Raw genomic sequence first — 288,358 nt, forward strand, 5'->3', positions numbered from 1 at the left:
GTTTGAAAGTTCAGTGTAGTCCTCTGTGCTGCAATTCCATTGTGAGATCACATAATGGAATACATGAGTTCCAATCAAACAAATCCTCTTCAAGAACTTTAAAGTTCTTCTTGGGCAAATTCATTGAGTAATTTTTAGCACGGACTGTGTCTTACCTGATATAAACATTTTATGAATTTTGTAAAGTATGATCATGGTACAATTATTTTTTAAAAACATAAATCCCTATGAGTTAGAGATACATTCTGAATGAAGTATTTATGGTTAAATGCTATGATTTGGGAATGTTGCTTTGTAATACTCCAGTGAATGACAAACACAAAAAACAAATATATGGTGGAGAGATATATAAAACAATATTGACAAAGATATTGATATTTTGAAGCTGAGCAGTAGGTTTCTGGGAATTTATTATGTTATTCTTTTTCCTTTTGTATATTTTTGAAAATTTCCATAGCAGAATAAAAATAAATGAATATGCTATTCCATTTGAAAGAAGAATATTTATATTAATGAACACATTAAAAAATCCTTAGATTGACCCCTTAAATGTAAACATGAAAAAAAGACCTTTTTACATGCATAAAAGTCATTCAATTGAACTGCTGACTTTTCCAGCAATAGGAAAATCTGTTAACATGTGTAGCTGTTAACCAATTACCACCCATTATAAAAGGAAATATATTCACTAAAACATCTAAAATATGAAGTTGCTTTTTTGGCATCACTAGGCAAATGGCCTTATAGAAGATTATAAACTAATATTATAAAAAGTTTTATTAAAACAAATCTATTTGAAATGTTTTTAAATGTTTTCTTTCTGTTGTGTTTTTTTTCAAAAATATTTAACTCATACAATGGTATTGTAATTTGAAATATTCAATATATTCTGATGTTGCTATTATAAAAAATTTTTACTTTCAAAATCATTTCTTATCTCTTAGAATTACTTCTCATCAGTTATTTATTTCATGATGAAGTACTCCTCATTATTATTATTATGGTAATGCATCCTTGGCTTAATTTGTCTATGATGAAAACATTCATCCTACCATTTTTTTTTGTTTTTTTTTAGTACAGAAGTGATTTTATTTTATTCCATTTGTGATTATGTTAGTGAAAATTTCTTGAGTCTAAAAAAGGAAAACTGCTCCCTTGTAAATAATTTATTCATAAAAGTTGGGTTTGAGGTGGGATTGGGTACTAATATCATCACTCTGCTCTCCTCACTTCTGAGGTTTAGAAATAAAATATAAACGCAGGGGACAAAATACAAACAGAAACAAATGCTACTTTATTAATGGCTGGGTAGCACCCCGATAGATTCGATAGAATTCATAGCTCAGTCCAAAATGCATTTCCAGAACCTCCAGTAGCCTTTCACTTGCAATTAGTTTTGCCAACTCGGTAGAACAGGCTGTGACTTGAAGTAACCACTAGTTCTCACACAGAGATGCTAAGAGTGACTGATAGGCTGAACCTTCCTCGCAGTGGCAAGTCTTGGAAATACCTATCATAGGAGGTACAAAAATCAAGCGTATTACATATACTCAGAAGTAGTTCTAAAGGCTAAAGAGTGAATTTATATCTTTAAGACACAGTTAACCCAGCCACTTATTAAAATGTGCAGCTGATGAAATGACTTAGCTCCAAAAATGCTTTATTTGTCCCACTAGTTGATAACTGCACTTGAATCCACCTCTACATTTCTTCCCTCAGGGTAGCTAGACAGGTGGATATTACAGTAGACACTGAACGGGTGCCTGGGTGGCTCAGTCGGGTAAGTGCCTGATGTGGGCTCAGGTCATGATCTCATTGTTTGTGAGCTCGAGCCCCACATAGGACTCTGTGCTGAGGGCTCAGAGCCTAAGCCTGCTTTGAACTTTGTGTCTCCCTCTCTCTCTCTGCCCTTCCCCACTTGCACTCTCACACTCCCTCTCTCTTAAAAATAAATAAACATTAAAGAAAATAAGGTAAGCACTATATATGATAAGCATCTGTCCTTTTTTAAATAAAATTCATAAATTATTGACATTAGTTCAGTCATTTGCTTATTAAAAACAAAAAAAAGCTGGTAACTCCATGTGTAGCTTACCATGGTAACTCCACACTAAAATATACATGTCTTAAGGATGCATTTTTTGCTTACCCTTTTGATTCCAGAACCTAACATGGTACTCATCATAGAGTAAGTGATCAATAAAGATTTCTCCAAGGAGTATTAAATAACATACTGCTAATAACATTAATCTCCTCATTACTAATATAGCATAAGCAATGAGTCCAATATATGGGTAGATATAGATACAGATCACAATTCTATGAATTATGTATTTTAGTGCCATCTGTAAATTGTGAAATTCAGAGTAAGATCTCAACAATGACCCCTACAGGTGCCTGGGTGGCGTGCTCTGTTGGGTGTCCAACTCTTGATTTCGGCTCAGGTCATGATCTCACGGTTTGTGAGTTCAAGCTCTGCATTGGGCTCTGCACTGACAGTGTGGAGACTGGAAGTCTCTCTCTCTCTGCCCTTCCCCTGCATGCATGCCCACTCTCTCTCTCTCTCAAAATAAATAAATAAATAAATAAGCTTTAAACAAAATAAAAGAATGTTTAAAAAATGACCCCTAAATCATAAAATCTTTATTGATTAGGTAAAGGTTGAAACCAAGAACTCCAAATCCTGTGTGTTTTCTCACATTTTTCTGTCATCTTCTAAAACTTTTTTTTTCCTTTTCAAGGGAATATATGGGGCTGTATTTATGCCAAAATTAGTAGAAAATTGAGCAAAAATATCATGCGTAGTATTTCACAATATTGTTGGTGCTTGATTCCATGTCAAGGTATTGGCTTCTTAACTGTTCAGAAATTTGAAATGTGTGAGTTATCTGGGTCTGCCAAAAGATGCATGTCACCAAACCACCTGGAATCTCTTATAAATAATCAAGTCACCATTAAGCTGTATCAATTTCCTTAGGAACAGACCTATGGCTGACATTGACAAGCTAGGGACAAGCTGCTTCTTCTAAAAATGATGCTATATTCCATTGCTTTCAAAACTTTTTTGGCTCCCTTAGTGGCAAAGCTTTCCAAGACCTACTAGATACTGACAATTCATACTACTGTATCTTTCTAAAATATACACTTCACCTTATCCATCTTGTTCCCTCTATCAGATCACTGTGCTTCTCTTTTATAAATGAGTGTGTTTCCTTATGTTAAAATTGGACATGATTATTTTAAAGTATTTTATTTGTCTTTTCTAAAAAGCTAATAATGGAACAGTTGTTCACTATAGATGGATATGTCCTTATCATTGATGGTATGGCATCCTTTTTCCTATTAACAATAAAGACATTTAAAACTCCTACCTTGGGGCACCTGGATGGCTCTGTCAGTTAAATGTCTGACTACTGATTTTAGCTCAGATCTCAGGGTTTCAAGTTCAAGCCCCGCATTGGGCTTTAAGCTGGGAGTGAAGCCTACTTAAAAAAAATTTAATAAAACTCCTATTTCATAGCCTTCTTTTATTAAATTTTCAGCTCTACCATTACCTCACCTTTTCTTGCTTTTTACTTCATGAAGTTGTTGGATCATTTTAACACTTATGTCATTATTAACTATAAAGTTACTGCCATTATAAATGAAACATAGTTTGTTATTATCACTTTTTGTGTTGACCTTATTTAAATACCACAGTCCGAGTATTTTAATATATATGAGTCTCACAAGTCATATGTAATTCTGTAAAGATGTTTGAGGTATCTTTAGCTATTTATTTAAAATCAAGAGCATCCTAAAGCCTTTGTTCTCGTGATGTGTTTCAGAGGATGCTTTTTGATGACAATATTCATTTTTGGAGGAAAAGGTGTTCTGAAGACGTTGCTTGAGAGCATGATGATTGAAGGGTCATAAAATGTGATGACCTTCTATATCAAATGCTTGAAATGATTTATAAGTCTTCAGATTTGGATGAAAACTGATTTTGCTTCCAATATCATATAGGTGTTCAAACCTACTTTATTATGTGTAGATGTCTTTCTTTAGTGTCAGAGCACCTGCATTGGATACTTCCACATATTTTTAGCACTGACCTAAGGCAGACTAAGACAAAAGATGGCTACGAATCAGAAAACTGTGTTGTATTGTGAATACTTGGAAGGGATGTAGTTTTTCATCTGTGACAGTCACAGTCATCTGTACTTAACTTGTTTGTGTCTTAGATGACCGCAAGGAAAGGAGTGAGACATGAGCCTTGGCAAAAAACAAATTTTGGTGATAAGACCTTCTTACTTGGTTGCCCAGCTTGGGCATTATAATCTTCAATGCAATAGTTAGTCAGAGTCCAACTTGTCTAAGTAGCTCTTTGTAAGAAGGCCAAGAATTTAAAGCCAAATTCAGCAATTCTCAAGAGATGCTTAATTACTCACAGGTGATGTTGCTAGGCAACCACTTCACCTTCTAATTCTGCCGCTTCACCTAAGACTGGTACTGTTTGTTCTATTGTTACTGAATGTTAAAAGAGATGGAGAAGTGCAGTCTGAAGAATTTATTTAAAACCAAGTGAAAATAGAAAGTTGGGGAAAGAGACTAAAATTCAATTCTGAATTGGAAGCTATGCAAATACAGTTTCATTTCTTTCTTCCTGATTTGAGATCCATTTTAGGGAACAGAAATTTAAGATGGAATTTCAATAAGAATAGACAGATTATTTGAAGAAAAAGTGTTATACTTGCAGTCATAAATGGTTTAGAGCAGAGGTGCTGGACATCAGGAGTTATATGCCATTGGACAGACCCAGGGGTTCCACAGTTGTAGGTCCTAGCTATTTCAATAGAATTGCTAAGGGCAACTCCTAAAGGTATTACCTCAAACTTTCTGAAACTGACTTACTGTTCCTACCTGTCTTTAATTTGCAGTTACCAGTTCTTGACCTTAGATTTAGAGTCTTGAAATTTCTCTAAGAATTTATTTCTTGTTTGAACTATGAATAATTTTACCTATGGCCATGGCCCTGATTTTGCCTTATCAGGCACATAAAGATTCAATGCTTTTGTAAGCTGTTTCAGCATGCTTTCCATTTTCTCATGTCTTCAAGAGAGTTACAATTCACATCGATACTGTTCTTTGACATGGCTTGGACGGAAGGGGTAACCCCAAATATTTAACATCAAGTGGTAGGTCCATCTTCATGTTCCATTAGTTAATAAGTGCACTTAAATCCACCTCTAAGGTTTTTTTATTCCCCCTTAGGATATCTAGATTGGTGAATATTAAGGTGGACATTGCTTATGATGAGCATCTATTCCTTGTGTTAATAAAACGCATAAATTATCAATATTCGTTCCATCATTTACTTATTCAGTGACCCAACAAAAATTAATTGCCTGCTGAGTGCCAACCACCATCATCATTCCATGCAGAGTTTATTATCAGCTGAGTCCTAGTTTGCCTTTGGGCATTATGTGCATACCCTGGAAGGGAATGCACATCTGCACTACTTGCTGATCTTTAGATTCTTCTATCCTTAACCAAGATATAACATTATTTTCCTGTGCTAACCAAATAAAATGGTGTACTACTGTGTAGGCAACTCTCCCCAAACTTCTAATTAATGCCCTTGCCAGATCACCCAATATCCCTTTTTTATTGTAAAATATTCTGTGCTATGTCCATTGTACACTAAAGGTTTATGGCAAGTAGATTTACTAGATGCACACTTACATACATCTACACCTACTCACGGAGATGTATGCCTACCAAAAATTACAATCTGTCTTTATTCACGACCTGTTTATACCGATTGCATTTGGTATTGAAATTACATAATAAGACAAAATGCACTTAAGAATATAAAGGCAAAATAAGTGGTTATCTTTTCCTATGGAAAAAAATTATGATTTATGATACCATGAATTAAGAAAAATCCAAGAAAGAAACATGTAATGTTTTTACGTTGAATTTTGCTTATAACTCAGCATTCCCCATAAACTTTGACCACGGTTCTTAATTTTACCTAGAAACAAATATCCCAAGAACTAGCGACTGTGAAACATAGTTTTAGAAGTACTTAGCTACCAATGCCTTTTGTGTGCATCTATAGGTTTTAGTGGTCTATGTGAGATTCATCCACATCACTGTAGATTACACGCACAAACTGTAAATGAAAATGTGCTACCGAAGTAATGATTTGAAAGGAGCCATACACTATTCAGAACAGTCTTCACAAAATGAAAATCTCAGAACATCCAAGATCTCTTTGAGTGAGTGCACACACTAAGCAAGTATACCATGGGGGACATATTTTCTTAAAGTCTAATTTAAAGTAGTTGCTCTTATTCTATTCCTCAGATTTTGGGTTTAATGCCATATGATTTCACTCATATTTGGAATTTAAGAAACAAAGCAAATGAGCAAAGGGGCATACAAAGAGAGAAAAGGCAAACTAAGAAGCAGACTCCTAACAATGGGGGACAAAGTGATGGTTAGCAGAGGGGAGGGAGGGGCTGGGTGAAATAGTTGATGGGATTAAGGAGGACACTTATGGTAGACACCCGTGTTGTTTGGAAGGGTTGAATCACTATATTGCACACATGAAACTAATATTACACTGTATGTTAACTAATTGGAATTTAAATAGAAACTTAACAACAACAACAACACCACAAAAAATGTATGATAAAAATAGTGGTAAGAATAAAGAATATACATAAACCTTGTACTGGTTCTACAAGGTTTAAATATGGTAAGAATTTATTTTTAAAAGGTGTGAAAATGGGGTTTTTTCCTCAATAATTCAAAATGCTGTAGATAGGATTTAGGATATTAGTAGTAAATGTAGATGAGGCTTTACTGTATAAAGCAATAAGAGAAGTATGTGGAGCAGTGTGTTCAGACAGGGATCAACTGTATTCATCAATCTTTTCACCCTTCTCTGCATGCAAATGTAATTAATAAATGTAATGTGCACCAGAATAAAGGCATGCCTTTCACACTATAAATATTACATTATCAGTATTCAACAAAGAGAATATAAATATGCCTACTCTTATGTCAGGCAGATCCAGGTTGATGTAAAGTGCTTGCCAGAATATGCATCCACTTGAGCATAACTACAGCTGCTGTCACATAATTCATATTCTTAATGCAGGACTTGGCACAGGTGGATTTTTCGTTGAAGGAAGAGGGGGGTCAGGGCTTACATTCTAGGCAACAGCTTTTTGATGAATAGTGTAAAATGAACTACCCTTTGCATTATGGTGCATCATTTAAAAGTCCAGATATGGACAGGTACCATCATCAGCACAAACCACACTGCAGACGTCTTTTTATTTATTTGGCAACAAGCCCAAATAATAGGAATAATTAATACACACATTTCAGATTCAAGTTAACTTTATGTATCCATATACTGTGGGTGCCTGTGTGTGCATATGTACATGCATATACATCCACGTGTATTTACATGACTGACACCTTTTGCCTCACATTTAAGATTATAGTTTGGGTAGAAATGTTACAAACCCTATTCTTAGTGGTCTTCCCACAGGCTCTCGGCACTGATAAATTTAATGAAATTTAACACAAGAAAAGCAATCTATATTATAAAACCACCTGTGTACAAGAAGCCAGGAAAGGTTGAAGAATCTCAGAGCTTTAGGAACAGAAAAGATGACCTGAATGCAAAGCATTTCTGAAGTCTCAGCAGAATATGTCTATGGATCGAAGCTTTAGTTTTCCAGCAGTAGTATAAAAGATTTACTCTATCGGTGTCCTTCTCTTTCCGTTTTCCTAGCAGGTAAAAGATTCTCTCTACTTTTGTATCTTCTTGTTTTTCATAGGTGCTGATTATTTTACTCTTAGCTTCTACTTTTTCATAACATCAACTTAAATCGCCACACAATGGTGTCTTCTAAGTTCATGTGTGCTTTCAATTTCAATTTCTGCTAATGTCTGATTAACTTTGTATTTCTCAATTCATCTTCTTGAGAATGAAAAGCTACTATATTCCAGCTATTTTTTCACCATACACAATATCACAATGACTAAATACCCTCATGCAGCTTGGGTCACCTGCCTTCCTGATGTCCAGTCATCTTTAAGAGTGGTATGGGGGGTCCTGAGGCTTGTATGGAAGACCCCGTATGAAGATGAGCAGGTGGGTGGGATCCCAGAGAACCCTTTATGAGTGTCAGGATCCAAGATTAGCTTATGAACTAATTCTGTTTTGCTATAATCATATCCTGAATTAATGGTTCCATTTGTCTACATTTACTAACTAAAATGTGGTAACTTGCATGCAAATGCACTTTGAATGTGCCTCCTATGAAATATAGATGCACAGAAAAAAAGAATGTCAAGTCCCTCTACATATTTTATTATGAGATATTCCCTTGTTGGCACGATAACATTTATGGTTCTTATATTAAACATATGCTAGATGCAATAGAATATGATGTGTATATATGTATAAAAGAATTAAAAAACAAGCAGTATCTGTTTCATACATTTTTGAGTTTGATATATTTGAATATATATTTGAGGTGTTTTTTTTTTTTTAAGTATACCTTTCCAATCTCTTGGCTCTTATGAGCCCTTCCTTAATATCATCTCCTCTCTTTCACCTAAGAGATGAGCAATATCCTGAGTCTTAATATTTAATATTTTCTGGGGTGCCTGGGTAGCTCAGTTGGTTGAGTGTCCAACTTCCGCTCAGGTCATGATCTTGTGGCCCGTGAGTTTGAGCCCTGCGTCTGGTTCTGTGTTGACAGCTCAGAGCCTGGAGCCTGCTTCTGATTCTGTGTCTCCCTCTCTCTCTGCCCCTCCCCCACTCATTCCCTCTCTCTCTCTCTCTCAAAAATAAAGATTAAAAAATTAATTTTTTCTACACATTTCTATCATATATGTTTCATATGCAGACATATTATATTATAGAATTTTATTCTCCATAAATGTTCTTGAACCACACTATGTATATATTTTAATATCTTGCTTTTTGCACTTAACATTATGTGTCTGAGATATATTTACATTATTGCATATAGTTGTAGTTTACACATTTTCACTGCTGGTACTCCATGAAATGAATAAACCAAAAACTTTATTCTCTTATTATTCTATTGTGTTGTCTTTTTCTCATTGATTTTACAAAGCTTTACAAAGCTCCGTTTGAAATTTTCACTCATCTCACTAATGCCATGTTCATATCATTTTTACTCTTTATTCTCTGTGCTTTATATTGGATAGTTTCTAAGGCATGTTTTCAAATTCATTAATCTTTTTTTTTTCAATAACAAATCTGCTATCAATCTCATGCAGCAAATTTTTCATCCCATACAGTTCAACCTTCATTTGTAGATATCTGATGTAGATATTTTCTATATTATCCGTGTCTGCACTTAATTTTTGAACATATGGAATAGAGCTATAATAACTATTTAATGTCTTTCTATGTGAATTCTAACATCTGTGTCAGTTTGGGGGTGGTTTGAGATTGATTGATATTTATTCTCATTATGGGTCACGTTTTCCAGCTTCTTTGCATGCTGCTTATTTTGTTGTTGTTGTTAGATGCCAGACATAAAAATTTTACTTTATTTGGCTCTGGACATTTTTGTATTCCTAGTTAGTTGTTACTTGGAAACATGACGTTACTTTCATCATGTCAAGTAGTACTTTTTCTTTTCTTTTTTCCTTTTCCTTCCTTTCTTTTTTTTTTCTTTTTGTTTTTTTTTTTTAGTGGGGCCTAAGCAATGCTCAGTCTAAGACTAATTCTTCCCCATCTAGACAAGAACCATTTGTATACTCTATCTAACTATCCAGGAATTCTGAATCCCTCTGGTTTGTAGGGACAGGAACTATCTATGGCCCTGTGTGTTTGGTACTATTGCATCTAATTCTTCTGTGTGGTCTTTTTCCCCCCAGCTTCAAGTAGTTTCTCATTTTTGTACTTATAAGTAACTCAGTTGAAAACTCCAAGGGCCTTCAAATGGCTGGTGCTTTTGTGCTGTGCTGTTTTCTCTATTCTGATAATCTGTCCTATGAACTCTACTCATCTTGGTTCTTGTATTCCATCACCTTATCTTGGTAGTTCTCTGAGCTCCATCTGAGTTACCCCCCTCTTGTATTTCCTTGGAAATGGCCTCAAAGCTGTATGGTAAAGCAACTGTAGCATTCACGTGGCTTTCTTGTTTCTGGTCTCTCAGGATTACTCTCCTTAGTTGCCTGCTATGGTTTGAATTGTGTCACCAGCAAAAGATGTGTAAGTCCCAACCCCTGGTGTCTGTGAATATGACCTTTTTGGCAATAGTGTCACTGCAAAAGATCAAGTTAAGATGAGGTTATTGGAATGGGCCTCAATCCAATATGACTGGTGTCCGTATAAAAAGAAATTTAGGCATAAATAAACATGTATGGAGGGAAGACATGAGGACACAGAGAGAATGCCATCTTTAAGCCAAGGAATATCTGAGGCTGCAAGAAGCTAGGAGAGAGGCAGGAAACAGATCTTTCCCTCACAGCCCTCTGAAGGAAACTGCCTGATGACACTTTGATCTTGAACTTCTAGCCTCTGGAACTATGAGAAAATAAAATTCTGTTGTTTGTCAGTTTGTGATGATTTGGTACAACAACCTCAGGAAGCTGATACATCGCCTTATATCCAACGTCTTGAAAATCACCCACGCATACTCAAACACACAGTCTTTTTGTTTTCTTTTCAAGCAGGATCATAAATCCGGTCCTCATTAATACATACTGACCAGAAGTGGAGTAATTTATCCATAAAATTTTAATTTTATTCTCCTTCTGTTTGTCAGTTGTTTTAAACATACTAATCATAATTATTTTAAAGTTCGTGTCTGAATACTCTAATTCCTGAGCCTGTTATTGTCTCTTTGTTTTAGGCTTTTTTGTGTATTTGCTGCGCACCTTTTTCTTTTCACTGTTCAAATTTTTTATTTTGTTACTTTTAAAATTAATATCCACTTACCACGAAAATTACCCATCTTCTCTTTACTGTGTGCTACTGTTACTTTTACATTCATATATTTAATGTATTTTTTTTAATTTTTTTCAACGTTTTTTTATTTATTTGTGGGACAGAGAGAGACAGAGCATGAACGGGGAAAGGGCAGAGAGAGAGAGGGAGACACAGAATCGGAAACAGGCTCCAGGCTCCGAGCCATCAGCCCAGAGCCTGACACGGGGCTCGAACTCACGGACCGCGAGATCGTGACCTGGCTGAAGTCAGACGCTCAACCGACTGCGCCACCAAGGCGCCCCTAATGTATATATTTTTAATTAAAAAGATTTTAGGTTTGTAGAAAAGTTGCAAAGATAATATAGAGTTTCCATATGCCCTTCCTCCAATTTCTCCTACGGTTAACATCTTACATAACAAGGGTATTTGTCAAACTAATAAATTAATATTTGACTATTATTACCCACTAAAAATACTAGATAATATTTAGAGAATACTAGCTCTGTTTCATGAATGTCCTTTTGTGTTCCCAGATCCAACTCAAAGTACAGTATTATTTTTAGCATATACATATTTTTAGTGGCTATTCTAAAGTTCGTCTCTGCATATTCCCATATCTGTGTTCATTTCTCAATCAATTTCTGTTGACTCCTTTTTCTCCTAATGTTAGTTGTAAGGTCCTGTTCCTTCCTAAATCCAATATGTATTTAAATCATAGCTTTCTTTGCAGGTGCTACATTGTAGATTCTGGAATATGTTTCTTTTCTTTAAAGAATGTAGTTGAGTTTTCTTCTATAAAACCATGGATTTACTTGCCTCTCAACTTTGATCTATTCCATGCCTGGCTGTAGGCTTCTTTATTGTGGGTCTAGGGTAGACTTACTTTAGAGTATGTTCCTTATTTTAATGCATGGCATTTCTGGTCTTTCAGCAGAAGTCCTCTGGTATTCAATGACACCTTTCTATTCTGGTGATTTGTAACGCTAAATTGTCTTAGTCTTGTATCCCAGCAGAATCGTTGTTTACATACAGATCTTTTCTTCCAGGCCCTGCAGATTCTTTCAAGCACATGCACAGTTTAGTATTTGATCAAAGGTCCTCCATTTTGCCTATTTCTCAAAGCTTCTTCTCTACTTAGCAACCTGCTGTTTGTTAACTTGCTTCACAAATTAAACTTATTTTACTAGCTGTCATCCCTTTTCCCACACCCAGCAAGACCATTTCTTTATATTTGGGCTGAAATACTCTGTGCTGTAGTTTGGAAAATATCTGTATAAAGAAAGCGTGGGTGACTATGGACCTTCCTTCATGGGCTTCCCTTTTTCAGGGACCACAGCTCCACACTGCCAGATGTCTGATTTGTGAAAACTATTGCCTTACATAATTTGTCAACTTTTCAGTTGTTTATAACAGAGGATGATTATAACATCTAACACTTTGTTGTGGCCAAAAAGAGAAATACAATTTATAAATTTAAGATAAAATATTTCTTTGGGGAATTACAATTTTAAAATGCCTCAAAGCTAAAGCAAAATTTCTCATTTCCAATTTTTGTTGTGAATGTGTCTATAACTATATTTTTAGTTTTGTAAAATGAGTATATTTTTAGATCCTGAGCTTTTTAACTGCAAAGATTTGTAATTATGACTTATTGAAAGTGTGATAGCTAATTCTCTCTCTGTCTTTAATATATCTTGAATTTTATTCGTTAATACATACATTCATCATTTCAAGCATTCAATAAATGTTCTTGGAAAATACTGCATAAATTGTATCGTGTACCAAGAATTCAATAATAAACCAGATCAATATGTTTTTCCTGTTGAGCTTATATTTCATCAAAAAAAGACAGGAATTGAACAGATATTTATGATAATAACTATGAGAGTACATGATATGAGAATATAATTTTAAATGCTGTTTTTAAATTAAAATGTGGTCAATCTTTTCTTTTCCCTCATGCTTAGCATGATATTAGATAACATAGTAGTATTTTTATAATTATTTGCCTTGAATAAACTGAATTCATATTTGCCTGTTTGCTTTGCTGCCACAAAGGGCTTAGATATATTTATGGACACCTGACTTGAAGGCATATATGAGAATCGGGTTTTTTTTTTAAGGTTTTGGTTTTGATTCATAAGTAATTCTTTCTTTCCCTTTAGAGAGAGAGAGAGAGAGAGAGAGAGAGAGAGTCCCAAGGAGGCTTCAGGCCCAGCGTGGAGTCCAATGTAGGGCTTGATACCATGACCCTGCCTGGAATCATGACCTGAGCCAACATTGAAGAGTCAGATGCTCAACCGACACAGCCACTCAGGCACCCCTCTTAAGTAATTCTCTTAGCAATAAATATTAATAGTTATTTTCACCTATATTATCAATTGAAATTTCTGTACAGGCAGATGAAATTAGAGGGAATATATTATACTAAGCTTCAAATTTTTCCATCCCAATAATCATAGAAAAGAAGGTAAAATGGAATTCCATTGATTATGGTCACATTTCACCTACCTTTCTTTTGCTATGCTGCTCCCATATGAGCTTAATCTTCCCCAATCTCAGTCTCATTTCATAGAAAGTAGGCTACAAATGACAGATAAATAGAATAAGAAATCAAGTACTTTCCATTTATCGTTGTCATCACATCATCATCATCATCATCATTGCCTTCATTTTATGGCATCTAGTGTACATTCAGATTTTACCTATTTTTCTTTTCCTTTTAAACATTAGCACAGCAGGGACAGTAGAGACTATTAATTGTACAATATACAGTAGCTTAATTTATTGATGGATTGCTATGTTCCAGGAGAACTATTCTAAAAACTTTCTTTATATGTATTTTATAATTTCATCTTCTGAGCATTCATATGTGTGTAAAGGAACTGAGGTAGAAAGATATCAATTAATTTGCCAAGGACACAGAGGTAATGAGAAGTGAAACTAGGATGTGAAACCAGGCAGTATGATCCAGGAAATACTTTTATCTACTTGCCTTTTCTGCACTGATTTTTTGGACACATGACCACTCTAACACATAAAAGTGCTTTGATGTTGGTTTACTGTTGTCATGCCATATTATATAGACCTATTCTTGAGGATGTAAGTAGTTAGCTATGAAATGAGTGCAGTGATATTGTGTTTAATGCCAGATTATGAAATATTTCTCATTTAAGTAGAAGATGAGAAAATGAATCTGAAGGATACTTTTTTAAAACCGCTGTATTCTAGGGGTGCCTGGGTGTCTCAGTCGGTTGAGCCTCCAACTTCAGCTCAGGTCATGATCTTTCGGTTTGTGAGTTCGAGCCCCATGTCCGACTCTGTGCTGACAGCTTGGATCCTGCTTCGGATTCTGTGTCTCCCTCTCTCTTTCCCCCTCCCATGCTCATGCTCTGTCTCTCTCTGTCTCTCAATAATAAATAAACATTAAAACAATTAAAAAAAAACACTGTATGTCTCATAAATAATTGTTAGTTTTTATTTAAAAAATAAAATAAAAGGTCATTTCAGTTTACTAACCCAGTGTCTAATTCATTACTAGGGGCAAAGGGTTTATGAAGGTAGAAAATACAATGAAATCACACATGTCTAAGAAATAGAACACCTTATGATAAAAATTGTCACCAAATAAAGCTGAATAAACAAGCATAGCTGAATATCTTCCACTCCCACCTTCAATTTTATGAACAACCACCACAGAAAGAACCCACTGGTGACTTTCGTTACTATCAGTTACACCCTATCTTCTAGTTTCCCCAAATAATTAATTTTTAACTTAATATGATATACTTCCTTTTCCTTATTCATTCTACTCCATTCTACTCCATTGTACTCCATTTTAGTAGGAACCTGAAATATGCTGTCTTTTCCAAAAGCTTTCTGAATAATTATTGTACTCATATTTATGATTTTTCAAAAATCTTTCTCAAATCATTAGATAAAACCCTCCACACATATTTAAAATTCTAAAAACAATTAGTAATACTGCACGTTTGTGTCTTAGCATCATGTTTATTTGCAAAGCTCTCTCAAAATTGAAAGCTTTCAAAATTCAATCCACATTAAAAGGCATGAATATGTAAGTTAAACATTTGGTAGTAAAATAAATAAAAACATTTACCTAATTTATAAGATTGGTCCATTCAAGAAAATGTTAAAGAATCCTCACTTTTACTGTTACCTGGATCTCCCTTACCTCTCAGCCAAAATGTTGAAATCATACTTATCCTTTGAAGCTACAAGAATGGTACAAAATTCAATAATCTCTTTTCAAAACTTTCAGTTAAAAGGTATGTTTTCCATCTGTGATGGCATGCCACTATTTTGACTATTTTTTAATAAAAATGATTATATTCTTCTATATAGTTATTTATGCACATAGCTGCTTCTTCTAGGTAGACTATGGTTGATGCGAATGTATTTTATGTATAGTGGTATCTATAATTATACTCAGACTCTTAGAAATTCTTAACGAAAGGCATTGAATATCATTAAGAATTGAGGTAAGATATATATTACAGCTTTGAATTACATACAGATATGATTTCATGGAAACTAGGTCAGAAGGAGTTTATGGAGTTTTTCCATGAAGTCAGTATTCAAAAGAAATCACTCACACTAGGTACAAAGTAGATAACAAAGAACTCTATTTTAAAACATGAAAAAGTAAGGCAAGCAAAACTTCCAAAACATGTATGTAATAAAAGTTTGGGTAAATGAGAATTAATATGTATATATTCTGCCAAATCCACAGATTTATATATGTTTATATATATTTAATATATTTCTATAATATATTCGATATAATTAATATACTTTAATAAGTAATTAAATAATCAATTTAATGTAATTTATAAATCTGATGTGTTTTAAGTGTATTTATTTATTTTGAGAGACAGAGAGAGCCTGCAGGGGAAGGACAGAGAGAGAGGAAGAGACGAAATCCCAGGCAGGCTCCACACTGCCAGCGTGAAGCCCAGCGCAGGATCTATCTCAGAAACCATGAGATCATGACCTGAGCTGAAATCAAGAAATGGATGCTTAACCAACTGAGCCTCCCAGGTGAGCCAGATTTGATACATTTAATATAATTAATAGTTAAATATATATTCTTTAAAACTTTTGGGGCGCCTGAGTGGCTCAGTCGGTTAAGCGGCCGACTTCGGCTCAGGTCATGATCTCATGGTCCGTGAGTTCGAGCCCCGCGTCAGGCTCTGGGCTGATGGCTCAGAGCCTGGAGCCTGCTTCCGATTCTGTGTTTCCCTCTCTGCCCCTCCCCCGTTCATGCTCTGTCTCTCTCTGTCCCCAAAATAAATAAACATTAAAAAAAAACTTTTTACTTTGTTTATTAGATAATATTGTGATTTCTTTTCTCTTAGGTTTTCAATATCAAACAGAAAAGGTTAAAACAGACCAAAATAAACATGACTTTTTTTCTTCAGTCATTTTTATTGTTGGTGTATGTTTAATTGATTGATTTTTAACAAAACATTTCTAATTTTTGCTCTTAAACATTTCTAATTTTAGCAAAATAACACATTCCATGCTTTTTTTTTTTTTTTTTTCTTTTTGAGAGAGAGAGAGTGAGAGTGAGAGAAAGGGGCAGAGGGAGAATTCCAAACAGGTTCCCTGCTCAGCATGGAGCCTCCTGTGAGGCTGGATCTCACGACTCTGAGATCACAACCTAAGGTGAAATCAGGAGTGGAATCCTCAACTGAGTGAGCCACCCTGATGCCCCCACTCCATGCATTTTGTACATATAAATCACCACAAATTCCTCAATGATTTGTAGTAATATGTTGAAGAAAATACTTTATGTGTATAACAAATTGTGGGGTTTTTTTACTTCATTATGTTTAAGTTAATAAGAAAATATAAATTATTCAAAATCTTAATTTTAAAAAGTTGAAAAATTGTTTAAAATCTACAAATATTCCTGATAAAATTTAATATCTATCTTTTATCCTACAGTACCAGGTAAAGAATCAGAAGTTTTATGTCAACCATTTGTTATCTACATTACCACACTGTTCCTTATCTCTTCACCTATAATAATAAAATAAATAGAAATTACAAATATAGAAAGAAATAAAAAGATAAAATTTTCCTAACTTCCTAACTGCCTAATATAGATTTGAAAGAAATATTGTATCTGAGAGCGATGATTAATCTATAAACAAAATGCACACATAAATTTTAACTTTTAATTTTTTACTGCATTAAATGAGTGTCTATAAAAAGCTACTTTCTATTCGTTGCCTTTGTTCATTGTTACAATTTTTCTTTCACTCTTGTTCTGCTTTTTGTGCTTAATTGGGCATTTATATATTTCCAGTTTGTCTCCTTTCTTAGAATATCCATTATATTTATTACTTAACCCCTTTTAGTGATTGCCTTAGAATATACACTTACAACTAATCTAAGTCCACTTTCAAATAACACGGACCCCCTTCATGAGTAGTGTGATGCACCTTTTAATGACAAAAGACTTCTAATTCTCTTCTCTGGTCCCCTAGAGCATTGCTGTCACTCTGTTTCTTTATCAGCACACCTAAGTGTACATATATATTTGAATACACTGTTACTATCATCTTGAGCAAATTATCTGTTGGGTCAGCCAAGAAAAAGAAGAATAATTTTTCTTTCATTTTCATTTATGTCTTTTCTGATGCTCTTCCTTTATGTAGATTCAAGTTTCTGACCTATAAAAACATCTCCTTAAAGAATTTCTTTTAACGCTTCTTACAAGGCAGACTTACTGGTAACAAATTCCTTCAATTCTATTCTCTGAGAAAGTCTTTATTTTCTCTTCACAGATGAAGGATAAATTTACAAGGTTTCAGAATTCTAGGCAGTAGTTTTGTTTTTTTTTCCCCTCTCTCAGTACTTTAAAATCTTCATTCCACTCTCTTGCTTGCATGATTTCTAAAGAGAAGTAAAATGTAATTCTTATCTTTGCTCATACGTAGCAGGTATTTTATTCTCCTTAAAGATTTTTTCTTTATCTTTAATTTTCTGAAGTGCAAATATGACGTTTCTAGGTGTAATTGTGTGTGTGTGTGTGTGTGTGTGTGTGTGTGTTCATGTGAGTGTGCATGTGTGTGTTTATCTAGTTTGGTGTTCTCTAATTTTCCTGGACCTACGGTTTGGTGTCTGACATTAATTTGGAGGAATTCTTTGGCATTACCATTTTAAATACTGCTTCTGTCCATTTCTCTCTTTTTCGTAGTTTTGGTATCTCCATTACACGTATGTTCTACTTTTTGTTGTCCCACAGTTCTTGAATATTCTATTTTGTATTTTCAGTCTTTTTTTTTCTTTCCAGTTTTGGAAGTTTCTATTGTTATAGTCTCAAGTTCAAAGTTTCTTTCCTCAGCCACATACAGTTTACTAATGAGCCATCAAGGGCATTCTTCAATCTGTTTCAGTGTTTTTGATCTCTAGTATTTTTTAAATCAGGATTTCTATCTCTCTGCTTGCATTATCTATTTATTCTTGCATGCTGTATACTTTTTTTCCATTAAAACCCTTAACATATTATTCATAGTTTTTTTTTTTTTTAATTCTTGGTCTGATAATTCCAACATCTCTATGATATTTGACTCTGGTGGTTTGGATACCTCTTCAGTCACTTCAAACTGTGTTTCTTAATTTTTAGTCTTTCCTGTATATTCTTGCTGAAAAGTAGACATTGTGTACTGAGTAAGTGGTAAATAGGCCTTTAGTAATGTAGTGGTAAAGTGTAGGAAGAGGGACACATTCTATTGTAAGGTTAGGTCTTAGTCTTTTGGTGAGCCTGTGCCCCAGGATTTATTTTCTGGTGAGGACTCTCTTCATGGCTTGTGTATGATCACCTTTTGATGTGTCCTCACATGATCCTTGCATGCTTGCAGAGAAAGAGCTCTCTCTCGAATCTTTTTTTATAAGGACACTAATCCTATTCAATTAGGACCCCATCATTATGACTTCCTTTAACCTTACCTCCTTTGAGGACCCCTTTCCAATTGCTGTCATATTGGAGGTTAGAGCTTCATTTCTGAATTTGGGGAGGACACATTCAATCCATAGCACAAGGCATCCATGAATCTAAAGGGACACCCATATTCCTGAGCACTTACAAATATCATAGCTTCCTCCTCTTTCAGACATGTTAGTCTGTTCCTCTTGCAAAATTAGTAAACTGTGTATCCCTTTCTACATCTTACAAAGAAATAGCTACTTTCATAAAAAGTCTTCTGTCCAAAATTAATGGCATATTTCTACCTTAACTTGAAGTCACATAGGTAAATCCTGGGAATTTCAGGCAAAATATTGTCATGGAGGAGAAAATAACGTTTGGCAAGATTTTCTCTAAGCCATACTTGGTAAGAAATAGCTTAATCCTCCTCGGTATGATATATACAATTTACTCTTACTACTATTTTGACTCTGTCTTGGTTTTTATACAACATAATATTTAAATCTTACAGACAGATAGGTAAAGTACTAATGTTATAATAATGCAATCACAAAAAAGAAAAAATGGCCTGAACAAAATTGAAAAAGCTATAGCCCTCATGAAATTTTAAATGTATTCTTTGAGACTATACTTTGTTTGTATTTGTAGTTAAATTTTAAATATGCAGAACTAGTAATGCGCAACACCAAATTTTATAGATTTGTTTTACCCAACTTCACTATGATCTAATTACCAAAGGAGGCGTAACTACTGTAGAAGTATAACAAAGGGAAGGAATTCATAATATAACAAATTACTTTCAAGACTGTGTAAATCAATCATGATTTTTCATGTACTATTTATTTTTCTCTTTTTTGTGTGTGAAATGCTAATAAAATATTTTATGTCTGTAAATAAATGTTATTTTTGTATCCCTCTAGGTTTATATTGATCCATGCCAGGGACAAATTAAAATGCTACCATGACCTGACTAAATTTCATTGCATTTGCCTTCGATTTACATAGACCCACATAAGTTCAGCATTCAGTACACAATTCAAAATTACTTAAACCTAATATTTCATAATATATATTTTATTACCCCAAATCAAGAAAAAAAGAATTCTTTATAGGCAGGCAAAGTGAACAGTAATCTATTTAAAACTTATGACTCATGTCTACTATATCCTTAGCAAATTTATAACATCTGTGCTTTTAGTATTTAGCAAAGTCCTCAGATGATTCCAATGCACCTAAATGTTGTAACCATTGGCATTTGTCTCATTTATTCCTATTCAAAAAATTTGTAGTTTTTTGAAGAAAATTAATCTTAGTAACAGACCATAATAAACTTAGCTTTTAAATAATTAAAATTTAATAGTAAAAATCTTGATGTAGAAACTGTTTATGTGATGGTTTTTCTTTTCCTTTACTTTTATAAAAAAATTTATTTATACCAGAGCAAAACTGATACATTATTGTGAACTATATTATCAAAGAACAACTTGGCCATCTGGTTTTCTAGCAGATGGTAAATATTTAATAAGGGAATGCCCCATACAGTCTCTAGTTATTAAATATAAGCCATTAAAATTTTTTAATATCCTCCCTGCTTATTCTCAGTGTTAGTGTCTAGGCAGTGTGCTGTGACACAGACAAAAATTTTTAATACTATTATTTGCATGTAAAAATCAGGAAGATATATTCCAGAGTCAGATAATTTCATTAGCTAAACAAGATGTAAAATGCACAGTGACTTGACTGGGGAATTAGATTATTTTTCTTTGTATGTCAAAAACTTGTTCAAATGTGACCCATTAGTTAAAATGAACATGGCTAAATTCCAAATTATTTTTTTTCTCTACAGTCAGCTAATCTGCAACATGCTGACAATGGAGTGACCCATTTTTAGAATGCCCTATCCTTGTGAATAATAATAAATCATTGTGAGATTTTTCTTAAGGAAAAAAAAAGATGTATTTCAGCATTTAAATCTCCAATTAAGATACCATGGTTTATCTTACTTTTAAGTTCCGTTAGGAACGTTATGGTTTATCTTAGTTCCATCTTAATAAAGAATTGATAAATGCTGATGAAACAAGACTTGACCACACTACCAATTGGGCTGGATCACCAGAAATAAGATTTTCCCAAGTGTAAAACATCCATAGCAGAGACAGATTTCTGTCTAGTCTCAAAGATTTAGTATGTATCCGAATTCAACATTATTAAAATATTCTTAACTACCAGGAGTACTGCAGGTGTGATAAACAATGGCCAATAAAAACAATGATAGGGTAACAAATTGGTTATTTCAAGTATATTGGACAAAAATATTAGAGGAACATGACAAGATCCAGTTAAGACTTAGCCTAATGACCAGCCATGGCATCTTCATGAAACATTGCAAGTGAATGTTTCCTTAGGTAGAAAATAATAGCAAAATGAGATGACGTTTTTATGGCTTATTTCATTGATTCAACAAGTTTTTTTTATTACCTTTCTATTTGTTGAAATATATTTGACTTATTGTGTAAACTTAAGATGTACAACATGTTGATTTGATACATTTATGTATTATAATATGATTGCCATTGTAGCAATAGCACCCCAATCATTTGAGATCATTATAATTTCTTTATTCAACAAGTATTTTTTAATTGGTTGTGTCTATCAGGAAGAAATATGGTGTTTGTAGTACAAATTTCCCTAGGAAAATGCTATAAAATTGCTTTATCATAGCCAAAAAATAAGATTATTTTTTGCTGTAGATAGTAATTGGATTTATGCTAATGTGCCTTGTAACGCTTCTTACCTAAGAAAAGTGTGTTCTTTAAAAAATTTAAGTTTATTTATTTATTTTGAAAGAGAGAGAGAGAGAGAGAGAGCAGGAGAGAGAGAGAATCCCAAACAGGCTCCACTCTGCCAGCCTAGAGGCCAACGCTGGGCTTTATCTTGTGAACTGTGAGGCTGTGACCTGAGCCCAAAACAAGAGTTAGATGCTTAACCTACCGAACCACCCTAGCACCCCTAAAAATATTTTTAATGCTTCTAATTCAGAGTTATAATCCATGGAAACTGTGGAGTTTTCAGCACAAGACCTTCAGATTTTAATTTTCTTCAATAGGACATATCTGGAATTGTGCCTTACCTCATATCTTCCATTCTCATCTTGTAACCTGGCAATTCTGGGCATGTATACACCATATCCATTTCCTTTTTAATTTAATAAATAGTGCTCAGGAAAACATGCACCCAATGAAAGTGTTTACTTTTTAGATAACTATAATTTATTTTAAGCAATTATATTTAATAACATAGAATTAGTATTTTATGACTTTCGTTAGTATTTCAGAAGTGCCATTTCAAATGAATTAAATTCCCCTTTGCAAGTATAGACTTCTTTGACTTACTGTGGGGCTGTGTCCTGACAAACCCATTATAAGTTGAAAATACCGAAAATTGAAAATACGTTCAATACACTTAACTTGCCAAACATCTTAGCTTAGCTTTGCCTACCTTAAAAGTACTCACAACACTTACATTAGCTTCCAGTTGGATCAAATCCTCTAATAGAAAGCCTATTTTATATTAAAGTATTGAATATACCATAAAATGTATTGAATACCCTACTGAGAGTGAAAAACAGAATGGTTGTAGGGGAACAAAATGGTTGTCAGTGGATTGTTTACACTGGTGATTGTGTAGCTAACTGTGAGCCACGGTGCTGATGGTGCCCAACATCACTAGAGAGTAAACTACCAACTCACTAGCCAGGGAAAAGATAAAAATTCAAAACTCAAAGTACTCAGAGTACAGTTTCTACTGAATGCATACTGCTTTTGCACCACTGTAAAGTAAAAAAATTGTGTGTTGAACCCTCATAAGTCAGGGACCATCTGTAATGGCATACTCATTTTAAACTCTTATAATGATGGATTGTTTGCATAGCACAGAGTGATCAATCAAACTAATTTTTTAGGTCTTAGGAATTGACATTTAAAACTTAGATTTATCATGTTTTCATAAGTTTTATTTATTGTGAGTAACAAGTAGAGTTCAGAGTCGAAGTACTTTTGAATTGGTGGGAATTTTATAAGAGTAACCCTTTATAGAAGACCATTCTTAGTTTTGCCTATCTCTCCATTAAAAATGAAGTCCCCAGGGGCGCCTGGGTGGCGCAGTCGGTTGGGTGTCCAACTTCAGCCAGGTCACGATCTCGCGGTCTGTGAGTTCGAGCCCCGCATCAGGCTCTGGGCTGATGGCTCGGAGCCTGGAGCCTGTTTCCGATTCTGTGTCTCCCTCTCTCTCTGCCCCTCCCCCGTTCATGCTCTGTCTCTCTCTGTCCCAAAAATAAATAAAAACGTTGAAAAAAAAATTAAAAAAAAAAAATGAAGTCCCCAGTATCCTAAATTTTCAACATACCATAAGAAGTTAATTCACTATTTTCTTCTTTTAACTTCTCTTTTTTTGTTATATAAATATGATGGCAAAGTAATATGTGAATAATAAGTAAAATATAACCTACAGGTAACCTGCTTCGAACAATTCAACATCAACTCTCAAATCCTAGGTCCTCATTACATCAACAAACTGAATTTTAAAACTTTCTTGTTCTGTTGGATTTTACTTAAAAAACAATAGCTTGAATTGGAAATTTTTAATATTTCAATAAAATTTAATGTTAACAATAAAATAAAACATTTTAAATATTTACAATAAAATAACTTACAAATAAAAGTGATATAAAGCTGTTGTAAGAATTATGATAGTACACCAATATCACTGGGATTGAATATGATTTAGGGATTGCTTGTTGAAAAAACAAAAGGAACATCTTTGGATGCCTGGTATTTGAATTTGTTTCCTAGGACCACTTCTTTCCACCTTTTGTGTGCAGAAACAAACACCCCAGCCTACCACATGACTGGTTACTTAGGTATGCAGCATCCATAGCTCATCTTCCATATCCATTTTCTTTGTATCCTGAAGAAAAACCTCATCAATTTTAACTTATTTGAGGGACCCCATGTTTGCATTGCTCTCTAACATTTATATATTTAAATTAGATAAAAGTCATGTTTTGTAAATTTACTTAAAAATATTATCTTTATCCAAATGATATTTCTAATAAGAAAGGGTGTTTAAGTTTAAAATATGTCCAAATACGAAACGTCTGGAATCTATGCCAAAATTAATGACATTGACGCCAAAGAATATTTATTTGGGCCTAATAGATTTAACCATTTCAAAAGATAATGTAAGAGATTGGTATTTTATATGCTCAAATTCAAGGCGCAGTTGTTATTTTTCTAAGATCTCTAAAAAAGAATGCACAAGACAATTTACCAGAATATCATGTAAAGTAGCAGTAAGTTTCAGCTTGTTGCAACCCTGTCTTTCTCGAAGCAGCAATGGGCCTTATTTCAGTACATTCGAAGAAGAGCACTGGGAATGACAAAAAAGCAGAAATGGTGTAATAAATATAAAGCAAGATGCGGGGGAAGTTATCATTTTTCTGTTTTAAAACAATATAAAAAGGTGATATTCACAGATTCTATATAGTTTGTTAATTGTACTGAGATAACAGAAAACGGAATGAAAATATACTAAAAAGCAAACTTATTGTCTCTTGATCTCTTTGGTTTATTTAATCTTGGAGTGTAACAGATGGGTTGTCATGTAAATGAGTGTCAGAAAAATGACAAAGCAGCATATTTTTCACAAATACATGTTGGAAGAAGACCAGAGAATTTGTCTGTTTTCACATCATTTTAATGTTCATCTATATGTATCATTTTTAACCTACAGTGCATAAGTTATTATATAGAACAATTGAAAGCTGTGGAGTGAACACAGAGGAGATGAATGAAAAGCCGTTAAAAGGGAATATCTTGAATTACAAGGGGAGAGAAAGGCAAAAAGAAAAAATGGGGAAAGTAAAAAAAAAAGCTTTGTAAGAAAATTCATTTTGCAAAAATTTTACAAACTGAAAGAGAAAGGATTGGAAATTTGATTAAGACTAGAAAGTTTTAGAGGAAAAAAAAAGAGCTCTTAAAAAATAATGTTGTTTAATGGTAAGTGAGGGATATGACATAGAACTAATGAATTAGACCACTGATTTTCGTATGGACTTCATTAAATATGTTTTGCATTGAGTTGTTATTGACAAGCTAGGAAATGAGAACTGATGTAAAGAGCTAATACTACAGCTGATAAAGAAGGGAGAAAATCTTTTCATCTATCAACAGGTAAAAAATGCCATAGAAAGATGCATTCATAGTTTTCCTACAAATTGTTTTAAAATGGTTTATAGTTTCTTAGGAAAAATATGCTTTTGAGGTTATCCCCTAAAAAGAGCCCAACAAGATTTCCGAAAGCAATTCAAATATTAATATAAGAATTTGAAACATGGTTATAGTGGCTGCAGACTGATTTTCAAAGTGGTTGTCTTCTGTATAGGTGTGTTGGGGCTTTCTCTAATTCATTCATCATGGTAGATATATGGGAGCTTTTTATAAATAATCTTGGATCTGACCAACTATCAGTTCATGAGCTTAATATATAACAACTCGAGATCCATGGTTTTGTTAAATCAGTACATGTGCTCACACAAGAAAGAATAATTCCTAAGGCAACTTACCAAAAATCAGGAAGACAACACATATCCAGTTACTTCATGTAAATGGGTTATTTGATGCTATAAAGAATGTCAGCAAGCACTCAATTACATAAATATTACATTACATTACATACTCACATAAATATTAAAGCTGGTAAACATATGAACCAATATTATATGCAAAAAAATAATAAGTATTGTCATTAATAGATGAAATAGAAACACTTTTAAAATGGGAAAAATGAGGGGTGCCTGGGTGGCTCAGTCGGTTAAGCGTCCGACTTCGGCTCAGGTCATGATCTCAAGGTTCGTGAGTTTGAGTCCCGCATCGGGCTCTGTGCTAACAGCTCAGAGCCTGGAGCTTGTTTCAGATTCTGTGTCTCCTTCTCTCTCTGCCCCTGCTCTGCTCACACTCTGTCTCTGTCTCTCAAAAAAAGGTGAATAAACATTTAAAAAATAAAAAAAAATAAAATAAAATGGGAAAAATGATAAAAAATAAAAATTTTTACTCTTCATTTTAATGTGAGCATGAGAAAGATCTTTTGGTCTATAACAATGATCATATTCATTCACTGACAGGTAAATGTTACACCAAATAATACCAGCATAGATTATTATTTTTGATACATAAAATAGATTCCTTTAATGTCCAAGCACAAGCACCATATGCACTAACTATGAATAAATAAATCAAGCTTAATACATACTCTGGAGCAATTTAATTGTACAACAGATACCAAATTAAAGAGGACTGTGGTATCAGAAAGACACAGCTATGACAAATCCTCTGTTGAAGCTTCAGGCTCAGTTCCTCGTTTCAATAACAGGCAAACCTCTTTTTATTGCCCTTTTCTTTATTGCACTTCACAGATATTGAGTTTTCAGAAATTGAAGGTTTGTGGCTACTTTACATTAGAGCAAGTCTTTTCCAACAGCATTTGCTCACTGCATGTCTCTTTGTCACAGTTTGGTAATTCTCACAGTATTTCAAACTTTTTCATTATTCTTATTGTATTGGTTATGGTGATCTGTGATAGTGATTCTGACTCACATAAAGCTCAGATGGTGATTAGTATTTTTTGACAATAAAATAATTTTTAAATTAAGTATGTACATTTTAGACATGCTATTGCATATTTAATAGATGACATTATAGTATAAACATACTTTTAAACAATTTTTTAATGTTTATCTATTTATTTGTTTATTTATTATTTATTTATAATGCATATTTGAGCCTCAGATCATCTGGGGCTTCTGGAACCTAAAGGTATAATAGTTAGTGCCATAGCAGTGCTCCAGGCAATGGTAAAGGGAAAAGGAAATGTTCTCTAATTGGGAAATTTAAAAAAGAAAGCAAGAGAGACAGGGAGAAAGAAAGAAAGAAAGAAAGAAAGAAAGAAAGAAAGAAAGAAAGAAAGAAAGAAAGAAAAGAAAGAAGGAAGGAGGGAAGGAAGGAAGGAAGGAAGGAAGGAAGGAAGGAAGGAAGGAAGGAAAGAAGGGAGGGAGGAAGAAGGAAAGAAAGGGAAAAACTTTCATCCTAGGCCAGGATTTTCAAGAACAATTCATGTTATGCAGATGAGAAGCACCTTAACAAAAAGGTGTAAAAATTATGTGTAAAAGCAAGGAGTAAAAACAGTGTACCATATGTAAAAGCAAGCAAAATCAAAAGCTTATAAAGAACAAAATAATACTAGAAAGTAAAATAAAATAGAATCCCACAAAGATTCCAGATCTGAAATTACAAGGCATATATTATAAAAGCAATTTTAATTATTAAAAAAAATTAAAGATAGGGGCTCCTGGGTGGCTCAGTTGTATAAGTGTCTGACTTCAGCTCAGGTTATAATCTCTTCATGATTTCAAGCCCTAAATCAGTCTCTCTATTATCAGTGCTGAGCCTGCTTCAGATCCTCTGTCTCCCTCTGTCTCTGCCGCTCCCCTGATCATTCTCTCTCTCTTTCTCTCTTTCAAAAATAAAGACCTACCAATTAAAAAAAAATTAAAGATAAACTTTAAGATGTTTTTAGGTATCAGGTGCAATGAAATTTAACCTATCAGATTTGAAAACAAAACACATTTGAAAAAGCAGCAAATAAAATTTTTAAATAATAGAGGAACCTGAGCGGCTCGGGTGGTTAAGCATCCGATTATTCATTTCAGCTCAGGTCATGATCTCATTTTGTGAGTTCGAACCCTGCGTTGGACTCTGTGCTGACAGTGAGAAGCCACTTGGATTCTGTTTTCCTCTTTCTCTGCCCCTCTCCCATTCTCCCTCTCTCATTTCTCAAAAATAAATAAATAAACATTTTAAAAAAACTTTTCTTCTTGTTTTAATTTTGTCATTACTCTGTACCATTTAAAAAAAGTTTTCTTAAATTATAAGTATAGTACAGGCATACCTCAGAGATACTGCAGATTCAGTTCCAGACTACTTCAATAAAGTGAATATTGATATAAAGAGAGCCAAATGAATTATTTTAATTTTTTAGTACATACAAAAGTACGTAGGGGCTCCTGGGTGGTTCAGCTGGTTAAGCTCTGACTTCGGCTCAGGTCATGATCTCATGGTTCATGAGTCTGAGCCCTGTATCTGGCTCTGTGCTGACAGCTCAGACCTGGAACCTGCTTCTGATTCTGTGTCTCCCTCTCTCTCTGCCCCACCCCCACTTGTGCTCTGTCTCTCAGCATGGAGCCCGACATGGGGCTTGATCCCATGAACGAGGAGATCATGACCTGAGCTGAGATCAAGAATCAGACACTTAACCAACTAAGCCATTCAGCCTCCTTACAATGAAATATTTTTATCTCTATTTCACATCTTAAACCTGAAGTTATTAGAATAATTCTCCCCTGCCATTATTTCTACCTTACTTTAGAAAGCCCATGGGGCACCTGGGTGGCTCAGTCTGTTAAGAGGCCGACTTGATCTCAGGTCATGATCTCACGGTCTGTGAGTTTGAGCCCCGCGTCGGGCTCTGTGCTGACAGCTCAGAGCCTGGAGCCTGTTTCCGATTCTGTGTCTCCCTCTCTCTGACCCTCCCCCGTTCATGCTCTGTCTCTCTCTCTGTCTCAAAAATAAATAAACGTTAAAAAAAAAAAGCCCATTTGACTATATTTTCATTTCTATCATTTGTACAGATATCAGTCTTAAATGATCCTAATCACTCTCTAAAGACATCACCTTCCTTATCTATGGCTACTAATTGGTTGCTGAAAGATGTACAGATTTTTTTTTATGCAAAGCCACAATTTACACCATAACTGTCTGATTCTATTTTCCATGATTCTACTACCCCAACTGTATAGATATGACCTGTTTGATTCCTAATTCTATGTCATTTTTGATATTTTTCTCCCATAATTTGATTACATATTTCTATTGATACAGTCACCTATTGTTAGACTGGAAATTTACTTTCTATATGCACCTTGAACTAATGATTCAAATCTCAGTGATTTGACCTTCCTTTGAAGTCATACTTTTTTTTTTTAATTTAGATTTTAGTTAGTTAACATGCAGTGCAATATTGGTTTCGGGAGAGAAACAGATTCATCACTTAAATACGACACTCAATGCTCATCACAAGTGCCCTCCTTAGTAACCATCACCCACCTAGCCCATCTCCCACCCACCTCCCTCCCCCTCTGTCAACTCATAGTCTGTTCTTTACCATTAAGAGGCTCTTGTGGTTTGTTTCCCTCTCTTCTCCCCCCCCCCCCACTTCCCATAGGTTCATCTGTTTTGTTTCTCAAATTCCACATATGAGTGAAATCATATAGTATTTGTCTTTCTCTAATTGACTTAGCTTAGTATAATATATTCTAGCTCCATCCTTGTCATTTCAAATGGCAAGATTTCATTCTTTTTGATGGTGGGGTAATATTCTATTGTATGTATATACCACATATTCTTTTTTTTTTTTTTTTTTTTTTTTTTTTTGAGACAGAGAGAGACAGAGCATGAACGGGGGAGGGACAGAGAGAGAGGGAGACACAGAATCAGAAACAGGCTCCAGGCTCCGAGCCATCAGCCCAGAGCCTGACGCGGGGCTCGAACTCACGGACCGTGAGATCGTGACCTGGCTGAAGTCGGACGCTTAACCGACTGAGCCACCCAGGAGCCCCTACCACATATTCTTTATCCATTCATCAGTTGGTGGACATATGACCTCTCTCCATAGTTTGGTTATTGTTGATAATGCTTCAATAAACACGGGGTGCATGTACGCCTTCAAATCTGTATTTTTGTATCCTTTGGGTATATACCTAAAAGCACAGTTGCTGGATCATAAGGTAGTCCTAGTTTTAGTTTCTTGAAGAACCTCCACACTGTTTTCCAGAGTGGCTGCACCAGTTTCCATTCCCACCAACAGTGCAAGAGGGTTCCCCTTTCTGGGTATCCTCACCAACATCTGATGTTTCTTGTGTTGTTAATTTTAACCATTCTGACGAATGTGAGGTAGTATCTTATTGTGGTTTTTGATTCGGATTTCCCTGATGTGTGATGTTGAGCATCTTTTCATGTGTCTGTCAGCCATCTGGATGTTTTCTTTGGCAAAGTGTCTATTCATGTCTTCTATCCATTACTTAACTGGGATGTTTGGTTTTTGGGTGTTGAGTTTGATAAATTTTTTATAGATTTTTTTTAGATTTAAATTTTTTATAGATTTTGCATACTAACCCTTTATCAGACATATTGTTTGCAAATACCTTCCCACATTCTGTAGGCTGCCTTTTAGTTTTGTTGATTGTTTCCTTCATTGTGTAGAAGCTTTTTATCTTGATGAAGTACCAATGGTTCATGTTTGCTTTTGTTTCCCTTGCCTTCAGAACATGTCTAGTAAGAAGTTGCTGTGGCTGAGGTCGAAGAGGTTACTGACTGTGTTCTCCTCTAGGATTTTGATGGTTTCCTGTCTCACATTTAGGTCTTTCATCCACTTTGAATTTATTTTTTTTGTGTATGGTACAAGAAAGCAGCCCAGTTTGATTCTTCTGCATGTCACCATCCATTTTTCCCAACACAATTTGTTGAGTAGACTCCCTTTTTCAAACCCAATATTCTTTCCTGCTTTGTTGAAGATGAGTTGACCATATAGCTATGGGTTCATTTCTGGATTTTCTGTTCTGTTTCATTGATCTATGTGTGTGTTTTTGTTACAGTACCATACAGTCTTGATGACTACAGCTTTATTATATAGCTTAAAATCTAGAATCATGATGTCTCCAGCTTGTTTTTTCTTTTTTTCGGAACTGCTGTGGCTATTTGGGGTCTTTTGCGGCTTCATAGAAATTTTAGGATTGTTTATTCTAGACCTGGTGGTATTTTGATAGGGATTGCATTAAATATGTAGATTGCTTTGGGTAGTATAGACATTTTAACAATGTTTGTTCTTCCAATCCATGAGCATGGAATGTTTTTCATTTCTTTGTGTCCTTTTCAATTTCTTTCATAAGTGTTCTATAGTTTGCAGAGTATAGGTCTTTTACCTTTTTAGCAAAGTTTATTTCTATGTATCTAATTATTTTGGGTGAAATTGTAAATGGGATCATTTCACTGATTTCTTTTCCTGTTGCTTTGTTATTGGTATATAGGAATGCAAAAGATTGGTATATAGAAATGCAACTTTGTTGAATTCATGCATTAGTTCTTGCAATTTTTTGGTGGAGTCTTTCAGGTTTTCTACATACATAATTATATCATCTGCAAATAGTGAAAGTTTTATTCTTCCTTGCCAATGTGGATGCATTTTATTTACTTTTGTTGTCTGATTGCTGAGGCTAACACTTCCAGTATTATGTTAAATAGTAATGGTGAGAATGGGCATCCTTGGCTTATTCCTGACCATAGGGGAAAGGATCTAAGTTTTTCCCCATTGAGGATGATATTCATTGTGGGTCTTTAGTATATGGCCTTTATGATGTTGAGGTATCTCTACTTTGTTGAGGGTTTTTATCAAGAATGGATGCTATATTTTGTCAAATGATTTTTCTGCATCTATTGACAAGATCATAAGGTTCTTAGCCTTTCTTTTATTACTGTGGTTATCACGTTGATTGATTTGCGACTATTGAACCAACCCTGCAGCCCAGGAATAAATCCCACTTGACCATGGTGAATAATTATTTTAATTTACTGTTGAATTCTGTTTGCTAATACCATGTTGAGAATTTTTGCATCTATGTTCATCAGGGATAATGGCCTGTAATTTTCCTTATAAGTCAGGTCTTTGGTTTTGGAATCAAGGTAATGCTAGCTTCATAGAATGAATTTGGAAGTTCTATTTAAATGTTTTTGGAAAAGTTTGGGAAGAATAGGTAATAAATCTTTAAACATCTGGTAGAACATCCCTGGGAAGCCATATGACCCAGGACTCTAGTTTTTTGGGGAGTTTTTGTATTACTGGTTCAATTTCTTCTCTTGTTATAGGTCTGCTCAAATTTTCTATTTCTTCTTGTTTCAGTTTTGGTAGCTGGTGAGTTTTTAGAAATTTGTCCATTTCTTCCAGATTGCACAGTTTGTTGGCATATAATTTTCCATACTATTCTCTTATAATTGTTTGTATTTATGTGGTGTTGGTTATGATGTTTCCTCTTTCATTCATAATTTTATCTCTTTGGGTTCTTTCTCTTTTCTTTTTGATAAATCTGGCTACGGTTGATTCTTTCAAAGAACCAGCTCTTAGTTTTGTTAATCTGTTCTATTTTCTTGTTTGTTTGTTTGTTTGTTTCTATATCATTTATTTCTGCTCTAATATTCATTATTTCCCTTCTTCTGCTGGCTTTAGGCTTTATTTGTTGTTCCTTTTCTAGCTCCTTTAGGGTAAGGTTAGGTTCTGTATTTGGGAACTTTCTTGCTTCTTGAGATAGGCCTGACTTGCAATAAATACACTTCCCTCTTAGGACTGCCTTTGCTGCATCCAAAGGTTTTGGATTGCCGTGTTTTCATTTTTATTGGCTTCCATCTATTTTTTTAAATTTCTTCTTTAATTTCCTGTTTAACCCATTCATTCTTTAGTAGGATGTTTTTTAACCTCCATGTATGAGGGCTTTCCAATTTTTTTTCTTGAGATTGACTTCAAGTTTCATAGCATTGTGATCTGAAAATATGTATGGTATGATCTCAATCTTTCCGTATGTGTTGGGTGATTTGAGACCCAGTATGTTATCTATTCTGGAGAATGTTCCATGTGCTCTTGAAGAGAATGTGTATTCTGCTTCTTTAGATGAAACGTTCTTAAAATATCTGTTAAGTCCATCTGGTCCAATGTGTCATTCAAAGCCATTGTTTCCCTGATTTTTTGCTGAGGTGATCTGTCCATTGGTGTAAGTGAGGTGTTAAAGTCCCCTACTCTTACTGTGCTGTTATCAGTGAGTTTCTTTATTTTTGTAATTAATTGATTTATATATTTGGGTTCTTCTAAGTTGGGGGCCTAAAGGATAGACTCCTTAATTATGATATAATGTCTTTCTTCATCTCTTGTTACAGTCTTTGTTTTATTTTAATTTTTTTAAACATCTATTTTGAGAAAGAGAGAGGGAGCACAAACAAGGGTGGGGATGAGAGAGAGAATTCCAAGAAGATTTGCACTGTCAGTGAGGAGCCTGACATGGGGCTCAATCTCATGAACTGTGAGATCCTCACCTGATCCAAAATCAAGAGTCTGACACCCAACCTATTGAGCTACTCAAGGTGCCCTACAGTCTTTGTTTTAAAATCTAGTTTGACTGGTAGTAGCATGGCTACTCCAGGTTTCTTTTGACATCCATTAGCATGATACATGGTTCTCCATCACCTCACTTTCAGTCTGCAGGTGTCTTTAGGTCTAAAATGAGTCTCTTGTAGGCAGCATATAGATGGATCTTGCTTTCTTATCCATTCTGACATCCTATGTCTTTTGATTGGAGCATTTAGTCCATTTACGTTCAGAGTAATTATTGAAAGATATGAATTTAGTGCCATTGTGCTACCTATGGAGTTGGTGTTTGTGATGATGCTCATTGGTCCTTTCTAGTCTTTGTTTTTTTAGTAATTTTCCCCCCTCAGAGTCCCCCTTAAAATTCTTGTAGGGCTGGTTTATTGGTCACAAACTCCTTTAGTTTTTGTTTGTCTGGGAAACTCTTTATCTCTCCTTCTATCTTGAATGACAGCCTTGTTGTATAGAGTATTCATGGCTGCAAATTTTCTCCATTCAGCAAGTTGAATATATCCTGACATTCCTCTCTGGCCTGGAAGTTTCTGTAAACACATCTGCTGTGAACCTGATCTGTCTTCCCTTGTAGATTAAGGATTTTTTTTTCCCTTGTTGCTTTCAGGATGCTTTACTTGTCTGTATATTTTGTAAACTTGAATATGATATGTCTTGGAGATGGCCAGCTTTTGGTGAACTTAATGGGAGTTCTCTGTGCTTCTTGGATTTTGATGTCTCTGTCCTTCCCCCGATTAGGGATGTTTTTGGCTATAATTTGCTCACATAAAGCTTCTGCCTCTTTTTCTCTCTCTTTATCTTCTGGGACTCCTATGATAAGAATGTTATTATGTTTTAATAAGTCTCTGAGTTCCCCAAGTCTGCCTTCATTATTGTTTACCTTTGTTTCCTTCTTTTCAGCTTCATTATTTTCCATAATTTTATTTTCTATATAACTCATTCACTCCTCTGCCTTGTTCATCCACATTTTTACGCCTCCATTTGGGTTTGCATCTAGTTATAGCATTTTTAATTTTCCTCTGACTAGCTTTTATTTCTTTTATATCTGCAGAAAGGGATTTTCTGGTGTCTTCTCTGATGTTTTTCAAGTCCAATTTGTATCCTTATAATTGTTGTTTTAAATTCTAATTCAGACATCTTATAGCTAGCTGCATTGACTAAATCCTTGGCTCTCATTTCTTCCTGTTCTTACTTTTGAGGTGAATTCTACTAATAGAATTAAATAGAAATTTTAAAAGTTTTAAGAAGTCAATTAAAGGGAGCTAGATTCTAGGTGTGTTTTGGTCTGCTTGTTAAGAGAAGCTTTATAGAAAAAAGAAAAAGGAGAAAAAAAGAGAAAAAAATAAAAATAAAAAATAAATTTTTAAAAAATAGGGACACTTGGGTGGCTCAGTTTATTAAGCCTCCAACTCTTGTTTTTGACTCAGGTCATGATCTCACAGTTTGTGAGTTTGAGCCCCACATCGGGTTTGCGCTGACAGTGCGGAGTCTGGTTGAAATTCTCTGTCTCTCTCTTTCTCTCTGCCCCTCCCCTGTTCACTCTCTCTCTCTCTCTCAAAATAAGCAAACATAATAAAATAAAATAAAATAAAATAAAATAAAATAAAATAAAAATACTAAAATAAAAAATAAAATAAAATAAAAAATTGCACGTTCTGTATCTTAGAACAAAAGAAAATAAAATCAACAATAAAAACAAAAACAGAAGCAACAACAACAGCAATGAACAAATGAACAAACAAAAAACCCAGATGAAGCTAGATCCAGTTTCCTCTAGAGCTAAAACTTTGAAGCAGTCTGTAGTTAGTAGACTAAGGTTGTGGAAAGGATTTGTGCTGGTCTTTTGAGGGAGAAGCCTGCTGTTCTGATTCTCAGACCATCTTGCCTTGATGGAGATGTGTTTGGAGGACAGAGGGGTTTGTGATTGGTGTAACAGCTCCGTTCTCTACCTGGTGGCTCACTGGGGTCGGTTAGTGATGGTGGGCTAATGGTGAAAAGGGCTTCACCCTCCTGCTCTCCAGTCTACAGAGTGAGAAGTTTGAGTCCTTACAGATACATGGCCAGTCACCCCTCCTGTGTCCTTCCTTCCATCACTCCCCACCTTTCCCCTGTCTGTGTCCAAGCTGTCTTACCAGGTGATGCCTCTCTCCAGGGTTTTATCTCAGGTGCAGCTGTGTTTCAAAACCCCACACTTCAGAGACCCCCTGGTTTGGGCCCATAGTGATCTTCTGGAGGAGTGTCTCGCCATGCTGTGTCCCACGCTGCCTTGTCCCAGGAATCAGTTGAACCACTGTGCTGCAGCAGCAGTGGTTCAGAGTTTATGGAAAATTGCAACATACAGCCTACTTCAGGGTTTGCTGTCCTCAGCCAGCATCTGTTCTTACATGGGTGAACTTGGTAGTTGACAGTACCAGCCAGGTTTTTGCCCCTGTGAGAGGCCATATAATCTTTACCAAATGTACTCCAAGCAGGGGAACTGTTTCTCCCCCTGTGTCCCATGGGATCCCAGACCACCTTGCCTGCTGCTGGGGATCCGTACGTCTTCCTCACCAGAGCACTGCCAGGGGCTTACCTCTGACACTTCAGACTCTGTGTTCCACTGTTTATAAAAAAAACTGGCAGTATTGAAACTCTCTCCTTTTTCTCCCACTAGTGGTTTGGGGGAGCAGTTTTCTTGTGCAGTCTCCTGTGCATGTTTTCACTCTTTCTCTCTAACTGCTTTCAGGGGGAGGACTTTCTTGCGCAAACCCAATATGCTGCTCTTGCTCCTCTTCTGTCTTCCTCCTCTCCATGAAAATGGCTCCCTCCCCTCTGTGGCACCATGGCTCTTCTCTCCCCCAGTTCACCTCTTCTGTACCAGGTACCCACCACATTCTCTCCCTCACATTATGCAGATTTTTCTCTTAATCCTCAGATCAATTTCCTAAGCATTCAAAATGGTTTGATGTTGCTCTGCTTGAGGGATGAGACAATCTCAGGATCCCCTTACTACTCCTCCATCTCAACTCCTCCTCTGAATTCATACTTTTACTTAGTGTTTAAATATCTAGTAGTTTTGCTTCCAAGTATTTTTTTCATTTCCATGTTGTGTAAGCTCATGAAGTAAGAACATGATCTTATCTAACTGTATTCCTCATGATAGCTAAAAAATTTTCACACACATTAGCATGTGCAAATATACAAACACATATACACATGTATTGATTATAATAAGGAAGTTTTTTTGCAGCATGTTTATTTTTTTAACTACTAATGTCCACTATTTTTGAAGAGACACAAACCTTCTACACTTGTGTACTAATGTTGTTTGATCCGCATGGTACATAAAGGATTGCCTCTGTGATCTCAAACAGACCAAATCAATCACATTACTATATCTTCAAGATCATAACAGACAAGTTCAATGCAATATATGTCCATCCAAGCATAAATAAGTTTTTTTGGGGGGGTGCCTGGGTGGCTCAGTCAGTTAATTGTCCAACTTCGTCTCAGGTCATGATCTCACAGTTTTTGGGTTTAAGCCCCACATCGGGCTCTGTGCTGACAGCCCAGAGCCTCGAGACTGCTTCAGATTCTTTGTTTCCTTCTCTCTCAGCTCCTCCCCAGCTCATTCTCTGTCTCTCTCCGTCTCTCTCTTTCTCTCTAAACATTAATTTTTTTAAAAAAAATAAGTTTTTTAATATAGCATGTTAGTCTAATTAATTTATGTGAATATTAATTTAATTACTAGTAAAAACATTTCCTAAATTGAGCTCTGTGGATATTTTAAAACAGTAATATTTTCTTGCTGGAAGAAAATAGTTAACAAATATTGCACAGAATTTCCTCCAGTCTTAGGGACACCTTGATCAAATCACCTTCAAAACACCAATAGAGCATATCTAGGCATGTATGATATTAGAGAGAGATGAACACCAGTTGAGGACGATGTACACATCAAACAGTGGTATATAATTGTTGAAATTATTTATCAAGTCCTGAATAACTTGTAGTGGTAAGACACAACTTGGAAAGTGGAAACTAGTTATTCATCCTTTATCTGAAGGGACTATGGAGCTGACATCCTGCCTAAATTGAGGTTGTTTGCTCATGCTCAAATTATCTTCAACTTCATCTTCATGGTCTTCTGGAGTCGTCACATCCTAGGTGTACAGGGACTCAGGGATATTTGATTTTGGTCATGCATATTGTTTTGATGCCCATCCTGTACCTCACTGAAAGGCTAAATAAATTTGATATTGAGAAAAGCCTATCATGTCTCTTGAAGTTTGATTACTAATCTGAATCTAAAATCACTACAACTATTTGAGCAGTGTAATCATGGCATTTCATCAGATGTGTGCAACAATTATTGGGTATTAAAGATTTATTATTATTATTATTATATTTTTTACTGTAGAAATTCTCAGACTTTAACTGAGGTATACAGTGGGGGAAATATAGTATGCCATATTACTCCATGTTATTTGACACAATACACTTCATATAACACATTGTAGGAACTACACATTCAGAAATCTTTCCCTAGGCTATATAAGACCTGAGTATATTCACTTTAGTAGTTGATTTAATGATTTGTAGATTAATATCTGACAGTTGCCTAAATAGTAGAAGAAAAAATATAATCTGCACCTGTCCTAAAATAGTTCTCCAAAACAAACAGTTAAAAATTTAAGAAATTGGGGCGCCTGGGTGGCGCAGTCGGTTAAGCGTCCGACTTCAGCCAGGTCACGATCTTGCGGTCCGTGAGTTCGAGCCCCGCGTCAGGCTCTGGGCTGATGGCTCAGAGCCTGGAGCCTGTTTCCGATTCTGTGTCTCCCTCTCTCTCTGCCCCTCCCCCATTCATGCTCTGTCTCTCTCTGTCCCAAAAAACAAATAAACGTTGAAAAAAAAATAAATAGAGAACACATGCCTATAATACATCATCATAATTATAAAGGAAATTTTTTTAAGTGCAAAATAATTTTAATCATAGTGTGTTATATTGGAGAAACAAGACTCATGGGATATAATCAGATGTCAACCGAATGTTTACTACCTTGTTGAAACCATTCTAGCTCAGGTCCCTTGATTCTCCCTGTCGTTTATTTATTTATTTATTTAAGCTTTTATTTAAATTCCAATTAGTTAACATACATTTTCATTTCTAGACTTTTCATTTTTCCTTTTTCATAGTTTCCATATCTGTTAAAATATCTCATTTGCCAAAACATGTTGCATTAGGCATTTTACCATAGTTATATTAAGATCTTTGTCTGATAAATCTTAACCACTTCAGAGTCTTCTTCTATTGGTATTTTTTATCTCTTGACCACAGTTCTCATTTTTTTTTTTTGCTTTTTCACATGTCCCTTAACCTATAATGCCAGATATTTTATACAAAAGAACAATGAAAGATGAAGCAATGTTTTGCTTTGTTTTGTTTTGTTTTGTTTTGTTACACAAGAGCAGCATGTTCCTTTTGTTTTTGGGCCATTAGAGTAGACCTGAACTTGTCAATATGAACTTTGGCTCATGTGGGTTATATCTCCGTTACGACTTTATTTTGATTCAGTTGACCACTAGCTGTAAATGTTTTCAGGGAAAAATCAGGATTTTTTTTTCCATGGGTAAAAAGGGTAGCTCATCTGCTTTGCCGATTGCTTGAATCTTTGGGAAGTTCCCTTTGCTTTTCAGTCCTACATCAGTTCTCTGTGTAGTAATATACATTATGCATTAGTTTTCTGTGTAGTAATATACACTATAATTTCTAGATTGTCTTGGAAGATTGTTTCTTAGCTTTCTTGCCTACCAAGGCATTTCGTTGGTGAGCTACTAATCCAATATTTGAAGGGATTTTGCCTCCCGACTCTTTCTCAATCTCTCTCTCTCTCTCTCTCCTTCTTCCTCTCCCTCTCCTTTTCCCTCTCCCATTAGTTCATTTAAATAACACTGTGTCCTAAACCTATGGTGAGTTTACAAAAATTACTATGCTTGGAAGTTTACATGGCCTTTTGATGGATTTTCCCCTTTTTATGTAATGTGTCTATTATCTGGCAGCTTCAGAATTTACTATTAATTTTCCTTTTCAGCAATTTGACTATGTTATGTGTAAGGGGTACTTTTTTTATTTAGCCATGCTCTGAAATTAATGAGTTATCTGAATCATTGAATTTATGTCCTTTGGAAAAAATCTTGGAACTTGTCTTTCAAATATTTTCTCTGTCTCACTCTTGTTCTTCTTCTCAGAATAAAATTATATCCATGCTAGAATATTTGACACTGTTTCTCAAGATATAAGTAGTTTTATAAGTTTTTTTTCTCTTTGTATTATGACTTGGATCACTTAGATTGACCTCCCTTCAAATACACTATTTTGTTCTTTTGCTGTTTTCAAGTTTTGGCTAAGCCCATAGATGAATTCATTTTGGTTATTATATTTTTTCAGTTTTCCTGCTTAAATTTAGTACTTTTTATATCTTTTATTTTTCTGCTGAAATTCCCTTATGCTCTTACATTTCATCCATATTTTCTTCTAGAATTCATAACACTTATCAAAGCTATTTTTAAAAACTTATATGCTATTTCTAAACCCTCTGTAAAGGCTGATCCCTTTGCAGATTTATTTCTATTGACTGGCATATTCTTTTGATTTGTGGTCACAGTTTTAGTTGTTTGTTTTGCTTGTTTGTGTGCCTATTAATTTTTTAAAAATTATATTTCTAAAATTGTGTGGAGTTGGAGAAAAGAATGGACTAAATATAGTAATATTTGCTGCCAGAGAAATGTGTATGCATTCCCTTCATCTATCTGTATGCTGGAATAGAGTACTGAATTAGTCTAATTATAGTTGAACTGGATGGAGGCTTGTAGAATCTGGTATGGGAATGTTCCTTACAATCATTTCACCACTAGCTCCAAATACATTGTGGAGAATTAAGAATACATTTGTGTTCAATTGGCTAGTCTCCCAAGAACACTTAAAGCATTCATAGCCCCTCTGCTAATATTTTTAACTACTCTATACTTCAGAGCTCAGTAGTCAGGTTTTTGTGTCACTTGGAAGTGTTTTGGCTCTACAGCCCACCATCACTCCCAGGTTTTTCATACCACACTGCTGACCTGACCCAGATGTATTCAGTGTTGGCCCCGTGCAGCTTTGGGAGATAAAAATTAAAACTATAGGGACACCTGGTTGGCTCAATCAATTAAGCAATGAACTCTTGATTTCAATTCAGGTCATGATCTCAGGGTCATGAGATTGAGCCCTGTGTCAGGCTCTGCACTGAGCAAGGAGTCTGCTTGGGATTCTCTCTCCCTCTCTCTCTCTCTCTGCTCCTCCCTCACATTGTATCTTGTACACTTTTTCCTTCTCTCTCTCAAAAATATATTTAATAAATAAATAAATAAATAAATAAATAAAACTTCTAGAATGAAACACACAAAAAAAATGTAGCAGAACATTTTGAGATCTTGAAGAGGCAAAATTCCTAGGTATGACATAAACATTGAAAAATAGGTGTTATAAATTAAACATAATTGAAATAAAATGCATCTGTTCTTTGAACAACATTTAAGACAACAAAAATTAAACTTCAAACTGTAGAAAGATATTGTGCTGTGTGAGTGTTTGATTTGATATATATTTATCAATGTGTAATATTGTATTAGTTATATCAATATATAATCATTTTGATATATATGTTTATCAAAGATGTTGTATCAAAAATATAAACTGAAACACTCAATGATATATGATATATGAAGTGATATTTCACAAGAGAGGAGAGTGAATGACCAATTACTGTGTAAAAAGATACTCAGCATAATTAGCGGTCAGAAAACACAAATTAAAATCCCATAAAATACCATTCCACAATTGACTGGCTGAGGAAAAAAAAAAGACAATGCTAAGTTTTGGCTAAACTGTGGCATGACTAGGACACTCAGACATCACTGTTAGAAATGTAAAATGGTACTATCACTTTGGAAAAATTTTTGAATTTCTTTTTTTTTTCCAACGTTTATTTATTTTTGGGACAGAGAGAGACAGAGCATGAACGGGGGAGGGGCAGAGAGAGAGGGAGACACAGAATCGGAAACAGGCTCCAGGCTCTGAGCCATCAGCCCAGAGCCTGAGGTGGGGCTCGAACTCACGGACCGCGAGATCGTGACCTGGCTGAAGTCGGACGCTCAACCGACTGAGCCACCCAGGCGCCCCTTAAATTTCTTATACAACACAAACATGTGGAAAGGACCTAAATATTCAAGTAAACTATATCTATACATAGAAAAAATTCCTGTGCTCTAAATATATCTTAAACTTTCTTAGTCTTGTACACATTGCATTCTACTTTGAAAACATTGCTCCAGTGAACTGTTTCTGAAATGTTAATTCTTCATGGGCACTACAAATATCTCTTCCTTCTTAAGTAATCCCAGTTTTAATAAGCTGAAATGTCATCATACTCCCTGTACTCCCATAACACTTGAGATATATCCAATAATATTCCTGTTATTTTACTAAGAATCTCTGAAACCATGGATGGGACTTATCAAGTGGAAGGATGTATGGTTTTGTGGTTAGATGGAGATTTGTGCATTTGAGGTGAGCTGTTCAAATGCCAGTATTTCAAAGCTTTCTTTAGGTACTCGAAGGATATTCCTTCAAATTACTTCATTTTTTGGTTATCAACTTGAGTTCATCTCTCAGAATGAGAAGTATAAAGTCTACCAGATACTTTCATCCCTACTTTTTTTTTGTTATTGTTAACTATAAGTGTAAAAAGCCCCAGTTACAGCTGTTGCATAAAATTAAACTCCTTTTATCTAACAGAGTGGAAGAGGGGTTAGTTCACTGAAAAATTTAAACCGATTCATGTTATTTTCAGATTCATACATGTTCTTATTTCTCACTCTTAAGTATGAAACTATGGTCAAATCATCATAGCCTTGACTATAACATGCATAGAAAGAAACAAAAACAATAAATTAGCCAATAAAGAAAAAAGTAGGGTGAAAAGATTTTTTTAAAAAACAGATTATCAACTATTTTTGATAACAGAATAAAAATATTTTCAGACATGAAAAGGCAAGAGAAGGGGTGCCTGGTGGCTTAGTCAGTTGGGCATCTGACTTCAGCTCAGGTCATAATCCCACGGTCCACGAGTTGAGCCCCGCATCGGGCTTGCTACTATCAGTGCAGAGCCCGATTCAGATCCTCTGTCCCTCTCTCTCTCTCTGTCCTTACCCCGCTCTCTCTCTCTCAAAAATAAGTAAGCATTTCAACTTACAAAAAAGGGGGCAATAGAAAATATGTTTCCCTTGCTTTCTTTGGGAAACCCACACAAATGTACTCTTGCATCAAGATCATCAACATCCCCATAACCACCACCACCACCACCACCAGTAACAACAACAAGAAAAGGGCAGGGGAAGACAACAGAAACCTGGACACTTTAGAGCCATTCTGAGTAAAAATTGGTTATCATCTCTGTAGCATTCTCAAAAAGTGACTAGACTTGGAGGAACAAAACTGTCTAAAAAGAAAAATAGTTATAAAACAGGAAGAGGGTTTAGAAAAATATAAAGCTTTGTGGTTACCAACACATGTAAGTGTGAAAATTAATAATGATGAATGGATAAATAAATTTTGGTTTATATACACAATGGAATACTACATGGCATTGAGAAAGAATGAAATATGGCCTTTTGTAGCAACATGGATGGAACTGGAAAGTGCTATGCTAAGTGAAATAAGTCATACAGCGAAAGACAGATACCATATGTTTTCACTCTTATGTGGATCCTGAGAAACTTAACAGAAGAACATGGGGAAGGGGAAGGAAAAAAAAAAGAGAGGGAGGGAGCCAAACCATAGGACACTCTTAAAAACTGAGAACAAACAGAGGATTGATGGGGGGTGAGAGGGAAGGGAGGGTGGGTGATGGGTACTGAGGAGCGTACCTCTTGGGATGAGCACTGGGTGTTGTATGGAAACCAATTTGACAATAAATTTCATATTAAAAAATTTAATTAATTTAAAAATTTTTCATATAAAAAAAGAAAATTAATAATGAGAAATCTGTCCAACATTGTGCCTATATATAATACTGTTTCACACACTTAAATCTGTTAAGAGGATAGATCTTGTGCTAAGTGTTCTTACCAACAACAAAATAAAATTTTAAAAAATGAATAGGAAACAAAGCAATGTGGAATTTTTACCACTGGGAAATGCTTGGCATGACATTGACTAATACATTCAAAGTCAAAGTGGTATACATTCTGATTATTAACTGAAAATTTGTGGTAGAACTATTGATACAGGATTTCGTGATACAGTTTGAGACTCAAACTGAGACTAAAACTAAGAACAGAGTGGTTTCAAGTAACAAATGTTTTAGGTCCAGGTGCCACTCTAGGATTTAGTAGGAATAAATTAATCCAAACAAGTTTTAATACCAAGAAACATCAACACAGCTGTTCATCTTTGAAAACGTAAGGCTCAAGAAAAAGTAGATTCTCAGTCTGGAATTATTCATCAAGGAAAAAGTGCAGCTGTGTTTTGTATCCTCCTCTCCAAGAAGAGGGAATATGGTGTCAAGATGTTCAATCCTAATTTTCACTAAAGGAAATTAATAGATGACATCTAAATTGAGAAAATATTATGAAGCATAAAATTTAAAAATGGTGAGAGAACCAGTTGCAAAAAGAAATGAAAAGATGTGTTTGCCTGATGTTGGGAGTATAGCACTGAAGGTTAGGACTGGCAGGAGGCAGCTGGTTAGAATTCTTGTTTTTCATTTACATCATCAATAATATCTGCCTATATGTATGCACTAATTCAACAAAAATATGTATGTGTGTGTGTGTGCATGTGTGTGTTTAAAAGGTGTGTATTTATGGAAAATATTAAAGAAAGCAAATGAGCCACTGACTAATGAAGCAGTATAATACTTGAGAACAATAATCCTTGAGAACAATTTTCTAAAATAGACGTACATAGAGGAGCTTTAAAAAGTACAACTTCTATTCCCAAGCTTTGTAATTACAGAAAATAGACTTTCTTAATATACCCACATTTTATCTGACTATAGAGGAATGTTTCTGGACACTAAGTTCATAAAACACAGCAATATATAAAATACCACATTCTCTTATTTAAAAAAATTAATAATAAGGTGCCTAGGTGGCTCAATCAGTTGAACATCTGACTCTTGATTTTGGCTTAGGTCATGATCCCAGGGTCATGAGATTGAGCCCCACATCGTACTCCACACTGAATGTGGAACCTGCTTAACATTTTTTCTCTCTCTTCCTCCCTTTGCCTATCTCTCTCCCTCTCAAAAGGAAAAACCTATTAAAACATAAAATAAAATAAAAATTAAGAATATGATCATGTACTGTATTTGCAAAAAATAAAAATACATACCCAAATTCAGTATTTATTTTTGAAATAATTTTATGTCTACAAAATTTAAAAACACAGTCAAATGGTTTATTTGAGGAAAAGACCACAGGCAACGTTTTGTGGATATAAGAGACCTACACATTCAATTGTCAACATTAGTCAACCGAGAAAGAGAAAGATGAACATAACATTCCTAAATTGTTGTCTCACCTTCCATCAGTCCAATAATACATGGATGAATCTTTTCCACTACATAAAATTCAGTTTCTGGTTGGTACTTTGTCATTTTTTTCATCATTCTAAACAATGCCAATTTAAATTATGTGATAGTGGCAGTGTAAGTACCTGATGTGTCTAAATGATGAAACATTGCCAAAAATGATAAAGCAGTAGAGACTCAGTATCAGTTATGGAAGCCTCTGCAGTTCCTAGGTTACAACAACCTTTTCTTAGCTGAAAAATAGTACCAATTAAGTACAAGACCATTTACAGGCCTGAAATCTTCTCATAATAATTTTAAAAATTATTATGTACGGCATAAAAATATAAAAGATGCAATTCTCATTATCAGTTTAAAATATTAGTGGTTTTATTTTATGTTAGGATTTTTATACTCTTGCAAAATGGCATTTATGAATACTTTGAATCTCTAAAAGAAGTGACAATTGAAATGTCTGCAAAAATACTATAAATTACATTAATAGACAAACAAATGTGTTTTATCACTGACTATCTGATGGATATCAAGCAGTAAGCCATCATCTGATGAAGTATATATATATCAAGATCGAATACTTTGGTTTCACGTGTGGCACTGGTAGATACTAGATTTCTATGTTTTGTGCCTACAATGAACAGGATTTGGTTTCAATTATTAGTCCTTAAAGTCACATTTTTAGTTCAGTTTCAATATTTCAAGCTAATACAGAAATACTGAATTTGTCTATTTTATCATGGTAAAATTAGAAATTAACATTTGAAAAAGGAATTGGAGAAATAATTGCTATTTACCTCAAGTGGTATTGGGCAAAATAACGTGGCCTGAAAGTAGAACAAAGTATTATTTACATAAATGTATATGGATCTTTTCTTTTAGATACTTGTTATTTAGAGGAATTTGTAATTTATGTAAGCTATTTTCTATATGTATAAGCCTTGAAAATCTCGATCTTAAAGACACATAAAAGTATCTCTTACTATCTTTATATTACACAAATGTCAGTGAAAATACAATAAAAATGCTCTAATGTCGATAGTATTAACATATGGAGAAAATCAATGCTGCATTTTCTGCCAAGATTTAATGTAAAAGAACAAAATCCTGTAAAGTAACCTAAGACACTTGCCAATTTCACGTCTATTCAGAGCCCCTAGCATTCCACTATAGTACATAGATTACCTGGTTTTAAAAACTAAAGCTTTTTGTGCCCAAGTTTCCAGTTATAAAAATGATGCATTTGTTATTTGAAAAGCAATATATGAAAAAATATATAACTGAGGAGTTTCCAGTTTTGGGTAAGATGAGTAAGTGCACCCCTTTCTCTCCCACAGAACACACCTATAACACCTTGACAGAGTGCATGGCCCAGCAGCTTGAGAACTCCAAAATGTAAACAGCAACAGGCAGATTGAAATAAAACACTGAAAATCAGAGTGCCTCCAAACTGGTGATGAGTTTGCCATTTGCACATCCTTTCGTGTCTCCTGGCCTGAGTTTAACTTAGTTGGGAACTTTAGACCCAGTGCTGGGGGGCAACAACAGCAACGGCAAACAAACAAAAAGCAGTCCAGGCAAAGCTGTTCAGTTCTAGCTTGAGAAGTGGGCAAGGGAAGTAGAAAGTTCAGGGAAACAGAGGAAAAAACATTTTTGTTTCTCTTTTCTCTCTTTTGCTCATACCATAGAATCTAGGTAGCCCTGCAGAGGTGCTGTGAGTGGTGACAGCATCAGCTGCAGTGCTGGGAGCCTGCAGGAGCCAACAGTCTAAGCAATGGGAACTTTTCTCTCTCTGCTCTCCCGGGCTATTGATTCAAAGCGTGCGGCCAAAGCCCAGCTGTCTACTCTCTCTATTTCTACATCCTCTCACCTTTTGCTCCTGGATGGCTCAATGGCAAAAGTAGTTAGTTGCTTTCTGTCTTTAATAACACAGTGGGAAAGAGGAGCACAAAGGAACAGACAAATGCTGGGGAGATTTTGGAGAGGAAGATTGGAAAATCAACTCCATAAAGTAGTGTAGGATTTATGGGCCCACTTGTGGCTTATGCATATAAGGATCTAACCCTAATTAACATGTAGAAGGCTCTAAGAACTGAGATAACAGGTGAGTCAGCCAGTTAAGCCTCTGACTTCACTCAGGTCATGATCTCCCAGCTCCCTAGTTCCAGTTCTGCATCAGGTTCCCTGCTGACAGCCCAGAGCCTGGAGCCTACTTTGGGTTCTGTGTCTCCCTCTCGCTCTACCCTTCCCCAGTTCACACTCTGTCTCTCTCTATCTCTCAAAAATCAATAAACATTAAAAAAAAATAAAAACTAAAGAACTGGGATAACAGATCTCTGCTCACATTTTTCACTAAACCCTGTGTGGCATACATGGAACAGAACTGTCTGTATACCACAATAGACTTGAAAAGTGGACTAATGTTGGAACCACAGCATGGAGAATGCAGGCTAGTCCTTGCAGCTTGAATGTAATCAGGTGAATTTCATACTAAGACATAAATTTTAACATTCCTCTTTGAATTTAAACAAGACCCAATGTCTCAAGATATGAAACTCAAAATCTCCAAATTTAGTAAAATCATTCAAAAATTAGTCAAAAATTGCTCTAAAGTTAAAATTCCTCAAAATGATCCAAAATTTCTCAGTGTACAATGAACCATGATAATATCAACCAGCTTGGAAAATCATTCAAAAGATGACAGGGAGATGCTGGAAGCAGTTGTAATAAAAATTGTAGTCAAACACTGAAACAAATGTTAAAATATAGAGAGAATATATATAAAATAGAGAAGAAACAAATGGTAACTTCAGAACTGAAAAACCCACTGAACAAACTCAGTACCAGAATTTTAGTTACCAAAAATACATTTACTTACCAAAAAACACATTTACTTACCAAAAATACATTAGCATTTTTAATCAGCCATTTGTTGTGTAATTTCAAAATAAAAATCAATCACATATTGATCAAAATAAAAATCCATTACTTTTTTGATAAAAAAAGACTTTTCCTTTTAGCTACCAGAATAATTAAATATATAATTTCAACTCTTTATTTGTTGATCACATGCATTTTTCCTTTTTTACATTATCCCAAAAATAACTAGAACTATGAATAAAATAAAAATGTGATTTCTAATATCTCTTATTCTACGCTAAACGAGTCTATGCCCATTGACAAAATTTGCTTATGTGCATGTACAAAATATTGCAATTCAATCCATTTGTCTCTAAATAAATGGATCATGTTAATGTATAATCTGATGTTATTACAGGAAACTTGAATTTTAATGAACCCTATTTGATTTGGATGAGTCAAGACAGGCATAACACAATTGAGTCAATTAGCAAGAATTTTGCAATCAATGTTGATTAAGAAAATGGGATGATGGTATGTGCATAATTTGGAGGCTTTCCCTGGCTTGAACATTAATATAATGAGATAAACATTGGCATTTTAAAGATATTGCACTGATCTGAAATGAAATGATGCATGTTTTTGATACATGTAAATATTAATCTATATACTTTTTATTATACATGACTGAGAATCCATGCAAGGTAGATCTAAGAAAGGACAATACACTGTTCTGCTTTCATGTTCCAGTAAACATAACCATTAAATCTCTTATGGCTAAACATGTAATGAAATAAATCTAGGATATGGCACAAAATTATTGTGATTACATTTTTGTATGATACAACACTGATGAAAATATATTTTCGTTTTAGAGTTTGGTTGGGGTTTTTTAATGTAATTTACACATTATATATGGATGCTGATCTGTCCCTACAGACATATTTATCTTGTGGAGAAACCAGTGCACTTGATTGCCTTAGGTTTGCAAATAAAATGTGTATACGTGTTTTCTATTAGTTCTTTACAGCGTCAGTAGCTTTTCTCTTTAATATATTTAACTTCACAGGTTGTATTGGGATAATTATATTTGTCTTCATTAGTGTTCTTTTAAATTATAATTTAGTTAGTCCATTTTCCTATGTCATTTATATTTTTTGTTAATGATTTTGAGATATATGATTTCACATGGCATATATTTGAATGTCGTATGTAAATTTTCTTTGATAGCAAAGCCTTCAAAGTTCAATCATGGTGTTAAAATAGAACTCATGCCTTACAAGACAGCTATGGTTTATATCAAATCATATAAAACAAATATTTAATAAATTGAAATATGTCAGGATTATGATACTGAGAAAATGACTTAAAAATTAAATATGTAAAACAAAATAATAGATCAGAATAATAAGCTATTTTGAGAGGATAATGAAGTTCTATTCCATAAATTTGTATCTGCCAAATATCAAATCGGTTCTTGAATAACTGTTCTTGATCTGATTCCATTTTTATATGTAATTTAGAGTCATCAACCAAAGTAACTGAAAATCCATTAGCATATTCTTTCTACTTATTATTTGAAATCATATTTTCTTTCACAAATATTATGAAATATCATGAACACAATTTTGAATATCATTATGCACATTCTCCATGTTAACTTCCAGAGATATACCAGTATTATGTTTCTTTTGTATAAAACTGAAATATTAATATATTTTCTCAGATTTTTACATAGTGATAATTTTTCTTTTCATTTATTTGTCATCATGTGAAAAGTTATAATTCATCCTGTTACATTTAAATGATTATTTTTGTAAAAAAGTTAATCAAGGAATAAATGTATCTTTAAAAAAACTGGGACTTATTCTTAGAAATTCTCGCTATATTATTGATTTTTTTGTATGAATTTTGTGAAAAACTATGATTTGTTTAAAGACACTGAGAATTTATACTAAGACATTTGTTCATCTCTGTGAGAGGCAGTGGGATTATTTTAGGAAAGAGGCAAATATCATTTCTGATGTAGAGCAGAACATAGTATCTATTTGCAACATGCTGAATATTACAAAAATTGAAGCACAGTGCTATTATGGAAATTTACAACAAGGAAATTTGATATAAGGATGCACTGAAGACCTCCCCTCAAAGTATCTTTTATAGATAGAATGTAGCTAGGTCTTGTTTTCTCATCCTGATAATAAATCTGACAATTTTTATATTTTAACTGATTTAGAGCTTTTTTTGAGAGAGAGAGAAAGAGAGAGAGAGAGAGAGTGCTAGTGGGGAAAGGGCAGAGGGAGAGGGAGAGAGAGATTGTCAAGCAGACTCCACATGCAGCACAGGACCTGACCTGGGGCTTGATCTCACAACCCTGAGATCATGACCTGAGCTGAAATCAAGTTGGATGCTTAAGTGACTGAACCACCCAGTGCCCTAGAGCATTTTTATTAATGGTGATTACTGATATGGTTGAATTAAAATTTGTCATTATCTATTTTCAGTTTGTTTCCTTCGTTCTTTCTTTCTTCTGTCATTTTTCCTACCTTCCTTGGATTTAACAGAACATGTTTTGTTGTTCTCCTTTATCTCCACAATTATTCATATGTTTTAAACAAAATTTAGGGGTTTCTCTAGTTTTAATATTATACACACACACACACACACACACATATATATGCTTAAATATAAATATGCATATATATAATGCTTAAATAATATATATTATATATATTAATATATATTAATATATATTATATATTATATATATTATTAGCAATTATATATAGCAATATATATAGCAATTATATATATAATTAATATAGATAATACATATTAATATATGTATATTAATATATATAATATATACATAATATATAATATGTATATTAATATATAATATATAATATATAATATGTATATTAATATATAATATATAATATGCATAATATAATATGCATATTATATATTATATGCATATTATATATTATATATTATATATGTATATAATATATAATATATGTATATTATATATACATGTATATATACATGTATATATGTATATAATATATAATATATGTATATAATATATAATATACATAATATAATACATTAATATATAAATATGCATATATATATATATATATATATAATGCTTAAATAATCTGTGTTTGGCTTCAAGGACTATTATACCACTTCCCATGTAGTGTGAAGGCCCTATAACAGTAATTTTCAGTTCTTCCCTCCCATATCTTGTCATTTTTTACTTTTACATATACTATAAAGACAAAATAATTGTTAATGTTTTTGCTCTAATCATTCAATTATCTTTTGGAGAAACTAAGCACCATGATGATCTCATCTTCATTCCAAATGTTATTTAGCTCTTTGTTTAAATCTAGTTTCCTGTTGCTTGTATCTTTTTCCTTCTACCTGAAGAACTTCTTTCAACATTTCTTACAAGGTATGTCTGCTGACAATTTCCTCAGTTTATGTTCATCTGAGTAACTTTATATTTCTGTTTGACTTTTAAAGGATATTGTTATAGAATATTCTTCAAGATTCTGGTTGACTTTTTTCTTTTTCAACATTTTAATAATTTTTTCCTTCCTGTTTACTTGCATATGTGGTTTCTGAAGAGAAGTTTGCTGAATCTCTATCGTTGTTCGCTTGTGTTTAAAGAGTCTTTTTCTCTGCTTACTTTCAATATTTTCTCCACTTCTCTGTTTTTCAGCTATTTAAATATGATAGATTTGGGGGGGTTTTTTGATATTTATCTGGCCTTTTATTCTCCAAGTTTTTTAGATATGTGGTTTCATACCTGGTATCAATTTTGGAATTATTTTTGGCTATTATTTCTCCAAATATTTCTTGTGTCCCATTCTCTCTGTTGTGATAACTGGTTGTATGTATATCACACGATTTGACATTGTACTGTATTTCCCGTATACTGTTTTCTATTTTTCTTTTTCACTTTTTTTCTTTGAATTTCAGTTTGGGCAATGTCCATTAACCTACCTTCAAGTATATTGATTTGTTTTCTTCAACTGTGTCAAGTCTACTGAGGGCCTGATGAAGGCTTCTTCATTTCCATCACTGCACTTTAATTTCTAGCATTTCTGTTTTCTTATTTATCATTTCCATTTCAGTGTTGAATGTCTATTTGGTTGTCTAAATTTTGCATTACAGCTTTTAACATATTTGTCATAGTTATTTAACATTCCCTATCTGATTGTTTCAATATCTCTGTCAATATCTCTGCTTCTGTCCATGATGATTATTTTGTGTCTTCAATATGATTAGTCTTACTTTTTTACATACCCTCATAAATTTTTGATTCAAAATGGACATGTTGTAAAATATAGATGATACTGAGGTGAATAAGTTTATGCTTGAAAATGAGCACACCTTTCCTTCTGTTAGGTATTTGGTATTAGATTTTACATTCATTTAGTCAGAAAGTTGACTTGGTATGATTTTTTTATATATATATTATAAAGGTCACTCTCAATGCATCACAAGATTTAAATTCCTCCAGTGATTCTTGTGGTAGAGTATGGGCTATTTGCAATTTCTGTCCCATTGTTTGTTTAGTTATTTTCACTCTTGACTTTAGATGTTCCTTTTACTTTGTTCCCCGGGGAGAATTTATCTCTTGCAGCTCTAACAATTGTATTCCACTATTACTTTTACTCACTGCTTATTTGACAGACGGTATGGGGGTGCAAGGTGTTCTCTGGTGAGAACTCCAATTTTGATTAGGGACTCTGAAACCAAGTATCAGTGTCATGGCTCACAAGTTTCTGCCTCTCATCTGGAGGTAATGCTGAGTCTATCATGTATTACTATTCTTGATAAAAAAGCAGCGATGTTTATTCTGGTGTGTGTGTGTGTGTGTGTGTGTGTGTGTGTGTGTTATTGTTATTTTATTTACCTGTCTCCCTCCCTCAGCTATACTGCTTTTCTAGATTTTTCATAAGCCTGCAAATATTGGTGCCCTTTCCTGGGTTGATTAAGAATTGTATTAATTTGTGGGGGGAAGTGACATGGGTCTAGGCGGTTCTGGCAGTGGCTGCTGTTCCCCTCATGCAGCCAACCCCATGATGGAAGCTATTCTTTGATTCTTCCTGAGAGTGAATAGTTACTGAACTATCTGCCAGAAAAGCCTGTGAAATATTACAGGCTCCCTATCCTATGTCTGTGGTTCCCAGCAAACTTCATACTGTCACCCCAGTTTATTCTGACCTTTGGTAATTTGGTAAAAATGCCTGGCTCTTCCTACTAAATAATATGGCATCAGTGGCCTCTATTTCAGGTAAGCATATGTATGGGCAGTGTTTCTACTTGCAAGTACCTGTCTCTCTCCAGATTTCAGATTAGCTGTTTGAATTATGAGTGATGCATTAAGATATGGATTTTAATTTTGTAGAATTGAATCATTGGAGACTTTATTTTAAGGGGCGCCTGGGTGGCGCAGTCGGTTAAGCGTCCGACTTCAGCCAGGTCACGATCTCGATCAGCCAGGTCACGATCTTGCGGTCCGTGAGTTCGAGCCCCGCGTCAGGCTCTGGGCTGATGGCTCGGAGCCTGGAGCCTGCTTCCGATTCTGTGTCTCCCTCTCTCTCTGCCCCTCCCCCCTTCATGCTCTGTCTCTCTCTGTCCCAAAAATAAATAAACGTTGAAAAAAAAAATAAAAAATAAATAAAATAAAATAGAGAAAAGTACAGCCAGAAAAAAAATATTATTAAACTCTAATACATGAACAAATGATCATTGTAAATATTTAATCTTATTTTCTTCTTCAGCATTTAAAAACTTTTTTTTTAGTGTTTATTTATTTTTGAAACAGAGAGAGACAGAGCATGAGTGGGGGAGGGGCAGAAAGAGAGGGAGATACAGAATCCCAAGCAGGCTCTAGGCTCGGAGCCATCAGCACAGAGCCCTACGCGGGGCTCGAACTCATCAACCTTGAGATCATGACCTAAGCGACATTGGACGCTCAACCGACTGAGCCACCCAGATACCCCTACCTTTTTAAAATATAACAAATTAATTACTAATACATTAGAAGTTTCCTAGACCCAAAAAATAGTTCTATATTTCTGTATTATTTTCAATACTTAAAATTTTATATGTATTTCTATATTATTTTCAACACTTAAAATTTTATATGTAACTTATAGATCAACTGAAGTTTTTTTGTTTTGTTTTGTTTTGATTTGTTTTGCCTTTATGCTTTTGACACCTATCTTGATTGATGTCTAGCATTTGTTGATACTGTGAGCTTTGATATCTAAACCAATTTCTAAAGCTTCTATCCTGGCTCCTTGAGATTTTATACTCAGCATCCACCTGCCGTTTCTCCAACTTGGGCCCATTCTCTGTGTTAAGGATTTTATTTGTTCATTAATTCATTTCAGCTATGGCTTTTAAATTTAAACATAGCATATTTACTAGTTCAATATATTTGGAATGATACGCATGTGGAAGAGAGATTCTATAATCATTCTATCTTACTGCTTGGAATTGGGCACCATTTCAAAATATTTATTGTGGCACTATCTGGGATATTGAGTATAAAATGCATGGTTTTTAAACACTAGAGGTGAAAATGTTATCTATGATGATATAAATTGTCTACATATATTATCTTTTGCAAAGAAATCAATTTTGTGTATCTGAAAAATATTCTATTAGGAAAATCTCTAGGGAAAATCAGAGGTGTTCTTAGGAGATAGTGATGACTCAAACTCTGGAAATGAAAGAAATACAGTTTTCTTATATGTGTACATATGACACATCAAAATGGAATGCTACCTCCTTACTTTGTAATTTAAAAATAGTAGAAAGCATTAACCTCTAAATATGGCATATTCAAAAATAAAAAGAATGAGGACTTCAACTAGTATGGTTAAAGATTTAATAATAAAAGTTTTAGTATTTTTATCAAAATATATTAAAAATAAACTGTAAAACATTGACAACATGATATTCACATATTTTAGAAATTGCTATGTAAGACAAAACCATGTTAGTTTTGTAATTCTAGAAATATTTTCTACATTGTCTCATTGATTCATAGTGCAGTAAGGTGATGTAGCTTTCATTTTGCACTTGAAGTGAGGTAAACTGATGTCTGGGCTTCCATATTTTTAATCTGAGCTATATATAAACATATTAAATAATTATACTATACATGTATACTTTAATTTTAAATTCAAGGTGTGCATTCCCCATAAAATAACTGTTCATAAGTATAAGAAAGGTAAAGTGTACTGTATATTAACAACTTATACTTTTACTAGCACTAAAAAGAGGACAAATTTTGTTGCAACTCACCTAAGTGTAATTTTATTTCACATTTTTTGACTAACAGGAAGATTGAATAAACCTACTCTTGCCTTTCTTGCTACCTTTCTAAGAAACTTTACATACTTCCAATTCATGTGATTATATAGGGGAGTTATTTACTCTTTTGACTATATTCTACAAATACAAATGTTACCTGTGAGTTTGGTAACCTAGCTGTATAATAAATTGTAGAGTTATAAAAGTTAAATATCAGTCAGATGTACTAAATAAATATACAATTCGTAATTCTGTTTCTTGCTTTGAAACAGTTCTCAAATATGTCAAGAATGTATTTTAGTAGATATTAATCACAAATCCTACACTACAGCATTGGGAAGGTGCCAAAATATTATGCAATTTGAATAAATATAAACACATAGCTGAAATGAGAGCTAATTTTACAGCTAGTTACCTTTCCTTTATGGTACCTTTTAGTATCTCTATATCATTATATCATTGTATCCTTGTTTATTTATATATTTTAAAATAAAATTTGTATATATTTAAGGTGTACAAAATGATGATTTGATATACATATAGTGAAATGATAATTATAGTCAATTAACATACCTACTGAGGAGTTACCATTTGTGTGTGTGTAATGAATGTACCTGAAATCTATTTTTTAGCATGTTTCTCGTGTTCAATTCAGTATTAGTAGTAGTAGTTCCTTTCATAGATTCATATTATCAATTATCCTTAAAACAATAACTAGATAACTGTAATTTTTATAAAGAGAAAGGTAAAAATAAAACAAAAACATGGGTCTGTATTTCAGCACAAATTGTATTATTTCACCATTCTATACACTCTATGGCAATATATTTTCTAAGAATTGCTACTAGATGTTTACTAATTATTAGCATAGAAAATGGCTATAATTTTTCAAGTTGTAATTAGTTATGGTGACTGAATCAGATCAAGCACTGGGCCGTCAGCTGTCTTAGATTATGAATGCAAGACATTACTTGCTCTCTTCCAGTCAAGGCAATTCATTAGTTTTGCTGTTTGAGAGCAGCTGTACCCTTTGAGATGTGATTTATTCAGATTCCCTCACTATTACTGCAGAAGCATGGGGAGATAAGTGATTTGATGAGGCTATGTATTTACTGTCAAATGCCATTATGTTTTAAATGTGCAGTGGCAGTGATAGGAAGTTTGTATTTTAAAAGCAAAGGATTAAGTCAAATGAAGAAAAGCACATAAAATCTAAATGTAAAAAATTATATCTCCTATACTTCGGCATGCATTTTTCTTATTTTTTTTTCAGTTTTTATTTAAATTCCAAGTATTTAACATATAATATAATATTAGGAGGCATGCATTTCCCAAGAGATGTTATAGAAACCATCAAATTTTCACTTTGCCATTTCTACTTATTAATTGTGAAAAATAGTTACACTATTTAAAATATGAGGATAGAAAACACAATTGTTGAAAATATGAATTGTCAAATCTTAGTCCACTGAAAATAATTATAATTGTCCTATGTTCATTGCCACAACTTAATATGCATACATATTTCTCAAAAATAATAAATTAAAGAGGAATTTGACTTGAAATGAATTATGTATCCAGACAACTTGATTTTAAAACACTTTCCTGCAGGTGTGTGCTGTAGAATAAATAAATCAAATATTTGCTTAAGTGTTTCTTCAACATCCATTTATAAGGTCATTAAACAAAATATTATTGGAAAATTTATACATATGATAGTGGCTAGAAAACTCGAAATAAAGTGTTTTAGTAATTTTTAAAATGTTTCGCCATTGGGGCACCTGGGTGGCTCAGTCAGTTAAGTGTGGACTCTTGATTTTGGCTGAGGTTATGATCTCACAGTTAATGGGATGGAGCCCTGAATTGGGCTCTGCACTGACAGTGTGGGGCCTGCTTGGAATTGCCTCTCCCTTGCGCTCTGTCCCTCCCCCATTCATGCTCTGTCTTACATAAACATGTAAATTTTATTTATTTATGTATGTATGTATGTATGTATGTATGTATGTATTTACAGAGTGGAGAAGGGGCAGAGAGAGGGAGAGATAGGGAACCCCAAACAGGCTCTGCACTGTCAGTGTGGAGCCCAATGAAGGGCTCAAACCCACCATCCGTGAGATCATGACCTGAGCTGAAACTAAGAATCAGATTTTTAACAGACTGAGCCACCCAGGTGCCCCAATACACATTTAAAAAAAAGTTTTATCTTTGTAACTTTTTCTTATCAATCTAGATTTCTAAGAATGTGCATATATACACTAGTAAATACAAGTAGAATTTACCTAGTTTGAAGGAGCTTCTGATGCCACATTCTGCTTTCCCTTCTCCCACCCAAGAGGCCCTGCCTAGTCTATTGATTAAGTCTCTATAAACCTTGTGTTTTAAAGCACTGATCTCATGGTGTACATTTCACAGAAGTGGAAAGCTACTTTCAGATTGCAAAGTCATGAGGTATGTGACACAGCTAGGGCTTGAACCCAAGTCTTCTGTGTGCCTAGTCCTAATGGAATTCTACACAGGGTCCTTCATGGAGCAAATGTTCCAGAAACCATATTTCCCAAATCTCTTATTAAGGCATGCAGCCTGAGGGTTTAGTTATGGCTATAACCATACATTATAGCAGAACTATATAGAATATTTACAAAATTATATTTTCCCTATAGTTATTAAGTTTATGAATAAATGGTTTCCCTAGCATAGTTTAGATTCTTTTTTGTTTTTCTAGTAAAATAACCATCTGTCAGTTTCAAATGATCTGGAAATAAGTTATTTATTTCTTCTGAAGGGCAGAAGAAACAGGAAGGAAGAGAGAGAGGGGAAAAAAAGAATTGCTTAGGCTAAGATTAGAGTTTGGTAAACCACAACTATAATCACTGAAATCTAAAAATCTAAAGCAGGGGCCCCTGGGTGGCTCAGTGTATTGAGCTTCTGATTCTTGATTTAAGCTCAGATCATAATCCCAGGGTCATGGGATTAGGCCCTGTCGAATGTGGAGCCTGCTTAAGATTTTCTCTTTCACCTCACCCCACCCTCTAAAATAAAAACCTAAAGCAAACTTCTACAAACATTAATTATAGATTCTTCTAAGTTCAAGATGCTGAGCTAAGAAATCTGAATACAGCATAGTCCTCAAGGTACAGTTTCTAGAGGAGAAAACATACATAAATATTCACAATCAGTAAATTAGAAACATACAAGTTGATAAGAGATACAGAAAATGATAATTCAGCCTCAGGTTAGAAAATTGGAGTATTTGAACTAGCCCTTAGGAAGGAATAAACACTCAATAAAGAAAATTAGGATGAGGGAACAATGTAATGGTCCAGACAAAAGGATACTTTTGCCATTAAAAACCTATCTTTTTAGGGGCACCTGGGTGGCCTAGTCGGTTAAACATCCAACTTCGACTCAGGTCATGATCTCACAGTTCATGGGTTCGAGCCCTGCATCAGGCTCTGTGCTGAGAGCTCACAGCCTGGAAGCCTGTCTTGAATTCTGTGTCTCCCTCTTTCTCTGCTCCTTCCCCACTCACGCTTTCTCTCTCTCTCTCAAAAATAAATAAACATTTTTAAAAAGCTTATCTTTTTAAAAGTAGTAATCATAATACTAGCTAACATACTATATATGTGGTCTGTGCCAAGTACATACATAACATTTATAGTTATTTTTGAAACTCTGTTAACATATTATGTATTGACTAAGTCATTACAATTATATTAACTCATTTAACCTCTAAAGAACCTATGAATTTGGTGTGATTGTTACACCATATTATATGGGAGGAGACTGACCTAAAGCGTAATTAGGTAATTTTTCCAGGATCCACATAGCTAAGCAAATGGTACGGCCTGTATTCACATCTTGTCAATCTTACTTGAGAGCTAGCATTTTTTTTCAGCTTATTTATTTTGAGAGAGACAAAGAAAGCACAACTGAGGAAGAGCAGAGAGAGAGAGGGAGAGAGAGAATCCCAAGCGGGCTCCATGCACAATCAGCATGCAGAGCCTGATGCGGGGCTTGAACTCATGAAACGAAATCAAGTCAGTCGTTTAACTGAGCCACCCAGGTGCCTCTCAGAGCTAACATTTTTAAGAGCAGATTGCTGTGCTTCCTTTAGGGGAATACATAAAACCATTACTGTTACTGAAAATAAATTATCTATACTTCTCATTATTCAGTAGAGTAAAATTTATAACTTAGGTTGAAGATTTTTGAGCCATCATCAACATGCAGCCATTTACAATTAAAAGGCAAGAATTTCAAACAAGCCTTGTGAAAATAATGGAGTAAAGTATGTTATAATTAAATTGCTTCCAGTAGTTATTAACTTAAAATAGACATAAATATAAGGCATATTATGAAAATTTCATGGTAATCACAAAGCAAAAAACCTAGAATACATACACAAATGATAAAGAGAAGAGAATTAAAGCATACCACTATAAAAATCAAGAATTCACAAAATAAAACACCCAGCAGGAAAGAAAGGAACAAGAGAAGTATAAAACAATAAAAAACAATAAAATAACGATACTATGTTCTTACCTACACAGCCAAGGCCTGGGGAGAAGGGCAAACAGAGAAATGTAGGTCAGAGTATGAACTGAGCTATAAGATGAATAAATTCTGAGGATCTAATGTACAGCGTGATGACTGTAGCTAATAACATGGTATTGTATACTTGAAGGTTGTTGAGAGTAAATCTTAAGGGTTTTCACCATGCAAAAAAATAAATACATAAAGAGTTAACTATGTGAGGTGAAGGATGTGTTAATTATCTTGATCTTAATAATCATTTCACAATGTTTATGCATATCAAATCATTACACTGTATGCTTTAAATTTATACAATTATATTTCTCAATTATTCCTCAATAAAACTGTTCTTTTATTCAAAATGCAGTGTTTTACAACTTCTCATAAAATTAAGAGGGTCTTTAACCATCATTTAGATTAAATTAGTCAATTTATTTAAAGTTTTCAGGGACACTAGTAGAGAATAAAGCCTCCTTATAAAAAAAATTTTTTTTTGAGCAGATAGCTTAGGGAAAAGTGAACATCCTCTCTATTGAAAGATCTTACAACTATACATAAAGAAAGTAAGCAGTAACTTACTTTGAAAATTAGCAGTAACAACTCATAGAAAGAAACTCAATATCTTTAGTGACAGGCAATCAAATTTCTCCCATCTGTAGACTAGATATTAACACTATGCAAGAATATTAATTATATTTTAATCAATTTAGGAATCTTGGTAAATGACAGTTAAGTTGGTGATTCTGTTTCTTTCATAATGGCTGTACATTCTAGAAGAAAAAAGATAATAAAATAAAATTTGTCTACTTAACTATGAAAAGAGCATAGGGATGATTCTTAGATTAGCACAAAAATCATAAAAGAAGCTTTGTTAAATTATATATAGAAGATATTTTCTCCTAACTGTACCCAGTATCCTTACCCCTCTTTTCCTGATATATTTTAACAAATGGAGATCTTAATTTCAGTTAAATTAATGTTCATGTATATTATATATATAATATAACCAAGCACTATATGGTTGTGTATTCATTCATACTTAGATTTATGATTGATCTGGAATAAATTTTTGAGTATAGAGTAAGTTAAAGAGGAGAATACTTATACTTTTTCCAAAATGGATATCCAATCAATGCCGTACATTTTTTTGGAAAATAAATTCTTTATCCCACAATACTGAAGTGGGATTCTGTGATAAATCAAGTGACCAAATATGTATATGTGGTCTCTTATTGGCTATTATTTTGTTTCTTAAATCTATTTTTCTATTCTTGTGACAATACCACCCTTTAAAAATTTCTAAAAGTATATAATAAATTTTGATTACTCCTAGTATGTTCTTCTCCAAAGTTTGTAATTGTCTGCATTGAAGTGTTTTGTAGCTTTTTTAATTTATTTTTTAAGTTTTAAGATTTTTCATGTTATTTTAAGCTAATTAAAAATGTACTATATTTATTGCTGCTCTATATAAGTACAATTAAATTTATTTAATAATGATATTGCATCTGGGGCATCTGGGTGGCTTCAGATTCTCTGCCTCCCTTTTTTTAAAAAATAATTTCTAGTATTTAAGACAAATGTTAAATGGAAAATTCATATTTCACTTGAAAATATGATAAAAATCATAAATATATTTAAAAGTTAAAAATGGAAACTTTAACCTTTGACACAGGAAGATTTATTGGTTAAAAGCACTTGAGTTTGGAGTCAGACAATGGAGATCACTGGCTCTATGTAACTTTGGACAAGTTACCAAACCTTTCTGATCCTTAATTTTCTCATCTATAAAATAGGAATAGTGGCACCTGGGTGGCTCAGTCTGTTAAGCATCTAACTTCAGCTCAGGTCATGATCTCACGGTTCAAGAGTTCAAGCCCTCCATTGGGCTCTGTGCTGACAGCTCACAGCCAGGAGCCTGCTTCAGATTCTGTGTCTCCCTTTCTCTCTGCCCCTCCCCGGCTTGCGTTCTGTCTCTCTCTCTCTCAAAAATAAATAAACATTAAAAAAACTTTTTTAAAGGAATAAAAATGGTAGCCACTTCAGATAATCAAATATAATACAATTTATGAATAATTTAAATCACTTAGCATAGTTTTGGGCAACTATTACTTAGTGAATAAGCCTTAACTATTACTAGGATGAATTTTTATTAATGAAAAAAGTTTAAAAGCGAAATCAACTAACAAATGTATATTATATTACTACTTAAAATATATGGCTCAATTTGATTTAACATACAAAAACTATATAAATGGATCTTTAAAATTTTTTTTTTCGACGTTTATTTATTTTTGGGACAGAGAGAGACAGAGCATGAACGGGGGAGGGGCAGAGAGAGAGGGAGACACAGAATCGGAAACAGGCTCCAGGCTCTGAGCCATCAGCCCAGAGCCCTACACGGGGCTCGAACCCACGGACCGCGAGATCGTGACCTGGCTGAAGTCGGACGCTTAATCGACTGCGCCACCCAGGCGCCCCTAAATGGATCTTTTAGTATAGTAAAATATGAAGCATATTTTTAAGAGATTATATTTCTATATTATGTTCCATCTGAATCAGAACTTCTAGCTTCTCTTTTCTGGGTCTAAAAAATAACAGTTACATGCATTTTCTACAATATATAGATTAGACCAGTTGTCAAAAAGTTGTACATAAATCTAATTTTCTTATCAAAACCATTGAGCCTATTCATTTTCATATTATTTTGTTTATAAATGTTTTCAGAAATGAGATTTAAATTTATTTTTAAATTATTTTATTTTTAAATGTTTTATTTATTAAACTTTACACCATTTATGTATAAAATTTTAGGATTATGAGGTTAGTTGTCAGCATTTCTGTAAGAAAGCTCTTAGAAGTCATTCATGTAAAGCAAAGTCTTTAGATATAAAATTCTTATATACTTTAGTATATATTAAATCTATACCTATATATATCAAAACCATCAAATATTTTATGCTACAATTATTATGTACATGCATTAAATCTCAAAGTGGAGGACACACTGTAAATTAGTTACAATGAGTGATGTATGTCATTGTTATATGCCATTTTTACATCACTGTAATAAGACCATATATGACAATCATTTTACTTTCTTAAAACATACATTATTTTCTTTCTAATTAAATTTGAGAGACAAGATAGAGGTATTGAGGTAAACTAAGAGAAAAATCCTCTTGTTCCTCATAAATTGATAGCATATTTTGAGTGTTTTCTGTGTCCTCTTCTGGGTACTATTTTTAGAGCTCCAAGTGGATTGATGCATTTAATACTTACAACAAGCCTATGAGGTGAGTGATGCAATTATTACAATTATATGGATTATATGGTACAATATAGGCACAAAGAGTTTAAAGTTATGTACCCTGACCAAGGCCCATGGGTAGCAAGTTAAAAAGTCAGAATTTAACTGTGGCTTTTCATGAAATAATCACATAACTATCCTTTAGTATTACCTTTATCAAAGAGATAAAGAAGACACATGAGGGCTCCACATGAGAGGAGTGATAATGATCAGGTAAGATATCAGTGTTGAGGAAGTAAGGAGCAGAGATTTACCAATGCTAAAGTCATAAATTACAAATTGTATTCACCTGAGAATAAGCAGGGAATCCTACAGTGAGAATAGTCAATGAATGTGAATGTTGTATCATTTGTGAGCAAATTTTTTAACTTGTACTTGAATCTCTTTTAAATTGCTTTTGTTATATCATGTTCTAGTTTGTATAATTAAGATAATTATTATTATTATGGTTAAATCAATATGTAAATAAAATGTGTCAAAAGCTTTTATGAATACCTGGTACATAGCCTTCAATAATGTTAGCTAGAAAGATTATTATAATTTCCTAGGTTATCTTAACAGTACGCAACAATATAGTAACAACACTAACCAAAAATGGCATTTCTGTGGTACTAGGAATTGGGAAGCCTTGTTCCTCCCAAGTATCTTCTCCTACTGGCTGCTCCATGTAAGCTCAGCCATGGTCAGTGTTGAGACTTTAGATGCTGTAGCAAGATTTTCTACAGACTAAGGGCCAGTGACTTGCATATCTTACCACCACCGCCATGATTATTTTCTGTCTATGAAATTCCATTGTGTTACTCTATCAAAAATGGTGTAGATGTTGCACTGAATCCTTTTGTTCTAAGCTGTGAGCCTAACCATTCCCCCAGAAGTTCTCTCTTCTAGGGTAGTCATCATTATCACAATATTTGTCAAGTGTAGGTTAGTTGAGATATCCATAAAAACAACAAAAATATTAGTTGGCTTATTTAAAAAAAAATAACAAAACTGAATTTAGCGGAAGTATATTAGAAAAAGTATAGAATCGAAAGAAGCCTGGAGAAACAGCCTTTGTAAAAGAGGCAACAGAATATACAACCATTGTTGGGTGCCTGGGTGGCTCAGTCCGTTAAGCGTCCAACTCTTGGTTTCAGCTCAGGTCATGACCTCATGGTTCGTGGGTTTGAGCCCCACATCAGGCTCTGCACTGACAGTGAAGAGCCTGCTTTGGATTATGTCTCTCTTTCTCTCTCTGCCCCTCCCCTGCTCACTTGCTCGCTCTTCCTCTCAAAATGAATAAATAAAAATTTTTTAAAAAGAGAAAATACAACCATTATCAACCACAGGAATAATTTGTTAGGATGGCCTGCTACCACCTCTGCATGTTCATTGTGCTATTGTGGGGTAATAAACTTCACCTTTGCTCTGAGTTATAGCTGGCATTCCTGCTTTGTTTTTGTTTTTTGCTTTTGTTTTTGTTTTTGTTTTTTAAGTCACTTGTTCTAAATTCAAAGACCAAAGTCCAAACTGGCCAAGACTATTAAAAAATGTCCATGCCTTAACTTGTAAAAAGAAAGGGGAAGGAATGCTATAGTTCACTTCACTTTCAAAGTTGAAAAACAGTCCCTATCTTTCACAAACTTCACATGTATTAAATAAAGTCTCAAAAAAATTTCAATTGCTATTATTATCTTTATTTACAGGTTGGGAAACTGAACCACAGAGAACTTACATAGTTTGGCCAAGATTACCAATTTGGTAAGAAGTAGAGCTAGATTTGATTCCAGAAACCAGGAATCATCAATCACACACACAAACATATGCGTGTAGATGTATACATGGAGAGAGAGAGTGAGAGAGAAAGAGATTGAAAGAGCCAAACACAATTATGTTTGTGATATTGTCAGGCTATAAAGTGCTTTTGAAATGAAGTGACAGTTCAGTATTGTCAAAGCCAAAATTGCTTTACAAAATGCCAAAACTAACTCTCTGAAGTAACCACTATGGAAAAGTTGACAGGACATTTCTGCTTGCCCCAGAACCTCAATGTTCAATTGTCGCACCTGAAAAATTTTTAATCAATAACACCAAACCAAAAAAAAATGGCAGCCTGACATCTTTTCAGTTTTACAACACTGAAGTACTTCACAAAATGAATTAGATTAGGGGAAACTGTTGTTATAGGAAATCATTGATGAACAGATTTTATACAAAGATGATTGGTTTGTCTGGCTTTTCTCTCAAGATAATTCATTGGTTGGCTGCACACATCAGGTATTTTAGAGTGGGGTGAAGTGTCATTAAGGATTTTGTTTTGTTTTGTTTTTGTTTTTTGTGAAAGCAGAAATGATGGACACTTGGCAAACAGTTTGAATTTGCTTTTGATCTTGCCACTAAAATTGTCTTTGGTACCTAGTTCTAAAAAATGGATGTAGTTGTTTCTTTGGGTATTGTCAATGTGTCTAGAGGTGTCTGGATAGGGTGACTGACCAACATTCAGGTTACATGACAATAGCAAACCCATATCTAATTTGTAATGCCTGTCATTCAAAAAAACTAAAAGAATAAGTTTGCTTAAATCAGGTTGTCTTACTGTTTTAAAGAACAAGGAATCAGCTTGCTAAATAGTATTTTGAAATATGAAAACCACACAGACAAGTAGTTAGATGACATAAATCTAAACTATCATGATATATATTTTATAAAATATCTATTTGGTAGAAATATATAAATGTTGATTTTTTAAAAAATTTAAATTATAACTGATTTCCACTAGAGATAATGAGACTTAATATTATATATTTGTGTAAAAGAGGCTATGAATTTCTTCATAAAGAAATCTTTGGGGCATCTGGGTGGCTCAGTCAGTTAAGCATCGACTTGCTGCTCAGCTCATGATCTCATGGTTTGTGAGTTCAAGCCCACCATTGGGCTCTGTGCTGACAGCTCGGAGCCTGGTGCCTGCTTCAGGTTCTGTGTCTCTCTCTTTCTCTGCCCCTTCCCTGCTAATGCTCTGTCTCTCTCTCTCTCTCTCTCTCAAAAAATAAATAAACATTAAAAGAATTTAAAAATTTTATTTTAAGTCAGCAGATGATATTTTTATTGCATAATTAGGGACATAGCGCTATGTGATATTAACTTTTAATCTAATGAGCTGTCCATGACACTTACATGATTTTGCTTAATATTGAATGTAAACTAACACTTTTAAGAAGCTAGAAACCAAAAATTTACTTATATTATCCTTAAATAAATAATTTACTTCATCCTAGATATTTAAATTCTGAATATATCACCGAGGCATTTGTTGTCTTTCTCACAGGGTTGGTTATAGCAGTATTAGACTTTATGTATGTCAAAAGTTGTTATGTGTACTAATTCAATATTTTATTTAAGTACTAACTAAGTGGTGGTGCCCATTAATGTATCAAAATCTAACAAGCTTGTTTACTCCAGATCTATATATTTTATATATAATGGCAAAATAAATAACAAGTAAATTCTATAACCCGGATATTTATGCTTTATACTTTTTCTAAAGGCTATCAGACTTTAAATAAAAATGAAAATGTTTAAACAAAAGTTTGTCAGCAATTACATAACATTACGATTGAAGGAATAAATAAATGTATAAAAAATTATCCTCACTAGCTGATTTCTAGCTTGAAATCAGGCCATATAATTTATTTATTAATATTTTATAAAGTTAATATAAAAAGTACCTATTTACCTGTCATAATTTTGAATAGATATGGAAATATTTCAAAAAATATTAACAATTGGCTCTACTGGAATAATAATAAGTCACTATGATTAAGCAGAGATATTCTAGTGTGAAATGTTTTTCACTGATGAAAAAGCTGTTAATATAATTCAGCACAACCATAGTTTAAATAATACAAAAAAATACAATACGATCTACCAAACTGACTCCCCTAAAATATTCTGCATCAATTTTTCATTAATTCTTTTTCAGAAACCTAAGTGTATTTATTCAGGGTGTAAAACCTATTTGAATATTCCCCAAATATCAGTTTGCTTAAGACAAAAAGAATTATTTCTTCTTTGATATGTTCAATTATTTCTTCTTTAATATGTTCAATGGACCAAGTAGCGCCTCAGCTCCACAAAGACATTGGAAGAATCAGGGAGCTCTTTCCAACCCCAACTGGATTGTCTGCATTCAGATGACATTCAGGAAAGGGGAGAGAGAATGTTAAAGACACATCTGGTTTTAATCACCTTAGCTCTAGGCCAACTACACTTACATAACAGGTAGTTACATAGCCCCATCTAAAGCAAAAGGTCTGGGAAATGTAGTCTAGCAGTTCACCAAAGCAAAAAGAATGTGGATATTGAAAAACAGTTTAGCTAATTTCCACTGCACCAGAATTACGGGACATTATTTTAAAATAGTTAGGGGTATGTAAATCATTAGCATATATCTCATATTAGAGACATTCCCAGTAAATAAAAAAAAGTTTGCTATCACAGTTGCTATTCAACTTTAAAAAAAAATTAGGAAACTTTTAAGCAATTGAGATAAAAAATAGCAATAAATATATTTATAAAGTTATCATTTATTCATGATACAATTATCTGGAAATATTCAGGAAAACACCAAGAAACTAACAAAAGTAATTTTAAAACAAAGTAAATTAGTCATTTAAAAATACATATTTACAAAGCAATAGTTCTCCTGTATACATAGTCCTTCAAAAATCCAGCTCAAAAGAATTTTAAAAAAGAAAATTTACTCTTTCAATTTAATAAAAATACATAAAATAAGTGGAAAACATATCTTATTTATGGATTGGAAGTTTCATTTGTGTGATAAGGTCAAACAATATTTTGTAAATTTTTACATATAAAAAGCAAAACTTAAGCACAATGAAAACATTTGGTGGGGTGTTAGGGATTTCATATAAATTATAAAATAATCTTGAAAAAAAACTAAATGTGAGACGTGAGACAGAGCGGTCATGATGAAATATTTACTCCACAAATATAAAACTTGTGGAAAAAATGTAACTATACCAAAATATTTATGTCATCTTATAGAATAGAATTTTTCAAAGTGCTAAAAAAGGAAGAAAATACAAACAAAACAAGGAATAGTTGTGACTATTTTTATTTTGCTATTATATATAGAATATACACAAATGTAATATTGTTATTTAAATAAAACCGGAATAGCAAAACATTTGAAATTTTACCAAAATATATTCATATATATAAGTATATTTGTACATATATGTTTTACAAATCAAAAAGAAAATATGAAGACAATTAAAATTAGATGACAGGTAATTATGACTTTAACCTGTTCGTACATTTGTCATGGAAGGAAATAATTTTCATTTTTGAGCAATCTTAATGCCATCTATTTCTATTGATGACTAAAGTTCTTGTTTTCTTTCTATTCTTACATCAATGATAGTTTATAATATCTGAGAGTGACATTTTAATAGAAAGTATCAAATTTTATTGATTGTGTAATGCTATCATTCTAACTTAGTTTTAGAGGTTTAGAACATAAGAATTTTTGCTGTTCAATATTTTTAAATGTATTCAAAAGATACGTTCTACATGTCAAATAATTTTCAAAACCTTTCATGTTGGTCATGAATGTGGCAGGGTTATTTTAAGTTGCTCAAGCTCAGCATTTTCATACTCTCTCTCTCTTTTAGACAACACACGTAATTTGGATTTTAAATACCACAGGGGAAAAAATTATGAAAACTAGAACGAACTAATATATACAGAAATGCATTGTTAATTTTATCTACAAACAGGCCACTCCATCTGTTCAAACATAATGCTCAAAACCAAGGAATATGTTCCAAACCAAAGAGCATGATATTTGACAGATGGAGAGGTCTGTAAGCCTGTCTGGAGCATGGAATACTATAGAGTTTTTAGCAGGGCCCAATTTTCCACACTAAATGAAATCTAATAGAAATTTCTCCCCAATAAACATCAAAATCAGCAACAATTTTACCAATTGCTATGCATCATAGATCAACTCATCTTATCTATTTTCTTATTCAAACACAAGAAACCCAGATCTACATTCTGAGTTAATTTTTAATTTTCATGGTTGTCCTCCTACATAAATAAGTACAAATGCCAAACATATTTCATATAAAATAAAAGTCACTAATGAGTCAAATGCAAGATGACTTATTCTTTAGCGTAAAAATATCATGAGTCCTATTTTTAGAAAAATTAATCATTTAAGGATTCTATTATAGTATACAAAATTTGGAAAAAGCTATGATAGGACTTTAATCAGTTTCTTCAATTTACAGAAACAAACAACAAAACAAGAAGCACAGAATATTTGTCTTGCCTAAGAGTATGCAGCTGGTGAGAAGCTAAATAAGATTTCTCTGCTCTTGTCCAGAGTTTTGTTCTAAAATCCAGCATTCTAGTGTGTACTGAAGAACACAGGAGATTGCCTTATCACTACTAAAATTTCAGTTTAATTAAACCAGAAAAGAACTTTGCTAAAAATGTCAAAGTCATAGGTATTGCTAGGAACTGGGAACACCATTTCTACTTATATAAATTAAACATAGGCTTATCAAATAGAGCATGAGGGCATACAGTGAGAAATGTGTAGATAAAATATATTGATACAGTTGACCCTTGAACAACATGGAGGTTAGGGGCACTAACCTGCCACACAGTCGAAGATCCACATATAGCTTTTGACTCCCTCAAAACTTAAACACTAATAGTCCACTGTTAACTGGAAGCCTTACCGATCACATAAAGTGTCAATTAACACATATTTTATATATTAAAGACTCCTTTTTAAATTTTTTATTTATTTTTGAGAGAGAGAGAGAGAGAGACAGAGAGAGACAGAGAGAGACAGAGAGAGAGACAGAGTGTGAGTGAGCGAGGGGAAGAGAGAGAGAGGGAGACACAGAATCTGAAACAGGCTCTGGGCACTGAGCTGTCAGCACAGAACCTGATGCAGGGCTCCTACTCATGAGAGCCATGAGATCATAACCTGAGCCAAAGTCAGATGCTTAACTGACTGAGCCATCCAGGTGCCCCTTACATATCAAATGCATTATATATTGTATTTTTAAAATAAAGTAAGCTAGGTAAAAGGACATGCTATTAAGAAAATCATAAGGAAGAGAAATCATATTTATGGTACTGTACTGTAAAAAATCCATGTATAAATGGATTCAAACCCATGTTGTTCAGACGTGTGTTGTTTAAGGGTCAGCTGTACATTGATAAGTGTTACATAAGATCTTAATTCCTGAAACTGGAACATATTTCAATATCTGATTTCAACATTTTAAAATTCAGAGCTATTTAAGACTTTGCATCTCAGGAAACTTGGCATCATTTAAGCCAAACTTCTAGCTGTGCTCAGTTCCATACCTGGGTAGGTATGACTTTGCCTGCCCTATCACCTGTGGTAGTACTTGGAACAGTCAAGACTAATTTATAACAGTCTCAGAAGACATTCAGGTTTAACAGGAATTTTCACAGGGAAACTCTAAAGGGAGTTCACTTTTATCTTCTTCAGAGGTACTATAATTACATATGAACTTGAAAGAGGGCAGAATTTGTCACCCCAAAATATGCCTCTTTGGTATTAGGATTATCTCTAGCTGGTTCTTTTTGTTTAAACTGCAGACACAGGAAAAACTCTGAAAACTCTTAGAAGTTACCCTTCTGTCAGAGAAAACTACATTTGTAATGGAAATTCCCAGTGACAGGGTATCTCTGTCTTTGTACCAGGAAGATGAGGATAGCTAAATCTCTAGAAAGTTATTAATGGAGAAGACATGGACTTCAATCTGCACAATCTTACCTTTGTTTACTCTACTTTGCTTGATAATCTCCCATAATTGGCTCTCCCACGCCCAACATCTTATTTTGTCTTTAATCTAGAGATGGTATTTAAGGTAGTGATCATTTGGGGGAGTTAGTTTTCTGGGTATTTTCCACGTATATAGGCGGTATAGAAGTTATTAAAACTTCTGTTCGTTTTTCTCCCGTTAATCTGCTTTTATTACAAAGGGGTTTCAGCCAAGAACCTAGAAGGGTAAAAAGAAAATTATTTTTTCTCTCCCGCAAAACTGCTTGTTCTGAAGGTATTTCCTTTTCCTCCATCTGCAAGAAATTGAATATTCAAGCAACTTGACCATAAATTTAAAGACTGAAGTACTTATTCTTCATTTGTTGGGTATAAAAACCTTTATAATATTATGCAAAATTCAGGTAAAATCAATATTTCATAGACATGCTTGAACTATTCCATCTACTTTTTCTCCAGTCATGAAATAAATTATTCTAGATTCTCACATCAGATATTCCACCACTGAGTGGTTATATTATTATTTTGATAGGCATTTATTTGGCCATGTCATTCCCACATGAAATACTTTGAATATTCTCTCTCTCAAATGTACTTGGTTCTATTAAATGCTACTTTGTGTTAACATGAACTGCCTAATGACATACTCTCAAATTTTGATTCTGAGCTTAATTCCCAATTATATGAATTTTTACTGGAGCTATATCTGTCCCTACCAATAAAAATTAATTGAGAGGGTGTTTTCAGTGCCCAAGTAGCTCTTCAGATACATCTTTGAACATCAGAATAAATTCTTCTTATCTTTTTAACTCCTGAATGTTAATATGTCACCACATCCTTTATTCCCACATTCTTCTATTTTCCTTATAATTTCTAACCTAGTACACATCTGGTAATTGCTGTTGCCAGGTTGTGTATGTTTATGTTGAATTTCAATTTTACCCATGTGTTAGAGAAAATAAAGCAGACTTAGGAAGAGAGAATAAATTTCCCTGGCCAGGAAAAAAGTTTTATTTTCATCCACACCCCCAGATTGCCCCTTTGCAGATATCTCCTCAATATTTCAGACTTATATATGCAGGTTCCTAGTCAATTCATCCACTTGCAAATCTACCAGTCACCTCAGTCTTAAGGCTAGGTTTAGGTGGAGCAATATATTAGAGTATTTTGAGAAATATGAGAAAACAGGAACAATGGAATGTTACTGTTTCTTGAATGTTCCCTTCAAGAACAATGGAATTATGTGGCTATTGCTAAGATCAACAGATGCTCTAATAGAAGGAAAGGAGAGGTTAAGGACAATTAACAGGCCATTGAAAGTCAAGCTGAAAAGCCAACACAGTGTCACTGGCAATGTAAAAAAAAAAAAAAAAGAGATTCTCATCTCTTAATTTGGGACATGCTGAGAAGACTAAATTGAGAAAACTCAGCTAAATAATAACACCAATTACAACTGCTATGCCGAATGTCTTAGTCTTACTACAATAGGTCTGTTTCATATGAAAGATCTAGAAATATGCTTTTATAAGGAATGGACATGTATTATAGGTATGGGTTTTATTTTCCTGTCTGCAAGGAAGTACTAGCATTACCACATGGCTTCTAAAATGTCACAGGATCCAACATAACATTGAGATCATGGGACCCCTTTTAGAGGACAGGAAGTACAAAAGTGTGCTCATGAGTCTTAGATCCACTGACTGTATGGCATGTTCCACCAACTAGGAGCTGCTAGCCAGACAGAAACATTTTACAGTCTGCAGAAGGCACAGCTGGAGCACCAGCGTGGAGAAGATAAGTTTAAAAGGATGGTACAGATGAGCCATTAAACTCTATGCTGTGTATGAAGTATATATCTTAAATCAAAGATTTTTAACATGAAACTACATCCCCATGAGTCCTGACTATACTTACCATCACTCCCAGTGAGCTTCCTGGGGGATTTGTGTCTCCCATAACTACATCACTGCATTCCATAGCATTAGAGGCCTGAGTCATCAAAGGTAGAGCACTTCATCCAGCAGACACAGTAAGAACCCTAGTGAGCTACAACCTAAGTATGTTGCTGGAGCATGTTGTATTTCTTGTATCTGGGGACCAAAAGGTTAAAAATAATAATAATAATCACTATCTTGATAGGAATAATTAAACCTATCAGAAGGAACAAGGGTTGCTTTCACAATGGAGGCTAAGAGCAATATGTTTTGAACCCAGGTGATTTGCTCCACTGGCTCTTGGAACTTAACTCCCTTGAGCAATCGTGAGTATAAATGAACAGCTATAGCATCCTTGGCCTTTGCAGAGCATGTTGACAGGAGACTCAGATCACTCAGGGATAAGGTTCTAGATAAGGCTAGTAGAGGTGATAGCTGAGGGTGAAGGGAACCCTCAACTATCAAACCCTCAACTAGAATAGTTGACAAGAGAGGTAACAAGTGTCAGGTTATGTCCCCAAGACCAATTGCAGTGGTGGCAGCTACAGTACTTTGCAGTTATCTTCCTTTTCTTAGTGTCCCCCAGAAATAGAGATCCACCCGAATCCTGGAAAGTGCCAAACGAGCTTCTCTACAAATGTATATAAAGAAGTTGAAATGAAAGAGGCACAGGGCTGGCAGTGAGGGACACAGAGCTCTGACACCCAGACCCGGCTCTAGTAAGGAATTGTCTCTCAAGCTGGGCATACCTTCAGAAGACTGACAGTCAAACACTGTGATTGCCTCAGCTGCAGAGTAACCTCCCCCAAGAACACATTTATCTTAGGGCAGCTCAAATCCAATGACTAAAGAAGGTGGGGGGTGGGGGTATAAAAGTCTTGCCATTTTAGCCAAACAGTGAAACTCTGCACCACATTTAGTGCCAGACCTCTTTGTCCAGTCAGCATCTTTTCCCATTGTGCCATCTTGCTTTTTTACCTTCCTTTTTATATTTGTTGATCCCAAGAGCACTTCCGGCAAAACAACCCACACACTAAACTCTGTTTCAGAATCTACTTCTGAGATAATGCAATCAGAAACTCTGTATTAGTCCTAGCAATGAGGTAGATTTGCTGTTATCTATATAACAGGGAGTTAGTAATTATATTCTACTCTATCAGAGAAACAAGGTAGCTCTCGGGTTTCCGGGTTTCTTGATACACTCTTTTTGCATACATATCATTACAACTGATTCATCACACTTTTGCAGACTATGTCTGTTTTGAGGTCTTAACCTACCCTGTTTTCAATATTTAACTTGGCTTAGAATTCTGACTGCTTAATTTAGCTCTTTCTAGCCTAACACAGTGCTTGTTTGTTGTTGTTGTTGTCAATACTAAGCCTAAGAAGAGACCAATAGAAATAGGATAATAATATCTACAGGGAATGCTCAACTCCAACCCATAGGGAAAAATCTGTTAGAAGATGGCCGATAGGACTGATAGGGGAATTCCAGTCCCCTTCCGGATTCTTCTTCCCACCCTGCTTGCTGATTGCACCAAATTACTGCTAATGAATGGGTAATGCTGAAGTAACAGACTATAAATTGTCCCCTCTGTTGATGCTCTGGGCACAGACCTCTGGAGAATGATCTCCTCTGAGCCCAGTGGTGTAAAATAAACCTCCTGCCTTCCAAGATCTCCGAGTGCCGCTTGGTTCTTCTGCCCAGTGATCCAGGCCAGTTTCCACAACACAACAACAGTTTGGGAACCTCTGTAATCTGATTGGGTGCACCCCAAAATAGTTTTGACAGTAATTCAAATAAAGAAAAAAAACATTCTACAGTAAACATTGAATTTCTACTACAACTAGTTTTATGTATCGAAAACTCGGTGTGGATACTTCTTGGTGAGGAGGGAAATATATTGAGATATTTTTAACACTGTAATTTCTGATTCATATGGGAATGGGTAAAATTCAGGCCTCTGTCTACCCTCAGTTTAAAATTAAGAACTCTGTTTAGAATTGCTCAAAATGTAGAGGTATCGTACAACTGTTTTATTAAGAATTCAATTTAATGTGTCCTGAATGTGCCAGTGTTGCTATACTGTATTTTTTTTTTTTTTAATTTTTGAACAGTATGTGCTTAGTTAGTAATCCAGTATCAGCCTGTTCTATTCTGTTTTAAGTACCTGTTTTAGGATTTGCTTAACTGGATTACTCTGCATAGTGGATTGATTCTAGCCTAAAAGTTTTTGTCTCAAAATTTTATTTTATATTTATTTCCAATTTATGCTTGAAATCCTTATCAATAATGCCTTCTGTATCTATTTTAAAATACCTTATAAAAGTTAAAAAGGAAAATATTTTTGAAAATGCTTTGAAACTATACATTATTTTAAATAAGGTATTAATAATATTTGAATGCTACTAAATAATTATCAGTCAATATTGAAAGTTATATCTTTGGGGCGCCTGGGTGGCGCAGTCGGTTAAGCGTCCGACTTCAGCCAGGTCACGATCTCGCGGTCCGTGAGTTCGAGCCCCGCGTCAGGCTCTGGGCTGATGGCTCAGAGCCTGGAGCCTGTTTCCGATTCTGTGTCTCCCTCTCTCTCTCTGCCCCTCCCCCGTTCATGCTCTGTCTCTCTCTGTCCCAAAAATAAATAAAAAAGTTGAAAAAAAAATTAAAAAAAAAAAAGAAAGTTATATTTTAAATAACGTACCTGTTTTGCACTAAGTTGTATTGAGGCTTTTGAAATATAATTGATTCTGTGCAAACACATATGTATTTATTAGGGTTCTCAGAGAAACAGAACCAATAGGATGTATATATTAGTAAATATATATATACATATATATTTATATATGATGTATATATTAATACATATATAAAGACACACACAACCTGTTGGTTCTATCTATCTATCTATGGAGAAATAGGTTTATTTTAAGGAATTGGCTCACATGACCATGGAGGCTGGCAAGTCCAAAATCTGCAGAGTAGGCAAGCAGGCTGGAGATGTAGAAAAGATGATATTGAAGCATGAGTCTAAAGGCAGTCTTCTGGTAGAATGTTCTTTTCTTCAGGGAAGGTCAGTCTTTTCTCAAGGCCTTCAACTGATTGAAGAGGCCCACCCACATATGGAGATTACTCTTTGCTTTACTAACACTGCTCAAAGAATGTTAATCTCATCTAAAAAATAACCTTAATGGCTACATCTAGGCAAGTTTGATCAGATATCTGGTTCATATGATTTAAACTATTTGACACATAAAATTAATCAATAATTCATACACATGCATACACAGTATAGGGGGAAAATGTGTCTAGGCTTACATTTTAAATCAGATAGGAAGTAGAATTTATTTATAAAATGTCACTTTCAGTAGCAAAAGGCATATTATTCATATTAATTTTACAAAATAAAGGAAACTGATTTGACATTTTTCATATGTTGCACATATGTCAGCCTAGATGTAAATATATATCTAGTAGTAATCTGATCTGCTTTTTTGTAGTCTCTTTGATATAATCAGCTACAACTAAAAGAATCTAAATTCCAGGCTTAGTAATAATACAATAAATATTAATATAAGTTACATTGTTTGGAACAAAACTGGTCACTCAAAAACTGCAAATAGAAATAAATATTAAAATTACTTACAGATACTAAAATACATACTTTCCTGAGATCCTACTCATAGATTCTGATTTTGTAAGTTTGAAGTAGAACCCTGAATATGCATTAATAAGATTATATTACTTTGCATTACCAAATAAGGATCACTGAAACAGAGCATGCGATAGAAGAGAAATAAAAATAACTTGCCTTTAGAATTAATAATAATCTGGAAATAAAAACACTCAGCTCATTTGGCAAGTGGATAAATTAGAATTTAAAAGGACATGGATCCTAAACACTACTACTGACTTAGGATAGATAGATAGGGCCTCAGGGCATGTGAAAAGTTATCCAGCCAAACAGGAAGTATACCTGGAAAGTATGGTCAGTGAGGCATGAAGTTGGTAGACAAAACAGAAAATCTGTGTTCAACCAAATTAGCAGTTGTTATTTATGAACATATTTGACAAACATAAATTCTATCCATATCATAGGTTATCAAGATGATTTTAAAAGAAAGCATGAGTCTTGAGAGAAGTGCTTCTGAACTTTATAGATCAGGTAGAGTTAGAGTGAAATTCGGGACTGATGAGGGACAATGAGTAGTTTACTTAGCCTAGCATTTACATGAGAAAAGGGCCCGTATAATGATTTTTTCCCTCCCTAATGTCCTATGTGATATTTCTTTGTTGATATTGTTGTTTGGTTGTTGGTTTGTGGAGGTATAATTTACATAAAGTAAATTCACCTTCTCAGGAGTACTGTTCTATGAATTTTGACAAATTGAAACTCATTTCACCATCATTATGATTAAGACATAGACTATTTCTACCACTCCTAAAAGTTCCCTCATAACTTTATAGCCAATTCCCTTACACCAACCAACAGTTTTTGACGACTGTGGATCTGATTTCTGTCTCTATATTTTCTACAATTATAGTTTCAGTGTCATTTAAATGGAATCCTCCAGTCCATGGTCCTTCCAGGTGATGACTTACTTCACTCGACATAATGTCTCTGTGATTTATTTTTATTGTTGCACATGCATTTGTAGTTCATCTCACTGTCACACGCCATTTTGTGTATGAATGACAATTTTTAAACCATTCATCAGTTGATGAGCATTTTGGTTGTTTCTAACTTATGGTGATTATGAATAAATCTCGCTATAAATGTTCACATACAGGTGTTGTTTGAACATGTCTTCATTTTCTTTAGTAAATATCTAAGAGTGGGAGTGTTAGGCCACATGGTAAGTCTGTCACTTTAATAGGAAATTGCCTTACCTTTTTCTGAAATGGATGTATCATTTTGTATGCACACCAGGAATATATGAAATTCCCAGTTGTTCCACATCCCTGCTTTTAGTATTATCAAGTCTTCTATTTTAAATAATCCAATAGGTGTAAAGTAGTATCTTATTATGATTTTAATTTACATTTCCTGATTTGTGGCATTTCTTCTCATTGCCTTCACACTATGTTTGAAAGAACAGAAAATTTTAATCTCAATGAAGTGCAATTTATTGATTTTTTTTTACTTTTGTGTCATACATAATAAATTTCTGCCCAACCCAAAGTCATAAAGATTTATTTTCCTAGAAATTTTGTAATTTTATGTCTGTGATCTATTTTGAGCTCTTTTTTGTATGTGATGCAGTTAAGGGTAGAGATGCACTATTTTTGCATGTTGTTGCTCTGTTTGCCCAGCTTCATTTACCGAAAAGACTATCCGTTTCTTTTGTTTGGGTTTGGTCTGGTTTGGTTTTGAGTATAGTTACACACAATTCTAATTAGTTTCAGGTATACACTATAGTGATTCAACATCTCTATACATTATTCTATGCTCATCACAAATGTAGCTACCATCTGTCATCATACAATGTTATTACAATATCATTGACTATAGTTTCTATGGTGTATCTTGTATACCCATGACTTATTCATTTCATAACTGAAAGCCTGTATCCCCCATTCCGTTTCACCCACTTTGCCCATCCCTCCTTCCCTCTTACAACCATCATTTTGTTCTCTGTATGTATAAGTCTAATTCTGCTTTTTATTTATTTAGTCATTTGTTCTGTTTTATAGATTCCATACATGAGTAAAATCATATGGTACATGTCTTTCTCAAGACCATCTATTTTTAGTATAATTTCCTTGACAATTTTATTAAGTATCAAATGATCATATCTGCATGGGTCTATTTCTGCATTTTCTATTCTGTTCGATTAATCTCTTTGTTTATATTTTTGGCAGCATTACATTATCATGATCATTAGAGATTTGTAGTCATTCTTACAATCAGATAATGCAAATTTGCTCTTTCTTTTCAAAATTATTTTTTATATTCTATATCTCTTGTTTTCCATATATATTTTAGAATTAGCTTTTTAATTTCTACATTAAAATGTCTGCTGAAGTTTGGTTGAGATTACCTTGTGTCTATGGATAATTTGGGAGAATTGATATTTTGCCTATTTTTATCATTCAATCTATAAGCACATATCTCTCCATAAACTTTGGTCTTACTTGACTTCTCTCGCCAAAGTCTTATGATTTTTAATTTAAAAATATTCCACATATTTTGGGAGAATAATCAATAAATATTTCAAGTCATTTGGTATTATTTTAAGTAGTTCTATTTAAAATTCCAATTTCCAATTGTTGATTGCCACTACATAGAAAAACAATTCATTTTTATTTATTGGCCGGGCATCCTGTGACCTCACTCAACACACTTGTTAGGGCTGATGGTTCATTTTGGATTCTGAAATTTTCTACATAGACAAGTAAGCCATCTGCAAATAGAGATATTTTATTTCTTCTTTTCCAAATGAATGCCTTTCAATTGAATTTTTCTCTGATTTTACTGGCAAGAATCTCCAGTACAATTTTAAATAGGAGTGATAAAAATAGACATCCTTGACTTGTTTCTGGTCTTGGGGGAGGGGGGACATTCAATCTTTGAGCATTTAATATAATATTAACTGTAGTTTTATATGAGACACTCTTTATCAATTTGAAGAAGTTATCCTTTTATTAGCTTGTACAGATATTTTTTATAATATACGGATCCTGAACTTTATCAATTGCATCGCAGCATGTGTCAAAATGAATCTATATTGTTTTTATTATTATTATTGGTTTTAGGTTACATTAATTAAGTTATATTATATTACATTAATTATTGGGAGTTGAACAAGTCTCTAATGTCAATTCTACTTTGATAGGATTTATTTGATAGAAAGAGTAAGAGAGAGAGATAGAGGGATGATAATGATGATGACAATACTTTTTTCTATATCCATGAGGGCTTGGAAAGTTTGTTCTGGTTTTAGTATCTGCATAATGCAGACCCCTTGAAATGAATTAGAAAATACTTCCTCCTCTTCTATTTTCTGGAAATATGTGTGTGGAATTAGTGTTATTCATTCTGTTTGGTAGATTTCTCTAGTGAGGCCATTTGGGCCTGGGGCTTAGATTTGTTGGAAAGTTTTTAACTATGAATTCACTGTCTTTAATAGCTACAGGACTATTTAGAGTATCTATTTCTTCTTCTTTTTAAATTTTTAAATGCTTATTTTTGAGAGAGAGAGAGAGAGAGAGAGAGAGAGAGAGAGAGAGAGAGTGTGAGTGGGTGAAGGGCAGAGAGAGAGGGAGACACAGAATGTGAAGCAGGCTCCAGGCTCTGAGTTGTCAGCACAGAGCCCAATGCAGGGCTCAAACTCTCAAACTGTGAGATCATGACCTGAGCCAAAGTCAAACACTTAACTGACTGAGATACCCAGGCACCCTGAGAGTACCTATATCCTCTTAAGATAGCTTCTTAGTTTTTATCTTTCAAGAAATGTATCAATTTCACATAACATATTAAACTGATTGGCATACAGTTATTCATAACGTCCCTTTATTATTCTGTTAATGTCTATAAAATCTGTTGTGATTCCCACTGTTCCATTCCTGTGTTGGTAAGTTGTGCATTCTTTTTTTTTCCTGATCCATATCTGTAGAAGTTTATAAATTTTAATTTTTTTTCCAAAATCAAGCTTTTGATTTCATAGATTTTTCTCTGTTGTTTTCTACTTACAATTTTATTTATCCTGCTTATAATTGTTCCTGTCTATGTTATTCTCTTTCTTTGTCTTAAACTTAGCTTAGTTGGCACTCATATTACAGGGTGTGATTGTGTGTGTGTGTGTGTGTGTGTGTGTGCGGCAAATGTTTCATATGATTTCTTTTTTGCTTATTTGGTTTTTTTGTTTGTTTGTTTGGTTTTGTTTCTCTAAGTGTTTGTTTAAATTCCAGTTGGTTAACATACTGTGTAGTAATAGTTTCAGATGTAGAATTTGGTGATTCAAGACTTATATACAACATTCAGTGCTCATTACAAGTTCCCTCCTTAATCCCCATTAGCCGTTTAACCTGTCACCCACCCACCTCCCCTCTGATGACCATCAGTTTGTTCTCTATTATTAAGAGTCTGTTTCTTGGTTTTTCTCTCTTCCCCCCACCCAATGTTAGTTTTCTTTGTTTCTTAAATTCCACATATGAATGAAATCATATGGTATTTGTCTTTCTCTGACTGACTTATTTCGCTTAGCATGATACTCTTTAGCTCCACCCATGTTGTTGCAAATGGCAAGATTATTATTTTTATGGGTGAGTAATATTACACTACACACACACACACATACCACATCTTCTTTATCCATTCATCAGTCAATGGACATTTGGGCTCTTTCCATAATTAGGTTATTGTAGATAACGCTCCTATAAATATCAGGTTGCATGTAACTATAAGTTGTGATTTTTTTTTTAATTTTAGAAATTAAGCAGAATTTCAGGTTTCAAAGCCTGGATATAGCTTCCAATAGGAATATATGAATTATATTTATGCTAATTATGGGAGCTAGTTTGTTTTTTTCCTAAATATTCTCAGACCCATTCTGCAAATTCACAGAAGGTATGCCAGGGAAGATGAAGTATTTCCACCTATGTATAGGGAACAGGGTGACATGCAATGCATTTTATACAAATAAACAAACACTGATTTATTAACCTAATAATTTTTCTCAAAGTAACTTGGGTAAAGGTATTTTATGTTGTCAAACTGTGTTATCCCCCATATAAAAAGCTAGAATATTTCATTTCCAGGAGTAGAGGTAATTATGTCTTACTCGAGGAAGGTAAAACAGTTAGGACTTAAAGAAACTTAGTCAATAAAAATCTTAGCAAACTCAAATGGTTTGAGAACCCAAGCCTTCATAAATGTGGTTTTGCACCCCACTTAATTGGTAGGTGTGTGCCTTCACTGCATGATGAATCATTGGACTGAACCTAATAAACAGCACACTGTCAGGTACTCAGAGATGGCATTTGAGCCATTTACACTTTGAACCTAATGGCATATGATATTTTCAATAAGTCTATAGAAACATAGTTTTACTCCAGGGCAAAAAAAAAAATAGGTGTTTTTCTATGTGAAATTAATTGGCTCACATGGGACAGAACTGATGATTTTGCCTTGACTTATATCAAGGAAGCCAGGAGCCAATCTGCCTGCGTCATATTTCCAATAAGTGAAATGTAGACTAAAAGATAGTGTCTCACTTTGCAATTACTAATTGAGAAGAACATGCAAAAGACTGACTATAAACTCTTTCTCAAGAAGGAAATTTTACATGCAGTGGATTTTAAACTTATAATTGCTATCCATTCAGAAACAAGATTCAAGTATATAAAATAATATATTTAAAAAGAGATCAAATTTGAAATTTCATGTAGGAAATATTGATATACTTGAAATAGATACTTTGAGATAGCTAAAAGAAGAAAAGAAAGACATTTTATTCATTTTTATTGAGATTAAAGACAAGTTATAATAACATATAGCTTGATTTCTAAAATAATATATCAGTTACTCTTTCTGAAAGTCAGTGCAACCAGTGCATTAAGATTTTGCCCTTAAATGTAAAATAAAAATTATGTCTTTATTCTGGAGACATTAAATAATGACAGCTTGGAAATTGAAACAGATAATTGTCCTGTCCTGAAAATACATATTATATTAATTCCAACCATTACATTTCTCTCACTAAGACAGTAAATATGTATCTCTACTAATTTAGAAAAACTGAACCTTATAATCAGATATTATACTTTTAATGACAAGACTTAGGCTGATTATTGCATTACAGTAGAAAGTGTGAAATAATGTTTGAAGAATTATGTTTAAATTTTAATAGTTAAAAATTAAGAATATAAAAAATGGAAGGTTCAAATAAGTCTACAGCCTTACACTTGATCTTTACTGAATATTTTTCTATTTATATTTAGATATGTCTAGACCTAAAACTACCCTTTGTATTTTCCTAATTGTCCACTAATATTAGAATATCATCTTTTTGCATTGCTTGTTATGAATTGTTTTGCTTTTCCTTTAAGAAAAAAAAGACAGTAATTATATAAAATTGTATGTTTTCAATTAAATTTGAATATACATGTGTGTACATACACATATATATGCACAAACATAAATAATTATTTCTAAAAAGTTCTTTCTTAAAAACAGGCATACATTAAAAAGATTGGTATTAGTACAAATGCTTCCCTGAACATTTCTGATCTGAGTTCAGTATTTCTCCATCACTATCAAACATGTTTTGTAAATTCCTAATTTTAACATATAATTGAACGTGTATTTACCAGCTATAGTAGTTAAATTTTTCTTTATTTGATCTATGCTTAATTTATTTCATTAGAGCAACAGAATATTTGGCAAATATATAAAAAATAAATAAGAAAATATGAATTAACAAATCCCATATCAAAATAATAACCAATATTATCTCTCAGTTTGTTTTTTATTAACATATATGACTATTATATAAAACAACTCTATCTAAATTTAGCTAAAATAAAGTATATAATCACAAAGCAGGGTCTAGAATGCATCTTGGTGTCAGGTAGGTGCAGTAATGAGATTGGAAATAGATCAGGACTCATTTTCTTATTCCTGCTGCTCTCTTCTTTCATCTTATTGCTATTACTTTCCTCTTTTGCTCTTTTTATTGTCCCTATTGCTATCTAGCAGGATATGGCCACTCAGCTATCTTATAATCGATTAACATATAGAAATTAACTAGCTCCGTTACTAAGTTCAGAATTCCAAAGAAAGCAAATCAGATTGGCACAGTCTAGACAAAGTTTCCATGGAGTTTGAATTAATTCTGTCACAGAGTCAGGGGCTAAGTTATGAAATTTGAATCAATTATGTCACAGAGTCAGGGACAGAGGTATGAAATTAGGCAGGTTATTTATACCTGACAGTCTTCTTTCTGATTGATAAAATGGGAGTCGTAATCATTCCTCATACAATTGTTCAAAGACTATAAGTCTCATAAATAAGATTATGCTTGTAAAGAATCTAACAAATGACCCAAAATAGGCATTTTTCAAAGAAGCCATACAAATTGTCAACAAGTACATGAAAAAGATGCTCAACATCACTAATCATCAGGGAAATGCAAATCAAAAGCTATCCTTTGTATTTTACAATGCGATATCACCTCACACCTGTTAGAATAGCTATCATCAAATAAATAAATAAATAAATAAATAAATAAATACAAGAAATAAATTGTGTTGGTAAGAATTCACAGAAAAGCAAATATTTGTATATTATTGGTGGCGATATAAACTGGTTCAGCCACTAAGGAAAATAATGAAGTGTTCCTCCAACAATTAAATATAGAAGTACCACATCATCCAGCAACTATACTTCTGGGTATACATCCAAAGGAAATAAAACAGAATACGAAAAAGATATTTGAAATCCTATGTGTGTTGCAGCATTATTCACATAGCCAAGATATGGACACAAACTACATGTCTTTCAACAGATGAGTGGATAAAGAAGATGTGATATATGTAATATATACATAGTATTATTCCATCATGAGACAGAGGAAACCCTGTTATTTACAACAACATGGATGGATCCAGATGGCATTATGCTAAGTGAAATAAACTGGGAACATAGAGAAAAAACAAAACAAAACATGATGTCACTTATATGTGGAATCTTTTTAAAAATGTCAAATACGTAGGGGCATCTGGGTGGCTCAGTCTGTTGAGTGTTGAATTTTTTATTTCATATCAGGTCATGATCTTATGGTCATCAGATTGAGCCCCACAATGGGCTCAGCTCGAGACCCAGAGTCTGCTTGGAATTCTCTCTCGCTCCCTCTCTCTTGGCCCCTTCCCCACCCATGTTCTTTCTCAAATAAATAAACTTTAAGACAAAGCCAAATACATAAAAGTGGAGAGTAGAACAATGGTTGTTAGAAGCAGGGAGTTCAAGGAAATTAGATGTTAGTCAAAAGGCAAAAAGTTGCAGATATGTACAATGAATAAATCTAGAGATTTAATGTACAACATGTTAACTAGGATTAGCAATACTGTATTGAATACTTGAAATTTGTTTAAAAAGTATCAGGTGTTCTCATCACATATAAAAAAATTATAACTATGTAAGGAGATGCTATGTTAATTAGTTTGACTATAGTAACAATTTTAGTATGTATATGAAATCATCATATGGTACACCTTAAACATATATATTTTTTATTAAAAAGAATTTAATAGAAAGTAGATTAGTGGTAGCCTAAGCCTGGAAGAAATAATGGGGTTTGGGAGTAATTGCTAAAAGGTACAGTGTTTCTTTCTGAAGTAATGTGTTGGTTCTAAAATTATGCTGATGTGTGCACAACTCCATGAATATAAACCATTAAATTGTACATTTTAATGCAATTTTTAAAAAAATTTTAATGTTTATTTATTTTTGAGAGAGAGAGAGAGAAAGACAGAGCATGAGCGGGGGAGGGGCAGAGAGAGAGGGAGACTTAGAATCTGAAGCAGGCCCCAGGCTCTGAGCTGTCAGCACAGACCCCAACGTGGGGCTTAAACTCATGAACTGTGAGATCATGACCTGAGCCTACGTCAGACGCTTAACCGACTGAGCCACCCAGTTGTCCCAAATTGTGCATTTTTTTAAAATTTTTTTTTCAACGTTTATTTATTTTTGGGACAGAGAGAGACAGAGCATGAACGGGGGAGGGGCAGAGAGAGAGGGAGACACAGAATCGGAAACAGGCTCCAGGCTCTGAGCCATCAGCCCAGAGCCCGACGCGGGGCTCGAACTCACGGACCGCGAGATCGTGACCTGGCTGAAGTCGGACGCTTAACTGACTGCGCCACCCAGGCGGCCCTCAAATTGTGCATTTTAAATGGATGAATTGTATGACACATAAGTTAGATGTAAATAAAACTGTTACAAGAAAAAACATCTACCACAATAATAGTATTATTAATTAATAATAGCATTTCATGGAATAACTTTTATTGTTTCTTAATTATGGTTTCTTCCTTTCTTCTTATGAAATAAACTGTTTTTGCACCCCATCTCCTTAAATTCAGAGGACCATGTGCCTTTATAACTTGCCAGAATGTTCTAGTAGGTTCAATCTCTAACTGACCAGATTCATAAGGCAGATGGTGACACAACTCAGTACTGCCACCTGTGGAACAAAGCACTGAGTGGCAGGTGCAGTAGGATAGGTGCTCAGTGTCTGTGGCCAGTCCTAATCCCTTGAGTCAGAGGGCACAAAGGAATGAACTATCTTTTTTCAGGCTTTCTTTTTCATGATGTGAAACTATAATTTGTTAACTCTGGTTAAGCCTTTCCAAATCCAGCTTTGATTGCTTTAAAAGTACTATCAATTCTAGCATAAGACTTTCTGCCAGTCTTGATTTTTAGCGTTCTGAGTCTTTTGTTTGTGTTTCATTATATTTTCCTCTGTTTTCATTTAGTAAGAAGTCGCAGGAGGAAACATCAGGGATTGCTATCCAAATTCCTTTTCAAAACAAAACATTTGAATGATTTTCAAAGTCACTATTTCTTCATTAGTGAGTTTAAAATAAGCCAATATTAATGATTATTAAAATTTAAAACCCTACCTAAAGATAAAACTCTACCTGAAAATGAACCAGTCAACATATTTTGAATATATTTTCAATTTAACTGGGTTTGTATATATGTCATCGACTACATAGCCCAAATGCCTTATAGAAAGAGATTTTTACTTAATGATAAATTTAAAGAAAAAATGATCATCAATCTTAATGAAAAAAATTAAGTAATGTTTATTTGGGAAAATGTGTTTTTATTCATATTTAATATAGGGATCCAAAAAAAAAAAACCCACAATGATGCATGGCCTAGGCTTATTTTTATTCACACAAAAAAATCCACAAATACCTGATAATTTTTTTGTTGTGAGGATGTATTGGATGAAATGGGTCAAAGATGTGGAAGAGGACTAAGTGAGCCCCCCACGAAAGAAGGTATTATCTGATCTGTACACATGTCACATCCAGCAACATTCTGTGTGGCTGCTACTGAGCTCGCAACTGTCAGATCTCAGCAGAAAGAACAAAGACTAGAGAGTCTGGTAATTCAAGAAACATCCTTTTACTAGCTGGCAAGAGAAATAAAATTAGGAGGACCTGCTTTCTTCCTGTTATGTGTTACTGATACATATTCTACCTGGCCATATTACATTTTATACAAAATGCTTTCAACATTTCACTCTTATTTTCTTAAATGATCTTATTCTTCTAAACTTCTTCATATTAACTAATATATATTTCAAATATATGTAGAAATGTGCACTTTTATTTATTTAATAACTATGAGTCTTCAGTAAAATTGTTTTTAGTCATTAGAACAAATTTATTATTTGGTAGAGATACAGGGAAGTGCAGTATTATTCCTCAATAGTGCTTCATGTAATAGAAGAATAGGCTTTTAAGATATGAATTAAATTTAATATTTGCATATCCATCATACATGAAAAATAAAGCTATTCACTCTGAAAGTGCTATTAGAAGGAATTCAGAAAAATAGATATCTGGGAAATTAAGCTGAAAGAATTTCCTTCAATTCCAAGAAAATAAATGATAATGTGCCACAGGTATTCAAATTCTACATTTTATCTTCTAGTGTCACCTCATCCAACAAGTGAGCCAATAAGTAGTGTAGAAATCTTCTTCCTTTAATACTTTTTTTTTCCTGACAGCTAAAGTAGCATTGATTTATTCCTATATCTTAGATGAACACTTGAAATGTTTATACAATGCATACTTTATTCTAAGATTGAATATAGAAGAGATGTTTTGACATAAATGGAACTAAACCATAAAAAATTTTCACACAGAAAATTAATATACCTTTGAGTTATGGCCCATTGTGCTCTAAAAAGTGACTTGCTCCGATTGAATTACTCCTCTAAATATGAGACACCAAGAAGTTAATGTTTTATTCAGTAAGTATGAACAATTTGCTATGTCAGACACTGAGCCATATACTAGGACTGCAAAAAAAGTTAATAAATAAGAGAGAGATAGACTTTTTTTCCTCGAAGAGCTCAAAGTTAAGTAGAGATAAGATAAAAAAAAAAAACAAGCACAGATAAATTAAGTATAATGGACATGTTGTGGGGAAAAACATGTTACATGACTGTGGGAATAGTATTGGAGGAAGAAAAGAAGTACTATCTAAGGATGAGAGTTTCTAGTTTGGTATCCTGGAAGAGGCAAATCTTTACCTACATCATGAACAATGATTATTAGCCAGGTAAAAGTTGAAAATAAGTTTGGGACAATACAAAAGTAAGTGTTTAACATCTACAAGCAACAGAGTCATGTGTTTAATATCTACAAGCAAATTGATTGTGCTAGAGTAAAAACAAAAACAAAAAAAATGAAATGGGGAGTGGTAAAAACTGATTTGCTGCATCTTAGAGAAATCTGTGGAAGTCCTTGTATAACCTATCATGAGGTTCAGAATTCACATTGTATGTAATAGTAAGATGCAAGAGGGTTTGAAATAAAAAAGTAATGTGGGAATGGTAGCAGAGTCTGCCAATGCCTCATTGCCATGCCCTTAGCCCAAACTGGAGGTCACCTACGGTTTCAGTTAAGTTCCTATACCTAGTATGGCTTCCTATATCAAGCACCTGCTTCTCTTTGTTGGACACTTGCCCTGGATATAAAACTTAGCCTTCCCAAGGGGCAGATGGAAGTGCCAGGAAGTTAACTCACCATAGAAGTGATCCTCAATGGTGAATTATGGAAATTTGTGAATGAACTTCCAACTTTCTTAACCCTCAGTAGAGTAATTCTGAGGCATGATACACAATTCTTTTACAAGGCCTTCAAGGGGATTGAACCCCAGTTTCCCAACATGATAACTTGCTTTTTAATATATTGTTTATTGACTTTCCTCCATCTCCTGTCTCACTTCACTTCATAATGGTACTTCCAAGGATCACTTCTCATGTAAACTACTTATACTCAAAACCTTGTTCCTGGTCTGCATCTGGTGAAAGACAAAGACAGTTAGGTTTATGTGTAAGATAAATCTTTCAAGCAGAGACATAGAAAAAACACATTAGCATCATGGAGCTAGAAACTTAGGAAAGAGTTATTGGGTGTTGTAGTAATTTAAGTAAGAAATGGTGAAGGTTTGAATGAGAGTAGTTGCAGTTGGAATGGATAAGTTAGGATAGGTGTGAGAAATGCATAAGAAAGAAACTCAGCAGGACTTGACAATTAATTGAACGTAGCTACAGAAACTGAATGTGTGTAGTGGAATTAAAAAAAGGAGTCAAGGATGATGTCTTCATTACTAGGTCATAACTAAATGATAACTAAAAAGAGAAATTATGATTTCAGTTTTGAATAATTAAGCTATAAGTATAAATTAACTGTTTACAAGAGGAAGTTGTATATGTGAGCCTGAAACCCACCAGTCTAAAATACAGATATTAATGGAGTTCAAGACCTTTATAGTAAATGGGTTTGTCAGGGGACAATTTGTGTTATCCCTTAGGAAGGGAATGAGAAGTCATGTAAAATACATTGTCTAAGTAGTCATAGGAGAAGAATCAAAGAAAATGCAGTGTCATATTTGAAGTAGTAATACTTATATCTAGGATGAGGTGTATAACTGTGATGATGATTGGGTGATATACAGGTAGGCAGTCACTGAAATATATTCTTTATTTTGGCTAATAAATAACTAGAATCTTAACCATGGCAGCTTTAGGACTTGAAAGAGCAATAACACAAGACTATAACAGATCGGGAACTGAAGTGTGTCAAAGTGGATAAAACGACTATTTGATGAGTTTTTAAAAATAATTTTAACATAAACACAAACAGGAATATTAGACAATGACTAGCATGTTTGTAGGGCCAAAGAATTTTTTTTCTTAATAAAAAGATATTTTCATAAGTTTAGGCTAAAAAAAAGTAAGAGAAAAGAGGGAGATACTGTATAACTAAGGGGTAAAATATGGGGTTAATCCCAAGTAAGAATAACTCACTATCTGAGACCAGAGGAATGGTAGTAAGTAAATATTTGAACTTGGGCACAGCAAGTTGAGAAGAGCACCCATGATCACCTTAGTTTTTTAAGTTGTCTATTGAGAATGTTGGAGGAAGGACTTAAAGTAATGATTGTGGATTTGGAATGTTTATCATGTGACTGTTGACCATGAACAGTTACAGTGAAGACCCAGGTGAGATACATAAAGTTGTAAACATCTTTCTAGATAGTTCAGTCTTTTTTCTCCAGCTTGCTGAGCTCCATGAAGTAGAGAACTTATTAAATTTCTGTGGATGATTGCTAAACAGACGTTAAGGAAGAACAGGGTTACACAACATGCAGACACTTGTCAGCCCTCCCCTCTGATCCCTCTCAGATCCATTTTACCCTTTCTATACATCCCTCCTCTGACTTCTATTTACTTTTGCTTTCAACAGCAGGCACCCATGACTATTTTGGAGGGCTGCCATCAGACTACTAGAACCATATGCTCCATACATATGCAGAATCAGAACTGCCTGGAAGTTTAATTCTGCACCTCACCATGCCCCACCCCCAGGGTCTTGTCTCTGTTGTTCTAATGCTTCTCCCTCAGCTTACATCTATGATCTCTTATGTGGTATCTTACAGATAATCAACAGAGAAGTGGGGTGGGGTGGGGGGCTAGGTTTATTGGATTAATTGGTTAATTCAAAATATTTTTGAGCCAAAAATCTGTTGCTGTTTCATGACATTCCCTCTCAAGCTATTTTGGAAAAAAAGGTAGTAAAAGAAATACTCCTGGGACAAAGGTTTGGGTTATGTATCTAGCCATCCACCTATGTGAGAACACGTGGTTTGAAGGAAGAGCATACGGTAGACCCTTGGGTAGTAATGACTATTTTGGTCGGGACATGTATTGAGAGAGATTAGAAGTCCATAGACAAAGAGGTTTGAAAAATAGATATTGGAATATACCAATAGGAGTAGGCAGAAAATGTGAGGATCTCTCCAGCACCCATTCATACACCCAAGACAGCCTCTACCAGATGAGTAGCACTCAGTAACCACGTGGTAAGGATGATGTGCAGTAGATATCAAGTTAACCTCTTCCACTCATCACTCCAGTGGTTGCACATAAATGGAAAAGCCATGGCAACAGATAGAAAGACTGTGCATAGACCAAACTACAGGTCTCTTTCTCAATAAAGCTGATCTAGCCACTAGAGGTGCTAAATATCCAATCTGGCAGCAGTGGACGCTAATGACTCTGAGGCCCCTGTATACCATGATCTGTCACAGAAGCCAACCAGCCATTTGATGTGGAGTTGATTCTTTAATACCCATCTCATCCTGGGAAGGACAATAATTCATCTTTATCATTAACATGTATTCTGAGTATGAATTGTCTTTCCTGCTAACAGAACTTGCATCAGCATCACTATTTGAGGGTTCACAGTATGTTTGATTTATTAACATAATATTCAACATGATATTGCCTCAAACTAATGAACTCATTTCATAATAAAGGAAATATAGCAGCAGGTATATAACCATGGGATTCACACCATTTGGGAATGGAAAATAAAAATGGCATACACCTTGCTCTCAAAACACATGCACATGTGCACATACACGTAATTAATTTCCCTTACTAAATATATATACATTTGACTTCAAGTATGCCTTATATGCCATATATTGAGGTTACCATATAGAATGCAAAAACACTCAGTTAAATTTGAATTTCAGATAAACAGCAAATAATTATTTTAGTGTATGTATATCCCTAATATTGCACAGGGGTACTTATACTTTAAAAAATGCTTTTTATCTGAAACCCAACTTTAATTGGGTATTATGTATTTTATTTTATAATTCTGGCAACCTATGTATTCTATATACTAGGGAGGCAATAGCATATAGTATTATTCCAATGATTTATCTGGTCCATAGCAAATGGGGCAGTGAAAATTTAATCAAATATTAAAATCATTAGGGAATGTCTCTATGCTCAGGAAGGCAATATATAGCATATGAATAGTGCAATGAAGTGAAATAGGATGTTTTTTTTTTAAATGGTATCAGGTGAAAAAATATGGGAGCATGTTTTTTGAAGAACAAAAAGGAAGCCAACTTTATCTCCCGTCTCAAAGAATATGGTAGCTAGGGAATTTCTCAACGTCTATACTTCCTGTGAAGGAAGTTTGAAGTTCACTTATTCCTAGATTTTCTTTGAATGGTTTGATATCCTAGGTGACTATCGAGCTAAGGATTGCAGAGACCTCAGAGGAAAAATTTTGGAGGAGGCTAGTGGGGAACTTGAATTAGTTAAATAGTCTCCAAGTAGCATGCACATAAGAATAGGAGTGGGGGGGGTGCTTTTATTGTGGATTGTAACCAATCATGACAGGAATATTAGGCAAGATGTGATAAACAGACTTCAAAACTCCAAACAGAATTCTGCTGGAGTGGCACTGTTTATAATAATGTAAAGTGAAGTCAGAGAGTTACTGTCAGAGATCTGGCAAAACTAGATTTGTTGTTGTTGTTCTGATCTCTTGATGTTATAAATTAGCTCAGGCAGAGAATCACATGACTGTAGGCTTTGTCTGAAAATGCTGAGATTGGTGCATGGATAATTCTCAAGTTTGCAGAGGCTCTATCTGTAAATGCTGCAATCTAGCACTGCATCAGAATCCAGCTTCATTAATTTGATGGTAAAATCAGTGTAACATGTACTAATGTGTTTACTGAATTATTTCCAGTACTCACATTGATTAATGAGCCATTAAAAAATATTGTTTTTCTGGTGTAACCTCTTTAACATTCTCCTTCCCTTGTCCTTTCAATATGCAAATGAGTATATTTTGGATACTCACTATATAAACCATTCCCTGAGTCTACGGTGTCCTGATAATCTAGCATAATGAAAATGGAAAAAATGAGAGAAACTTAGAGAATATATCATAGCCTTTAAATTTCTAGGTGAAGAAACGGAAACTCAAATAATGAATAAATTATCCGGAGTCCAACAAATCCACTGGATATACTGATATCCTAAATGTTACTCACTGAATCCCCAAAATCTGCTTCCTTCTCCACCTTTCCAATTCTGTTCCTCATCCCCTACTTTGAACTAGATAGCAAAGAGATAGTTTATGAACTGACATTTGCTATTGTGACTTACTCTCTGCTGCAAGGCTATTGGGTTCAAATTCCAGTCACACTTAATAGATACACAACCTTAGATAAGTTACTTTAATCTTCTAAAAAAAATGTCACACGAATGAAACATAATAAACCTACACAGATGCCATGAATTCTAAACAATGTGTAGAAGAAATACTAAATCTGATTAAGTCACAGAAAGTTTTACCTTACAAGTAATAATTTAACTGATACTTAAAGCATGGCTTAAAGCAGGAATTAAACTACTTATCTTTCAGTGGTTCACAAGCTAAGCCTGATTTTCACGTTAAAATGGTTGAAAAAACATTATTTCATAATATTTTGTAACATGTAAAAATTATGATATTCAAATGGCATTGTCCATAAAAAAGCTTTATTAGAACACAACCAACCGTATTCACTTCCATATTGTCTATGGCTACTGTTATGCTATATGACAGAGTTGAGTATTTGTAGCAGAACCTATGGTGCCCAGGTGTAAAATGTTTATTATCTGAGCCTTTACAGAAAAATTTGATGAACCCTAGTTTTAAGATATACTATTCAAAATGCCAGTCCGCAACAAGTTCAGAAGCTTGTGTCGGTATGTGAGTTAATGTACTACTTTCTATTTAGAAGTCTTCCTATTAAAAAAAAAAAAAAAAAAGAGGGCCACCTGAAACATGTGTTTAGTCATGTGGTAGATTAAATTTCTGGCTCAAACTCCTAACCTTCTCCTTGACGGAGAGCTAATGGTTTGAGGACCTCTTCATGGTCCACAGACATTTGGAGCACCACTGCTGGATGTAAGAGCAGTAGACACACCTTCCAGACAGTAGGCATCCAGCAACTTCACATTATTGGAAGAATGATGATAATTTACCATTTAAGTTTACATGTAAATGATTTGGTGGTGTTTAAAAGGTAAGAATAAACTGCAGAATATTGAAAACTTTAGCATATGTAAATGTTGGAAGTTTATAAGAAGCAGGGCCAAATAGAGGAAAGTTTAGTAATTTAATAGGCAATATCATTAATTTGTCTGGATGTAGTGTCCTACAGGGTGCCAGTCAAAAAAAATAGTTAATTTTGTTTTTTTTTAATATGAAATTTATTGTCAAATTGGTTTCCATACAACATCCAGTGCTCATCCCAACAGATGCCCTCCTCACTAATCATCACCCACCCTCCCCCCTCCCATCCCCCATCAACCCTCAGTTTGTTCTCAATTTTTAAGAGTCTCTTACGGTTTGGCTCCCTCCCTAACTTTTTTTTTCTCCTTCCCCTCCCCTGTGGGTTTCTGTTAAGTTTCTTAGGATCCACATAAGAGTGAAAACATACGGTATCTGTCTCTCTCTGTATGACTTATTTAACTTAGCATAACACTCTCCAGTTCCATCCATGTTACTACAAAAGGCCAGATTTCATTCTTTCTCATTGCCAAGTAGTATTCCATTGTGTATATAAACCAAAATTTCTTTATTCATTCATCATTTGATGCACATTTAGGCTCTTTCCATAATTTGGCTATTGTTGCTGTTATAAACATTGGGGTACAAATGCCCCTATGCATCAGTACTCCTGTATCCCTTGGGTAAATTCCTAGAAGTGCTATTGCTGGGTCATAGGGCAGGTCTATTTTTAATTTTTTGAGGAACCTCCACACTGTTTTCCAGAGTGGTTGCACCAGTTTGCATTCCCACCAACTGTGCAAGAGAGTTCCCATTTCTCCACATCCTCTCTAGCATCTATAGTATCCTGATTTGCTCACTTTAGCCACTCTGACTGGCGTGAGGTGGTATCTCAGTGTGGTTTTGATTTGTATTTCCCTAATGAGGAGCGATGTTGAGCATCTTTTCATGTGCCTGTTGGCCTTCTGGATGTCTTCTTTAGAGAAGGGTCTATTCATGGTTTTTGCCCATTTCTTCACTGGATTATTTGTTTTTCGGGTGTGGAGTTTGGTGAGTTTTTTATAGATTTTGGATACTAGCCCTTTGTCTGATATGTCATTTGCAAATATCTTTTCCCATTCTGTTGGTTGTCTTTTAGTTTTGTTGGTTGTTTCCTTTGCCATGCAGAAACATTTTATCTTCATGAGGTCCCAATAGTTCATTTTTGCTTTTAATTCCCTTGCCTTTGGAGATGTGTCAAGTAAGAAATTGCTGCGGCTGAGGTCAGAGAGGTTTTTTCCTGCTTTTTCCTCTAGGGTTTTGATGGTTTCTTGTCTCACATTTAGGTCCTTTATCCATTTTGAGTTTATTTTTGCGAATGGTGCAAGAAAGTGGTCTGGTTTCATTCTTCTGCATGTTGCTGTCCAGTTCTCCCAGCACCATTTGTCTTTTTTCCATTGGATATTCTTTCCTGCTTTTTTTTTAAATTTTTTTTCAACGTTTATTTATTTTTGGGACAGAGAGAGACAGAGCATGAACGGGGGAGGGGCAGAGAGAGCGGGAGACACAGAATCGGAAACAGGCTCCAGGCTCTGAGCCATCAGCCCAGAGCCTGATGCGGGGCTCGAACTCAGGGACCGCGAGATCGTGACCTGGCTGAAGTCGGACACTTAACCGACTGCGCCACCCAGGCGCCCCTTTCCTGCTTTATCAGAGATTAGTTGGCCATACTTTTGTGGGTCCAATTCTGGAGTCTCTATTCTGTTCCATTGGTCTATGTGTCTGTTTTTGTGCCAATACCATGCTGTCTTGGTGATTACAGCTTTGTAGTAGAAGTTAAAGTCTGGGAGTGTGATGCCTCGTGCTTTGGTCTTCTTCTTAAAAATTATTTTGGCTATTCGGGGTATTTTGTGGTTCCACACAAATTTTAGGATTGCTTGTTCTAGCTTCGAGAAGTATGCTGCGCAATTTCAATTGGGATTGCATTGAATATGTAGATAGCTTTGGGTAGTATTGACATTTGAACAATATTTATTCTTCCAATCCATGAGCACGGAATGTTTTTTCCATTTCTTTGTATCTTCTTCAATTTCCTGGATAAGCTTCCTATAGTTTTCAGCATGCATATCTTTTACATCTTTACCTAGGTATTTTATGCTTCTTGGTGCAATTGTGAATGGGATCAGTTTCTTTATTTGCCTTTCTGTTGCTTCATTATTAGTGTTTAAGAATGCAACTGATTTCTGTACAGTGATTTTATACCCTGCGACTTTGCTGAATTCATGTATCAGTTCTAGCAGACTTTTGGTGGAGTCTATCAGGTTTTCCATGTATAATATCATGTCTTCTGCAAAAAGTGAAAGCTTAACTTCATCTTTGCCAATTTTGATGCCTTTGATTTCCTTTTGTTGTCTGATTGCTGATGCTAGCACTTCCAACACTATGTTAAACAACAGCGGTGAGAGTGGACCGCCCTGTCGTGTTCCTGATCTCAGAGGGAAAGCTCTCAGTTTTTCCCCATTGAGGATGATATTAGGTGTGGGATTTTCATAAATGGCTTTTATGATCTTTAAGTATGTTCCTTCTGTCCCGACTTTCTCCAGGGTTTTTATTAAGAAACATTGCTGAATTTTGTCAAATGCCTTTTCTGCATCGATTGACAGGATCATATGGTTCTTATCTTTTCTTTTATTAATGTGATGTATCACGTTGATTGATTTGTGAATGTTGAACCAGTCTTACAGGCCAGGAATGAATCTCACTTGATCATGGTGAATAATTCTCTTTATGAGCTGTTGAATTCGATTTGCTAGTATCTTATTGAGAATTTTTGCATCCATATTCATCAGGGATATTGGCCTGTAGTTCCCTTTTTTTGCTGGGTCTCTGTCTGGTTTAGGAATCAAAGTAATGCTGGCTTCATAGAATGAGTCTGGAAGTTTTCCTTTCCTTTCTATTTTTTGGAATAGCTTGAGAAGGATAGGTATTATCTCTGCTTTAAATGTCTGGTAGAACTCCCCTGGGAAGCCATCTGGTCCTGGACTCTTATTTGTTGGAGATTTTTGATATCTGATTCAATGTCTTTGCTGGTTATGGGTCTGTCCAAGTTTTCTATTTCTTCCTGTTTGAGTTTTGGAAGTGTGTGAGTGTTTAGGAATGTATCCATTTCTTCCAGGTTGTCCAGTTTGTTGGCATATAATTTTTCATAGTATTCCCTGATAATTGCTTCTATTTCTGAGGGATTGGTTGTAATAATTCCATTTTCATTCATGATTTCATCTATTTGGGTCATCTCCCTTGTCTTTTTGAGAAGCCTGGCTAAAGGTTTATCAATTTTGTTTATTTTTTTTCAAAAAACCAACTCTTGGCTTCATTGATCTGCTCTACAGTTTTTTTAGATTCTATATTGTTTATTTCTGCTCTCATCTTTATCATTTCTCTTCTTCTGCTGGGGTTAGGCGGTCTTTGCTGTTCTGCTTCTATTTCCTTTAGGTGTGCTGTTAGATTTTGTATTTGGGATTTTTCTTGTTTCTTGAGATAGGCCTGGATTGCAATGTATTTTCCTCTCAGGACTGCCTTCGCTGCATCCCAAAGCATTGGGATTGTTGTATGTTCATTTTCATTTGTTTCCATATATTTTTAAATTTCTTCTCTAACTGTGTGGTTGACCCATTCATTCTCTAGTAGGGTGTTCTTTAACCTCCATGCTTTTAGAGGTTTTCCAGACTCTTTCCTGTGGTTGACTTCAAGTTTCATAGCAATGTGGTCTGAAAGTGTGCATGGTATGATCTCAATTCTTTTATACTTATGAAGGGCTGTTTTGTGACCCAGTATGTGATCTATCTTGGAGAATGTTCCATGTGCACTCGAGAAGAAAGTATATTCTGTTGCTTTGGGATGCAGAGTTCTAAATATATCTGTCAAGTCCATATGATCCAATGTATCATTCAAGGCCCTTGTTTCTTTATTGATCTTGTGTCTAGATGATCTATCCATTGTTGTAAGTGGAGTATTAAAGTCCCCTGCAATTACCACATTCTTATCTATAATGTTGCTTACGCTTGTGATTAATTATTTTATATATTTGGGGGCTCCCGCATTTGGCAAATAGACATTTATAATTGTTAGCTTTTCCTGATGGATAGTCCCTGTAATTATTATATAATGCCGTTCTTCATCTCTTGTTACAGCCTTCAATTTAAAGTCTAGTTTGTCTGATATAAGTATGGCTACTCCAGCTTTCTTTTTACTTCCAGTAGCATGATAGATAGTTCTCCATCCCCTCACTTTCAATCTGAAGGTGTCTTCAGGTCTAAAATGAGTCTCTTGTAGACAGCAAATAGATGGGTCTTGTTTTTTTATCCATTCTGATACCCTATGTCTTTTGGTTGGAGCATTTAGTCCATTTACATTCAGTGTTATTATAGAAAGATATGGGTTTAGAGTCATTGTGATGTCTGTAGGTTTCACGCTTGTAGTGGTGTCTCTGGTACTTTGTGGTCCTTGCAACATTTCACTCACAGAATCCCCCTTAGGATCTCTTGTAGGACTGGTTTAGTGATGATGAATTCCTTCAGTTTTTGTTTGTTTGGGAAGACTTTTATCTTTCCTCCTGTTCTGAATGACAGACTTACTGGATAAAGGATTCTCGGCTGCATATTTTTTTCTGTTCATCACATTGAAGATTCCCTGCCATTCCTTTCTGCACTACCAAGTTTCAGTAGATAGATCTGCCCCTAGTCTTATGGGTCTCCCTTTGTAGGTTAGAACCTGTTTATCCCTAGCTGTTTCCAGAATTCTCTCTTTATCCTTGTATTTTGCCAGTTTCACTATGATATGTTGTGTAGAAGATCGTTTCAAGTTACATCTGAAGGGAGTTCTCTGTGCCTCTTGGATTTCAATGCCTTTTCCCTTCCCCAGATCAGGGAAATTCTCAGCTATGATTTGTTCAAGTACACCTTCAGCCCCTTTCTCTCTCTCTTCCTCTTCTGGAATTCCTATGATACAGATATTGTTCCATTTGATTGCATCACTTAGTTCTCTAATTCTCCCCTCATACTCCTGGATTTTTTTTTATCTTTTTCTCAGCTTCCACTTTTTCCATAATTTTATCTTTTAATTCACCTATTCTCTCCTCTGCCTCTTCAATCCGAGCTGTGGTCGCCTCCATTTTATTTTGCACATCATTTATAGCATTTTTCAGCTCCTCATGACTATTTCTTAGTCTCTTGATCTCTGTAGCAATAGATTCTCTGCTGTCCTCTATACTTTTTTCAAGCCTAGCAATTAATTTTACGACTATTATTCTAAAATCTTGTTCCATTGTATTACTTAATTCATTTTTGATAAATTCATTAGCTGTTGCTACTTCCTGGAGTTTCTTTTGAGGAGAATTCTTCCATTTTGTCATTTTGGGTATTCCCTGGGGGGCTCCAAATTGCAGGGCACTTCCCCTGTACTGTCCAGAGTAGCTTGTGTTGGTGGGTGGGGCCACAGTCCCACCTGATGTCTGCCCCCAGCCCAATGCTGGGGCTACAGTCAGACTGGGTGTATCTTATCTTCCCCTCTCCCAAGGGCAAGACTCACTGTGGAGTGGTATGTCCCCTGTCTGGCCTGCTTGCACACTGCCAGGTTTGTGGTGCTGCTTTGATGGGATCTGGCATAATAGCTGGGGTGGATCCACAAGGTGCATAGGGGTGGGAGGGGCAGGTTAGCTCCCTTTGCCATAGGTGATCCCCTGTGGGAGGAGCCCTGCAGCACCGGGAGGGAGGCAGACCCTTCTGAGGGATGGATCCACAGAAGCACAGTGTTGCATGTTCACCTGGTGCAAGCAAGTTCAGTGATGGGAACTGGTTCCCTTTGGGATTTCGACTGGGGATGGGAGAAGGATATGGCGCTGGCCAGCGCCTTTGTTCCCTGCTGAGCTGAGCTCTGTCTTCCAGGGCTCAACACCTCTCCCTCCCAGTGTCCTCTTGCCCTCCCCGCTCTCCCAGAGCAGAGCTGTTCACTTTTAACATTCTAGATGTTAAGTCCTGCTGGCTGTCAGAACTCACACACTCTGGTGCCTCTGGTTTTGCAAGCCAGACTCGGGGGCTCTGCCTTGCTGGGCAAGCTGGCTGCCTCTCCACCACCCTAGCTCCCTTCTGCCAGTCTGTGTAGCATGCATTGCCTCTCTGCCCTTCCTACCCTCTTCTGTGTGTCTCTTGTCTACGCTTGGCTAAGGAGAGTCTGTTCTGCTAATCTTCTGGCGGTTTTCTGGGTTATTTAGGCAGATATGGGTGGAATCTAAGTGATCAGCAGGACGCGGTGAGCCCAGCGTCCTCCTATGCCGCCATCTTCATAAAGCAAAAAATAGTTAATTTTGAAGATAAATTGTTTGAAAGGTGAAAGAACAAACTCTACAGGTTTCAGAACTTGTGTATAGAGCTTTGTATAATCAATTTCTTCAGGGATTTATCTGTGTGACCAGCAGCTTCAGCTTGTTCTAACATGTCTTTTTAAATCATCATCATGAAATTTTGAAACTCAAAGATTGGCTCAGCTTCAATTAGGACACCCAATCGTTAATATTTTGAATCTCACAGCCTCAAAATTTATAGCAGCTCTAATATTATGAAAACAATAATCTCACTTTCATTTATTAATGGTACTTGTATTATCTTCTTATTTAGTGACAGAAGAAATAGATACAGAATCAGAAAACATTTGATCTTAACTGGACATATTGGTGAAAATGATTTAGTCAAATTAAAAAGTCATTGTTTCAAGAAATACCATTACTGTCTTTAGGGACCTCTGACTATGAACCCCAAACAGCTACTTAAAATGCCAATTTTTATACACTTCTTTCAGGTTCTCAAATAGTACTGTTTAAAAAACATCTCCATTAATTGTAATAAGCTCTCAAATTAAATTATAATTTTCCCCTTCAATATGTAAAAGCATTTTCAATGTTGTTATTTTCTTCTATTGTCTTCCTCCTTTATATGAAAAATACAAAATTAATTAATTTTCCTAATTTTTGTCTTTTTTTTTTTAGGATATGACTTATATCATTATATCCTTAAAAGCAAAACATTGCCTGAAATGTTTATTTGGCAACAGTAGGTACATTTCATTAGATGATATCCATGGACTTAAACTGCCAATCTGTGTGGAAGACTTGGTTCAAAGGGGTCAGAGGGCATGTGACCCAGAGGAAGCACTGTTGGCCTCAGGGGTACTTTCATCATGTAACTCCTCATAGACAGATACAAAACATGGCTTTGACTGATTTCTTTTTGCACACATTTTGTAAATCATGCAACCTTTGAAATAATATGTTAAATGATATGTCTGTTGAACATAACACTGAGTGACAGAATTCAGACCCAGAAGAGCTCATACCATGTGATTCCATTGATCTGTGGCTATAGAATAGAAAATAACTAAACATGAAAAATATTTTTTTTAAATAAATGATTGCCTCTTGAGTGAATTGATTAGGGAGCTTGAGGTACTTTCTGAGAATGTAAATATATATATTAATGGGGGTGTGGTTAAGTCAATATCTGTATTTGTCAAAACACATCAAATTGTATTCTTAAGATCTGTATATTTCCCTGTATGTAGATTTTACCTTAAAAAACCATACTGTAAATCTATATTGAATTCTAGCTAAAAGCTTTGATTTTCACAATGATATAGGGTAACAATTATTAAACTAATATCTACAAATTCTAGATCTGAACAAATGAATAAGTAAGTGCATTGAGGATTATAAAAGTCCTATTTTGCACTGTTGTAGAAGGCAGTTAGAAATACAGAAAGCACAAAGTCTAGGCTGCAGCATATGATATTGGATCAAAATGGAGTAGAAGCAATGACAGACTATTGGCAGTGAGTTCATTGGAAGTATTATTCTCCATTAAATGAATCAGGGTGTTTTGGGGGAAAGACATTTCAGAGATGAGGAAGGGAGAAAAAATCTTAAATGGGGTATCAAAGTAGGCCTCAATTAAAGGCCAATTTTTAATCAGAAAAGTTAAAGAGGAGACTTCATGATCTAAGAATCTAATACGAATAACATTTGCCAAGGCCAAAGGCAATGGCATTCAGGCAACTCTGTTCCTGGGGACTTTCTCCATATAATATAAAGACCTCTATGGGATCCAACTCTATTGAGCTAGGAGAGGAGTGTGGGAATTAATTCAGAATACAATTTGTATTTCAGTCAGAGCCCATTATGTAGTGAGTGGGATATTTCAGTATGTCTGTTCAAAGAAAAATGTTCTTTGTTTGGAGATGTATATTTTAATGGAATAAAAATAATACATCAAGGGGTACCCTAGTGGCTCAGTCAATTAAGTGTCTGACTTCAGCTCAGGTCATGATCTCACAGTTTGTGGGTTCAAGCCCTGTTTTGGGCTCTGTGCTGACAGCTCAGAGCCTAGATGCCCTTTGGATGCTGTGCCTCCCTCACTTTCTGCCTCTTCCCCGCTCATGCTTGGTCTCTGGCTCACAAAGATAAATACACATTAATTTTTTTTTAAATAACACATCAATATCTATGCAATACTTACAACATGCCAATCACTTCCTTAGTACATTTTATATTAACCAATATTTGATTTTTTACCACAGCCCCATGAATCAGGCACGAGTATTATCCTCAATTTTTTTTATTAATCTCAATTTATAAAGGGGAATCTGAAGCACAGATAATTAGCTTCTTCATAGTTATTCAGTAAATGGTTGGTATAGGATTACTCTAGTATAGAGTCTGTATTCCACACCAATTTACTCCACTGCTTCTCTGCCTTATGAATTTACTTCACAGTTATTTTTGTTGCTGTTGATGGGCAATTACAAAAAGAGGTTGCTAGACCATGGTCCTCATTTCTACAATTATCTGCTTTTTCTCCACAGATTGTGTACCTTCCCGTTAACTGGAACACCCAACCAGCACTGGCACCAACCAGCTCTGCTGAAATGATGCCTGCCATGAGGGAAAGTGTTGTAAAAGTGTGAGATGACATGGCACAGTTTCTTTGCCTGGCACAAAGCTCTGTGTCTGTACGACTATGAACATCTAACTATTTTTTTGAAAATCGATAAATAGGAAACTCCAAAATGTAAACATATATGAAATATTTTTCTTGTAAAAATGAAACCACTTTCTAAATCATCTTTCTTGCCATCAGTACCTATCACAATGAGAAGTAAGATGTCATACATTTTCTTAGTTTATCTTTCTAGTGTTTGCTGTTAGAATTTGTTTTTTAAAATGTGATCTTAAAAAAAAAGTGATCTTAAAAATGTATGCTTATTCTAAATATATTTTTTAATTTTTCCTTTAAAGTTTTAATATATTTTGAACACATATGGTTTATTTTGAGGAGAATGTTCTTTAGATCTTTCCATGAATATAATGTTGCAGCAACATGTCAATGTTAAGAAACTAATTTTTCAGTCTATTTCCCATATGCAGTTTTTTGGGGTGGTTAACTGATCACTTCTCAGCTGTAATTTTGAGCTCCACTGAACTGTTATGGATGTTCCATTTTAAAACAGAACATATGTGAACAGAACTCTTCCTGTTATGCTTGACTGATGCTCCTGATTGTGTTCTAAATTCACAACTATGCCTCTAGTAATGAACTAATAACTTTGATTATTTAGGTAAAGTCAGATCTTCAAGTTCAATCCTGTCTGTTTAATTGAAAAGCAACTAAAAATGCATCTGCCACTAAGAAACGTAGAGTTTTTTTTTCCTTTGATCTAGAGAGATCTCATAATTTAGGCCATATGAAATCATTGGCATTAACCTAAATTGTATTATACCCAGTCCGCATTGAAGTCAACAATTATTTACTGACACAAGAAAACATGAGGGTGTTCTCATGACAGGTGATATAGTTTGAGTCAACTTGATGATGTTTGGGAGTGGTTTTAGTGCAACTAGAGGATATCTTAAAGACAAAATCTTAAGTAAGAAAAATCAACCATTCAGTTTCTATTGTGCTTCCAAAAAAGCAAATACTTCATATGGAAAAACATCTCATTATGAAAAATTATATAAAAGAAACAATTCTGGCTTTAGCTCAATAACCTATTTTGCCAGATATATTTGGCAATTAATTCCACTTTTTTATCTGGTTCCCACATTTATATATATATATATATATATATATATATATATATATATATATATATTAAATGTATAATATATAATAAATATATAAATATTTATAATGGATACTATATATATATGGATAATAACTTAAACCTAATACTTACATCACAGATTGTGTAAAGTTTAAATAAAACAACATTGTGAAAAATATTCCACAATGTGATGATACATATAAATGTTACTTTTTGCTACTTAATTCTGATAGAAGAATCTTGCTAAGATACATTTAGGGTATTAGCAGATAGCAACCCTTAACAGTTCCCTAAGAATGTCTGATCATGAACTATCCCCAAAGTACCTGCATTTTGTTCATGATCCTAATCTCATGATTTTAACTCCCTCACAAGCAGCTTCTGCTTTTTGTAGTCACATGAGAATTTGTATTCTTGTTTTTGTTAACTGTTCATTGACTGATACTCAGAGAGTAAGCATTTGCCTGAAGTTATATGTGCATCAGTTTTGCTTAAATTTCATTATCAGTCTAATTATTTATATATTTCTACCCAGAAATGAGAATTTGAAATAGTGACTCTGAGCTTTTTGAATCTGTTCCTAGCTTCTTTTATGGATATACATTGAAGCATGAATTTACTTAATTCTAACAATGCATATGTAGCCTCCTCATTTGTTTTTAACAATACATAAGAAATCATTTTCACCTAATAATATGCCTTGCAGGTGAATCAACAGCTTATATAACTCTTATTTTACATATGTGTAATTTATTCCTCCCTCTCATTATTATAATTTGCCATGAGTACTACATTCACCCTGTCTCTTCCATATATAAGATATTCTCTTCATCAAAGTCCCTATGTAAATTCTCTGTCTCTATGTTTACTATAATTCTTCTTTTTCTTTCTTAGCAAATTTCCCTTGTTAGACTTTTCCCTGTTATTTCTACAGCATATCTCCAAAGTAATATTTTTGTTAGATATAAGGGCCTTTAGGGATCCTTTTACAATAGTTGGTCTCTATAGCTTATTCAGATCATTGTCTCAGGGTGCGTGGGCGGCTCAGTTGGTTAAGCATCCAACTTCAGCTCAGGTCATGATCTCATGGTTCATGAGTTTGAGCCCCACGTCAGGCTCTGTGCTAATAGCTCAGAGCCTGGAGCCTGCTTTGAGTTCTGTGTCTCCCTCTCTCTCTCTATCCCTCCTCTGCTCATGCTCTCTCTCTCTCTCTCTCTCTCTCTCTCTCTCTCTATATATATATATATATATATCAAAAATGAATAAACATTAAACAAAAAATTTAAGTCCTTGTCTCTAATTTCATAGATATAATTTTAAGACTAATTTATCAATGAAATAATACTGCATTTCAAAATAGGCCACTCTTTAAACCCCTAGTTCCCATCTAAATAAAATGATATGGAACACTCAAATTAGAAACTGAGAGGAGGGTTTATTTACAAAGAGTCATTTGGAAAGATGTGAAAGGTAACCAGATGATTTAATAGAGCAACCCATGGCAAAGAGAAGCAAAGCTCTTTTCATCCATGGCCTGAAGGTATAAGTGGAGAGAGTGATTATCAGAATAAGAGTGACTTTTATAGAATAAACCTCCTTGACAGAATCAGTGAACTTGTGTCAAAGGGCATGGTGAGTCCCTGCTGATCTCACAGGTAAAGAACCAGGGGAATAGATTCCTGATCTTATATTCCTCCCTTCCTTTTATCTCTTACCCTTATTTCCCAATGGCTCTACTTAACTGGAAACCGGAAGACACAGGATATATTTTTGTTACCTGTACAAGCCAGCCTCTTAAACTAGAAAGCAGGGGTAGGAAGGACAAATTAAAGATATCTGTCACAGTCCATTGGTATTCCCTTCACCCAGTTGTCCCAACACAATGACATTCCATCATCCATCATATAAATGGACATAGAAGGCATATGAGGACATACAAAGACAGTCACTTATATACCTACCTAAAATATTTGCCATCACTGATGTTCTTCATATAATTTATAGAGGGGAAGAGGGAAAACCGATTTCAAAGAAAGTTAAAGTACTGGTCTTAAGGCTTCAGAGAGTTATCATGGCCATCTTTTTATACTGCCCATTCATTGTTCTCTTCACCTCTGCCAGCGTCTCAGGTGCATGGGGATTTTTGTCCAAGTCTTAAACACTTCAGAATCTGAGTCCTTCAACCAAGTCTGGCTATGACAATTTACTATCCACAAGTACATTTGAGAAAGATCTTAAAAATAAAAGTACTCCAATTAATCCTCTTAATTCCAAATAGAGTACACTTTATCATCATTGTAGGGCAGCAACCCAATTTACCACTTGTAATTGAGATTTATCTTTCAAAACAATTTGGTGACCACTTTCCTCTCAAGTCTATTGGTTCAATGCCCTGAGGGACACAAAATGGCCCAGTGATAGATTGTGTTGCCTAGTAGATTCAACTTTGTTTTTTGGACACAATGTATGTACAGCACTACAGAGCTGAATGAGGCATTCTATAAATTTATTAATAATGAAGCTGGCAGAGATTCTAGCCAGGGAATGCAAATCCATATCTGAAATATATGGCCAACTTTAAGAGGACAGAGGTTTGTACAGTTCATTATAGGAGCAGTATAATAAAATTTATCTGCTACCAGGTAGTTTTCTGACTGATGAGGAAATAGTACCATATTAGTATTTATTGGAAAGAATGGCCAGATTAGCCTTGATCTGGGGAAAAACAGGTAGTTGAATCCATGCTACGCAACATCACTTTCACATGCCTACTTCATATATGTTTTCTGAATAAATACTGGGGTAGCTGTGAAAAGGACTAATCAGTATTTCTATCTAAATATTAAGAATGTTTTTCTTCATGGATGCTGTTTCGCAGACATTTAAGGAAGACATAAAAATCTTCATACTCTGCACATTGTGAAAGGCTCAGCCACATAATTTTGTCACCATTTACTTCCAATTTTGTTCTTCCTAAGCCCTGAGTAGCAAGCTAATCCCTTAGATACTACCACAAGTCATTTTAGAACCATACCCAGTCCCCATGAAGTAGACAAGGAGATGTATTGCCTCCAGACCACGCATAGAAAGTATTTCATTATATCAGTGTTTTGAAGGTCACTCTTAAGTGAGGTTATAGTATAAAAGCCATTCATGTTGACAGTCTGTGGCATATCCTACCAATGCAAACATGACTGAACCTTCACTTTTTCCTTTATTAAACAATCACAGCAATTTCACCAAACAGCATTTGTTAGGGATTAAGAGAGAAGCACTAAGTAAGATCACATTTTATAAAGATTTTGAGCAAACTGACCTAGTCTGGAATAAACTATTTCCCTTTTATGATGGAATGATTTTGTGAATGTCCAATATTATGTGTTAATGGTCACGTGGTCAAGGTTTCAGTCTCTACCAGGGTCTAGCAGCAATCCCAGAACAACTTTTCAAAGATTTTTCATCAGATAATGGCAAAGATTTATCCAAAATTTTAGTAGTCTCAGTTGAGATTTCCCAGCTCATGGGGCTTCCTTGAGGATCCATGCATCATCTCTGTCTGCAAGAGCCACTTCTGATTCCATCGGTCTGCTGGGTCATAAAGTCAAAGTTATAGGGAGACAGCAACAGAGCCAGTGATGCAAGGCCATCTTTTTGCTTTAGATACCACTTGAAACTGGCAGCTCCAGGAGTTACCAATAAAAAGCTTAAGCATATATGATATATGTTACCTCTGAAATCCAAAGAGGCCGCAGTGTATTTTTTATTCTGCTTTCATGGTGAGTAGTGTAATATGCAGTATATTTTGTCTCTCATTACAAAGGGGATAACTCTGCATGCCCCAAACCAAGCCCTTCAATGTTCACAAGATTTATCTTGCATTCTCTGGCACATATATGTCGTATCAAGGAATATAGGGTGCTTCTACTCTCTGGTCAGTAGTATGAGTATAAGGTCAATAGTACAATAGATCAACATGATAGATCTGCACTATCTCAAGATGACAAATGTCTCTGGAGACAATATTAAGACAAAGTACAGAAGATTTCACATAGCTCTGGACAAGAAAGTAAAAGTATCCTCTTCTTTTTGCCATATTAAAACAAACCGCTTCTGAATTTCCATACCAATTCCTAAGGACTCTTGGTCTCTCCAGGTAGAAATTTTTCCTATGTTGAACTGAATTATTCTTGAAAACAATCTGAAGGAAACAGACTGACAACTGCTGCAGGATTGAAACAGTATCTGCTTTAATTCCTGATGAGCTTGGTTCCAATGACATGTGGTGTAATGATTTCAGTGGAAGTATTTTGTGGTCTCAGGATCTATTTGTTTTGTTTTGTTTTTTTGTGTTTTTTTTTTTTGTGTTTTTCTTCAAGTGAGTGCATTTCAAATACACAATTTTGGTTCTATCTAAAGTTCTCCAAAGTAACTGCAGCCATTTTAAATTGTCCTTGGCACAGTTGTGCCCTTCATACAAATACATACAGGAAGGATAATACAGAAACAGGTGCCAAGAGGTAACAAATTTACCAGCAGACAACCCATTATAGGATGGCCGAGAGTCAAAAATAAAAGTATCTCTTGTGCATATCTTTGATCCTCAAACTTCAAGTCAAGCTGCTTCTGTCTGCTGACCTGAGAAATTCCCTGGCAGGTGGAATTTGTGGAGAGAAAATATCTTTAAAATCCAGCTTTGCATGCATAATAAACAAGACTCAGGAAAGTGTTGATATTGTGTTAATGACACAAGACAAAGTTTGTCCTAAAGAGACAATGTCTAATGAGAGCTTTTACTCTTCAAATTCAGTTGGAAAGACATTTTTTATACCAATAGTGGTCTTGAACATCCTTTAATAAACCCTGCAGTACCAAAAACCAACCAAACAAACAAACAAACAGGATGGTTATTGGCTAATGATTTGCCAGCCTTTCATCAAGGAAAATGGGTATAAACAGATCAGATGAGCAAAAATTTCTGGGTCCTTCAATCTTGAGGAGGAAACAAAAAGAATCTTGAACAGGTCAGTGAAATACTTGGAGCACAGATTTCGCATTAACTTTCCTTACTAGTATGGGCAAATTTGCCTCTAGTAGGTTTAGAGACAAGGCAAGTACACTATTTCCAAGTTGTAGGTATTAATCTGTGGCAAAAAGAGCCTTAACAAAATCTCAGTAGAAGCTCCAAGATTGTCAAAGCTCAACAACAAGGACCATCAAGAAGAAACTTTTACCGGGGTGCTTCAGTGGCTCAGTTTTCAGGTTAAGCATCTGACTTTGGCTTAGGTCATGATCTCATGGTTTATGGGTTTGAGCCCCACATCTGGCTCTGGTGCCAACTGCTCAGAGCCTGGAGTCTGCTTCAGATTCTGGGATTCTGTGTCTCCCTCTCCTTCTGGTCCTCCTCCACTCCTTCTTTGTCTCTCTTGCTCTCTCAAAAATAAATAAACATTAAAAAATTTTTTTAAAAAGAATAAACTTTTACCTAGATGAAAGAAAAAGTTAGATTTATTTATCATACTGAAGTAAAGGAGAAGGAACCTGAAGAGGTCTTTAAGAGCAATGTACTTAGAGGAACAAAAGGTATATTCTTAATTTGCAAATGATATACCGGATAAAGGGTTAGTATCCAAAATATATAAAGAAGTTATCAAAGTCAACACCCAAAAAACCAATAATCCAATTAAAAATGGGCAGAAGACATAAACAGACATTTCTCCAAAGAAGACATCCAGATGGCTAACAGACACATGAAAAGATGCTCAACATCATTCACCATCAGGGAAATTCAAATAAAACAATGCAATATCACCCCATACCTGTCAGAATGGCTAAAATCAATAACACAAGTATATATATACACATCTCTCTCTCTCTCTCTCTCTCTCTCTCTCTATATATATATATATATATCTATATATCTTCTTTATCCATTCATCAATCGATTGACACTTGGGCTAAATTTCCATAATTTGGTTATTGTAAATAATGCTGCTATAAACATATATATATATATATATATATATGTGTGTGTGTGTGTGTATATATATATATATATATATGAAGTGATATATATATCACTTTGTTATATATATAAAATTGATATTATTTAGTCATAAAAATAATGAAATCTTGCCATTTGCAAGGACACTGATGGAGCTAAAGAGTATTATGCTAAGTGAAATAAGTCAGAGAAAGACAAATACCATGATTTCACTCATATGTAGAATTTAGGAAACAAAACAGAGGAACATATGGAAAGGAAAAAAATAAAAGAGAGGGAAGCAAAGCATAAGAGACTCTTAATGATAGAGAACAAAGTGAAAGTTGATGGAGGGAGATGGATGGGGGAATGGGCTAAATGGGTAATGGGTATTAAGGTAAACATTTGTCATAATGAGCATTAGGTGTTATATCTAAGTAATAAATCATTAGATTCTACTCCTGAAACTAATATTAGACTACATGTTAACTAGCTAGAATTTACATAAAATTTTGGGAAAAGAAAACAAATAAAGGGAAAAAAATGGAGAGAGATTAACCAAGTAACAGATTCTTAACTATAGAGAACAAAGTGATGGTTACCAGAGGGGAGCTGGGCAGGAGGATGGGGTAAATAGGTGATGGGGATTAAGGAGTGCAGTTGTTGTGATGACCACTGGGTGCTGCATGGGAAGTGTTGAATTGTATACCCGAAACTAATGTAACAATCTGTTAACTACTGGAATTAAAATAAAAACTTTAAAATAAAAAAGAGGAATCTTCTTAAAAGATTTTGTTTCTACAGAAGGTTTTTGAAGGGAATAAAAAAATGGGAGTCAATTCTAGATTGGTTGCTATCAGGAACTAGGGACAATTTGGCGATTGGCTCTCTCAGTAATATAATATGATTCCTTATGCCTCAGTTATATCCCCATGATTATCCCATTATGTCAGTGTATCCCCATGTTTGATTACAGCAAACTCCCATAAGGAAACATCATGTTATGTTTCTTTACTCACAAAGTAAATGAGGCTATCACTGAAATGAAATCAATATAATTTTCTATTAGATCTTAAAATACATGGCTTAAAATATAAATAAAAGTTCATATTATTGTCACTTTCTTTGCAAGCTATATTTATGCTGCATCAACATTGGGGCAAACCTTGAGGTAGCAAACCAGCAATAGCCAGCAACTTTTGACGTACCCCCAGCACCTGGGTTGGCTGATGGAGATTGCTGCACTCCATTTTCCCCCTGAAGCCAAAGACCCACCTGAAGGAGACATAGAGGCATGAAATAAGGCCAAGGATATGATACAGTGGGGAAAATATTTATGGGAGAGTCATTCCAAGTTATAAGGAAAGACAAGAAGTGTGGTTTTTTTTCTGCCAATATAAATGTGGGCTGCTCAGAAAATATGGATATAGATAATCACATATAAATGGCTTCTGTAACACTGTGGAAGTACATCTACATATTAACATAATATATTCCACTTAAAAGTCATATTATATATGATATAACAATGTGTTTTGTTTTTAACACATGGGATTTATGGTGTTAGACCGTTACGACTTTTTTTAAAAACTCACTTAATATATCACTGTGTCCATATATTTAAATATTTTATTTGAAGTTATTTAGGAATACTCAAAATGTAAAATTGAGAAAATAATCTGGTTAATTATGCCATTACAAGATTCTAATATGCTGCCAATGGTGGTTTGAGAGAACAAATAAAATTACCCACTGCATATGCTCAGCAATAAATTTTGATATTTAAAAGTACGAACAGATTTTAGAGGCACTTTTACTTCAATATACCAACATTAAAACCCAAACACTCACAAAATTGTGTTTTTTTCCCCTAAACAGGTCCTATCTAGAGAATACTAAAAATCAACCAAAGCCATGAGGTTTCATTTTACTGATCTCTAAATCAAAGTCAGACATACAAATTTAAATAATTTGTAAATAAAATATGCATAAAAACTTAGAGTCATGAGCAAAGTTTTAATCTGAAGCAACCTGAAATAGGCAAGATTACATTCTGAAAGTTTCCTGTAAATAAAATGTGAACAAATATATTACTCACAACCCAAGATAATATTTCATTGCAAGTTCTTAATAAGGATTTTCAAGTTATTGAGCATTAGAAGTTGAAGGAATACATGCACAATAAGAAATATTTACTAACAGAAATGTGATAGCATTGAAATGATTAGTTTCCTTTTACTACCAAGGTCCAAACATTTTAAATAAATCTTATCTAGATCAAAATAGTTACTTTTTGGGCCGCCTGGGTGGCTGAGTCAGTTGAGCATCAGACTTTGGCTCAGATCATGATCTCGCTGTGGTTCCGGCCCCACATCAGGCTCTGTGCTGACAGCTCAGAGCCTGGAACCTGCTTCAGATTCTGTGTATCCCTCTCTCTCTGTCCCTCCCCTGCTTGTGCTCTCTCTCTCTCTCAAAAATAAATAAACATTAAAAAAATTTTAATAAAATAAAATAAAACAATCACTTTTCATACCTTGTTATGTGATATTAAATATATTATGAAATATTAGATGCAGGTATATATAATGAACCATATGTAATCTCTCCTACATAGATTATGTCTGCTCCATGTTACTAGGGTGTTTATGGTCATCCAAAATATATAATGTGTCTGTTCTTAATGGAAAATAACACCTACCTTTATGATGTAACATGTGCCTAAATTACAGTATTTGTAGTTACTGGATATTAAAAATATGTAAATCTTTTTTTTTATTATGGAACAATTTTGTCATGGAAAATATATAAGCACACATTTGTATAACAATATACATTTCCAAATTTACTTGGAGACAAAAATATTTTCACATTCCAAAAATACATAGAAGAGTTTCCCAAATCACCTGTGATTAAGCAGAAACCACAGACAAGAAAGTGAGAAGTAGTAGTCATAGATGATTGAAAGGGCCCACATCTGGCAATCTCAACAAAGGCAACAGGAACTCAAAAGCAATACATTTGCTTTTTATTTACAACAATGGGATTGGGAACTGAGTTTTGAAGGGCTGACAGCTATAGCTCCCCTGCATCTTGCCTGGTTCAAAGAAGGGGACCTACATTTGCATGAACAAGTAAATCTTTATGTCAGTAGAGAAAAAGAGAATCTTTGAGTTGCAAAAATTAGATGGTCTGGAAAACTAAGATGCTATTACCTTTATCAACTTGTATTGGAAATTTCCTGCAAATTCCATGCCCTGAAAACTCTAGCTTTTTAAAAAATAAATAAATAGAAACAACTGCAATGTATTGGTATAGATTTTATAAATAAGTGAAGAAATAAACAGCAGCACCCCACTGATGAAGAAGAAAGTTTTACAAGAAAATTATTGCCACCAAATAGAAAGGAAAGTGTTTAAGCATTTTGTCAAGAATTAAACTATTTTTAAAAATGCCCATGTGTAGGAAAAAAACACACGTATAAATCATGAGAATTCAGGAAAAATATGTGAAAACGAAATATGAGAAGCTACGACATAAACACAGGAATCAAGCAAAACACATAAAATTAAAAATAAAAATATGGGTTTCAATGGAGAACTGATTCTGTGGCAAACGTAGTGAGGACTATGGATGTACACAGCAATGAGAAAAGCTAAAACTAAAAATTAAACATCAATTAAAAATAGCCCCCCAAATTTTTTTCGGAAAGAGACTTGCAGATTTAGATTGGAGACTTAGAAAGTTGGAAAGAATGTTTGTACAATTAAATCAAGAAAAATCCTGAGCAAACTGTAAATTAATGATTGTCTTGACTCCGTTAGAGAGTAAGGTGTCAGGCCAAACAACTAACCTGAAATATGGAGAGAGAGGTGCTTAAAGGGAAAAATGTGGCGCAACATTTGATTAACATGGTGGGAGGTGGATGGGGAGATAGAAGGAGACAGAGGAGGCTGACTCATCCATATTAGCCAATAAGACCACTCACCAGCCAGTTTTAAGCAAGTCCTTCATCAGGACTGAGAATGTCAAGCCACTAGACTGCAGACATAAAGGAATTCACAGCCTTATGCAGGATTTTTCTCCAGGAACCTCACTGGACATCCAGAGAGAGAAAAATTACCCCCCTGAGGGTTGGTGGGGAAGAATGGCAGCCACTTGCCAATGCCATCAACAACTATTTCTCTCATTTCTTCTACTGAACAAAACTTTTGGTTTTGGGAAATGGTAACAGTGAATAGAATGAACTGGTGGAAAATGATTGCAGCTGAGAGGAGGGAATAGCGGTCACTGTAGGAAACCTACTCAAATCTGTCTCCCTTCTCTTTCCCACAAAACAGCCATCTCAATCTGCAGGTGGCAGAGCAATAAAGGCTATATCCTAAGAGAATTAGGGGAAAGCCACAATTAGAGACATCTTTCTTTGAAGGAGGAAGAAAAGAAAAAAGAAAAGAAAAGAAAAGAAAAGAAAAGAAAAGAAAAGAGAAAAGAGAAAAGAAAAGGCAAGGGGAGGGAAAGGGGAAGGGAAAGGAGAAGGGGAAGGGAAAGGGAAGAGAAGGGAAGGGAAGGGAAAGGAAAGAGAACTTCCTCATGGAGGAGGACTAGGAATACTGTTAGGCCCAGAGCTACATCGACAAGAGAGCAGAAGTACATGGGGAATTCAGACCCCAGGGATCCAGTCCTGGCCTAACACTGAGCCTTAATCAGGGTATCAGTGAATGCTGCTTTCCGCCACCCCACATCACAATGCTGACAAACATCAGGTAAACATAAATGGGAAAGATGCAACAGAGAATGCTGTAAGGCATAGATTCCTTCTGGCAAACTGTGCAAAGAAAAGAGGCAAAGACAAGTGGGAAGACCTGAAGGCAAGTGGGGAGGAGACACTGAGAAACACTCTGGTTAACTAGCCCACACCATAAACACAAGCTGTCACTAGAGGAATTAGAAGCCTTGGTGTGAAGAAGGAAACCATAATAATAAGAAGCTTCAAACTCGGTCCAAACCTAACAAGATTAACATAAAACCCCACACTAAAGGCCCAGGAGAAGGAAAAGTGTGTTGTCCCCAAACATAAAAGTTCTGAAATTAGTTTTTGCTGCACCAAACAATACATTTGGCTTTCAAATGCAACAACAAAAAATAAAGTATACAAAAAGGCAAGAGAAAACACACTTCAAACAAAATATATACCAGAATCAGACCTCCCCACCCCCATATATGAAAAAAGATGATGTAACTATCAGACTTGGAATTTAAAATGACTCTAATTAATATGCTAAAGGCTCTCATAGTAAAGGTAAACAATATGAAGGGTCACAAAAGTAATGCTGAGAGATGAAGATCGAAAGAACAAGCGAAATAAAAATTGTATAAATAAAAGATAAATATTATATGATTTCATTCATATGTGGAATTTAAGAAACAAAACAGATGAACATATGGGAAGGGAAGGAAAAATCAGATAAAAACAGAGAAGGAGGCAAACTATCAGAGACTGTTACATACAGAGAACAAACTGAGGGTTGCTGGAGGGGTGTTGGATGGGGAATGGATGAAACGGGTGATGGGCATCAAGGAGGGTACTTGTTGGGATGAGCACTGGGTGTTATGTGTAAGTGATGAATTATTAAATTCTACTCCTGAAACCATTATTACACTATATATTAACTAACTTGGATTTAAATGAAACTAAAAAAAAATTAAAAAGAAAGAAAAATATGGTAACAGAGATCCAAGAATGTCTTTGAAGGGCTCATTTGCAGAATCTCAGGGAAGAATCAGTGGATTTGAATATAAGTCAAAAGAAATTACCCAAACTGCATCCCGGAAAGAAAAATAATAAAGAAAACAGAACAGATCATACATGAGCTGAGGTACAACATCAATGGGCTCAATATAGACCGAGATGTAATTGGAATCTCAGAAGGAGAAGAAAGATAAAATAGAACAGAAGAAATAATTTAAGAAATAATTGTTGAGAATTTTCAAAAATTAGTGGTAGGCACCAGATCTCAGATACACGTCAAACAGGATAAACGCTTCCATTACTCACTTCCCCTTCCACAAAAATATCTGGGCATAAAAGATTCAAACTTGGGGTGCCTGGATGGCGCAGTCAGTTAAGCGTCCGACTTCAGCCAGGTCACGATCTCGCGGTCCGGGAGTTTGAGCCCCGCGTCGGGCTCTGGGCTGATGGCTCAGAGCCTGGAGCCTGTTTCCGATTCTGTGTCTCCCTCTCTCTCTGCCCCTCACCTGTTCATGCTCTGTCTCTCTCTCTGTCCCAAAAATAAATAAACGTTGAAAAAAAAATTTTTAAAAATTTTAAAATTTTTAAAAATTTAAAAAAAAAAAAGATTCAAACTTCTGAAAACAAAGGGAAAGAAAATATCTTGAAGGCAACCAGAGAATAGGGTTCACTTACAGAGGAACAAAGATAATAATCATAACACATGTTTTATCCAAAAACACGCAGGCAAAAAGAATCTCGAAAACGATGAAAGAAGGAACAACAACAACAACTAAAAACTTTGCCAGCAAGAATTCTATACCAACTAAAAGTGCTTTTAAATGAAAAAGAAGTTAAGAGTTTCTCAGACAAACAGAAAGTGAGGAGATACAATTCTAGCAACGCCAGGCTATACGAAAATGTAAAGGATGTTCTGCAAGTGGAGGCATATGATCTAGTCATGATCTACACAAAAGAATAAAGGTGTTAAGACGAAATAAATAAGATGATGATTTTTCTTGTTTTAATTGGTCTAAAAGAGACCTGAGTGTTTAAAGCAAATTTATAATGTGTTTATAGCATTATTGAAAATGAAATGCATGGCTCAAGGAGTGAGGAATTGGTAATTTGCTGCTGTGCACTAAGATATTTAAAAACATATTTGTAACCACTAGAGCAACCACTGTTTTTCAATTTTAAGTCAGTACAGGAGATAAAATAGGATTATTTAAATGTCCAGTTAAACCCAGAGATAGCAAAGAAAATAAAAGAATAAAAGAAGAAGTAATCCATGGAAAATATAAAAAACAGCCAGCAAGGTGATAGATTTCAATCCAAATATATTAATAATCACCTTAAATTAATTAATAATCAACTTAAATCACCTTAAATCATCTAAAAGTACAAGTTAAGAGAAAGAGTCAGATTCAATAAGAAAGCATGACCTCAAATTTTTCATCTACAAGAACCTATTCTAAACATAATGACATAGACCAGTTAAAAGTAAAAGGAGAGGCCTGGAGGGAAGATGGCGGCGTAGGAGGACGCTGGGCTCACCGCGCGTCCTGCTGATCACTTAGATTCCACCTACACCTGCCTAAATAACCCAGAAAACCGCCAGAGGATTAGCAGAACGGAGTCCAGAGTCAAATGCAGACGAGAGGCCCACGGAAGAGGGTAGGAAGGGCGGCGAGGCGGTGCGCGCTCCACGGACTGGCGGGAGGGAGCAGGGGCGAAGGGGCGGCTCGCCGGCCAAGCAGAGCCCCCGAGTCTGGCTGGCAAAAGTGGAGGGGCCTGACGGACTGTGTTCCCACAACAAGCACGACTTAGCGTCTGGGAGGTCATAAGTTAACAGCTCTGCTCGGAAAGCGGGAAGGCTGGAGGACAAAGGGAGGGAGAGCTGCTGAGCCCCCGGACCACAGAGCTCAGTTTGGTGGGGAACAAAGGCGCTCGCCAGCGCCATCTCCCCCGCCCATCCCCCAGCCAAAATCCCAAAGGGAACCGGTTCCTGCCAGGGAAACTGCTCACCCCCCGCAAACACCCAACTCTGTGCTTCTGCGGAGCCAAACCTCCCGAAGCGGATCTGACTCCCTCCCACTGCCACAGGGCCCCTCCTGAAGTGGATCACCTAAGGAGAAGCGAGCTAAGCCTGCCCCCCCTGCCGCCGTGCACCTTGCCTACCCACCCCAGCTAATACGCCAGATCCCCAGCATCACAAGCCTGGCAGTGTGCAAGTAGCCCAGATGGGCCACACGACCCCACAGTGAATCCCGCCCCTAGGAGAGGGGAAGAGAAGGCACACACCAGTCTGACGGTGGCCCCAGCGGTAGGCTGGGGGCAGACATCAGGTTGGACTGCGGCCCCGCCCACCAACTCCAGTTATACACCACAGCACAGGGGAAGTGCCCTGCAGGTCCTCACCACACCTGGGACTACCCAAAATGACCAAGCGGAAGAATTCCCCACAGAAGAATCTCCAGGAAATAACAACAGCTAATGAGCTGATCAAAAAGGATTTAAATAATATAACAGAAAGTAAATTTAGAATAATAGTCATAAAATTAATCGCTGGGCTTGAAAACAGTATACAGGACAGCAGAGAATCTCTTGCTACAGAGATCAAGGGACTAAGGAACAGTCACAAGGAGCTGAAAAATGCTTTAAATGAAATGCAAAACAAAATGGAAACCACCACGGCTCAGATGGAAGAGGCAGAGGAGAGAATAGGTGAACTAGAAGATAAAGTTATGGAAAAAGAGGAAGCTGAGAAAAAGAGAGATAAAAAAATCCAGGAGTATGAGGGGAAAATTAGAGAACTAAGTGATACACTAAAAAGAAATAATATACACATAATTGGTATCCCAGAGGAGGAAGAGAGAGGGAAAGGTGCTGAAGGGGTACTTGAAGAAATAATAGCTGAGAACTTCCCTGAACTGGGGAAGGAAAAAGGCATTGAAATCCAAGAGGCACAGAGAACTCCCTTCAGACGTAACTTGAATCGATCTTCTGAACGACATATCATAGTGAAACTGGCAAAATACAAGGATAAAGAGAAAATTCTGAAAGCAGCAAGGGGTAAACGTGCCCTCACATATAAAGGGAGACCTATAAGACTCGTGACTGATCTCTCTTTTGAAACTTGGCAGGCCAGAAAGAATTGGCACGAGATTTTCAGGGTGCTAGACAGAAAAAATATGCAGCCGAGAATCCTTTATCCAGCAAGTTTGTCATTTAGAATAGAAGGAGAGATAAAGGTCTTCCCAAACAAACAAAAACTGAAGGAATTTGTCACCACTAAACCAGCCCTACAAGAGATCGTAAGGGGGACCCTGTGAGACAAAGTACCAGAGACATCACTACAAGCATAAAACATACAGACATCACAATGACTCTAAACCCATATCTTTCTATAATAACACTGAATGTAAATGGATTAAATGCGCCAACCAAAAAACATAGGGTATCAGAATGGATAAAAAAACAAGACCCATCTATTTGCTGTCTACAAGAGACTCATTTTAGACCTGAGGACACCTTTAGATTGAGAGTGAGGGGATTGAGAACTATTTATCATGCTACTGCAAGCCAAAAGAAAGCTGGAGTAGCCATACTTATATCAGACAAACTAGACTTTAAATTAAAGGCTGTAACAAGAGATGAAGAAGGACATTATATAATAGTTACAGGGTCTATCCATCAGGAAGAGCTAACAATTATAAATGTCTATGCGCCGAACACCGGAGCCCCCAAATATATAAAACAATTACTCATAAACATAAGCAACCTTATTGATAAGAATGTGGTAATTGCAGGGGACTTTAATACTCCACTTACAACAATGGATAGATCATCTAGACACACGATCAATAAAGAAACAAGGGCCCTGAATGACACATTGGATCCGATGGACTTGACAGATATATTTAGAACTCTGCATCCCAAAGCAACAGAATATACTTTCTTCTCGAGTGCACATGGAACATTCTCCAAGATAGATCATATACTGGGTCACAAAACAGCCCTTCATAAGTTTACAAGAATTGAAATTATACCATGCATACTTTGAGACCACAATGCTATGAAGCTTGAAATCAACCACAGAAAAAAGTCTGGAAAACCTCCAAAAGCATGGAGGTTAAAGAACACCCTACTAACGAATGAGTGGGTCAACCAGGCAATTAGAGAAGAAATTAAAAAATATATGGAAACAAACGAAAATGAAAATACAACAATCCAAACGCTTTGGGATGCAGCGAAGGCAGTCCTGAGAGGAAAATACATTGCAATCCAGGCCTATCTCAAGAAACAAGAAAAATCCCAAATACAAAATCTAACAGCACGCCTAAAGAAAATAGAAGCAGAACAGCAAAGGCAGCCTAAACCCAGCAGAAGAAGAGAAATAATAAAGATCAGAGCAGAAATAAACAATATAGAATCAAAAAAAAAATGTAGAGCAGATCAACGAAACCAAGAGTTGGTTTTTTGAAAAAATAAACAAAATTGACAAACCTCTAGCCAGGCTTCTCAAAAAGAAAAGGGAGATGACCCAAATAGATAAAATCATGAATGAAAATGGAATTATTACAACCAATCCCTCAGAGATACAAACAATTATCAGGGAATACTATGAAAAATTATATGCCAACAAATTGGACAACCTGGAAGAAATGGACAAATTCCTGAACACCCACACTCTTCCAAAACTCAATCAGGAGGAAATAGAAAGCTTGAACAGACCCATAACCAGCGAAGAAATTGAATCGGTTATCAAAAATCTCCCAACAAATAAGAGACCAGGACCAGTTGGCTTCCCAGGGGAGTTCTACCAGACGTTTAAAGCAGAGATAATACCGATCCTTCTTAAGTTATTCCAAGAAATAGAAAGGGAAGGAAAACTTCCAGACTCATTCTATGAAGCTAGTATTACTTTGATTCCTAAACCAGACAGAGACCCAGTAAAAAAAAGAGAACTACAGGCCAATATCCCTGATGAATATGGATGCAAAAATTCTCAATAAGATACTAGCAAATCGAATTCAACAGCATATAAAAAGAATTATTCACCATGATCAAGTGGGATTCATTCCTGGGATGCAGGGCTGGTTCAACATTCGCAAATCAATCAACGTGATACATCACATTAACAAAAAAAAAGAGAAGAACCATATGATCCTGTCAATCGATGCAGAAAAGGCCTTTGACAAAATCCAGCACCCTTTCTTAATAAAAACCCTTGAGAAAGTCGGGATAGAAGGAACATACTTAAAGATCATAAAAACCATTTATGAAAAGCCCACAGCTAACATCATCCTCAACGGGGAAAAACTGAGAGCTTTTTCCCTGAGATCAGGAACACGACAGGGATGCCCACTCTCACCGCTGTTGTTTAACATAGTGCTGGAAGTTCTAGCATCAGCAATCAGACAACAAAAGGAAATCAAAGGCATCAAAATTGTCAAAGATGAAGTCAAGCTTTCGCTTTTTGCAGATGACATGATATTATACATGGAAAATCCGATAGACTCCACCAAAAGTCTGCTAGAACTGATACATGAATTCAGCAAAGTTGCAGGATACAAAATCAATGTACAGAAATCAGTTGCATTCTTATACACTAACAATGAAGCAACAGAAAGACAAATAAAGAAACTGATCCCATTCACAATTGCACCAAGAAGCATAAAATACCTAGGAATAAATCTAACCAAAGATGTAAAGGACCTGTATGCTGAAAACTATAGAAAGCTTATGAAGGTAATTGAAGAAGATTTAAAGAAATGGAAAGACATTCCCTGCTCATGGATTGGAAAAATAAATATTGTCAAAATGTCAATATTACCCAAAGCTATCTACACATTCAATGCAATCCCAATCAAAATTGCACCAGCATTCTTCTCGAAACTAGAACAAGCAATCCTAAAATTCATATGGAACCACAAAAGGCCCCGAATAGCCAAAGGAATTTTGAAGAAGAAGACCAAAGCAGGAGGCATCACAATCCCAGACATTAGCTTCTACTACAAAGCTGTAATCATCAAGACAGCATGGTATTGGCACAAAAACAGACACACAGACCAATGGAATAGAATAGAAACCCCAGAACTAGACCCACAAACGTATGGCCAACTCATCTTTGACAAAGCAGGAAAGAACATCCAATGGAAAAAAGACAGCCTCTTTAACAAATGGTGCTGGGAGAACTGGACAGCAACATGCAGAAGGTTGAAACTAGACCACTTTCTCACACCATTCACAAAAATAAACTCAAAATGGATAAAGGACCTAAATGTGAGACAGGAAACCATCAAAACCTTAAAGGAGAAAGCAGGAAAAGACCTCTCTGACCTCAGCCGTAGCAATCTCTTACTCGACACATCCCCAAAGGCAAGGGAATTAAAAGCAAAAGTGAATTACTGGGACCTTATGAAGATAAAAAGCTTCTGCACAGCCAAGGAAACAACCAACAAAACTAAAAGGCAACCAACGGAATGGGAAAAGATATTCGCAAATGACATATCGGACAAAGGGCTAGTATCCAAAATCTATAAAGAGCTCACCAAACTCCACACCCGAAAAACAAATAACCCAGTGAAGAAATGGGCAGAAAACATGAATAGACACTTCTCTAAAGAAGACATCCGGATGGCCAACAGGCACATGAAAAGATGTTCAGCGTCGCTCCTTATCAGGGAAATACAAATCAAAACCACACACAGGTATCACCTCACGCCAGTCAGAGTGGCCAAAATGAACAAATCAGGAGACTATAGATGCTGGAGAGGATGTGGAGAAATGGGAACCCTCTTGCACTGTTGGTGGGAATGCAAATTGGTGCAGCCGCTCTGGAAAGCAGTGTGGAGGTTCCTCAGAAAATTAAAAATAGACCTACCCTATGACCCAGCAATAGCACTGCTAGGAATTTATCCAAGGGATACAGGAGTACTGATGCATAGGGCCACTTGTACCCCAATGTTCATAGCAGCACTCTCAACGATAGCCAAATTATGGAAAGAGCCTAAATGTCCATCAACTGATGAATGGATAAAGAAATTGTGGTTTATATACACAATGGAATACTATGTGGCAATGAGAAAAAATGAAATATGGCCTTTTGTAGCAACGTGGATGGAACTGGAGAGTGTGATGCTTAGTGAAATAAGCCATACAGAGAAAGACAGATACCATATGGTTTCACTCTTATGTGGATCCTAAGAAACTTAACAGGAACCCATGGGGGAGGGGAAGGAAAAAAAAAAGAGGTTAGAGTGGGAGAGAGCCAAAGCATAGGAGACTGTTAAAAACTGAGAACAAACTGAGGGTTGATGGGGGGTGGGAGGGAGGAGAGGGTGGGTGATGGGTATTGAGGAGGGCACCTTTTGGGATGAGCACTGGGTGTTGTATGGAAACCAATTTGTCAATAAATTTCATATATATATATATATATATATATATATATATATATATAAAGTAAAAGGAGAGACAAAGGCGTAGTTTGCAAACTCTAACCAAAAGAGAGCTGGAGAAGCTATAACTTCTGACAAGATAGGTTTCAGAACAAAAAATACTATCATGGATAAAGAGAGGCCCCGTGTAGTGACTAAAGGGTCAATTTTCCAAGGAGACATAACCATAACAACGATAAATACTTATGTGCCTAAAAACAGAGCTGCAATATACATGAGACAATATACATGACAAAGCTAAAAGTAGAAATGGGAAAATTTACAATTTTATGTGGAACTGTAACATGCTTTCCTCAGTAACAGAATTAAAAAAACAGAGAATCAGTAAGATATAAATAACAGTTTCTGCACTGTCAACCCGGTTGACCTAATTGATGTTAGAAAACAGTCCACTCAACATCAAAATACAGATTATTCTTATGTGTGTCTAGAACAACCACCAAGATGAGCATGTACCGGTCTATAAAACAAATATTAACACATTTACAATAATTTAAAATAAAACTATATAAAATAAATAAACTAGAAATCAATAATAGGAAGATAGATTGAAACCAATGCCTAATAATTTAGAAATTCAACAGCACATTAGTATGTAAACCATGAGTCACAGGAAGTTTTAAAGGAAATTATATCCTTTGAGCTAACTGAAATATACATGTGTGTTTATGTGTTATATAATATATACATATATATTGAAGTACAGCTAAAGCAATGCTCAGAGGAAAATTTATAGCAAGAAATGTTTATATAAGAAAACAAAAAATATTGACAATAAGTAACCTGTGCTTTCCCTTAAGAAACTAGAGATGGAAGAGCCAATTAAATCCAAAATAGAAGGAAGAAAATAATAAAGATCAGAATAAAAATCAGTAATATTGAGAACATAAAAAAACAATTCAGAAAACCGAAAGTAGGTTTCAGAGCAAAGGGTATTACCAGTGATATAGAATGACATTTCGTAATAGCAAAAAATAAATTCCTCAAGAGAATGCAATAATCCCAAATATGTTTCCATCTAATAACATAACTTCAAAATAAATGGAGCAAAAGCTGATCTAAACCAAACATGAAAGTAAACAAATCCACAATTACATTCAGAGAGTTAAGGTGCCTCTCTCAATAATTGATAGGATAAGTAGAAAAAAATCAGTAATGGTATAGAATATCTGAAAGACACAACTAACTTGACCCAAGTGACATATTAGGAAAAGGCAGCAAATAGTAGCAGAACACACACTCATTTCAAATGCACACAAAATGTTTCCTAAAATAGACCATATTCTTGTTCATAAAAATAATCTCTACAAATTTGGTAGGAATCAAACCATACAAATTAATTTCTATTTCTTTAATAACCCTTCATGTGTTTATCATTTTCGTATCTTCTTTGGTAAAATATGTGTTCAAAACCTTTACTACTTTAAAAAAATATTGGATTTGATTACTTTTTATATATTCTGGATAAAAGACCTTTATCAGATATATACATTTCAAATATATTCTCTTCTCTATGGGTTGTCTTCTACTCTATTCTAGGTTTTCCTTATTCTGTAACAGAACTAACCACAGTGAACATAATTAAAGGAATGTAGCTGCAAATAAGCTACCAATTTGCTTATATGCACATATTCCCCAAGATCAAGGTATGTACTTTATTATTACTATTGTACAAAGGCAAGTAGTGTGCACAGGCAAGGTAACACAATATTACATGAAAATATCACAGTTCCTATCACCTTCAGAACATCAGTCCCATTGGTCTCATTGAAAATCAAACAAACAATTGAACACTTGCTATTTAAGTGGTGTAAAAGGCTTGACATGACTGCCTAAATTGACTAAATGAATGTTTTCACAAATGAGAGGCAGTATAGAAAGATTCCACTGGAAATGTTTTTAATATTTAGGAATGAGAGGGTAACAATGCTGCAGCCACACAACTTTATAACATTCCATCCTCAAATTTTTTTTTCATCTCACCAGTTTCATTACCGTTAGAGAAAGAGAGGTACCCATACTACTGAATTTGATTGTATGTATGTATTTCTAGTGGATTATCAGAGTGCATTATAACTTCTCCATGTCATTAAATTTGAATATGGCCATTTTAAAGGTGCCTGGATGGCTCAGTTGGTTGAGGGTCCTACTTTGGCTCAGGTCATGATCTCGCAGTTTGTAAGTTCGAGCCCCTCGTAGGACTCTGTGCTGACGGCTCAGAGCCTGAGGCCTGCTTCACATTCTGTGTCTCCCTCTCTCTATGCTCCTCCCCTGCTCACACCCTCTCTCTCAAGAATAAATAAAGATTAAAAAAAATGAATATGGCCATGTTACTAAGTGGCAGGGTCAGATCTTTAATTATTTTCCTGTCACATCCCCCAGCATCTTCCTAAGATTAGGCTGAAGAGAAAGCCCTAATGAAATAGATGCACCTGTTTTGTAAACCAGCAAATGCTGCTGGGGGAGGAAGGGTGTGAGTTAAAACAGGAACAAGGGAAGAGATTACAGTGAGAGGAAAGAGGGCACAAAAAGTAGGTTATAACCAGCTGGGTAATGAAAGGAATTCAGTACCTTATTTCCGATGAGAGTGTCCCAGAGCAAGAAAATAATACTCTTAGCTATTTCTGTCAGTCTCTTGCTGGTAGACAGCTGGTGCTGATAGGAGGGACAAAGGACTCCTGAAGATTTATGGACTGTCTAAAGACTGAATCTGGATAATTTGGAGAAAAGGTTTGACACAGAATCCCCTGATCATTCAACTGACAGGTACCAAGTTAGACCTACCATTTGGTTCAAAATTTCTGGGCTATATTTACTAATTTATTTCTTTTTCTGATAACCTGAGAGATTACCTTTGATTGGCACAGGATGGAAATTGCTGAACATTCAGTCACCTGCAGCTTGGGTGACTATGAATCAAGATGACACATTGCTAAGACAGCTGTCTGTTTGTGAAGGGAGATGATTGGTACCACATACCTGAAATATCATTTGATTTGCTCTTTCATCTACACTGAGTATAAATTGGATGGAATACCTTTAAGGAAAGAGACAAGACAACCTGGTTTGTTTGAGAGCCATGGACACAGGGATGATATGGTTTCCTCATCCCACCAATGCCTGTCCTTTAACACTTGTCAGAAGACTTATGGTACACCCGAATAAGGTCTTGTGTAGGATATCCCCAGTTAATGGTTTCAAGGAGCACACAATATTTTGGCTCCTATTGTATACCTAACTTGTACCTGTGCTGTGAATACCAAATGACATCAAAATATGAGGTAGCTTGAATAGCATTAGCTCTACCAGGCCAGATGTAACTTAGGAATTTTATGAATCAGTTTAAATTAGTTAAACAAATTATTATCAGTTTGCTAACACTTACCATGTTACTCTCTTGGAGATAATACCCTGAAAACCTGTTGTGCTGTTTTTACAAAGTACACCCTAAGCTTTGAAACAGTGAGTACTATATATGAGCCTCATTTTCCTGTAGCCAGAATACATAGGTCTGGGAATCAAGGTGTGAGAGTTGTCCTTATCACAAATAGACCTAAAGTCCCACTAAAATATTTTTTTACCCCTCTGTCTGAAACTTTAGTCTAGCTGAAAAGCATGTTTCCACTGAAAGATGTAATATTCACATTGAATTGAAGGGGGAAATTTACTACTTAGCTATTGGTGGCATCTCATGCCAAAAAAATAGAACAGAAAAAGAGGTTGGTGTAATGGCTATGGTGACTGATTCCTAGCACCAAGTGGGAAATTGGCTTTCAGCCTGCCACATAGTGAGGGCAGGAAGTATTAGTCTAGAATAAGAAAATTTCCGGGATATTTTTACATAGCTAGTCACCATTATCCTCAGTTTTGTTAGAGACCAGGTAATTATAAAAACGAGGCTGGAAATCTTGCAAAACTGGATATAGAAAATGAAAAAAAGAAAGAAAGAAAGAAAGAAAGAAAGAAAGAAAGAAAGAAAGAAAGAAAGAGAGAAGGAATCAATTGGTTTGTATTTCCACCCCCAGGATAATGAAGGTTAAAGCAGCGGGGACAGATTGTCAATATTTAACTGTAAATTTTGAGGCATAATTTGTCCATAGAACAGGAGCAATAATTTCAATATAGAATAGTGTTAAAGGGTTTGGTTTTGGCATTAAACACAGATATCTCATATTTTCTACTATATATGATATTGGACCTGTTTCTTAAATTTTTTTCCATGAACTATCTAATCTGTTTCATAGCTTATATGGTTGTTATCAAGATTTAATAGGATAATGCAAAGAGATTATCCCAGTATCCGACAGGTAAATATTTATAAAATAAAAGCTTTTATTCATATTACAACATATTATCAGACAAAAAATAATTTGGATATGGAATCTAAAATACTAGACATGGAAAGGGAATGTATAACAATTTTTTTAAGCAAGGATCACAAATTTCAAAAATTTGATAAATTTATATACTTTTCATCATAAACCAGTTTGGCATGCAAAAATTAAAAATGAAATTATCTCTTTAACTTGAATCCATGAATCTGGAAAATAGTAATTGACTTGCTAGTTGGCATTATTACTTCAAATTAGGGGGATTCTAGGGGCCCTGGGTGGCTTAGTCAGTCAAACGTTTGACTTTGGAGGAGGTCATGATCTCCTGGTTGATGGGTTTGAGCCCCGCATTGGTCTCTGTGCTGTCAGTGCAGAGCCTAGAGCCTGCTTTGGATTTTCTGTTTCTGTCTCTCTCTTCCTCTCCCCTGCTCACACTCTGTCTCTGTCTCTCTTTCTCTCTCTCTCAAGAATGGATAAACATTAAAAATTTGTTTAATTCAAATTAAAGGAATTCTTAGGCAAATTTTATACATGCAGTAATCATAGATATAGTATCTATCAATGATTACTTTTAAATTATCTTTTTGTGGGGCGCCTGGGTGGCTCAGTTGGGTAAGGGCCCGACTTTGTCTCAGGTCGTGATCTCGCGGTTCGTGGGTTCGAGCCCCACGTCAGGCTCTGTGCTAACAGCTCGGAGCCTGGAGCCTGCTTTGGATCCTGTGTCTCCCTCTCTCTGCCCCCCCCCCCCCCGCTCACGCTGTCTGTCTCTGTCTTTCAAAAATAAATAAATGTAAAAAAATACATTATCTTTTTGTAAACTTAAAAAATATAACTGTGTATGTTTGTGTGTGTGTGTGTTTGGATTCTTTATGAAAATGGGATGGAAAACTGCTTTTAAAAAAGTATTTTTAAAGAACATAATCATATAATCCCAAAATTTAAATTAAAAAAGGGGATCCTGTTTCTTTCTTAAGACAGCTTGTGTCACTGACATTTATATTAGACCCCTATGTCCTTCCTCCGTAATCCTATGATTAATCCCTAGCTGACTGGAATGATTTATCATATTTAGAAACTAATGGAAGAATTTAGGGGAGAAATGTAATTGGAACTGAACAAGGGAAACAGTCCATGATTTAAAAAGGAATTCCAGACTCAGAAAAATGACAAAACCTAATCTCCTACTAGATTAACATCAAAATTAAACAATTAAAATTAATATAAATATAAGGTGCCCATTACAGGCACATGATACATTGCTTTTAGATAAAATAACCCTAAATATGGCACATACTTCAGAAAACCTTGCTCAAGCTTAAAACATAAAACTTTAAAAGATCAAGTCTCGTCAAAGCTCAAGACAGATTTTTGTTTGATTTTTCTTGCCTCGAGGACTGTTTTATCCAGGAAGATATTCAAGCTTTTTGGCATATGAGTATTTGCTAGTATAATTCCTTTAAAAGGAAAATTGACTGTCTCAGCCTCTTCCCCTGGAAACACCTTCAAAATAAGCTGTGAGACCTAGATCTTAATTTAGTCTTTGTAATAGGAACTTTATTGGTGGTGGAGAAAGTCACAGGGTGATTTATTAAAGACCATCGAGTCTCTCTTGTTCTCTTATGAATTCTTTAGCCCTTCTGTTTGGGTTTGAAAGTTTAAGTATAATAGAACTCCTAATCCATGATTTTTGGTATTGGACTTCCTGAAATACACCTCTACTTCTCATTACCAGTTGGGGTATTGATCCTTTGAAGGGCATGTCTACATGCCCTCTCCACTTGATTTCAAAAGCCCAGAGCTGTTGCTCCTCTCTTGAAGTCAGACAAATCTTTGTCTAGGGAGGAGTCAACAAGAAACCTTTACTTGCTATGTCTTGAATAAGATTTATCCCGCATTTTTGCTGACACTTCATTGCAGAACAATAGCATACAACATGTGCTTTTGAAAAGTCCTTTTCTCTAGTTTCCAAATGTAGATTTGTGTTGCCCCTACTACACATTTATAAAGTCCAACGTCAATTCTAAGTAGAAAAATTTTCTGTGATAAAATGAGCAATATATTCCTGTGAAGGTTAATTTTTAAAATATTAATCTCAATGTGAATTTTTCTATTGGCTTTTATTAAGAGGAGACCCTCTCACACCCAGCATTTCTTGAAGAAGGAGGCAGAAAGCAAACAGTTAGTTCTCAGTACTAAAGTCAGTCAAATCAAAGAATTCAAACAGTTAAATGTTTAGGATTTTTATTTTAAAGATTTCAAATTAGATTATATATTTCTGCAGTCTCCTACAATAAGGCAAGAAATAAATAAATCTTAATCAAACATCGGAGTGATGGGAAAGAAGGTAGAGTTGAGCAATATTTAACAGACAGCCAAAACAGAAGGACTTGGTAAGTTTGGATGAATAATATTATGCATAAAAAAGGGGACGAATAAATGACGATGGTGAGGTTTCTAAGTCCTAACCATTAAAGTGATACCATGCAGGGGCGCCTGGGTGGCGCAGTCGGTTAAGCGTCCGACTTCAGCCAGGTCACGATCTCGCGGTCCATGAGTTCGAGCCCCGTGTCAGGCTCTGGGCTGATGGCTCGGAGCCTGGAGCCTGTTTCCGATTCTGTGTCTCCCTCTCTCTCTGCCCCTCCCCCGTTCATGCTCTGTCTCTCTCTGTCCCCAAAATAAATAAAAAACGTTGAAAAAAAAAATTAAAAAAAAAAAGTGATACCATGCATAGAGATCACCATCATAGCACCAAGAAATGCAGGTTTAAAATAGAAACTATTGAGGAAAATTTACAACCAGGTAATAGTAGAGCACATGCAACCCTGCAAATATTCATTATTCTCCAGCTTAAGAAGGCATGCACCATGACATAAATTTTGTCTTTATTTCTGGAATTTCAAATACTTGGTTTTGGACACCTGAAGTGTTTCTCAAATTTCATTATCCTATCTCCATTACTTCTCACATAGTTTTCTCCTTTTTAATGGAATGTTTTCAATTTTATCTTCCAAAAATCTTATTACTTTAAAGCATTTTTCTGTTGTATATATTTAATTCAAACAACTTCTGTTTTATTCTCTGAGTACTTTTATTCACAGAATATATCTTTTTCATCTTTCTGAGGAAATTGTCTTTGGTCATCCAAGCTTATTTTTCCTGAAGATTTGTCTCAGAATCTGATTTTTATGAATTTTCCTCAAATATTTGGGGAGTCGTGGCTATACATTCATGTTTAAGAGGGAGGCACTAAATTGAGCAGAAGCTTGGTGTATTTAGGCAAGGCCTATCAAGTAAAGCCTTCAAATCAATAATCTAAAAGCATCTTCAGAGATATAATTCAGGCTGGTTATAATACTCAGATAAAAATCTTCCCATTCCCTGTGAAAAGGATACAAGCCTGGCTGCCAATAAGGGAGGTCCAAAGATGATTCACCGGGGTGCTATCCATGTGACATAGTGCTGACTGTCCCTCTACTGTAACATAGAGTTTCCATTATCATTCCACCAAGCTCCACTGTGAGGGTGAAATGGATTTCTTCCTTCTAAAAGCCAAGTTACCTCCCCAAATAATAAATCTCTCTGTTTCTTTCAGTGGTGATGAATCCAACTCTTTTTTCCTTTAGAAATGAATCCTGTCCCATAGTATATGATTGTTCTATATCTGTTATTACTAAATCAGAATGTGCAGCCTCTAAAAAACCTAAATATTGGGTTTTCAACATATCTTATTGTTCTCACTACTGCATTCCTGAAGTTAGATGTTCTGGAGTGTTCCATACAGATACTCTGGAACACCCTCTTCAAAGACCAAATTTTCAGCTTTCTGCTATTGTAAAGGAAGACTCTGAAGATCTATTCATTTTTTGAAAAAAACCCAACAAGTCAACAAATCCTTTTGGTGGACAAGCTAACTCTGCCCCCATGTTTAGAGTTACCCATTTCTGAGGTTTTTATGGCTTCCGCAGTGAAAATAAGTTACTTTTGGGTTTCTTATGCTATGACTCAAGTACTCTTTCTCAAATTTGCTAAATCAGTTTTCACTAATCCATGCATTTCTCAACATCCAAAATTGTGCTCCTAAAGATCCCTCTTTTATTACTTTTTCCTGAAGCATGTATTATTTATTTAGGTGAACATTTACTCTCAATTTAGTAAAATTTTAGGGGGAAACATGGGCGAATACATATATTTAATTTGACATATTTAATAGGAAGTCAATCTAATTGTTTATTGGATTTTAAACCTCAACTTTTAAATATATATATATATAGGTCAGCACTATGACAGTGTGACTTGTGCCTATTTTTTCTCCCCTTTGATTTATAATTAATCACGCATCCATAGATAAAAGAAACAAAAGTGTTTCTGTACAGCATACTGAGACACCTGACAGATCTATCCATCTGTGCACCTCCTGCTAATGGAGGAGGCAGAGTGAGGGAGGTGGCAGTAGGCTCAGTGCAGAGGTGGTGAGAGCAGAGAAGGCAGTGGCCAGCCAGGCAGTGAGTCAGAATGACTTTTCTGGTAAAGAAGGTGGAGGGTAAAAGCAATGAGGGTCTGCCAAGTCACATGTGCCACAGGTGGAGGGACCAGTTGCTTTTTCTGAAAATAGGCTGCAGAGACTAGAGGGAGGGAAAGGAAAGGGAAGTAGGCAGACAAAGAGAACGGAAGGATGGCGTCTCCTGCTGTCTACCTCAGGAGATGAGAGGACTGCCTAAAGACCTCTGGGATCTTTCCACTTGAGGACCCCCCTACCTGGATGTGGACACACTCAAATCTCTAAGTGCTATGTGTACACCTCCTCCTACTCAGCTGCCAATCTTTCCTTTTTATTTATTTATTTTTTTAATGCCAACCTTAGTGGGTCTGCTATGTTGAGAGAAACCAAAAACTTGTATTATAACACCACATTCTGGACATGTCCACTTCCGGACTTCAAGCTATATTATAAAGCCATGGTAGTAAAAATAGTATGATCCCAACACAAAAAAATAGACACATTGGTCAGTGGAACAGAATAGAGAGTCTAGAATTAAATCCAAGCATACCTGGTCAAATAATATTTGGCAAGGGAGCCAAGAATACTCAGTTGGGAAATGATAGTTTCTTCAATGAATGGTACTGAGAAAACTGAAGAAACATGCAGAAGAAATGAAATTGGAACACCTAGGTGGCTCCGTTGGCTTAGCCTCTGATTCTCGATTTTGGCTTAGTTCATGATCTCATGGGTTGTCAGATCGAGCCCTACTTCAGGCTCCATGCTAACAGCACAGAGACTGCTTGAGCTTCTCTATCTCACCCTCTCTCTCTGCCCGTCCCCCACTCACACTTGTTCTCTCTCTCAAAATAAATAAACTTAAGAAAAAACCAACAATGAAATTGGACTCCTATCTCATGCCATTCATAAAAATCAACTCAAAATGAATTAAAGACTTAAAAATAAGACCTGACCCCATAAAATTCCTAGAAGAAAATATATGGAAGATGTTCCTTGGTATTGGTCTTGATAATAATTTTGGGGGTATGTTGCCAAAAGCACAAACATCAAAAACAAACAAACAAACTAAAAAAATGGGACTACATCAAACTCAAAAGTTTCTGCACAGTAAAATAAATAATTAACAAAATGAAAAAACAACCTACAGAATGGGAAAAAATTACAAACCACATATCAGATAAGGAGTTAATATCTAAAATACATAAATAACTCAGTTAACTCAGTAATAAAAAATCAGTTTGATTTAAAAAATAGCAGAAAAACTGAATGAAAATATGCTCAACATCACTAATGATCAGGGAAATGAAAATCAAAACCACAATGAGATATCACCTCATACCTGTTAGAATGGCTATTATCAAGAAGACAAGGGACAAGAGTTGCTAGCAAGAACATGGTAAAAGGGAAACCTTATACACTATTAGTGTGAATGTAAATCGGCCCAACTACTCTGAAAATTCAAAATAGATCTACCATACAATCTAACAACATCACTTCTGATTATATAATCAAAGGAAATGAAAACAAGCTTTGGATGAAATATATGTACTCCCATGTTTATTGCAGCATTATTCACAGTAGCCAAGATTGGAAACAACCCAAATGCCAGTCAAGAGATAAGTAAATAAAACAGATGTATACATATACACAATGGGATATTATTCAGCCATGAGAAAGATATTCTTTCGTTTGCAACAACATGGATAAACCTTGAGTATGTTGTGCTAAATGAGATAAGTCAGACAGAGAAAGATAAGTACTATATGACATCACTTAAATGTGAAGTCTAAAAAAGTTAAACCTTTTTAAAGGAAAGAGTAAAATGGTGGTAACCAGGTGATAACATGAGGGGGATAAGAGAGATGGTGTTTAAAGGTAGAAACTTGTACCAAGTAATAAATAAGCCATAGAGATCTAATGCACATTATAATGAATATAGACAATAATATTGTAGCATAATTATGTAATGTGATAAACACCAGGACTCATATTACAACATAGAAATATACCAAGGTAATACACACCTTAAATTTGTATATCACATGTCAGAATTTTTTATTTAATAAAAAACATATAATGCCAAACAATGTTTAGATGGCTATCTGTTCTTTACCTGGTGAAGCCAATAGATCATCTCCCTGGAGACATGATAAATTTCAAAAATTGCAAGTGTGCAGTTAAAAAATCATTAATAGTACATGATACTTGTATGGCATTAGAAGGATTGGTTTCATATTAGATAACATTGTTTTCCATATCAGTAAATTGAGTTTATTCCTAACAAACTTAAATATGTTGTTTTCCATATCAGTAAATTGGGTTTATTTCTAACAAACTTAAATATGTTTAGTGACTTTAAATAAGCTACATTTGAACCATCAAAACAATTTCTTGGCATGGGATCAGAAAAAATACAATTCATTTATGTAAATCAAATAGTTAAAGCCATCAGTCAATAATAGCATGATGTAATCATACATCTCACAATGACATTCTCTTGAATCAATCAATACCTTAAAGTATATTGAAAGCAATTCCCTGAATATATTTCTACAATTAAAGATATCTTCATCAGAGGGGTCAGAAATAATCGAAACACTTTAAGATTTTCTTTCTCCTTAAGATAATTTAAAGAAAATGATCAAAGTTAATTTTTAAATACATATCCATGACAGATTGAAAGTTGCACTAATATTTGATAAAAGATTTAAAAACCAAAATTTACAAACCTATAACCAATATTTTTACCAAGATGGAATATTTTCTCTTTTTTTATGACCTTATTTTTTTAAATGTAGAATCACCCTTTTCTTTTTCTTATGGAAACAATCCATGAATATCATGTTGCCATGTAGTTTTGTTCTATGTAATTGAGATTAGATTTAAGTTATATATTCAGATAAACTCCATACACACTGCCGTCCTATCAAATAATTGTTGATCAAAGGCATACTAACTGGAATACATTTAGGTAATGTTTAGAGAAGATAGCATTTCTCACATCTATCAATATACAGATAAGTCGTTCACTTAGGGTGATCTTCAAATTCCTAGTATATAAAAATGGGCTAAAAATAAATCATTACACTTAGGTAATTAATATTTATTTGCAAAGATCTTTTCACAAAGTTTTTATAATAGCAATCTAGTTTTATTTTTTATTTATTTATTTTCTTAACATTTTTATTTATTTTTGAGAGCTAGAGAGAGACAGAGCATGAGTGGGGGACGGGTAGAGACAGAGGGAGGCACAGAATCCGAAGCAGGTGCCAGGCTCGGAGCTGTCAGCACAGAGCCCAACGCTGGGGTCAAACTCACAAACCATGAGATCATGCCCACGCTGAAGTCGGATGCTTAACCCACTGAACCACCCAGGCGTCCCTAGCAATCTAATTTTAAAAGTATTCAGTGTAGATTTCAGAGTGCTTACTAGAAAATGCAAGTACATGAGAAAAATAAAACTAAAAAAGTTATACACAAAAATTTAAGAGCGGTTATTTGTATTATTATTGAAACTCCCTGCTTAAATGGCTGCTGTGTAACTAAACTCTCTTAATTCTTATATTACTCTTAAGTGTTCTGTCTTTTTTTCCTGACATCTTTTTATTCCATTTCTTAAATGTGGATAATTGGTCAAAGACAATTAAAAAAATATATTCATTAGGGACTCCTGGGTGGCTCAGTTGGTTAAGCATCCCACTTTGGCTCAAGTCATGATCTTGTGGTTTGTGAGTTCAAGCCTCGCAGCATTGGGTTCTGTGCTAACAGCTTGGAGGCTGGAGCCTGCTTTGTATTCTATGTCTCCCTCTCTCTCTGTCCCTCCCCTGCTCATGCTCTGTCTGTCTCTCTCTCAAAAATAAATAAATAAACATTTTTTTTAAATTTAAAAAATATTCATTATTTCCCAAATTCCACAGGGTAAATATATTTTTCCATTAAACAGAACATAAAATGCTCCTTGTGATCTTTAATTTTTTTAACGTTTATTCATTTTTTTTAAGAGAGAGAAACAAAGTGAGAGCAGGGGAGAAGCAGAGAGAGAGGGAGACACAGAATCTGAAGCAGGCTCCAGGCTCGGAGCTGTTAGCACAGAGCCTGACGCAGGGTGGGGGCTGGAACTCACAAACTTCAAGATCATGACCTGGACCAAAGTCCAAAGTCAGATGCTTAACCAACTGAGCAACCCGGGTGCTCCTGCCTCCTGTGATTTTACCTTTGCTTAGCATTCTAGGCTTATTTCTTTATTAACATTCATCTCCAGCACTTACAACGTTTATTGGGTTCCCTACCCAATTGTTGGGTTTATCAGAGTTGGGTTTTTCACCTTTCTGGCATTGCTCAAATGGTTTCCTTTCCCCAAAATTTTGTTTTCTAGTTTATCCAACTAACTGTACTATGAGGTAACTTTAACACAAAATTTTCTTCTTCTCAAAACCAAGCTTTAGTAGCATCTTCAGCAAATCCATATTACCATACCTTTACATGTTAAATCATTGCAAGTGTTTTATGTTTATCTGTTTTTATGTACTTTTGTCCTGTTAGACCAAGCTTGTTGCATCCATTAGCGTTGTCATTAACTGAAAACAACAGAATATCCAATAAACTTCCTGAATGAAGGAAGAGATTTGTTTCTTGTGATATTTCAGGAAGTTGGACATTCAAAGTTGGTTTCAGGGAATTATTCAAATCACCACCACTGATATCATCCCAATCTACTGTTCTTGACAGTTTGGTATTAAATGTGTTGTCTCATGTTTCCAGTATTTACTGCATACATGTAGAACATACTAAATGAACAACAGTTTAGTTTAGCTTTGTAGACAAGCTTCATTGGACCACAAAATTATAGTGCATTTAATTGGCCATAATTTATAGTTAAATTAGTATATTGAAATATTGAATTTAATGTTTGAAGTTAGGGTAGTAAAGTCTGAAAATGAGAAAAAAATCTTTTTTTTATCACATTGTCTATGATGGACTAGTCACATCTAATTTAGGTCATTTTTGTCAATATTTCCTGCTCTATATATTAACTCTTGAAGCTAGAAAAGCTTTCACCAAACTGCAGTTATATTATGAGTGAACTAAAAAAACAAAACAAAACAAAACAAAACACACTGTTTATTTGATAGCTTATCAAAAATAAGAATTTATAATTTGATTTCTAGGGCTTAAATATCCTAAATACACAACCTATTAATGGCTTATCATAAAAATGTATGCAAAAACAGGTGTTGATAAACAGAAGTTGTTATCCACTAGAAACATTTTTTTCATGTTTACTAAGTTTTATGGTAAATGATGCAATATATAATAGTGCTTAATTTGTGTTTTGCTAACAATGCTTTGGAACATGACTAACATATTCAATAGTGAGATGGCCCTGGACTTACTTATTTACACTTGTAATTTACCCATACCACGATGACTAACTCTCTCAATAACTCCAGCCTTGTGAGACCCTCCTCTTCCATTCTCCATATATCTGGATTGTCTTGTGCTCTGGCATTTCAGGCTCTCTTAAAGCTCCATATTGAGGCTGGCTACTATGTGGCACTCTCAGGAGATTAGGGAAAAAAAGAGAGAGAGAAAGGCCAGAATATTTATTCCCATGGTTTCTTTCTCTCTAAACCCTAGTTTTGCAATGGTGCTTTCTTAGTTTAACACTATGGTTTCTGTGGGTCAACCATATTCCCGTGGGTACAGCGTCCAACACATACTGCTTTATGGCTGTCTTCCCTGGCTACTTTAGTCCTGGATGTGGAAAAGCCTTTCTAGTATTGCTAGTCCCTAACATGATTCCATAACCATGTCCACTCTTTTGTAATAGCCCATTTATCAATTTCTTTTTAATCACATTTCTGAATGCATCATTTCTTTTTCCTGTCGGCATCCTGTGTAATATGTTCTGCTCTACTTTTTAACTTTTCTTGCATGTGTTACCTCCTTAAGTACTATACAGTTTACACATTTAACATGTATAGTATTTATTGCCTGTTTCTCCCTACCAACGTAAGTGGTACATGAGCAGGGGAGTATGCCGTGTCCTAGAATAGATCTAGTATATCAATAGATATTTCAAAATATTTGCTGAATAAATCATCTGAAAATTGCATTCAGAATTCCAATCTGATATACTAAGAGCGCATCTTCTTTTATTGCTAACTTGATTGAGAAACCCTGTTAGTGTCAAACTGTTGGAGCAGATTTTTTCTTATATCTGAAGCAACATTATCCGTTATTCAGCCTATAGAAGCAGCTCCAGCAGACCAGGGTGAGTTCACTAAGATTACGAAAGAATCTATTAAAGTTGTATTGAAAGGGACAGCAGAGCTTTGGGGCTTCCGGCTGGGGTACTTTCTCACATTGGTCTCGGTGATACTTTGAAAAGGAAAAGGGTTTCCTTCCCTTTTAACTACAACACCCTAGGTCCTTCATGTTTCACATTACAAATACACCTCTAATTTCTATCTCCACTACCAGGTACCCCAGTCACTTTAATAGAAGAACACTGAATTAAAGTACCAATTGAATCAGAATTTCACATGGAAAAAAAAAGTCAATACTTGGGGAAAATACTTTGATTAATTGCTTGACTTAGTAACAGTGCCACTACATAATGTATTGAAGGTGAAAGAGGGCACAATTGTAAACAGAACTCCACTCAGCAAAGTGAGACATATGATGGAGGTAGTTTGAAGAAACCAAGTTACCAAATGTTAATTGTGTCAAGAGTTCAAAAGAGTAGAGTAGTGGTTATGTAGAATTCAATATTTATGGTCATAATATGGCCAGAGAAGAAACACACATTTGAAAGGAAAGAGAGAGGGAAAGAAAAAAGGTGGACTAATAATGTGGATTTTTGTTTATAATCTTGATCAGGAATATTTTTTTATAAGTTGATTGCCAAAATCCATTAATAATGAAACTTTATCTTAGCTGACACAATGTTATTTATTTTTCTGACTTAGTTTGAATATTTATGAGTTTCCATGCCTGGACTCTGATTGCAATGTAATAAATAAAATACGTAGTATATGCAACTTGTTATCTCTCTAAATCACGACCCCCCTCAGTGTGAATTCTTAAACACATATGACCCCAAGACTCAGATTTGAGATTGTAGACCTATATTATTACATTATAGCTCCTCCTCTCCATTACTGGTTGTGATGGTAATTAAATTTTTTTTTTTACATTTATTTATTTTTGATAGAGACAGAGCACAAGTGGGGGAGGGGCAGAGAGAGAAGAAGACACAGAATCTGAAGCAGGCTCCAGGCTCCGAGCTGTCAGCACAGAGCCCAAAATGGGGCTCGAACTCACAAACCTTACAAGATCATGACCTGAGCCAAAGTCGACGCTTAACCGACTGAGCCACCCAGGCGCCCCTGTGTGGAGGTGTTTTTTAGAAGTGATTAATATTTAAATCAATAATCGACCGAGTAAAGAGATTACCTTACATGAAGCACCTGGCTGACTCTGTTGTTGGAGCATGTGACTGTTGATCTCAGGGTCCTGAGTTCGAGCCCTACATTGGGCATGCAGCTTACTGAAAAAAAAAAAAAAAAAAAAGACATTACCCTCCATATGCGGGTGAGCTTTATCCAATTGGTTATTGGTTGAAGGCCTTAGAAAAAAAAAGAATGAGATCCTCTAGAGATTCTGCCTCTAGATTGCTTTAGACTCAAGGCTGAAACATCAATTTTTTTCTGGATCCATGCTCCCAGCTTGACCTGCAGAATTCAAACTTGCCAGCCCCCACAATTGTGTTGAACCAATTCCTTAAAATCTTTATTTACATATTTATCTATCAATACAGCTATATAATTGATTCTGTTTTCTCTACACTAGCTAATACACTAACTAAAAATATTACTTACAAGTATACTTCACACCTGGTTTCTTTGTACTTCTCGATTCCCTGTATTGTGCTTCTTGTGTTACATGCTGTGGCCAGGTTGTTGTTTTCTTTCCATCTGCTAAATGTACTGTGCTCAGTCCTACCAACAGGTTTTCCCACAAGCTCCTATCTCTCTGAAGATCGTGCTGCATCTTCCTGAATGGTGTTCCTGCTTTATTCAGCATACATATTTTAGCCTAATGAAAACGTTCTCAGTGAGGTGTCCCAATCGTCTATGATTAAGAATGGTTACTCCGTAGGAGGCTTCCATGGATTTTCTTTTTAATAGAATTTATTTATTAGAGCTGTTTTAGGTTCACAGTAAAATTGAGCAGAAGGTGCCCAGATTTCCCGTATACCTTCTGGCCCCACACATGGATAGTTTGCCCTATAATTGACATCTCCTACCAGAGTGGTACAATTGTCACAATTGATGAAATTCCATTGACATCATTAGTTCAGAGTTTACAAGAAGGTTCACTCTCGGTGTTATACATTCTGTGGGTTTGGACAAATTTATGACATATACCCACCATTATAGTATCATACAGAATAGTTTCACTGCCCTAAAAATCTTCTCCATTAATTCTTAATATTTCCCTTATCTTTATTTATCACAGTTTGTCATTTGAAGAGGTTCTTACCAATCATGGGAAATTATTACTTGAGTAAGGCTACTTAAAGTAAATTCTTTGGCATAGGTCAAAATTATATTGTAAATATAAAGCAAACAATTAAATTAAATGAGATTAAAACCATTTCTGTAAATGTATATAAATAATACAATATTTCTTCAAATTGAGATTACATACTGAGTAAATGAACAAATAAACAAATGAGTGAGTAAAAATGAGTTAAGTTGATTTTGTGGATAATTTTTCAGACAAAATTATATAATTACAAAATAAATCATCTTTACAGGAGGCTCTCAAAACATGAGCATAAAAGGGTCATTTACTTCAAACTATCTGAAGCTTTATCACTTTTTCCAAAGATCACTCTTAACCTTTTCATAAGATAATGATTTTCTTTAGAAGCATATCTACTATCAACATCTTTGTCCATTTTCTCCTTTTCAGTTGATCACTAGTCTATCTCTGCCAGGGTTCTTTTAAATAGTTTTATGCAAAATATTTATAGCTGGAATGACATGGAGCTGTAGCATCTGAGCAGATACTGAACCAGTTCATTTCAGCTGATTTTCAGCCCTGGATTTGCTATGAGAATATTTTCAAAACCACTGTAGTTAACTTTATGAAATGTTTCTTCTGCTGAAAAATAAACTATATCAGTTTGTAATTGATTTGCATTTTTGTTAGTTAACAGGATACTGATTTTTGAAACTTTCCCTAGAGAGACCAAAAAAGGGTACTGATATTAAAGAAGACCTGTGTTTGAATAGAAACGAGCTTATACTGTGGTCAGTTTATCAGTTAATACTTTTGTGTCATGATGATTTTTGCTTCCCCCACTTGAACTTATTGGAAATAAATCTTAATAATGAAAATGGGGTTATGGTTGCCTACCACTTAACATCCTCTTTGTCACATTAAAAAGTACTTCCACCCAAAAGTAAGAAAGACAGAGAAGGCATATGAGCCATCCAGAATAAACATCAGGGATATGAATTTATAAAAGTTGGAATAAAATAATTGGCAAACAATGAATAGCATGTTAGAAGACGAGTAACTTGGAAAAAATACATGAAAGTGTTCTGATTTTCAACATACGTATTTGGAAGCTAATTTTATAATCTGAATACTGGGAGGGCTTTTAATTCTGTTAATTTGATTGTGAACATGATTATGCCCAATAAAATATTTATTAACATTTAGATGGTATGTTTCAATCGCTGAATATGGTAATGTTTGAAGAATAAAATGGTTTAAATAGAAGAACTAAAGGGAAGACATAAATGATGTTATTCTAAAGCTAGATGTGATTATAATTTTATAAATGTGAAAATACATGAATTAGAAGCTAACACCATTCACCTATTGATTTTTGCATGTAGCCCTCATTATACTTCTTCAAGTGAGAACACTTGTGAGTGCATTGTTCTTCATCATTCAAAGATCAGTAAGAAGAAAAGAATAATAGTATTAAAAGAAGAGAGTGTGAAAAATACAACCTCGAATATCAAATTTAAGCAATATGTGTACATGTATGTTGACAATTATTCTCAGAAAAATGTAAGTGTACTTTTTAACAAAATTTCATACATAATATATTTTTAATATTAATTACCAATTATGTCTTTTCAGCCTATGTCCTTTCTTACATTCAAACATTTTGACATTCTCAAATTATTCCTTAGGAGGAGGTTGTGACACTCGAAAAAGAAAAAATAGGAGCTACTTTCAACTTTTGAGTGTTAAATGGTTACTGTTGAAATTATGATTGGAATTCATTCTGAGCATGAGCAGTAGATATAAGAAAATACCTGATGAGTAAAAACAATGCTTCCTTTGCCGCCTATCCTAACTCCCATATTAAATAAGACTGGTTCTTTGGTATGTTGGAGTAGGGAAAAGTTTCACAAGAGCTAAAGTGAATAATTTTGAGGATAGTTTTAGAAAAGAACTAGTGTTGTGTATACTGCAGACTAAGCTCTAAGGTGGAATGAAATAGTAAAGATTTGGGAATTCTGAATGCACAGAGCTCTTATCCAGGAGGAGTCCAGCAAGTCGGTGTGACTATAGTGTAAAAAGAACAACACTGTATCTAGGAAAATAGTGCCTATGAGGAGAATAACAACTAGAATTGTAGTGTATTAGCTTGCTACTGCTGCTTTACAATTACCACAAACAATGGTCGCAAACATAATGGTTTAACATAATACAAATTATTACCTTTTACTTCTGGAAATTAGAAGTCTGAAATGGGTCTCATGGGTCTAAAATCAAGGTGTTGACAAGACTGCCTTGCTCTGTGACAGGCTCTGATGCAGAACCCATTTTTTTTTTGCCTTTTCCAGCTTCCAGAGGGTACCCTCATTACTTGCCCTGTTGCCCCTTCCATTGTCAATGCCAGCAATGGTCTACTGGTCTTTCCCACATTGCATAATTCTGATTCCAAATCTCTTGCTTCTCTCTTTAACTTATAAGGATCTTTGAGACTACATTGGGCCCATCCCAATTTTAATATCAATGCCTTATTTCAGAACTTGTTACAAAAATTTACCTGCCAGTGGGTTTCCTGTATTCAGGCCATTTTATTAATGGGGAATTTACTTATTTTGTTCTAAAAGATTTTTTTTTGTTTTAGTCTTAGGTCTTTAACGCATCTTGCATTAATTTTTCAGTACATTCTGTTAAGAATCAAGGTTAGTTTTTCTATACATTTAATCAGTTGTTCAGGAAAAAAATATGGAGTTTTACATTACTGTATGAAATTGGTATGAGGGACCCTTGTCAAAAATCAATTCACTATTTATGCTTAGACCTATTACTGGACTCTCTATTCAGTGTCACTGATCAATATGTCTTTCCTGCTACCAATTTTATAACGAATTTTGAAGCCATTTGGTGCGAGTCTCCATTTTTCCCCCCTTTTTAAACAAGATTATATTGTTTCTTCTAGGTCCTTTGCATTGCTACATAAAATTTAGAATCATTTTTTTGTACTTCTACAAAAATCTATTACTATTTTGATTGAAATGCTTTTGAATCATATGTAGGGAAAATATTGAATCTCACTTTTGTGTAAAATGTCCTTCTAAAATAAGCCTTATAAATAGTGTATTGCTTCATAGTTGTAGCCTATTGTTCACATGAACAAACTACTTGTATGTAATGGCTCATTTTTCTTTGATATAAGATTTTCTATTTATGTTGGTTTTTGTAGTGTTTGATTATGAAAGTTCTTTGTATTGTATCCATCTTCCTTGGGATTTGCTAGACTTCTGCAGGGTTGTTTTTTTTTTTTTTTATAGATTTAGAAAATTATCTGCCTTTATTTTTTTACATACTTTTCTTCCCCATCATCTGTCTCTTCCTGTGGAGTTCTAATTGCATGATTCGTAGACTACTTGCTATTGTTGTCCTCCAGTCACTGAGGTTCTGTTGAAATCTCCCCACTCTCTGTTCTTCAGTTAGGATACAGTGTGTTGATCTGTCTTGAAGTCACTAAGCCTTTTTTTCTCACGTATCCTATTTTACTCTTAAGCCAGGCAATACAAGCCTTTTTGTTTGTTTCTGCTTTACAGTTTGGTTAAGTTATAACCGATGTATAATGAATTTTTCATATTTTAAAACTATAACTTAATGAGATTTTACATAAGTATAAAATTGCATGATCATCACCACAATCAAGATAAACATATCCTTCTTCCATCCAAGTTTCTTCATGCCATTTTGTAATACATCTTTCTCTCCACTCTCATCCCCTGAAACCACTGATCTGCTTTACATCATTATAAATTAGTTTGCATTTTCTGGACTTTTGTACAAATAAAATGGTGCAGTAGGTATTCTTTACTGTCTGGTTTCTTTTGCTCAACATAATAATTCTGAGAATGATATAAGCTGTTGTATGTATCTTGATTCCTGTTTTATTACTGAGGATTATTGTATCCTCAGCAATAGATACTGAAATAGCAGGATTTGTTTATTCATTCGCCTGTTAATGGACATTAAAATTGTTTCTAGTTTGGGGCTATTTCAAATAAAATATCTATGAATATTTGTGTGCAAGTCTCTGTGTATAAATGCATTTTCATTACTCCTGGGTAAATATCTAGAAGAATTGCTGGAAAATCTGTAGGTATATGATTAACTTTTCTTTCTTTTTTAAATATTTTTGTAATGTTTATTTATTTTTGAGAGAGAGAGAGAGAGAGAGAGAGAGAAATAGAGAGAGAGAAGAGAAAGACAGAGAGTGAGCACAAGTGGGCAGAGAGACAGAGAGACCCAGAATCTGAAGACACAGTCTCCAGGCTCCAAGCTGTCAGCATGGAGCCCAATGCGGGGCTCAAACTCATGAACTGAGATCATTACCTGAGTCAAAGCTGGACACTTAACTGACTGAGCCACTCAGGTGTCCCTGTGACTAATTACAAAAAAAATTGGTTAAACCACTTTCCATAGTGGTGCACCAATGAACTTGTCTATAATGCATGAATATTTCAATTATTTTAAAACCTAGCTGACACTAAAGCATTATATTTTAATTTTAGCTATTATTCTTTCATTCTTGCATTTCTATTTGATTTCTTTCTATAATTTCCATTTTTTGCAATGTTTTTCTTTACATTTGAGCATTCTCATAATACTTGTCCTAAGGCATTTATCTGGTATTGTAACATCTGGTTCTTTGTTACTGCTTTTATTGTGTGATTGATATTGTGAACAATTGCAAGGGGTTTGATGTTCTTATTTGATAAGTACTTACATTGCAGGGTTATCTTCTTGACTCCATCAGGCTTAGATTATCTGTCAAGGTTAGAATATTTTTGTCCTCTGTGGTAGACCATGAAACAGCTTAGGAAATACCTCACAAGGTGTGACCTTGTGAGATATACCAATTGAATGACTAAATTGTTCAATGAGGTCTCTCAAATCTGACTAGACCTCAACTCCAACACCTTCCAGCCATAACACCCTATGGCATCTCTGTTCAACTTGTAGCCCCAAAGAAGCCACTCTCTTCTGGACCCCTTGAATTTTGTCCTGTTAATTTTCTTCCTAATCCTTGGTCCACACATGCAAGACCTGCTATGCAGACTTATGAAGTCAAGTTGCTTCACAGATGTCTCCTCTCCAGTGTCCTGATGAACCATTTAAACAACTGCAAGTTAGAGCTGAGATTCCACCTTCCTGCTCTGTTGTCCAGAAAGTGCCCACGTTTTGAATGAGGTGAATGTGGATTTTTTTTTTCTCAAGGATCACTCTTCTGAGATGCCTGCATATAAATGTCTGAAAAAAGTTGCTTCACATATTTTATCTTGTGCTAAACTTATTTGTGTTAGAACAGATTCAATACCAATTACTTCATTATGACAGACAACAGAAATTCCTCCGCCATTATCTTTCAAAGATTTCTCTACCAAATTATTTCTATTTTCTCTCTGTGGAACTCTTATTACATATTTGTTAGCTGTTTATACTCTACTTCTATGTCCTAAATGGACATCTATATTATACATAATATATGTGTGTATTATATGTATGTAACATGTATTCTATATTAATATATCACATATATACTGCAAATATGTATATGTTTACAAATACATAATATATACCCAAATACATTCACACATATGTATTCATATATATATTTAATATTTTATACACTTATATTGGATTGTGAGTGAATTCATCAAGTCTATTTTCAAATCTTTGATTCTATCTTCATCTGAGTGGAATCTACCACTTAACCCATTTATTAAAAGTAGGTTTCTGCTTTCTTTTATATTTCAATAGCTATATCTTCCATTTCTATAATTTCCATTTGACACGTGTCCAAAGAGGTCATAATTCCTTTTTCTCGCCTTAAAATACTAATTTTCCTCTCTTGTTTTGGAACTTTTAAAACAATTTCTTGCCCACACATTTCAAATATCTCAAATATCTTGAGCCCCTGGTTTTAAAGAATGAAGTCTGTGTTTACATATTTTTTTGATGATGTCATACAACATCTACTTAGAGAGTTTCAATAAAAGTAGACATAAGATCATCACCCTTACCTTCAAAATTCCTGGTCTGTAGATGCATACTCAGTAATCATCTAACCATAAACAATAATTGTTATAAAAATAGATGAGATTGTCAAGGGATATATTTTATTTTTACTTTCAGGTTTTTTTTTTTTTTAATATGAAGCAAAGATGGGGCTAAAATCAGACTCTAAAAATAGCATCATTTAAAGGATAGGCCAAGGAGGAGCCAAGATGGCAGAACAGCATGGAAGCTTTTTGTGTGTCTCGTGTCTGTGAAATACAGCCAGACCAACACTAAACCATCCTACACACCTAGAAAACAGATTGGAAGATTAACACAACAATCTGCACAACCTGAACCACAGAATTCAGCAAGTACATGACACGAAGAGCTGAACATGGGGAGTAAGAAGCCACAGAAGGTAAGGAACTGCTTTGGGGGGCAGAGAGAGGACAGAGACTGGGGAGAGGGAGAATATGGGAAAAGCACCCCTCCCCAAAAGCAGCTGGAGAGAAAGTGGAAAATTGGAAACAACCACAGGGACTAAACTAAAAAGGGAGAAAGGAGAAAGGAGAGGGTTTAAATTCCATTAAGACTGTAAACAAGGGGAGCACAAAGGCTGCAATTCCACAGCTCGATACCTGGTGGTGCTCTGGTGGGAAAGGTGAATCCCCAGGAACAGAGTGGGGTCCGGAAGGTTCTTGGACCACATGGGGAAAAGCGGTTCCACTGCTGGAAGGACATTTGGGAGAGACTGTTGAAGCCACCTGGTCCCAGCAGACCCTGGAAGGCAGCCACATTCGCTGGTACTGGGGCAAGGTTGTTGAGGGTGAAGCCTGGTGCCAGATGTGGCTTCTGATTTTCCATAATCCCTGAAACGCTGCTGCTACACTGTCTCGTGAACTTTTTCTGGGGCGGGCTGGCACCTGGCTGCAGTCTCAGGGCACGGGCAGCAGCAGGGTCCAGCAAGTGTTCCTGGGTGCAGCCGACATTCGGCCATTGCTCATTCGGCCACTGCTCAGTGAGACCCTCCCGCAGAGGAGCAGAACAGGTCAAAGCCGCAGCCCTTCAAAACAGCCGGGAAAACAGCAGCATCTGAGGCAACACTCCGGAGAGAGTTACTGCCTGGGGCCTGGCCACGGAGAGTGGGAAAGCGGGGAGTGGATGAGAGCTGAAGACGGAGGACCAGTGCTCAATTGCTGATCTGGGAGAACAGACTGGATGGCTGGATGGCGCCATTTTTCACGGCTCCCACGGCGCATGCGCACCTACAAGCTCGGCAACAATCCACCCCAGTAGGCTAGCAGCGCCATCTAGTGGAGAGCAGAGCCATTACACTGAGCCCTGGGCAACTGGGCCAATTTCGCTCTTCAAGAACACAAACCTCACCGCCGGCTTAATTTATGGACTATAAAGAACTACATGGACTGACCTCTAGGGGTAAACGAAGCAATTTCAGTCCTACTTCAATCTGTTAGCAGGTTCATCTATTCAATTTTGTTTTCTCTTTTTCTTTTTTCTCTTTTACAATTCTTTTCTTTTTCTTGAATACAAAAAGAGAAACAACTCATTTTTATATTCAATTTTTATCAAAAATATGTCTTTAATGTTTATTACTATATTTTGTACTTTTGTGTAATTTTTTTCAAATTCTACTTTACTTCCATCATTTTATTTTAGTCTACTTCCGTTTACTCACCTTTTCAAATTTTCAAACAATTTCCTTTTTTTTTCTTTTTTTCTCTTTTTCATTTCTTTTCTTTTCCTTGAATGCCAAAAGAGAAAAACTTCATTTTTACATTCAATTTCTTTTAAAAATATTTTTATTTAATTTTTATTACTATATTTTTTGTTTTATGTAATTTTTTTCAAATTATACCTTACTCCCATCATTTTATTTCAGTCTACTACATTGTATTCACTTTTTCAAATTCTCAAAAGATTTCTTTTTTTGTTTTTTCTTTTTTTTCTTTTTTTAATCTTTTTTCTTGTTTTTGTTTCTTTTCTTTTTCTTAAATACAGAAAATGAAAAAAATCATATTTCCTTTTTAATTTTTATTAAAAATATTTTTCTTTAATTTTTTCTACTGTATTCTCTACTTTTGTGTATTTTAGTCTACTTTAGTGTATTCATTTCTTCAAATTCTCGAACGATTTCCTTTTTTTCTCTCCCCCCCTTTTTTAAAATTTTTTTTCTGTTTTTTTTTCTTGTTTGTTTGTTTCTCTAATCTGTCAAACGACTTTCTACACCCAGACCAAAACACACCTAGGATCTAGCATCACCTATTCGATTTGTGTGTGTGTGTGTGTTTAATTTTTAATTTTAGTATTTTTTTAATTTTAATTTTTTTAATTTCAATTTTTCTACCTCATTAATTCCTTTTCTTCCTTCAAAACGACAAAACGAAGGAATGCACCCCAAAAGAAAGAGCACAAAGAAACGACAGCCAAGGATTTAACCAACACAGACACAAGAAAGATGTCTGAACCAGAATTTAGAATCACTATAATAAGAATACAACTAGAATCTAAAATAGATTAGAATTCCTTTCTGCAGAGATAAAAGAAGTAAAAAATAGCCAGAATGAAATTAAAAATGCTATAACTGAGATGCAATCATGGATGGATGCAGCGGCAGCAAGGATGGACAAGGCAGAACAGAGAATCAGCGATATAGAGGACAAACTTATAGAGATAAACGAAGCAGAAAAAAAAGAGGGAGATTAAGGCAAAAAAGCACTATTTAAGAATTAGAGAAATCAGTGACTCATTAAAAAGGAACAACATCAGAATCATAGGGGTCCCAGAGGAGGAAGAGAGACAAATAGGGGTAGAAGGGTTATGTGAGCAAATCATAGCGGAAAACTTTCCTAACCTGGGGAAAGACACAGACATCAAAATCCAGGAAGCACAGAGGACTCCCATGAGATTCAACAAGGCATCAACAAGGCATATCATAGTCAAATTCACAAAATACTCAGGCAAGGAGAGAATCATGAAAGCAACAAGGGAAAAAAAGTCCCTAACCTACAAGGGAAGACAGATCAGGTTTGCAGCAGACCTATCCACAGAAACTTGGCAGGCCAGAAAGGAGTGGCAGGATATATTCAGTGTGCTGAATCAGAAAAATATGCAGCCAAGAATTCTTTATCCAACAGGGCTGTCATTCAAAATAGAATGAGAGACAAAAATTTTCCCAGACAAAAAAAAATGAAAGGAGTTTGTGACCACAAATCAGGTTTACAAACCAGGGAGTTTGTAAACCAGCCCTGAAAGAAATTTTAAGGGGCACTCTCTGTAGGGAGAAAAGATGAAAAAATATATATATAAACACATACATACATACATACATACCAGAAGCAACAAAAGATTAGAAAGGACCAGAGAACACCACCAGAAACTCCAACTCACAAGCATCATAATGGCAATAAATTCATATCTTTCAGTACTCACTGTAAATGTCAATGGAGTCAATACTCCAATCAAAAGACACAGGGTAACAGAATGGATAAGAAAACAAGATTCATCTATATGCTGTTTACAAGAGACCCACTTTAGACCTAAAGACACCTTCAGATTGAAAATCAAGGGATGGAGAACCATCCCTCATGCTAATGGTCAACAAAAGAAAGCTGGAGTAGCCATACTTATATCAAACAATCTAGACTTAAAATAAAGACTGTATTGGGGCACCCGGGTGGCTCAGTCAGTTAAGCAAATGACTTTAGCTCAGGTCATGATATCATGGTTCGTGGGTTCAAGCCCCGCATTAGGCTCTGTGCTGACAGCTCAGAGCCTGGAGCCTGTTTCAGGTTCTTTGTCTCCCTGTCTCTCTGCCCCTCCCCCACTCACGCTCTGTCTCCATCTCAAAAATAAACAAACATTAAACAACATTTTTTTAAATAAAGACTATCAAGAGATGTAGAAGGGCATTATATCATAATCGAGGGGTCTAGAGACCAAGAAGACCTAACAATTGTAAACATTTATGCGCCAAATGTGGAGCACCCAAATATGTAAATCAATGAATCACAAACATGAAGAAATTCGTTGATGGTAATACCATAAAAGTAGGAGACTTCAACATCCCACTCACAACAATGTACAGATCATCTAATCAAAAAATCAACAAGGAAACAATGGCTTTGAATGACACATTGTACCAGATGGACTTAACAGATATATTCAGAACATTTCATCCCAAAGCAGCAGAATATGCATTCTTCTCCAGTGCACATGGAACGTTCTCCAGAATAGACCATATACTAGGACACAAATCAGCCCTAAGTAAGTACAAAAAGATCAAGATCATATCGTGCATATTTTCAGACCACAAGGCTATGAAACTCAAAATCAACCACAAGAAAAAATTTGGAAAGGTAACCAATACTTGGAGACTGAAGAACATCCTACTAAAGAATGAATGGGCTAACCAAGCAGTTAAAGAGGAAATTAAAAAGTATATGGAAGCCAATGAAAATGATAACACCACAACCCAAAACCTTTGGGATGCAGCAAAGGCGGTCATAAGAGGAAAGTATATAGCAATCCAGGCCTTCCTAAAGAAGGAAGAAAGATCTCAGATACACAACCTAACCTTACTCCTTAAGGAGCTGGAAAAAGAACAGCAAATAAAACCCCAAGCCAGCAGAAGACAGGAAATAATAAAGATTAGAGCAGAAATTAATGCTATTGAAACCAAAAAATCTGTAGAACAGATCAATGAAACCAGATGCTGGTTCTTTGAAAGAATTAACATAATTGATAAACCACTAGCCAGTTTGACCAAAAAGAAAGAGTAAAGGACCCAAATAAATAAAATCAAGAATGAAAGAGGAGAGATCACAACCAACACAGCAGAAATAAAAACAATACTAAGAGAATACTATGAGCAATTATATGCCAATAAAATGGGTAATCTGGAAGAAATGGACAAATTCCTAGAAACATATACACTACCAAAATTGAAACAGGAAGAAATAGAAAATTTGAACAGACCCATAACCAGTAAGGAAATTGAATTAGTATACAAAATCTGCCAAAAAACAAGAGTCCAGGGCCAGATGGCTTTCCAGGGGAATTCTACCAAACATTTAAGGAAGAGTTAACACCTATTCTCTTGAAACTGTTCCAAAAATAGAAATGGAAGGAAAACTTCCAAACTCTTTGTATGAAGCCAGCATTACCCTGATTCCAAAACCAGACAGAGACCCCACCGAATAGGAGAACTATAGACCCATTTCCCTGATGAACATGGATGCAAAAATCCCCAACCAGATATTAGCCAACTGGCTCCAACAATACATTAAAAAAAATTATTCACCACAACCCAGTGAGATTTATACCTGGAAAGCAGGGCTGGTTCAATATCTGCAAAACAATTAATGTGATTCATCACATCAATAAAAGAGAGAACAAGAACCATATGATCCTCTCAATAGATGCAGAGAAAGCATTTGACAAAATACAGCATCCTTTCTTGATAAAAACCCTCAAGAAAGTAGGGATAGAAGGATCACACTTCGAGATGATAAAAGCCATATACAAGCGACCCAATGCTAATATCATCCTCAATGGGGAAAACTGAGAGCTTTCCCCCTAAGGTGAGGAACAAGACAGGGATGTCCACTCTCCCCACTGTTATTCAACATAGTATTGGAAGTCTTAGCCTCTACAATCAGACAACACAAAGAAATAAAAGGCATCCAAATCAGCCAGGAGGAGGTCAAACTTTCACTCTTTACAGATGACATGATACTCTATATCGAAAACCCTAAAGATTCCACCAAAAAACTGCTAGAACTGATTCATGAATTCAAAAAGTTGCAGGATATAAAATCAATGCATAGAAATCGGTTGCATTCCTATAAATCAACAATGAAGCGATAGAAAGAGAAATCAAGGAATCAATCCCATTTAAAGTTGCACCAAAACCATAAAATACTTAGGAATAAATCTAACCAAAGAGGTGAAAAATCTATACACTGAAAACTATAGAAATCTTATGAAAGAAATTGAAGAAGACACAAAGAAATGGAAAAATATTCCATGCTCTTGGATAGGAAGAACAAATATTGTTAAAATGTTGATACTAACCAAAGCAATCTACATATTCAATGCAATCCCTATGAAAGTAACACCAGCATTCTTCACAGAGCTAGAACAAATAATCCTAAAATTTGTATGGAACCAGAAAAGACCCCGAATAGCCAAAGCAATCTTGAAAAAGAAAACCAAAGCAGGAGGCATCACAATCCCAGAATTCAAGCTATACTACAAAGCTTTAATCATCAGGATAGTATGATACTGGCACAAGAACAGACACTCAGATCAATGGAATAGAATAGAGAACCCAGAAATTGACCCACAAACGTATGGGCAACTAATCTTTGACAAAGCAGGAAAGAATATCCAATGGAATAAAGACAATCTCTTCAGCAAGTGGTGCTGGGAAAACTGGACAGCGACATGCAGAAGAATGAACCTGGACCACTTTCTTACACCATACACAAAAATAAACTCAAAATGGATGAAAGACTTCAATGTAAGACAGAAAGCCATCAAAATCCTCGAGGCGAAAGCAGGCAAAAACCTCTTTGACTTGCCTGCAGCAATTTCTTACTCAACACATCTCCAGAGGCAAGGGAAACAAAAGCAAAAATGAACTACTGGGACCTCATCAAAATAAAAAGCTTCTGCTCAGCGAAGGAAACAATCAGCAAAACTAAAAGGCAACCGACAGAAGGGAGAAGATATTTGGAAATGACATATCAGATAAAGGGTTAGTATCCAAAATCTACAAAGAACTTATCAAACTCAACACCCAAAAAACAAATAATCCAGTGAAGAAATGGGCAAAAGACACGAATAGACACTTCTCCAAAGAAGACATCCAGATGGCCAACCGACACATGAAAAAATGCTCAACATCACTCATCATCAGGGAAATACAAATCAAAACCACAATGAGATACCACCTCACACCTGTCAGAATGGCTAACATTAACTCAGGCAACAACAGATGTTGGTGAGGATGCAGAGAAAGAGGATCTCTTCTGCATTGTTGGTGGGAATGCAAGCTGGTGCAGCCACTCTGGAAAACAGTATGGAGGTTCCTGACAAAACTAAAAATAGAACTACCCTACGACCCAGCAAGTGCACTACTAGGCATTTATCCATGGGATACAGGTGTGCTGTTTCGAAGGGACATATGCATCCCCATGTTTATAGCAGCACTATCAACAATGGCCAAAGTATGGAAAGAGCCCAATTGTCATCAATGGATGAATGGATCAAGAAAATGTGGTATATATACACAATGGAGTATTACTCGGCAATCAAAAAGAATGAAATCTTGCCATTTGCAACTACGTGGATGGAACTGGAGGGTATTATGCTAAGTGAAATGAGTCAGTCAGAGAAAGAAAAATCATATGACTTCACTCATATGAGGACTTTAAGAGACAAAACAGATGAACGTAAGGGAAGGGAAACAAAAACAATATAAAAACAGGAAAGGGGACAAAACAAAAGAGATTCATAAATATGGACAACAAACAGGGTTTCTGGAGGGGTTGTGGGAGGGGGGATGGGCTAAATGGGTAAGAGGCATTAAGGAATCTACTCCTGAAATCATTGCTTCACTATATACTAATTTGGATGTATATTTTAAAAAATAAAAAATAAAGTTATATTATATTATAATAAATAAATAAATAAAGGATAGGCTGATGATAAGCAGTTTACAAATAAATTGAACCAAATAATTCAGAAACAAAAATAGATTTCAGTGGGTTCGGGTGTAAAGGATGATAAATTTAGACAATTCATTAAGGAAGTTTGGCTATGAAATATGAAAGATATAGAGTGGTAAAAACACAAAAGTCTTGAAAAATAATCTTTTAAACTTAAGCTTTTTCATATACTTATTTAGTTACAGCCTCCCCAAAATTATATGAAGTAGGTATATTTATATTCCTTTTACAGCCAAGGAGCAGAGTTATTAAAATATTAGGTGACTTGCTTGAGTTGACAGAGTTGATTTTCTGGAAAAGCCGTTTGTAGATCTGTACTCAATTATTTTACAAATATGTATTAGTGGTTTAGTAAGTTTCATAGTGTATGTCTAAGTGCTTTTACAATTGAACATTCCAATACTTATAAAATTGGAACCAATCACTGAAAGGTTAAACAGTTTTGAACTGTGCTAAATTTATTTAAATAAACATGATATAAATGACAGTGATAGAAAAGTAAAATTTATATAGCAAAATCAGTGGGGAGTAAAATGTTACACTGATTTTTTATTTAGAAATATGTTAAATTCATTTGAAATGACATATTTAGTCTTAAGCAGAGGTTCTGTGACTATCTTTTAAATATCTGTTGGTTATATCTTTAATACAAGAAAGAGGAAACACTACATTATTTGAAAGACTTCTTCAACTCACTTATTTGAATGTTATTTCTTTCTTCCTCTCTACTTTCATCTGAAAAAAAATTATCAACTGTTATATATTAGAAATTATATTACATACCACGAATATAAAAATAGTTATTAATGAATAATCCCAGAGGTTATTAAATCTTGAAACTAGAAATATTACCTAATGTATATAGATAAATTTTCAAAATTAGAGACTAATAACCCATGTAATTTACCCCACCATATTCTAGAATATGGTTATTATTTCCATAGGTGCTTAGAAAAGGAAATAATGACAGATTAGCACAAATTCACTATGAAGAAAACACAAATAATGCTGTATATTTAAAATATGTTTCTACTCAACTGATACACTAAGTCAAATCCATGGATTTTCAAAATTGTTTTTAACAGTATCTTTTCAGATAAATTAATGGGAAAATACTTCAGAAAATAGTACAATCCAAACTGGTGAATTTTTGTTGCATGAGAAACATACATGGTGTGACAACCTAGGAGAAGTTTCTTCTACTACTTTCAGAAATGTTAAAATTAATGGGGCACTTGGCTGTCTCAGTCAGTAGAGCATATGACTCTTGATATCAGGGTCATGAGTTCAAGCCCCACATTGGGTGTGGAGTCTAGTTAAAATTAACATTTTTAAAAATATTAAAATTAATAACTAAATGTCAATGAATTTAATAGAGGTAAATGGAAAGTTTTATGCTTAAATTTAAATACACACAACATTATACACAGATTATTGAATATAGATCTCAGCATTTGTTAACATGAAAAGAGATGATCTGGTTTGAAGTGATGATAAACTTAAGATAAAATTATGTGTCATTATGATAGAAAAGGCATATACTAAAGTGTCATCTAGCCTTCTGTAATGTTCAGCTGTTGTATCTTATCAGGAGGGTTATGTTCAGGGAGACAGCCTTGTTTAAAATTGGATATTGATCCATGGGAATGTATCACAATATAAACCAGGAAACAGGAGGACAGAGAATTCATCTGCTGATATATCTGAGGTGGTAAAATAAGAAGACTGTGGAGAAGGTATGAGTTATAATCTCCATGTGAAGGAACAGATAATATGTAGTACCTAGATTATTGATGTAGTTGATACTAATTTGGGATTTTTATTTCTGTTTTTTGTTTTTATTCCTCCATGACTCTTCTCTCACATTTGTACAAATTCAATGTTTCTCATTACTTAAAAAAAAAAAAAAGTATGTAGCAGGGCAGAAAGCACAGGTAGATCTCGCTGTTTCTAGCTTTTTTTTTGAAAAATCCTGAATCCGTGGGTTACATTAGAGGGTCTATAAAAAAGATAAGAGAAGAGCAAAACAGTCTTGGAAAATCGCTTCCTTGTTCAGTGGTTTGGGGGAAACACAGGTGAGAGAGAGAAAAGTTTGTGAGTACCGGGGCAATGAAGACCTGTGCCCCATTGGTTGGCATCATTTCTGGGCGGTGGAGAGATTCCAGAGAAGATCATTTCAGGTGCGAGACATTTGACATGGGATGACCCAACCAATGCTGCAGTTCCCATTTCACCAGCAGGCTAGAGAAGCAATTTCTGATTAATTAATAATGGTGTCATTCTTTCACCCTCCCTTGTCCAAACATATACCTTGCCCTGGCATAAGATTCCAGAATCTTGAGATGATGTCAGAGAAAAAGGGTCAACTTAAGAATCATTTAGCTTAAGTGTTTTCATACATTAGGCCAAATGGGGCTCAATGGTAAATATGAAACTACTCCAAGCAAAATTAAGGGTTACTTCTTGCACACCTAATTTCAGGGATTGGATCAATAAATGGAAATTAAGAGAAGCACATTTTGCTCACTAAAAGTGTTCTATGACATATAGATTCATTGGATACATTCTCTGTTTTATAGGAATAATCTTTCTTTTTTCTTCCTTCCTCCCTTTCTTCCTTCTTTCCTTTATTCATTTCTTCTTTCTGTATTCCTTCCTTCCTTCCTCTTTCTTTCTTTCTCTCTTTCTTTCTTTCTTTCTCTTTCTTTCTTTCTTTCTTTCTTTCTTTCTTTCTTTCTTTCTTTCTTTCTCTTTCTTTTCTATGGAAGGCTAAAAGAGAAATGAATTACCACTTGTTAGGAATGTTGTTTCATTCATGAAATTGAAATGGTGACATCTGGGGTTCCCTTTATTCTTACTTTCTATGATGTTAATTTTATTATAACTTAATTCTCATTGTATCATTCCCTTCTAATTGTCTCTGAAATTTACAAAAGCCAATCAATCAAACAAATAACAAAAAAGTATTGTTGCTGTTTTCTAATATCTGTGAAACCCAACTGGAAAAGCTTGTGACTTTTCCAAAACATGACTGGACAAACATCCTATAAGTAAATATTATTGTGTTCTATGAAAGAATGAGAATTTAACAACTAGAGGCATTGAAGTATCAGGATAGCATACCTAATCTTATTTATAAGGGCAACAAATAGTCCATTTCTCTTCCCTGTTTGGATAAATATTTTAAATTTGAAAAATCAGTGGTTTATTGACCATTCTACATGATCTTTTTAGATTGGTTATAACATTTTCAAACATCTCAGATTGGATAAATATTGCAAATAAAGGGTAATAAATATTAATTTTATTTTATTTTTCCCAGCCTTTATTAATTTATTTTATATTAATTTCAGTATAGTTAACATGAGATATTTTTTATAAAGTGGTTATATATGAGTACATTCTCTAAAGAATCAAGAAGTCCATATTGTAATATTATTTCTGTATATATATATTGCCATAGAATTAAATATTTTATGTATAGAGGGAAATGCAGTAAAACAAATGTGCATAATTTGCATTGTCTCACTTTTCAAAATTAATTTTTCCAGACTTCCTTTTCATCCATTCATAATCTGAGTTAAGATTCCTGCTTTTAAGGGGCACCTGATGGCTCAGTCAATTAAGCATACAACTGCAGCTCGGGTCATGATATGATGGTTCATGAGTTCGAGCCCCTCATTGGGCTCTATGCTGACAGCTCAGAACATGAAGCCCACTTTGGATTCTACACCTGTCTCTCTCTCTCTCTCTCTCTCTCTCTCTCTCTCTCTCTCTCTGCCCCTCCCCTGACACACTCTCTCTCAAAAATAAAAACACTAACATTTTTGTTATAAAAAGATTCCTGCTTTTATTACTTTGATAAATTACCTTAAATAGACTATCTTTTCAAAGTTGTATAGCACATTACTTGACAGAAAGTACTGAATGGTCTTTTAAAAATTACATTTGCTATTTTGTTAACTACATTATAAAAACATAAATGAAAACATAATGATAAAAATGTCTTCATATACCATTTAGAAGTAACAAATAAAATTTTGTCAGAATTGTATCCTATGTCTTTATTTACAACAAATAAAAGATAGAATTAAATCCTAATCCTCAATCATACTTTCCCCGTCTTACACAGAGGCAATCATTTTATGAATGATATATATTATGTTTTGAGTAATTTTTCTTTGAATTTAATTTTGTCCGTGTTTTTAAATATAAATAATATTCTGCAATATTTTTTGTTTGTTTTTCCTGACCTGGGTGTGTACCAAAACAAAACAAAACCACAAAGCCTTCCAAGAACTATGTTTTTTAAATGAATAACAACCAAGTTTATTGTCTTTGGAAACTGTAATAACATAAAGGTGAGACTTTTGAAACAAACTTACTCTTTCATATCTATTTCCCAGAGTTTAAAAAGAGTATATCATATAACAGGTATGATTGAGTGTAGACCTAGATCAAATTAACACATTTGATTAAAAATCTAATAAAGAGTGCTTCTGTGTAGACTGGTCCTGCTGTTCCCAACAAGATATTGATTTCTTATTTCTTGCTTTTATTTATAGTCCACTTGGGGCTGGCTACTAAAGCAGTTTATAAAGAAAAAAAAAACTGAGAAAGGATTTTAAAAGTCTTTTGTAAGAAGGGTAAGTGACAGCTAGCCTGGTCCCAGGAAGAGGATGGTACATTATGGAATAGACACAATGTTAAGAAAATAATAGAAAATCAGATAATCATGACACTAACCTAGAATGATTGGAGCAGCCAGACACTGAAAAATGAATCAAGAAAGAAAAGGAAAGGAAAGGAACAGAAAGGAAATTAAAAGAAAAGAGTGACTAGCAAGTTGTGCCTAGGCCATAACATTAGTCATCTCTTGAATATTGAATGCAATCTCTCTTTTCAGCCATTGTAACATGTTTTTCTAACCCTTTCTATTTTTAATTTGCCATATATTGTAAGGGGGTAAAACTGAATTTAATTCTGCCAAGTTTCTCTGCAATTCAGTATCTATGTCAAGTTTCTCTGCAATTCAGTATCTATGGAAATCACAGTAAGTGTTCACCAAATATTCCAGTATCTGTTCTTGATTTCCCACACTGCATTTCAGTGAGGCTGAGCGTGTGGTTAGTTCTGATCAGTGACCTGAAATCTAAAACCTTCCAAAGTGATTCAGGAGAAGTCCACTTGTAGTTCCTCAGCTCCCTTCTCCTGCTACAAATATTAAGGAAGCCATATTTCCAATATGAAAATTTAAGGTGTATTGACAGCTTCAAAATGGGTGAGCCTAATGTCACCTGGATCCCTAAGTGACTATATGTAACAAAACCCCTGCCAACCATAAAAAGGAATTCAACCTTTGATGTTAAGAAGTCAAAATGAGGGTTTATTATTATTACTTTTTGTATTATCTAGCCTACCCTGAATAGTATCACACCTCTCCTAATCATACCTTCTCTTTAGCATAATTTCATAAATATTTATCTTTTCATTCATCCTACTCTAATTCCATATCCCACCATTTACGTTATCCTTCTTTATCAAAGGCCATTGATTACTTCCTAGTTGTCTTCTCTGTTCTTTGAACCACTGATTACCCTTCTAGAAATCGTTTCTTTTTTATATCCGTAATGTTGTAATTCCTAGTTCTTCCTGACACATCAGAAATTTATTGAGTGCTGCAAACACTTTAAAGCCTCTTTGGGACTTCACAGTAAAGTGGGAGAAATAGACATGTATGAAGATATAATTGGTTTTCAACCTGAAATATTACTTTTGGGTTGCCTGGGTGGCTCAGTCAGTTGAATGTCTGAATCTTGATTTTTGGTCAGATCATGATCTCATGGTTTGTGGGTTCAAGCCTCTGTCGGGCTCCATGACGACAGTGAAGAGCCTGCTTATATTCTTTCTCCCCCACCCCCACCCCGTTCTCTGCCCCTCTACTGATCATGCTCACTCTCTCTCTGTCTCTGTCTCTGTCTCAAAATAAATAAACTTCAAAAAAAGAAAAATGAATATTATTTCCTTTGAGTTATATTACTGTGAAAGAAAAATTATCAACATTGACTTGACTATGATGGTAACAGACCGACAGATTTACATGTGTGTTCCTCCCCTCAAACTCACAAGCTCATGAAAAAGACTACATTCTAAATTTAGATTTGTTCTACATTTTGTGTACTTTACAAATTATTGTTTTATGTCAAGATGTTAATGACTTGGCTTGGAAAATGATACTGACTTTCATATGTGAGCCTTATTTACAAATTAATAAGGAGTTTATTTTGTAAGCATGGAAATTCTAAGCGCTTCACAATGCAAAAGGGCAGGTAATTACACATAGCATATATGTCTACACAAAGAGATCAGCATTTCACAAAGAGAACAGACTGAGGGAAGGGGCTTAGTGCTTAGATCAGTTTTAAGCATATTTAGTTTATAGTACCAAGTGACTTGCCTGTGAAGTTCAATATGGGTATACTTCCATCTTTGCTCAATGCAATTCCTAGGGATTCTGTATATTAGAAAACATGATTTTGGTCAAGCCCAAAGTAACTGAAAAAAATAGAGGTATAACCTGTGATTAATTAGCACACAAGTGGTAATAATGTTTTTTTTTTTTTTTTCCTGTACAGCACTTACTCTGTATTACTTCTAAATACCTTATGGATGGGTTGTCTGGGGGACTCGGTTAAGCATCCGACTTCAGCTCAGGTCATGATCTTGCAGTTTGTGAGTTTGACCCCCTGGCTTTGTGCTGACAGCTCAGAGCCTGGAGCCTGCTTTGGATTCTGTGTCTCCCTCTCTCCCTGTGCCTTCCCTGCTCACACTCTGTCTCTCTCTCTCTCAAAAGTGCATAAACATTGAAAAAAATTTAAATGACTTATGGGTGTTAATTCATTTAAACGAAAGGTTGTGAGAAAATTATCCAGATGTGGTTATTAGGTAAGAAATGAGGTACAACTCTTGCATAATTCAGGGAACACTAACACTTAGGGAAAAGGAAAAAGACTCAATAAAATTGTGACTGAAAAAGAAAAGCCAAAAAGGTTTGGCATAGCGCTTAGGAAAGAGAATATTGTGGGAGAATGTGGTTAACATAATCACTTCATTCCAGGAAGTCAAACAGAATAAGCACTGAAGTTTGTACCTTGTAGTTACTATAAGGAGCTATTGATTGGTGACTTTATAAAGCTGAGTAGGGCAGTAGGAGCTAAAGCCATAGTATATGAGTTTCAAAAAAAAAAAATAGAAAGGAAGGAAGACAGTGAGTTCATAATCTTTCAAGAAAGGTGGCTAAGAAACACCAGGTAGAGATAGGCTTATGCATGTGTTTGGGGAAGAGAAATGGGATGTTGTTTCTTTTTGTACTGAAGATGACTGGTTCTTAGCGATCTTTATAATAGTGTTGGATGTGAAGCAGAAGAGATAGGGCAGAGGAATACATAAGCAAGAGTGAGGCAAATGAGAGAAATTCTCCTGAAGTCACTTTATATTTTCCTATTTTTTACCCCCTTATATATGCTTATTGAAATTTTTAGTCTTCAGTCTTAACCCTCCCCAGAGAATTCACTGAGCCCAGTGCTTAACAATCACCACTCTGAGGCTGATCCTAAAACCCACATCTCCAACTCTAATCTCTCTACTTTAAGTTTCAAGCCTGGATCTCTTAATTGCCTGCTGGGCATTTCTATTTCAAATGCAACACATCTAAAAGCTTGCTCTTCACTCTTCTGAAAAATCATTTCTGCCTCCTGATTTCTTTCTGTAACTCGTAGCCTGACACCTCTACTTCAACTATTCCCTCTTACTCATTCTCTTGTATTCAAACACTGTGTCTATCTTTAAATAACTGTGCAGTCTTCGATTAATCACTAAACCTCACAGATCTGTTTTCTTATCTGTTTGGATTACGTGACCTTTAAGTTCTCTCCCCAAACTAATTTTGCCTCATTCCAGAAGCTGACATAAATATAAAACTCACTTGAAACATTGCAATAAACAGTGTCTAATTTCACGGGTCTACTTTATAAATGTAAAAAAAAAAAGGTAATTAAACTGACAACTGCTCTCTCCCCACGGGAACTTAGAAGGGAATTTTCATTTCCTTTTTCGTTTAGTTCTTATGAATTAGTCATGTATGGTACATATGGATTATTTTTGATATTTGATATTACTAACATACAAATGTAAAGATTTTTGACCAAAAAAAAAATCACTGATAATTTAACTGTGTTAGGTCAGAGAATACTCAGCAAATTATGCACAGAGAGTTCCCTCAAGGATGCATTTCCTTCTGAATTAATTCATTTGATAATGTATCCTAAAGCAATTAAATAGTGATATGTTGAAAATATGAAGTTAGTGGAGAGTATGACTAAAAATGCCTCAAAGCAATTTTCATGTAATTAAGGAAAGACAATATGTCTCAGTATGTTGATAATTGGGTAAAGGTGTGACCTAGAGTTTCCAATTCATTGTAAAGACCTACTGGTCAACTTATGGTAGACCTAGGACACAAGGCTGAATACTCAGTTGCCCTCTGTTCTCATTAAATTATACAAACAAAGTAGTTAACGTGTTTTATGTTATAAGTGGGCACGTTTAACCCATACATATGAGTATACGAACATACACTAACCTAAAATCATCAAACTGGAGGAAAGGCATCGATAATCCTAAATAATAAAAATATGACTCACAGGTCCTCCATTATGGCATTTAGCTAATGTATAAGCATTTAGCTATAATGTTATAAGCCAGCTTTAACAGCAATAAGTGATTCTAAATGGGGCTTGAGTCAACTATATGATTTACTTTACCGTTTAGGTCGTTTAATATAAAAACTCACTTGTTCGCCTAATCCTTCAATGAACACGAACAGCAGTGTGGTAGGGTCCCCTCCCTAAGGAAAAACAAAACAAAACAAAGAAACAAGCCTCGAAACAACCTGGCTATACATGCACGTGACATCCCTCACGATCTTGTACCATGAGATCACTGAATCAGACTGTATGTTTGTGTGTGCTGCCATATATGGGAGACAAATGAATAGAAAATGTGTAAAAAAACTAAGCCACATACAAACCCAACTGATCAGTGCCGGCACCAATAAAGTTGCTTCCTGAAAGGAACACCCTCGGTGTCACACCTCTCTGTGTGAGAATCCTGATAGGCAGGGCAGAATCATATCAATTTCTATATTCTCAAAATATATTTTATTAAATTAGATTGAACTGTGAATTACCAATATCCAACCATTTTTTTTAAATTCATAAAAACAGCTAATTTATATACTTCGATCTAATAGCAGATACCTTAAATCCCCATTGGTTAAGGGCATCTGGGTGATTCAGTCAGTGGAGCTTCTGACTTCACCTGAGGTCATAATCTCATGGTTCATGAGTTCCAGCCCCTGCATTGGGCTCTGTGCTGTCAGGGCAGAGCCTGCTTCAGATGCTCTGTCTTCCTTTCTCTCTGCCCCTCCCACACGCTTTCTCTCTCTCAAAAATAAAATAAAAAGTATTAAAAACCACATCCATTGCTTGTGTACTGCATGAAGAGTATGCATAGCTACTGTTGATGACAATGCAGCTTTGCAAGGTCACACTTACCCCTATTTTATTTTATTTTTTTTAAATTTTTTTAAACATTTATTTATTTTTGAGACAGAGACAGAGCATGAACGGAGGAGGGGCAGAGAGAGAGGGAGACACAGAATCTGAAGCAGGCTCCAGGCTCTCAGCCATCAGCCCAGAGCCTGACGCAGGGCTCGAACTCATGGACCACGAAATCATGACCTGAGCCGAAGTCGGACGCTCAACCGACCGAGCCACCCAGGTGCCCCTACCCCTATTTTAGAAGAGACTTAAAATACCTCCAAAGTTATGTAGCTAATAAATAGCAAACTAAGATTCCCTGATTTGGGTCCGGGGTGCTTTGGATTATATGCCACACTACCTCTCCCCTGGTGCTTGTTATCCCCATCAATTATTGCAAGTTAAAAAAAAGAAGAGGAAGAAGAAGAAGAAGAAGAAGAAGAAGAAGAAGAAGAAGAAAGAAAACTTGCACTTTGAAATAAAATATAACATACATGCTTTTCATGAACTCAGAAGGAATCCTTTATAGAAACTGCAGTCAAAATTATTAGCCTGTATTCATTCTTGCATTCATCCACTCACATATGTACTTATCTAAATGTATACCAGATAGTCTGCTGTCCATAAAAATATTTACGCAGCATCAGCATATTAGATCCAATAATCAATAATATGTTTTCTGAGTTTCCTTTGAGGGGCAAAACATATACAATGTTACCTTGAAAGCTTCAAAAGTAGAATATTAATTTACATGGCTCTATGCATATATTGTATTTTTCAACTGATTTAATTAATTAAAAAAGTTTTATTGAATTTTTAATGTGCATTAGACATCTTTTAAGCATTAAAGACACAGTGATAAAATCTATTTCCTTGCCCTCACCCAGTTTTTATTCTGGTGAGAAAAGAAATAAATTATACATGTATGATATCAATAAATAATATATTATAATAAGTGAGGGGTACCTGGGTGCCTCAGTTGGTTAAGCATCTAACTCTTGATCTCAGCTCAGGTCATGCTCCCACGATAGTGGGATTGAGCCCCACATCAGGCTCCTGCTTGGGATTCTCTTTCTCCCTCTCTCTGTGACCCTCTCCCACTTGCACTCACTCTCATTCACTCTCTATCTCTCTTAAAAGTAAATAAATAAACTAAAGAAAAATAAGTGAAGTACTTTTTTACTTATCAACATGCAATATATAATAATTGCACATAATAGTCTTTGTAGACATGCATAATATTTTTATGCTACAGATAGCAATAAAAAGAAATAAAGAGGTAGAAAATATGGTGACTTTCTTCCAAAAGCAAAATCTCTTCAGAAATATTCAAATTTCTAGCTAAAACAAGAAAAATGCAAGTTTGTCTCTCATTATAAAAACCACAGACAGATTGCTGTTTCCTTTATTTCAGAGGCTCAGTAAAGTCAAACCCAGAATTCTGAAAGCCTTAGGTTAGTTGAGCTATAAGGAAGGTAGGGAAATTGATTTTTTAGCTTTTAAAAACTGTTAGTAAAATCAAGAAAAGGAGAAGGAACTTGGAATTGGGTATTGTCCTAAATTGTGTTCCACAGAATCAGACCTGGAAGCTTTGTTTGCAAGTGACTTATTGGGACTTTATAAAGATAAAAAATCTTCTGCACAGTGAAGGAAACAATCAACAAAACTAAAAGGCAACTGACAGAATAGGAAAAGATTTTTGCAAACATATCTGATAAAAGGTTAGTCCAAAATCTATAAAGAACTTATCAAAATCACCACCCAAAAAATAAATAATCCAGTTAAGAAATGGGCAGAAGGGGCACCTGGGTGGCTCAGTCAGTTAATGCCAGACTTCAGCTCAGGTCATGATCTCACTGTTTGTGGGTTCGAGTCCATGTCAGGCTCTGTGCTGACAGCTCAGAGACTGGAGCCTGCTTGGGTTTCTGTGTCTCCCTCTTTCTCTGCCCTTCCCTGCTCACGCTCTGTCTCTTTCTCTCAAAAATAAATAAACATTAAAACAAAAGAAAAGAAATAGGCAGAAGACATGACTAGACATTTTTCTAAAGAGAACATAAAGACATCTAACAGACACATGAAAAGATACTGAACATCAGTCATCATCAGGGAAATACAAATGAAAACTACAATAAGATATCACCTCACACCTGTCAGAATGGCTAAAACAACAACACAGGAAACAACAGATGTTGGCAAAGATGCAGAGGAAAGGGTAACCCTCTTACACTGTTGGTGGGAATGCAAACTAGTACAGCTGCTCTGGAAAATAGTATGGAGGCTCCTCAAAAAATTAAAACTAGAACTACCCTATGATTGCACTGAAATTGCACTGCTAGGTATTTACCCAAAGGATACAAAAATACTGATCTGAAAGGGTACATGCATCCCAATGTTTATATCAGCAATATCAATGATAGTGAAATTCTGGAAAGAGCCCAAATGTCTATCAATCAATCAATGAATCAATTTATATATTAAATATAATTATATATATATATATATACATAACATATATTTACATACATACTGTAATATTACTCAGCCATCAAAAAGAATGAAATCTTGCCATTTGCAACAATGTGGATGGAGCTAGAGTGTATTATGCTAAGTGAAACAAGTCAGTCAGAGAAAGAAAAATACCATATGATTTCACTCATATGTGGAATTTGAGAAACAAAACAGATGAACATAGGGGAAGTAGGAAAAAAGAAAGGGAAGCAAACCATAGAAGACTCTTAACTATAGAGAACAAACTGAAGGTTGCTGGAGTGGAGGTGGGTGGGGGATGGGCTAAATAGGTGATGGCATTAAGGAGGGTACTTGTTGGGATGAGCACTGGGTGTTATATGTAAGTGATAAATCACTAAATTCTACTCCTGAAACTAATATTACACTATATGCTAATTAACTAGATTTAATAAATAAACTAAATCAGCAACAACAAAAAAGTGATTTATTTACAGGACAATCTAATAGAAATAGCAGAGTGAAACGAAGAAGGGAAGAAAGCCAAGCAAAAGTACAACATCAAGTCTGGCACCCCAGTGCATGATTTTAACTCATTCCCACAAGGAAACTTTAGGATCAGTGGCAAGGTCACATTATTCTTCTGTTTGGGGCAGGACAGCAGAAATATTTATATTTTCATACCCATAGGTCATTGGTTCAGGGCAGCTTCCTAGCGAGAGTAATTGCACAAGTAATTCCCTTGCTCTATATCTAAGCTCTGACAGTGTAGGGGAAACCATCTGAAAAATAGACACAAGTGCTGGCCATTGGAAATGTAAGTACCTGAAAATGGTACAGACATCCAAGGGGATACTGGCAGAGCACTGACATCATTTGCTACAGGTGCTGACTCAGCTAACCGACATTTCACTACAAGGAGTCAAAATTTGCAAACACAAAAAGTTAAGTAGTAGTAAAAGTAACAATACTAGTGATAACAATGTAGTTAAGAGTCAACACATTAATAAGTCATCTACATGGTAAAAAATTTCTGAGGATCACATTTGTTAGGTCGATTCTGATTTTATTCATTTATATTTGTACCCTGTCAGTTGTTAAATACATGATGTGGAATGTGGAAAAAAATAAGTATAATCATTCTGAGAAACAGTATTTTACCCAGGGCTCTGATAGGATTATATGAGCAGAATAAAAAGAAGATCTTGTTCTGGTTAACAAGTAGGATTGCTGTTTGGTCTTAAGAATGTGAACTGATTATTTTTAAATATGCCCAAATCTTTACATGTCTTTGATTTTATTCATGTTTTAGTGACTTTGGAAAATCCACTTAAGGAATTGGAAAACATATTTGACTAAAAATTATTACCCTAAATTACATATCCTACCATTTGTTAAACTGTAAGGAAAGTAAACTTGAAAATAAATCAGTAAGGAGATTGTAAATAACATATTTTCCCCATAAAAAGCTTAAGTTTTATAAAGCATTTTTTCTACTCTACCTTTAAAGATAATCACCAAAGATGTGTCTGATAAGTGAATGGATTCCATGTAAGAGGAGTGATTCTTATGATGGTAGAAATTAGCTACTTTATATAACCAGTTAATTTGTTCTCACTATTGACTTTTAAAGCCCTTTGAACAATTTTTAGTGTTGTCTTTCATCTTGTTAATCACGTTCACTTCAGATGAGAGAAGTAATCTAAAACAATCTATCCAAGCGGAAAATTGCTGTAGCACTTCTCTGAGCTGTGCTATATAACTCTGTAGACACTGGCTACCATTTTACTCTAAAGGAATATTTGCCAATGAAGATCTATGTCTAAAGCAAAATCCTTTACCTTTTGCATAGTTGCCTTTCATTGTGGACCTAATGTCAAATCACAAAATAAGTGACTGTTAACTCTGTTTTTTAAGTGAAAAGATGTATTATGTTTTTGCATCATTAGAAAATTAATATTGATTTTTGAATGAAACAAATATCCTTCAGTCTAAACCCTCATATAGAAATGCTAGTGCTTAGTAGATCCTTTGCTTCACTTTTTAAAAACACTGCTCCCATTACCTTCCAAGAAGCACTAAGCAGCTTTACAAATAAGAGTGATATTTATATGTGTTTAAGTAAAATTTTATTTAGGAAGTTTTACTAGGTATTAGAGCTGCTTTCCTTTTTTTCTGCTCACCACTCACTAAATATGATACTTTCTCACTAACTTCACATAAACAACTAAACTAAATCCATTTTTTCAGTTATTTCTTTAATAATTATAATTATGGCAATGTTTATGGAATAGGATCACTTAAAAAGAATATCTCACATAACAAGGTTTGAAGTATTTTATAAACAAATGTGAAAATGCAATTACATTTCCATGATGATTGTCTCCCAACCTTATTTATGTGTGTGCATTAGCAATATTTCACCTTGTGCCTTCCATCAATTGTTGGATATATTCAGAAATTATGACATAATGATTGGTGATTATGAGTTCTAATTTGAGCTCTGTTTGTTTGAAATAATTTTAACTTGGCAATCTAGCAATAACTCAAAACGACTGAATGTTTCATTTTGGTCATTGAAAAATATAATCAAATGTCATTTAAATAATTTCTGAGTATTTTTTTTCTTTTACTTACCAGTTATCATTGAGATAAATGGTAAAGAGTCTGCTTAATTGCACTTTGAAAACTGTGTTAGAAAGTGGAGACACCTAGTGTTTCTGGAACATTGCAATAAAACTTACCATAAGCTTATTATGCTCCTACTGTTTTAGGTCCTTTATATTCATTAGGTCATATAATCTTAATAACAACTCAAGTAGTCATGAGAGTTGGCTTCAAACAAGCTGAGATATAGAGAGTTTAGAAGATCATGGCTAAGCGAAATTAGTCAGAGAAAGACAAATATCATATGACTTCACCGATATGTGGAATTTAAGATACAAAACAGATGAACATAAGGGAAAGGAAGCAAAAATAATATAAAAACAGGGAGGGGGACAAAACATAAAAGACTCTTAAATACAGAGAAAAAACAGGTTTCTGGAGGGGTTGTTGGTAGGGGGATGGGTTAATGGGTAAGAGCATTAAGGAGGACACTTGTTGGGAGGAGCACTGGGTGTTATATGTAGGGGATGAATCACTGGATTTTACTCCTAAAATCATTGCACTATACGCTAACTAACTTGGACATAAATTTAAAAAGGCAATGGCTAGTACTGAATACCTACACAGACCCCTGCATTTAAATTATTTTACATAGGTACTTTTCTGCAGATCCTTCAAGTCTTATGTCTCTAAAGAGAAACAGAAATATATTTTAAAAAGCATGAACATGTTTGCTGACAAAAAGTAAGGACCGGTCAACTCTGCTTCGGAAACCAGAACACTCCATAGAGGGTGTGGTCCTTGAATTAACTCTGAACTGTCCATTGGTATTCAGTAGTAGCAAGTGGGTTGGGTCATTCCATGCAGGTGTAATAATAAGAGAAATTTCACAGAATTGATAGAATTAGACATTTTCAGTGAATTGTGAAGAGTTCAGCAGAAAAGGAGCATGCTGCACGATTGGAAATACAAATAAAATAATACAAACAAGGCTGTAATATTCTGAGGAAACTCACACAACCAGAACCATCAATTATTTAGCTCAAATAAATTGCCAATGAGATTTCTCCTGAAAGTAAACAATATCTAAAATATTAATACTGTAGTCAATGCTGCTCTGATCTCTGGAGGGTTTTTTTCAGAGTGTACAAGAACTGATAATTTTCAACTCCAACATAAAATTTCCATGCATCTTACTCAATATAACAGTCAGCAAATGTTCTATGGACCAACAAAACTCAACATAGTTTTCAATGTTCAAAGAAGCATATTAACTTAGCTGAACTCATGATCATAATTTTCAGAACATTAACAATGATAAGATATTTATTAATTTTTATTATTTTCAAAATCATCAAGAACCAGGTACCACATGTTTAAGTCAAACAGTTGCTAGGCCTCCTGGAAACAATATATATTGTACTGATAGTGTAATAATATACTATTGCATGATAATGACGCCCAAAAGCGCTCACTTTAGAAAAGTTAAATCACCTAGGCATACTATTTCTGTCACTTATCAAGCTTTCCAGAAAGGCTACATTTTGGCATAATTCTATTGGTAATAACAATTGAACAATACTTAAAAATGTAAGTATTCTATAGTAGCCAAAAATTATCAAAGATTATGATTGTCTAATATTGAACATTATAGAACAAAACACAATTATATTGTTGACATAGGCAATGTAAATACTTTTGACAATATTGTTCCAATATTATTGTTCCAATATTATTACTAAGCCAAGCATAGTTCTATATGTACTAGAATTTTCATTCATTGAATACAAATATGAATCCAGTGAAATGAAATATAATATTTGCTGTCAGTAAGGCCATATTTAGGCATTTAACTACAACAGTGTGTCTCTTATCAGCCTAACCTCTTCTGTAAGACTATAAAACTATACAAATTATAGAAAGAAACCTTTTTAACACATTGGAAAGCAAGTAGGACATGATTTTGATGCCTGAGAGAAGAACACAATGGAACAGCATCTTTAAAGTGTTGAAAGAAAAGTCTGTCAAATTTTAATTCATTATCAGGTGAAAATATTTGTTAATATTAAGACAAAACAAAGGTGTTAGAAGATAAAGAAGAACTCAGAGAATTTGACTGTTAGTTCTGGACTACACGAAATACAAAAAGATATCCTTCAAACAGAGATAAGATAACACCAAATAGAAACTAAAACCCACTAAAAAGAACAAAAAGTATTCTGGAAATGGTATATATGTAGATAGATAGAAAAGACAATATTCTATTATTTTTTTTTTACTTCTTTAAAAGATCATTGAAAGCTTAAAGCAAAGATAATCACAATGTATTCAGAGTTTTGTAAATTAAGCAGAGGTATCAGCAGCAAAAGCACAAAAATTTGCTTTCCCAGTCCTGATGCCCTCATTCTAGGTCTCTTTATCTGAGGTCTTGGACAGAGGTCTTTCTCAGGTACATTCACTGAGACTTACTGGGTACAAGAGGAAGAGGAGAAATCATGAAGATACTTTTCCCCACTCAGACTCAGTACCCAGTATTTTCCATGCCTAGCCTTTCCACGACAGCTCCATCCCAAAAATCCATCTAGTAGCTTCCAGAGTACCAGACTTTGTTCAGGCTCCCTCAACAGTGAGAAAATCCACAGGTCTGTGCTGAACCACGTAGTTCCAGGGGAAGTTCTACAGGAGGAAATGTAACAGGGAGAATCAGAGCACTTTTTAGTCTCTTGCTTACAGCAATCACTTGCTTACAGCAATCACTTACAGTAAGTGATTAAAGGCTTAACTCTTTCATTTTTGACTTGCTTTAATTGGCTACTCCAACACCTGGGAGCTCAGCAATTTCTCCCTCAACCCTGGTGAGCTCCTGATACTAGGTGCATAGCAGAAAGGCAAAGATGAAATTTATTAACAGCATCAATACCTGGTGAGGATTTGTAGCAATGTGAATTCTTATATGTTGCTGGTAGATTGCAAGATTGTATCACCAGTTTAGAAAACGGTTTACAAGTTTTTATAATGGTAAACATTTACCTGTGTTACTAGAGAACGAACAGGTTCAGAATTCACATTTGGCTGCTTGAGGCTCAAAAGTCAATACTCCGGGGGCGCCTGGGTGGCTCAGTGGGTAGAGCATCCAATTTCAGCCCAGGCCATGATCTGGTGGTTCACAAGTTTGAGCCCCCACGTTGGACTCTGTGCTGAAAGCTCGGAGCCTGGAGCCTGCTTCAGATTCTGTGCCTCCCTCTCTCTCTGCCTCTCCCCTGTTCACTCTCTGTCTCTGTCTCTGTCTCTCTCAAAAATAAATGAAAACATTTAAAAAAATTGAATACTCCATAAATAAGGGATGGTGGGAAAGGAAAGTACTTTATTTAGGAAGCTGGCAACCTGGGGAGATAGTGGACTAATGTCTCAAAGACTATCTTCCCTCTCCACGGGAGGCCAAGACTGCTTCCTGTCCAAAGGTAAAGGCGTGGCAAAAGGAAGGGGCTACATGTGGAAGAACCTGGTGCCCAGGCAGTTGGTCATATGCCAGCACGACCCTGAACAGATTTGCTGGCATCTGCTAGCATCTGTGGCAATAGTTTTCAAATGCAGTCAGGCCTTATCTTGTGGAAAAGTTTGGTTCTTCACTCCTCAAAGCCAGTGGTCTGCAAATCTCAAATAAAGTGAGTTAGTTCTGCTACAGATCAAGGGACTTGAGTCAGCAAGCAAGATGTGCATAAGCTTGAAGCAAGTTAATCCTTCAGACCTGCTGGGGTGTTGTTATAGCTATACTCTGATCTAAAGATTACGTACCTAGGTATTTGCCCAAGAGAACTGAAAACACAATAATAAAAACGCTTGTACAAAAAGGTTTGTAGAAGCCTGAAACCAGGCAAAAAAAACAAAAACAAACAAAAAAAAAACAACCTTCAGATTTTTTATTGCTTGTATAAATAAATTGTGGTATACATGTAATGGAATACTGTTCAGCAATAAAAAGAATAGACTATTAATAATATGCAACTTGGAAAATCTTTTTAAAAATTATGCTGAGAAAAATTCAGACACCAAAGAATACATGATGTGATATTTAACTGACGTGCAGTTGTGGATCTGGCAAACATCCTCTTTGGTGAATGAAATTAGAACATTATTTGCCTATGGTAAGTGAGGTCCAGATTGACAGGAAAGGCACAGAAAAATTCTTTGGGATGATAAAAATATGCTTCATGTTCAGTTCCTGTGAATATATAAGGTCTGTGCAATTTTTGTAAATTGAACTTTAATAAACAAATAATTCCAGCTGTCAGTCACATCCCTTCACCTATGAAACTTTATAGACCCTGTTTCTAAAAGATTCAAAGTAATATCTAAATATTTTATTTTCGGGGCGCCTGGGTGGCGCAGTCGGTTGAGCGTCCGACTTCAGCCAGGTCACGATCTCACGGTCCCTGAGTTCGAGCCCCGCGTCAGGCTCTGGGCTGATGGCTCAGAGCCTGGAGCCTGCTTCCGATTCTGTGTCTCCCTCTCTCTCTGCCCCTTCCCCGTTCATGCTCTGTCTCTCTCTGTCCCAAAAATAAATAAACGTTGAAAAAAAATTTTTTTTAAATATTTTATTTTCATTATAAAGAGGAATAACAATCTCCAAAAATTATATTCCTCCCTATAAACTTCACAACTATTTGGCAATCTATTTAAACTTTTACATATGAGATACATTCTTAAGATAAATTTGTCTTAAAGATAAATTCCTCTGTGGAAATGATTTAGAAAATGAATTGTTCATGTAACTGTCAATTATAAAGGGAAACTACAGTATAAGGACTTTTCATGACCTTGACTGTTTTTAGATTTTTAATTTGTAACTGCTATTTTATAATATTTGGCGTGTGTGCACCAAATTTTGTATTTTTTTATTGGTAAAATCCTTAGTATTGGCTCTTACTAGTCAGATCCCATTAGACATAACCTGTATGTATCCTAAGCCTGAAGCATCAATGTTAGAAATATAGTCAATTAAGAACTAACTAAAAAAATTCAGTGATGCAAATTTCCTGATGACTGATTTATATTCCATTCAACAAAAACAAAGTAAAAATTTAAAGACAGGAAGAAGGTATTTGCTAGCTATTAGGTAACACCAGCATTTTGATTATTCAGGGGGAATTTGTACTGGACTGCAAATTGGTCTTCTTAATTCTGAAGTATAAACAATCATTCTCACATATAGTATCTACATGTTTAACCCTTGACATCTGCATCTGAGATACGTGTGTGCGTGTGTGTGTGTGTGTGTGTGTCTTTTTTATGTATGGGATTTGGTACATAAGTTTAGCTAACTAAAAACTGTATTTAATTCCATTTCTATTCACTAACAGATTGGCTACAGCTGGCAGCAATCGCTTTTGAAAAGGACTCGAGAACATAGTATTTCGAATATAAATGTACACAAGGGAACAACGAGTAAATAACTGCCTGACCCCACCCATACAGAAAGACTTTATTGTGAATATCAAAGAGAAATATGCTTTTTCTAAAATTCTCAGCATTACCTCTACTGTTTATTAGTTAATTTTTATAGCATCTGTAAATTAATTAATGTTAATACTTGTTTAAAGCTTCATGCCAATAGATAATGTGTATATAACTTCAGTAAAAAATAAACAATTTTTTTCATTAAAACTAAAATTTCCAGCTCCCTTCCCTGGCTTATTTTGCAGAAATTGGCAAGCCAAATCCACAATTTTTCTCTAAATATGAAGAAGCTAGAATAGACAGAATAAGTTTGAAAAAGAAGATAAAAGTTTAAGAATTCACACTAATTTATTTCAAGATTATTCTAAAGCCACTAATCGAGAAAAGGTAATATTAGCAAAGATAAATAGGTAAATCAGTGGAATGAAATATAAATTTCAGGAATACTCCCAAAAATGGTCAATTGATTTTTTCTAATTAATAAACTTTTTCAAGATTGGCTCAACCTAAGAAAACCAATCAATGTAATACACCACATTAATAGAATGAGAGAAAAAAAAAAATTGATTGTCTCAGTTGATGCAAAAAAGTACTTGACAAAATCCAACACCTTTTCAGGATAAAAACACTAAAACTACACAAACTAGGAGTTATAGGGAACTTTTCAACCTGATAAAAGCATCTTTAAAAACTCATAGATATACTATCAATAGTCTTAAATATATCATAACTGTTGACATTCTAATTTTGTTTCTAGTCATTGCTCTTAGGGAAAAGGATTATAAATACACAATTTTGATAAAATATTCACTATAGAATAAATTATAATAGCCAATAACTAGAAATACCTTTAATATATACCAATTGGAATTTCAGGAAAAAAATATATTAAAAATGGATTATAATAATCAATACAAATAATTTTCTCCAAAAATATACATTATGTTTATAATTCTGAGGTTAAAAAATCAGTTTATAAAACATTAGAAAAAGAATGATACTATTCTGTCAAAAGTACATATATATACATATATATGTGTATATATAACCATATATATGGATATCTTATCTACTTATAGGATTATTATCTACATAAGCATATATAGCAACCCTCTTCTTTTTGTTTAAGGATAAAATCATTGTTTGAAACATAGGTGTACATATTATATAAGTAGGATACTGCATGTTGCTTGCAGCCAGTGTTGGTAGGGAAGTGACAGTCTAAGGGGATGGAAAGAGAGGCCAGCATTAAATTATAAATCTCAACAGTTAATCTATGCTACTAAGCATGGGTTTTTGTAAGGCAGCATATTTTAGGTTGTGATTGACAAGCTATTAGTTGGTTGTAAAGTCAATTTAGTAGATCATGGCCAATTTTACAAATATGTGATTACACAGAATAGGATAGAGTAGAACAAAATAGACCGAGTATCAGAGCGTTTACACTCAATAAGTTTACAAATTGATATAGATATATAAATGTGCACTAAATCATAAGGTAAAATATCTTAGCCATTGTGGGGGCAAAATAAAAAAAACATGGGAAAGTCATTGTTATATACTGGTTGCTACAAAAAAAAAGTGCAAAAAGAGAATAACATTTCATGGCATGTGAAAATAAAAAGAAATTTTAAATTTGGGGTGCCTGCGTGACTCAGTCAGTTGAGCACCAGTGCTTGATTTCAGCTCAGGTCATGATCCCAGGGTCATGGGATTGAGTCCCATATTGGGCTCTGCGTTGGGCTCCACACTGGGCATGGAGCCTGCTTGGGATTCTCTATATCTGTCTCTGTCTCTGTCTCTGTCTCTCTCTTTGCTTGCACGCACTCTCTCTCTAAAATAAAAAATAAAAAAGAACAAAAAAGAAATTCAAGCTTTAGTTTCCATAAAAAAAGTTTTGTTGAAACACAGTGAGGCTCCTGTATTTACATATCATCTATGACTGCTTTTGCATGACAACGGCCGAGTTGTATTATTGCAACAATTTGCAAAACCTGTAAAACCTGAATATTTACTATGTACTTTTGAAGAAAACCTTTCTTAAACCAGGGATTAGATGGTGAGTATGTAGCGGGAAAATGAAGGAAAAAGTAGAATAATAGTTTAGGAAGTCTCTATAAATATGTGTGGATTTACAAAATAATTAGACATCTGTATTTGTGAGCCTTGTAACAACAGAAGGCAGCAAATTATTAAAAGAAGAATTCATTTATTACATTATAATACAAGTTTTTGGAATGTTCATGACTAATTTAAAATTTATAAACACAAAAGGATAAATTTCACAGTATATGTAAATGTATAGGCAGCATTTATTTTTTGAACTAGTGCTATATTACAGAAATTGTGCTTAGAGAAGAAAATAGGACCTGCATCCCAATACATATTTAATGTTGAAGCAATCAGTACTTTCCATTAATATTTACTCATAATTTGTAAATTTTGAAGGTCTCCCAGGGACTCAATTACATATATGTGTATTTAAATATGAGGTTACTTCCCCTTAAAACCAATTTCATCTAATTTCAGATTTATTTTATTATTTTGTTTTATACAAATGACTAATTTCTTCTTACATGAAATAAAAATTACACACAGAAGTCTATGAGTAGGAGTTATACACCTATATTCGCAGTAAGACTTATTCCCTGAGAATTCCTCAGTAGCTGAAGAAAGTTATATATTTTGAATAATCTGGATCGTGGCTTCCAAAATCTCAGTGACACCTTCCTTCTATTGCTGTTAACTGCTAGTTCTTTTGAAAGTCAAGATAGGTGTGGTCTTAAGTAGGAAACACATTTATTTTAAATCTGCTCTGGCTCTGCCTTTCCAGATTGTTGAGAAAGAGAAAGTCCAGGAATCCAGGCTCTGAGCAAAGATCACCTGCTTTCTGTGCACACACAGGAAGCATGGCGGTGTCATGAGTTCTGGGTTGGGGGGCAGAGAGCTTTGTCTTCTACCCGCTGATCACCATACAGATACTTGTAGCAATGTCTACACATTGTCTAATTTCTCAGGATCTTGTTTTCCTGATGTAAGATGAGATAACAGCAAATGATCCATCTCTTTCAAACTTATTTTTGAGTTGACCACAAGAATATAAGCTTTATGTCTAACATACTTCATAAACAGATCAGAGAATGCTGTTTATTGACACCATAGTATATAGCACATGTGATAATGTCACATAAAGAAGTTTATGCACATTGTTACCTTATAATTTCCAAAACAGTATTAAATGAGTTGTGAAGCACTGGTGGAAAGTTTTATAAGTGTGAATGAAACAATTTTTAAAAGCAAATGAATGCACTGTGACAGGATTGAAAGATAGGTTAACATATGTCAAAACAATGAACCTGAAAAATATAAATTTATTATTTTTAGACAAGAATAAAATTAGATGGACTTAATTAGGATTTTTTTCTATATTCATCCATGAGAATATAAACTTCACTGTAATTTCTTGGGTCTAATTAAAATGGAATATAACCATCCAGAATCCAAAGTAACAGTAATCTGAGCCAATTTTTTAAAGACATTTTTTTCACACTATTTGTGACATTTAGAAGTCATGTCTTAGAATTTAAATTTAGAATATTAGCCATACAGCAGAAATAATAGATTAGTAATAGACTTCCAAATCATAAAATGGTGTTTAAAAAATACTGGGTTTTTTATTCAGATTTTTACCTTTCAGTAATAAACTTAGGATTAAAAGGGCAAACATTATCTTTTACATTTTAGAAAATTTGCTGCTTATTAGTCAAGAGGGGAAATACTGGCATATGTATATTTTCTGTCCATTAAACTGTAACCTTGGGTCTTAATTGTATGTTTTATACTTAAGAACTTTACCATGGAACCTAAGATTTATCCACATAGTCCACATAGTGTTATATTTTCCTTTTCTTGTGTACCTTGATTTTAATTCCTTCTAGTGCCTGCTACATATCTGACCTGGAATAAAGACTTAACTAAATACCAACAGTTTGAACTATGGACACATTTATTGTTTTTATTTGAAAATTTGAAAATGGATAAGAAAATTCTCTTTCCAAAACAACATTTTCACTCAAATTTAAAGCCATGAAAAATGTTAAATTTAGACCAGCCCACTAGAGATGCAATGTTGTAAGTCCTATGAAAAATATGAATCTGATATTGCAATGTCACTAAGGAAATAATCTCATAAAAATAGCATCAGATGTGCTCACAAGGTCATTACTCTAAAAAGATGATGTGCCAGAGAACATTTTTAGTAGTTTCACTGTCTAAAGAAAAAAAAAACAGTCATATTGTGCCAGTAATTATTCAATTATTCAACTAGAAATATCTGTATATATGTATATATACACACATTGTACCTTGCATTTTATTTTGTATTCATTATAACTCAGTAAAGCTGTAAAAAATCATTACATGGTATTACTGGAGAACTAACTGACAAAATTAAAAATGACAATGTATTAAATTTTTTAAAAATTGTTATGTAGTATATACTTTGGAAGACTATTATCGAGTAAAGATAATTTAAAAAGGAGTTTCAAAGACAGAGGAATCTTGAGCAAGACCTTGAAGCAAATAAAAGATAGGATATATCTATGTGTGGGTGGGAAGTACCAAGAATAATAAAAATATTTACTTGTGTTTTTACTTTACTTAAAAAGGGGAAGTGAATCCACATGCTTGCTAGGTGCCATTAGCAGTTTCTAATAGAATGGAGTAGAAGTGGTGTCATAATCTCTGAAGAACCTTGCTGGACTTGGTGTAATGTAATGATTAAGAGCAAGATGTCTGAGGTCTGATGACTTGGTTTTAAACATTTTCCCCAAATTCCACTGCTTTGTGATTTTGGACAAATTAATCTCACTAAGCATCAGGGTTTTTATCTGTAATATGGGAAAATAGTAATGTCGTTTTGAGATTTTCAGTAAATATTTAATGACATCAAATACATAAACTACACTGACAGCTCAGAGCCTGGACCCTGCTTCAGATTCTGCATCTCCCTCTCTCTCTCTCTCTCTCTCTCTCTCTCTCTGACCCTCTCCCGCTCACACTCTGTCTCTCTGTCTCTCTCTCAAAAAGAAATAAACATTAAAAAATTTTTTTAATACATAAACTACTTAGCACTGGATTTGTTGAGAGTAAGGGCTCACATATTCTTTTTTTTTTTTTTAATTGATTTATTTTGAGAGAAAGAAAGAGAGAGCAAGTGGGAGAGGGGCAGACAGAGAGAGAAAGAGAAAGAGAATCCTGAGCAGGCTGCACACTGTGAGCACAGAGGGCTCACATATTCTTAATGGAAATTAGACACAGTGTTAGATTGGGAAAATGTTTACTAGTGGTCCGTGTAGTAACATGAGGAAACTGTATTTTTAAACAGTGCTTCACAACACTTTGTTATGTTAGTAAGTGATAAATGTAGCAGTGGGGAAAAGAAGGTAATTTCTCCATTTAGTAAAGTTCACATTAATAAAGAAGTAAATTTCAGTAGAAACTATAATATCTCTTGTGGCATCTCGGAACTGCACGTGTGTTCAGTGATATGATAGCCACTTTCTTATTATGAATTATATCTAGGTCATGTTCATTGAACTCCCTCCATGTATTAACCCAGTCTGATAGAGTGAACAAGGAATTTCAAACTGTCATGAAAAATAAAAGTGATGGAGAAAATCTGAGCATTAAATACATTAGGTTTTGCTTAACGGGTGCCTAAAAAATAAGTTGATATCAACATCGACATGCAAGAAACATGGATATGTGAGAAAGACATTACATCAGACACAGGACTGCTATCTTTAAACAATATTTTGCTTAGAAAAATAAATAAAAGTTAAAATCCTTAAGAGGGAAATATCCAAAGTTTAAACTGGTCATTCTTAGAAAAGGTCTACAAATAGTGCAAACAAAACCTATAGCAGATTGAGGTTTCTTATATAGGAAAGCTTTTCAGATGTGCAGAAGTATCATCTTTAAAGTTAAGTGAGAAGGATAATCATTGCCTTAACTAAATGCATCTTCAAGTGAAATCTAGGCCAAAACAGAGCTATCCTTTTTATCAGTTAAAGGGATATAGTTGTTATCATAGTGCTTGTGTTTCTTGTGAGTGTTTTCATGATTCTCCTCAAAAACAGATTGTTGAATATATTTGCTCATTAACAGAAGTCTCAATAAGTCAACTCCACAAAATAAATCCACAGAGAAAAAATAGAATAGTAAATTTGAGTTTGAATTTTTAATGACATGCATATCAAATTTAGGAGATAGCCATATGCCAAACAATCTGCGGTTTCTTGATATCATTAATAAAGCCACACTCAAATAGCATTATCTCATTGAAATTATGACTTAAGCTGTCTTTTCTTTGCATCATATGCTTCAGTGGCCACCAGGAACCACCTGGATCTATATTCTATATTCATGGTGAACAGGTTATGTGGCATTGGAAGCCCACATACTACATACCACCCTCCCTCTGCCCACCTTACAAATAGACCAGAGACTAAGCTGGTTCTGGCACACTAGCAGCTTCACAGAATATATCTAGGTTACTATGCAGGTGAACATGAGATCTAGAGACTATTCTGACAATGCAAAGCTTGTCTTTAAAGGCTTCCTCATCCAAGTCCTCTCTCATAATCTATTAATGAGACTTAAAAGAGGCTTTGATCAAAATATAGTGGTTGGATCACATCTTTAACAGTATGAAAATAACTTTTCTTTTTTACATCTGCTAAACTGTCAAATACACCTCCCCATGACTTTTACAAGCTTCACTACTATGCATGTATCAGACACTTCATGCTGCAAACATTGCTTCTTTTGCATGAGGCAGAGGTGTTCTGCTAGAAGCCCTATTCAATCATTTCATAAATGTGTCAGCCATGAGGAGGCCTAAGGCCTATGCCACTAAGTTCCAGTTATTCGTAAGGCACTATAGGCTCCAAATTATTTCTTGAGGATGTACACCTTTTGTTTATTTATTTATTTATTTAGAGACAGAATATGAGCAGGGGAGGGGCAGAGAGAGAGGGAGACACAGAATCCGAAGCAGGCTCCAGGCTCCGAGCTATCAGCCCAGAGCCCGAGGTGGGATTTGAACTCACAGACCATGAGATCGTGACCTGAACCCAAGTTGGACGCTTAACAGACTGAGCCACCCAGGTGCCAGGAAGATGTACATCTTTTCAATAGTATGGGTATATGTATCTCACCTGAATTAAATGAGTACCATTTATACTCATTGATCTTAGACATTTAGAGACAGGCATATCAATAGAAGACCTCTTCTTAAATGTCTGAGTAACAACTTCCCAGTACCTCTGTGGTGCACCACTATCCCATAGTTCTCTGAAATATCCTCATGCCCTGTATTTTCTTCCTGTAAGTTACTTTCTTCTATTTCAGTTGACAGAGTTGACATAATCTATTTCTTACTTGTTCTTGCTTTGCTGTCAGATATTAAGTGGCCTAAACCACATGACATCTTACTTGTGACTATTACTACACCCACCTTGTGACTATCTTATTTACTTGGACTAACAGTCTTGACACTAACAATTCCATCTGCTTTTATTTATCATCAAGGTCCACCTTTCGAATGTGGTTGATTTTATTCATATTTTTTCATGGGGAATATATATGTATGAAAAACAATGATCTAGCTAGCCTACTCTGGGGTATGATGGAGAGTAGGAAAGGTTAATTAAACACCATATGACATACCCAAAAGAGATAAATGATTTTAGGTTAACTGCCTCTGAAGGAATGCTCTGTGAGCCACCAACACTGAGCATATCCACGGTCTTAATTATCAATGAATCAAGAGTTCCATTAAGAATGTCATTGGCTGGGGCGCCTGGGTGGTTCAGTGGGTTAAGCGTCCGGCTTCGGCTCAGGTCATGATCTCGTGGGTTCGTGAGTTCAAGCCCCGCGTGGGGCTCTGTGCTGACAGCTCAGAGCCTGGAGCCTGTTTCCGATTCTGTGTCTCCCTCTCTCTCTCTGACCCTACCCCGTTTATGCTCTGTCTCTCTCTGTCTCAAAAATAAACGTTTAAAAAAAAAAAAAAAAAGAATGTCATTGGCTGGGTGGCTCAATCGGTTAAGCATCTGACCCTTGATTTTGGCTCTGGCCATGATCTCATGGTTCATGGGTTTGAACCCCACACCAGGCTCTGCACTGACAGCACGGAGCCTACTTGAGATCCTCTCTCTCCCTCTCTCTCTCTGCCCCTCCTCTGCTTGCGCTCTCTCGCTCTCAAAATAGATAAATAATTAAAAAAAAAGAAGAATGCCAATGACACTTTTCACCAAAAAGGGGGCAAAATAGGTAGCACAAGCTGTCAATTTTTCGCTCTGTCCCTTTGGTCTACACCTGAGGTAGTTTGCAGAGACGTCTTACACATGGCAACAACTGTATTCATCTCTGCTCTGGATATTTCTCTGGCTGTCACACGGGGCAAGCTTGAAGTACCTGAAAGTCAATGTGCTGGAATCCGCATAGTCCCAGGACTTGTAGATAATTTCTCCAGCTTTTAGTTGTAGAGCCAGAAGTTGTAGATAAATTCTTCAATTCTCTGCTATTCTGTGGTAATATTCTGTGTCATGTTTTGCACAGTCTTTCAGTGGCTTCTGATATTAAGCCCATTTCCAGTTGTGGAAACTTGCTCATTAACTTATCTTTACTGGATTTACTCGTTTCATTTTCTCACTTCCCTTCTCTCTCAAGTGGTCCCAGGGATCTACTCACAAAGAAATTTCTTGTATCCAAATTCTTGTGTTGGTATCTATTTATGGCAAAACCCAATTACAATCAAACATAAAGTGTTCCCAGGATTGATTGTATTTATAGGTATGTAGTCCAAATTTGTTACTTATGCCCTTTATTGATTGATCCCTGCTTTAAGAGGTTAGAAAAGTAGGGATAAATTATTGGTTAATTAAAGGAAGCTATGAGTAAGATAGTAACTGCTATATTCACATTCTTTTTGATATTATGTTTTAAATGCTTTGTCTTTAGTCTTAGAGAAATATATATGTTAGGCAGACATGATTTTGCTACTCCTTGGTTGTGTAATCTTGAACAAGTTACCTACTCCTTCTAAACTCAGTTTATATTTTATAAACCTGAAATGAAAATAACTAGCTTATAATTAAATTTTAATTTTTGAGTCCTTTAAATCTCACTGTAGATGCTCCATATAGTTATAATAGTTCCTATTTTCTCTCCTCGGTGTCATCACCATAATTTCTAGTGTCTCCATTCTGTTGTTTCAACGTATGGTTGCTAGATTGTACACAGTTTTCTCAGTGTAGATACTTCATGTTTTGGTAAAAGTGTGTTCTTTTGTTTTTAGGAATAAAGTTTTATAGTGCTTTACACTGAAATTGATGAATTCTTTGCACATTCTATTAAAAAAGTAGATTGTGAGGATTAGGTCAGCAAATTTAGATCTGAAGTGTGATTCACATTTAGGTACATATTAGAAAGATGCAAAGCAATATAAAACTTTATTCATCTTAAGTGGAAACTAATACCCATATAGATATTTAATATTGGGAATAAAAAAGAAGTACTTTAATTATTGTGATAGATGGTATTAAATACAGACATGTTGACCCGTATTATGTACATTTAAAGTCTACAATGTCAGAAGAGGGATATCACTTTTTTTTTTTAGATTTATTTATTTATTTTGAGAGAGAGAAAGAAAGAGAGTGTGAGTGGGGGAGTGGCAGAGAGAGAGGAGAAAGAGAATCCCAAACAGGCTCCGCATTGTCAGCACAGAGCCCAACATGGGGCTCCAATGTTGAGAACATGACCTGAGCCAAAATCAAGAGTCAGACGCTTATCTGACTGAGAACCCAGGCGCCCCAGGACATTAGTTTTTAACAAAAGTTAACTCTTGGAAAAGTGTCTAAATGGGATAATACAACTATTTCATATGTTTAATAAAAATTTTAACTTAAATTAAATTTTAGTCTATATACCATAGCATGAGTATGAGTATATAGTGTTTATATGATATGATAACAGTGTGACACAGAATTTTCACAAACACAATATTCCTGGACAGGAAAATAAAAAAAACATTAACAGGTTCCCAGAAGCCTCCCTTGGACCCATACCAGTCTCTTCCCATCCCATATTCCCCAGGGTTAGTCATTGTTCTTAATTCTAACAGTATTAAGCTCTTCTTTGACATTATAAATGAAGAATTTTTCATAAATATTCATTTTTGCGTGTCTTCTTTAACACAAGATTAAGTTTGTGAGGCCTCTCCATATTTTTTGCACGCAGTCACTATTCTCTGTGTGTAGATTTCTTTTTCCATGATCTTTTCATGCTTCACTCATTCTTATTATTCAGGTCTATCATGAAGAAATACAATCTGTTCAAAAGAGATATTTTTAATGTTCTTTCTTCTCCTTCCATTTAAATACAGCAGTTATCATTGTTGGAAATCACTATATGCTTACTTTTTGTAAATAACTTATTGAGGTATAATTACCATAATGTAAAAGTCACATTTATGGGGTATAATTTTGACATAAGTATATACTTATGAAAATACCAAAACGCCTTCGTGAAAACATCATCTTTGAGAGTTAATAGTGAAGGAGAGGAAACATGTGGGGCCTTTCCAAGATATGAGTAATATTCTGTTTCTTCATCTGAGTGTTGATTGTACAGTTGCCTTTGAGGATTTTCACCAGGTCACGATCTCGCGGTCCATGAGTTTGAGCCCCGTGTCAGGCTCTGGGCTGATGGCTCGGAGCCTGGAGCCTGTTTCGGATTCTGTGTCTCCCTCTCTCTCTGCCCCTCCCCCGTTCATGCTCTGTCTCTCTCTGTCCCAAAAATAAATAAAAACGTTGAAAAAAAATTTAAAAAAAAATTAAAAAAAAAAAAAAACAGTTCTGATTTGTATCAAATCCCTTGTGCTTTTCTCTACTTGAGTCTTAATGTCCTTTTGTGTAGTTTTTTCTGTACAAAAATATTTTTCACACATTTATGAATAAAGATTCAAATCTCCCAAGCATTATAATAGTCTCACATTAGATGTTCAACTAAATCGAGGACTAGCTTTTAATATAAACGGTGATCTGCTGTTAACCTAATGTAAAGCTATATAACCATATGTGAGAGTATCAAGAGTTAAAAGGTTTTTGCCTGATTTATAATCTGAAGATTTCATGTAGTTAAAATTCACATAAAAATAATCTGAATCTCAGGCAGTTTTTCTTTAAAAGACATACTAATTAGATCTCTAAAAAAGAACAAAAATACTGGTTATATTTTCCTTAGAAAATTCCTTATGTCTTGTGAAGAAATAGCTTATGTTTCAGCATCCACTGAGTTCATAAACACCCCTCAATATTTTCACACTCTGTAGTTGTGTTATGTGGGAAAAGCAGTCCCTTTTCACCCTTAACTGTCTTCTAATGTATGTTTACCATATGGCAAGCTGCTGAGTATAACAAAACAGTGATGCTAATGCTCTTTTATTTTATAGAAATCTCATAGCAAATAAATCAATACTAATCTTAAATTGTTTTTTTAAGTAGTAGAGTGTCTCCTGAAAGACTACCCTCTCTAGAAAGATGACCAAAATAACCTGTTGATTAAGTAAAGATAGGTTTATTGCTACTGCAGTAAAGGAGTGAACTATTGACAGTCTTAGGAGTTTCTTGGAACAGGAAGGTCAAGGACAGGATATTTATAAGATATGGGGGGTCCAATTACATGTGGGTGTTTCAGTACGAGTGATTGTATTTAAAATCAGGTCAGATTTGTGGAATAATAATATATCAGTGGGAGACTCAGTGAGAGAGAGTTGTTGAAGTGAGCTTTGATGAGCACATCTGAGCGGGTGGTTATGAGATGAGAGTAGTATTTTGGGAATGCTGATTAAATACTCTACTACTTGAGTGTCCGGATTTTCATGAAGTTTCTGGAACAAACTTATTTGTAATTCTTTCTTCCTGGATAAGGGTTTCTTGGAAGAGTAAAATAATGTTTATGCAGAGTGTTGAACAGTACGGTTATGTTAATGAAGACAGTAAGGATTGTAAAGAAATTTATCCTGAGAAATGGCTTGATCAATTATTATAAATGCTTAAAGTTATCACTAGTAATACAGTTTAGTTCTTCCTAGAAATACCGCATGTTTGCAATGCTGCGAATATATAAAATAGTAACTTAGTCAATAATGTGGAAAACTTGAATAATTTAATAGTTAAAAGCATAAAAGCAGTACTAAGTAAATGTAATGGAAAAGCACAAAACTACTTTACTGAAGTGTTTCTTGTAATGATTTTCATCATTTTCTCTTTCCACATTTAAAAAATTTTGTGGCATTTATTTTTCTAAATATAGATTTTGTCTTCAGAAAGTCTTTTCCCAAGTTTACTTTTGTCTTTGTATTACTCTAGTTTATCACTTTTAGAGATAACACTTTTTTTCACATTTATTTTATTTACAATAGCAATGCATCTTACAAGTGATGATATTTTAAAACTACTGTCAATTTGATAACACATATAAAAACCTTCTATTTTGAGGGTGCCTGGGTGGCTCAACCAGTTAAATGTCCGACTCCTGATTTTGACTGGTCATGATCTTACGGTTTGTGGGATCGAACCCCATGTTGGGCTCCAAGCTGACAACACAGAGCATGCTTGGGATTGTCCCTCTCCCTCTCTCTCGTCCCCTCCCCCACTCATCCTTTCTCTCTCTCTCTTTCTCTCTCAATAAATAAATCAACTTAAGAAAACAAATACAAATAAAACAAAAATAAAAACTTCTAATTTCAGCATCAGAATTAATAGAGTTAAATATGTTGAAGTTTTGGTATGTAGGTACATTTAAATATTAAATATTCAGTATTTCAATATACAATATTGTAGATAAATTAGGTTATCAATCAATGTTTATGAGATGAATAATTTAAAATGCAAGTTGCTAATTATAGTTCAAATAGCACAAACATATTCACTAAAGTAAAAATTATTTTAAGAAGTTATTTCTTAAAGTATTTTATTTGTTTATTCATTTATTTAATTATTCATTTAAGTAATCTATACCCAACATGAGGCTTAAACTCATGACCCTGAGATTAGGAGTCATGTGTTCTTCCCACTGAGCCAGTAAGGTGTCCCATGTTTTAAGAAGTTATTAATACCAATATTTTTATTCTAAATACATGGTTTCTGAATTGTGAGTTTGAGTTTATTAAGTTGGTCTGTGAATATAGAAAAAAATCTATTATTGGGCCTTATTAGACCGATCATGACCTTAAATCACTTTTCAATTTCCAGATTTGCTGCTTTTCTTAAACACACAATAATTTACATAAAAACCTGCAATGATCCACTGAAATCAAGTTTGCCTTTACTTGCTATCTTACGTGGCTTCTTCCATGTGGCTTCTTCCAAGTATTAAATGTGGATGTTCAGAACCAGGCCTCATTGAAAATGAGACATTTGAATACAATACAAAAGAAAATGAGGATGTTAGCCACAGGGAGAGCTGGGACTCAGGTAGGGCAAAGGCCATGAGAAGGGAGCATGCCTGGAACATACAAGAAATGACATGCAATACAAAAGAATGAAATCTTGCTATTTATGATGACATGGATGGAGCTAAAGAGTATTATGCTAAGCAAAATAAGCTAGAGAAAGGCAAATACCATATGATTTCACTCATAGGTGGAATGGAAGAAACAAAACAGATGAATTTATGGGGAAAAAAGAAGAGGGAGGCAAACCATAAGAGACTCTACTATAGAGAACAAACTGAAGGTTGCTGGAGGGGAGGTGGGCAGGGAGATGGAATAATTAGTCAATGGGAATTAAGAAAGGCATTTGCGATGAGCACAGAATGTTCTATGTAAATTATGAATCACTAAATTCTATGCCTGAAATTAATATTCCACTGCATGCTAACTAGCTGGAATTTAAATAAAAACTTGGGGAAAGAAAGAAGGAAAGAAATGGCATGTAAGCCAGGGAGTGTGGAGTTGAGTTAGTTCACTAGGGTATTGTACAAAAGAGTGAAGTTACCTGAGTTATATACACAAATAATCATGACGGCTGCTGAGTGATACTTTGGGGAAAGGGAAGCAGGAGAAACAGAAAGGGTATGAGAAGCTTGACATAATGAAGAAGTCCCCTCCCACTAAAAGAAGAAAGATACTTGGATAGAAGGTGGAAGACAAACAGTTGTGGTACTCTATATGTTTTGACAACAAAGCCAAAATTTCTTCTATGAAACATCCCAAAATTCTATTGACACAGTTATTGTACTTGTTTAATATTGCATTATAAAATATGACCCCTGTCTTATTTTTCCATATGTTTTTGTCGCAATGTTTAACTGTGTTTTACAAGGAAGGACAAGAAATATCTGATGACTTGTTGAATGCCTCTGAATTAGCTATTGGTTTTTGAAGAAAATATAACTATAGAATATCTTTAAAACAACTGAAATAAGTACAATGAGAAATAAAATCATTGAGTAGTCCTTGGCACATAAGACTCTACTAAAAAAAATTACGTTTTTCCTATAATCTATCAAGGAATTCAAATTATATTAGATATTTCTACTCACTTTTTTTCCCCCCACATACAGGAGGACAATTATACTTTTCTTGAGCTTGACCTCTGTAATATTATGTCTGTAGCTGGTAGTCTCTGTTGGTTAGCAAACATTATATTGCTACCACTACAAATGTGTTTTTACTCTCTGGTCTTTTAAATTTAGTCTGAATGCTGTCAACAGTGCCATGAACATCAACCAATCGACTATCAACAGCAATCAAGTATGGACCAAAAGCTAAAAACTTTGAGATGAGCATGGGAGATCTGGATATGATCTTAATGTGACCTCAACCTATGGACATATCTATATAATATAAAAATGATGAAAATATGCAGTCCTTTTAGAATATTATGGAGTAGTCTAGAAAACTTCTGTCTATATACTGCCAATGGATTAAATGAAAGCATCAGGGGCTAAAAACTTCCTCTCCACAGAAACAGCTGCATCATTGGTAAGTTGTTGAGAATAAACCTTAAAAAAATACTATAATTTGGAAAAATACTGTAAGCCTAACAATGTATAACATTGTCACCAATTTTGTAGGTTGAATTAACAGCATATTAAAGTAGTAAGCTCCTAATAGTTCTTTGTAACAAATATAATCTATGAATAGTTGAGGATTGTTCCTGAAGAATGGGATGATAGCCCAAGAAGGAATCTGGGAACCATTGATCTTGTGGCTACCCTGGATTTCATGGGGGGGGGGGGGAAGGGAAGTAACTCAAATAAAGCATATCCCTCCTCTGTGGTTCTGTATATGCAATTGGCCCTGTGCTCCTCAGGCTCTTGAGTGGCTAAACTGTTAATGTCAATATGACCACCAGCACCACTCCCTGGTCCTCCATTTACAATATAAGAAGAGAATTCCAATAGAAATATGACTGACAATATGGGTCACATCAAACCACAATTATCCAAACAATTTATTTTCTAACATAAGGGCTGTTTACTTTTGAATATCACATGAAGTTCTTCCCAAACCAGTTCCTTTTGGGAAACTGTTGTGATTGGAAAGCCATGCATTTATCTCCTTCCTACAATTTGTGTGATCTCAGTTCCAAATTTTCTGTGAATGGAAATTGAAAAACAATATACATGCATACCCACACATCTTACTCTTGTACATAACATGTACTAATACACAAAAAGTTTGGCTTCCAGCCTGAAATATGTTCACATGTTTTACTTTACAATTTAGATTTTGAATCTAAATAATTTTCACTTTTTCACTTTTTAAAATTTTTCTTTTCTTTTTCTTTTCTTTTCTGAGGGAGAGCATGCACAGGGGAGGAGCAGAGTGAAAGGAGGCAGAAAATCACAAGCAGTCTCCATGCTGGGCATGTGGGGCTCTATCTCAAGACCTAGAGATCATGATCTGAGTTAAAATCAAGAGTTGGATGCTCAACTGACTGAGCCACCCAAGTGCCCTGATAATTTACTTTTTGAATCAGTGATCACAATATGAGGTAAAATTAGGACACCCTACTACAAACATCACTTTTGATTGCTTACATCAAGAGTTTTTTTAGGAGAACTTGGACTCTTGTCACTCTATTTACAGCACACTTCATGCTGCAGGATGTACACAGTTGGAGTGAAAAATATTGACCAGAAATCCAATTATAGGGTTTTATTCTTATACAGCTCATCTTGATTCAAACTACTACTTTTCAAAATATCTGCCTTCCTCTTAAAGTTATCACAGTATTGTATTATAAAAGTAAATAAGAAAAAATCTGATTAACTTTCCTTCATGGTTGACAAAATATGTTTTACAACCATAGAACTTCTTTTTAAATGCAAGAAAAGTTATTCCTTTAAACCCCAGTGAACTCGGTGACTCAGCATACAGGAAGAGCTAAGCCAGAGAGAACTAAAATAACTAGAACAGAACAAATATTTAAAAATGCAATTTGACCAAAAAGGCCTAAATGTTTCCCTCAGTTTGACTAAACTTTAAATGGGCTTCTTCCTGACTCTAGACCCCTGACCTAAAGCATTTACTTAGAGTATTTACTTTAGAAAATGTGTAATTGTAAATTCTTTCTCTGCCCTTTTGAGATGTAAATCTTTTTAAAAGCTTCTTGATGGTTTTATAACCCAAGAATGCCTTTTTCAATGACCCGGGAACCACAAACTTTGAAATGTAATAAAAAGGAAGATCCCTGTATCCTAATTTTATTGCGATTGTAGGAGCTTAATTTCCTCATGCACCTGTTCCAAGTTGTAAAACTACCTATTATCAAAACAATAGGAAGGCGGTTGCCTGGGTAACTCAGTCTGTTAAGCATCAAACTCTTGATCTGGCTCATAAGATTGAGCCCCACATTGGGTTCTGTGCTGGCAGTGTGGACCTGCTTGAGATTCTCTGTCTGCCTCCCTCTCTCTCAAAATAAATAAATAAACTTAAAAAAAAAAAAGAAACATAGGAGGTTTACTTTTCCTTAGAGGAAGTCAACTAGCAAATACAGGCATTCTTCTATCCTCTCACACTATGCTAACTCTTAAAAACTCCCCAGTGCTAACTTTCAGCTGAGTTGAGTTCCGATTCAGTTCTGTCTGGTCTTTTTTCTCTACCGCAGTAGCCTTGACTGTTTAACTTTACCCAATGTAATTTTTACTTTGACAAACTCAAGAATATTTTCCTGAAATCAAATGAGGTAAATTACATATGAAAAGAAAGTAGTACTCCAGGAAAAGCTGACCTAGAGCATACATATTTTAGTATGATTTTGAATTTTAAAGATAACAAATAGTATTTGGGGCAGCCAAGTATAAGGTCAAGCTGTTTCATTAGAAAAATAAAATCAAGCTATAGTAGTACTTATTGACTGCATTGAGGTAGACTTCAGTATTAGTCCAATTCTTCCTCTATCCTCATATCCAAATTCTTTATCATATTATTTTGCAATTTCTAAAGATAAAACACTTCCTTCAGCACTGAAATTTGGATAAGTCACATTTCTTAATTTCACCAAAGGAATGTTACTGGTGTGATGTGGCTAAAAGCTTCAAAAATGTATCTATGATTGCACTTGCTTGCTCATGCACTTGCACCATGAACATGAAAAGGACATGACTTGACTAGCAGCCTGGTTTCTCCTGGGACATGTAGAATGGAACTGCCCCATCTAAGCCCAACCTAGGTGACCTGAACCAGCCCTTATGTGTGAAAATTATCTCAAACAAAATCATCAGAGCTGCTTGCCTGAGCTCAGAATAAGTCAGTGGACCTCATCAACAAAAGTTTTAAAAAGGATAATTTTGGAGCACCTGTGTGTATCAGTTGGTTAAGCATCCAACTCTTGATTTTGGCTCAAGTCGTGATCTTGTGCTTCATGAGATCAAGCCCCGCATCACGTTCTGTGCTGATAGCATGGAGCCTGCTTGGGATTCTCTCTTTCCCTCTCTTTCCATCCCTCCCAGCTCACACTCTCTTTGTCTCTCTCAAAATAAATAAATAAACACTTAAAAACAAAAAAGACAATTAGTGTTTCATGCCACTGAGATTTTGAAGTGATTTTTTGTGAAGCAAAAGTTAATGGATTCAACAACATTTGATGACAAAGATTAGTGAAGGAACATTTTCCAACATTGTCATGGGAACAAAGATATTTATATCCAGGCAATAACTATAGACAAATCACTTGAACATGCAATAATATAGGAGATATTGTTAACATGAGCTATTCCAAGGGAAGGCAAGAGGAATATCTCCAACCATTCAAGTGAAACTGTGGAAATTTTAGTAAAAGAAATGGCACCGAATATTTAATATATTTAATTTAAAATTCTTGGTGGGGCACCAGAGTGGCTCAGTCAGTTAAGCATCTGACTTTGGCTCAGGTCATGATCTCACAGTCTGTGAGTTCAAGCCCTGCAGCAGGCTCTGTGCTGACAACCCAGAGCCTGGAACCTGCTTCAGATTCTGTGTCTCCCTCTCTCTCTGTCCCTCTCCTGCTCACGCTATCTCTCTGTCTCTCAAAAATAAATAAATGTTAAAAAAATAAAAATAAAAAATCCTTGGCTCTAAAGCCAAGATAAAGAAGAATGCATACCTTGGACACAATGACAACATAGAAATAATACATTTTTAAAAAGTGGGAAGGAAAACAAGGAAATATGTAGGAAAAAATAAGAACGCTTAATGCATGGAGCTCAGTCGGTTAAATATCTGACTCTAGATTTCAGCTCAGGTCATGATCTCATGGTCTGTGGAATTGAGCTCTGCGTTGGGCTCTGCACTGGCAGCATGGAGCCTGCTTGGGACACTCTCTCTCCCTGTCTCTCTCTCTTAAAATAAATTTTTAAGAAAGGAAAAAAATAATGCTTAATGCATGTCTCATCTATAATAACTGTGACTCAAGACTGACAATACAAGTAGAAGAAATCTAAGCGTATTCAAAAATATGAAAGTAAATTTTAACAAAGGTAACAACAGTAACAAAAATTACGAGTCAAAGCAAATTCTATTGTTCATTTTTTAAAATGTTTACTAACTTATTTTAAGAGAGAGAGGGTGGGAGAGGCAGAGAGAAAGAATCCCAAGCAGGCTCCACACTGTCAGAGCAGAGCCTGATGCAGGGCTCAAACTCACAAACTGTGATCATAACATGAGCTGAAATCAGAAGTCAGACACTTAACCAGCTGAGCCACCAGGTGCCCCAAACTTTATTGTTCTTATAACAACAATCTGATACTATAAATAAAAAAGAAAATAGATATGTTATATAAAACCCTAAGTTTAAAGTCATGTAAGTCATTTCTTTTGCCCCGCCTCATAACTTCCAAGCCTATGTTTTACTCTAGCCATTGCTGGGACAATAGTAGTAGTAGTTTTGATGTGGAAATGTTGGGGTTCAGAGAAAATGGTCAAGAAAGAATTCTTGAGATGACTTCAGTGCCAAAGGTGGTTTTATTAAAGCACAGGGACAGGTCCTTGCTTTAATAAAACAAAGTCTCCAGGACCCTGAGGGGGCTAGCTATGGTTAGGAAAAGGTCATTTGTTACTGTTTAGTAAAACCTCAGTCATGAGACCCTTCAGATGTATATCAGGGGACCATATGCTTGGAGTAAGTTTGCCAACATACATCTTGTGAGATAGAGATAAAGGGAAGTTTCCAAAGGAATTTTATATGTTTAAAGTAAACTCACAGGACCCTGGGGGACCTGGATAATATTAAGCTAAGATTGCCTTTTGCCCTTAGCAAAATGTCAACATCGAGGCAGCTGAGCTCCCAGAGGAAGGTCACTCTGCCTGCTTCAAGGACTTGTCAGTGGGTTCTAAGTAGCAAGGAAATTTAATTTTTTCTTTTGCCTTTATTTTCCACATCAGTTTCATGGAGCTATTACCAGATGGGGCATTTCCTCAGCTTCACAACTTTTTTTTTCTTCCTGCTTCTCTGAGATCTATGGTTGTATTGTCATTTTTGTTAAACTAACATTTGTTACAGCCTTCGGGTGTTGGATAGTTCACCAGAAGAGTGCAAGAGAGTGTAATAGAGAAGTTGATTACTCACAGGTCCTGAAGGAGGTACATGGTGTGCCTTGAGGAGCCACACAGAGAATTCAACGTGGGATGCCTGCAGACAGCTAGCAGCAGGACTTGGGGCACATGCCTCCAGTAGGTTTGAATGCTTTGAGGTTCCCAGGGTAAGAGCAGATTGGTAATTCAAACAAAAATGGGTGGTGTTTTGGTAAACTCAGTGGGGTCTTATCCAAGGGGCCCACAAGGGGAAGGAGTTGGGAAGCAAGGTATGTTGGGGAAGTCACATCAGATACTTACAACTACTTGTGACTTTGCTAGCTGTTTACGACATGTTATCTAGGGCATGTGGGAGAGGCTAGTGTCAGTTCAAAGTTCTTGAGGCCTCTTGACCACACAAGATGGATGCCAAGGCAGCAATATTATGGAGTAGGTTAACTAAACTTTCAACAGATTGGGACTCCTGACATAGTCACAGGACCGTGTCTCAGAATACCTGGTGGAAGTGTTCAGGAGTTAATGGTTAACACACCATGAATCAGCTCCTTGACCAATAGGCTGAGTGCTACTAGTTCTATGCCAGAAACACCAGTGTAGTTGGTCATCACTTCCCACAGCTGCATGCACCCTTCCCTTCATTTCTTGTTTCTCTCTCTCCAGCCCCACACCTTGCTTATGGGATCATTTCCCAAAACAAAACTGTATAGCAAGCCCTGTCTTTGGTGTCATTTTCTGATGAAAATTAGGTTAAAAGAATCAAAAGATAAGCACTAATGCAAATTACCAATCTTTCACAATTTTTAAAGATCTATAATAAAAAATATGAAAATATCAGTGACTGTACAGGAGAAAATTACAGTTACTGTTTATACTACTGTGGTTTGTTATCTACTTTCATCATAATTGAAGGAAATGCTAAATTTAAGTTCAAAGTTAATGAAAACCAAAGATATGTTATCCCCATTCCATTTTAAGGACCCTTCTGAATTGCATCAGTGGACCCATAAGTTAGAGACTGATATAATAACTAGTATAATAACTGATTTTCATAGCAAGCTCACTCATGAGTTGCTATAATCCTATTAAAGAACTAACATTATTCATTACAAAGCAGTTTGTTAAATGTAGGTACATTTTTAAAGGATTCTAGCCAACCTTTTTAATGTCATCGATCATATGTACCAAGTGCAGATATGTATTATCTTAATTATGTGCAACTTTAAAACTTCTATATGGCAGGTTTTGTTGTTTGTTATTTGCAGTGGAGGAAGAAATAGAAAATAAATTCAACTCTTGTTTCAACTGGCTTGACTAATAAATTCAGGAAGCTGGCATGGACACAGGTCAGCAGAAGGATTCCTTGTCCTAATGGGGTATAGTAGGCTATTGAGGTGACATATCCAGTAAGGTATCTCAGGTAATTCACTTAACCATATACACTCTTGGAAACTTATTTGAAAATTGAAGAGGATATAACCCTTTAACAAAATGTTTATCAGAGTGGTTTTATTTATGAAAGATTTTCTATGCAAGTATACAAAAAGCACAGAGGTGGAAGAAAAAGCATGGACACTGTTTTATAGAAATTATTTCATTGGTGAGATGAGAAACCTCTACATGAAGCAAATGGAGGACTGAGATCTATATAACAACCGAACGGGAAAGATGTGAATATATCATCAAATAGTTAGTTACAGTCAAATCTAGACAATGGAAACTCTCTCCCCCTTTCCCAAAAGAATTACAGTAGCCTAAAGAATATCCTTGCTGGAGAAAGTTAGATAACATGCCTTCCAATTAAGAAGCAGAACAGGAGGGGCGCCTGGGTGGCTCAGTTGGTTAAGCATCCTACTCTTGATTTCAACTCAGGTCATGATTTCACGGTTCATGAGTTCAAGCCCCACATAAAGCTCTGTGCTGACGGTGCAGGAACCTGCTTGGGATTCTCTGTCTCCCTCTCTCTCTGTCCCTCTCTCTCTTGCTCTCTCACTCTCTCAAAATAAAAAAATACACATTAATTAAAAAAAAGAAACAGAAGAGGAAAAGGGGTCTGATTAATACATGATGAATTATCCCCAGAATCTCTAACCAGCAAAGTTATTCCTTCTCTGAAAAAGACGCCATGAATGGAACACTCTCCAAGCAGAAGGAAAATATAGGAGTGGGGAATACCTATGCCATGTATTAGAAGATGAGAATCTTTATGTTTACACTTGTAAAGTGACATAATGAAAGCAAATGAAGCAAAGCATACTGATAACATATCAATTACAGATTGAAATAGTAAATAAGACTGAAGGAAAAGACTTGGTAGAATATGAGTATCATAAACCAAGATCAAAGCAAAATCTCAGTTCATGATGGCAATCCAATCATGGGCAGAAGAGGAAGGCAGGAAGGAATGAAACTAAAGAAGCAAATTTACAAAAAAAAAAAAAAGAATGAAATCTTGCCATTTGCAAGGATGTGCATGGAGCTAGAGAGTATTATAATAGCTAAGCAAAATAAGTCAGTCAGAGAAAGACAACTACCATATGATTTCACTTATAAGTGAGGAAATAAAACAGATGAATGTGGGGGAAAAAAAGAGAGACAAAACATAAAACAAGACTCTCAACTAGAGAGAACAAACAGTGTTGCTGGAGGAGGTGGGGGGATGGACTAGATGGGAGATGGGGGGATTAAGAAGGGTACTTGTGATGAGCACTGGGTATTGTATGTAGGTGATGAATCACTAAATTCTATTCCAGGAACTAACATTACACTATATGTTAACTAACTGGAATTTAAATAAAAATTTAAAAAAGGAAAAAAAAAAAGAAAAAGAGGTAAGTTTGATATGCAGAGGACTCACTGCTAGTGTGATGATGAATTCCTAAAACATAACAAAATAAATGTCTTAATGAAATAGTGATCTCATCATAGGCTGAGTTGGTGGGTGATGTTAGCATGCAAGAGAAATTAGAAAACATAGAATCTGAGCAGTGCAGTTGGTGGACTGGAAATTCAGACCCAAGACTACAAATGTCACGAACCCAGACTCTGAGAGTTTAAAACACAAGAGCCAGATGAGATGAACAGCAAAGCTGAGCTGATTCCGAGTCAGAGAAGTATAAAGGCTCCTCTCCAAGAGCTAGAATTTGAGCCAGATTTTTGCGGAGCTGGGTTTTGTGTAAGGATTAAATTGGTCCTTTGTAAGATAGGGGGAGTAGAAGAAAACAAGTGACTCTGACACTAAATAACACTACAGTTATATTTTAAAATCAAAGAACCTCAGGTTTGGAGTGTCTTTAAAGGGAATATTCAATTTCTGCATTATGCAGGACTGACTCCAAGTTAAAAGAAGATCATTGTGAATTGAAGTCCAGAGGAAGGCAAGAAATGACTTTTTAAAAATAAAAACCTTCGACTACATTAAAATAGCTTTGGAGTTATTTTTAAATCCTGTCCTAGCCAAAGAATTTCCAACATCAATAAATATAAAGGACTCGGGTTATCATCTAACATTTTTATCAATTGAATATGTTAGATAAATTTCCTTTTGATAAAAAGTAAGATTTTTTTTAGATTTTCTCCATTCTTCATAGAGTATAACTTACTAATCACTTAAATACCACAACATTCCCATCAACCCATGCCATTTTAAAAAATTAATTACATCAGTTGCTTTCTGTAAGAGGGGCATTTCAGGTAAATGTGTGTGTGTGTGTATATATACTTGATATGGAGGGAAACTCCATATATATATATATATATATATATATATATATGGAAAGTAAAATGAACAAGCTTCAACTATATTTCTATAATTCATATTCTTTAAAGTGGAGGATTATGAAATGAATACCTAATCATATAATATCATTTATGTTCTGTATTCAGAATACTAGAACAAAGACATAATAGCATTACAATGGTTGATTATTATAATTATTTGATATTTCATACAAGTACTATTCAAAAGCAGAGTATAAAGGAAAACTGGAATGGCTTGGGGTAATATATTATTCTTTATGATATAATAAAGAATATATGTGTTCTTTGTCCCTGGTTCTTTATACAGAGAGTTTCAAAATCCCTTGGATTTTCCTAAGTAACAGGAGTGTCTTTAGTTATTCCTAATGAGCCCCTTTAGATTATACTTGAGTTTATGTTAAGAGATGGTTCAAGATGGGTCTTTAAATAGTGTCAAGGGAGAGACTAGCCATGCCAGAAAGACCAACCACTTGATTAGAGGGTTGGAACTTTCAGCCCCATCCCTCAAACTCAGAGGAGGGTAATGGGACTGGAGATTAAGTTCGATCATATGTCAATGATTTCATCAATCATTCCTACTTAATGAAACCCAAATAAAATCTCTGTACACTGAAGCTCATTGGAGGTTCTGGGTTGCTGAACACACTGATGTCCTGGGAGGGTGGGATGCCTGGATTCTACAAGCAGAGAGGACAGAAGCCCTGCCCCACTCTCCTCCCTTGAGACGTGGCCTTATCAATCTCTTCCATTTGGCTGTTCCTGAGGTGTAACCATTATACTAAAATTGTAATAATTAAGTATAGCACTTTCAGTGAGTTCTGAGTTTTCCTAGCAAATTATATTACCTGAAAGGGTGTCATGAGAATTTATAGCCCAATTGGAGAAAAGTGGAAGTAGCCTGGGGAATCCAGTTGTGGCCGGAGTCTGGCATAAGAGCAGTCTTGTTGGAGTCCTCATCCTTTAACTTGTGGGATCACAATCAAATTGAATTGTAGCACATCCACTTGCTGCCAAAGAATTGGTGTTAGGATACATTCATAAATGTTAAATAGTAAGCTAATATCTTATTTTTTACAAACAGATATATCTTTGTAGGCATTCCAGCATTTAGTTTGTTATGAAACTAAAATTGCATATGAAGAAATTAACCCTATACTTGGCATATGGTAAGAATACAGCAAATGTTACAATGGAGAGGCATAAATCTCTCAGTTATTTGTTCAAGTGACTTTAATTTTGTTCTTTAAATTAAGAAAGAAAAAAAGAAAGCTGAATCATATCCATGTTTTTGTTTGCTGACTAGTATTCATAACCATAATATGAGAAAGATTGCTGTTTTATAAATGTGAAAACTAGCTTCAAAACAATCCCCAGTGATCCTTACCTGTTGATATTTACTTTCTTGAATAGTTTCCTTCCATATCAAATCAAGGATTTTTTTTCATGAAAATATTTTTCTTTAATGGCTTTTCATTTAGCAGCAGGGTCTTGAGAAACAAAATTAAGTAAGTGAAGACTGGGCAGATAATCCTGCCTGCTTGATCTACACATGTGGACATGATATGCCCAGAGCTCCCAGAGATGCACATGCAGACAAGATACGCAACTAATCACTATGTCCAGAGAGATGTGACCTCAACCGAATGTCAACCTTTTACTGATAACAAAGCAGCGATGTTGAAATATGTTTCCAAGACACCAAATGTAGGCTTGTCTTCGTGCTGGTGCATGTGTGCCTGTGTGTGTATGGGTGTTTAACAGGGGAGTGACTTATGAAGCTGGGAGGGCCAACTCTACAGAGACAGGCGTGGGGAGACTCAGAGCCCCAGAAAGACTAGGTGCCGGAGAAGAGTGTTCAGAGGCCACATTGAGCTCAGCTCTTAGGACAGGAGGTGCTTTGGGCTCAGGCAGTGGCTGGGGGCTACTGCCCCTGTTGTAGTGGGTTTCCAGGATGGGTTGCTGAAGGCATGGGTCATCCTCAACTGGGCCCAGGTACCCATCCAAGCCCTCGGAATGAGGTGAAGCTGCTCCTGTCCTGTCCTACAGAGACTTCCTTGACCTATTCACTGGCCAGGTATAGCAGAAGGTGACTTAGAAGCCCAGGAAAGTGGCCAAGGAAGGATGCCCAGCCCAGGACACAGAAGAACAGCAGCAGCACACTAAAGACCTCTGCTGGTGGCATCCAGCTCCACCACAAAGGTGCACATCCCTAGACTAGCACACAGCAAACTGACCAGGTTCAGCACTGTGCTGACATTCACCTTGCTGTGATGACCCAGGTGGCTGTTCTTGCAAGAAAGAACAGAACTCCACTCACCAGTGGGTACCAGTAAGTGGTGGGAATGTGAGAGAAGTGATGAAGTATGGTTTATGCAACAGTATAGCTTCTGGCTTGGCCTCTTGGATTACTAATTCTGAGAAATAGCAACTTCTATATCATGAGCACATTGAACACATTTAAGAATCTGTGGAGAAGACCAGGTGGGAAGAACTCAGTCCTCATGCCAGTAATCTGTAGCAACTCAACAACCATATGAGTGAGTCAGTCAACTTGAAGGCAGATTCTCCAGATTCTCATTCAATCTTCAGATGATTCAACCTTTGTCAATACCTTGACTGCAGTCATAAAAAGTCATGGGCCAGACCATCCATCTAAGCCAATTACTGTTTGAGGTAATTTATTATAGAACAAATGATAACTAACACAGAGTGTGGTGTCAAAAGTAGTAGGCTTCCTCTTTCAAAAAAATTAAAACTGAAACTAGACATGTGGAAGTGGCTTTAGGACCAGTCTGTAGCTAGAATAGAAGCTGGAAAGACATTGAGGGATGTGTTCATCAGAGTTAGAGATCTTTGAGCATAATGCTGGCAGAAGCCTGGTGAAATCAAAGTGTTGACAGAGGACCTGAAGGAAAGCGAGGACAATTAGTCAAAGGGATTCCTGTGATGTAGAGGCAGCGATACTTTCATTGAAATAACATGAAAAATAGAAAATATAATTAATGAACTGGGTGATCAAGTTAGGGAGATTTCCAGGCAGCATTAATAGATGTGGCCCAGCGTCTTCTTGCTGCATACATTAAAATTAAAGAAGAATGAAAATCTAAAAGAAAAAGACAGGAGTGCCTGGGTGGCTTAGGTGGTTAAGCCTCCAACTTCAACTCAGGTCATGATCTCACCACTCCTGAGTTCAAGCCCCGCATTAGGCTCTGTGCTGACAGCTCGGAGCCTAGAGCCTGCTTCCAACTCTGTGTCTCCCTCTCTCTCTGCCCCTTTCCTACTCACGCTCTGTTTCTTTCTCTCAAAAATAAATAAACATTAAAAAAATTAAAAGAAACAAAACAAAAATAAAGATAAAGGAGCTAGAACATGCTTAGTTTGAGAATTTCAGGTTCTCCAGATAGCAAGTAAATCTAATATTGAGAAGTAGTTCTCAAAGATCAAGAGGCAACCGAGTGTGACAGTTTCTAAGTATTGTTGAGTTTTAACCTAAAAAAGAAATAAGAGTAAATGAAGGCAAAGTGGTATTTGCAGAAATTCTTCATAGGTCCGAGGAAAGTACGAAGACTTCACATGAAAGAGTATCAAATGGTCTCAACAGGATACATAAAAAAAAAGAAAAAAACTAGTATAAGAGGCAGAAACAATGTTAATGGCTTCCAGGCATTGTTTTACACACATAGCTTTATATCAGGATCACCTAGGGAATTTTAGATACACTGCTTCAGAGGATGTGTTAAAAATCAGATGTATTAGACTCTTTATGGGTAAGGTTTAAACATATTTAAAAATGTCCTCTATAATGATGATTCTAAAAATTCAAATTTGAAAATAACTGTTAAAAAGACAAAATATATGGGGCGCCTGGGTGGCTCAGTCTGTTGAGCAGCCAACTTCGACTCAGGTCATGATCTCACAGTCCATGAGTTCGAGCCTTGCGTCGGGATCTGTGCTGACAGCTCAGAGCCTGGAGCCTGTTTCAGATTCTGTGTCTCCCTCTCTCTGACCCTCCCCCGTTCATGCTCTCTCTCTGTCTCAAATATAAATAAACATTAAAAAAATTTTTAAAAAAAGACAAAATATATACCCTATAAAAAACAAGAATTATACTTTTTCAATCATCTATCTAAAATACTGTATGAAGATAATTATTATATAAGTCAAATGTTGGAGAAAAACAACTTTGAACATAAGTTTCCATAATAAATTTTATTTTAAACTGAATATATGCATATTTTTTGGGTGCATAAGACTCAAATACATCATCACTAGGAACATACTCTGAAAAAAAACTCTAAAAATTACTTTAACTGAAGTAAAATCAATCTCTGTATAATTTCCATTATACGGAAAACAAGACCAACAAAGGCTTTATTTAGGTTTTTCTAAATTGACAAAATGCATATTCAAACTTAAGACAAATTTCAGATTGGGTTCTAAAAAGTATTCAACAATGTGTTGCTTTGAACACATTGAGGAAAACAAGCTTAAAAGGAAATAAACACAGAATATGGCAAATATGGAGTAGATACCCCAACCGGGCAATTTCACTTCAGCTCAAATACAATTCAAGACTGAAAATAACCATAAAATATTAAGAGTGAATAGCTAAAAGAATAATTTACTAAGAATATATTGCACTTCTGATATAGTCTTGATACCTATATGTCAAAGTTTGTCAGAAATACAGAAAGAAATATATTATTCTAAAATTACAGTTTTGCATATATCTTGAGAACTGATAGATAAATGTGATTAGAATAATCAAAGTATTAAAGGTTTTATTAGAAAGTAAAGTAATAAAGAACAGTTTCCCTTACAGATAAATACTATATGCCATTGCTGTAGAATATTAACATTGACATTAAAAACAAAAACATTGTAAAAGAAACCAAATCTCAATAAGTGTCACAGAATCATTATAACTAATGATTACAAAGAAATTAAGCTCATAAACAGAAACATAATAGCTTATAAAATATGTCAATGTGCAAATATGTTAGTCATATTTTTAAATATCTCATGGCTTATACAGGAAAACATGACAAATTCTGAAACATTTATTCAAAATATATTAAAAGTAAATTCCAAATTTATGAACTAAATCCAAACTGGCCACTGAAGGATGTTGAGAAAAAGACAGTAAGAGAGAAACAGACACTGGTTTTAATGTTTTCATCAGAAAAAAATGAAAATAAAGGCAGTAATAGTACATAAAAAATTAGAAAAGATTAAAATAGTAACTCAAATAAATAAGGTAAATAAAATAATAAAAGAAAAAACAGTAATTTAAAAAAATAAAATGTCTTAATGAATCATTTTTTTCTCTTTAAAATCAAATAAATCTTGGGGCGTCTGGGTGATTCAGTTGGTTAAGTGTCTGACTTTGGCTCAGGTCATGATCTCATGGTCCATGAGTTCAAGCCCCACATCAGGCTCTGTGCTGACAGCTCAGAGCCTGGAGCCTGCTTTGGGTTCTGTGTCTCCCTCTCTCTCTGCCCCTCCCCCATTCATGCTCTGTCTCTCTCAAAAATAAATAAACATCAAATATTTTAAAAAATATAAAAAAAATAAATAAATCTTTGGCAAGATTCATAATAAAAAAAAGGAAATAATTATGTATCAGAGTTATTTTTTGTTTGTTGGTTTTTTTGTGGTTTGCAAGGATCAGAAATGAACAATGGATGAATTAAATGTAAAAAAAATTTAAACAGTAATAGAAGAGTTGATAGAATTTACTTTGAACTCAACAACGCTTGGAAATGGATGGTGTAAAGGAGTCTGAGCAGATATGTCCACAGACATAATAAGGATTCTGCTATCAATGTTTAATGTGGATAGCCAGGACTTGTACCATCGTGGCCACAGCTGCCAGTACTGGGCACAGCTGCTGAAGTCCTAATATTTTCAACCCTGCAATCTGGGGGATTAATCCTTTTCTGTCTCTACTTCTCTGCCTTTCTGGTTCCTCATTCAAAACCTGAAGTTAGTGGTTTTGATTTGTGAGGCTTCAGTTGATCATGTCCTCATGCATGAACGGCAAGCTGAACTGAAAAAAAAGGACCTGGAATTTTCAGTTTCAATAGTAAATGCAGAAGGTTCTGCCTCCACCTTACCAACCTCTTTCCCTCCCTAAATCTATGTGTAATCTTCATTATCTAACAGAAAGTATGTTTCCCAAAGCAATCAATTCAAAAGCTCCTCAGTTACTGTATCTAGAGACAAATCCTGGATTTTTAGCTAAAGTAAAATCATTTTGCCATTCTGGGATGTTTTCATCTGGGTTATCTGTAAACTGTAGCCATGTGATATTGTGCTTTAGAATTTTCAAGAGGAAGAAAGGTGTCTTTTATTACATTAATGAGTTGACTTTCCAGATTGGAGACTAGTTGCCTGGAGAACTAAACAGGTGATCAGTTCCAAACCTCTAGAGGGGAAAGGGACATTGAACAAATCAATGGAAAATGGCCAATTATTTTTAATCAATCATATCTATGTAATGAAGTCTCACATACACAAATAAATAAACCCAAAAGAACAGGGTTCAGAGAGCTTCCTGTTGGTGAACATGTGCTAATTTGGACAGAAGTGTACTTGTACAGGGAATGGAAGCTCTGTCCCTTGCCCCATAACTCCCCCCACGCATCTCTTTTATTTGGCTGTTCCTATGTTACACAATTTTATAATAAACTGGTAATCTAGTAAGTAAAATGTTTCCCTGAGTTCTGAGAACTACTCTAGCAAATTAAATGAACTCAAGGAAGAGGTCATTGAGCCTTCAATCTATAGCTGATTGGTCAGGACCCCAGGTGACAGCCTGGGTGGGTGACTTGCATCTGACGGGCAGGGGACAGTTATGTGGTATTGAGCCCTTAACCTGTGGATTCTGATGTTATCTCTCTGTAGACAGTGTTAAAACTGTAGGACACCCAGCTGGCACTGAGGAATTACTTACTGGGGACTCCCCTCTTTCCACACGCCCCCCCCCACTGGAATTGGGTGCAGAATTGAATGCCAAAACTGGCAATTTATATACCATGGACATATTTATATCAAACTGTGTATAAAAGAAAAAGAAAGAGAAATAAAATTTATTTTGAATATGTAAGTATATATTTATTTCACACTTTGGAAGGAAATATAGTAGAGATTACTGTCTTTGTTTTTATATATTTATTAAGAGGCTCTAATAGTTGGTTAGGCTAATAATTATCCTCTAATTGCCTTTCAGATATGAGTGTAGTCATAATGCTGCCACACAGCTATACTTGTCCAGATCTGAAGTATGCCAGCATATTTACAGAATTCTCTGCAAATCAGGCTTGATTTTTTTTTTCTCCTCTAACAGCTATCCATAGGGGAAATGTCCCATGCAACTATAGATAAAATGCTGAAGTGATAACAGTGTAGCAGATACAAACATGCCAATAGCTCAGCCCCCTGTGTGTGCACCTTCCCTAGGCCTGATTCTTTGTGATGATGGAATCTGCTTGTGTGTCCCACCTGGGGCGTGATAAGAAAGCCCTACCTTAAAATGGAAACTTGGAATATTAGTCACAGGAGTTCACATAATCATATCTTTTCTGCTTAACTGGAACCAGAAGCAAGAACATTCCTCAAAAGTAGAGCCATAAATTGTCAATCACCCATGACCAATGATTTAGTCGATCATGTCTATGTAATGAACCTCCAAAGAAAACCAAAAGAATGGGGTTCTGATTGCTTCTACATTAGTCAACACAGGGCATTGGGGAGACTGATACAATCAGAGAGCATGGAAGCTCTGCACCCCTTCCCACATACCTTGCCCTATGCATCTGTTCCATCTGGCTATTGATTTGTATTTTTTCATGTCCTTTATAATAAACTGGTAATATAATGAGTAAATAGTTTTCCTGAGCTCTGTCAGCTGTCCTAGTAAATTAGTATAACCCAAGGAGGGGGTCATGGGAACCTCTGATTTATAGTCAATCAGTCAGAAACACAGGAAATCAGAACTTGTGATTGGCAACTGAAGAGGTCTTGCTGGACTGAGTCCTTACTCTGTGGAATCTGATGCTACTTCCAGGTAAATAGTGTCTGAATTGACTTGAATTATAGGATATTTGGCTATTGTTAGAGAACTGTTTGGTGGTGTGGGGAAAAACACACAAACACACTTTGGAATTGGAATCAGAATTGTTATATACTTAACCTAAGGCATGTCTTTCCACAGAAGCTAGTAACCATGCATTCATTATAATTTCTCATACCCATTTTTTTCTTTCTCCATAAAAATAACAAAAGCAACTGTCATAATAATTGAAACCTTAAGTTAGGGTACAATGTCAATCAATTTTCACTGCGTGAATACATTTGAGGACTCTTTAACTCCTTGATTCATCTCTTCATTTATACATTTGTCCAAACTGGTTTAAGGTAACAGGATATGCACTGTATATAAGAAAATCAATGCTGTAAAGTTAAATATGTATATAGTTTGAAATGCCATCTTCTATATTGATATGATAGTATATATGGGTTGTGTGTGTGTGTGCATAATTATATAGAAGTAGAATGTAAATCTGGAGGGGTAAATGGCTTATTCTTGATTCCATTGTATCTTGTCTTAAAGAATCTCTGTTATCGGGTCTGACTCCCTCCCTGTGCCTCAGGGCCCCTCCCAAAGAGATTACGGAAGGATAAGGGAGCTAAGTCTGCCCCTCCCTCCCCTGTGCACCTGGCCAACCCACTCAAGCTAATACACCAGATCCCCAGCACCACAAGCCTGGCAGTGTGCGAGTAGCCCAGATGGGCCACACCACCCCACAGTGAATCCCGACCCTAGAAGAGGAGAAGAGAAGGTACACACCAGTCTGACTGTGGCCCCAGCAGTGGGCTGGGGGCAGACATCAGGTCTGACTGCGGCCCCGCACACCAACACAAGTTATTCAAGACAGCATACGGGAAGTGCCCTGCAGTTCTGCACCACTCTAGGGACTATCCAAAATGACTAAATGGAAGAATTTGCCTCAAAATAATCTCCAGGAAATAACGACAGCTAACAAACTGATCAAAATGGATTTAAACAATATAACAGAAAGTGAATTTAGAATAATAGTCATAAAATTAATCGCTGGGCTTGAAAACAGTAGAGAGGACAGCAGAGAATCTATTGCTACAGAGATCAAGGGACTAAGGAACCACAGGAAAAAGTCTGGAAAACCTCTAAAAGCATGGAGGTTAAAGAACACCCTACTAAAGAATGAATGGGTCAACCAGGAAATTAGAGAAGAAATTAAAAAATATACGGAAACAAATGAAAATGAAAATACAACAATCCCAATGCTTTGGGATGCAGCGAAGGCAGTCCTGAGGAAAATACATTGCAATCCAGGCCTATCTCAAGAAACAAGAAAAATCCCAAATACAAAATCTAACAGCACACCTAAAGGAAATAGAAGCAGAACAGCAAAGATACCCTAAACCCAGCAGAAGAAGAGAAATGATAAAGATGAGAGCAGAAAAAAACAATATAGAATCTAAAAAAACTGTAGAGCAGATCAACGAAACCAAGAGTTGGTTTTTTGAGAAAATAAACAAAATTGACAAACCTCTAGCCAGGCTTCTCAAAAAGAAAAGGGAGATGACCCAAATAGATACAATCATGAATGAAAATGGAATTATTACAACCAATCCCTCAGAGATACAAGCAATTATCAGGGAATACTATGAAAAATTATATGCCAACAAACTGGATAACCTGGAAGAAATGGACAAATTCCTGAACACCCACACTTTTCCAAAACTCAATCAGGAGGAAATAGAAAGCTCGAACAGACCCATAACCAGCAAGGAAATTGAATCAGTTATCAAAAATCTCCCAACAAATAAGAGTCCAGGACCAGAAGGCTTCCCAGGGGAGTTCTACCAGACGTTTAAAGCAGAGATAATACCTCTGCTTCTCAAGCTATTCCAAAAAATAGAAAGGAAAGGAAAACTTCCAGACTCATTCTATGAAGCCAGCATTACTTTGATTCCTAAACCAACAGAGACCCAGCAAAAAAAGAGAACTACAGGCCAATATCCCTGATGAATATGGATGCAAAAATTCTCAATAAGATACTAGCAAATCGAATTCAACGGCATATAAAAAGAATTATTCACCATGATCAAGTGGGATTCATTCCTGGGATGCAGGCTGGTTCAACATTCACAAATCAATCAACTTGATACATCACATTAATAAAAGAAAAGATAACCATATGATCCTGTCAATTGATGCAGAAAAGGCATTTGACAAAATTCAGCATCCTTTCTTAATAAAAACCCTCGAGAAAGTCGGGATAGAAGGAACATACTTAAACATCATCAAAGCCATTTATGAAAAGCCCACAGCTAACATCATCCTCAATGGGGAAAAACTGAGAGCTTTTTCCCTGAGATCAGGAACACGACAGGGATGTCCACTCTCACCGCTGTTGTTTAACATAGTGTTGGAAGTTCTAGCATCAGCAATCAGACAACAAAAGGAAATCAAAGGCATCAAAATTGGCAAAGATGAAGTCAAGCTTTCGCTTTTTGCAGATGACATGATAGTATACATGGAAAATCTGACAGACTCCACCAAAAGTCTGTTAGAACTGATACATGAATTCAACAAAGTTTCAGGATATAAAATCAATGTACAGAAATCAGTTGCATTTAAATACACTAATAATGAAGCAACAGAAAGACAAATAAAGAAACTAATCCCATTCACAATTGCACCAAGAAGCATAAAATACCTAGGGATAAATCTAACCAAAGATGTAAAAGATCTGTATGCTGAAACCTATAGAAAGCATATGAAGGAAATTGAAGAAGATATAAAGAAATGGAAAAAACATTCTGTGCTCATGGATTGGAAGAATAAATACTGTCAAAATGTCAATACTACCCAAAGCTATCTACACATTCAATGCAATCCCTATCAAAATTGCACCAGCATTCTTCTTGAAACTAGAACAAGCAATCCTAAAATTCATATGGAACCACAAAAGGCCCCGAATAGGCAAAGTAATTTTGAAGAAGAAGACCAAAGCAGGAGGCATCACAATCCCAGACATTAGCTTCTACTACAAAGCTGTAATCATCAAGACAGCACGGTATTGGCACAAAAACAGACACATAGACCAATGGAATAGAATAGAAACCCCAGAACTGGACCCACAAACGTATGGCCAACTCATCTTTGACAAAGCAGGAAAGAACATCCAATGGAAAAAAGACAGCCTCTTTAACAAATGGTGCTGGGAGAACTGGACAGCAACATGCAGAAGGTTGAAACTAGACCACTTTCTCACACCATTCACAAAAATAAACTCAAAATGGTTAAAGGACCTGAACATGAGACAGGAAACCATCAAAACCCTAGAGGAGAAAGCAAGAGAAAACCTCTCTGACCTCAGTTGTAGCAATTTCTTACTTGACACATCCCCAAAGGCAAGGGAATTAAAAGCAAAATTGAACTATTGGGACCTCATGAAGATAAAAAGCTTCTGCACAGCAAAGGAAATAACCAACAAAACTAAAAGCAACCAACGGAATGGGAAAATATATTTGCAAATGACATATCAGACAAAGGGCTAGTATCCAAAATCTATAAAAAACTCACCAAACTCCACACCTGAAAAACAAATAACCCAGTGAAGAAATGGGCAAAAAACATGAATAGACCCTTCTCTAAAGAAGACATCCAGATGGCCAACAGGCACATGAAAAGATGCTCAACGTCGCTCCTTATCAGGGAAATACAAATCAAAACCACACTCAGATATCACCTCACGCCAGTCAGAGTGGCCAAAATGAACAAATTGGATACTATAGATGCTGGAGAGGATGTGGAGAAATGGGAACCCTCTTGCACTGCTGGTGGGGATGCAAATTGGTGCAGCCGCTCTGGAAAGCAGTGTGGAGGTTCCTCAGAAAATTAAAAAAAGACCTACCCTATGACCCAGCAGTAGCACTACTAGGAATTTACCCAAGGGATACAGGAGTACGGATGCATAGGGGCACTTGTACCCCAATGTTTATAGCAGCACTCTCAACAATAGCCAAATTATGGAAAGAGCCTAAATGTCCATCAACTGATGAATGGATAAAGAAATTGTGGTTTATATACACAATGGAGTACTATGTGGCAATGAGAAAGAATGAAATATAGCCCTTTGTAGCAACGTGGATGGAACTGGAGAGTGTTATGTTAAGTGAAATAAGCCATACAGAGAAAGACAGATACCATATGTTTTCACTCTTATGTGGATCCTGAGAAACTTAACAGAAACCCATGGGGGAGGGGAAGGAGCAAAAAAAAAGAGGTTAGAGTGGGAGAGAGCCAAAGCATAAGAGACTCTTAAAAACTGAGAACAAACTGAGGGTTGATGGGGGGTGGGAGGGGGGAGGGTGGGTGATGGGTATTGAAGAGGGCACCTTTTGGGATGAGCACTGGGTGTTGCATGGAAACCAATTTGACAATAAATTTCATATATTGAAAAAAAAGAATCTCTGTTATCAAAACTGATTGGAAATCCAATTAAGATGAAAATCTGTTATTCAATGAATTTAATCAATGGCAAAGTCCCATTCATACATGCACATAGATACACATACATATCTCTTGCACATCTCCCATACGAGAGTTTATTGTAATCATTTTGTTGTGGTCAGTTGTGCTTTTAGTAGGACAAATCAATAAGATCTACAAAAACAAAACTTACAAATTGAAAAAGAAAAATGACAACTCTTAACAAACACTAGTAGCCAGGCTCTATGCTAAATACAACATTAATGGTATTGTAAATATAATTGAGACAGTAAATGTGTCATTTATATTTAGGTTTTAAAGATGAGAAAATTGAAACTTTAAAAAGGTTAGAAACCTTCCACAGATCATCCATTTAGGAGATGGTGGAACCAGGCTTACAATCCCCAAAAATACCTTCAGAGCTTCCACAACTGGTAGCAATATTATGTTGCCTCCCATAAAACAGCATAGTTGCAGATACTGGGAAAAAACCTAGAACGCCTTTAAGAACAGGGAGCAGTGAGCACTTAACAAAATGAAAAGGAGGCATTTTCAATGCTGTTTCCAATTGAATGAGTGACATACAACGATTTTCACAGTTCATTTGATAATACATCCTAGCTGATTTAATTATCTCCTCCTTGATCATTTTTTTTTCCATCATGTTTTCACTAGAAGAGAATATATTTTATCTTGGATGAATAAACCATTTGTCAATAGGATATACCAAAGACAAAAGGTTTAGTTGATCTAGAAGTAGTGTATTTATTAGGATGTTAACTTTTATCCAGTCTTGTCTTCAGTTAAATACATGAAAATTGGATCTGTAGACACTCTTTGTAATCATTTCATCTGTGAGTTAGTGAATCTATCAAAAACATTTACGCATTCAATATTTAGTGTTCACTGTTATGCATTCACTTAATTGTTTTCTTTTACCCAATATGCCATGATCTAATAGAAGAAGCAAAATACATTAGCTTCTATTCTATACAGAAGAATTAGAAATGTTAATATATATTTATAATGTAGTGTGATGAGAGTTATAAAAGAATAAACAGAATGAAATGAATAACTAAATACACCTGCTGGAGAACAGAATATAGATCAGTTATCTTTTCTCAAATAAATTGGCATCAGTTTTCAGTAAAATGTTATACACCTATCACTTCTCCTACTACCTCTCACTTGGCCAGGAATTCAACTGACAAAAATAAAATATCTGATAAATATGGGAAATGTTCAAGAACTACTGGACAAATATTAAAAGTATATAAAGATTGTATTTGTTATTAATTCTGACTTATTCTCTCTAACTCATTTATGAAGTTTCAGCAAAATGAGATATACTTAATTCTTTGTTCATGAAATCCAGGTAGAAAAGTGGATTGAAAAACAAAGTGCTCATTTTGAGTATTTGGGTGACTTTACTAATGTGTCTTATCCTTTTTGGTGCACAAGTTGGAAAAATATATGAATTTTTAAGTCTGACGGGAAAGAGTATTTCAAGTGGTTGGTAATTTTGGTTTCTCTAGAATGAAATAATCAAGACATTGTTTTTTGTTGAAGCTAAATAATGATTTGGTAGAAGCCAAGTAAGCAATTAGAGTAAATTCTCTTTAAACTAATGAAGTTATAGGATAATGGTCTTTTTGTGAAAGAAGTCCCTTGAGTGGTATCTGAAAGCATTTGATTGAAAATATGTACTATGTAATTTATCTATTTATGTTAATTTATTCACATATCAAACATAGAGGTTGTTTCTGATTGATTATAATTATTTTTGATTTGTATAGACTCTAGAAGATTTCATAAATAACTTTCTGATTAAACACTATGATATGAATGGAAATAAGCTGCAGTTCAAATTATTAATGCAATTTAAAATATAATAACACTCATATGAGTATTAATAAATAAAAGCTTATTTGAAGATACATATATATATATTACACTCTTACTCTCCCCGATGTGTATCTTTTTTAAATATGATAATTTAAAGAATAAACCAGGGGGCGCTTGGGTGGCGCAGTCGGTTAAGTGTCTGACTTCAGCCAGGTCACGATCTCGCGGTCCATGAGTTCGAGCCCCGCATCAGGCTCTGGGCTGATGGCTCGGAGCCTGGAGCCTGTTTCCGATTCTGTGTTTCCCTCTCTCTCTGTCCCTCCCCTGTTCATGCTCTGTCTCTCTCTGTCCCCCCAGAAAATAAATAAACGTTGAAAAAAAAAATAAAGAATAAATCAGGGCACCTGCGTGACTCAGTTGGTTGAGCATCCAGCTTTGGCTCAGGTCATGATCTCACGGTTGACGAGTTCGAGCCCCACATAGGGCTCTGTGCTGACAGCTCAGAGCCTGGGGCCTGCTTTGTATTCTGTGTCTCTGTCTCTCTGCCTCTCCCCCGCTCATGCTGTGTCTCTCTCTGTCTCAAAAATAAATAAACTTTAAAAAAACTAAAACTTAAAAAAAATAAAGAATAAATCAATATTGGTTTTACATAATTCTGATTGTTAGCAATGATAAAATATTTTTTTTTCCTTTTTATTGGCCATTTGTTGTTCTTTAAAGAATTGTCTTTATATATTTTATAAATTATAAAATTTATTGGGGTAACAGGGGGGTATTTAATTAATTTACATACCTCCTGTGACATTTTTAACGATACTTTTTTAGTATTTGTTATAATATTTCAATATACTTTAGCATTTTACCACTTTTACCATTTTAACTATCTATATGATGCTTAATCTAGAGATGTTTGTACTTTATTTACATATTGAACCCATCAGATTATAGTTTGGAGTATACTTTAACCCTTAAAAAGGTAATTTCTTATTCTATAGTCTGTTAAATTCTCACTAATAGTATCTCTACTCTCAAAACTTAATTTAATTTTTAATTTCATATTAAATACCTAATTGATTATAATACTTTCAGTGTCCAGCATAGTGAGGATACCAACATAAGTGTTTTCAAGCTCTATCTTAAATTTTATTACCTTAAAAATGTTTCCTTTATTTATTACTCTAATCCACTGTCTCTACATTAGCTCTTTTTCATATCATTTCTCATTGCTAACGTGCTAACTGCTCTTTGCTGCTCTGTTTACACACGTGTTCATTTTTTACACTGTCAAGAGTGTCAGCTACTAAGAAAAGTATACCACATCACTTAACTCCTCAGCAAAAATGCAACACCATCATTGGCTCTCCATCAGCTACAGAATCAATATCTGAAGTGCAAAGCTCTTAACGTGGTTTGTAAGGTCCTTCACAATATGACCACTAGATTACTTCCCTGGAGAAAATTATTTATTTTTTGTACTCTTCATAACAATCATGACATATATAATAATACTCTAAAATATGCAATGCCATCTCACGTTTTCTGACATGGTCTTCCCTCTGCCTAAAATGTCTACTTTCCCTGATGTATAGCTTTGTCTTCTGCTTGAAAAAGGCTGCTCATCTTTCAAACCCAATAGCATATCACCCCTTTTGTTAAAACAAATAGCCATTTTTTTCTAAATCCCTAAATAGTGACTATTCCCATTTTAAGCTATTTAATATTTATTTGGCACACCATGTTACATATCCAGCAATTTGTTAAAAAGATATGGAAACCTGGAGATAATTATAATATACTGGCAATGGCATATATGAAGAATGCAAATTTTCAAAATCAGTCAGCCTTTATTTTTCTTATAAGGTATTCTTTTCAAAGTATAAGTGAAACTAAAATATCTCTGGCCTCTATAAGTTGACATTTTTTTTTCTCTTGAATGCAGATACTGGCTAAGTTAACTGATTATATAGGTGAAAAAATGGATTGGTATTAGCCTCTATTTAAAACCTAAGTTTCTCAGAAACAAGGATTGCAATTTCTTACAAAAAATCTGTGCCTCAAGAATGTACTTGGGCCCATGTTCCTATACAATTTCTCTTTATACATTGATAGTCAGGAAACATCCTCATATGCTTGTTTTCCTCATAATGTGTTATTTCCCTGCATATTCTGAAGACACTGCAAATTCAACATACCCAAAACTGCATTCAGTCATTTTAAATCTCCAACTACTTCTCTTCTGTTTTATACTTGACCTCATGGATGACAACATCATTTACTATTAGACACTCAATCTTGAAACCTTGAAAATTAGTTATATTTGACCCATTTTCCCTCCCTCTCACCTTAAACATCACAGTTAATCAACAAATCTTGACATTTTCTCCAGCAGTATCCTCCTAATTGGTTTTCCTGCTTTCAATCCTGCACTGTTACATAACTTTCCTCTGAGTAAACCAGAATTGCTGTTCTAAATGATTTACACTATCAATTCCTGTTAATTCTGCCTTGGTTCTCAGGACCAGGTCTTTCCCACGTGGGTGGTCTCTGTGCCCACCACAACACCTGTCATATGGGAGTAGTTTTCAAGGGGCACTGGAGGTATATTTAGTTATCAGAAAAGTGCAGTTCAGGAGTGTAATTGGATGAGACAACCATTTTACGAAGACAAGAACTAGCATAAACTGTGGGCACCTCTGAAAAATTTTGGCTGTTAAAAAAAAAAAAACAAAACTCATTTAGGTAAGCAATCATCTAAAAAGTCTTCTCTCATTGTTATGTTTGGTAAGGATTTGGAATCACTTTCCCAATCAGTTGACAAAGCTACAGTAATTACATATTTTTGATCAAAGAAATGCTTTCTCTCTTTAAGTCTGGAACCACATTAATTTTTGTTTAGTGATGTTACCATCTCTTGCCAAATGTGGCATGACTGAAATACCTACTCTCCACTAAATTTTAGTGGTTTGCTAAAAGGATATAACAGTTTGTATGGAGGATTTTTAAAATATATAACTCAATAATTCTATACTACACAGATTTTTATTGGAAAGAATATATTCTAAAATGTTGATGGTCTTTCATTTTCTTATATTGTATTTTATTTGTGCCAGTTAGCCATGTTCATAGGCCAATCACAGATAATATTAAGTTAAATTTGAAGTCTCCATGGGAAAAGCATTTTAAAGTGCTATTTGAGGGAATTAATTCAAATAACCTTTGTTTCTCTCTCTAGTTCTTTTATGTTTAAAAATATGATAATAGCTAATGGATGAAAATTGTAGCTTAGCTTATGATCCCAGACACTCATTGTGACCTTCTTCATCTCTCTTTGATCCTTAAGAATGGCAAATCTAGTTAAATTAAGCTCATTTCATTCTTTGACTTGGCCTTTCTTCTTTGATAGTTAGACCTTGTTTATATAGTTAACTATCTTCTTCAATTTGGACTCTTGTATTGCACTTTGATTGTAATTATGAATTCATGCAATTTAAAAATCTGCATTATAAATAAACATTATAACTTGAAAACTTTTCTGTAGTCTTATGTAAAGATTTTTATTTGCTTTCCCTTCAGATTTAATGGATTATTGTCCAGGAAACCGTAAGCTTAGGAAAAAAAAAAAAGACTAAGCCAAAGTTCAGGGTTTATGATGAACTGTTTTTTTTTTCTTTTTCTAAACTACACTATTTTGCTATGAAGATGTATCCATATGAAGCAAAGCCACCTTGTCAATGAGAAAATCCTTAATGGGCTGACCTTTGGCTTGCGAAGGGCCAAAACTGCAATTCAACAGGTTACTTTTAATTAGTTAAGATGTCATTTCAAAATAAAAATAGTGAAACAAAGTCATAATTCTGGTAGATGTTTTCTTCAATCAGGATTTGGAAAAGCTGGCAGGAGGCAATGCTGTCAAGCTTTAATGACTTCTTGAGCCTGAGTGACAACACATTTCATTATAAGTAGGTCAAGGTTAGTTTGTCACTCAGTGGCAGCACAAATACATGCCACAATCCCTAGAACATATATCAGAATGAAATCAGAAAAGCTAAGGAGAAAGGATTAATGTTATAAATTCATTTCTGTTTCCCGTCAACAATTTATAAAATTGGCAGTAGTGTTATAAACTGAAAACTTATAAAAGCAAAATAATAAGATATTCACAATTTATGTATTTCTATAAATGCTATTTAAATGAATCATTAAATTGACAAACTCAAATAATGTGTGCATTATTTTTGTTTCACAACTATGGAAAAGATCTTAATAAGTTCACAGGTTATCACTAAATTTGATTATTTTGTCAATGAATATATTTATTAACATTTTATGAAGGAAGAAAACTGTGGAATTTTTACCTGTTGATTAAAAAAAAAAACAGCTAGTTTGTTTTTATGGGTATAGTGGTTTTCTTGCTATGGTAGTTTTCATGGCAATATTGGATATGCTTTTCTTCCAGAACTCACTACCCACTTTTTTGTCCCTACTGTGTTTCTCTTTGACTGAAGAGCAAGAAGGAAATAATTAAATTTGTCTTTATCTTGCTGTTACTTGAAATTACCCCTCAAGTTCATCCTTGGTCAGTGTTGTTTTCTCCTAAGCAATTTTTTTCAGCAACTACAGGAAAATAATATCAACCAACGAAAATAAACAGTTGTAGAGAAACATATGCATACATAAAAATACACACACACACACACACACACACACACACACATTATATACACCTATATGTAATGGTCCAAGAAAGCCAAAATAGAAATGAAAGTAAATCAACATGGATTCCATTCAGTTTTTTATTTTGGAACTGTAGTGACATTGCTTTATTTCCAGCTTCTTTTTTTTTTTTTTAATAAAAATAAATAAATAAATGTAATTTATAGTCTCTGAGGAAAACACAGAGTTATTGATAGAAAAGTAACCCTCCACAATCAAACCATTGTAAATATTTTGTTGTATTTCTTCCTAGTATTTCTCATACGCTTTCATTGGAATCTTTGAAAATCCCTTTGGTAATCAGTTCTCCCAAACCTGTGTGGCAACTTTATGGGTAAATTCAGCTTTCAGTAATAATTTATAGAATTGAGTTTGTTTAGCCTTGCGGTGTACTACAGTCCAAACAAAATTAAAAAATGAAGTATTCAAATTGCATTGGTTTTAAATGTGTTCTAATAAATAGTGTATCCCCACTGATTTTATATCCAACTTCAGGCCAACACCATCTGTGCTTAAGTTATAGGCACTCAGTGCATTATTTGGTATACTATCAAAGAGATGCTTACCCCAAATAAAATAGGTGTCTCCTAAGAGAATCCTAACTTCTGGCCATTCCTTTGCCAGTAGGAGGTTTACTTTCAATCCTAACTTCAGGAGCTCAGTGATTCCTAAACTTCCCCATCATAGCTATATCTAATTTATGTTCATATTAAAAAAAATTGTTCCTTTATGCCAACACAGATGAGTGACCTACAGTTGAATGCAACATGCTCTTCTATTGCAAAAAATCTGGCGTAATAACAATAATAAATAATCTGGTTGATACACAGTGTTACATTAGTTTCAGGTGTACAACATAATGATTTTTGTGGTAAATGTGTTTCTTTAAAGACAAACTACCATTCATTCTTCTAAGGCACCAATGTACTGTGAGCAGTTGTTAAGTGTTTTGTAAATATTGATTCATTTAATCTTCCTAAAAACACTGTGGTAATTATTATTATATTCATGAAATAAGAATATATACCTATGCAATAAAAATGGAAACAATATGTTCTTGTGTTTATTGAACACTTTTCCATCCTTTCTCATTTTGGAATTGACTATCTAATCCCAGGACCACCCAAACATTAATATTGGCTATTAGAGAGAAAGAGAGGGAACCAGAGGAGTTTTTTTATTATGCTTAATAGTAAAAAAAATGCAAGGAAAAACACATGGTGACACTGGCATTTGAGATTTTATCTGAAACTCTTCACCTGATTCTTTGTATAAATTCAAAATACAGTCTTAATTTATCTGATATTCACTGAATAATTTTTATTTCTTGTTTCATAAAACTGTTCATTTTTGTTTAGGGTATTTTAAAATTTCAAACCATATTTTATCCAGGTTATTAACTACAGAGGTACCAAATAGTGAATTTATATTAATTATCTAGAAAATAATGTAATTGTAACATGTCCCTATAATTTTTAAATATTGTTTCCCAATAATGATTAGTAAAAAGCACAAATAGACTTGATTTGCAGCCCATTCAAATTATTAATCGTGATTTTCATTTCCTTTAGATAAGAAATGAAGATAGCTTCATTTTACATTTTATGAAAGTACATGATTATTAAATAGAAAAATCAATTTAAAAAACAGAATTTACACATGATTTAACTCAATATTTTTTTATTTCAATGTGAAAAATAAAACAATGAAATCTCCAAACTAAAAACTGATTTATTGCATAGTAGTTTTGCACTATGCATGTGTATGATCTTTTACTTTTAAAATAATTTAATGACTTTTAAAACTACTTAATATAGGATTTCTATTAAAGTTCTGGAATTGGGCCACCTAGCTGAAGGCAGTGCCAGAGATCAGAATTTTATAGTCACACAAAAGGCATTTAATAGATTTTTAAAACTATTGTTTAAATGTTTATTTATTTTGGGAGAGAGAGAGAGAATCTCAAGCAGGCTCCTGCTGTCAGGAGAGAACCCGACGTGGGGCTTGATCTCATGAAATGTGAAATAATGACAGGAACTGTGAGATCATGACCATAGCTGAAATCAAGAGTCAGACACTTAACCGACTGAGCCAGCCAGGTGCCCCTTAAAACTATTTTATACAAACTTCTTTTAGACAAGTGAGCATGACTATTCAGTCCTTCCTTTTCCTGCTGATGCTAAAAAGCTGCATCTCCAGACCAGAAGTTTTTAAAGACTTGAAAGTTTTACTGTTTTTTTTGTTGCTTTATTTTATAGTCTTCAAAAGTCTATTGACTATTAATTTAGGTAGCCTTAATATAATTATATGCTTCCCTTTATCTTTTGGTTAATCCTTATTACATTATATCAGTAAATTTTATTTTAATAAAGTAATCTTTTCTAAGATAAATTTATAACAAATGAAGAAATATAATTATTAGCCAAGAATGTTTATTTTATGAAACCAATTTTATTTAAACATTGATTAATAAACATTTGATATGTTTGAAAAAACATCTTCATAGAACTTTTTATCTTCTTAAATTTCCACTTAGAAATAATTCACACATCCAAGCTGGCCAGGACACATATGTACACCTACATACATGTATATGCAAACATAACAGTTTTCAAACAAAAAATTTACCACAGACTTATTTTTTTATCAGGTCAATCTTTTTTTCCCCTCTCTAATTAGGAGTTTGTTATTCTCTTAGCAGAGTCTTTCTAACCAAATAGTTTCTTTCTAAACTTTGAAACTTTGAATGCAAAGCTTTACCCATCAGTTTATTAAATACTTTAAAAATTACAGGGGCACCTGGGTGGCCCAGTCAGTTAAGCGTCCAACTTCAGCTTAGGTCATGATCTCATGGCTCATGAATTTTTACCCCGTGTCAGGTTCTGTGCTGACAGCCTGCTTCAGATTCTGTGTCTCCCTCTCTCTCTGCCCTTCACCCACTTGCACTCTCTCTAAATAAATAAATAAATAAATAAATAAACATTTAAAAAATTAAAAATTACAGTTACTATTTACCAAAATAATCGAATAGGAAAAAAAAATCTCTTTGCCTTCAAGAGAACACACACACACACACACACACACACACACACACACATTTTAAAAATACAATTATTCATGTCCAAAATATTAATCTGAGATCAGCACATTCACTCAACATTTAAAAATGTTTATACTTTATATGATTTTTCTTCCCAAAATTGGATTTAAGAATCTATGGATATTCAAAGTGACATGTGGAAGACTCTTGGTTCATTTGTCTCCTTCTTTGTCTTTTTTTTTTAAAGTATAATTCAACAGGATTTATTTATAAAGAGATTATTTACAAAAACATGAGCAAGAGGCAAAGTAACTGGAAGGGATGGTACAGGGTGAGTAACACAGGAGGTGTCCAAACAGGAGAGTGATGAAGCCTGGCAAGGCTGACTTTTGCTCTCTCACCATGTAGGAGTCATGTGCTGGCCTGAAGCAAAGAAGCTAAACCTCACTCACTCTTTTCCCACCATTTGATCTCCTATCGGAGCCCTTCATTGACCAAACAGAAGCCAAAGGGCACATCAGCTTCCTCAGCAGAAAGCAGTGTGGAGAAGAACATGGACTACATCTGGACAATCAAATGGAAGTGATCTGACACACATGGCTTCTTCAGATCATCAGTTAAAATGTCCAAGGGGCGTCTGAGTGGCTCAGTCAGTTGAGCGTCTGACTTCGGCTCAGGTCATGATCTCAAGGTTCATGGGTTCTAGCCCCACATCGGGCTCTGTGCTTACAGCTCGGAGCCTGGAGCCTACTTCAGATTCTATGTCTCTCTCTCTCTCTCCCTGTCTCTCTGCCCTCCACCACTCATGCTCTCAAAAATAAAATAAACATTAAAAAAATTTTTTAAATGTCCAATAATGCAGGGCCAGGAATGATATTCTTTGGCACAACACCAAAAACCATTCCAACTACACATTGATCTATTAAGCAGAAAGAGGTATTCAATATAAGGCATATTATCCAGGGAAATTTCTCTATATTCTTAACACATTGATGCTTCCTTCTGGTACTGTTTTCAAAGATATTTTTACTTGATTTCCTGTACAATGCACTGAGTAAAACTGACATAGTTCTGGTTTCTCTTTCCTGAATCAAATTATGTAGGGTAATAGTAGCTATTATTACCTGAGCTTAGATAATTTACACATTTCAAAGCTAGTAAGGAGCTGTCCAAGTTTGTCTGAGCCCATGCTCCTTAAACCACTACCTCATACTAGAGAATATGACTATGTTCTGAATATGATATATATATAACATATGTGCTGAATATGTTCTCCTCAGCTTCATGTTTGTTCCATTTTTTTGCAAGAGGATAGTGAAATCTTTACCTCATTTTCCTAAAGTGAAACATCCTGCCCCACCTTTTCTAGAACTACTTGCATCTATAACCTCTCCAGAATGCACACAATACACTCATCGAAAATGTAAAACAACAATCTCATTTGAGACAGAATATTTGCAAAACTGATGCCACAATTAATGCTTGTCTCTAACAAAGCAGCAACTCTCCATTAGTGATGAGAGTCTAGAATTTGACATCCATGGGCAAATTGACATTCTTTGGAAGTAAAACCCACTTTATATTTTGCCTTCAAATCAAGTTAACAGTCCTCATAGTTAAAATAACCCAACTGTCATTTCAACCAAGCATAATAAGGTGGAGCAGAATACAACAAAGATAAGCTAGAACAGCATCTTAGTTCTTCTGCTCAATTTGACAATATTGTTATTAGATTTTAATGATATTTTGTGGTCCTGCAATTGATAAGACTTTCTAAGTCATTTCAGGCCAAGCCAGAGAGAGTCTAATATCATTCTAACATTACAGTTAGATGACGTGGCCGTGTGTGTATGGGGGGGGTGGGGAGTGCGTTAGCCTCTGGTGCTATAGTCTCTGGGTGCAGTGATATGCACAGACGAAAGGTATTCCAGAAACCTATGTTTTCATAACTTTCATATATTGAAAAAAATAAATCCTTGAATTTTGTAGCATATATAGATTCATTCACATAGTTTCAGAATTGATGGGCAACATCTCCAACACCTACACATGCTAGCACGTGCGCGCACACACACACACACACACACACACAGATATGCTGTGTTATCTCCAAGAAAAGGAATTTAAGTATATACTCTCATATTGGAAACATGCTAGATAGGTATTGAAGTCAGCAAATAAAATGTCTATGAATTGATATACAAAGTCTACCAGACTTTTACTAGAGTTCGGGACACATATGTTCAGTGCATAAATGTCATAAAACAACCACGATGGTTTAGAAGATTCACCAAAATAACTTTCACAGAAATTATTTCTTTTAGACTTGAGAATATAGGTCTATGAAGTTTAATAATGGTTTTATATTGTTAAAAAAAAACACATCTTTCTGAAGCATAATAGCAATAGATATTAACTGCCTTAGGCACTTCAAAATCTTCTTTTCCCACATGCTATTATTATTTTTTATTATCCCATATAGTTCAGTTTATTAAGTAACACTTTTTTAATTACACAAAAATCAAAATTCCTTCCATTCAGACAGCTCTCATCATAAAAACCTGACTATAACACTCAAAGTGGGTTTAGCCTCTGACTGCAAGGAATGACCTACTTATATTTAAACTTAAGGAACTGTCTTCTTTACTAGGTAACCAATCCAAAGACATGATATGCTGTAGCAGTAATGAGGGGTCTCTTTTCCTCAGGGAAATGGATTTTGCCTTCTGATGGCTAATTTTATGTGTCAACTTGGTTAGGCTATAGTGTCTCCCTCTTTTTTTTTTTTTTGTCAAACACCAACCTAGGTATTTCTGTGAAGGTATTTTTTGGATGTGATTAACATTTATATCAGTAGACTTCAGGTAAAACAGATTACATTCCAAAATGTGGGTGGGGTGAGGGTTTTAAGAGAAAAGACTTAGGTCCCTGGAAGAAGAAGGAATCCCCCAGAGCAGCATTAAATTTACCCTGGGTCTCCAATCTATCAGCTTCTGTGGGGATTTGGGGCCCTGCCAGCCCACACCATCACATGAGCCAATTCCTTAAGATAAATATATATAAATATAAATATATATATATAATATATATTATTAGTTATATATAAAAATAAATACAATTGGTTATTTACATATATACACATATATACATGTATGTATATACATATATATGTGTGTGTATATATATATATATACACACACACACATATATATATACACACACACATGATTGGCTCTGTTTCTGTGAAGAACCCTAATACAATTTCTATGTTACTACAAAAATATTTGGGTGCTCAGATTCAGAACACAGGGTTGATACTTCTAATGGGACCTTCAAGAAATGTTTTCATGTGGTTGCCTAAATGATAGTTGAGCACATTTTTTTTTGGTGCTACCAGGCTACATTCTGGCAAAAAGAAATTATGTAAAGCCCTTTAATTTATCTGACCCCTAATTTTATCAAGCATAAAATAACTGAGTTGAAATTATAGAAAATGAAATAAAGGGCAATGATCAAAATTCCTGTTTTCCCACTAACTGATAAATCAATAAAAATTATTTTACATTGTTTTATATAGAAATTAGTAGACACATAAATAATTTACAAAGATTTACTTATGTTAACATAAAAATATAAGATTTTTCTCTTTTTGTCTGGTCAATATGATATCAGAAAACTTTTTGTAGCAAGGATATGACAGAATAGCAGGTATTAAGTAGGGCTTAGACATTGAATATTAAAAGTAAAAACACAGTTAAAGTATATATATGTGTTTCACAAAAACTAGCAGGGATGGAAACAACTAAAATGGACACTACTGATTTTAATGACACATGCATATCTATTTGTTTTTTAGGCACTGTTTTGTATGCCATTTTAGCTAGTAATTAAGTCTTGCTAGAACTATAATACAGAGATTTGACAGATTCTTCAATAAGATAAATGGATAAATAAGATCTTCATGATCCTTTAGTTCTCAAGTCAAATGTATTTCAGATTTTGAAAAAAAAATATGAAGGCTGGGGTTTGCATTCTCAAAAACTTTTATTCCTCTCTTCTACTTTGATCTTGCTGCTTAAGAGGTGCAGTTGTACAATCATGCAAGGATTCACTGAATCAATGACTGGATTTTTCTTTACAGAGTGGTAACAAACAAATTTTTATAAAACATTAAAACTAAATCCCCAAATGTTTCTCTGGAGCATTTAATTTCCTCAATTTAATGTTGTGCAGTCATTTATTGAAAGCTGTGAATGACAATGAGAGATGGCTTGTCACAATCAGTTGTCTATTGCATCTGAAATATGAAATAAAATTAACTGAGAAGATTATATATAATGAAATTTTCAGGAAAAGGAAGATAGGTTTTATTAGTCATTTCTCAGTTGAGTTTTTTTGTATTAAGTTCATAGATTCTTGTGATTATGGGAATAAACAAAATTAAAATATAGCAACAAATGGACTTTCTAATTCTTTTCAGCATCATAGTAAGTTAGGCCTCTCTATTTGTACTTATGCTAGTTTTATATTATTTTTTAAACTTTTGATTAATTTTTATTTTCTTAGCTACATTAGGTTTTGAGCTCTTTTCCATGTTAGTTCAAATTCTCCATATAATAATAAACTTTATGTTCACATATTTTATATACAATTTTGATAGGCTCAACTCATCATTTTTGTGTCTGAATATCATATGAATATGAATATCATATTGAATATCATATTGAATATCATATGAATATCATATGAATATCATATGAATATGAAAATATCATATGAATTTTTGTGTTTCAATTCCATCTAAAATCTTATCTGAAAATATGATCATCATTACCTATAAGGCTTCTCTGAATTACTGATAATACAAATAATAGGCTCCATGGTATATTTTTAAAGACATGCTTTCATACAGGTTGTCATCAACTACTACTCTAGAACTTGTGTGGCTCAATTTTCAGGCAGCCCATAAATTCCAAATTTTTCATGGATGGTCTTGATGAAAATTAAATACTATGTTTTTAACATTCCTTGCTCAGCAGGCATTTTGCCACAGTAATTTCTTCTCAAAGAAACTATCATTATGCATTATTTTTTTCTTCATAATGTTTCCAAGGATTCCACATTATTTTTTATCAAGACCATATGTCCAGGGTCATCTAAGTGGCTCAGTAAGTTGAACATCTGACTCTTGATTTCTGCTCAGGTCATGATCCCAGGATTGTGGGATTAAGCCCTGTGTTGGGGTCTGTGCTGGACATGGAGCCTGCATGGGATTCTCCCTCTCTCTCTCTCTCTCTCTCTCTCTCTCTCTCTCTCTCTCCTCTGCCACTCTCTCCCACTCACACACTCTTTCTCTAAAAAAAATTAACTTAAAAAAATACCATCTGTCTAGAGTTCATAACATCATTTTTTCATGTCTGTAAATTTTGGAAGTATTTGGCCACTGTCATCTTCAAGCCTTCTTCTTTTTTTGTTTTCAAAATTATACCATATTTTAAGTTTCACCCACAATTCTTACAAATAACAATCTTGCTCAAGAAATTAGAATTATTTAAAGAACTCAAGAGCTCCTGTTTCTATGTCCTTTCATATTCACACTCCAGTGAGAAATTACAAAATCAAGTATGCCACTGGAGTAAGAATTTAGAATGAATATTCCTTTTAGCTTGCTTGTGTCATCCTTATAGCCCAGTTTCCTCGTCTGTCCCTCACAAATCATCATTCAAAAATTGACGATATTAAAATATTGCATAGGTACAATATCAACACTTAACTTTGGAAACTTGATTTTCATTAATTTTGCATGTAAACAAAGATCTCCTAATTTCTTCACACCCGTTAGAGTAATCGACCTCTCTCTATTGTTTTACCTGTTTACTTCCAAGTCAAAAGTCTTTTGAGGGCAGAAACAATGACTCATTCACCTCATCATAAACCCAGTAGGGGAAAAAATAGTTGCTTTCACTTTATTGTCTACTTATATTTTTGACTTTGTCATCCAAAGAAGCTGAATTATTTCTAAGTTAATAGCTTTCCTCTTTAAAAAGAAGTCTAAAATAAGATGTCATAAATTATAAAATTCAAACTCTTTAACATTAACATTAAATTACCTGCCAGAACCAGCAGCCTAATAGCTTTATTTTTCTTAAAGTAATTTTTATAGTTGACACCATTTTTGAAAGTCAATGATAGTCTTTTTGTATATACTTTTTATGGTTACTTATTTCTCTTATAATTTTACACATGTATTTTTAAAATTCCAGAGCATTTGAGAATATACACATGGCTATATAAATTGTCCTAATATTTTCTTTCTTTTCTATATTATTGTAATTATTTGCAGTTCACAGGAAGTATGTACTATATTAGAGATTTTAACTGGCTCACTTAAAAGAAAGCAGCAAATTTTAAGTGGTTTAATAATGTTAGCATCTGTGGATATGGTATATTTAACTTTTGTAATTAAACTTCTTTGATATATTTATTCATTTATAATAAGATATTTATTGGCTTAGTTGAATATATGTGATGTTAAAATACTGTGAAGTATTAATCAGTGATATCTACCACCTTTTTATTGATCCTGATATTAAATGCTTACCACTGTAAGGGTCTTCAGGATTATTAGTGAAGAAATGTATACACAAAAGAAATCAGTGCTTGGCTTTTATTTTATTATTCATTTTTGCGATATACTTTATTAAGAAGGTAAATTAAATTTATAAAGTATTTTGGAAACTTTATAATATATATATGGAAAATTTGTACTAACGCTCATTTATTGGCTATCATTACTACATACCTTTTAGCTTGCTTACATTGTAATATCTATTTTTGTTTAGTAAAAATGTTGTCAAAAATTAATAATACTTTTGTTACATTAAAAAAAAACAAAATATATTTCAAAACAAAAAGTTTAGCGCCAACATATTTAATGAACTTGAGAAGTGCCCACTATTACTTCACTAATTTTGTTCGACTGCATAGAGTCAGAGGCATTCATTGACAAAAGAATACTGAGGCTGTTATGAGGACATAATAGTTTTTTTTTTTTTGCATTCTATGGGATTCACAGTTTAAAACTTTTAATGTTATTTTTTAAGTGTATTTATTTATTTTGAAAAAGAAAGACAGCATGAGTGGGGAAGGAGCAGAAAATCCCAAGCAGGCTCTGTGCTGCCAGCGCAAAGCCTGATGCGGGGCTTGAATCCACGAAGTCATGAGATCATGACCTGAGCCAAAACCAAGAGTCAGATGTTTAACCAACTGAGCCACCCAGGTGCCCCTTTGGTTCAAAATGTTTTAGTGATCTTGAAGCACACAGTTAACAGTTCATTGGGAGAAGGTCTTGTTGTAATTTATCTGTACTGTTCCTGTTTTTTGTAAGTGTTTTGATTGAGAAAATGGGCAGTAAAATAATTAAAATATATTAAAATATTTTTTCTCTAGATAAAATCAAAATTGGAACAACTGTATATTACAGGTTAAAAGAGAAACATACAAAAAAGCTAACAATGAAGGAAAATCAATGAATCTGACTTACATTAAATTTTAAAGATGTATTTGAAAGCTTTAATACATAGGATAATTTAATGAATTGAAAAAAATCTGTGAGCATTTGAAATACATTTTCTCCAGTAAAAAATGTAATATAATTTATTAAATCATTTTTTTAATAATGTCAGTTATATCACTGGTTTATTTCATTCCATTTTATTTCTTTTGAAGAATAAATTTAATAACATGACTGATGTTTATTCTGATGCTTATTCTGTTTATTCTTATGCTTTATTCTGGCATACTATGCCTTACTCATTCACACATTTGTTTGCTCGTTAAAATTTACACTGTGGTTGAAGAGGAAGAAGAAAACGTTTTTCTATTCATCATAAGTTAGTAGAAGACAAGTAAATGTAAGAATTCAGTACACAAATTTGGAAGAACAGTATAATCACTTGCATAAGTTGATAATTGCTGATTCCTTGCAGAAGGAGAAAGTAGGAGGAAAATTTGGAAAATTAGGCACCTGTTGGTAGTGAACAAATGTGAAAAAAAAAAGGAAAACCTATTGGAAATTATTTTCTCTTTGGGGAGCCTTAGAATACAGCTTATGTATACCATTTGTCTAAATCAAGTGCTCTAATAGAAACATTTTAGTATTAAGCTAATTAAATTAATTTGGATTAAATGATTCCATAGATCCAAAGATAATTTATGTTTAAATGATAATAAACTATATATTATGGCAAGGGCAAGGGCAAGGTAAGTGTTTTAACTGAAATAACTAGATCATTGAAGCATCAGTCAGTTTTACTTGCGTCAGCCAAATAAATGCAATGGTGCTGCCTTTCATTCTCTGTGTGTGTTGTCCATTCATGTAGCTTTTTATGCATACATGTTTGTATATGTACATACTAACAGATTAATAAACAATGAATCTCAAACCATCATGAACAAATGTTAAATATAACTTAAGAATATTGATAAGAGGCGTGCCTGGGTGGCTCAGTCAGTTGAGCCTCCAACTTCGGCTCAGGTCACGATCTCACAGCTTGTGGGTTCGAGCCCCACATGGGGCTCTGTGCTGACCGCTTACTCAGAGCCTGGAGCCTGCTTCGGATTCTGTGTCTCCTTCTCTCTCTGCCCCTCCCCCACTCACGCTTTGTCTCACTCTGTTTCTCAAAAATAAATAAATGTAAAAAAGAAAATTAAAGAATAAACAAAATTCTGACAACAAAACAAAACAAAAAACACTTACATTTTCCATTCCCACTCAGCAAGTCTGTGATGGAACTCAGGGATCTGAACTGTAAAACTAATGATCAGTGTTCAGATGGTCATCAAAACACATTTTGAGAAACACTTTTAAACAGTGAAAATGTCCCTGCCTTAGTGTTCATTTTAGTTAAATGGTTGACTGAAAGTAGGGACATTTTTATTTTACCAAATGATTTTTATTTATTCTCTGTGTATTTTTTTTGATCACCTTGAATACATTCATGCATTTTCTTCCATGCATTTGTTCAGCATATGGCTATTGAGTGTTTAACCATGTTGAAATAACTGTGCAAAATATTGGGGATAAGATGGAAGATAACATAGATAATATACTTTAGTTATCTAATGTTTCTTTAAACATCCCTCCAAAATTCAGTGTCTTTCAAAAACAACAATTCTATTGTCTTTCACAATTGTGTGGGTTATCTGGATATAGCTGGGTAACTCCTCTGATTTGTGCAGTCTGCTGGAGATGCAGCCATCTGCTCTGTGGCTTCAGTGGGCTGGGGTAATAGTCAGCTAAGGCTGACATAACAAAATATCTTAGACTGGGTGGTTTAAACAATGGAAATTTATTTTCCATCAGTCTTTGAGGCAGGGAGTCTGTGGTCAGTGTTCCAGCATGGTCAGGATCTGGTAAGGACTCTCTTCCTGGATTACAGAGAGCTATTTCTTGCTCTGTCCTTGTAACAGCACTCCAACTGGTCTTAAGGGTTAATTTGTTTCAAGTTTATGCACTCCCTTGTTTGCCAACCTAAGTTCTGCAGCAGAACTAACCTATTTTTCTTGAGATTTGCAGACCAGTGGTCTTGAGGAGTGAAGGACCAACTTCCCCATAAGATAAGGCCTGACAACATTTGAAAATAGCTGCCTGTTTAGGGTCTGTTTAGGGTCGTGATGACATATGACTAACTGTCTGGGCACCAACTCCTCCTGCACATTGCACCCCCCAACTCCATTTCCCATGCCTTCCCCTTTAAAACCCTCCAGCTTTGCCTAGACAGGGAAAATAGTCTTTGGGATGTTAGTCCACCATCTTCCCAGGTTGCCAGCTTTCTGAATAAAGCAAACTTTCCTTTCCCACCATCACTTGTCTCTCGGGTATTGATTTTTGACTGGCCACCAGCCAAATTGGAGTTCATATTAGGTTCTCTATCTGGCAACATCCTCATATGACAAAGAAATAGAAAGAGCCATCTCTCTTCCTTTCCTTACAAGGCCAAGTCTGATAAGATTAGGCCCCCATTCTTATGACCTAATTTAACCTCAATTACCTCTCAAAGACCCTATCATCAGATACAGCCATATTGGGGGTTAAGTTTTCAAATACAAATTTGGTGGGGGACACAATTCAGTTCACAGCAGCAGGTATGTCTAAGACGGCTGATGTACATACCTGACATATTACTGAGTGAGAGTGACTGGGAACCTGATTATCTGGAACACTGAGATGACTGAGCTTCTCTATTTCTCTGTGTAGTCTCAGGACTTTTCCTTAGCCTACAGCATTTCCATGTGGTCTATCTAGCAGAGTAGAAGTTCCTTTATATGTTAGGTCAGAGCTCCAAAAGTAAAAAAATAAACCACTATTAGGTCTTCTTAAAGCTCAAGACTGCAAGTGACACAGCATCCTTTCCACTTCATTTTATATTTTAAACTGATTTACTGGGCCAGTCAAGTTCAATGTAGGAGAGAAATATACAAGGTCATAAACACCAAGAGGCAAGGTTAATTGGGGCCACAAAAATCACGTTTTTTAAATATATATTTTATACATTTTTAAATATACTGTACATAGTTAAATCAATTATGGCCTATCCTTACTGATTTGAAATAAAAATGGCAGTGTGATGAATAATGTAGGAAGAGTCCTGCTGAGGATAGTTGGATAGGGACAACTCTTAGAGGAAATAGTGTTTAAACTAAGACACAAGGATAAAAAGGAACTAATCATATCAAGACCAGGCACGAGATTATTCCAGACAGAGGAATGAGTAAGCACAAGGTTCCTGTGGTGAGAAATAATTATTTGTCCAACACTGTAAGACCCTGAACATCCAGTAGCAGACAAGAAAGACAAGCTTCTGAACTCATAGAGTTGAAGTCTAATGGTTGTAAGACATTAAACAATTAATTATACAATTAGTGTTTTACTAACATTTACAAGATAATTAAGTGCTATTAAAGCTCATATTTAGTAGTACCTGACTTAGTCTGAAGAATGTAATCAACAAGTGATGAGGTACATCAGCTGCAATTTCAAAAGCCTAAGAGTGCTGGATGAGAGAGTGTTCATGAAGTCCAAAGATTTTAGGCAATTCATTTGGCAACAACATTTTATCTGAAATGATGTGAAGCTATTTATAGCCTTTATCCATCTCAGCTAGTGTGAATATTTACACATATTACTGGAAAATTATCATTTTGAATATGTATATTGACTCAGACTCTGCTGGGAGTGTTACATAAATTAAAATCTAAAAGCTCCTAATTTCAAAAGAAACACATATAACCTTAAGGTTTTCAGATAATGAGATGTAAACTTATATTTGCAGGTTTTCCTAAAGAACCATTTAATGATATGCAAGGGCTGAACCAGTAGGAAAAGTATCACATATAAGAAACAATGAAAGAATGAGTAAAACAATCATGAAGAAGAAGAATAAAGTTGAAGGATTCACTCTTCTCCATTTCAAAATTACAACAAATATACAAGCATCAAGACAATATGGGACTGGCATAAGGTAGAAATATTGATCAAGGGGAGGGAATTGAGAATCCAAAGATGCATCATTTATAGTCAATTGCCTTTTGACAATGATTCCAAGAGAATTTTTTTAAGTTTATTTATTTATGAGAGACAGAGAGAGACAGAGTTCGAGCAGGGGAGGGGCAGAGAGAGAGAGAGAGAGAGAGAGAGGGAGAATCCCAAGCAGGTCTACACTGTTAGTGCTGAGCTGACACGGGGCTTGAACTCAAGAACTGTGAGATCATGACCTGAGCAGAAATCAAGAGTCAGATGCTCAACTGAATGAGGTACCCAGGTGCCCTCCAAGACAATTTAATGAGGCTTTTCAACAAATGATGTTGGGACAAATGGAAATTAATATGAAAAGGAATGAAGTTCACCCTCCTTCCTACCATATATGGAAATTAATCTGGAACATAACATAACATGAAAATTAGGTGGAACATAAACCTAAATATAAGGACTAAAGCTATAAAACTCATAGAAGAAAATATAGGAGTAAATATCTGTGACATCAATTAGGCAAGCCTTCTTAGATATGACACCAATAGCAAAAATAACAAAAGAAAAAAAGATAAATTGAACTTAATCAAATTGAAAACTTTTGTGCTTCAAAGCACAAAATGGGAGAGACTATTTGCAAACAGATATGATGGGGGGCTTATATCTAGGATACATAAAGACCTCTTTCAACTCAATAAAAAAAATAAACTGCCTAATTTAAAAAATGGGCAAAGTATCTAAGTACACATTTCTCCATAGAAGATTTATGAATTGCCAATGAGCACATGAAAAGATGCTCAACATGATTATCCATTAGAGGAATGCAAATAATAACTACAATTAGGAAATAATTTATTCCCATTAGAACGGCCATAATCAAAAAGACTAAATAAAAACAAAATCTGGCAAGGATGTGGAAAAATGGGAAACTCCTTCACTGCTGGTAGGAAAGTAAAATGGTGCAGCCACTTTGGAAAACAGTTTGGCAGCTCTTCAAAAAGTTAAACGTAGAATTATCACATGACCTGGAAATTTCACTATAATATGTGTAATGAAAAGAATTGAAAACAGAAACTCAAGCTAGTACACGTATATGCATATTCACAATAGCACTATTCTCAATAGTCAAAAAGAGGAAAAAACCTAAATGGCAATCAGCAGATGAATAAATTAATGACATTCAGTCATAAAAAGGAATAAAGTATCTGTACATGCTACAACCTAAGTGAACCTTCAAAACATTATGCTAAGTGAAAGAAGTCATGTTGCAAAAGATTACATATTGAGTGATTCCATTTCTGTGAAATGTCCAGAATAGAAAGCCCATTGAGACAAAAAGTAGATTAGTTGTTGCCAAAGGACTGGGGAGATGGGAATGGGAAACGACTGCTAATGAGTATGGGTATCTTTTTTGGGAGATAACATGTTCTAAAATTAGACACTGGTATGGTTGCATAATCCAGTAAAAATAGTAAAACTACTATGTTGCACACTTAAAAGGGTGAATTTTATATATAGTATATTAATTGTATCTAAGTAAACCTTCTTGAAAAGAAAGAAAACAACACAGAGAATGAAATTTAAAACTGTAGATGTTGGTAATTCTAAATAAACAAATATTATCTGTAAAAAATGTTATCAATGACTAAATGGGGATATATAAAAGTGGGGAGGAGATTTGTCCCTTTAGCCTATCTATGTAGAGTTTGGAAATGGTCATCCCCATTTTAAAAAAAGAAAAAGCCCAAACAAACTGAAAATTGAAGACTTTTCTCAGGTTAACCAGAGAACTGAGGTCCCAGGAAAAACCACTGCTCTAAAATCTGAAGAGACAAGCACATACAGAGACACACAGAAACTTAAGATATGCTTACTTGGAGTCAAAACCACTGAACCCAAAAATTGGTAAGAATACTTAAATGGTAATTTTGACAAATTGCTAGAGATGGAGTGTGGACTAGTGAGAGAAAATAACTCCTGGAAATTTTGAGGAGACTTTTGAGGATCATTCTTCAAGGAATCTCACTAAGTGAGGACTTGAGAAATCATCCCCCAGTCCTGATGGATGGAAGGGAAGAGCAACTATTGTGAAGCAAACCCAGATCCTTCTCCATAACAAAAGCCAACTATCTAGGGAATGGAGTTCCCTAGAGTTCAATTCTGAAACCTATTCCAGCTAGAGGAGAGGAGTTCCTCCCCTCTGTAGGCCCTCAGTCTTTGGAAACAATATTGTCAACAAGGACCAAGACCTCAAGGAAATCAACTGAGAGCAGTGCAGCCAGTGTAAGAATTAGGAGACATGAAGGGAAAAGCTATACTACCAGGGAAGAGCACTGCCCTGGGACACAGGCCCATAAAAAGAGACTTAGAAGATTATAGAAGATCCTCTCTTGCCCACATTCTATCATCACATCAACAAGGCTCCAATCTAGAAACGGGGTTACACCTGAAATTGGTGTAAGACAGGCTCTCTGTGAAGCAGTACATTAGAAAGCCCCAAAGCCAAGAAAGAGATAAAACCAAGGACACTAGAGGAATTTGGAGCCTCTGGTACATATGGCTATACCCTATTAATATAAATCATCACATTAAAGGCCTGTTTGCTTCAGTGTCTATTACCCATTACAAATGCTCGACTTTCAATAAAACATTACAGAGTGTGCCAAAAGGCAAGAAGAAACATAGTCTGAAGAGACAAAGCAATCATCAGAACCAGACTCTGATCTGACACAGATGTTGGAATTATTATATTGGGGAATTTAAAATAATTCTGATTAGATGTTTAGGACTTTTATGGAAAACGTAGACAACATAGAGATGGTTGGTATAAGCGGAGAGGTGGGAGCTTAAAGAATTAATTTATCTAAAAGTTAACTATTTTAAAAAAATAAATAATAGTTACAATGCATTGGGTTACTATATAGTGTTTTAGATAAATGAAATAAATTTAAAAATGTCCATAAAAAATGTCATGAAGGGTAGGAGGGAGAAATTCAGAACAATGTTTTAAAATATCTGCAGAGGGGGAGAAGCGGCAAGATGGCGGCTTAGGAGGACGCTGGGCTCACCGCGCGTCCTGCTGATCACTTAGATTCCACCTACACCTGCCTAAATAACCCAGAAAATCGTCAGAGGATTAGCAGAATGGAGTCGCTGGAGCCAAACGCAGACGAGAGGCCCACGGAAGAGGGTAGGAAGGGCGGCGAGGCGGTGCGCGCTCCACGGACTGGCGGGAGGGAGCCGGGGCGGAGGGGCGGCTCGCCGGCCAAGCAGAGCCCCCGAGTCTGGCTGGCAAAAGCGGAGGGGCCTGACGGACTGTGTTCCCACAACAAGCGCGACTTAGCGTCTGGGAGGTCATAAGTTAACAGCTCTGCTCGGAAAGCGGGAAGGCTGGAGGACAAAGGGAGGGAGAGCTGCTGAGCCCCCTGACGACAGAGCTCAGCTTGGTGGGGAACAAAGGCGCTCGCCAGCGCCATCTCCCCCGCCCATCCCCCAGCCAAAATCCCAAAGAGAACCAGTTCCTGCCAGGGAACTCGCTCCCTCCGCGCAAACACCCAACTCTGTGCTTCTGTGGAGCCAAACCTCCGGCAGCGGATCTGACTCCCTCCCGCTGCCACAGGGCCCCTCCTGAAGTGGATCACCTAAGGAGAAGCGATCTAAGCCTGCCCCTCCTGCCCCTGTGCACCTTGCCTACCCACCCCAGCTAATACACCAGATCCCCAGCATCACAAGCCCGGCAGTGTACAAGTAGCCCAGACGGGCCGCACCACCCCACAGTGAATCCCGCCCCTAGGAGAGGGGAAGAGAAGGCACACACCAGTCTGACTGTGGCCCCAGCGGTGGGCTGGGGGCAGACATCAGGTCTGACTGCGGCCCCGCCCACCAACTCCAGTTATACACCACAACACAGGGGAAGGGCCCTGCATGTCCTCACCACGCCAGGGACTATCCAAAATGACCAAGCGGAAGAATTCCCCTCAGAAGAATCTCCAGGAAATAACAACAGCTAATGAGCTGATCAAAAAGGATTTAAATAATATCACAGAAAGTGAATTTAGAATAATAGTCATAAAATTAATCGCTGGGCTTGAAAACAGTATACAGGACAGCAGAGAATCTCTTGCTACAGAGATCAAGGGACTAAGGAACAGTCACGAGGAGCTGAAAAACGCTTTAAACGAAATGCATAACAAAATGGAAACCACCACAGCTCGGCTTGAAGAGGCAGAGGAGAGAATAGGTGAACTAGAGGATAAAGTTATGGAAAAAGAGGAAGCTGAGAAAAAGAGAGATAAAAAAATCCAGGAGTATGAGGGGAAAATTAGAGAACTAAGTGATACACTAAAAAGAAATAATATACGCATAATTGGTATCCCAGAGGAGGAAGAGAGAGGGAAAGGTGCTGAAGGGGTACTTGAAGAAATCATAGCTGAGAACTTCCCTGAACTGGGGAAGGAAAAAGGCATTGAAATCCAAGAGGCACAGAGAACTCCCTTCAGACGTAACCTGAATCGATCTTCTGCACGACATATCATAGTGAAACTGGCAAAATACAAGGATAAAGAGAAAATTCTGAAAGCAGCAAGGGGTAAACATGCCCTCACATATAAAGGGAGACCTATAAGACTCGTGACTGATCTCTCTTTTGAAACTTGGCAGGCCAGAAAGAATTGGCACGAGATTTTCAGGGTGCTAGACAGAAAAAATATGCAGCCGAGAATCCTTTACCCAGCAAGTCTGTCATTTAGAATAGAAGGAGAGATAAAGGTTTTCCCAAACAAACAAAAACTGAAGGAATTTGTCACCACTAAACCAGCCCTACAAGAGATCCTAAGGGGGACCCTGTGAGGAGACAAAGTCCCAGAGACATCACTACAAGCATAAAACATACAGACATCACAATGACTCTCAACCTGTATCTTTCTATAATAACACTGAATGTAAATGGATTAAATGCACCAACCAAAAGACATAGGGTATCAGAATGGATAAAAAAACAAGACCCATCTATTTGCTGTCTACAAGAGACTCATTTTAGACCTGAGGACACCTTTAGATTGAGAGTGAGGGGATGGAGAACTATTTATCATGCGACTGGAAGCCAAAAGAAAGCTGGAGTAGCCATACTTATATCAGACAAACTAGACTTTAAATTAAAGGCCGTAACAAGAGATGAAGAAGGACATTATATAATAGTTACAGGGTCTATCCATCAGGAAGAGCTAACAATTATAAATGTCTATGCGCCGAATACCGGAGCCCCCAAATATATAAAACAATTACTCATAAACATAAGCAACCTTATTGATAAGAATGTGGTAATTGCAGGGGACTTTAACACCCCACTCACAGAAATGGACAGATCATCTAGACACACGGTCAATAAAGAAACAAGGGCCCTGAATGAGACATTGGATCAGATGGACTTGACAGATATATTTAGAACGCTGCATCCCAAAGCAACAGAATATACTTTCTTCTCGAGTGCACATGGAACATTCTCCAAGATAGATCATATACTGGGTCACAAAACAGCCCTTCATAAGTTTACAAGAATTGAAATTATACCATGCATACTTTCAGACCACAATGCTATGAAGCTTGAAATCAACCACAGGAAAAAGTCTGGAAAACCTCCAAAGGCATGGAGGTTAAAGAACACCCTACTAACGAATGAGTGGGTCAACCAGGCAATTAGAGAAGAAATTAAAAAATATATGGAAACAAACGAAAATGAAAATACAACAATCCAAACACTTTGGGACGCAGCGAAGGCAGTCCTGAGAGGAAAATACATTGCAATCCAGGCCTATCTCAAGAAACAAGAAAAATCCCAAATACAAAATCTAACAGCACACCTAAAGGAACTAGAAGCAGAACAGCAAAGGCAGCCTAAACCCAGCAGAAGAAGAGAAATAATAAAGATCAGAGCAGAAATAAACAATATAGAATCTAAAAAAACTGTAGAGCAGATCAACGAAACCAAGAGTTGGTTTTTTGAAAAAATAAACAAAATTGACAAACCTCTAGCCAGGCTTCTCAAAAAGAAAAGGGAAATGACCCAAATAGATAAAATCATGAATGAAAATGGAATTATTACAACCAATCCCTCAGAGATACAAACAATTATCAGGGAATACTATGAAAAATTATATGCCAACAAATTGGACAACCTGGAAGAAATGGACAAATTCCTGAACACCCACACTCTTCCAAAACTCAATCAGGAGGAAATAGAAAGCTTGAACAGACCCATAACCAGCGAAGAAATTGAATCGGTTATCAAAAATCTCCCAACAAATAAGAGTCCAGGACCAGATGGCTTCCCAGGGGAGTTCTACCAGACGTTTAAAGCAGAGATAATACCTATCCTTCTCAAGCTATTCCAAGAAATAGAAAGGGAAGGAAAACTTTCAGACTCATTCTATGAAGCCAGTATTACTTCGATTCCTAAACCAGACAGAGACCCAGTCAAAAAAGAGAACTACAGGCCAATATCCCTGATGAATACAGATGCAAAAATTCTCAATAAGATACTAGCAAATCGAATTCAACGGCATATAAAAAGAATTATTCACCATGATCAAGTGGGATTCATTCCTGGGATGCAGGGCTGGTTCAACATCCGCAAATCAATCAATGTGATACATCACATCAACAAAAAAAAAGAGAAGAACCATATGATCCTGTCAATCGATGCAGAAAAGGCCTTTGACAAAATCCAGCACCCTTTCTTAATAAAAACCCTTGAGAAAGTCGGGATAGAAGGAACATACTTAAAGATCATAAAAGCCATTTATGAAAAGCCCACAGCTAACATCATCCTCAACGGGGAAAAACTGAGAGCTTTTTCCCTGAGATCAGGAACACGACAAGGATGCCCACTCTCACCGCTGCTGTTTAACATAGTGCTGGAAGTTCTAGCATCAGCAATCAGACAACAAAAGGAAATCAAAGGCATCAAAATTGGCAAAGACGAAGTCAAGCTTTCGCTTTTTGCAGATGACATGATATTATACATGGAAAATCCGATAGACTCCACCAAAAGTCTACTAGAACTGATACATGAATTCAGCAAAGTTGCAGGATACAAAATCAATGTACAGAAATCAGTTGCATTCTTATACACTAACAATGAAGCAACAGAAAGACAAATAAAGAAACTGATCCCATTCACAATTGCACCAAGAAGCATAAAATACCTAGGAATAAATCTAACCAAAGATGTAAAGGATCTGTATGCTGAAAACTATAGAAAGCTTATGAAGGAAATTGAAGAAGATTTAAAGAAATGGAAAGACATTCCCTGCTCATGGATTGGAAAAATAAATATTGTCAAAATGTCAATACTACCCAAAGCTATCTACACATTCAATGCAATCCCAATAAAAATTGCACCAGCATTCTTCTCGAAACTAGAACAAGCAATCCTAAAATTCATATGGAACCACAAAAGGCCCCGAATAGCCAAAGGAATTTTGAAGAAGAAGACCAAAGCAGGAGGCATCACAATCCCAGACTTTAGCCTCTACTACAAAGCTGTCATCATCAAGACAGCATGGTATTGGCACAGAAACAGACACATAGACCAATGGAATAGAATAGAAACCCCAGAACTAGACCCACAAACGTATGGCCAACTCATCTTCGACAAAGCAGGAAAGAACATCCAATGGAAAAAAGACAGCCTCTTTAACAAATGGTGCTGGGAGAACTGGACAGCAACATGCAGAAGGTTGAAACTAGACCACTTTCTCACACCATTCACAAAAATAAACTCCAAATGGATAAAGGACCTAAATGTGAGACAGGAAACCATCAAAACCTTAGAGGAGAAAGCAGGAAAAGACCTCTCTGACCTCAGCCGTAGCAATCTCTTACTCGACACATCCCCAAAGGCAAGGGAATTAAAAGCAAAAGTGAATTACTGGGACCTTATGAAGATAAAAAGCTTCTGCACAGCAAAGGAAACAACCAACAAAACCAAAAGGCAACCAACGGAATGGGAAAAGATATTCGCAAATGACATATCGGACAAAGGGCTAGTATCCAAAATCTATAAAGAGCTCACCAAACTCCACACCCGAAAAACAAATAACCCAGTGAAGAAATGGGCAGAAAACATGAATAGACACTTCTCTAAAGAAGACATCCGCATGGCCAACAGGCACATGAAAAGATGTTCAGCGTCGCTCCTTATCAGGGAAATACAAATCAAAACCACACTCAGGTATCACCTCACGCCAGTCAGAGTGGCCAAAATGAACAAATCAGGAGACTCTAGATGCTGGAGAGGAGGTGGAGAAACGGGAACCCTCTTGCACTGTTGGTGGGAATGCAAATTGGTGCAGCCGCTCTGGAAAGCAGTGTGGAGGTTCCTCAGAAAATTAAAAATAGACCTACCCTATGACCCAGCAATAGCACTGCTAGGAATTTATCCAAGGGATACAGGAGTACTGATGCATAGGGCCACTTGTACCCCAATGTTCATAGCAGCACTCTCAACAATAGCCAAATTATGGAAAGAGCCTAAATGTCCATCAGTTGATGAATGGATAAAGAAATTGTGGTTTATATACACAATGGAATATTACGTGGCAATGAGAAAAAATGAAATATGGCCTTTTGTAGCAACGTGGATGGAACTGGAGAGTGTGATGCTAAGTGAAATAAGCCATACAGAGAAAGACAGATACCATATGGTTTCACTCTTATGTGGACCCTGAAAAATTAACAGGAACCCATGGGGAAGGGGAAGAAAAAAAAAAAAAAAAAAAAAAAAAAAACAGGTTAGAGTGGGAGAGAGCCAAAGCATAAGAGACTCTTAAAAACTGAGAACTGAGGGTTGATGGGGGGTGGGAGGGAGGAGAGGGTGGGTGATGGGTAATGAGGAGGGCACCTTTTGGGATGAGCACTGGGTGTTGTATGGAAACTAATTTGTCAATAAATTTCATATAAAAAAAAAAAATAAATAAAATATCTGCAGAGGAGGCTGGGGGGCTCTGTCAGCTGAGTGTCTGACAGCACAGGTTATTGATCTCACGATTCATGAGTTTGAGCCTTGTGTCAGGCTCCAGGCCTGCTTGGGATTCTCTCTCTCCCTCTCTCTCTGCCCTTCACCTGTGCTGGCTCGCTCTCTCTTTCTCTCTTTCAAAATAAACAAATAAACTTTAAAAAAAGAATAAAATAAAATATCTGCACTATATGTGAAGTGACATAATGATATCTGAAGGTGAATTTAGACTATTAAAAATGTATATTGTAAACTCTGGGACAATCTAAAAAAATTTAAAGAAGTATAAATGAAATATATGCTAGGAAAGAAAATCAAAACGAAACATAAAATGTTCAGTTAACCTAGAGAAAGAGAAAAAACAGAGGAGAAAGAAACAGAACAAATGCAGTAAAAAGAAAACAGTAATAGATTTTATTCCAATTATATCAGTAATCATTTTTACTCTGAAATGAGTGAATGTATCAATTAATAGACAAAGGTTGTCAGAGTAGATAAAAAATCAAGACTCAGCTATATGTGTCCACAAAAAACTCATTTTACTTTATTTTTTAATGTTTACTTATTGTTTGAGAGAAAAGACAGATAGAGTGTGAGCAGGGGAAGGGCAGAGAGAGGGAGGTACAGAATCTGAAGCAGGCTACATACGGGGTCTGAGCTGTCAGACGAAGAGATCATGACCTGAGCCAAAGTCAGACACTTAACTGACTAAGACACCCACGTACCCCAAGACACTCATTTTAAATATAAATATTCAACATAAGTTAAAAGTAAAAAGATGGGAACAGAAAAAACATACTAACACTAATCAAGACAAGGCTGGAGTGGCTATGTTTATTTTAGACAAAGCAGAAAAACTATTAGGACAATTAGCAGAGAGAAAGAGGGCTATTAAACAATCACAAAGAAGTCAATTTTCCAATAAGACATAACAATCCCGTGTATGCACCTAACAGCAGTATGAAAATACAGGAGGCAAAAACTACTAGACCAGAAAGGAGAAACTCACAAATCTAATACTTGGAGACTTCAGTACTCTGGACAGTACTTATCAAAACTGTCAGGTCATCAAAAATAAGGACCATCTGATAAAGTGTCACAATCAAAAGTTGACTAAGCAAATGTGATGACTAAATATAATGTGGAACACTGGATGTGATCCTGGAATAGAAAAAAGACATTAGATAAAAACTAAAGAAGCTGAAATCGAGTGTGGGCTTTAATTAGTAACAATTTAGCAATATTAGTTCATTATTGGAGACAAATGTACCGTACTAATGTAAGATGTTAACAGTAGGAGAAACTGTATGGGAGATCTCTGTACAATTGTTTTAACTTTTCTGTAAATCTAAAACTATACTTTAAAAAAAAGTTTATTAAGAAATAAACTGTGGGCATAAAAATTTAGCGTATCTAAGAGGAAATGGGAAAGATCATCAGAGTTAAAGGTTCAAATATTCTATATTATTAAGAAGGAAGCTAAAAGTAGAGATGATAATTAAATATATCCTTTGCCTAAGTAAATACACTATATTCATCTTCATATTGGACTGCTTTTCTACAAATGGAGGTGACATATTGTTAAAAAAAAAAAAAGCAATCTCAGCAGTTGTGTTCTGAAGCCACATGTTCCTATTTTCTCCCAGTTATCCCTAGTGATTTGACAGCACCGCCCTTTATTGTTAACCTAAATTTACTTTCTGTATTCATTCCCATTGCTGCTTCTAGTAATAAAGGAGCTGTGGTGAATATTTAGAAATGATATTTGCCTAGAAGCTCCTATTGCAATACCAAAGCTCTCAAACTGCTGGTTTTCCCTAGATCCCTTCTACTCTGGTAACCATCATTTTGCGACACAGAACACACTTTGAAGTACTTTTACCTTCTGTGGTCATTCTCTTCCATTCCATGCTGGTATAACTTTGTTTCTTCAATCATGTCTCATTTCCTTTCTGTTGCATGGATTCCATACAGTTTCTGTTCCCTTAAGAACCATGCTTATTATTTTTAAGTGCTATTATATGTCTCTCTCTCTCTCCCTCCCTCTCATGTCCCCACAACTATCTATCTACCTAGATAACTTCCCTCTATCTGTTATACTGTTGACAATTTTCCTATGGTTTTTGGCATTTGTTGTGGGAGGAAAAGGCTAGGTGTGGGCAGTGTTTGCATGCATCATTTAGAAACAGCAATACTTTCCACACAGTTTCATGTTTGAGTCATTCTCTCCAAGTAGCCCCTCTGGAGCTTCTGCCTATGGGGCATTTAGCTTAAATCAATATTTTTTATAAGATGTTTTACAGCTTAAGTTGCATGAGCTTTAAAAGGAAGATGGGAATTGGCAATTGGGCAATGTTAACATAATAATGAGCATTACTAGAGCTCACTAAGTGACCCTGATCAGATTGCAATTTTGTTTCATGTCTTTTGATCTTGTAACAGTAAATGACCTAATAATGGATTGAAATTGGTCATAAGTGCAAAAGAACCTTATTAAACTATTTACAAAATAGGTAAACAATAGAAGTGATATACAAATAACATATAAAAATGAGATGTACCATTTAGAAAGGTTTTTAAATGGCATATTTATTTTTCTATATTAGTAATGGTAAAAAGTGTATGTTTTCTTAATAAACTAGCAATAAAAATTGGAGTTAAAATACTGTCTCTTCTAAATTAAGAAATTAGCCAAGCAAATTGCCTTTCTCTGGTAAATGTCTATATTTTTCAGAGCTACTAAAATGCTCTGAAATAATCAGTAGGATGATTTATTTCAATCTAGATACATATTTTTCCTTTGCTTTTATTAAACAGTGAATTCATATGGTCTATTCTTTATGAGATTACATTACTAGCTGGGAATGCAAATATTTATTTGTCAAATTCTCTGCTTACTAGGCAATCTCTTACTTTTTTCTTCTATATACTGGAAAACCTCACTATATATAAAACAGTGTATATGATAGCATAATAAAATGTTGATAAAACTATTTCTTACTTGCCACGATACTTCTTTCCTTAAAATAATTCACAGCTTTTATATGTACCTGTTTTTTTTTTTTATAAGATTCTCATCCAAATCAATCTAAAGTGCCTGGCTACTATGTTATTAATCTCTAAGAGATATACATTTCTCAATGATTATCAATAGATAAAAACAATATCAATTTTTAATACTCACTCTTCCTTAGTTCGAATATCACTATCATTTCAGTTTTCATACTTGAAGATTATAAAGATAAATGATCAAATAAAAATATAAATATTTATTATTACCTTAAAATACATAAAAATATATAAACCAAGGTGTGAAAATTCACATCAAATCTTATTTTTTTTATGTAATATGACCCAGTAATAATAAGCAGATTACTTGAATCAATGAGATAATAAGGTCAAGGGCAAAATTTGATTAGTAGATTAAATTCAGGAGCTATGTTTCTATGTAAAGCCACAGGCAATCCTACCAACAAACAGCAATAAATAGTAAAGTCATTGATTATATATGCACATTGATTTTAATAGCAGTCCATTCTCAGAAAAAAAGGTCTGGCAACATGTCAGTGATGATAGAAAGTGTTGGATATCAATGCAGATGCCTCACCTCCACAACAAAACAAACCCTCGCACCGTGTCCTCTCAATATTGCAATGGCACACTTACATCTCCACATTTAAACTTTCATCCAATATCCTCTGTTCCTACAATCCTAATTCAAAAGATGAGTCTCTCTTACCTGGACCAACATAATTTACTTCCTAAACTACGATCTCTTACTTCTATAATGTTTCTTTAAACTTTTTTTCTGAAAAGTCAGTATCTGAAAAACATATTACAACCAAAAATACCTTTTCAATCATGTTGGATTCTTCTTCAGAAGCTTTTAATAATGGCTCATTGATGAAAGAAGTGGTTCCCCAATCTGGTTACACTTTAAAGCTGCCTGGGGGAAAAACAAAGCAAAACAAAACGGGGCACCTGGGTGGTTCACTAGGTTAAGCTTCCGACTTCGGCTCAGGTCATAATCTCACAGTTTGTTAGTTCGCAGTTTGTTAGTTTGAGTACCCTGTCAGGCTCTGTGCTGACAGCTCAGAGCCTGGAGTCTGCTTCGGATTCCGCGTCTCCCTCTCTCTCTGTTCATCCCCCACTTGCTCTCTGTCTTTCTCTCTCAAGGAAAATAAACATTAAAAAAAAAAAAGCTGCCTGGAAAACAAACAAACAAACAAAACCCAATAATGCCTTAGCCTAATCTCAGAACTTTGGTTTATTTGGTCTATGGTAGGGTCCATGCAAAGTATTTTGTAAAATCCCCCATATATCACTTTGATGACGGAACAGGGTTGAAAATGCTGGATTAGAGGTTAAAATTCAAAATCCTTAGAAATATAACGTTCTTTCTAACTATCTTTGCTGTTTAATTGAATATTATATACTATACACACTATCAACTACAATAGGCTGCTGCCAATCCGTGAGTCTATTCTAGTCTTTTCTTTAGACTACTTGTTCTCTCCAATTCCTTCTAACGACTTAAATCCATCTAAAGGACCAGTTTAAGACTCACCATGGGGCGCCTGGGTGGCGCAGTCGGTTAAGCGTCGACTTCAGCCAGGTCACGATCTCGCGGTCCGTGAGTTCGAGCCCCGCGTCGGGCTCTGGGCTGATGGCTCAGAGCCTGGAGCCTGTTTCCGATTCTGTGTCTCCCTCTCTCTCTGCCCCTCCCCCGTTCATGCTCTGTCTCTCTCTGTCCCCCCAAAAAATAAATAAACGTTGAAAAAAAAATTTAAAAAAAAAAGACTCACCATGATGAAACATGATTGAATCACTTTTATCTGCTTCTTTTGAAAATCATTTATTATTAATTTTATATAGTTTTTTTGCGTTTATATATTTCCTAATTAATTGTAAAATCTATTGTTGCTATCATAACAGCTTGACTTGTTAGGTGAAGTTCTATCAGTACTTTATTTTATGAAATTGAGTGGGCTTAGCACAAACCTATCAGTATTACAGAAATCTTATTAGCCTGGATTTTCTTAATTTCTCTCACACACACATATTGCCTTCTCAATGTATGCATTATATAAGCAACAAATGTAGTATGATTTATTTAATTTTTGCTTTATATTGATTCATCTTTTTACTTAAATATATTAATTTTAAAAGAAATGTAATCTAGCTATAAATATAAAACTAGTATTTCTGACTATAAAATAATCATAATGAGAAATGTTATTTAATTAGATACTGATATCATAGTTTTCTTTTTTTTTTTTAAGGAAAACATCAAGTTTTATAAAGTTGCTTTTGACCCAATCATTTTTCCTTGACTTAAATCAGTAAAATTAAGGGATTAAACAGGAAGTCATTCTTTCTCTTTAAAATGTGACTTATACTTAATGTTATTTTATTTCTTATCAGTGTATTATCTAAAATCATTTGATGTATCACAAGGGTTGTTACATGTTTATGAATATAGCTTAAAAAATGTTCAACTGACATTGAGTCACTCAATCACACATGGAATACAAATTTTAGCATGAAGTAATTTCAGATTTGGCTGTATTTTGAATATACATCTTTATATAAAACAACTGCCTCTTAAAAAGGAAAACTCAAGACTCCCTTTAGTAGTGCTGGGTTATATGCTCAGTTTCCCACCTATTTCAGTGACTTATGCTTCCAGAGAGGAAAAAAAAAAAAGACTAAAATTTTAGACATGTGTTAGACTGAAATATATTTTATATTTGTTAAGTGTTCTCTGGGCACCTATCAATTTAAAGAAAGGCTTTTCAAGGAAGGCATTTGTCTACAATTGTTGGGTAATAGCATTTTATAGGTCTCAGTAAAAATCAACCCAGTTTTTTTTAATGTTTTATTTTTGAGAGTGCACAAGTGGGGGAGCAGCGGAGAGAGACTGACAGAGGAGCTGAAGTGGGCTCTGGGCTGACAATGGTGAGCCCCACATGGGGTATGAACTCATGAACCATGAGATCATGACCTGAGCTAAAGTTGGATGCTCAACCCACTGAGCCACCCAGGTGCCCCAAAATCAACCTAGTTTTTACAGTCAGTTAAGCCTCTGACTTTTGATTGAGGCTCAGAACATGATCTCACAGTTCATGAGTTCTAGCCCAGCATCAGGCTCCTGCTGATGTTGTGGAGCCTACTTGAGATTCTTTCTCTCTCCCTCTCTCTCTGTCCCTCCCTGCTTCTCTCTTTCTCACAATAAATAAATAAACATAAAAAAATTTTAAATATGTATAACATGTTGGAAAAAGATTGTCAATGCAATAGCTATAACTTCTCACATATAAATATTTGGTTGTTGATTTGACATTTATTTTTATCAGTGGACTAATTGTGCAAAAAGCTTCTTACTTGGTCTCCTTCATTGGGATAGCTAGCAATTTCTATTGGCTTCTTAGGAAAATAATATCAATATAATATAGGCATCTAGATATACTATGAAAGCCCAAACTAGCTGAGTCTTTCCACAGAGAAATTCATATCATTATTTTCTGCTTCAAAAAAGTGGAAATTAAAAATTAAGGATTCTTTTCTCAGTGCAAACCTATAAAATCAGTACTTAGTAGATCAAAATAATGCTATGCAAGACTAAAGAGAATGTAAAGAATATTTGGCCATGTGACTTGAATGCAAATTGTTTGAAGTCATTATTATGTGTAAACATTGACTTTGACACTAACACAAGGTGTTTGCAGTAGATAAAAAGGATTTTAAAAGATATCTAAGAACCATATGTTGGCAATACTTTCTAGCTTTCACTGGATAGTGGAAAGGCATCCAACTCAAGAACTGAAATATTAGTTGACTGAGGCAAGCATATTCCTAAGATAAAAATAACTGTTGCAGACTATTTTAGCTTCTGGAATTTAGCTCTTAAGATCATTCATTCAATTAAATTTCCTGATATATTTTTAGTGTGCAAACTAAACTGTAGTTAAAACATAGCTCTTAGTTTGTAGGTTATAATATGTCATTTAAAGAAAAATAATGTTTGAGGTCTTATTTTATATTCTGCCATACACTTGCAATTTTAAGGCAATGAGGTGCAATGAGTACTAAGTGGCTTCAAATTTAGCATAACATTTTTCTTTACTAAGTGCTACTTTTTGTCAGTTTAAAAATAATAGTCAAAGTCTTATCCAAGACCATGCTATTCTCTTTCTTTCTCTCTCTCCCTGTCTTTCTCTCTCTTTCTGAGTCCAGGACCCTTGAATATGGCACTATTCTAAAGGCTCTCTGAGTCAATGCTAATGATAATAGTGGGAATTGGATTAATAAATAGTACTACTGAGAATAAAAATAAAACAAAATATTAAATGATTAAAATTCAGCAAATGAAAACAAATTCTTCATGGGAATGCTTATTGCAATATTACAGGACCAGATAATTAAAAGAACAAGACTGTACAGGACGTACTCATGCAAGGCTTGAGTAAAGATAAAGGGTATGAGACAACAGGAAAAAGAAAGCACAAGTAACAGTAGAAAATCCAAAATTTCCAAACACAGTCCCCCAGGGTCCTTCTTCCATCGTACAGGTTATACTTTGGTTTTGGATTATGAATCACCTAGGAATGTATAATATTTCTCAGATCCAGAGGTGCCCATACTGGAGTTTACTGAGGGGTTTTTTATACTTCACTTGTCACTTGGCTAAAGCCAACCCCTGTATCTGTTAGGCCAGTGGTAAATTACCAATTTTAATTCCCTAAACAATGGAGACAAATTAGTACCATGTATTCCTAGGAAAGATCTGAATGTCCAACAGCTCAAATTATATATAACTGTGTATGTATAATTGTTTATGTATATGTATAATTAGATACATGTATATGTATAATATAGATATATTATATCTAATAAATTCTTAGATACTACAGCCCATTCTTTTCTTGGCCAATGGTCACTATCAGACTTCTAGGCTTTCCCAGAAATAGGCATGAGGCTGCCTCTGTCCAGCTATAAGATAACTCTATTCTTTTGAACTCGTAAAACACTGGATGATCTGTACCTGGAACTTAACCTAAGCCTTAGCCTTAGTGTGCAAATTGTTTTGTAGGCCCTAGGATCCCTATCATGATCATGATAAGAGCACCTGAAGAAATCAAAGCTAGCCTTTATGCTGAGGTATAATATAACATAGCCAAGAAGTATTTATCTCAAAATTCAAGGGGCACATAGTATAACTAAGCCTATTAAAATGTTGACAGTAAAGTATTAATAAATAATACCTACAAACCACTCCAAAATACCTCAGACCCATGGTTACAAAGCAACACTATTAAACAGTGTGTTCCATGCTTTAACTGAGGGTCAACAGTATGGCACTATTTCAGCAAAACAGCCCAGGACAATTCCACATTTACAGAAATTAACCTTCCAAGTACATGATCCGTGAGGTAAAGTGCTCAACAAATGCTTATCTTTCCTAGAATTTTATGCAAATATTTTCTTTTTTTTTAATATATGAAATTTATTGTCAAATTGGTTTCCATGCAACACCCAGTGCTCATTCCAAAAGGTGCCCTCCTCAATACCCATCACCCACCCTCCCCTCCCTCCCACCCCCCATCAACCCTCAGTTTGTTCTCAGTTTTTAACAGTCTCTTATGTTTTGGATCTCTCCCACTCTAACCTCTTTTTTTTGTTCCTTCCCCTCCCCCATGGGTTTCTGTTAAGTTTCTCAGGATCCACGTAAGAGTGAAACCATATGGTATCTGTCTTTCTCTGTATGGCTTATTTCACTTAGCATCACACTCTCCAGTTCCATCCACGTTGCTACAAAAGGCCATATTTCATTCTTTCTCATTGCCACGTAGTATTCCATTGTGTATATAAACCACAATTTCTTTATCCATTCATCAGTTGATGGACATTTAGGCTCTTTCCATAATTTGGCTATTGTTGAGAGTGCTGCTATAAACATTAGGGTACAGGTGCCCCTATGCATCAGTACTCCTGTATCCCTTGGGTAAATTCCTAGCAGTGCTCTTGCTGGGTCATAGGGTAGGTCTATTTTTAATTTTCTGAGGAACCTCCACACTGCTTTCCAGAGCGGCTGCACCAATTTGCATTCCCACCAACAGTGCAAGAGGGTTCCCGTTTCTCCACATCCTCTCCAGCATCTATAGTCTCCTGATTTGTTCATTTTGGCCACTCTGACTGGCGTGAGGTGATATCTGAGTGTGGTTTTGATTTGTATTTCCCTGATAAGGAGCGACGTTGAACATCTTTTCATGTGCCTGTTGGCCATCCGGATGTCTTCTTTAGAGAAGTGTCTATTCATGTCTTCTGCCCATTTCTTCACTGGGTTATTTGTTTTTCGGGTGTGGAGTTTGGTGAGCTCTTTATAGATTTTGGATACTAGCCCTTTGTCCGATATGTCATTTTATGCAAATATTTTCATAGAGAATGTAGCCTTTTATGTCCAGCTGTTTCCCTTTAGTATAATGTTTTTGAGATTCATCCATATAGTTGCATATATCAGAAGTTCATTCAGTTGTACTGTTGAGTAGTATTCATTTTAAAGATGGAGGAAAAATTATCTATTCATCACTTGATGGACATTTAGCTCATTTCCAGCTTCAGGCTATTATGTATAAACTTTTTGGTAAAAATGTTTGCCTGGAGAACTTTCATTTCATTGGGGTAAATACTTAAGAGTGAAATTGTTGAGTTGTATGGTAGTTATAAGTATAAAAAATTAATTTTATAAGAAACTGCTAAATTGTTGTTAAAGTGAATGTACCACTTTGCATTCCTACTGGAAATGTATGAAATTTCCAGTTCTGTATCTGCACCAATACTTGGTATTGTCATTCTTTTTATTCTTAGCCATTTTGGTGAGTATGTAGTGCTCATCCTAGTTTAAATAAGAATAAATTTCCAATATAAGATCCTAGAAAGAGAATTTTAGACTTTATTTCATATTAATATGATTTTTAACATTATTTAATAGTAATATTTAATATTTGTATAAATATAATACATGTTTAATATTTGATATATTTAATATTATGACCCTGAGCCTATTAATTATTCCTACAAATGTTCTAGAGTAAAATACACAAAACTACCTGTGTTAATTAAGATTCTTGAATTAAGTAATGAAAGTGAAGCTTTAATTTAAATCTTGGGCTTTGAAAGGAAAAATACTAAATTTGATACATATGTGTTAAAGTTCCCCAGGACCACCTTTGTGTGTGTCTCTGTGTGTTTGTGCTTGAGTGTGCATGTGTGTGATAGAGAATGTGAGAGAGAATAAATACCTGTATCATTGCTATTTTAGAAACACTATTAAGAGATACTATGAAAGTCTGAGTAACAGCCAAATAAGAAGAAAATAAATTAAGCCTGAATTACTATTGGTTTGTCAAAAACAAAAGAAAGGATTAAACATAGAACATCAAAATAGTATTAATTCTCTATGATATTTTTGCTCTTTGAAAAAATATATTCCAATGTAAACAACTGACTGGATCCAAGAGCTGCCTATTAAAAATTGAAAACGCACCTAGCAAACTCTTAATTCAAGAAGATTAACTAGTTTTGAGGTTGGATTAATATTTTTTTAAATTAAATATGTTGATTTGTAAATAGAAAAAAATGAACACTTTGTAAAATACTGTACCAATATCTTTTATGCACACAAAAACTTTAGCATACAGTGTGTGAAAAGTCTTCATTCTCATGTTGAGGTCTTATTTGTAAATGCATTAACTTCACATGGATGTACAGTGAAAGATATTGTCAATCTCTCTCTGTCTCTATTTATTTATTTTTTGTGTGGGAAGGAATGGGTACAAAGGATACCATACACCCTCTTACTCTTCTAGCTATGCTAATGAGCTATAGGCAGATTCAACTGGTACTAGGTATAAACTTCAATCAATTACTCTAAAAATTCTCAATATGAAATTTATTGAACTTATAATTATTTCTAAATAATTTCAATCTTATATTATGATCAGTGGATCTCATCTCCTGTATTTAGTACATTGCAATTTACAAGATTAGTTAAAAATCATTTTGCATATGATATTTAAAAAACCCTTTCTTTAAATGTTTGAGGTTTTAGGAATCAGTGTTACAAGACTCATTTTAATTAAAAATATTTATTAAGGTATATTTTGGAAAAAGTCTTAATCACTTTGTGAAACAAAGCATGCACATTTCAAAATTAAAGAGTAAAAACAATTTTATTTAGCAATACATTAAAAACCTATTTAAAAAATAAAATTGGCAAGTTTTCCTCCAATAGTTATGTAACACATTCCTTACTTACTGACCTAAGTCCCTTGCTCTCTAACAGAACTAATTTACTTTTTTTGGGATGTAGACCACTGGCCTTGGGGGATAAAGGACCAGAGCAGTCCCAGTCCACAGAGGTCAGCAATTCTCGTCGAAGCCACCTCAGTTTTCTGATTAGCCCAGCAATTTTTCAGCACAATGTTTTTTTCTTTTTTGAGGTCAATGACTTTCCTGACCTCCCTTTGTGCATCTTTGTCCTTTGCAGAAAGAACAGAGTAAACTTGCATAACCCCATGTTATCAAGGGACCTTCTTACACAACCACCTCCAGAAACCAAGGAACCAGGCCTTCTTGCACAACCCCACAACCCAGGCACCAAGGAACTAGAACTTCTAGCACAATCTCCGAGTGCCGAGAAAACCCTGGAGCTGGCATCATCAAGTCTGCTGGTAATCAAGACATATCACAGACCACTGCACTCCCTTAACTGATTAAACCCCTTTAAAAATCTTTGGGCCAGGCAGAAATCTGGGACTTGACTTTTGGACAAGAGTCTGCCTTCTCCCCTGAATAAGGCTCATATTCCTTTCTAGTTAAAACTAGTCTCTGGAGTATTTGCCTTCCTAATGACAGGCACCTGCAATTGGGTTTCAGTAACATTTATAAGTTTTATTTACTTAAGTTGAGTGCTTGACCAAAATCATATGAGGTGACAAATTTTTATTCCATATTTATTAATCTGGAGATGTGGACTATTCAGCATCAGGTAACGACTTGGAAAGAAACCTCAGGTTCTTTTAAAAAGTTAAATTATATGTTTAAAAGCCACTGAGCAAAAGTTATACACTTGAAAAAAGTTTACCGGAATCTATATACTATAATATAATAAAACCAGTGATATTTATGAAAATACTACTTAGAGGTAGGTCTATTTACAGAAGCAAAAGTGACACTTAAGAAACTAAAAAATAACTTTTTGTTTACAACTGAGAAAATAGATGTTAGAACCTCATGTCTAGGATATTCTGTGTAGAGTATAACCAGTGTAAACATGGCTACTGTCAAGATAAATGTTGAAATATTACATTCAGTATCACTGTTAGGTAACATTTTTTTAATAGTAATCATGCTTTTTTTTGATAATACTTGGATAAAGTATACTTAGAGTATAAACATAAAGAAATTATTATTTTTTTAAAAAAATGAAGGGCGCCTGGATGGCTCATTCGGTTAAGTGTCTGATTCTGGTTTCGGCTCACGTCATGATCTCATGTTCCCTGCGATTGAGCTCTACACTAACAGTGTAGAGCCTGGTTAGGTTTCTCTCTCTCTTCCCCTCTCTCTGTACTCCTCCCCAACTTGCGCTATCTCTCTCTCAAAAATAAATAAATAAAACTTAAAAAAAAAGATTTCAGTCATTTTTTTATTCATCTAGGAATTAGCTAGTCATCCATCTGAATAGTCAGCTCTAATTTGCATAAATTTACACTGTGATTTTGGAAAAAGTTCAAAGAGATTTTGAAACATTAAGAATACTTATTATTGGGAAATACTCATGTGGAGAATGCTTTGTGAACATTGAAATCATGGACTGGTCTACTAGGGTATGTGAGCCAGCATACCTAAATAATAGGTTTTAAATAAAACAGATTTTTTTTCCACTATGCAACAACTATGTCAAGTAATGAATTATTCTTTGCTTCATTTCATCTTATATTTATCATTTTATTTCCTTGTGCTAGTCTTCTTGTGTGTATGTGACATTTAGGGTATATTTTATATAACTGATACATTTCATTTCATTTCATCTTCACAGGTCTACAAGGTAAATATCTTTATTATCTCCATTTCAAATATATTGAAGCTAAGGTACAAGAATAAGTAACTAGACCAAAACAGTACAGTTAGAAAATGGTTGGGTCAGGGTTTAAACACAAGTAGTTGTCACTGGAGTTGATACACTGAAAATAACTATCCTTAAAATAGGTACAAGCTATCTTACAAATTACACCCTTATTGCCAAAGGAAACTACTCCTAAATGAACAAGGGAACAAAGAAAATAGCTTGAAAAAGAAAAAAATACACATACTTAAAATTTTGGATTTCATTTTATAAATAGAACTTCTTTTAATCTCTCTGTCATAATCTTAATTTTACATTAGAGATTAATAGAAAAACAATGGTTTTCAATGCTCTTACAGTTTTTTTTTATTTCTCTATTTTTTGGCTTGAATATGCCAGATGAAGGAAAAAATAAAACCATTTGATGTTAATATGGTTTAGGAATCAATGTATATGAGAACACTGTCCAGGACCATCATCTACTTTTTCTAATGGTTCTTAATGCGTTCCAGACCCACTTGAAAGAATGACAAGGAGAGTAAGATACTACATTGGTTGTTTAGCTTTGAGTCTACTGTGCCAATCAAGAAATCTGGTAAAATAGAATGAAGCATAACGATAATGGGACGTGTATCTTGCTTTGCATGCTTAAACTGGAATCCTAGAATTTTACAACCATTCAGTGAACCACAGATGGAGGAAACATCATTTGAGGATCTCACGGTTCGTGAGTTTGAGCCCCGCGTCCGGCTCTGGGCTGATGGCTCAGAGCCTGGAGCCTGCTTCCGATTCTGTGTCTCCCTCTCTCTCTGCCCCTCCCCCATTCATGCTCTGTCTCTCTTTGTCTCAAAAATAAATAAACATTAAAAAAATATATAAAACTGGCCAGGGATTGTTAAAAACAAAAACAAAACCACAAACCTTCAGGGAACCACCAGGCAAGTAAACTGCATGACCATAGTATTCTACGAACAAGTCCATAGTAAGTCAATGGCACCAACATGCCACAACAGGAATGTGGACTTTGTCCCCCTGGATGCTGTCACTAGACTAGGAATGGAGATTGATAGACTGGCGGGTGAAAATGCTACAATGCTCTCTTACCAAAACTCACATGACCTCTTCTTCCTTAAGTAGTCCCGTGCTTTGTTGCTGTAAGTTTTTGGCTGATTCCAGAGTACTGAAAAAGTAATTTGGCCAGTCTGCCAGTTTATTCTTATTTCAGTGGAAGGACAGATTTTTGAGCCCTTTACTTGGCCATTTTTTTTTATGTTAGAGTCTATGGCCTATCTTTATTTCTTACAGCTACCTTATTGCCTTGGATATATAAGGTTTACTTTCCCTCTTTTTTTACTTTTTCCTTTTTTTTTTGGCACAAAATAGGATCCATTTATCCATTTATATATAGGCATACCTTATTTTATTGTGCTTCCCAGATATTGATTTTTTACAAATTGAAGGTTTGCGGCAACTCTGTCTCAGGTAAGTAAGTCTATCGGTGACATATTTCCAACAGCATTTCTTCATTTCATGTCTCTGTGTCACATTTTGTCATAATATTTCAAACTTTTAAATTATTATTATATTTGTTATGATGATTGTAATCAATGATCTTTGATGTTATATCATAATTGTGTTAGGGCTCCGCTAATCATGCCCACGTTAGTAAACTTAATTGATAAATGTTGTGTGTGTTCTGACTGCTCCCCCATCTCTCTCCCTCTCCTTTGGCCTTCCTATTCTCTGAGGCACAACAATATTGAAATTAAGCCAATTAACCACCTTAAAATGGCCTGTTAGTGTTCAAGTAAAGGAAGAGTCATACACCTTTCACCATTAAGTCAAAAGCTATAAATGATTACACTTAGTGAGAAAGATATGTCAAGATCCGAGATAGGCCAAACGCTAGCACTCTTGTGTCAAACACTTAGCCAAGTTGTGAATGGAGAAGAAAAGTTCTCAAAACAAATTAAAAATGCTACTCCAGTGAACATATTATTGATAAGAAAGCAAAACAGCCTTATTGCTGATATTGAGAAAGTTTTAGTGGCCTGAATAGAAGATCAAACCAGCCACAACATTCTTTTAAGCCAAAGCCTAATCCAGAGCAAGGCCCTAAGTCTTGTAAATTCTATGAAAACTGAGAGAGGTGGGGAAGCTGCAGAAGAAATGTTTGGAGCTAGCAGAGGTTGGTTCATGAGCTTTAGGGAAAGAAGCCGTCTCTGTAACATAAAACTGTAAGGTAAAACAGCAAGTGCTGATGAAGAAGCTGCAGCAAACTCTCCAGAGGATTTAGTTAAAATAGCTGATGAAGGTGGCTACACTACACAGCAGATTTTCAGTGTAGATAAAACAGCTTTATGTTGGAAGAAGATGATATCTAGGACGTTCATAGCTCAAAAGGAGAGGTCAACACATGGCTTTAACTCTTCAAAGGACAGGCTGACTCTTTTGTCAGGGGCTAATGCAGCTGGTGACTTTAAATTGAAGCCAGTGCTCATTTACCATTCCAAAAATCCTAGGGTTTTAAAGAACTACGCTCAATCTACTCTGCCAGTGCTCTATCAATGGAACAACAAAGCCTGGATGATGGCACATTTGTTTACAGCATGGTTTATTGAATATTTTAAACTCACCAGTGAGAACTACTGCCCAGAAAAAAGATTACTTTCAAAACATTACTGCTCATTGACAATTCACCTGGTCACCCAATAGCTCTAATAGAGATGTACAAGATTAATGTTGCCTGCATGCCTGCTAACAACACAACATCTAATCTACAGCCCATGGATCAAGAAGTAATTTTGACTTTCGAGTCTTCTTATTTAAGAAATACATTCATACAGTTATAACTGCCATATACAGTGACTCCTCTAAGGGATCCTGGCAAAGTAAATTGAAACCTTCTAAAAAGAATTCATCATTCTAGATGTCATCAAGAACATTTGTGGTTTATGGGAAGAGGTCAAAATATCAACATTGATAGGAGTTTGGGAGAAGTTGATTCCTACCCTCATGGATGACCTTGAGGAGTTCAAGATTTCAGTGGAGGAAGTAACTATAGATGTGGTAGAAATAGCAAGAGAATTAGAATCAGAAGCAGAGCCTGAAGACGTGACTGAACTGCTGCAATGTCAAGATCAGACTTGAATAGATGAGGAATTGTTTCTTATGGATGAGGAAAGAACATGGTTTCTTGAAATGGAATCTATTCCTGGTGAAGATGCTGTAAAGATTGTTGAAATGACAGCAAAATATTTAGAATATTACAGAAACTTAGTTGATAAAGTAGTGGCAGGGTTTAAGAGGATTGATTCCAGTTTGTCAAAAATTTTACTGTGAGTAAAATGCTATTAGACAGGATCTCATGTTACAGAGAAGTTGTTTGTGAAAGGAGAGTCAACCAATGAGGCAAATTTCATTGTTGTCTTATATTAAGAAATTCCCATAGCCACCCCAACCTTCAGCAATTATCACCCTAATCAGTCCGCATCTGTCAACATCAAGGAAAAACCCTCTACCAGCAAAAACATTATGACTCACTAAAAGCTCAGCTGATGGTTAGCATTTGTGCAGCAAAGTATTTTTAAATTAAGATATGTACATTATTGTTAGGTACATAAAGCTGTTGCACACTTAGACTACAGCATAGTGAAAACATTATTTTATATGCACTGGAAAACCAAAAAATTCACTTGATGCTTTATTATAATATTCAGTTTATTTCTGTGGTCAAGAACTAAACCTGTAATGTCTCTGAGTTGTGCCCATAGTTGAATGAACAATCAAAATAGAATAATATTATGGGGTGCCTGGGTGGCTCAGTCGGTTGAGCGTCCAACTTTGGCTCAGGTCATGATCTCATGGCTTGTGAGTCTAAGCCCCGCATCTGGCCCTGTGCTGACAGCGCAGAGCCTGGAGTCTGCTTTGGATTTTGTGTCCCTCTCTCACTCTGCTCCTCTCCTGCTCATGCTGTCTTTCTCTCTCTCTCAAGAATAAATAAAGTACTAAAAAAGGAAATTTAAAAGAATAGAAGAATATTATACATGGACATAAACCTCTGAAATGGAAACATAATATATACATATATATGTATATATGTATATATATAATCAATATATAATATTGATTATTTTCATTAAGATTCAAAAAGATACTTTTCAAACTTTCATTGACAACACTGTTTTAACTAATCTGTTTAAACGAATTGTTTTTAATATAAACCTTGACATACAATTCAATGAATTACTTTCAATTTATGTGTAATGTGTTTTTTTAATTTTTGATTTAATTTCATTTTTGATAAATTATTTTATTTGTTCCTATCATTTAAATCAAAGCCTTGGGGAGAGGTTTGTTTCACTGTCTTTTCCAACTTCTAGTGGTCCAGTGGCTCTTAGCCCCTTGTTCAAATTGCTTCAGTTCTGGCTTTTGTTATTTAATCTCCTACGGTCTCTTTTTAAATTATTGACTCCCTCTTATAATGACTTTTTGGATTACATCATTTAGAGCACATCAAGATAATCTAGATAATTTGCCCAACTCAAAATCCTTAACATGCTCACATCTGCAAAGACCCGTTATCTTCTTGTAAACTAATATTCACAGATTCTGGGAATTAGGATAAGGATATCTTTGGTAGCCATTATCAAGCCTACAACAAAAATAATTTTAAAGAGGGGCATCTGGGTGGCTCAGTCGGTTAAGCATCCAGCTCTTGACTTCAGCTCAGGTTATGATCTCACATTCGTGAGTTTGAGATTCTCTCTCTCTCTCTTCTCCTCCCCAGCTTGTGCTGTTTCTCTCTCAAAATAAATAAACTTTAAAAACAAAATTTAAAGAAAAAAAACAAGAAAAGAAGTATCAATAACAATAAAATATATATCTTGCACAATTATAAACTATACTAGAAGTCATGGTGTTAAGATACAAATTAAGTACAAAATTTTTAAATTTAGATTCATTCAACTTCCTATACCAAAATATTTCATGATTACAATGTACATTGATAAACTCTCCAGATGAAAGCTAATTCCTGATGTTTTAATATCGTATTTTAATATCATGTGACTACATAATGACAGAATTGTTAGCACAGAAAATCTGAATGGCCCTAATATAGCAAAGTCTGCCAGTTACTTATAGTAAAATAATTTATAAGTATTCCAGGCTAATTTATGTCAGGAAACCATGTGAAAAGGCCTCAGGCAGATCCATTTAGTAAAGGTCTTCCCTGACTAGAAGCCAAGTTCAATGTTGGTTCATCTGAGCCACTGATTTGTCTGCTGAGATGAAATTATAAAGTTATTATTGTATGTGGAATATTAAATAGGAATATGAATGTCCATGTATAGATGTCAAGGGAAACTAATACAGAGATGAGAAAGTTCCCCAATAACCTCACCATCTTAAATCACCTTTCTGATGTGTGCTGTTGAGGTTTTTCCTCTTCCTCTTTTCTTTATATCTCCCAGGTAGATTGTAGGCTGTATTAGAGCAGGACACTCATCAGTGTTCTTCTGTACTTTATCAGTGCCTGGTTGACACTAGATATTCAATAATTAAGGTTTTTATTTTACTTTTGTTAAATTTTAGTTTGTTTGAGTTGCCACAAATCTGTTCAAGAAAAAACTTATAAAAGCACCTAACAACAGACCATTCAACATGAGGCAAAAAACTGGTAAAACTGCAAAATGAAATGGATAAATCTACTATCATAATTGGAAATGCCAACACCCTTTTTCCCAAAATGGACAGATTCAGCAGGCAGAAAATCAGTAATGATGCAGTTGAACTCAACAACACCATCACTTAACTAGATATAATAGACGTCTACAAACTACTTCGTCCAACAACAACAGAATACACATTTTACTCAATTTCACATGGAAGAATAACCAAGATAGACCACTTAAGAAACATGAAAGAGTACAAATCCTACAATGGCTGCTCTCAGACATAATGGAACTAAATGGAAAATCAATTACAAACAGATAACTGTAGAATCCCAAAATATGTGGAGTTTCAAGAACATACTTTTATTTATTTTTAAGTTTATTTATTTATTTTGAGAGAGAGAGAGTACACATGTGTGCATGCAAGTGAGGGAGGGGCAGAAAGAGAGGGAGAGAATTCCAAGCAGGCTCCTTAGGTCAGCGCAGAGCCTGACGTGGGGCTGGATCTCACAAATGGCAACATCATGACCGGTGCTGAAGTCAAGAGTCAGACACTTAACCAACTGAGCCACCCAGGCACCTCTCAAAAACACGCTTTTAAATAACACATGGGGCAAGAAAGAAACCTGAAAAGAACCTTAATAATATTTTGAACTAAGTGAAAATAAAAACACAATGTATCAAAATTTGTGAGATGCAGTGAAACCAGTACTTAGTGGGATATTTATAGTATTGGATGCATATATTACAAAAGATTAAAAACTCTTAATAAATTAGGCATAGAAGGAATATATCTCAAAATAACAAAGGCAATAGATGACAAGCCCACAGCTAATATCATACCTAGTGGTGAAAGATTGAACTCATTTCCAATAAGGTCAGGAACAAGACATAGGTGTCCACTCTCACCACTCCTATTCAACATAGTACTAGAAGTCTTAACTAAAGCAATCAGGCAAGAAAAAAAAGTATCGGAATTAGAAAGGAAGAAATAAAATTGTCTCTATATACAAATGACATGATTTTATATAAAGAAAATCCTAATGATTCAATAAAAATGTTATAGCTAATAAATCTAGTTAAGTTACAGACACAATTTTTTTCATCAAAAGTTTACAAAAATACTAATTCAAAAGGGTACCTGCACCCCAATGTTTATAGAAGGATAAAAAATTAACATGCAAAAGTCAGTAACATTTCTATATACTAACAAATTTTCTGAGAAAAAAAAAAGAAATTGTTCCCATTTACAATAGCATCAAAACAATAAAATGTAGGAATAAATTTAAATAAGAAGGCAAAATATCTCTACTCTGAAAAGTACAAGACATTAATGCAAGAAAGCAAACAAATAAATGAAATGTTACCCATGCTCATGGGCTGAAATAAATGCTAATACTATCAAAATGGCTTTAATGCCATCTCTATCAAGATTCCAATAGCAATAATTTATATAGGAGCATAATTTAAAGAAGTACAAAAAAACCTCTCCTAAAATTTATATGCAACCACAAAAGGTTCCAGATAGCCAAAGAAATCTGAGGGAGAACAAAGCAGGAGGTATCACACTTTCTGATTTCAAGCTATATTGTAAAAGCTATATTCTTCAACACAGTAGGGTACTGGAATAAAAATAAATAACTTGCACAGAATTGAGAGCCCACAAATACACTCAAGCAACTTGATATGTAGATATACATACATGTATTTGACAAGGGAATCAATAACACTCAATAGAGAAAAGACAGTCTCTTACATAAATGGTACTGGAATAACTGGATATTCACATGTAAACAATATAACTGGATCCATATCTTATGCCGTTCACAAAAATATGTTCTTTACTTTTATATTTTGGATATTAACCCCTTATTGGATATATGGTTTGCAAATATTTTCTCATTCTGTAGGTTTATTTTTCACTTTATTGGTGGTTTTTTTTTTGTTTGTTTGTTTTTTGTTTTTTGTTTTTTTCTGTGCAGAAGAGAAAAAAGGAGAGGGAGGCAAACCATAAAAGAGACTCTTAACTATAGAGAACAAACTAAAGATTATTGGAGAAGTGGGGGGGGGGGTTGGGCTAAATGGATGATGAGCTTTTTTCAATTTCTTTTAATGTTTCTTTATTTTTGAGAGAGAAAGGCTCGCATGGGGGAGGGGCAGAGAGAGAGGGAGACATAGGATCCAAAGTAGGCTCCAGGTTCTGAGCTGTCAGCACAGAGCCTGATGTGGGGCTCAAACCCATGAAACATGAGATCATTACCTGAGCCAAAGTTGGACACTCAACCAACTGAGCCACCCTGGTGTCCCTAAATGGATGATGAGTATTAAGGAAGTCACTTGTGCTGAGCACTGGGTATTATATGTAAGTGATGAATCACTAAATTGTACTCTTGAAACTAATATTATACTATTGTTAACTAAAATTAAATAAAAACTTGAAACATACATACATAAATGCTAAAAAAAACACACCCCAATTAAAAATGAGCAAAGAATCTGAATAGAATATCTCCAAAGAAAATATACAAAAGAGCAATAGGTACATGAAAAAAAAAAGATGCTCAATATCACTAGTCAATAGAAAATTTCAAGTTAAAACCACAATGAGTTATCACCTCATGCCTATTAGAATGGACATCTTCAAAAAGATAAGATATAATAATTGCTGGCATGGATGTTAGAAAAGGGAACCCTACTTGTATACCTTTGGTGGGATTGTAAATCGGGATAGCTACTATGGAAAACAATATAAAGGATTATCAAAAAATTAAAAATAGAACTACCATATGATCCAGCAATTACATGTCTGGAAATGAAAACACTAATTTGAAAAGATACCTGCACCCCCATGTTCATAGTTGCATAGCCAAGACATGGAAACAACCTAAGTGTCCACTGATGAACTAATAGATGAAGAAGTTTACACACACACACACACACACACACACACACACACACACTGAAATGTCAATCAGCTACAAAAATGAAGAAATCCTCCCATTTGTGACAACATGGATGGAATTTGAAGCCATTATACTAAGTGAAATAAGTCACACATAGAAAGATAAATCTTGTATGAGCTCCCTTTACTTATGGAATAGAAAAAAAAATCCATAGAAAAAGAGATTAGACTTGCAGTTACCAAAGTCAGAAGGTGAGAGAAAGGGGAATTACAAGAAGGTCATTAAACAGACACCCAGTTATAAGATAAAAGAAACAAACAAACAACTATGGATATAATGTATGGCATGATAACTATAGCTAATACTGCTGTATTATATACCAAAAAATTAAGAGAGTAAATCCTAGGAGTCCTTATCACAAGGAAAGGTTTTTTTTTCCATTCTTTTCTTTTTTATTATATCTATATGAAAAGATGAATGTTAGCTAAACCTGTTATGGTAATTATTTTACAGAATTTGTAAACCAAACCATCATGCTGTATGCCTTAAACGTATATAGTTATGTGTGTCAATTATTTCTCAATAAAACTGCAAAAAAAAAAAAAAGACTTCCAGATTGTGACATAGTCCTTGCTTATTGTTGTGTGTGTGTGTGTGTGTGTGTGTGTGTGTGTGTGTGTGTGTTTGTGTGTATGTGTGTGACCAGCACTGGTATCAAAATACAGACATTTTATCAAATTATTACTAATAGATCTCTAAAAAATTTTTTTTTTTGGACAGCAAAGTTCCCACTAAAATTTCTCACTCCTGCCTACTTTTCTTATACCTACATGCTGCCATTTGACATAATTCTGACCAATGTGGCATAACCAGAAATGTACTGATTGAGGATTCTGGAAAGTTATTTCCTTCAAGAAAAGGTCAGATACTAATGCCTTGCAAAGAAAGAAGAGTACTCACCAACACCTTCATTCCACATTAATTTAATTGCCTGATTTTGATCCATTTATTCATATCCATATGACATTTTATCTATTGACACTGAACCCAGAATTTCTACAAAGTTCTATTGGAATAAGTAGCTTCCAAATCATATGTTACTGGCTTTTGCTTCTTGCATGTTTCATCATATATTTTATTTCTCCAAGTAATGAATTCAAATCTATTTTGCTGCTTATAGCAACCTTCTCCATACCCTGCTCTCTTCTCAATATTAAATCTTGATTCCTCTTAGAACCTCCATATTTATACTTTAGTGCAACCTCCAGAACAATGAATGAAAAGTATATGTGCGTGAATTCCAATTATTTGAGATTAGAGTTTACTCTAATAATTCTTATTAATTTTTAACTGTTACATTAGAATTTAGTTTTAACTCAATGAATAAAATGGAAAACTGCTTTTAAGTAATCTTTCATGTAAAAATACTACCTAACCTTATAAAAGACAAGATTCCAGTTATATAACCATGAAATCAGAAGTATTAAAGAAAACACAAGAAAAGAAAATGCTAGGCCACTTAGCATGCAGCTCATACTCTAATTCATTTTCAGTGCCATCCCTCATTTCAGTCACAAAGTTTTCAGCAGGCATCCAGAGTTAACAATGAGATGACATTTAAGTAGTTCCTCAAGTATATGCACACACACACACCCATACACACACACACACACACACACATACACACACACACACACACATTTTCTTTTTAAAAGAGAAAGTGAACTTTTAAACAGGGAATATTTAATTTTAACCACTCCACTTCTCATTGATCTCATGACATATCATCATTTGACAATTTTTGGCATTCTATCATAAAAACAAAACAAAACATTGTATTTTATATATTCTAAAATCAAATATTTAGGGGAAATTTAACATTAAAATAAAACATAATTATAGCATTAATGATATCCACATAAATATTCTGAGCTACAATATATAATTACATATAAATTTATATGTATAAAAATATATATAAGATATATATACATTTTAATTTAGAGAGTGAATTCAAGAAATTGATTATTCAAGAAAAGCAGTACAGGTAGACTTAAATAAAATCTCATCTGCTTAAGGAGTCTATAAGGGTCAGCAAGTTATGTAATTTCCTTTACCTCCTTTTTTCTCACCCATATTTAGCGGAGTTATTCTATTGACTGAAAATGAGAGGAGAAAAACCTATGTATAAAGAAAAGTATTTAGAAAAATTTGGGTATAATTTTAAAGATATTTTCCATCCCTTCTCCTCACCCTTCTATTCTTCCTTAACCTGTTCTGCATCCTGGGAGGCTGACCTGTATGGATGACATAAAATTTCCTTGTTGTTTGGCTGTTAGTAAAGGTTAAGCAATGAGAGGTACCAGATAAAAATTGGAACGTCAGAGAAGAAAAGATACTGATGTATTTTTTACACCAGTAAAAGTGTTTCCTCCTTCCCTGTGAGGTTATAAAGGGTTAACTGTATTATTCTACTGAAAGAGTCTGCTTCTCTCCAATAGCCATTCTCTCTATGAGTATGAGTATGAGCAGGAGTCTGAGTATCCCATCTCTTTCCTGCCATCACCCTGACAAACATGGATAAGAATAAAGATATGAGTTATACTTACTTAGTAATTCTCCAGTGAATTACACATAAACATGATTATTTTTGCTTTTAATAAACATTATTAACAAGATGTACATCCAGATGTCATTGAGAAATGAAATCTGAATAAAGTTTTGTATTTAATTTGGTATTAAAATGATGAGAGCTCAAACTTGATTTATTTAGTTCAGACCTAATTGCAGAATAGGATATGTACAAATTGCTTCATTTAGCTCATAAAACAACCTTGTCACAGCAGAGGATGCCTGATTGATGACAGTTTTAAAAATATTCTTATAGAGGCAGATATTCTAGTAGTATTTCTGATATTATTAAAATTTTCTATGTGATTTATGTTTTCATCAAGAAGTATAGAATAGTCTAAATAACCCATGACAATGTACCTGGTTTTATGTTAAGAGATTCAAAGATATTTATTTAAATCCTTACAATTCAGAAAAGCAGAATCAATAGACTCATTGATGTTTCCACATTAGTAATCCAGTTGTGAAAGGATTTGCCTAGGAAGAGCTAATAATATACTCTGTTCTAGTGCTTAGCAGAATCTAAGTCTGACATCAGCTTATTTTTACCAATAGTTTTTGCTGCTTTATGCTGCTTACTGTGGATTGGTTCCCTGAAATTTAACCTTTCCACATATCAGAAATTCATAAGCTATTAATTTTGTAAATAGAACCATTTAACTATATTAATGCATATATGTGTGTATTTTCTTCTATACTACACGTACTTTTGTAATTGGTTGAATTTTGCCCCCCCTAAATGTTTGCTGGTTGCCTAGCCCCTAGTACCTCAGAATGTTATCTTATTTGGACATATGGGTCTTTACAGAAATAATCAAGTTAAAATGAAGTCATTAGGGTAAGCCCTAGCCCAATATAACTGGTAAACTTGTTTAAAAAAAAAAACAAAAAAACAAGGGTGGCAGGATTTAGACACAGAGATAGACTCACATAGACAGGGGATGAGGTGAAGAGATACAAGGAAAAGACCACCAACTGCAAGCCAAGGAGATAGGCTTGGAACGGACCCTTTTCCCACAGCCCTCAGAAGAAACCAGCCCTGCTGACACCTTGATCATGGACTTCTCCATAGCCTCCATAGCCTTCAGAATTGTGGGAATAAATTTCTATTAACAACTTAGTTTGTGGTACTTTGTTTCAGCAGTCCTAGGAAATTAATAAACTTCCAAAAGGGGGTCAAATATTTCCAAGGTCATTCTCTGAACTTTCAGGTAGTCAAGGCAAGGAAAAGAAGACAATGGATTTCATCTTTTGTTAAAATAAAGATAAAAATGCTACAGATTTTTTTCAGTCACTGTATTCTACCCTGTTCCTCATAGATCATATTAAAAATAAATGAGTTAATAATATATTGACAAAATATTGGGTGAATTGTAAGAATGTTCTTATATAAACACTTTATTAATATCAAAGGTTATTTTTCTGTATATGCTAACAGAAAAATAGTGTGTTGCTATTCCTGCTTGTTCTCATCAATATCACCTTAAAAATCCAGAACACATTCTAAATGAATTTTTTAAGACATTAAAGAGTTACCACAGAACTAAAGACTTCAGAAACAAAAACCTTATGTATAGGCAAACCTAAGCCTGGCTTGAGACATTTGCTAAATGTTAAGTGGCACAGGCAGAGTCTAATAAACAACTCAAGCAGACAGAGGCAGAGGTCGGTATTTGGAAGACTAAAAAGTGAACTCCAGGGTCCACAAAAGAGAAGAGACCTTGGTAAACATTCCAAACTTGAAACTGGAATTCCAGAAGGGCTACATCCTAGACTGAGGTAAAGAAACAATCCATGGGAAACATTAAATCTTAAGTCAACACAATCCCAGACTAAATGCAAGTGACCTATCCTTATCTACTGCTCACCAGAAAGTTAGAATTCATCCTCACTAAATGTGTTTTTAAAACAAAGCACCATACCCCAACAGTTTTCCAACTGAATTCAACCAAAATTTGAAAGACCGGATAATGTCACGCCATGTATTTTTTTCAGAGCACAGTAAATTTAGAAAATATTTCAAAATTTTAAAGTAGCAAATATATTAATAACTAAAATGATTAAAATACATTAAGTTAGAAAAAGAAAAAATCAACAATGGTAAAGGTATGTAAAAAATCTATATGAGGAAAACACTATGAAGTATACTAAAAGTCAGGGCACCTGGGTGGCTCAGTCAGTTAAGCATCCGACTTCAGCCTAGTTTATGATCCCATGGCTCCTGACTTTGTGCCTCACTTGCGGCACTGTGCTGACAGCTCAGAGCCTGGAGCCTGCTTCAGATTCTGTGTCCCTCTCTCACTCTGCCCCTCCCCCCCCTCCCTCTCTCTCTCTCTCTTGCAAGAATGAATAAACATGAGAGAAGAAAGAAAGAAAGAAAGAAAGAAAGAAAGAAAGAAAGAAAGAAAGAAAGAAAGGTATACTAAAAGTCAACTGGAACAAAATAGAAAGATAATTCTTATTTTTGGGTAAAATACTGAACATTATTCAGGTCAACTTTTTCTAACTTTCTTAGTTGATATTTATCAATTTTACATGATCCTAGTAAAAATAAATATCAGGTTTTGTTTGTTTGTTTGTTTGAATTCAATGGAGCTAATCATGTCAATACTAAAGTTCATAATGAAAAATGAATATGCAAAATGAGCTATGAAATAACTGAAGGAGAAAGGTGATGAAAGTGGATACTTCTTTAACAGGTACTAAAACATATATAAGCATAATTAAACCATAATTAAGTGTGGTTCTACCTCCAAAATAGGTAAATAGTGCAATGCATAGCATAAAAAGCCAATAGGTAGACCTAAGTCCATAGGGGTTTCTAATATATGACCAAATTGGCATCTCAAATCACTAGGAAGTATAATAGCTTTTTTAAAAAATAAAAGTGAAGGGATAACTGTATAGCCTTAAAAAAAAGTGGATCCCTATCATCACATGCAAGAATGAATTCCAACCAGATTGGAGATCTAAATGTAAAAAGTGAAAACATACAAATACTTGATGATAGCATAGGTATGTTTCTCCACATTATCATAAACAAAATCAACAGGTGAAAACTGAAAAAACTGCATTATAAGTCATAGGTAAATAGAAAAAATCCCTAATTTATAAGCACCTTTTAAAACTGGGAAACATGACACCAAAATCTGACAGAAAAAAGTCTCATAAAAAATATAAAAATTGCCTATAACATATAAAAAGGTTTTCATTTTCACTTAATATGAGAGAATAAGAGAAATGCAAAATAAAACCAGACAAAGATACAATATCTCAATTATCAGTTTGGCAAATTTAAAAAGCTTGACAATATATTTTTTTCACAAGGTTATCATAAAACACTCTCATATATTGATATTGGGAATATGAGATTATAGAACCCCTAAGGAAAATCATTAGTCAATAACTTTAAAAATTACATACGATGGATCACCTGTGTGACTCAGTCGGTTGAGTGACTGACTCTTAAGTTTGGCTGGGGTCATGATCCCAGGGTCATTGGATCAAGCCCTGCATAGGGCTCTGTGCTGGCTGTGGAGCCTGCTTAAGATTCCCTCTCCCTCTCTCTCTCTCTCTCTCTCTCTCTCTCTCTGTCCCTCTCCCCTGCTCACATGCGTGTGCTCTCTCTTGCTTCCTCTTAAATTAAATATATATATATATATATATATATATATATATGTGTGTGTGTGTGTGTGTGTGTGTGAATTTACCTTTTGACCCAGAAAATCTACTTTCTAAGAATGTACCCTGAAGGTACTTTTTCAACAATGTGAAAATACATCTGCTCTGCATTATTCACTTCAGCATTATTTATGGTCAAAGCAGTTTGGAAATTATTTAAATACTTTTGCAAAGGTTAGATAAACTATGGTCCATCTACACAATTGTGTACTAAGTAGCTATACTTTAAAAAATGGCTACATATGTAGTAATTAATTGGATATTTTGTGAGTAACAAAAGAGTGTCAATACTATGTTGTATCTTGTGTAAGAAGAAGAGTATAAGAAAATATGCAGGTATGTGTTAATTTTTGTAAAATAAAACCTTAGGAAGGACAAACGAGAAACTATGAAATTTGCTATCTAAAGAGGCAGGTAGGAAAGGGAAAATGATAGAGCAGGTAGGGAATGACAATTCTGAGTTGTCCCCTTGAATTGCAAGTCTTGCAAGGTCCAGGAAACAGCAACCTTCCTCAGGTCCTTCTTGGTCCATTAGGTCCAGGCATGTACTAATTATTATTAGCCCCAGTGACTTCATTTTTCTTGCTTGCATTTTTGCAAATAGTACCTTCATTAAATTTTCCTCAATCACCCCTTTGAGTAAGCCATCTGTTTAGTGGTAAAAACAAAATTGATATAAATGTATCATCAGCAAAAACAACTGATTAATGGATCACTCCTATATTTTTCCATCTTTGAAGATCTGTATTTGTGGTCTTTCCACCATTCAATTTGCAGATTTGGTGGTATACTGAAGCCGATACCTAACTTCTTCCTCAACTTTAGGATATTCAATGAGTATATTGTTACCTTGATTAGGTTTTTTGTCCTGTGTTTTCGTGACTGGGTTAATGATATGTCAATGACATTATATTCTGCACATAGAGTTTTTTTTTTTTTAATTTAAAGGTTAGTAACTTAAAAATGCTAGAATACACAGAAAACATATGCATGGGTAAGAAATATTGTTAGGAACATTAAGAGTTCTGTAGTATCTAAATACATTATTGTTTTCTGATATAACATCTTCAATTTATTTGTATCTATGCATTTGTATGGACTGTCTAATTTCCATACACAACCAATATAGTGAAAATTACTGCATTAATTAGAAAACAGTATTCAAATCTATTTGGATGCAAACCAATGTGGTAAAAAATATAAAATATCTTAACATATCCCCATTCATATCTTAATTTTTAACACACAAGTGGTATGATTATATATACAATATATATAGAGATTATATTACAATATCAGATTTTATAACAGATACCACCTTGAATCTGATTTAAAAATATGATTAAAAAACAGGTAGCATAACTTCAATTTTAGTCCCTCCAAAAGAATGGCAGGTTTCTAGTTTGTTCCGGAGGAGTTTGGCACCTCGGTAGGATAATATTATTAAAGCAGTCTTTGCAAATTGCCAGTACCCTCTAGTGTACATTATCAATAAAACCCTCAAATAAAATGAACAATATTGCCTTTCTCTTTAATGATTACCATTTCTCCACACTCTCTTGGTTTGTTTTAATATTTCCAAGCATTCAATCAAGCAACGATTACCTGGGTGAAATGATGAAGTATGCTGATTATAAATAATTCTTAGCCACGGTGCAATCCATAGGAATTTATTCCTTGGTATAGAGCTGTAATTTCTATTCATTTTCATGTCAGTCAAAAAATTGTATTGATGGAAGAATTAGACTTCAAAGTGGTTCTTATTCTAAAATTCTGTCATGGTTATTGATTTAACTGACATTTAAACTATCATAGCATGTCACAAACATACACAAATCCTTACATATCTTTGTCAAAGTGAATGAAAATGCAGGTACAGAAAGAAAAAAACTTAAAAAGTGTAGTGGGAATGTTACATTAAATTGGTCGGTTTCAGGAATCATTTGAATTAACCAGAATTCCTATTATTTCTGGCATAAAGCCTGGAAGCCTAATTGTGCACATTGGGACATCCTCAATACCACCTAGACCCTACAGCTATTACATAATGAAATATTTTTCTACTTCAATATTAAGCCATTGCCCTTTTGAGTTAACACTGGCTCTCCCATATATATTAGCACAAGGAAAATCAAATAATATACTGTACTCGCACATTTGGGACCAGAAAATAGACAGACACAAAACAACAAGAAACTTCACTATCTTAATTTATTGTGAGAGTCAAAGAGCATTGGTCTTGAGATACTATTTTGGAAAACAAAATCCCAACAGTGTCAAAGTAGTTTACCAGTTAATATGCTAAGCTATTTGTACTTTACTGTAACAATTACATTTTGTGGTTATTATGTGGAGTAATATTTCAAAAGCAAATTGGTTGTCAGAGGAAATTAAGCATTCCTAAGAATACATATTTATCACCTGAAGGAAATGGCTATTTATTTCTTGCATATAAACATATATACATATAATGGAGTGTTTTCATATGAGAAAGCCTATACCTACTTTTCATTTTTAGGTAAAAATGCATTTTTAAGTATTTTTTAAATGTTTTTTTTTTATTTGAGACAGAGACAGAGACAGAGAAGGAGACAGAGCATGGGCAGAGGAGGGACAGAGAGACAAAGACAGAATCTGAAGCAGGCTCCAGGCTCTAAACCATAAGCTGTCAACACAGAGCCCAATGGGGGGCTTGGACTTACCAGCAGTGAGATCATGACCTTAGCCAAAGTTGGACACTTAGCCAACTGAGCCACCCAGGTGCCCTGGTAAAGATGCATTAAAAAAATTTTTTTTTAATGTTTATTTTTGACAGAGAGAGAGAGAGAGACAGAGAGAGGGAGAGAGAGAGAGAGAGAGAGAGAGAGAGAGAGAGAGAGAGAGAGAGACAGAGCATGAGTGGGGAGGGGGCATAGAGAGAGGAAGACACAGAATCCAAAGCAGGCTCCAGACTACAAGCTGTCACAACAGAGCCCACTGAAGGACTCGAACCCACAGACCACGAGATCATGACCTGAGCCAAAGTCAGACGCTCAACTGAGTAAGTCACCCAGGTGCCCATAAAAATGCATTTTTAAAAGAAAACCCATGTAAGTTAGAAGCCACCGAAGGCTCTGAGAATATAGACTAAGTGGAGAAAAAATAAGGAAATACTTTAATCATAAAACTACATTGGTGCAGATTCTGGCATATTTTTTAAACAGGATAAAAGCTAAATAAAATATTAAGATTGTATTATGGTTCTTAGTTAAGTAACTTTCAAATAGAGCATGAAAATTTGGGTAAAATAAAATATTAAAAATTTTTTAAATGTTTATTTATTCATTCATTTATTATTGTTTATTTATTTATTTGTTTGTTTATTTATAGGGAGTGGGGGAGGGGCATAAAGTGAGGGAGAGAGAGAATCTCAAGCAGACTACACAGTCAGCACAGAGTCCGATGCAGGGCTCAGTCTCACAAACTGTGAGTCATGATCTGAGCCAAAATCAAGAGTCCAACACTCAACTAACTGAGTCACCTAGGCACCCCAACAGAATATTAAATTTTAACAGCTGTTAGAAGATAAAACTGAAGTAAACACACTCATACACACACACATACAACTCAAGCTTTTAATCAACACTAGCTAGATAGGTGTAATGACTGACAAAGAATCAGAGAGACAACTGAAAAATAGAAAATCTTTAAATAGTTTTCTCTGTTTTCATGTCCCAGTGGCTCCTGTGAAGATGATGGGGAAAAATAAATTAAATTCGTCTTTATGATTATATACATTTTTAGAGCTTACTAAACAAGTTAGAAAATTATTATATTCAGAATAGTCATATAATTTATGTAATGAATGGATATTTTCATTTCAGTTTGCTTCTTTATATGATCTCTTTGAAATATTTCTTAAAAGTTACATATCTCTCTAAAATCATTTAAAAAAATAATATTATGTAGAATATTAAACATATAAAAGTGGATGCATAAGGATGTGTTTATTTCTGTCTGAAGTAATCAGTGATTTCCACATTTTTTAATGATCACAGAACCCTGTAAAATGATTTATTTGATAGTTTGAGAACATTTTAATTGCTACCTCATGATGAAGAAATAGATCCAAGCAAGTTTTTTGGAAAATAAAACAAAGTAATGTTAAATCTCAATATTGGAGAAGAGATTTGAATTAATAACTTTTGTTTTTATGAACTTAAAATTATTCTTTTAATTTTTGTTTTGATTTTACTATTTTTGACTTAATTACTTTTAGAAAATGATTTAGGGCAGGATTTTTCTTTACAAACATTTTCTCAAAAAATTCCCCAAAATTCTAATTTCAATTTATAAAGGAATATATGAAGCTTAATTTTACTTATGTTGAGTTGAACCCTATAAAGTTGTGAATGTTCAACATTTTTTACTCTAAAAAATAGCAATATTATATTGCATAATTTGACAGATATTGTGTAAACATATAAAATGACTATGAAACTGTTTGGTCTATCTAGTGTTCTGATAATATATTTATCAACTAAATTAAAAATCATAGTTATTTACTCTAGGAATTTTATATTTATTGCTAAAATAATCGTGTAGGGGGAAAATCATTCTTAGACCTTGTCTGATGGACGATAAGATTGCATGGACTCCTGTGGCTGCTTCAGCAGAGATCAGAACCTTTGCACCTTTCTTGACACAGGTCTTTACAACCACAACTTAGTCTGAACTGAATTGGCCTTTGGGAGTCAAGGAGAGAAGCCATATTTGGCTGGGAGAGTTCTTTCTTCCCAGTGTCAAGGAAGATGACAATTCAAGAGTAAAAAGATGATTTTCAAAGAAGTTAAGATATGTATTATTTACAGATATGTCCTTTATCTTCTATCTTTTTACAGTTCTTTTAAAATGGCTTGTAAAATCCTCAATCAAGTCTAAATGTATGTATTCAGTAAGGAAATATTTGTTCTTATTATTTTAAATTACACTTAACTGCTAAACATTCAAAATGATTACAGATATGTTTTATCCTAAGAAAAGTTTATGAGAACTGTCAGAACCCTATGTGTTGCTTTTGACATATTTTAAATATTGTACAATTTATTTCTTCAAAGACATGGAAAGAATCAGCATTCTAGACAACACAGAAAAAACAGAATGAAAATGTAGGGTGAAGATTGTTAATATTGCTAAAATAAATAAAATGTGTTAAAAATAAAATTTGAGGGGCACCTGGGTAGCTCGGTTGGTTAAACATCTGACTTTGTTTCCAGTCATGATCTCACAGTTTGTGAGTTCAAGCCCTGCATGGGGCTCTGAGCTGACAGCTTAGAGCCTGGAGCCTGCTTTGGATTCTGTGTCTTCTCTCTCTGCCCCTCTGCTTCTCATGCTCTGTCTCTCTCAAAAATAAATAAGCATTAAAAAAATAGCAAAAACTAAGTTTAAAAAAATAAAATAAAATTTGGATGAATATATCTTAAAATCTGAACATAAAAGAATAGAAATATTATACACTTATATTTATAATACCAAAAGATATTAAAAATATTATTCATAGATTAAAATTTTTGCAATGATTATCATATTACTACTAATAAAAATATTGACTCCATGAATTACAAAACAAAAAATCAGATTATTTGCGTTTATTTATATAAGAAAATATTTCATCTCATAATTTCTTTTAAATATTTAATTCTTTACCTACCAAAGATCTGCATAACACCTAACCAAAAATTAAAAATACTTGGCAGACCAGTTCATGTAGGGTTTGCAATCAGCATGTGTAATACATTTTGTTATTTTCATTGATTTACTGATAATATTTTCAAATTTTATACATGTGACTACAGAAGTTAAAAATTTACTTATAGCAATATACACTTTAAGCCAGGGAAATGATAAAAGATAAACTTTTCAAAACATTAGCAACATATAAAATAAGAAGTTAAGACAGCTTTAGGCAAAGAAAAAAAAAACCCTGTAAACAACTATTTTAGAGAAATATTTCATAGATACACAAAAGATATAAATAGCAGTATTTGTTGATTTCTTCTATAATGGCAAAAAGAGAAGAAGGAAATAATATATAAAATATAATTTTATTGATATTATGCAGTATTATGCAGCCATTATAATGAATAGAGCAACTCAATGTGTGCTATTGTGAAAGAATATTTAATAATTAACGTCTCATGAAAAGAGCCTATAGCAAATAGTAGACATTTGTCCAATAGGTGTCCATTGCATCTATATTATGTTCTAGATACTGCTCTAGAGTCCAATGCTCCATTTATCTTGGAACAAAAACAAACAGAAAATCAAAATGCATGTTTTTAAATCTATTTATGCTCATATGTTTTACACAGACTGAAAATAATCTGGAAGGATACAAAGGGAAATTGCTTTTTTTTTAATGTTTATTTTTGAGAGGTGGGGAAGGAGCAGAGAGGGAGCCAGAGGACTTGAGGCAGGCTCTGTGCTGACAGCTCAGAGTCTGATTCAGGGCTCAAACCCATGAACTGTGAGATCATGATCTGAGTTGAAGTGAGACGCTTAACTGACTGAGCCAACCAGGGCCCCAAGAGAAATTACCTTTGAGAAACACAGAGAGTGTGATTATAGTGAGAGATAGCAAATGAAATTGTATACTTATATTTTTTACTTTTTTTAACTTTCAATTTTAAGATTTTCAGAGTTCAGTTACCATGTTTTAGTAAATAATAACAGCATCCCGACAACATAGTTCAATTTTAGTTATCTTGCTATGTTAAGTGTGAGTAGTAGCATAAAGTTCACTGCTAGCTCTTCAGTCCACAAATCATTATGTAAATAACAAATGCACATCATGATCAGGGACCAGTCACATCACTTCTTTCAAAGTCTGGTAATGGTTGGGCCTGTGCATCTATTACAATCAGATAGCAAAGGCTGTAGTTGTTCTGACTCTTTCCCTCACAGTGAGAAACCCATGTTGGCATTTACAGAAGTGGATAACAGAATGGGGCAACAGGCTAGCAAAAATTAAAATGCAACAAAGAAATGAAAAGTGATAATATTGAAAAAAAGGAAATCTTAATTGAATGCAAAGGTAAGTATAGGGAAGAAGCGTTAAGATGGTGGAGGAGTAGGAGGACACCATGCTTGCCTCATATCCTCGAACACAGCTAGATAATTATCAAATCATTCTTATCACCCAGGAAATTGATCAAAGGATTGAGAGAATCAGCTGCACAATTGGGGGGAGAAAAGAGACCACGTTGGGGAAGGTAGGAGGTGTTGTGATGTAGCTTGGGACAAACAAATCATGGGTGCTGGGGAGGGGGGAATCCCTGATCATGGAGAGGGGAGAGAGAGAGAGAGAGAGAGAGAGAGAGAGAGAGAGAGAGGGAGAGATAAAGCAGCATGCAGGAGTTTGCCCAAGAAACTTCCTTGAAACCATTGACTGGGAAAATAAGAAGGGCTGATCATTGCAAGGCTTTGCAAACAATGGAGCTGAAAGTTTGAAGTTCTGTAGATTGTTCACTCTTCCATGAGGACTTCCAGAACAGCAGCAGGGGTGAACTTACCTCTCCAGGGAAGAGGGTAGGACTATACCATTTTTCATCCCTCCCATCGACAGCAGCACAGTGCACACAGTGGAGGCTTGTATCACTTACACTAAAACTTCCCCCTTTGGGCTCTGCAGGTGTCTTTTTTTTAATTATTAATTTTTAAAAAAAAATTTTATTTATTTTTGAGAGAGAGAGAGAGAGAGAGAGAGAGAGAGAGAGCATGAGTAGGAGAGGGGTAGAGAGAAAGGGAGACACAGAATCCAAGATAGGCTACAGACTCTGAGCTGTCAACATAGAGCCTGATGGGGGGTTCAAACTTGTGGTACAGACCACAAGATCATGACCTGAGCCAGAGTCAGACACTTAACCAACTGAGCCACCCAGGCACCCCCTCTTTTTTTTTTTAATAAACTTCATGTTCTGCATGGGGCCCAATGTCCCTGAAATCAAGACCTCATCTGAAATCAAGAGTCAGATGCTCAACCAACTTAACTACCTAGGTGTGCCAAGAGGTGTCTCTTTTAATATAATAAGTGTGATAGAAAGCTAGAGCAGCAGGCACCTCCCCCAGAAGATCAGCATAAACCCCTCCACATGCACCAGGTCTACTGATCAAAGAGCGCTGCAAGGCTTCAGCTCTAGTGGAAATAGAACTGGGCACAGGCTTTCCTAACACAAAAAAGACAGAGACCTCAAAAAAATGCCAAGACAGAAGAATTCATCCCAAAAGAAATAACAAGAAGAAGTCACAGCATAAAAATAGATGTAAGTAATATGCCTGAACCAGAATATAAAACAGCAATGATAAGGATACTACCTGGGCTTGAAGAGAGCATAGAAGAAACCAGAAACCTTTACCACACATATAAAAGAACTAGAAACTAGTCAACACAAAATAAAAAATGCTATACCCGAGATACAAACTGACTGGATCTAATGATCACAAGGATGGAAGAAGCAGAGGAGTGAATAAGTGATATAGAAAACAAAATTGTGGAAAACAATGAAGGTGAAAAGAAGAGGGAAAAGAAAAATATTGGATTATAAATGTAGACTTAGAGAAATCAGCAACTCCATAAAACATAAAACATTTGTATCATAGGAATTCTTTGAAGAAGAGAGGGAAAAGGAGGCAGAAGATTTTTTGAGCAAATTACAGTTGAAAAATTCTGTAATCTGGGTAAAGAAACAGACATCCAAATTCAGGAGGCACAGAGAACTCCATTCAAAATCAACAAAAGCTAGCCAACACCAAGACATGCTGTAATAAAATTTGGAAAATGCAGAAAGAAGGAAAGAATCCTAAAAGTATCAAGGGAAAAGAAATCCCTAACCTACAAGGAAAAATAAATCAGGCTAGCCATATCTCTTCACAGACACCTGGCATGACATATTGGGAAAAATATGCAGGCAAGAATACTTTATCCAGCAAGGCTATTATTTAGAATAGAAGGAGAGATACAGAGTTCCCCACACAAACAAAAACTAAAAGAATTCATGACTACAAAATCAGATCTGTAAGAAATATTAAAGGGGACACTTTGAAGGGGAAAGAAAGACCAAAAGTGCCAACAATCAGAAAGGAACAGAGAAAATCTCCAGAAACAACTATACAGGTAATACAATAACATTAAATTTATATCTATCAATAATCACTCTGAATATAAATAGACTACATGCCCCAATCAAAAGACATAGGTATCAGAATGTATTTAAAAAACATAAATAAAACCAAAAACCCAAAAAACAAAAAACACGCAATTATATGTTGCCAACAAGAGACTCATTTTTAAAAAATTAATGTTTAGTTATTTTTTTAACATTTATTGATTGTTGAGAGTGACAGAAAGAGCATGAGTGGGGGAGGGGCAGAGAGAGTGGGAGACACAGAATCAGAAGTAGGCTCCAGGTCTGAGCTGTCACAGAGCCTGATGCGGGCCTTGAACTCACAGACCACGAGATCATGACCTAAGCTGAAGTCAGATGCTTAATCAACTGAGCCACCCAGGTGCCCCAACGTTTAATTATTTTGAGTGACAGAGAGAGACAGGGCATGAGCAGGGGAGGGGCAGAGAGAGAGGGAGATACAGAATCTGAAGCAGGATCCAGGCTCTGAGCTGTCAGCACAGAGCCCGATTTGAGACTTGAACTCACCGACTGTGAGATCATGACCTGAGCAAAAGTTGGACACTTAACTGACTGTGCCATGTAGGTGCCCCAAGAGACTCATTTTAGACCTAAAGACAGCTGTAGATTGAAAGTGAGGGGATGTATAACCATTTATCATGCTAATGGATGTTAAAAGAAAGCTGGAGTGTCATACTTATATCAGACAAACTAGATTTTAAACCAGACTGTAATAAGAGATGAAGATGGGCACTATATCATAATAAAGGGGCCTATCCAATAAGAAAATCTAACAATTGTAAATATTTATGCCCCCAACATGGAAGAACCAAATATATAAATCAATTAATAAGAAACATAAAGAAACTCATTGATAATAATACAATAATACTAGGGCACTTTAATACTCCACTTACAACAATGGACAGATCACCTAACCAGAAAATCAATAAGAAAACAATGGCTTTGAATGACACACTGGACCAGATGGACTTAACAGATATACTCAGAATATTTTATCCTACAGCAGCAAAATACACATGATTTCAAGTGCACATGGGACATTCTCTAGAATAGATCACATACTGGGACACAAACTAGGCCTAAAAAGGTACAAAAAGAATGCGCTCATATCATGCATATTTTCAGACCACAATGCTATGAAACATGAAGTGAACCAAAAATAAAATTTGGAAAGACCACCAATACATGGAGGTTAAAGAATATCCTACTAAAGAATCAATGGGTTAACTAGGAAATTAAAGAAGAAATAGAAAAATACATGAAAGCAAATAAAAATAAAAAATTACAGTCCAGAACCTTCGGGATGCAGCAAAAGTGGACATAAGAGGGAAGTATATTGCAATACATGCCTTCCTAATGAAGGAAAAAAGTCTCAAATACACAACCTAAGCTTACACCTAAAGGAGCTAGAAATGGGAAAGCAAATGAAGCCTCAAACCAGCATAAGACAAGAAATAATAAAGATTACAGCAGAAATACATGATATAGAAACAAACAAACAAAAAAACAAAACAGTAGAACAGATCAGTGAAACTAGGAGCTGGTTCTTTGGAAGAATTAAGAAAATTTATAAACCCCTAGCCAGACTTGCCAAAAAGAAAAGAGAGGAGAGATCACAATAATGCAGAAATACTAATAATTATAAGATAATATTATGAAAAATTATATGCCAACAAATTGGGCTAACTGGAAGAAATGGATAAATTTCTAGAAATATAAAAACTAACAAAACTGAAATGCAAAGAAACAAAATTTGAACAGACCTGTAGCCAGCAATGAGATTGAATCAGTAATAATAAAAAAATCTCCCAACAAACAAAAAGTCTAGGGCCAGACAGCTTCACAGAGATATTCTACCAGATACTTTTTTTTTCTTTTTGTAAGTTCAGCATGGAGACTAATGTGGGGCTTGAACTCAGGATCCTGAGATCTGGACCTGAGCTGAGATCAAGAGTCACATGCTTAACTGACTGAGCCACCCAGACACCCTTCTACCAGACATTTAAAGAAGAGTTATTACCTATTCTTCTCAAACTGTTTCAAAAATAGAAATGGAAGGAAAACCCAAACTCATTCTATGAAGCCAGCATTACTTTTATTCTAAAACCAGAGTAAGACCCCACTAAAAAGAGAAGCCAGTATCCCTAGAAACCAATATCCCTGATGAACACGGATGCAAAAATCCTCAAGAAGGTATTAGGAAATTTAATCCAACAACAACAGAATTATTCACCTCAATCAAGTGGGATTTATTCCTGGGCTCCAGAGATAGTTCAGTATTCACAAATCTATCAACATGATACACTACATTAATCAAAGAAAGGATAAGAGCCATATGATTCTCTTAACAGCTGCAGAAAAAGCATTTGACAAAATGCAGCATCCATTCTTGATAAAAATTCTCAACAAAGTAGGTATATATGGAACATACCTCAACATCATAAAGGCCATATATGAAAGAGCCACAGCTAATATCATACTCAACAGTAAAAAACAGAGATTTTCCTCTATGGTCAGGAACATGACAGAGATGTCCATCTCATCATTGCTATTTAATTTGTAAGTCCTGAACTGTATTGTAAGTCCTAACCTCAGTAGTCAGACAACAAAAAGAAATAAAAGGAATCCAAAGGAAGAAGTCAAACTTTCACTATTCACAGATGATATGATACTCTATGTAGAAAACCTGAAAGTCTCCACCAAACAACTGTTACACACAAATTCAGCAGAGTTGCAGGATATAAAGTCAGTGTACAGAAATCTGTTGCATTTCTATACACCAATAATGAAGCAGCAGAAAGGGAAATCAAGGAATCAATTCCATTTACAACTGCACCAAAAACCATAAGATAACTAGGGATAAACTTAATCAAAAGATGAAAGATCTGTACTCTGAAAACAACAGAACACTTATGAAAGAGATTCAAAATGACACAAATGGAAAAAATTCCATGTTCATGGATTAGAAGACCAAATATTATTAAAATGTGGATACCATTGAAAGCAATCTACACATTTAATGCAATCCCTATCAAAATACCACCAGAATTATTCACTGAGCTAGAACAAACAATCTTAAAATTTGTATGGAACCAGAAAAGACCCTGAATAGCCAAAGGAATCTTTAAAAAGAAAAACAAAGCTGGAGGCATCACAATTCCAGACTTCAGGCTATATTATAAAGCAGTAGTCATCAAGACAGAATGGTCCTGGCAAACAAGCATCAAACGAAAAACAAAACAAAACAAAAACCCAGACACAGAGATCAATGGAACATAATAGGAAATCCAGAGATGGACTCACAACTATATGGTCAAATAACCTTCAACAAAGCAGGAAAGACTATACAATGGAAAAAAGACAGTCTCTTCAACAAATGGTGTTAGGAACACTGAACAGCAACATGCAGAATACAATTGGAACACCTTGTACCACCACACACAAAAATAAATTCAAAATGAATGAAAGACTTTAATGTGAGACAAGAAACCTCAAAGAGGCAACAATCTCTTTGACACAGGCCATAGCAACTTCTTTCTAGGTACATTTCTGGAGGCAAGGGAAACAAAAACAACAATGAACTATTGGGACCTCATGAACGTAAAAAGCGTCTTCATAGCAAAGGAAACAGTCAACAGAACTAAAAGACAATCTATGGAATGGGAGAAGATATTTTCAAATGACATATCTGATAAAGGCTTAGTATCCAAAATCTATAAAGAACTTATCAAACTCAATACCCAGTAAACAAATAGCCCAGTTAAGAAATGGGCAGAAGACATGAACAGACAACTTTTCAAAGAAGACATCCAGAGGTTCAACAGACACATGAAAAGATGCTCAACATCACCCATCATCAGAGCAATACAAATCAAAACCACCATGAGATACCACCTCGCAACAGTCAGAATGGCTAAAATTAACAACATAGGAAACAACAGATGTTGGGGAGAATGTGGAGAAAGAGGACCCTTCTTACACTGTTGGTGGGAATGCAAACTGGGAATGCATACTGTGGAAAACAGTATGGAACTCTTCAAAAAGTTTAAACTACAACTACCCTAGGACCCAGCAAATGACTACTAGGTATTCACCCAAATGTTACAAAAATACTAATTTGAAGGAGCACATACACCCTGATGTTTATAGCAACATTAGCAACAATATTGAAATTAGGGAAAGAGACCAAATGCCCATTGACTGATGAGTGGATAAAGAAGAAGTGGTGTATATGTATACTATGGAATATTACTGATCTATCAGAAATATTACTGATCTATCAGAGCTGGAGTGAATTATGCAAAGTGAAATAAGTCAGTCAGAGAGATACCATATGGTTTCACTCATGTGTGGAGTTTAAGAAACAAAACAGATGAACATAGGGGAAGGGGAGAAAAAGAGAGGGATGAAAACCAAAAGAGATCCCTTTTTATTTATTTTTATTTTTGAGAGAGAGAGAGTGTGTGTGAGTGGTGGAGAGGGGCAGAAGAAGAGAGAAAATTTCAAGCAGGCTCCACACTCAATGTAGAGCCCAAATTCAGGGCTCAATCTCATGACCCTGAGATCATGACGCTGAGCCAAAATCGAGAGTCAGACATTCAACAGACTGAGCTACCCAGTTACCCCAACAGACTCTTAACTATATAGAATAAACTGAGGGTTGATAGAGGGGAGGTGGGCAGGGGATAGACTAAATGGTTGATGGGTATCAGGAGGGCATTTGTTGCATTGAACACTAGTGTTACATGTAAGTGATGAATCACTAAATTCTGCTCCTGAAATCAACATTGCACTATATGTTAAGTAAGTAGGATTTAAATAAAAATTGAAAACAAAAGAAATGGAAATATAGAAGAAATATGGAGATATTAATGCTGCTACCATTAATGAATACAAATGCAGCCAGATGATCTTGGTAAAGGGAAATTTAGAGATATAATAAGGAAAATGGTTACAATGAAAAAGATAAAGATGTCCCTGCACAAGTAACCCCAGCAAAAACCTTCACATTAAAGCAACCCTTGGAAATATTTTACAATATTGAAAGAGCAATTTGGTTCTTGCTTTATTTTTGTATGACCTGTGAGTCAAGAATTTTTTTATATACTTTTAAAGAATGGCAAAAAGAAGAGAGAGGAGGAGAATGCTTGTAGTCTGAAAATTCTAAAATATTTACTATCTCGACCTTTACAGAAAAAGTTTTCAGGCCCCCGCTTCAGAATATTGGACATCAATAGTAATGCAATAGGAAAAAGACTAGTTAATACGATTTGAGGATCACGTTGCTAAACAACTTGGATGGTAATATAAATAATTTGCATACTACTTAAGCAGCAAGGGACTATTGAATAACTTTGAAGGAAAATGTATGGAAGAGATGCATGATGGGTCTGCTAGGTTTGCATGCTTATTATATCCACTCAGAACTCAAATATGTATGCCTACATTGTCCTTGCCATTTTTTTTCTTTAATTTTTTAAATTTATTTATTTTTTCAATTTTTTTTAATATATGAAATTTATTGTCAAATTGGTTTCCATACAACACCCAGTGCTCATCCTAAAAGATGCCTTCTTCAATACCCATTACCCACCCTCCCCTCCCTCCCACCCCCCATCGGCCCTCAGTTTGTTCTCAGTTTTTAAGAGTCTCTTGTGTTATGTTATGCTCTCCCACTATAACCTCTCTTTATTTTTTTCCTTCCCCTCCCCCAAGGGTTCCTGTTAAGTTTCTCAGGATCCACATAAGAGTGAAAACATATGGTATCTGTCTTTCTCTGTATGGCTTATTTCACTTAGCATAACACTGTCCAGTTCCGTCCATGTTGCTACAAAGGGCCATATTTCATTCTTTCTCATTGCCACATAGTACTCCATTGTGTATATAAACCACAATTTCTTTATCCATTCATCAGTTGATGGACATTTAGGCTCTTTCCATAATTTGGCTATTGTTGAGAGTGCTGCTATAAACACTGGGGTACAAATGCCCCTATGCATCAGTACTCCTGTATCCCTTGGATAAATTCCTAGCAGTGCTATTGCTGGGTCATAGGGTAGGTCTATTTTTAATTTTGTGAGGAACTTCCACACTGTTTTCCAGAGTGGCTGCACCAGTTAGCATTCCCACCAACAGTGCAAGAGGGTTCCCGTTTCTCCACATCCTCGCCAGCATCTACAGTCTCCTGATTTGTTCATTTTTGCCACTTTGACTGGTGTGAGGTGATATCTGAGTGTGGTTTTGATTTGTATTTCCCTGATAAGGAGCGACGTTGAGCATCTTTGCATGTGCCTGTTGGCCATCTGGATGTCTTCTTTAGAGAAGTGTCTATTCATGTTTTCTGCCCATTTCTTCACTGGATTATTTGTTTTTCAGGTGTGGAGTTTGGTGAGCTCTTTATAGATTTTTGGATATTAGCCCTTTGTCCAATATGCCATTTGCAAATATCTTTTCCCATTCTGTTGGTTGCTTTTTAGTTTTGTTGATTGTTTCCTTTGCTGTGCAGAAGCTTTTTATCTTCATGAGGTCCCAATAGTTCACTTTTGCTTTTAATTCCCTTGCCTTTGAGGATGTGTCAAGTAAGAAATTGCTACGGCTGAGGTCAGAGAGGTCTTTTGCTGCTTTCTCCTCTAGGGTTTTGATGGTTTCCTGTCTCACATTCAGGTCCTTTATCCATTTTGAGTTTATCTTTGTGAATGGTGTGAGAAAGTGGTCTAGTTTCAACCTTCTGCATGTTGCTGTCCAGTTCTCCCAGCACCATTTGCTAAAGAAACTGCCTTTTTTCCATTGGATATTCTTTCCTGCTTTGTCAAAGATGAGTTGGCCATATGTCTGTGGGTCCAGTTCTGGGGTTTCTATTCTATTCCATTGGTCTTTGTGTCTGATTTTGTGCCAATACCATGCTGTCTTGATGATTACAGCTTTGTAGTAGAGGCTAAAGTCTGGGATTGTGATGCCTCCCGCCTTGGTCTTCTTCTTCAAAATTACTTTGGCTATTCAGGGCCTTTTGTGGTTCCATATGAATTTTAGTATTGCTTGTTCTAGCTTTGAGAAGAATGCTGGTGCAATTTTGATTGGGATTGCATTGAATGTGTAGATAGCTTTGGGTAGTATTGCCATTTTGATCATATTTATTCTTCCAACCCATGAGCATGGAATGTTTTCCCATTTCTTTATATCTTCTTCAATTTCCTTCATAAGCTTTCTATAGTTTTCAGCATACAGATCTTTTACTTCTTTGGTTAGATTTATCCCTAGGTATTTTATGCTTCTTGGTGCAATTATGAATGGGATCAGTTTCTTATTTGTCTTTCTGTTGCTTTATTATTAGTGTATAAGAACGCAACTGATTTCTGTACATTGATTTTGTATCCTGCAACTTTGCTGAATTCATGTATCAGTTCTAGCAGACTTTTGGTGGAGTCTATCGGATTTTCCATGTATAATATCATGTCATCTGCAAAAAGCGAAAGCTTGACTTCATCTTTGCCAATTTTGATGCCTTTGATTTCCTTTTGTTGTCTGATTGCTGATGCTAGAACTTCCAACACTATGTTAAACAACAGCGGTGAGAGTGGACATCCCTGTCGTGTTCCTGATCTCAGGGAAAAAGCTCTCAGGTTTTCCCCATTGAGGATGATGTTAGCTGTGGGCTTTTCATAAATGGCTTTTAGATGTTTAAGTATGTTCCTTCCATCCCGGCTTTCTCAAGGGTTTTTATTAAGAAAGGTTGCTGAATTTGGTCAAATGCTTTTTCTGCATCCATTGACAGGATCATATGGTTCTTATCTTTTCTTTTATTAATGTGATGTATCACGTTGATTGATTTGTGAATGTTGAACCAGCCCTGCAGCCCAGGAATGAATTGCACTTGATCATGGTGTAGAATTCTTTTTATATGCTGTTGAATTTGATTTGCTAGTATCTTACTGAGAATTTTTGCATCCATATTCATCAGGGATATTGGCCTGTAGTTCTCTTTTTTTGCTGGGTCTCTGTTGGTTTAGGAATCAAAGTAATGCTGGCATCATAGAATGAGGCTGGAAGTTTTCCTTCCCTTTCTATTTTTTGGAACAGTTTGAGAAGGATAGGTATTATCTCTGCTTTAAACGTCTGGTAGAACTCCCCTGGGAAGCCATCTGGTCCTGGACTCTTATTTGTTGGAGATTTTTGATATCTGATTCAATTTATTCGCTGGTTATGGGTCTGTTCAAGTTTTCTATTTCTACCTGTTTGAGTTTTGGAAGTGTGTGGGTGTTTAGGAATTTATCCATTTCTTCCAGGTTGTCCACTTTGTTGGCATATAATTTTTCATAGTATTCCCTGATAATTGTTTGTATCTCTGAGGGATTGGTTGTAATAATTCCATTTTCATTCATGATTGTATCTATTTGGGTCATCTCCCTTTTCTTTTTGAGAAGCCTGGCTAGAGGTTTTTCGATTTTGTTTATTTTCTCAAAAAACCAACTCTTGGTTTCGTTGATCTGCTCTACAGTTTTTTTAGATTCTATATTGTTTATTTCTGCTCTGATCTTTATCATTTCTCTTCTTCTCCTGGATTTAGGCTGTCTTTGCTGTTCTGCTTCTATTTCCTTTAGGTGTGCTGTTAGATTTTGTATTTGGGATTTTTCTTGTTTCTTGAGATAGGCCTGGATTGCAATGTATTTTCCTCTCAGGACTGCCTTCGCTGCATCCCAAAGCGTTTGGATTGTTGTATTTTCATTTTCATTTGTTTCCATATATTTTTTAATTTCTTCTCTAATTGCCTGGTTGGCCCATTCATTCTTTAGTAGGGTGTTCTTTAACCTCCATGCTTTTGGAGGTTTTCCAGACTTTTTCCTGTGGTTGATTTCAAGCTTCATAGCATTGTGGTCTGAAAGTATGCATGGTATGATCTCAATTCTTGTATACTTATGAAGGGCTGTTTTGTGACCCAGTATGTGATCTATCTTGGAGAATGTTCCATGTGCACTCGAGAAGAAAGTATATTCTGTTGCTTTGGGATGCAGAGTTCTACATATATCTGTCAAGTCCATCTGATCCAATGTATCATTCAGGGCCCTTGTTTCTTTATTGACCGTGTGTCTAGATGATCTATCCATTGCTGTGAGTGGGATGTTAAAGTCCCCTGCAATTACCACATTCTTATCAATAATGTTGCTTATGTTTGTGATTAATTGTTTTATATATTTGGGGGCTCCCATATTTGGCACATAGACATTTATAATTGTTAGCTCTTCTTGATGGACAGACCCTGTAATTTTTATGTAATGCCCTTCTTCATCTCTTGTTACAGCCTTTAATTTAAAGTCTAGTTTATCTGATATAAGTATGGCTACTCCAGCTCTCTTTTGACTTCTAGTAGCATGATAAACAGTTCTCCATCCCCTTACTTTCAATCTGAACGTGTCCTCAGGTCTAAAATGAGTCTCTTGTAGACAGCAAATAGATGGGTCTTGTTTTTTTATCCATTCTGATAGCCTATGTCTTTTGGTTGGAGCATTCAGTCCATTTACATTCAGTGTTACTATAGAAAGATATGAGTTTAGAAACATTGTGATGTCTGTAGGTTTCATGCTTGTAGCGATGTCTCTGGTACTTTGTCTCACAGGATCCCCCTTAGGATCTGTTGTAGGGCTGGTTTAGTGGTGCCAAATTCCTTCAGTTTTTGTTTGTTTGGGAAGACCGTTATCTCTCCTTCTATTCTAAATGACAGACTTGCTGGATAAAGGATTCTCTGCTGCATATTTTTTCTGTTCATCACATTGAAGATCTCCTGCCTTTCCTTTCTGGCCTGCCAAGTTTCAGTAGAGAGATCTGTCACGAGTCTTATCGGTCTCCCTTCATATGTTAGAGCACGGTTATCCCTAGTTGCTTTCAGAATTTTCTCTTTATCCTTGTATTTTGCCAGTTTCACTATGATATATCATGCAGAAGATCGATTCAAGTTACGTCTGAAGGGAGTTCTCTGTGCCTCTTGGATTTCAATGCCTTTTCCCTTCCCCAGATCCAGGAAGTTCTCAGCTATTATTTCTTCAAGTACACCTTCAGCACCTTTCCCTCTCGCTTCCTCCTCTGGAATACCAATTATGCATAGATTATTTCTCTTTAGTGCATCACTTACTTCTCTAATTTTCCCCTCATACTCCTGGATTTTTTTATCTCTCTTTTTCTCAGCTTCTTCTTTTTCCATAATTTGATCTTGTAGTTCACCTATTCTCTCCTCTGCCTCTCCAATCCGAGCTGTTGTTGTCTCCATTTTATTTTGCAGCTCATTT

The 288,358-nt window shown here is 35.1% G+C and overlaps 1 long non-coding RNA gene across 1 annotated transcript; it reads right to left on the minus strand.

The window, feature by feature from the left end:
• Positions 1–13,363: 13,363 nt before the first annotated feature.
• On the minus strand, positions 13,364–139,459 carry LOC123379202. Its single transcript, XR_006583406.1, has 3 exons — positions 139,361–139,459; positions 24,267–24,365; positions 13,364–13,564 (listed from the first exon to the last, which is right to left on the minus strand). It is a non-coding gene; the product is annotated as an uncharacterized LOC123379202 (long non-coding RNA).
• Positions 139,460–288,358: the final 148,899 nt, after the last annotated feature.

The sequence above is a fragment of the Felis catus genome, chromosome C1 (assembly GCF_018350175.1).
Source record: "Felis catus isolate Fca126 chromosome C1, F.catus_Fca126_mat1.0, whole genome shotgun sequence".
NCBI classification, from domain to species: domain Eukaryota; kingdom Metazoa; phylum Chordata; class Mammalia; order Carnivora; family Felidae; genus Felis; species Felis catus.